The 247,435-nt window shown below is 39.9% G+C and overlaps 16 protein-coding genes across 25 annotated transcripts; 4 read left to right on the forward strand and 12 right to left on the reverse strand.

Moving 5' to 3' along the window:
* Positions 1-465: 465 nt before the first annotated feature.
* Positions 466-11,160, reverse strand: LOC139630432 (N-acetyllactosaminide alpha-1,3-galactosyltransferase-like). Of its 2 annotated transcripts, XM_071493875.1 has the most exons (6): positions 10,897-11,158; positions 9,524-9,619; positions 9,306-9,395; positions 8,336-8,431; positions 2,850-2,987; positions 466-2,700 (listed from the first exon to the last, which is right to left on the reverse strand). In XM_071493875.1, exons 2-6 carry the CDS (start codon positions 9,526-9,528, stop codon positions 2,016-2,018), a joined length of 1,014 nt encoding a protein of 337 aa, XP_071349976.1. In that variant the 5' UTR covers positions 9,529-9,619; positions 10,897-11,158; the 3' UTR covers positions 466-2,015. The 2 variants fall into 2 exon arrangements, with proteins under 2 accessions (XP_071349976.1, XP_071349977.1); XM_071493876.1 differs by lacking the exons at positions 9,306-9,395; positions 9,524-9,619 and having other exon boundaries at positions 10,897-11,160.
* A 3,192-nt stretch (positions 11,161-14,352) lies between these two features.
* On the reverse strand, positions 14,353-28,015 carry znf362a (zinc finger protein 362a). 4 transcript variants are annotated; one of them, XM_071494964.1, is made up of 9 exons: positions 27,629-28,015; positions 23,939-24,002; positions 22,520-22,727; positions 22,153-22,278; positions 19,545-19,872; positions 17,151-17,375; positions 16,219-16,297; positions 15,914-16,072; positions 14,353-15,812 (listed from the first exon to the last, which is right to left on the reverse strand). In XM_071494964.1, exons 2-9 carry the CDS (start codon positions 23,999-24,001, stop codon positions 15,693-15,695), a joined length of 1,308 nt encoding a protein of 435 aa, XP_071351065.1. In that variant the 5' UTR covers position 24,002; positions 27,629-28,015; the 3' UTR covers positions 14,353-15,692. The 4 variants fall into 4 exon arrangements, with proteins under 4 accessions (XP_071351065.1, XP_071351063.1, XP_071351066.1 ...); XM_071494962.1 differs by having other exon boundaries at positions 22,520-22,760; positions 27,629-28,014; XM_071494965.1 differs by lacking the exon at positions 27,629-28,015 and adding an exon at positions 26,908-27,532.
* A 2,433-nt stretch (positions 28,016-30,448) lies between these two features.
* Positions 30,449-35,259, forward strand: LOC139630977 (uncharacterized). Its single transcript, XM_071494883.1, has 3 exons — positions 30,449-30,544; positions 31,164-31,313; positions 32,625-35,259. Exons 2-3 carry the CDS (start codon positions 31,166-31,168, stop codon positions 33,776-33,778), a joined length of 1,302 nt encoding a protein of 433 aa, XP_071350984.1. The 5' UTR covers positions 30,449-30,544; positions 31,164-31,165; the 3' UTR covers positions 33,779-35,259.
* Positions 35,260-39,184: 3,925 nt separating this feature from the next.
* Positions 39,185-72,183, reverse strand: trim62.1 (tripartite motif containing 62, tandem duplicate 1). The gene is made up of 6 exons (XM_071493536.1): positions 72,051-72,183; positions 70,290-70,845; positions 50,876-50,971; positions 47,143-47,399; positions 45,083-45,198; positions 39,185-42,244 (listed from the first exon to the last, which is right to left on the reverse strand). The coding sequence occupies exons 2-6, from the start codon at positions 70,695-70,697 to the stop codon at positions 41,694-41,696; spliced, it is 1,428 nt and encodes a 475-aa protein (XP_071349637.1). The 5' UTR covers positions 70,698-70,845; positions 72,051-72,183; the 3' UTR covers positions 39,185-41,693.
* A 1,489-nt stretch (positions 72,184-73,672) lies between these two features.
* Positions 73,673-79,583, reverse strand: tnfrsf1b (tumor necrosis factor receptor superfamily, member 1B). The gene is made up of 9 exons (XM_071493535.1): positions 79,412-79,583; positions 77,887-77,992; positions 76,489-76,614; positions 76,192-76,350; positions 75,684-75,777; positions 75,352-75,599; positions 75,144-75,230; positions 74,876-74,934; positions 73,673-74,378 (listed from the first exon to the last, which is right to left on the reverse strand). The coding sequence occupies exons 1-9, from the start codon at positions 79,460-79,462 to the stop codon at positions 73,848-73,850; spliced, it is 1,461 nt and encodes a 486-aa protein (XP_071349636.1). The 5' UTR covers positions 79,463-79,583; the 3' UTR covers positions 73,673-73,847.
* A 2,373-nt stretch (positions 79,584-81,956) lies between these two features.
* On the reverse strand, positions 81,957-88,699 carry miip (migration and invasion inhibitory protein). Of its 2 annotated transcripts, none has more exons than XM_071493538.1 (9): positions 88,355-88,698; positions 87,828-88,030; positions 84,915-85,020; positions 84,710-84,821; positions 84,524-84,603; positions 84,284-84,410; positions 83,177-83,273; positions 82,969-83,088; positions 81,957-82,823 (listed from the first exon to the last, which is right to left on the reverse strand). In XM_071493538.1, the coding sequence occupies exons 1-9, from the start codon at positions 88,587-88,589 to the stop codon at positions 82,689-82,691; spliced, it is 1,215 nt and encodes a 404-aa protein (XP_071349639.1). In that variant the 5' UTR covers positions 88,590-88,698; the 3' UTR covers positions 81,957-82,688. The 2 variants fall into 2 exon arrangements, with proteins under 2 accessions (XP_071349639.1, XP_071349638.1); XM_071493537.1 differs by having other exon boundaries at positions 82,446-82,823; positions 84,524-84,615; positions 88,355-88,699.
* Positions 88,700-97,622: 8,923 nt separating this feature from the next.
* mmel1 (membrane metallo-endopeptidase-like 1) lies at positions 97,623-117,170 on the forward strand. The gene is made up of 24 exons (XM_071493532.1): positions 97,623-97,787; positions 102,654-102,830; positions 103,358-103,402; positions 103,721-103,780; positions 103,973-104,134; positions 104,268-104,348; positions 105,461-105,556; positions 106,093-106,211; positions 106,882-106,947; positions 107,422-107,556; positions 107,803-107,892; positions 109,041-109,177; positions 109,283-109,376; positions 109,473-109,601; positions 110,443-110,541; positions 110,634-110,717; positions 110,795-110,898; positions 111,383-111,441; positions 111,574-111,693; positions 111,898-112,031; positions 112,173-112,238; positions 112,417-112,512; positions 113,628-113,704; positions 114,066-117,170. Exons 2-24 carry the CDS (start codon positions 102,674-102,676, stop codon positions 114,163-114,165), a joined length of 2,310 nt encoding a protein of 769 aa, XP_071349633.1. The 5' UTR covers positions 97,623-97,787; positions 102,654-102,673; the 3' UTR covers positions 114,166-117,170.
* A 2,174-nt stretch (positions 117,171-119,344) lies between these two features.
* On the reverse strand, positions 119,345-127,238 carry prxl2b (peroxiredoxin like 2B). Its single transcript, XM_071493533.1, has 7 exons — positions 127,034-127,238; positions 126,119-126,323; positions 125,493-125,544; positions 124,957-125,020; positions 124,761-124,836; positions 123,919-124,037; positions 119,345-119,688 (listed from the first exon to the last, which is right to left on the reverse strand). The coding sequence occupies exons 1-7, from the start codon at positions 127,094-127,096 to the stop codon at positions 119,662-119,664; spliced, it is 606 nt and encodes a 201-aa protein (XP_071349634.1). The 5' UTR covers positions 127,097-127,238; the 3' UTR covers positions 119,345-119,661.
* Positions 127,239-130,351: 3,113 nt separating this feature from the next.
* slc45a1 (solute carrier family 45 member 1) lies at positions 130,352-137,207 on the forward strand. Of its 3 annotated transcripts, none has more exons than XM_071493531.1 (10): positions 130,352-130,561; positions 131,188-131,628; positions 131,743-131,835; positions 132,102-132,326; positions 132,547-133,430; positions 133,517-133,670; positions 133,794-133,970; positions 134,129-134,334; positions 134,980-135,205; positions 136,429-137,207. In XM_071493531.1, the coding sequence occupies exons 2-10, from the start codon at positions 131,208-131,210 to the stop codon at positions 136,455-136,457; spliced, it is 2,415 nt and encodes an 804-aa protein (XP_071349632.1). In that variant the 5' UTR covers positions 130,352-130,561; positions 131,188-131,207; the 3' UTR covers positions 136,458-137,207. The 3 variants fall into 3 exon arrangements, with proteins under 3 accessions (XP_071349632.1, XP_071349631.1, XP_071349629.1); XM_071493528.1 differs by lacking the exon at positions 130,352-130,561 and adding an exon at positions 130,880-131,019 and having other exon boundaries at positions 134,980-135,240; positions 136,429-136,659; XM_071493530.1 differs by lacking the exon at positions 136,429-137,207 and having other exon boundaries at positions 130,421-130,561; positions 134,980-135,374.
* Positions 137,208-137,529: 322 nt separating this feature from the next.
* LOC139630267 (prothymosin alpha) lies at positions 137,530-140,214 on the reverse strand. The gene is made up of 5 exons (XM_071493534.1): positions 140,018-140,214; positions 139,327-139,404; positions 138,837-138,900; positions 138,549-138,622; positions 137,530-138,449 (listed from the first exon to the last, which is right to left on the reverse strand). Exons 1-5 carry the CDS (start codon positions 140,066-140,068, stop codon positions 138,378-138,380), a joined length of 339 nt encoding a protein of 112 aa, XP_071349635.1. The 5' UTR covers positions 140,069-140,214; the 3' UTR covers positions 137,530-138,377.
* Positions 140,215-149,364: 9,150 nt separating this feature from the next.
* Positions 149,365-155,946, reverse strand: odad1 (outer dynein arm docking complex subunit 1). Its single transcript, XM_071495336.1, has 15 exons — positions 155,633-155,946; positions 154,857-154,935; positions 154,664-154,760; positions 154,372-154,561; positions 154,119-154,244; positions 153,919-154,032; positions 153,726-153,793; positions 153,436-153,623; positions 152,246-152,380; positions 151,809-151,891; positions 151,369-151,537; positions 150,675-150,838; positions 150,448-150,551; positions 150,211-150,301; positions 149,365-150,102 (listed from the first exon to the last, which is right to left on the reverse strand). The coding sequence occupies exons 2-15, from the start codon at positions 154,921-154,923 to the stop codon at positions 149,998-150,000; spliced, it is 1,701 nt and encodes a 566-aa protein (XP_071351437.1). The 5' UTR covers positions 154,924-154,935; positions 155,633-155,946; the 3' UTR covers positions 149,365-149,997.
* Positions 155,947-158,050: 2,104 nt separating this feature from the next.
* On the reverse strand, positions 158,051-162,583 carry tas1r3 (taste receptor, type 1, member 3). Its single transcript, XM_071494338.1, has 8 exons — positions 162,251-162,583; positions 161,816-162,116; positions 161,081-161,437; positions 160,561-160,977; positions 160,264-160,461; positions 159,982-160,102; positions 159,062-159,432; positions 158,051-158,968 (listed from the first exon to the last, which is right to left on the reverse strand). Exons 1-8 carry the CDS (start codon positions 162,502-162,504, stop codon positions 158,357-158,359), a joined length of 2,631 nt encoding a protein of 876 aa, XP_071350439.1. The 5' UTR covers positions 162,505-162,583; the 3' UTR covers positions 158,051-158,356.
* A 30,271-nt stretch (positions 162,584-192,854) lies between these two features.
* Positions 192,855-199,546, forward strand: errfi1a (ERBB receptor feedback inhibitor 1a). 2 transcript variants are annotated; one of them, XM_071494020.1, is made up of 4 exons: positions 192,855-193,102; positions 195,720-195,925; positions 196,129-196,217; positions 196,500-199,546. In XM_071494020.1, the coding sequence occupies exons 2-4, from the start codon at positions 195,774-195,776 to the stop codon at positions 197,612-197,614; spliced, it is 1,356 nt and encodes a 451-aa protein (XP_071350121.1). In that variant the 5' UTR covers positions 192,855-193,102; positions 195,720-195,773; the 3' UTR covers positions 197,615-199,546. The 2 variants fall into 2 exon arrangements, with proteins under 2 accessions (XP_071350121.1, XP_071350122.1); XM_071494021.1 differs by lacking the exons at positions 192,855-193,102; positions 196,129-196,217 and having other exon boundaries at positions 195,775-195,925.
* Positions 199,547-201,200: 1,654 nt separating this feature from the next.
* On the reverse strand, positions 201,201-207,219 carry LOC139630498 (mucin-3A). 2 transcript variants are annotated; one of them, XM_071494018.1, is made up of 9 exons: positions 206,148-207,219; positions 205,807-205,931; positions 205,538-205,602; positions 205,244-205,446; positions 204,938-205,103; positions 204,659-204,823; positions 203,949-204,019; positions 203,767-203,849; positions 201,201-203,634 (listed from the first exon to the last, which is right to left on the reverse strand). In XM_071494018.1, exons 1-9 carry the CDS (start codon positions 207,067-207,069, stop codon positions 203,590-203,592), a joined length of 1,845 nt encoding a protein of 614 aa, XP_071350119.1. In that variant the 5' UTR covers positions 207,070-207,219; the 3' UTR covers positions 201,201-203,589. The 2 variants fall into 2 exon arrangements, with proteins under 2 accessions (XP_071350119.1, XP_071350120.1); XM_071494019.1 differs by lacking the exon at positions 206,148-207,219 and having other exon boundaries at positions 205,807-206,115.
* A 14,107-nt stretch (positions 207,220-221,326) lies between these two features.
* Positions 221,327-223,734, reverse strand: LOC139631404 (uncharacterized). The gene is made up of 2 exons (XM_071495638.1): positions 222,876-223,734; positions 221,327-221,439 (listed from the first exon to the last, which is right to left on the reverse strand). Exons 1-2 carry the CDS (start codon positions 223,732-223,734, stop codon positions 221,327-221,329), a joined length of 972 nt encoding a protein of 323 aa, XP_071351739.1.
* A 6,744-nt stretch (positions 223,735-230,478) lies between these two features.
* mrps16 (mitochondrial ribosomal protein S16) lies at positions 230,479-234,940 on the reverse strand. The gene is made up of 4 exons (XM_071494857.1): positions 234,779-234,940; positions 234,482-234,512; positions 232,200-232,466; positions 230,479-230,897 (listed from the first exon to the last, which is right to left on the reverse strand). Exons 2-4 carry the CDS (start codon positions 234,492-234,494, stop codon positions 230,761-230,763), a joined length of 417 nt encoding a protein of 138 aa, XP_071350958.1. The 5' UTR covers positions 234,495-234,512; positions 234,779-234,940; the 3' UTR covers positions 230,479-230,760.
* Between the last annotated feature and the right edge of the window lie 12,495 nt (positions 234,941-247,435).

Below are 247,435 nucleotides of genomic sequence, written 5' to 3' on the forward strand. Positions count from 1 at the left end.
CCTCGGGGTCTGTTTAACACACTAATTCTAAGGCATCACAATAGACAGCAGCTACATCTCACCAGATTATCAAAGTCCATAAAATTAAATAATGTCAATGATAGTTTCTTTACCTCCATTTCAAACTATCATGCATCCGCAATATTAAAACAGTGTAGAATTGATAAAAACTGACAAATATTAGAATCTAAGAAATACTCAAACCTGTTTTTCAGCACTACCACTCCATAGCTCTGACATTTTTTAACGATGGGCCTTAATTACAAATAAACAGCATCAGATTAATTGACCAAATGATTTTGATTATTGTTGCTTTACCAGATTCTCTGAAGTGCAACCAGGGCAAAACAGGGCAAACAAAAACTCTCAGCATTGCGTCTGACCTTTCACTGAATTTAAATGTTCCTGGTAATACCACAGTTGAAAGCTTTCGAAATAAACTTTTCCTTAAAAAGAAAAAGGCAACAAGGTGTTTTGTATTTGTATTTTGTATTACTCCTTGAAAGAGTCCACAAATGTACAATTCATTCCCACATCTTTGCTATAACTGTGGTGAAAAGCTTTAAAAACCAATCACAGGTAGTGTTCTTAGCAGAAATGTGGCCATGCAGAAATAAGCATGTCTCAACCTGCCAAAAATGCAGCTCAGAAGAATGCCACTCACACTTCTGCTCAAAGAATAAGTTTACAGTTCGGAAACACATTGCATTTGCAATCAAAATTATTGACATTGTCAACATCCTTAATGAAACTTAAAAACTACTTAGAACTGAATTGAAAATAAAAAAATTACAGAAAGAAACATAACCAGCAAATTTTACTTTAGAAAATATTAATGGACACTGGAAATAACAAGCAATCAGTAAATTAACAAGAATCCTAAACATAGCAAAGTAAAAGCTGGAATGGCATGTTGTTCAGTAGCCAGGGCATTGTCACCATCCAAAGTGCAAAATGCAAAATAAACAAAATTTAACTTTTCAATGTTGATCAACCTCTAGGGGTCTGTTTATGCAATCAAATGTAATCTGAACCTGATTCGTTCTGATCTGATTTTGCAGTTCACATGTTACAAATCATGTTTCAGTGTTTTAATGTATGTATCATACAGCATTTCTCATTTCACTGTCTTCTTCTATCCACATTCAAAATGCTTTCCCTCCCAATAAATAAACACAAAAAGTCCGTAAACTGTACCATGGTTTCACAACAGTAAAGCACAACAGGGTTCGTGTTAAATCATGTCAACCAGCACCATTTTAATCAAACCTTTTCCTTCAGGTGACGTAAAAGACGACGCCATCATGACCCAATGGCATCCTGGAAGTCACAAATCTGTCTGAAGTTCAGACATGGTAGTATGACTCTGACATCAGTAGCATGGTTACAGATGCAAAGAACAGCAAATAGTTTTCCTGAGTAGGAAAGAGGGATGGACTTATGACACATCACCAATAGGAAATTCCCTGATGAAAGAAATTACATTTAGTCACAGATAAAAATATAACTTGATCAACCAATACAGACTGTCAAACATTTCAAAATAAATATATAATCACTAGTGAAATGCAGCAAAAACTGACAAACAAGATATTCTGTACTAAATTCTGCAAATAAACTGTACAATGTCACATCCTAAAAATAGATTTATCTTTAGATCTAAAAAAATGACAAGAAACAAAGGAAGTTACTTTGTTGCCGCTTAATTATTAATTTTCAGCATACAGAATTTGTTTGGTCAAAATATTTTGCTTCACCAAATAATGGCACACATATACTGAAGCAAGGCCAACATTTGCATACATTTACCTGAGTTGTAATAGACAAAATCCTCTGAAAAGACAGGCAATCACTCCAATAGAAAATCCAAACTTAAAGATGTTGAAATTAATCCTAAGAAAACAAAAGTGCCATAAAGTACAAGAACCTCACAGCATAATATTTGTCATTTACTGTAGTTTTCACACCCTTACCAAGCACAGCAGGTGATTTTGCATTTTAATATTTGATACAGATTAGGGTGTGCGTAGTTTTTCATAGTGTTTTGGTGCCCACACTAGCCGGGTGACTCGTATGTCGCCTTTGTAGACGATACTGGTGTCCCAGCAGTATTCAGGGGACAACACCCTGCTTGGTTTGTGTAACCACAGGTACTTGTTTAGATGACTCTCATCGTGCCACAAAGCCTCCACATTGTTCTCTTTATCCTCCATGATGCTCTGGTAGCAGGCGTTAGTCAACGCTTGCACACTTTTCCACGAGCCTCCAAAGACAGCAGCGTGGTAGTAGAAATCACCGGTTTCCATGTATGCTTTGGACTTTGGGTTGGTGTCATAGGTATAAAACTTCTTTGGAAGGCGGTAGTAGTAGGCGTGGAGGAGAGCCACAGAATCACCCAGAGCCTCTGAGCCAAATCTCCCAGTGAACACCTGATCCACGTCAAAGCAGAAGATGTGTGTGCAGTGATGGCGAATATCCGACTCTATGACATCTGATATAGTCTTCATTCGCATCATGGAGATGTCCTGCCACCTGGAATGCTTTTCCACCTCAATTACCTTCAGGCTTCGCTGAGGAGCAAGCCTGATGTCTGGGACCTTTTCTGGCAAGTCTGTAAATACATAATATGTCACTGGCAAACCCGGCATAAAGTGACGTTCTGATGAATTCAGGAAGGTCTTGAGGTAAGCATCCAGGTACCTTTGATGGAGGAGGAGACAAGAGAAGATCCATGCTTTATTTTTATATCCTTACAGTAAATACACTAAATAAAATGACAGTTGATAGAACAGATTGTAGGGTGTGTTGGTACAACAGTTTACCACAACAGTACTGCTGTGACAACAAACCTGCCTACAGCAAACACAGTTAGTGCCACAGACGATCCGTCCTTCTTGTGCATCTTGTCGTAAAGATCAGGGTCAAACATTCCCTCCCAGATTATGGGAGCTTTCCAAGATGTGCATGTTTGCACATCATGTCTGGACCTGAAACATAAGAAGACTTTTTAAAGTTTAAACCACACATATTAGGCTCAGTAAATGATTTCCAAGAAACTTGTAGTGGTAGTGCTGTCCTTTGAGGACTTGGTAGTAAATATTTAACGTTTCTTCTCGTCTGGCTGTTGGGGTTATCTGGTTTCAGTGAGCCTAACAGTGGCCGTCCTTGATAACTAGTTGACTTATCCAGGCTGAGTGCTTAATGAAAAGTGATGAACATCAGTATTAGAGCTAGGCCTCAATAAGTTTTAAAAACACACAATCACCGACCGTCTCACAGAGAGGCTCTGATACTTTACAGGAGCACCAACATGGGGATGAGGCATGACAACCATTTTGCCAGTCTGCACAGCAGCTAACAATCACTCTTCATCTTTGTCACCAATTTATAGCTCTTGCAAACCGGGACAGCAACACATATAAATATATAAAAAAATGAAACCTGTCCACAGTGACATGGCGCACATCATTTGCTCAGATAGATTCAACTGTTCAGTTCATTTTACAGAAACCATGAATACAGAAGTATAATTAATTCAGATTTACCGGCATAGTAAAGCAGCAACACTGCGAATCAGTGGCAAGTGGTGAGGTGGTCATGAGTCTGATTGTCTGTCTTTTCCTAAATTATTTATATTCCTTAAGTCTGTAAGGGTCCACTGATCGAAATAATCAAAAAAAATTTTCAGTGTTCAAGTTTACAAGTATTCAAAGTTGTGAATATTGTCATGTTCACTGCAGAATGTCCTATCACTTTGCCACCTGTGCTGTGACGGCTGTTTGTCTGACTGACCCCTGACTTTGACCTGGAGTCTACTTCGTTGCTAAATGCAGATGCAACGTACTTTGTGGATAGTTCCTGTTATGAGGACCATCAAGGTAATCATGCTGGGTTTGCTGTTGTTAAACAGGAAAATTGAGGTTTCACGAAAATAACAGCTGAAAGTTGTGACCAGCCATGCTCAGCACAACCAGCAGGATTGAAAAGACTAACTAAAGCTTGCAAATTGGCATGAAACCAAGTTGCTAATGTGTAAACTGACTCTGCATATGCTCATGGCGTGCGTCATCTATTTAGAGCATTCTGGAAGCTAAGAGGGTTTAAGACAGCAGACGGGACTCCAAGCCAACATTTAAAACACATCACTGATCTCATTTCGGCAATGATGCGACCAACAAAACTTGCCATAATCAAATGCCAAGCACATAGGAAATAATGCAGCAGATGAGGCAGCAAAAACAGCACCCAAAACCCAAATGGTTATTTTTACACCGCTAGTGTTAGAGCCAGTAACCACCTACCCATCATTTTGATGCAGCATAATGCAGGCTTAAAGGAGCACAGTATCTTGCAAGAGAGGGGGGCAATGGTAGATGAGAAGGGACAGTGGAGATCAAATGAAGGGTTGTTGGTTGCACCTGTGTCACTGTTAACCATGCTGATTTCTGAATCGTGCAATACAGATAACCGTGCAACGGGAAAGGTGAGAAGGAAAATAAAACAATAGGGATATTGGTCACCATACTTGTAGGCAGTGGCTGATGAGGTGCTACGACAATGTGGAATCTGCTCAAAACAATGTAAAAAAAGGAATAATAACACCAGTAGGTTACATTCCAGTGCCAGAAGGACCATTCAAACATCTCGTCATAGACTATGTTGACATGATAAAATCAGTGCATGGAAAGCGTTACATGCTAGTGATAATTGACTACTTTGGCCGTTGGGTTGAAGCAACACCATCAAAAGACCTGTCTGAAACTGTTGTCATTTTCCTAAAAAGAGAAATCATTCCACATTTCTGCATACCCTGAGAAATAATCAGATAATAGGTCAGCATTTGTACAAAAAGTATTCAAAGGAATCTTACAACAGTTAAGAATCAAACAAAGGTTAGGATGTGTTTGTCATCCTCAGTCCCAAGGGATGGTGGAAAGGGTTAACGTGACCCTGAACCCAAACTCAACAAAATCTGTGATAGCACGGTAAAAATTGGGTTGATGCTTTGCCACTGCACTAAGCACACACTAAAAGCTGCATGAGATGCTAACAGCCAGGCCCTGAAAAGGACCCCCTCTTGTGCAGTTGCAAATCGGGTTGAAGGGGTATATGAAACAATTTAGACTATCTACCTACAGAAAAAAAGCTGAGTTCCTGACTCCAGTTTGGTGTTAGAGAACCCAGTGGTGCCAGGGGGGCAACTCTACGTGGTACCATCTGAACCACTGAACCAAGGCTTGATCCGCAGGCCAGAATGCCAGCAAATCAGAAAAAGATATAACTGTCAAAGATATAACTATGACTGTACCTTCTCTTTATTAGCTAAGTGAACAAACATTCACAGTAGCAGATAGCTACTGGATGTGTGGAGATGGCATATTGTTAAACATCCTTCCACCATGATGGATCCGTCTCTGAACATTAGTAAGAATTAAAGTGCTTGTACAAGTGGTATATAAAGGGGTAGAAGACATAATTAGGATCAAATGGTATCATGGAACCCACAGGAACCCTAGACAAATTTAAAGCAAGAAACAAAGTTAAAACTGGCTTACAGCATACAGACCACTTATCAACATGGTCAAACCAACTGCCAGGGCAATACAAGTGTGGCCAGAGGGGGCTTCTGAGCAGCTGCAGTCCTGCTGACTGCACTGACTGGACTGTATTTAAGGATGACAATAATGACATCTACACCTCCCCTGTACTATTTTATATAAAATGCTGCACGGACAATGTCACCACCATGAAACAAATCTGCATGTTTCCCAACAACAAGCCCTAGATGACAAAGGCAGCAGCAGTTTACTTTAGTGGCAGAGCAGCTCAACCAGTTCTTCAGCTGTTTCAAGGAAGAAAGAACCGAGTTGACCATCGACTAAGCTCCAGCCAACTGCAGCCAGGCACTTGTCATCCAGCCTGCTGATATGATACACACACTCTGTAAAACCAACACACAGAAAGCAGCTGGCCAAGATGGTGTGCAAGGGCGGGCCCTCAGAGACTGTGCCGGTGAAGAATTTCCGAATATCTTCAACCTTTCTTTGGTAAAATGCTCTGTCCCCACCTGCCTGAAAACATCCACAATAGTACCATCCTAAAGCAGACTGCCATAACAACTCTCAATGACTACAGGCCTGTGGCACTGACACCCGTAATCATGAAGTGCCTGGAGAGACTGGTCCTGCAACACATCTAAGCTGCCCTGCCACCCACTCTGGACCCCCACTAATTCGCACATAGAACTAACAGGTCAACAGACAACGCCATCTCTTATTCCCTCCACACTGTACTATGCCGCTTGGAACAACAAGGAACATATGCAGGGGTGCTGTTTGTGGACTACAACTCTGTGATTAATACCATCTTACCCAGCAGACTGTTCACCAAGATGTCTGACCAGGGCGTACAGCACAACATCTGCCTGTGGATAAAGGACCTTTTGACAAACCAGCCACAGTCAGTCAGGATGGGCCCCCACTGTTCCTCCACTCTGGTACTCAGCACAGGAGCCCCACAAGGCTATGTGCTGAGCCCATTCCTTTTCTCTATGTATACTCATGACTGTGTTCCATCTCATTACACCACCTTCATAGTAAAATTTGCAGATGAAAGACTGTGGTGAGCCTGATCACCAAAGGCAACGAGCCTGCCTACAGAGAGGAGGCACAATGGCTGACAGGGTGGTGCACAGAAAATAATCTGACTCTTAACATCAAGAATCACTGGACCGGATGTCATAATTGATTACTTCATATTCCTTGGCACACATATTACAGAGGACCTCTAATAGATGACAAACACCAAGGCGCTGGTTGAGAAGGCACAAAACCGGCTGTACTTCCTGAGAACACTCAGGAAGGTCAACCTGTCGCAACAGCTGCCGATGTCATTCTACTGCTGCTCCATTGAGAGTGTCCTCACACATGGCATCTTGGTGTGGTATGGTAGAAGCTCTGCAGCAGACAAAAACTCCCTGCAGAGAATTATAAAATCTGCACAGAACATCATAAACCAACAGCTACCTGTCCCAGATGACATCGTTGCAATCCTGTTTTCTGCAGAAAACGCACAACATACTAAAATACTCATCCCACCCTGCCCATCACCTATTTGAACTGCTGCCCTCCAGAAATCGCTACAGGTCCATCAAAACACACACGACAAGACTTGTGAACAGTTTATATCCAAAAGCTATTTCCATAATGAACTCCAAACTGAAAGTGAACTCTCAAATATGTCACAATTTTAATGTGCAATAATCTATCATTATGTGCAATAATAACTGAGCACTTTTTAACTGCATATGTTGGCAATGTGTGTATGAGTGTATGGTACAAATTGAATGAATGGAATGAAAACATTTACTTATGCTTATTTATTTATTTTATCATCCATTTTTTTATATTTGAGTCCAGTATTGGAGTGCACCTGAATTTTGTTGTATGTTTTGTTTTTGTTTTTTTACAGTGACAATAAAGAATCTTATCTTACAACCAATGGCGGTACATTAATTATACTAATGCAGCTATGGGAGAACAGCTGCATGCATCGAGTGGAATGTCTTGGCAAAAAGACAAGCCTCTGGCCATGGCCAAACTTAGAGAGTTAAAATAGGAACTAAAAAACAATGCTGGCAGAGATGGATGGTCATTATATTGGTTAGAGCTAAAACTCTAACAGGATTAACAGCATTGAAGGTTCTAATCATACTTTGTTGTTTTGTTGTATCAAACCCTTCCTGAGTAATGTTCATGTAAAAGCTTTTGCTCAACAGATAATGGTGATGACAACCACAGAGACCTCAGAGTTTCAACTTGCTGAAATGGTGATCAAAGCGTACATAAGAGCTGAAGTTTTGCTTCATGTGAGGACAACGCATACTGCTATGAAGACAAATGACAGGACAAGAGGACCAGCGATCGCCCACGACTGAAAGTGTTGAAAGGGGGTCGTGAGGGAATTTTCCTAACAAACTGATGCTGACTGATATTATGATGCCCACATGCCACTGTGTGCATGTGTGACAAATACCATGTTGTTAAATGTGTGAGAATAGAGAGAAACTCTGAATAACAGGTTATTTAGCTGGTCTCCCACCCCCAATGGACATAATGAGATGTAATTTGAGGTACTGGCAAAGTGCCAAGGGACAGAGTGTGTTTGTTTATAAATGCCTAAGTTATTCTGGGTTGTTCAGTTTCCTTGCAAAGAAACTCATTCAAATCCACAGGTTGCAGTTTCAGTCTTTTCTTTAAGACACATTTTGGGAACACCACATGGACAGTGGCATCTGTATTTTGTGATTGTATACAGCCAGAACTTATGGTCTTACCTGAGGTCAAGACTGGCATCTACACTGTTGTCCAGAATCAGACTCTTTCCACTCTCCAAATGGCATTTGTCCATGGGTAGGAGGCCTATTAAAAGTCTGGTGAAAAAAAATTACAACCAAATTATAATAATATAATGTTTGTCATTGGGAGTATTTTAGGCAGTTTATCAGATGTATCTGGTCAAAAACAATGCAAGTAAATACAGTCCTGCAATAAATCCTATGTTCATGAAGGTGAACTGTATTGCACTATGAGAAGTGTTTGTTACTTCTACGTCTGTCCTACGTCTGTCTTATAATTTCCATTACGGTAGGCTTTATTGCTGGACTGTTGATGACCTCATGCCATTAACTTTGTTTCCTTTTCTCTCCCGTAGTTTGTGCTTCTCCTCTCTCTCCCTCTCTCTGTCCTCATTCTGCAGGTATCTCTGCCTCGGGAGCAGCAGGATCCAGATCCACCACTACTCATCTTTACTATTAACCACTGTTACCTGTCATCATTATTATTGATAACACCATTACCTACACAGCTGTTCCTGGTCTCTCTCTCTCTCTCTCTCTCTCTCTCTCTCTCTCTCTCTCTCTCTTCTCTCCCCTCTCCTCCCCCTCCCCCTCTTTCTATCTTCTCCTAAACCCAACCGGTCGAGGCAGACGGCCGCCCACCCTGAGCCCGGTTCTGTTGGAGGTTTCTTCCTGTTAAAAGGGAGTTTTTCCTCCCCCCTGTCGCCAAGCGCTTGCTCGTTGTGGGAACTGTTGGGTTTTTCTCTGTAACAAAGTAAGGTCTTGACCTTACCCTGTAAAGTGCCTTGAGATAATGTATATTATGATTTGGCGCTATACAAATAAAATTGAATTGAATTGAATTGAATTGTATTCCACTGCATTCGTTTTAACTAGATGTTCCTAATAAAATGATGGGTGGGGTGTGTACGGTGTCTAAATTTAAATAGAGATTTGTTTAAGTTCTCACTTGAAAGATGGCGAGGTGTAGTAGAGAACACACAGTGCAATAGGAAAACAAAGCACACACTTCAAAACACTCTTCGTCTTCTGAACAACTCTGCAGTAATAAAGACAAAACAGTCAGATTACACCATAAATAATAAATCTTAATTCAGAAAATTATGCAAGACCAAATGCTGTTAATAGTATAGATAATGAATTTGCTTTCAAAAAGACGTAAGATACCCCATTCTTGAAAAACACTGGCATCCAACTTCAGTCAATTAAAATCCCTTAGCACAAAAAGTGAAGGCAACTGTAGACTCACTGATAGAATGGGAACTGAGGAAAAAAGGAAGAAGTGTGTTACACATGTTTAAAATCCAAGCTCACCATGATTCACACATTAGGGCTAGGCTATCATTTGAAATTCTTAGGTATCGATACTGATTCAATACCCACATTATCCTAAACTACATCTTATCTTCCTATTTTTCTACAGAACACTTAAAACACTTTGCGAAAACACTTGATGAAAAACTGCACACTTTTGGCTGCAAAATCTAACATAGCACACAAAATGAAAGAATATCAAATTAGGTAATACGTTAGGGTCAATCCATGCCAATTCACCTAGGGCCTCGCAGTTAATGTCATGGACTTTCTCAAGAAATTCATGTTAAAAACTTCTAGGACTATTAAATTCATGTGACCTTTTAAAATCCTACAGCTCTACTTGTTTAGTTATTAATTTCAGAAAACCCCACTTCAAGATATTTTTTACAGTGCTGTAAAGTGTTGGTATTCACTGCGGACATATACATTGAAAGGTTATTTCAGACACTATCTACTGAGGCTGTCCCTAGTTTGGTTTCAGGAAATTTACAAGTTACAGCTATGGCTTGGGTAGTTGTGCACCAGATGATGTCATGTGAAAATATATCTTCAATCTCAGAGCACTTAAAATGAGAAACGTTTTTATAACATGCATTATTAATGCTTCTTCCCTTCGCTTCACATTTGCATTGCAGAGGATCATCATGGCATCATTTCACCGCTGACCATATCAGACAGGCCATCTGCATTCAACATGTGTTGGGCGTGGCGATCCCTACTTCATGTGTTGTGGTCTCCAACACATCCAATACATTTTAAATGTGGGCAGTGTTGAACAAAAGCTAAATTCTTCCATTGTTCCCTTTTTCCTTTTAAATGTTTTCTTTGGTTTTCCTTCACCCCCGCCAGCGGGGTTTAATGCCGGTGGTGTCGCAGGTAGGTTCAGGCAAAATGTTTGAACTCTTCTGAATCTGTGGTGAAGTTGGCAGAGGTTCAACCAGTCTAGAGGATGACATCGCTGCTTGTGGAAGTGATGAAGATGCCACCATCGTGATTAAAAACTTCTTAGCATTTTTTTTTTTTTTTTTTGACTAAATAATCTCTCGTCTCGTCTCATAAATTTCTCGTAGCGCCAACAGAAACAGCTCATGAGATCTTCACCGTCCCACAATTTAACTGAAACTGACGTTTAAACCTCATTTTAAGTGAAACAGAGAGACACAGTCCATTAAACAAAAATGTGTACAGCCTCACATCAAATCTGAAAAATGTTGGTGACCCACCTGTGAGTCGCTGTCAACAGCATACATCCATAACTCGTCCAAAATATTTGCAGGTCAAAAAAATGATCCCAGGTCTTGTGAAAGATTCACACAGACTGATCATGTCTGCGTCGTCTTCTGTCCTCAGTGAGAAGGGAGTGGCCTTTTTTTTTTCCAATGTCCTCCGAGCGTCAGATTCCCGGTGAGACACATACGGTGACTTCTGCGTTGCCTCAGCTGGACACTGAAGGCGTTTTACCACATGGTTTGGCCGGCTGTCCAGCACGTACAGGAATAGTTATTTTATTATATTATTTATTTATTTATTTTTTTTTTTGACACACCAGTGTCCCCTACGATGACTTTTGCATGAGTTTTCGCGGAAGTGTTGTTGTTGAATTCTTGTTGTTAAACTTTTTTTTTTTTTTTTTTTTTTTTCTTTTTCCGTGTTGCTTACCTAAGACAGGCAAAACTAAAAAGCTTAGCCTACATCAAACAAAAAAAGGTTAACTAAAATGTGACCCCACCCCCCACACAAAGGATGACAGAGTCAAAAGAGCTGAAGTGAAGTGAATAAAGACCTGTGTATGCAAACACAAACATTCAGCCCTGTATGCATTCCCCACACTCCCTCAACCTATATTTGCATTTCTCCCCAAGCCAGACAGGTCAGTGGATGAAACAAGGGCAAAAGACAAACCACTTACAAAGTCGATGATCGAACACATTAATACAAAAAATCAGTCTTTGTGAGGTGTAGAGCTGGTTTTATTGTGAAGTTTCAGGTCATAATTTTCTGTCTGGTTTTAATGATTTTTTACATTTCAGATCTTTCACCTTGTATGTTCCTCTGATGGCAAGATGATAATCAAAAGTCAGACTTATATAATTGTGCAGTTGGATACCGGGCGCCTCAGTAGCTCACCTGGTAGAGTGTGTGACATTTGAGCTCAGCCCTTTTTTGCAAACTTCCCCACTGTGTTTTTAACTTCTCCGCTGTGGGGGAGTTGTTCATTAACACATGCCACAAGACCAGTGCCTGCAGCCAGAACAAGTGTTCAGTTTGCCGGTAATCTAGAGGTCACAGAGACAATATGATTCAAGTGAACAAGCTCTGACCAGTTGGCAAAACCTACTGAGGCCTTTTCACATGCAGGTATGAAGCACCTGGATAAAATTGTCCTATGTGCTGAAAGATCACACGTTTATGGTTTTTCTCAAAAACTCATCAAGGTAACTCAGTTCCCAGTCCAGCAGGAAGAGATGATCGACTAATTTGACTGATGTATGGTCAAGAAACAAAGATGAATATTAGACTTTAGTTCCTCAGGTGCTTGGATACAGATCTTCAGTGAGTTTCTCACAGTGGTGGAAATTAACTAAGTACATTTACTTTACTTTGAGTGTTTCTATTTTATATTTCAACTTACAACTACATTCCAGAGGGAGATTTTGTACTTTTTACTCCACTACATTTAGTTAACAGCTATAAGCAACTTTTCAGTTTATACAAGATAATGCATTGTTAAAGATTAAGTAGTTTGCAACCTTTTTGGCATGACACAAAAAACAGCATGTAGTTTGGGTTCCTATCCACGTTTCAGACATCAAATCTGAAAAGAGGCTTCCCCTTTGAACTTCTCCAGTGGTCTCATTTGAATAACTGTTTGAGACACTAGGAGGTCGAATCGTCCATAATTTTACAAACCAGCAAAGATTAGAGAAAGGTCCAAAAAATTAATGTAAATTTGTGTAACAGAACTTAGTTTTCCTGCCCAATTAATCACTGGACACCACCTCAAATTTATGTGGTGACCCTTTGGAGGGGCCCGACCACTATGTTGGAAATCACTAGACTGAAAGATCTACCTTGACCAGCTGCATTTTACCACAGTAATTATAGAAGTAATACTTCTATTATTTTACTTTAGACTTTTACAGCGTATGTTTATATTGTTGTATTAGTACTTTTACTAAAATGATCTGAATTCTTCTTAAAACACTGGCTGCTCAAATTGTGTGCAAGTTAAAGGATTATACCAGTACTTGTATTACCCGTATTTATTTACACATTATATAACTGCTGACCATTTCTGTAGAATTTCAGATTTTCTCGATTGTATAAGTCATAAATTAGCAGACAATTAAAGTTGTCAGGCCTACATTTGTATTAATAATTATTGATTTCTTCCCTTGGTAATGCAGTGTAAGTGCAGATTGAATTGAGAAGTCGGCACTATGTGGCCTCAGAACAATAACATTACTGCAATGAATTATACATCTGAAGCAAGTTTCAGGAGTCTGCTAAGTGGCAGCTAATGTAAACCAGTGGCTGCTTGGAAGGTGCTGTAAAAATACATTCAGAAAAATGAAACACCACAGCATGGTTTGCAAAATCATCAGCAGTGATGTGAAGTTCTAATAAATTCAGCTCAATGTCATGTCAAGTGATGTGTTCTATAATTAGGTAATAGTATTTAATACCTTTGTTGGTTTTAGTGTCTTTCAGCCCATTAGTGGTCATAAAATCCTGTAACTTTCCAGTGTTTCTTCTGTGCTCATTTGTATTTGTGGTTTCAGATACATCTTTATATCTGCATAGGTAAAAATATATTTCCTGGATACCCAAATACAGATGCTAACTTATAACAGAAGGCAAGTGCTAACATATAAGACTGACAACAGGCGAACATACTGGCAATACTAGGAAGGTGTTATCTTGATGTATGTGGTGACTAGAATAAGTGTTAGTTGGGTGTGTGTGTGTGTGTGTGTGTGTGTGTGTTTGTGTGTGATGGTAGTGGTGAGGCGTCAAAAATAAAGTAACAAACTTTAACATGTTAAAATCAGGAGATCCTAAAGGCCTTGAAAGAGGAGAGGGCCTGACAACAGCCCTGCTGAGCCAAGAATCAGGTGAGACAAAGACCCGATGAAAAGGCCACAGTTGAGGAAAAGGAACACAACAAGCCCATTCAACACCACGAGAACCGAAAGAGGAAACTGCTGTAACAATTGACAATGGTTAAAAGTAGGAGGAGGAAAGTATAAAATAATATTATGAAATGTTTTATAATTCTTATCATCACATTAGCAGAGCTTTATTTGAGTGACTTCAGCTTGTTCTTTACTGAAGCCAACTGGAACATGATTCTCATCTGTCTTAGTGGCTGAAAGTAAGTGATGTCAAGTCCACAAGCTTTGAATCACATTTTCCTACAAACACATATCCCTGGGTAACTGAATATGTTTGTGTGGAATGAAAAGAGAAACCCAACACTTGTGGCACCATGAAAAGGTGTCTGCTGATTGTCCGCCTGACATTTTAATCATCAATATTAATAGTTAATAACAATCAGGTGTCATTTTCTCAAGAGAGACCCAACATTTTATTCAAAGAATGGTTTCCTCCACTTAAAGCATGAAAGTCATCACATGTGTGAAAATGTTTATGTGAAAAATAAAATAAAAACCAATACCTGTAATTATATAATTATTTATTATAAAACAGGCTGACAGTCAATATAGTTTATTTACAGTGTATATCATGCTAACACATAAAAGGAAAATTTAAAGTGATAAAACAACTAAGTGGAATCTAGAGTTGTAACAAAGTTAAGGCTTAAATGCATACAAAATGGCAAAGTGTTCATTCATAAAACAATAGAAAAATGAATACTTAAATAGGGCTGATGCTTTCTTCCCATATTATAGCTCATTATTATTGTTTTCCAGGAAACAAACACATATGTCTGTGTGGCAGCAGCAGAGTGGTGGTGTAATGTTTCAGTCTCATGATGACATTTATTTATTTGCACACCCAATTAAATACAAAGTGGACATAAATTTACCATAAGTGCTTCATTCATTGTGGTGAATTTGGCATATTGTATATATATATATGGATAGCATGTTTTACAAAATTGATTAGCACTTTCTTTAAAGCAGAATCTTTCACCTTTAGTTGCATTATTTAAAAGTTCAATTCGGTTTTTTTGTGTCTTTTATGAAACACTATAACGGTGCTTATAATTTATAACATAATAATATAATTTAGAAAATTTTAAACTTGACCAGAATAAACTGAACGCTTATCTTTGCCTTGAGTATATTTTTATAACACTGCAGAATATATCTGTAAATAAAAAAAATACCCAGAGTTTCACATCCTGGTCAAAGTGACGTTGGCGGCAGGGTGAAAATTTGTGATAAATAAAAATGAGTAAAAAAGTAATAAAAATGTTAACACATTTATGTGTTCATTTATGTATGTATCATTTATGTGTGCATTATGGCCACATGATTGGTGAAACATTGCAAACACTGACATAAGAAGTGGCACAATATACATGAATACACATCATATAAGCATTCAGCTTTATGTTCAGTCGGCCACATGGCTAACGGAAGACTATTTCCGATCTAAATATATATATTTTTTTGCAAAGACTTCATTAAAGAAAGTAGATGACCATATAAAAAAGACAAAGTAATCTGTTATAACGCAGAAAGTTTAAAAAGATTTTCCATGTAGCTGCCTAGAGCAATACCTTTTTTCTGTCACATAGAAAAAGAAATTTTAGGCCTGTCATTTTCAGGCCTGAAAGTGCTGAGAAATCATCTTTGGATGTCCCCGATAATACTATCTGGTCAGCAAGAACGGAAAGGAGGATATTCTCATCAAAGAGCACCTCTTCACAAAATACGAGAACAATCTGGCACATTTTTTAACCCACTTATGGGTTCAAAGTCCATCAGAAGAGAGCTGAAATATCACAGGGAATGTCTCTGATGGGAGGGGAAGGCGATGGGTGAGGAGCTCAGATGAGGGAGATCCGTATAGGGAGGATGGGTGACTCTGTCCTGTGCTGAGGGGAGTGATGGGATACCACATGTTCCACCACTGTGTGCTTAGCCAGGTGCTTCATAAGGTACGTCTCCTGGCAAAAAACAAGTACAGGAGAAAAACAACACTTTTAGATGTCACTGCTGCAATAAATTCAGATTTTAGAATTTAACTCAATTTGGATTTCCAACTCACTGAGGTGTATGCCCTCCCACACATGCTGCAGCAGTAGGCCTTGGCGTTTTTGATGGCGTGTACAGACAAGTGGATCTGCAGCGAGGCGGAGTCTGAATAGGCACGGTAACAGTTGGAACATTTGAAGGGTTTGTCTTTGTTGTGCTGCCTCTGGTGGGACTTTAGCAAGAAAACAACAAAACATACACAAACTGAGAACAACAGCGTTATAGAAGATACTGCCTCATAAACAGTTACAAATCAATTCAAGCAGTGAAGGATTTAGGTGGTAAAATAGCTAAAGGAGAAAATAAATAAATTTTTACCTGCAGGTTAGATAGCTGAGTAAAAGCTTTTTCACACCCTGGATGTGAGCATTTGTATGGCCGGTCACCTGTGTGGATTCTGATGCAGGAAAAATGAAACGAATATTAGCCAAATGAAATGCTTTTTTAGGACAGACAGGGACATTTAAAGACAAATCCTCTGAACAAACCAAAATGAATTTTCAGTTTTAAAGACTAAATATGTGTATGTTTGTTTTCAGTGTAACATGTAGGTGAAATTGTTCTCTTCACACAGTGACAATGTGCACATAGCAACAAAAGCTGGCCAGCAAAGGGTAAAATAGGGCACTACTCTTCCCCTTGATTTCTCCAACTCAGACCCCTGAAGCCTCAAATTAGCTTGAGATAAACTTGAGGAGGACTTAGGATTTTGTCCTTGTTCCTGATCTCTTATATTCAAAGCAATTCGGCAAGGGATATTTTAATAGAAAAAGCGCAGAATGATTATAGCAACTAAAACCTGTTTCCGTGTTCATATGGTCACCTGACTACTGTATAAAGACAAACAAACCCATCCTTTAAAAACTGTATTACACAACAACATGTAACTTGTATCTAATTCATTATTATCATTCTGTGTATAATTCATAGTTATTAGCATTATTATATAAGTATTATTAGGAGCTTTTTTAATTGCTTCCTGCCAAAGATTGCAAATAAAGGCATTGCTTTTGTAAATCTGGCTTTATGAATAAAGAATCCCCCAGATAATAGTTGTTTAATATGTAGTCAATTCTATTGCTTGTTGCACAGACTCTCAAGATTTGCATGCTGATAAAGAAAATGCTGCATGTGACTTTTTATTGAAGCAGGATTTTTGTGGCACAAAAGAATATCCTTAATAACAGATACCAATAAAACTGACTAAAACTCCATAGTCACAAACACACTTTCTGATTCAAATGTCTGACCTGGTGTGCTGCTGCAGGTGGGAGAGCTGGCGGAAACATTTCTCACAGTAAGAACAGCGGTAAGGTTTGACGCCCAGGTGTATGCGCAGGTGCTGGGCAAGGTAGGATGCGTTCGCAAAGGTCTTAGTGCAGTGAGGACACTTGTGAGCCTTCGCCTCTGTGTGCGTTTTAGAGTGAATTTGCATGTCTGACTTGGAGAAGAAAGTCAGAGGACACACTTTACACCTGCATCAAGAAAACAGTGACACAGATAGAAGACACATGAAGAAAATGCACAGAGAGAGAAGCGGATGCACAGAACACATGGTACAAAATTGCAGTTTCATTTACTTGGATTCAGTTTTTAGAGTGGTGTGTTTCTTTCTTCCTCATTGCATATCTGTTCACTTTCACAGTTTTTAAATTGTAAATGCGCTGAAACAGTAGAAAAACTGTGAGTGGGGGGGGCAGCCTTTGGGCAATTTGTGGCTACATTGTGTCTATCAGTGCGAGTAAGCAATAACAGTACGTAAACTTCCTCAAGTGACACGTTTAACTTTAAAGTAAAAATCCTTCAAGGAAAATTAAACTTTAAATTTTTGTCATAACTTTACAATGCTGAGGGACCTGCAGATGAAGTCATAAACATCCTGACCGACAGTTCTCATCCTTTATTTCCCTTTGTTTCCTCCATATGAGAGGCTGAACTCTGGGAGGTGCTCCAGCTGGCAAGCAGAACAGCCTATATTAATTAGAAGTTTTAAAGAGGTAATTTATATTTTTTACTAGTGTGCTGTGTTATACAGTATTCAGATGTGTGGTGGAAATTCTTGTGAGCTGAAGAAAAGGAGTTCACCAGGAGTTCAAATGTCTCAGACGGGAGTATTTACTGACAACTTGATGCGAACCAATAGATAAGTCAGCAAGTGAATCAGAGTAATGTCACAGCAATTCCTGAAGATGTCTCCTCCTACAGGGCGTATATTACTAGGTATCACATGGTTAAAACACATTTCTATGCCATACCCAAATAAGGCTATTCTAAAGTTTTTACCTATATATTTGTATTGACACTTAAACCAGGTCAATGTCACATGTCTTGCCTAACTGTTACCCTCTGCCTTACTTCCAACTCTCCCTTGTCTAGGATTGCTATTGGGCAATTTTCTCCAAGTTATACTGTTCCCTGCATCCTTATCTATAAGACCTTGGTTTCCATAGCTACAGAGGATAAAGGTTGTTGTGAATTCCCTGCTGTGAGGATTACACGTCACAGCAAGCTGTTGCATGCAGAGAATGATGGACTGCTTGCGCATGCGCAGTGTGTTTAAAAACTTTCCTGTGCAGTTACCTGGTCGAGCTAATCTTCTGCCGACCGCCAGCGCTCTTCTTCACCCCTTTGTACTGTACGGTGGTGTGCGTCGGTGATGATGTAAGCTACGTGATGAGTGAATATTGTTTACATTTCCTGTGTGATGAGAGCTAATAATATTAGCAGGGGTAATAAGCTCAGAGTTGTTTGTTAGCTTAGCGTTTAACATGTCTTACTGAGCTCCATAGACATGGACGGCCCGTCCGATAGGTAACTCAGTTAATTACGACACATTTCAGTTCCTTCTGTGACTGTTTATTTAGCGGTGTAGCCGCTGTTCATTAAGGTCGCTATTATATTGATGTTAGTGTCTCAAATTGACCGGACTAGTGGCCGGCGGGGCCGTCTCAGTTTAGCTTGGTCACGTGATCTGCCCGTTGCACTCGGCCATTGTGTTGTTTAATGACCCTGCACTGCCTCCTGTCATTTGCAGTATGACATACTATTCATGTTTATTGTGATTCAGGGTTTCTACTATTAATGCCACTGTAGTTTACTTATCATTAATATCGTTTACTATTGTTGTCTTTGCAGACATCACAAACCACACATACACACAACCACATACTGCAGTGCCCTGTTCATCTGGAGAGGGGTCAATAAAGTCATCTAAATGAGAGAAGTTGCTGCGTCTTCTCTGACCGGAGGATTAGGCCAGTATATACATAGCCAGCATATCATCACCGAAGCTGTACGTTACAAAGGTGGAGCCAGTGCTTTTGGTTGTTTTTATGTGTTGGTGAGGAAAAGATGATTTTCCAGTCTTGTGGACACTAAGTTATATTCTGTTCTGTTGTGTTCTGTGTTGTCGATTTAACCACTGGTTTTCTCATACAATGTATTTCCACCTTTTTAGGAGTATAGAGGGACATTTGGAAACCTGCTAAGCTCCTTATTATCTGAATACAACTGTGAGCCATGAGCCAGAGGAAGTTGACTTTGGTTAACTGTGCATATTAATGCATGGTTTGCATCACTGTTACACAACAGGAAATGTAAAACTGCAGAGTGGCATCAGCTGCATAAAAAATGTCCTGTCTCACCTATAGGTTTTTCCCTCTTTGGCAGTGATGGTAACACAGGACTGGTCGTTGCCTGAGGCTAGGATCGGATAGGGCACCACCAACAATGAAGACCCATTCTCTGCTTTGATCTTCTTACGGCCTCGTTCCTCCTTTGGAGGAGGCCCGAGGAGTCCCACGAGACCCCCGCTGTTCTTCCCAGGCTCCATCCCGTGGCCACAGGCTAACCCTGAGATGATGTGAGGGGTGGGAGCTCCACCCAGCCGACTGTGGTTGCTGGAGGTGGGCGTAGTGGGGGTGATTATCTCGGAGGTGTTGAGGTTACCTGTTCTGGATGCCAGTGCCACACCTGATAGGTGTAAAAGTGAAGAGAAGGACATGAGCGCAATAAGTTATCATCAAGGGGTTACATTTTTAAAAAGACTCAAAGTTCCCATTAAATTGCTTACAACTACAACATTTTTTCTGCACCAGAAACCTGGATACTGGATGATCTTGTATACAGAGATGTGAATAACCAGGTTTCACGTGTTCCATGTAGATGTCATGTATACTGAATATGATCATAACCGGGATAAGACTCAAAACTGGGATGGAAGGGTAAAAGTGAACTCATTTACTCTGGTGTGTCCCTTAATTTGTCACTAGTCTCTAGATCATCTGTTTCTGCTAATTCTACATTACTGGCAAACTGACCACATGTTTTCCTTGCTGGCACTGGACTTGTGTTGGTAATAAGTAACCATGTTTTCTGGCATTAGAATTGAATTGATACTTTTACCTGTAATTATATATATTTTTCTACAGTTTGACAATTTAATTACAGTGGTACCTTCAAAAGAACTGCCCCAAGGTTTGCTTCCTTGTCTGATGCTATTCATACTAAATATGCTGCGTCTAGGTGAGATCCAAAGCCACAATGTTAGTTTCCACTGCAGACAACACCCAGCTTTATGTTCGGTTGATAGGTAGTAATAAAGTTATTAAGGCTCTCCTCTCTGGAGCTGGATGGTTCTGTTATTCAACCCCCAAAACCCGATCTGACTTGAAAAATAATCTTGGTAACCTGTCCAACAATGTCAAGCCCACAATGTGGTTGTGATTTTTGACTCTGAGCTTAGTTTCAACATTCAAAGTCCAAAGGCAGTGCAATGATGCTTCTCCTAACTTTTTTTATTTATCTCAAGCAACGTCTGGATTACTGTAACTCCCTGTACTCGGAGCCTTCTATGGAAGTTCAGGGGAAGGAAGTTCTAAGGAATGTCATTGTCACACATACCTCACAGCAGTGAGGTATCTAGAGGAAGTAAAAGTCGTGACAAGGTTTCCGTAGGTGAACCTGCGGAAGGATGATTACCGTTTCTCACAGCAGTGAGGTATGTGTGACAATGTAACGCAGGTTTAAACATGTCCTTGTGTAAACCTCGCAGACTACGTGAATGACAGAGCCAAAGCCCCATAATGGACTGTTCGGTAGGACGGTTCACAGACACGGAATTGAAAGGCAGACTTTTGTAATATGACCACACCCACACCCACTTTTGTGGCAGTGTTAGCACAGTAAGTTTAAAGTTGAAGTCAGTTTCCATTAAGTTTTCACATTGTCCATTCAAAGATAAGCCCAAGTCCTCGTAATGACCCATTTAGACCCATACTGTGTCTAAAGGTTGCTGAAAAGCTAGTTCATGCATTTGTTACCTCAAGACTGGACTATTGTAATTCTTTATTGTCAGGATGTCCCAAAAATTCAGTAAAAAGCCTCCAATTGATCCAAAATGCGGCAGCACGAGTACTGACAGGAACTAGGAAACGAGATCACATCTCTCCTGTGTTAGCTTCTCTGCATTGGCTCCCTGTAAAATCCAGGATAGAATTTAAAATCCTCCTCCTCACCTACAAAGCCATTCATGGTCAGGCACCATCGTACCTTGGAGAGCTTATAGTTCCCTATTTTCCCAATAGGACACTTCGCTCTCTAAATGCAGGTCAACTTGTGGTTCCCAGAGTTTGTAAGAGTAGAATGGGGGGCAGAGCCTTCAGCTATCAGGCTCCTCTCCTGTGGAACCAGCTCCCAGTGTGGATTCAGGAGGCAGACACCCTCTCTACCTTTAAGATCAGGCTTAAAACTGTCCTGTTTAGTAAAGCTTATAGTTAGGGCTGGCTCGGGTATGTCCTGAACCATCCCTTAGTTATGCTGCTATAGAGCTAGACTGCTGGGGGATTCCCATGATGCACTGGGCGGTCTCTCTCTCTCTCTCTCTCTCTCTCTCTCTCCCTCTCTCTCTCGACTACTTTATGTCATTAACTTTGTATTTTTTTCTGTCCCATAGTTTGTGCTTCTCCTCTCTCCTGTCCTGTTAAAAGGGAGTTTTTCCTCCCCCCTGTCACCAAGCGCTTGCTCTTTGTGGGAACTGTTGGGTTTTTCTCTGTAACAAAGGTCTTGACCTTACCCTGTAAAGTGCCTTGAGATAATGTATATTATGATTTGGCGCTATACAAAAAAAATTGAATTGAATTTAATTGAATTCATGAACAAAAGCCATGTCCTGTTGACCTGAGTAGGACAACAGTCTTTGTTTCTTTGTTTGTTCAACAACAGGAAGTACCACGCTGAGAGCTGTGTGGTTACCTGAGACGTGGTTTGTCCTGGAGGGATGATCGATGAGTTGACGCAAATGCCAGTCTTCCCATAATCCTCTGGCTTTTATAGCTGCCTTATCATCCAGGTTCAAGTTTACATCCCCCAGAATACGACCTGGTAAAAATGCCCCAAAAAATCTATATATCATAAAAATAAAAACACACCAACTACATCTGACAGTTGGTATTGAGATACAAAACAAAATGTATTTACAGTGAACAACCATTTAGCACTGACAGTTTTGCCTTTGTCTCATCCATATAGACAATTCACACAGTATAAACATAACACAATAAAAATAATAAACACCACAAACGTCTCAAATCATCAGCAACAGTATGAGTGTTTGGAGTACCTGTTACTGAGCTGGAGGCGGGGCGGGCGTGCAGGGCAATATCAGGCTGAGAGGAGCTGTGGCTGTGGAGAACTTGCATCTGCTGGGCTTTGGACATCCCATGCAGCCCACTTTCTACCTGACTGGGGGGAGCCAGTAAGGGCTGTTGGGAAGGGGCTGAGGCAGCGGGCAGATGTGGCTGTCTGATCTTCTCCGCCATCAGCTGCTCCTTGATTTTATTGATCAAGACTGGGTTATCCAGCTGACAGCCAGGAAACAACATTTGTGACAAGAGAACAGCCATCATCAGTTCAGTCAGTGTCAGTTTGTGACGCGATGGTTCCCTCTAATGGCTGACATGTGACATTGTAACCAAAGCCTACCATGAACATGAACGTCTCTGAGGAAATGACGAGTATTACACCAGTAGTTCCCAACCTTTTTGGTTTGTGTGAACCTCTTAAGATGAAGCAATTTCCACAAGAGAGAATGAGGTATATAATTAATTTGAGGGATTTTTCCAGCTCAGAGGATGTGAACATGTCCAGTATTTCACCTGAAGCCTGAAGACAAACTACCTTGTATTTCATTCATAAAAAAAAACAACAAAAATTTGAGAGCTGTAAGAGAAAAAGACACAGTTGTGTGACAGATTTTTTTTTTACTGTAGGCCTATCTCTTTAATCATGGAGGGACCCTTCTGATTTATCTTGGGTCCTTATATCCAGGTTGGGAACCACTGTGTTAAAGGACGTCGGCTCACTTTCTTGCTGAGAATTAGATGAGAAGATCGACACCACTCTCAAATCAGTATTCTAAATACATAGCCAGCAGCCAATTATCTTAGTTTAGCATAAAGAGGGATAACAGGCGGAAACAACTAGCCTGGCTCTGTCCAAAGGTAAGAAAATCTAACTTCTAGCACATCTGAAGGTCACAAATTAACATTGTGTTTTATTTGTACAAAAATTGAAGCATAAAAACAACACATTGTAGTGTTACAGGCGGTTATGAACTGGATTATTTCTTGGCCGGGGGCAGTTATCAGACACCCTAAAAAGGCTGTAAGAGGTAATTGCTCGTACGTGTACCCCCTTGTACAACAGCAAACTTCAGTTTTAGTATAGATTAAAAAAACAACATGTAACATGTTCATTAGTGAGCTTCAGAGGTGCTGGTGGGAAGTTTTTATTTACCTTTGGACAGAGTCAGGCTAGCTCTTTCCCCCTGTTTCTAGTCTTTGTGCTAAGCTAAGCTAAGTGTCCGCTGGCTGTATATTGATATTTAGCGGACAGACACAAGAGTGGTATCGATTCTCTCATCCAACTCTCAGGCAGAAAGCTAATGAGTGTAGTTTCCAAAATGTCAAACTATTCCTATGAAGTGATTTGCTTAGTGTTAATATGTTCAGAAATAAGTGTGGATCTAAGAATCACTCACCTGGCCAGGCATCGCATGAGGTGGAGGCCAGAAATAGGGATTATTAAAGCGAGGTTCAGCCATCCTGAAATGAAAACACAAAGGTCATAAACATAACAAGGGCATGACTCAGCCTCTCCATCTGTCCATCAGTGAAAATACCTGCCAGTGGCTTCCCTTAAAATGAAGCAGTGTTTTAATATGATTTCTCCGTCCTTGCTTTAATTTTTCTGATGTTGAAAAAAAAGAATGGTGAGAGGAAATTTTGAAAAACAACCATGTTTGTATAGCAGAAAATATTTGTTTTCCTAACTTCCTTCCCCAGTAATCATCTTGCAACCCCTCAGGTTTATTACCCATGTTTGGGAGCCACTGTTTCAAATATCCCTAAAAATATGTCCTGTAAATATGTGTGGATCTGTTGTTAGTGTAGAAAACAGGGGTTAAAAACTTGTGTCAGTAGCTCTCCACCCAAGCAGCAGCTGACTGTTTGATGTTATAATTTGAGATAACTAGTCCCAGTCTTGTGATAGTGTATCTTCAAAGACTTTCTGTATTAGTCATCCTCCTTTCTCAAAAATGCAAGGAGAGACCTAGTGTCCTCTCACTTTCTCCGAGCTCCGTCAGAGATAACAGAGAGGATGTTTCTGAGTTGCTGCAGTGAGTGATGTCAGCAAGAAACATTTTTTGAAAGGAGGACGTTTAAGTGAGTGATGCAGAGTCTGGCAGCTTTTTTCTAAGGATTTCCAACCATAAGTCCGCATGATGAGCATGCTACCTGAGAGATAGGCCCTCGTGTGATTACAACAGCCAGTTAAGGAACTCTTCACAATGGTTATCTGAGAAAACAGAAATGTTGAAAGTGATGTGGCTCAGATCGCAATCTGAGGCTGTCTGTCTCCACCTCGACATGTGGGGCCCTGCTGGTACAGTAAGCGTCTGATGGGAAACAGGAGAAACGTTGCACAGTGTCACCTAAGAGCACAGCAAGACCTGAATGATATAGACAGTCTCCAAAGGTGAGAGGTCAATAATCTAATGAACACTGAACACTGAATAACTTAAAAGAGGATACCGCACAGAGACAACACCGATTTGTAAGTGACACATCATTTTTTGTGGCTGTGAATGTAAAATAAGAGCATGATTCTCTTTTAAATGAGGATACCTGATTTTCTACAATTAAGGTTACAATTAAGCTCAATGCTAGATCCCGGTGCTTTTCTACAGACTGTGTTTGACCAGATAGACAGAAAGCTTGAAATGTTTAAGGCAGAGAGAGCTGTTTGCTGTTCACGTTGTGATCCGAAGGCCTTTCTTTCCATAGCTTCTCTTTTCAACCCCGTATGAAGTTCTTTTCAAAAACATTTTGCATTGCATGCTTTGGCACACTTCACCATTCCTAAGTCTGTTTGACTTAGCAGAGGCATAACACAGGCCACGTCCGCGAGCCAAGAGAAACAAAAACGATACGTCCAGGGGTATGAGCGTACAGTAAGCCCCACAAAATATTTCTCTAATGATGCCGGTGGGGATCAGTTTCACTTCCTGGAGGCTTTCTGCCTCTAGGGAGCAGGCTCAGGAGTTTCACTACTGCTGGACATCTCTGTGTCACTTTTTGAAATGACACACTTCACTGAGAACACATTTTATGGCAGCAAGATATTCTACATGACTTACAGAACCTGTGTGTCGCTGTACATTCATCCTGTTTGGTGATGTGTTACAGAGTCCTTCCAATCAGCAGGTTCATTTTTGCAGATAGATGTCAGTCTAAAGATCTAAACTGCTTTACCTGAGGCACTTTTACCACATTTTTTTACACAAATGCAGCTGAGTTTCAAGTAGGCTTAAATATTTTTACCAGCCAGTACTTGTTCAGGTTGTGATAATTTCCTATAGGTTGGGGAAAAAAGACTTGTACGTCCAGTGTTTTTGATGCAGGTGCATTGGAGAGGAGCTCAATATCGCTGCTCTTTATGGCTGCTGGTAATTATTGTCATTAAATATTGTCATATTACTTTGTTGATTAATCGATCGCTTGCTTTGTCATTAAAATACTTGTTTTCCAGAGCCCGAGGTGACACATTCAAATTGCTTGTTTAATCAGACCAGCAGCCTAAAAAGTCCACACATGTTCAGTTTACTATCCCATATGACAAAGAAAAGCATCAGATCTCAGAGGCAAGGACCAACGTTTGGCATTTTTGCTTGAAAAATGACTGATATCATTAATAAGTTATCAGACTAAACAACTTATCACCACTATTTAATAAGACACTCTTTGACTTTATCAAGAGTTTCTAAATCATTTTGTCAAATTTCAGAGGTAACATTTAACATGACAACTTTGGGACTGTCAAGTTGTGAAAAATCTCTTTCACTGGTTGGAGTGTTACTCTGACCATAATTCACTTATAACCATTTACAACTGGAGACTTGATGGTTTGTTAGAAAGTGAGAAGCCCCTGAACATTTATTCGTGGATTATTTCTAGATTATCACCAAATAGAGACCAGCAACATCCTGGAAACCCCAAAGATCTTATTTGTGTCTAATAACTAATCTACCAAGCAATAATAAATCACTGACTAATCATTATAGACACATTAGTTACAACATATAAATCCTTATGAAAGGAAGCAGAAAGTGGTTCGGAAGTAATGCAAAACCAACTTAGGCTACATGCTGTAAATTCTGTAATAACTGTTATTACATAAGCAGCAGGATCTGTTTCTATATGGTCTGTGGGGTGCTATAATAATCTTACAGATGGTTAGCAGTTAGTCAGGGTCAAGTGTTACAACAGCGGTGTGCAACCTCCAATGCAAACACTTAACTATTTTAAAGTCTCAATATTTCATATTTTAAAAAAAATGCACCAGTGTACTGAAAGAGAAAAGGGATCATTGCTGTGAGGTCACCTCTGTAAGGAAATGCTACTCCATCTTTCAAACAAAAGTTAGGGTTAACTTTTCCCATCTTTGTACCTGCTGTGGTGGATTATTCCTCCGTTAAAACCCAAAACAAGCAGGAGCTGATCTTTCAAACGTTAACCTGAGCAGCTCCAAACGACAACATCTCCTCCACAAAGGACCGACCGTGCGCTGCGCCTCGGTCTCTCCGCCGCCTCTCCCACATTCTCAGACAGTTTATTAAAAAATTTCAGACAAAAGGAAAACAAAAATGGCAGCCCTGTCTTATTTTTATAAGCACTGGACGCCATATTCTGCAGATCCGAATATTATAAGCAGATAATTCCCCAGATGTAATGAAACGCTTTCGCGACGCGCCTGGATGTGGCATATTTGCATTAAGCGTACGAATGATTGTTTACTTTGATTTGCAGGTTTGAATAGCCCGGCTTGAGGAGGAAAAAAAAAAAAGCCTGACACTTCCTACAACAATCACCATGCCTTTGCTGAATGCTCTGCAGCTACCGAGCCACAAATCCAAATATCGATGTTAATGCTGAGGCGCAGAGGAAGCTTTTATTCGCTCGGCAGAAGAAAAGAAACCAGTCTTTATCATTTCTGCGCCGCAAATGCTCTTTTTTTAATTGCAACTTTTGCATGACTTAAACAGAAAGGGTGGCGAAGCGACACGGGAGAGCTGTGTGTGAGAGAAAGGAGAGAGAAGGGGGACAAAAAAAAAAAAAAAAAAAAAAAAAAAAAAAACAGGCAGAGATTTCGCATCGAGCGGCCGACATACCTGAACCGGCGAGAGGAGAAATATTTGATAAAGGATTAGTCTCTTCTTTCTGCTCGCTCTCAGTCGGACTTCAAACCTTCCGGGTCGCCTGCTGTTCACTTCTGGGTGCTGCAGGCGAGGAATTGTTCAGCGTAAAAACACAGATGAAACTGATTTTTTTTAACCCATTTTCTGGCTTCTAACGTGGTCGCCGGCTGTTTTCTTGCAGCAGCTGCGGCCAGGGGCGCACTGCACCGCAGGTTAAACTGTACATGTGCTGTGGGACGTTCACGGTCATACATGGTTTTCTTGGTCGGTGACAATTGTGTTGGTGTATTTATTACTGCATGCGTGAGGCTCACTTTCTCTTGAGCCTACTATCGCTGACCCTCATGTATATAGCCCCCCCCCCCCAGATAAGGCTGGTCCAGTTTTAGTGTATGATAGTAACAGTGATTTGTTGCATCACAGGTGCCATCTAAGTCAAGCTCAGTGTAGAAGCTGTCTGTCTGTCTGTCTGTCTGTCTGTCCCGGGTCACGACGGTCATGCACAGTAAATATGAAGTGTAATCCTCTCAGCAGCAGCAGCAGCAGCAGGACAGGCTGCTAATATGCTCTGTGCTGAGCTCAGCAGGAGATGGCACTGCTGCCACAGCTGAGAGGTTCAGCTGCTGGTGATCACGGTGCCTTACATCTGAAAATGTGATGAATGGTCCCCGTGTTGTAGCCCATGTTCTTATATTTTCTTAGACTGTATCTAGACTTTTAGAGATCCCACGACTTACTAATAAGCCGTTCTTTGAAAATTTTCCTACAAACTCACAAGTAATAGCAAATAAATCATGTCCTAATGTTATATGGATTAATTAGAAGCCATTAATAAGAACAGGCTTTGTTTTGTTAGGTTGTGTTACATCCCTTTGACTGGTGTTTATCCATGGTGTTTGGGAACAATGCACTTTTGAATACTGGTCATCCATTAATGAATGCTCACCTAAATGTGGACTGTAAACTAAAGGGATTTACATGGCAACTTCAAATTGTTTCTTTTAAAGGGCGTCTGACTGATCTATAAAGCATTAAAGTAGCAGTAAAGGATTTATTGAAAATTAAGTGATCCTGCATCTTTTTCAGGTTTTTTTTCTAATTGTCTGCTACCAAATGTTTTTTGTTTTTTTTTTAAAAACACAGCAACGAACTAACTGATCACACAGTTGCAACCTCACAGTTTCAATAAGAGCAGAACATAAGACCCTTCCTGAAGGAGGATTTGTTGCGGGATTGTTTGATTAGACTGCATTAGATTTAGCCAGCTGTACCTAATAAAGTGCCAACTGAGTGTAAAGTTAGACAGAAGATTGTGGATTGAGTGGACGGTCTGACGTGTTGTTTGCTTTTCAGCTTCAAAACTGTATATATATGTATTGTATTTATTTGGAACAACAACAAAATTCAGTCTTGAATGTTGCACACACTCACCTACCCACACACACATTCAAATTTATGTTTATGTATTCATAAGAAATGCAAAACTCGGCAGGGCTCCATCCTACACGCTAACCTGCAGACCCTTCAGCACGCATTTATGGGCATCATTTAGCAGCTTATATTCAAACTATTAAATTGTATTTAGTATATGTCTAAAACCTTGCTAGAGAACAATACCTCTGCTTACAATTATAAGTACACTACAATTCCCAAATTGGCACTTCACTAACTCCCTGACCCGATTTAAATGTTGTTGGACATAATTTTTTACTGTTAGTTTTAGTTTGAAGAAACAAACCTGTCAGCTGCAGCTTCTCGTACAAATTGTTTAGGCTTTCAAAAACCAGGGAAAAAATCTTCTTGTTTGTGTCCAAGGGTAAAAAAGTGAAAAAACCTGTTCAGAAAATGTGGCGTTCAAACCTCTTCTTTGTATCAGCAGAAAATGCAGACGTGCCTACAAGCATCCTGGTTTTCAAAAGCTGATTCACCTGGACTCTTTACCTGGACTGCGTTTAAACTCATGACATCTGCAGTGTAGTTACTTAACACTATAATTAAACAGGCATTTTCACTGAGACCAGAAATGTTTTAAAAATGCATTAAAAAGTAGACAAACAAAAACACACAACTACATCCACAACAGTCCAACTACTCCCTCATTTAAAAAAATCACAAATGGCATTCAGAACATGTAAGTTTAATCTAACTCAAGAGCTTTTGTTCATTGCACTCATCAAGATTTTAAACCAACCTGGACGAGAAGTCCTTTAAGTGCTCAGGGAAAATAGAAATTTGAGCATCTATAAATTCATGACAATTCAATGATCTCCATGTGCTGAAGAAAACCATTTGATGTGATGAAAAGCTCCAGAACAGCTACTAAATGGACCTTATGGTAAGACTCTTTTCTCAGTTGGTGGTATTTCTAAACCTAATATTAAACTTTTGCTGTATAGACTATAGATTCAAATGAGTGTCACCGAGATAAAGCATCATCTTCATCACAGGTATGTAATGTACAGTCTGGTCCTGCTTTATGAAACACTCTGCATGTGTGTATTTTGTAGTAGTTTAAGCAAGGGCACACACACACACACACACACACACACACACACACACACACACACACACACACACACACACACACACACACACACACACACACACTGACATTTACCTTAGCATATCTCGCTGCTAGTTATTTAGTTGTTAGACTGGTTTCCTTGTCATACAAACAGTGGCACACCCTCTGAGACGCGCATGTTTCTCTCACCTCCACATAGGCCAGGTGCAGGGAGCACAGGAGGGGAGAGGCAAGAGGGAGGAGGAAGGTCATTATCCCCCCCCTCCCCTTCAAGAGGGCGGAGCAAAGGGGGGGGTGTGAAGAAAGCGGATGAAGCATTTGAAGCTCATATTGACATGCCGCTCTGAAGGCTCCTGCAAGCACAGGTAAGACCTTATGAACTTCAAAGCTGTTTTTGTTCTAGACTTGCATTTCTATCCTACATGTAGTTTGAATTCTCCACGATCACCATGTGATAGAGACAATGGAAATATTTTTGACAGGTTGAAGCAGTCTGACTGTACAGTATCATGGTCAGGAGGGGGACATATTTACAGTCTGGTCAAAGCAACCCAGTCTGTACATGCAAGTCAGCTGTAAATTAGCATGTGTGCTCACATTACGAAGAAGTTTAGTGGCACTTGTTTTTTCAATTCTGGTGTTAAATATAATTTTTTTAATGACTTCAAATATAATGCACACTGACAGAGTTGACAGTTGAACTTCTTCCTGAGTTTCCTCATTTTTGTCTAGTCCAGGGTTCACTACTAATGTACACAACAAAATATTGATCTCCAACCATGGGGCAGAAACATTCACTCAAAGTGGAATAGTCATGTAGAACATTTATTTGAGTTTATAAAATTTTCCAGAAGCTATAGAAATAATTTCAACTGTTGTTGTTGTTGTGTCAGAGTGTCTGAAATTCCTGAGGTCCTCCCCCTGAGGCAAAAAGAAAACCAGTTTTTCAATATATTGACATGTGTATGCGTTATGTTGTTTTAGCCATGGATGGGGTGTTGGAGGGAGCGGCAGTGTTGTGTGCATGTAAATTAGTATGCAGCCTTCTCTTCCTGCCCTCACTGACTGCTTCCTACAGTCCTGTCAGCTTCTGTTGCTGCTGCCTTTTGATCTTCACCGACTTCCTAGTCACAGGTGAGTATCAAGACATAATCAGAGTATATATAGTACACAATAGTGCTCTATATATATACCGTAGCTCTGTTAACACCACATGTCAAATTAAAAATGTCCACATTTGAACAGTGATGGAAGGAATCTGCCACCAGATCCTGTGCTTAAGTAAAATGTAGCAACACCACAATGTAAAAATACTTTGCTACAAGTACAAACTCTGCATTTACAATTTTACTTGAACTTAAGTACATTAAGCATTGTCAGTAAAACATAGTTAAGATATCAAAGTAAAAGCACTCATTATGCAGAATGGCCCTTTTCAGATTTTTAAATTATGGAGCCTAATACAAGATATATTTTTTTATTTTATGTCTGTATTTAATTTGTGCACACATGTTATTATTTTGTCCTGCAAGATGTGTTTTCTTTTTTTTTGTGGAATTTTGGGGCTTTTTGTGAGTTCTGTTGTGAGACAAGTTCTAACTTTATCTTTCTTATGAGTATATGGTGACCTCGTGTAAATCCTACCGTAGCTGCACAACTCCATCCTGTGTGGGTCTAATTAACATCATCAACTCTGTCTGGGTATGCAGGGCCTTTAATATAGGATATTGCATCATATTTCATAAGATGATTACATGTTTTGCATGTAAAATCAAAGCACCCAGTAACTGTTAAATAAAGGAGGTGAGTATTAAACTGTGCTTAGAAACTTTTCTCCACTGCATCTAAATGGATTTTAAATTGGATGACGATGGACAGCAACAAAATGACTGCAAGTTATTTCACTAAATCTAAGCACTTCTAGCTCCAACTTCTCAGTTGTGAGGATATCCTTTTTTTGTCTTATGTAATAGTGAAGGAATGAATGAACTAATTAAACTAAGTAATATATGGGTTGTGGGGTGTTGGCTGGACCAAACAAGCAATTTCAAAATTTCCCTTTTGGCTTTAGGAGATTGTGACGGGTATTTATCACTATCACGATCTTAGTTCTTACAGACCAAACAAGAAAATAATTTACAGATTTATCAATAAGTTGCATTATGGGAATTGTAGGATCCAGTGTTACAAATCCAGAGTAAAGGTCAGGATATCCTGGCCCCTGCTGCTCTGATTTTGATTGATTTTCTGATTTACTTTATCTAATCTGTCTCTGAGGAGTCCCCGAACTCATCTTTTAGTTGTGCAACAGTAAATAGCTGGATCACCCCTTTAATTTCTACTTTTTCAAATTAGCTAAGCTACTCTACAGTCTTTCCATGTACCTAATCCAATCCAGCCAGAGTCACCTAACCTCACTGATGCTTTGCTTTGTTTTTCCCACAGTTTTCCTGAGTTTCCTTTGTATCTTTGAGCCATGGCTGACTGAACTGACCACACCAGGTGATGTCATTGCCCTGCGCTTCCTGCTGTTTCTCAGCCACACATATGGTGCTGTGTTACTCCTGATCACACCTCTGATTGCTGTGGAGACACTGACCGGACTGCTGTGGCCACACTTTGTCGTCACTCACAGGGCCGTGAGCCAAACGGTGGACACTGACGGACAGCATTGTTATATTGGGGAGGTAACTGTGGACAAGGACAGCAACAATCCAGATAAAGACAAAGACAAGGGGTCGTCTCACCTTGTCGGCTACCTCTGCTGCCTGTCAGTGTGGGTTGTCGTCGCCCTGAATGTCAGGTGGCGATGGAAGCTGGAGGAAGAGTGGGCTGCTACCTGCTTGCACACAACCAACTCCCTCATCAGATGTTTGCCCAACCTGTTCAGCCCAATGCCCAGTGCTGTGAATCCCTGCTGGGGCATGGCCTTCCTCTCCCTACTCCTGCTCCTCCTAACCATGAGCACCGGCTTGTACAGACGACACGGGGCCCCTGCACATTTGGAGGGGATGCACCAAGTGAAACATGGAGTTAACAATAACAGTTACAATTCCTGGCAAGACTTAGCTGCAGCCCACTCAACACCCTCCAAACCTGTGAACCCTGAGATGTCGATGTCAGAGCCAGCACAGTGTGTTGACCTAGGGAAAACAGAGAGCAGCTGCACCGTTCACAGACCGTATTCCTGGAACATTGTGCAGATGTCGGCGGATCACCATGGAGACTTTGTCCTCATCTCCCCCGGGTGTTTGCCTGCAGAGAGGGGAGGACAGGAGCAAGAAAGGACAAAGAGAGGTATACCTCTGACATTTATCACAGAGAAACACGTGGACTCACAATACAGGAGCCAGCTTGGGTGGCGACAGTGGGGTTTTCCCTGCCTGGGGGTGAATGTAATGATAGGGTTCGTGGGTGTGCTCTCCATTTTTGTGCTGCCTCTGAACCTCAGTGTGAACATTCTTCTGATCAGGACTATAGAGACACTACTTGAGCTGTGTGTCAGATCTTTAGTTTCATCTGCAGCAAACACAAACAACACATCTGCCTCTCTCAATGACGCTGATTGGAGGCTATTTGTAACAGGATCACCAGATTAATATTGTATGTGCGGAGACAGCAGGTCAATCTGTCAACACTGGCTTGAATAGAGTGTAAATATGCAATTCTGAGCAGCTATTCACATGTAAGGAATAATATGTGGGAACTGCTGAAAGGTGCTGAGGAGGCAGGTTGAGGCGTGCTTGGTTGAAAGACACTAAACCTGACGGAAACAGATGGCTGGAAGGCCTTCCTATACTATTCAGAGCCTTAAGATATGCAGTGGTTTGTCATTACACAATAGGTTACACAGTGAGCCTCTCCAATTTAAATAAGACTAATCTGTGGACAAACAGTGTTTTGAAAGTTGATCTCATTTGGTCATAAACCCTGCATAAGATAACCTATAAATAAATTCTGACATGAGGGTGTAGCTACAACAGATTTTTGTTTTCCTTCTTTGTAGCTTTGTCTCTGTTCTTTAAACTTAATTCTTCCACTCCACTGCATTTATCTGACAGCAATAGGCACTAGTCACTTTTCAGATTAGGACTGCACATAAAAAACAGGATATGCTTATATAATACAATGTCTTGTTAAAGATTAAATCAGTGATTCCTGCCTTTTTGGCTTCAGACAAATTAGCAGTGTCTGGTTGAGGCCCTGCCTGTCATATTTATAAGTTGTTAACAGTTTCACTAAAGAGACATTTATCTTCTAAACCTCTCAGATGATCCAATATTTCAGAAAGATTAGAGAAAAGTACAAATTCAAACTTGTGAAACAGAACTAACTCTTGTCTTTTTCAGTCTTTAGTTCATTAGGGAGACCTCTCCAATTGTTTGTTTGACCTCTTAGGGTCTGGAAAAGGGCTGCAGAGTATGTGGGCCTAAATCCATTTATGAACAGCTTATTAACATTTACAACTGCAGACTTGATGGAAATGTTAACAATCATTTAGCTGTAGCTATAACAATAGCTGCCCCCCCCCCCCCCCCCCCCCCCCCCGTTTCCAGTCTTCATAATAATTCAGAATAAACTCAGCCAAACAGCTGCAGACTGAAGCTTAATATTTCCTGTACTGATATGATTCAAAAAAGGAAATAAGAATATTTTTGAAGTCACAGGATGTGTTTGAAAGGTTCCTACTCTTTTTGATGTAAGATGATACATACACATTCTGTAACAGGACGAAATGAAAGTAACAAATCAGGCAAAGGGACTGATGTGCAGTGTTGCCAGATTTGACGGAGTTGTCCAATCAGAGACTTGAATGTGCCCAAACATTGACAGTTTTTAATTTTAATGTAGGAGAGGGTTTTGTTTTGTTCTGATTTGTTTTGTCAAATAAGAGCTTAGATGTGAGTACAGTAGTATTTACAAGAAACAGGAAGTGTAATGTTGTCATGGATTTAGTTTTTTATGCAAATACTTTTTTACAATTTGAAAAAATAACATGCTGAATTTGCCATTAGTGGTGCCTGTTTGCTATGAACTCTTGGATGTAGTGACAGGAGTCAATAAAGAAAAGTTAAAAACATGATGTATCTCAGACAGGTTCTGCACTTATAAGGAGGATCTTTTTTCAATGATTTCCAAGCCTGTTAGGAATGTTTTTCTGCGATGGATATCAGAAATAATGATATCATCAGAAAGTTTACATCACACTGAATCCAAAAATATGTGTATTATGTGTGTGTGTGTTTGTTCACATTTAACTAATCTATGTCTGATTTTTGACACAATTTACAGCAATCAGGTGCTAAGGGTTTTAAAAAAGCCTACTTGCCACTGCTGCTGCTGCAACAACTATTGAATATGATGATTACCAACCAAACTAAAATAACTCACTTCATGTTGTTTGTTGGACACTGGTACGCACCTGCCCCTTTCACCTCACACAGTGTCTTTAACTCATGTTTCTCCCTCTACCCCAGTGTGAAAACATCTGGTGGGTAGAGGGGGTTTTGGTGGCTATAAACCACCCTAATGGTACAAAAGTAGCCAAAATTATAACAGCTCACCCAAATTCATTTTTGCCCAACCAATTAAAGAAAAAGTGTCTCAATAAGTGCAAAAGCAACTCTGTTGATGCACTCTCATCAAAGCTGACAGGTGCTGTCCTCCAACTGGAAGCAGGTACACAGATGTCAACACCAGAGGGCACTCTTGAGCTTGAGCTTCCCAAAATGTGTTATAGATGAGCCTTAGGATGTAACAGGAGAGGAATAAAGGGGATTCAGAAAACAAAAGAAGACCTCTGCTTATGCTATTTTACCTTTGATGGAGCCAGAGGCTTGCAGCTCACCTCCTCTTTCAAAGTGCAGAGGCCTGTGCAGACAAATACTTCAACCGCAGCACACACTGACAAGAAGACCACGTTCCTCTGCGTGTGTGTTCATGCTTTTTTAAGTCACACTCTGTTAATGCCCTGATGTATCTGAAGGCAAATTGCTTCATAACTTCAAGCTGACGTGCTCTGCTGACAAGTCTAATGAGTGCTGTGGTCTTGAGGATTTCATATTAAATGAGGGCATGATGACATTAAGGGGAAATGTCTTAGTAAGTTTCCTCAGTCATGAAACAGTTACTATTCAGCACAGGAACTATGCTCCGTGAGTGGTTAAAAAGGCAGTGCAATGGCTGAGATAAATTTCTTCCTCATGTTCAGTTTTATTGCTTTAACTCCAAACACACAAATGGTTTAACTGCTCCCAGCCAGATGAGTAATCCTCTGATTCACCTACAACTCTGTGCATATAGTTTCCCACTTTCAGTTTTGTTGGGATGAGTCCCACTTTCATACGATACATACATTCCTAAGTTGCACAGCAGATGTGATTTTCAGAGGTTATGTTCATTTCTATCTTTAGTGGTCTTCCATCAAGTGAAGCCACCGTCTGGTTCTTTTCTTCTACAGTTTGGGTCCTTATATTGTTGTAGGATGAACCCCTGACCAACCAGTCTGTCTTCTGTTGTTACTTTATCTCATTATTCTATCAGGAATATATAGTACTACTTCCTGCAGTACAGTATTATCCTAATAATGTATTGGATGGTGTAGTAACACAGTTTGTTCCAACACTGCCTTTGTAGCGACAGAGGGTTTTTAACCTGTAGGGATCGTTTGCATGAACTTTCAAGGAATAATTTAAACTGCAGGAAAGCTGTAAATTAATCAATTTATTAATCTCTGAAAAAGGCCTGTTTCCTATTAAATTTACATAATTTATCAGTTTTTGGTGACCTAAACAAGTACTCTTTCTACCTTGTACCATTAATGTTATTCACTTAAACTGCCTGAATTTAAGTAAGAGCTGGAAAAATAGGGGTGTTTAAAAACTGTTGACTGGTAGTGTAATGGATTAATCAACTAATTGTTTCAGCACTGAAATGAGGTAAAAACTTATGCGTGTCTTAATTATTCCTGTTTATAACAATTTCCCTCAAGTCACATTTAACATAATATATACAGCAATCCTGAAAACATGCACAATAATAGGACTGATAGATCTGTTCATGCCAACAGCATTATAGCTGCAGCTGATGACAAAAGTAAGCCTTCATGTCTGTTTTTTCCATCACTTATAAGATTAAAAATGTTACACTCTTGCCTCAGGAGGGCACATCAGCCTGGAATCGGATATGGGTCTCTCAAAGGAGAGCTCAGTGACTTTTTAATGGACTCTTTCCCCTCAGGTAAAAATGTCTATTACAGGATGGACACCTTCTCCTCGGATAAAAATGTCCCTATCAGAGAGGAGTGAGCTGAGAAAAGTGCCCAGAATCAAAGCTGAGAATATGGAGCCGCTTGTCCTGAGGGTCTGCTGTGAATAAATGGCACAGTGCTTCAAACTGCACAATTTGTTATGGAACAGCTGTAATCATGATGCAACAAGACTCAATTGCTTTGGAGTGTGAACTAATAAAGCAGCAGGGTACAAAGTTACACAAAAAAAACATAACTCACTGCCTTTCTGATGCAGTGTATGACTCAGATGTTCGCTTTCGATCCTGGTTTTAAACTGTATGATTTCTTCTCTCCGGTTTTACAACCAGTCATTCAGATGCGTCACAGATGGCAAATGAAGAGGACCTATTGAAAGCTGCGGCTCACCCGCAGTGAGGGAACACTGAACTCCTGCAGACATCTTTTTTATTCATCATGTCACACGCCTGGGCCTCAGCCTATGCCAAAATAGGGAACAGTAATAAAAGACCGTGCACAGCCTCCCACTTCCCTGCTGGATAGCTTAGCAGAGCTGAGTGTTTGGCACATCTCAACTAAAATGTTTGGCATTACACTCTTGCTGAACTGGAGTACAAACTGACAAGCAGAGGCAAAGCTTTCCTATACTTCAAGTAGGATTTGTCTGCCTCCCAGATATGTTTCAGTTTTAACTATGTTGATATTCTTATTCACAAAGTGATATGATATATTTGACTAAAGACTAAAACGTTCAAACAATGTCAGTATTAAAGTAAACTGCTGATTAGTTCATCTACAGCAGTGGTTCTCAACCACTTTTTTAGCATGTAACCCTTTAAAATGAAGCAAGTTAACTCATGACCACTTGTCAAAAGTTCCACATTATCACGACCTAAGAATATTTGAAGCAAAGACTACTTTTTACCGTCTTGTTTTTAGCCCTGCAATATCAGTCTGTCCACAACTTTAGTCCAGCCTGAGCTATCTCAGTGACTATTGGGTGGATTACCTTGAAACATTGCACAGACACTTCTGGTCACCAAAGGAAGACGTATGTTGACTTTGGCGCTCCCCTCTACTGTCAGCAGGAAGCCAAAGTTTTCATTTGTCCAATATTTTGTTTCATGCAAAGCTAATGACACCCCCATCGGCCTCAGCTGTTCTTTGTTTTATTGCTAATTGGCAAATATTAGCATGCTAACACATTAAACTAAGAACGTGAACATTATACCTGATAAACATCAGCATGTTGGGATTTCCAGTTAGCATCCAGTATTTTACAAGAAAATAGCAAAGATAAGAAAAACTAAAGCAGATGGATGACTTTTCCCCCAGTCTCCCTTAAATTGTTAATTAGCTCAAAACCCTTTGGAGGTTTCCAACACAGAAGTTGGAAACTTAAGGAGGACCCCAAAAATGACATTATTGATCAGGTATCAGATGTAACTTCTTTAATCAACACTAAGCACAGTTTTTTTTTTTTACTTTCATAATGACAATGACAGTCTTTTTTACATTCATTCAAGCATACTAACTTAGTTTATAGTGCTGCAACAATTTCTGGTTCATGTTACTGACATAAAAATGATTCCAGTCAGTTCCACACAGAGTGGTGTACAGATCTGAGAAATCTGTGAAAGAGAGAGCTCTGATATTGGAACAGTACTCTGTATGGAAAATAGGAGAGAAGAAAATGGGATCGGTGATGTACAATGTTGATGCACATCCAAACCAGGACAAAGTTACAGAGACGGTCTGATTTTCGCAGTAATTTATTGTACATTAAAACATTTCACACAAACCTCCAGCAGCAAAAAGCACACTAGAGTGTGTTCATACAATGATGGGTGCACAGCGGCCATCATCAAAAGACACAATCATTATTATAATCATTAAAAGGGTCATAGTTATATCATCATCATCACCATCAAAATCATTTTAACCATTAGCATCATCAGCATTACCAGTAACCCTACATCCCCTCACGATAATCTCCTTTAATATTCAAACAGAAAGTCTTAATGAAGCAGACCGCATTGAGGTCCGCAACACAGCAAACTGGGGTCAAATGTGAACATTTGTTTTAACCTGCATGAGCCCAGCAGGTTGGGATTAACTTTGTAAGAACATTTTACATAATGATTAGATAGATTGAAAGGATTAAATCACTGAATACAGTCCTGATTGTCCAAACCACACATTAATAAATAAATTATTTTTCACAAAGCAAGCCCACCAAGTTATCCGGATAAACTGAATGGGTAAACCCCAGAAATTTGACTGAAAAGGAGCTGTGCCTGCTTTTACTCAGATAACTTCTGAACAACTCACAGGCTCCTGCAGATCTGTGCAAGTTAAAACAAACACCAAGAATTATTTTGAGATGCTCACAATTTGACCCTAGTTTGCATCATACTGCACATACCGGAATCAGATCCTACAAAAACAAGGGCACTGCCCTGATTTTCTTTTAAATGGACAACACAGACTACACATATACAATGCAAAGATGTACAGTGAAAAAGGAAGGGTGAGGTGATCTTTTTTTTTTTTTGTTCATTTGTAGAGTTCCCAAAGAAAAATCTGTTAAGTTCTATCTGATTCCAAACAATTTCGTAATAAACACTTTTGGCCACTGCAGTGGGTATGCTTTGAGGGCCTGATGGGCTTTAACGAGCACAACCAAAGCTGGATTTAAAAATTACAGTTGAAGACCGCCACTAAAACATACCCATGAACATGCTCACCCACAGACACACACATCCCTCAGTATGCTGGACTTGGCTGAAGGACAAGAGCCTCTTAGAACAGATTCCGCAGGACTTGTGTGCAACTAATGATAAACAAGAGCACTTGAGGCACGTGGGGCGAAGAAATAAACATGACTGAGCCTCAGAGGAATTATCAGTGATTTCATCATTATGTAACACAGCAGGAGCCATGGCAATGCCAGGATCACATAAATTGTCCTGAAGTCCGTTCATCCATCTCTATTTTCCTTGATAATTGACACTTCCTAAAACATACAAACTGACTTACATATGATTTACATAAATGATATGACTTAAAATCAATGAGAACAGTTTTTGCATTTTTTGAGCAATATTTAACTATTTAACTTTTCAGATTTTCACGTCTGAAGACTTATGCTTTTACAACCAGAGGCCTCTGCCTCTTGTGGCTATCTGCTTAGACAGCATGGTTTTATATTCTTTTGATTCCAAGAGAAACATCATGACTCGAAGCAGAAATGTACTTGAATCCAACATTAAAGTGGGCAAAAAGCCCACAGGTTTAGAGTATGTTGAAGGGTAGCATAACTTGTGGTTTTGGGGAAAGAGGGGAAACTTATACATGAGCCAGCATGATGAGAGACTCAATCCTTTTAACCCTAGATATGCTAAATACAAAATTCTTACTCTATCAATAGCAGCATATTTCTTAACAATCTCCATCTCTAAACAGACCTTCCTATCATGCATGGGTAGGACTGGGCAGTGGATAGGAATGGGCAGCCTGTGAAATACTTTTTCATTGATTTAATTTGTTTTAGGTAACGTGCAGAATCATCGGTGCACATAGACCAGGAGCTTTCCTTATGGTGATGAAGACTGAGCAGACAGATGTGGATGCATCTTACAGGAGGAACCAAGATCATGGTGTCAGATAGAAGTAAAAAGTACCAACAAACTTGACAAGTTCAAAACGTGGCCGAACAAAAAGAGCCGACTGCTGTCAATCACATTCCACAAACAAAGCTAAGCCAACTGTACAGCACAGAGAAGACAAGTGACCAGTCTTCAGTGTCCTGCTTGCCTGGACAGAGAGGGGAGGTCAAGTCTGACAAGCCTGGAGCTTGATAAGAGGAGTGGTGTCCCCTGGGAGTGTGCAAGGTGGGCCTGGGACAGACTTTAAGAGTGGGAATCACTTTTTTTTTTTTTTTGAACACGCTGCCACAGACCCCAGGGGAGCCCAGGGGTCCCTCTGTCTCCATTTAGTGTCATCTTTTCAATGAAAGATGTGGAATGAGGCTCAAGTGCAGGCCATTATCTTATGGTGGTTTCAAGTCACAAAAAATAACAGCACAGGTTTCAAGAGCAACATCAAGCACAATTCTTAACACCGAACTGAAAGAAATGAACATTTCAAACACCCTATTAAACATTTTTTAACTGAATTCTTTAATTTTTTTCTTAAAGTCCTGTGAATTCACCTATGATGGATTCATCTGTCAGGACAATCACAACCACAGATGTGTGTAGCTCTTAAAGGCGTACAGTGTTGATTCGCAAAGGCTGCACGTTCTTGCCGTTAGCGTGGCTCTGGCCAGGGCTGAAATAGGGGAAGACCTTGGTGGGGAATTTCTCTCGGTAGGTGTAGAGCCAGGACATATCGTCTGCGTTGTAGAAGATGAGCAGGCCTTTCGGGTAGTCCAGGTACACCCCCACCTTCTCCAGCTTGCTCTTGACGTTGAGACGGGTCCAGGGCTCGGTGCAGGCACTGTACTGGTTCCCGTCGTGCATGACGATGCAGTAGAAGCCGCGACTGGGCTGGATCTGGATGCTGCCCTTGCGACTGACTGTCTCATTGGCCACACCGATCATCCATTGGGTTTTCTCCGACACCATAACTTCCCAGTAATGGACACCTGAGGCAAAGCCCTCTGCACCCAGAACAGACACCTCCACATCAAAGCGGCGCGGCGAGTCCTGCAGCGGCTGCGGATGGAGATTCCCGTAGGCCACGATGGTGCAGTCATCTGAGAGGATCAGTCTTTGGTGGGCTGTGATGGGGTCAAGGGTCAACGCTGCTGGCACTGAGGAGGCAAGGAGACAAAGGAAGAGCCAGTTTCAGAAGAGAGAGACTCAGAATTTACTTTTAAATTCAAAACTGTTGAGAGACAACAATTGACCAAGATAAATGGGATGCTGGATATAAGTAGGAAAAAAACTAAACAAACACATCAATATGTTATGAATCAGCTTGGCCAAACAGAAAAGTAAAGACTGCAGTGTCATTTTCATTTTTCTTTATCATTGCAAATGCTGTGTGAGCAGTTTCATGGTGTGAGGTGGTCCGTAAATACACTCAGGCTGCTTGGCCACTTCACAGGAGGAGAGGTGAGGGCAAGGTTGTGAATGGACCTCTGAAATGCACCCAGTGCAAAGACTGCATCACAGGCAGCTGATTAAAAACAAAGGACACTGTCTGAATGAAAAAATATATACTGAAGATTATATATTAGACCAAAATGGCACTGAAAATGAATTGAATGAGGTTTCTGCCTCCATCCTAAAGGGCAGTACACACAGAAAGTGCTTTGAGGCACTTTTGATGTCTGTTACTGGCCTCACTCACAGAACAGATACGCTTCCATTTCATAAAATGTATCAACCTACATAAATTCTGTGTGACGGGAGTCACTGCACGACCATCTGTGTTTTATTTCTATTGTTTCTTCCTTGTGCACATAGTTGAACACAATATCCACAGGCAGCTTTTCAAATCTCCCATTGGTTGTATGTATTATTGGCATCTATAATGATTGGTTAAGACACCAATCACCATAAGCTTTCTGGTTTCACAACATTTTTTGCCCTGGAAGGAAATAAAATCAGTGAATCAATAAATGAAAACCGCATTGTCTTCTTTCTATCTACTCCTCATGGAGACTAGCTGAAAACTGTTTTTGTGCAGTCAACACTGCTGTCAGTCAGCTGTCCTGACCTCTCACCTCCTTGGGATCTGTGCAGCTCACAGATCAAATGAAGGATGATCCACAAACCTCACTACCTGGCAGAACTACTTTCTGTTATCCAGGTGAAAGAGGAGAATTATAATGGAAATGTTTTTGCTATTTTTGGCAAAAATCCGGTGGTGGTGCAGTGAGTAGCACTCGCTTCAGAGGAAGAACTTTCTGGGTTCAAACCCTGGTTTGGTCGGGGCCTTTGGAGCTTGCATGTGCTCTTAATGCCTGCGTGGGTTTGCTCCGTTTACTGCTGACTCGCAACCTGTCCACAGTGTACCTCGCCTCTTGCCCCACCACATCCTGATTTTTGATTTTGGGGACTCAGCATCCAGCTGAACCTACTGGGATTCAGCGTGCTGAATCTTTTACTTTTTTGTTGCTTCACAAAGAAAATTCCATTTGCTCCTATTGTTTAGGAGTACGGGGTATCAGATATAACCTGGACAATTAAACCAAAGCTATCTCCATGTCAAAATAGCACTAGAGGTACTGTAAGTGAGATCATACGTTTCTATAATTTGGCTGAACCCCTTAAGCCCAGCAACCTGGTGGAAACATTACAGTGTATATATCACTTCTGCCAGAGTTAGAGGAGGTGATCAAAGCCATGCCCTGCGGTAAAAGATGACGGATGGCTTGTTATTATACTGCGCACCCAACTGCTTCTCAACTCTTATTTCAGGAAAATGAAACAAGGAGTTATGCAACGAGTGATACTTTGAGTATACCACAATAAATTTTTTATAATCTGTTTTTACCTTCATGCATAAATGCAGAGTCTTTTATAGTCAAGTGCTCTCTTGAGTCTGATAGGGTAGCTCAATTTGAGCAATATTAGACCACGTGAAGGGTGCAAACAACACAGTGGAGCAGTAATTACAGCGATGGGAGGAGCAGCTCCAGCTTGCTCCACAGGCTCCAGGCTGGAAGGAGGCTGTTTCTTGGTTTTATGTTTCTCAGTTATGTGGTTTGGACATGGAACCATATCAGGCTGAACAATAGCAGCTTGTTCCCCTTGCTGTCTTTAACATAGAGGAGAATCAGGAAAGAGTGGGAAAGGCATCTTTCCAGTTCCTATGTATATTTATCAGCCAGGATAAATGGAGGTGAAATGTCTGGCAGCCGGCCAGCGGACAGGACAATGCCTTCTGCAGTCAATGACATCTCCAGTGTTTGTTACAATCAAGTCATTAAAATTTCATAACCTGAGTTCCTCTTTGTGCCATGCAAACATGCAGGCACACACACACACACAACAGCAAAGAAGCCATTTTTGCTGCTGAAAATTGGGGGGGGGGGGGGGGGGGACGTCGCTAACTCATCGGTGACAGCGAGGACTGAGGGATGATGGGAGGAATGTCTTTGTTGTGTCTCTGGCAACCGCTGGTGATGGATCGTAACCAATTGTTCCATTTGGCAGCCACTCAAGGGAGGCCGAAAAAACTGCCTGGCCTCCCCTCAGCTGGCAGCGAGCTGAAATGGGAGGATTGATTGAAAGAGGTAAAAAATTCCTCAACACGTTATTTTAAATAATCTCTTGTGAGAAAGTGATAGCTGAAGGGCAGAGGGAGTGGAGCTGCTCTCGGCACCATCAACCGCAGTAGGGCATCGCCGCCCTCAAGGTCCGATCACCATTCCTCATTTTAGGATGGAAAGTAGCTCAAACCATCCATGCAATATTAATGCAGGCTCAGTGCACCTGGCCAAGAAATAGACTGGCACATAACTCCTTGTAAAACTACAATAAAAAATGCTTTTATGCGGTGGTTTTTGTACAGATTAAGCAAACAAGATATAACACGTTAGAGAGCTTTAGACATGCACTAGATTCCAGGCTTCGTATTTACTCACTTGCATATTTAAGTTACACATATGTCATGTTTCACTAAAGTTCACATACTGTACCTGGTGAAATATCCTGGAAGAGCGACTTCCATATTGTGTACTGTAAGGGCCCCATGTACTTGGATGTTGGGAAGTCTTCATATGTCAGATTGGTCTCATGTATCTTCCCTTTAATCCTGCGACAGAAAAACAGATCAATAACAGTCTAAATCCAATTTGCTGCTTTTTCCAAACAATGCTGTCTCTTATTCAACCCACAATGTCGATGCTTCGAGTAATTAATCTGGTTTGTGTGTCTGAACTGTGCTGTTATTGACATTAAAACAGCTTACAAACTGCTTCATGAGTCTCCAGCAAAAGAGATGAATACATTAGAGAGGGTGTGCAGGGAGGGGGGTTCGGCTCTAACGCCATTACAATATGATTCAATATGATGAACCTCCGCATGAATCATTCAGTGCACTCCTACATGTAGTCCAGAGTTCACGCAAGACACTGAGTGGATTGTTTAGCACACTGAAAACCTCACAGTCACACTACAGGATGCTGAAAAAGGAGCTTACACGTGTCCTGTAACATCAGGCTACTCGTGGAAGTAAGGAGAAAGCACGGTTTCCAGGGTTTTCCAGCAGTACAGTTCTTTCCAATGATATGAGTTCTTCTGTGGTTTTCTTGTACCAAAGTGTGACTTTAAGATCTTTGAATACAAGACGTGACAATCAAACCATCACAGTCCACCTGAATGATTCCACTTGAAGTAGAAGATATACAGATATAAGGGTAATATGTTGGGCCACCTCAAGCCACCAGAACAGTTTCGATGCTCTTTGGTATCGTCTCTACAAACCTGTGGATTTCTTCAGGAGGGATGAACACCTTTTCTCCAAAACATACATCTTCATTTGTGTGTTTTCTGATGATGGTGATCTGAAGCCCGTGCTTTGATGTTGTTTTGTGGTCTTTGGTCTTATTTGTTTCCTTTAAAGTGTAACATTAACATACCCAGGGACTGCAGATGAAAATTTGCCTTTGGGCTAAATCTGACATATTTGCATCATACCAATGTTAATTAATGTGTGTTGTCCATAATAAATAAGTGAATAAAGTAAAGTACTGTCTCACATGTGAGTCCAAAATCTCCCATTGGTGTTTCATTGCGTTCATGAATCCATCCAGCGCCCTCATGTGCCCTGAATTCAGTCATCTGCATTTGTTGTTTCTCCACTTCTTTACTAGGTAGGATTGTTTTGCATCAACACTGATATTATGTGGTCAGTGCAATGTGATGACACAGTTTACTAAAGATTGTCTTTTGTTGGTCATTACAGGTGGACTAGAGGCTGGGTATAATTTACTGATCTTATCTGTAGGTTGTGCAACATTTCAAAGTTTTCAACACCAGTGGCAATACCACAGCTTCCATACTGTTAAGAAATTGAGACCAAAGCTTTTCCAGTACCCAAGTTTGAGAAATAGTGTAAATTATTATTTTTCTCCTATGTGACAAAAACATGCTCCACTGCTAAAGGCTGTGGTAACACAAGCCATCACACAAGAACTTTAGCTAGCTTAAAAAAAAAACAGTCCCAAATTAGAGCTTGCTCTTTCCCTGATTTGGATGATAAAATATCAAATGAATGTGAAGATAAAAAAATTGAAGACAAAGAGTCTTGCCACGCACTCCATATTGGACCATTTTTCATTGTCAGATGCTACACTTTGGTACCAAACCCTACTAATCTCCTGGGACAGTTCAAGCTGAGTGAACTGTTCAATTAAATCGTCCTCAAGTACCCCTCCCTGATTAAACATTACAGCTGGTTTATTTCAGGCCTAATACTCCATCTGTTCAGGGATTTGCTGATGCTGCTCAAATTTGTTCTTTCCACAAAATCTAAGCAGCCTTTCAGCCATATTTAGCAAGTAATTAGCAAGTATTATCTTTATAACAATTTTACTCCCATTTATTCCAAGGTTGGATTAAGTGTTGACATATCACTTGAGTTGACAACACCTGACCCTTCTTGGACCATGTCAGTGTTTACAACCACATGTTTTTCTTATGGGACTGCAGCGATGAAACCTGGACTGTTTATGCAAACTCGGGGCAGGTGAAGCACCTCTCAGACGTGACGGCTACTCCCTCCAGGAAGTCGTGTCGTCCACTCTCGTTGAGACGCTCCTGCAGGATCTGGATGCCCTCCTTGACATCGCGCAGCTGCTGACTGTAGCGCTGGATCTTGTGCTCGATGTCGGCGAGCTTGCGGGCCGTATCCATCTCCAGCTCTTCCAGCATGCTCTTCTGACGCTCGCGCAGGAAACGGTGAAGGCGCTCGAATGCATCGCCAATGGTTGCGCGCAGACTCTTGGCTGAGGACTGAAACACAGGAGCAAAACATGATTTTCTTAAGAAAAAATTAAAAACGCCCTCATCTGGGATATTTATAACTGCCATTACAGGACTGTAAAATAGACTTTGTACCGTAGTTAGCTGGGTGTGTGGAGTGTTTCGGTTACAATCCCCTGTCTCCTAATTACATAAGAGTCAGTAATTCAAGATCTTACAAAGTGCTCCAAATTATGTTAATATTACATTAACATTCATTCATTGATTCAGCTTGTACATGCATTGATTTTAAGTGACTCTCCAAAAACAGTCAAAGTACAACCTTCCACAGAGAAAATACAGATGCTTTTACACAGAAACAAAAAAGAGTAACAGTAATAACCCAAAAAGAAGATGTCAAGGAGTGTGTATGTGTGTCTGTGGGGGGTGGGGGTGGGGGGGTGGGTGTCCTGTCTGTGAAGTTGAGCAAATACATGACTGGTAGACAGGCAGAAAAGCTGAAGTTATTACAGTCAGAGTCAAGCACTTTGAAAGGGACAGCAGGCTGGGAGCTGAAGAAACTGATTTGTAGCTGAAGAGGAAAAATGGGAAGTTTGACATCAAAGAGAAAGAATCATCTGAGTATTATTAGTCCGAGTGTCTGAGAGACAGAACAAAGGGATGTGATGTGAAAACCCTGTAAAAATGGCACAGAGATCAGCAGGATCCTTTCGATTTGAAGGTTCTGCGGAAAGCACAGACTGGACTTCATTCAGACATTTTGCTGAAACGTTCCCTTTCTGTCTCTGACTAGCAGTCATCATTTTACAGAAAAGTTGGATTTGTGTTTGTCCACAGGGTCAAAAGAAATCCAAACATCTGGCCATCAAAGAGCAACTGAGAAAATTAATGACTACTGAATCACAGTAAAATTGATCTACACAAGAATTTCAGATGAATCTTGTCTGTACAAATCCTTCAATGAATGAAGCCCTTTTTTTTTTTTTATCTGAGAGGAATTTAAACCGCTCCTCTGATCTTTTCAGGAGGAGCTGGATTTAGGAACTGTGATCTGAGGTTTAATTACACTTGCTTAAAAATTCAATCAATCCCCTCCAAAAAGCAGGCGTGTTTCTCCTGTTCTCTCAGAGACCAGGGGCAGGAATTCTCTCTCCGCATGTGGGAACCTATTCAGATGACAATTTATCTGTAAGCAATGAGAGCTATGACATTCAGGTGGGCTGCATCCCAGCATCCTCCCACCTACTTAAGAGCTCAAACTGGTGGTAAGGAGGGGGAGGAGGACTGCAGCAGCCTTGCTTTCAGTCTCAGTGACATGCCTGCTGCTTCGGCCCAGCAGGCTGTGATGGCACTGAGAAGGAGTCTCCAGCCCTTGGAGACAGGACGCTAGCTACCTTTTAGGGAAGCATGTGATTATCAAGCGAATCCCCGCTGGGCATGTGAATAGGACACAATGTCTATGCTTCAGATGGAGATCCTCCCAAGAACACACAAGCCAAGAACTCAAACTGGAGCGCGGAGACGTTTATCGTTCAGTTAAAACAGGAGCTGGGCTGCTGCAGGGCTTTCAACTCAGTCTTACCCTGCCTTCATGTGGTGTCAGAATAATCGGAAAAATTAGTCTCCAACTAGGAAAATTCACGCAACGCCTCCTCAAGTCGGAACAGAAACTCGGAAAGTCGGTGAAAATCTTGGTACTCAACTTGCCAAGTAGTTGAGTCCATATATGTAGAAACATAGTGGATGAAAATGTTTGGGTGATGGTGAGAATCTTTTCATTGATGATGCAAATTCACACACTGGATATAATTTATTTTTTTCCCGCTAACATTTGATTTGTAATATCTTGTTAGGTTGTAACTATTTGTTGCTGTCCACAGAGAGTGATGTCGATTCATTACAAAACTTATCTATTAGCAATAACCCTGATAATAGGTAACAAAAATCCTGGAAAAAGCAATAAAATACAGGACATCTATTTTGTTTACACATTCTGACTTAAAAGCACATGAACACACCGAATTCAGAGGAACGACTTCCGAAATCCGGAAATGGGACCAGCCGAGGAGCATGTGAATGTAGCATTAAAGAACTGAAATGCTGCTCAGTCTAACAATGAAGATACAAATCTACACATCATTTAACAACAATAAAGTAAAAATGAAGAGACAAATAACTTCCAGCAACCTCAAATTTAGCAGGATGAAGAAGATATGCAGGGAGACATTTCATTATCAGCAGCCTAAATGCATCAGGGATCGATGTAGTCACAGTGCGTCTCTCTTCCAGGCAGAGCACTCTGTGCAAATGGATGTAAATCTAATGAGAGCAGCTCATTTCCAGTGAGGAGTGCTGGGCAGCTGAAAGGCCTGCATCTAGCAGTCAGAGTGAGTCTGGCAGCGGAGGACACTGCAGTGCAGAAACTGGCCAGAAAGATGGGTGATGTAGTGACATCGGACAGCAGGTAGAAAAACAGGTCCCTGAATGACAAATAATGCTGAAGGCTGCGACATCGTCTCTGCCAGAGACCCTAGCTTCAATGTCACTACAGGAGAAAGGTGCAAGTGCGCGTGTGCGCGTGTGTGAAGGGTCCAGGGGCTGACATATTGAGTAGATGCTCATGGTTGGCTGATTAAAACAAGGTGTCGAGATTAAACAGCCACTCAATAAACTAATTTACGTGTTGGAATTTAACTGTCAGTCCAAATCAGTTGGGAAGGAAGATGGATAATCAGTGACTGAAAGACTGCTCACATTAAAACAGACCTGTCCTTTATTTGTATGAACTTGTGTTAGTAAATGAGTATTACTGTCGCCATTTGGGTGCTGAAGATGCAAACAAGGATGTTTCTGTAAACACCTACAGGCTCTGCTATGACTGACTTTCAATAGCATTTGTTGCTGCATAATTACTTGTTAAATCAAAATGGGAATTATACTGACTATTCACTTGATTCTTGCTCTTCCTTCTAACAAAATGTCAGAAAATAAGTAATAATGTTTGACACTCTTTATGTTCAATTTTTGTTATATGCTGATAATAAAAAGAAGAATCTTGAGATGTTAAACAATCACTTAGGGCATTTTTAAACTATTTCTGACTTTTTATCTATTATTGATTAATAGGGAAAACAACTGAAAGACTACTCACTACTGAAAATAATCATTAGCTGCAGCCCTACCCAAGATATTCAGTTTAGTATCATAAAGGACAAAAATGCAGCATGTTCACAACCAAAGAGGTTTCGGAATAACTGACATTTTAATCCCCGGTTCCAGCTCCTCCAGTGTAAAGATTTTCTGCATTTGTGTTTTATTTCTTTGTAAATTATATAAAATATTTGTGCACTGACATCACTTTAGGCCCTGAGAAAATGTGTTGGCCATTTATATAGACAATACTGAAAATGAAAATGATCTTCAGTTGCAGCCCCACAGGCTGGTGCAGCTCTGTAAATTATTTTTTTGTGTTACATTCACAGTTTGGTGTTAAAATGTTACAGTACCTTGGTCTCTGTGAGTTGTCTCTGCAGGAGCTGCAGAGCCTCAGTGTGTCCCTTCTCACTGTCCTGCAGGGTGGCCAGCTGCTCCTTCATCTCCCTCTGCAACACAAACAACAAATAACAGGTCACTAACTGTGACTGGACTTTACTATGACAACTGTGGAACCAAATTCAGGTCCATTTTAAACACTCAACCTCTGTTTTGCTCAAAAAAACTCTCAAAACCAAAGTCAGTTAATAAAAATAGCACCAATATATTTGACAGGCACATTTTTCCAAGTCTAAATACTGTAATATGTATTTAAACTGCATTATTTGTATAACAGCTCTCATTCCTCAGGTAAAGACAGCAAAGATTTAAGCCTCAGCTACAAAACAAGCAAGGCAGACAGAGAGCGAGAAATGAAGGAGATAACATGAGATCTCTGGAGATGCTGGGCTGTGTCAGAGAAAACTGGGTCTCATCTCTAGTCGGGAACCTGCACCACTCAGTCACCTCCAAGTCTCCCCAAGGCAAGAGGGAGGAGTCGGCAGGAGCTGGCTGGGACGGCTGCTGTCACAAATGGTGCAAGACTCTAGATACAGCCCTGCACTTTGCCCATCAGTGCTTGGCTGATGTTTCCATAGTAAGTGACTTGTGATAAATAAGAAAGTCGAGAGTTTGAAATTCAGTGTCTCACTTAAAAACCTGGATCTGTTGATGGGATGTGTTGGTTCTTGAAAAAATGAAAACTGAGGACATTTTGGCTTACGGGACAGTCTCACTTGTTCTTTCTCTTGGGCACATGATGTGTTATAAAATGAAGTTATAAAAGAAGGTGGGATTAGATATTTTGTATTGAAACAAGACTAACAGTCTGCAGCCATACTAGCAGCTCTATGAAGCTGTATTCAGGTAAACACTAATGTCAGAACACTAACTTGCTCACAACAGTGATGCTAATATTCTGATGTTTATCAGGTATAACATTTACCATGTACACTCCTTTAGTTTAGCATGTTAGCATGTGGCGCTACATGAAAAGTCAGAGGATCAGCAAAGTACAATTCAACTTGAGATGGATATGAATGTTTGTTTGTCGCAATCCATCTAATAGTTATCAAGGTATGTCACTTAAACCCACAAAGATGAACTTCATGGTGGTACAGCATGAGTTAACCTTTGGGGATCATGATTGTCTGAACCAAGTTTCATGGCAATCTGTGAAATAGTTGTCGAGATAATTTAGTCTGGACCAACCAACCAACACAGCCATCCCTAACACCATGCCACTAGCATGACCAAAGCGATTTATTCATACAGTTTATACATTGATCTTTGAAGATATAGAATATTCTTTTTGAAGTGATAGAAGATAAAGACACACCCAGATGAAAAAAAATAAAGCAATAAAGCATGGCATATTGAAGAAGAGTTGTGCAAGTTGTTTAATTTTGAGAGTTATTTAGACACAAACTCATTTCAATACTATGGCCTTATTCAATCATTTTATTTGTTAAGCTTATGTGATTGGGCAAAGAAACAAGAGTGGTGATCTCTGCCATTTATGGAGAAAAAAAAAATCATGAGCAGGGATGTAGTAAAGAAACAACTTCTGTGCAATAACATATAATAGATATTTTTCTTTAAAAGAATACTGTGTGAAGATGCATTGCACCACATACCTGCCCTTTGTCAGATTGATGGATGGTGGATTCTGTTTTAACCCAATCTGAGCTGGAACACCACATCATTTATTGAGTTGGCAGAATATTAAAACCAGACCCATCTATCACCATAATCATGGCTTGAATTCAACAACAGGTTTTATGAAATAAGGAAAAGTGAAAAAATAAGCATCAGGAGGAAGAATGCCTTTATATTCAAATGATACCATTGCCAGTTTGCCAACACAGCTCCACATTAAACAGAAACTATGCATTGGACAAAAGCCTCATACATAAAGTGACCATACATGTGTAAAAATCATTTAATTTGCTCTGATTCTAGTGGAAATTAAAAATTGGATCAAACGAAACAACCTGACACAAGCCTCATTTATTTCAAACCCCTGTTAAGCAGCCTGGTCTCTTTGTTCATGTAACCGGAGTGTCACCCTCTCTGTGACCCATAAAGTGTCAGCTCCCATGAACACCGACTGCAGCAAAAATCCACCAAATGGAGCCGTCAGCTTAGCAGGGCTAATAAAACAACTATCACTCAGCTACCCGGCGGAAATGAAGGCCAGAATAGATCTGATTTAACAAATGTAGTCTACAAGAAAAAAAAAATTTAAGTACCATTTGGAGGGAGAAAATAAGCCATGCATCAATTTGTTTCTTGACCTCGCTCATTAGCTGCAGAATTGAAAGGAGCAGCGGGCTGTGTGGGCTGTTGAAGTTGAAGCTTGTTTCTTCTCAAGGACAGAAACAGAGGAAAACAATGGCTGGTGCAGAGGGGGAGCATGACTCTCCATGTTAATGATACGAGTGCGGCAGGCTCAGCAGGCTCTCCGCCTCATCGCTACACGCTTGTCTGCAGCAGGTCAAAGGCCACTCCCACACACTGATATAGACAAACACTGACAGACTGGCAGAGGAAACATGTTCCTCCACTGTTCTGCGTCCACATTGGCTGATTGACTGGTCAGAGAAGGGCAACTCTAACTGTTGCTGCTGTCACGCCAACAGACGGGTGCATCGACATGAACCCAAACATCTCTGAAAACCTAAAGTCGTCTACAGAATATTTCTCTTAATGAATTAAATGTTAAATTCACATTGTGTAGGAGTTTTGCATCATCTGCTGCACTAGCACTTGTTGCTAACATTAAATACATCGGAGAACATATGTACTTTGAGCTGAATTTAAGCAGGCAAAGCTGCAAAAATCAACCTGGTGAAATCATCTTCATACACTTCAATCCCCTGAACCTCCTCCATAACGTGCAATTACATAATCCTCTTTAATCTTCCTGGAAGCAAAAACTGTCCTTTGAGCATCCTACAGAGGGGAGATTTCCTATAATGACTTTCCTAGCAAAAACTGGGGAGAAAAGACGCAGCTGTGGTGTCTATCACTACACACATGGTCCAGAAATTGAATCTGAATTAGATGTAATATACACGTATCTAAAGACAAAGTGGGTATTATGGCCAGTAGACCATTATTAAGTGACAAAAAAGCAAATGCTGCAGGTAGATGAATGCTGGTACAGGCAGAGACTCTGACAGGGAAATTTGTGTGTGCATTCGGTATGTGAGTGTGTGTTTTCGCGGTGTGTCTCTCTCCTGTCCATCGCATCTGGCCAACACAAGTCTGACATGACATTTCTCCAGGACGTAAAGTTGCAGGAAATGGGGGGTCACGGCTAGGAGGGGGTTATAAATCTAAAACTCATTTCATTCTGCTATCATTTCCTTCCTCTTCCCCTCCTGTCATGTTAGCATTCTTGGGTAGATATATACAACATATAAATGAATAAAATAATAGACTACGGGTTCTTTCAAAACTGTGCACGGGGCTTCAAATTCCTCAAACTTTCCTTACAGCTGCGAGCTTGATTATATTCAGCAGCTTGTTCAGGATTTAAAGAGCGTTACCGGCTTCAAACTGCCAGCACCGATGAGGAGGCGAACAAAACAACATGCAGCAGTGTCACAGCATGAATAATAAAAAGCCTACAGGATGGAGAACTTCCTCTCGCACACAGACATGAATAGCTTCCAGTGATTTCATTCAAACTGATGACAGGAAAAAAATAAACAGAAAAAACTTGCAACTCATCTTCTTACTGGAAGACGCAACGAATGCAGAGCCAATATGCTACTTAGACTTAGAATTGCAGTGGGATCCCTTTCATCGGTTTATCATTAAACAGAGACTGCAAAGCCCAGCAGAGCCCACAATAACTCAACGTACTGCGAGTGATTTTCACAGGGACAGTTTGGCATAACCTTCATGGAGCTGAAGGTGTAATTCTGTAATACAGATAACAGGGTGAGTAAATAAGATGCCAGCCAATAGCACAGCAGTAAACACACTGCAGCCATTACAGTCAGCCAGCCAGCTTTATGGGCTTGTTGTAATTTACCATGGACCAGGTCTGAAATATATGACTCGCACTGAGCCATCGCTTACAACCAGGTAAAGTGTCACATGGGTAACAACATACCATGACTTCAAGGCCATCAGCCTGGATATTAGAGTGGAGGCAACATACCAGCAAGTCCATGCATTATTATTGCTCTCACGGCCATTAACTGTACATTATGTGAATTTTTATTATGTATCTGTAGACTGACTGCATTATTACTTGTTTAGTTTGATTCAGTCAAACTCTGGTGCATTTTCCTGTTTGGTTCAGTTTGTCTGGGCTGGTGTCAAAGCTGTCAACCCAACACTGGTGTGGTCTAAAAAAAACCAGACAAGACTGACTGAGAAAGAGGCCGTTTATTTGTGCTGTGAAAGCAAAGTAGATCACCTACAGGATTTTGTGATAGTAGATATTTGATTTTATAAGGAATTTAAAATCTAAGCTGCTGTTAAAGACGTCTGCTGATTGTGAAATTCAGTTTCACCACATTGGTTCCATACAACAATGATGGTGCAGGATGACATCACCACAACTGTCCAATCAGTGAGCTGCCTGTCATTCCATACAATTTCATGCTTACAGTTCTTGGTCTGCTCGTAATAAGCATGCATGTATAAAAAGAGATGACTACGGCATTGTCTCTCAGCCTTGCCTAGTGGCCACTCCACAGTGGTCCAAAAAGCATCTTCCCCATAGAAAGTGAGAAAGAAATGTCTGTGAAGCTGTTGACAAGATGCATCAAACTGCAAACATCATCTGTTATTACTTTTTCTACTAAATCCATAGAGGATTTGTACAAGTTTCCCAAAGCCATTATTTGTGTGACATCATCCCAATAAAAAGTCTATGGGCATAGTCTTTTGTTGGCTCATGTGCCAGGTTAGCAATTTTCAGCTAACTCCATCTTTGAGTCCAGTATCCAGTTTCTGGTCCATGGTAATGAGTCACTGTGAACATTAACTAAAAGGCTTGGACCAGACTGAATGAACCAAACAGGAAGGAAATAATAACTGTGTGAAGCCACAAGAGCAAAGATGAAACATCAACACTTATGTCACCAGCAGATTCAGCTAAAAGAAATGGAACGTGATGGAAAGAAACAAAATAGCATAAAGAGAAATGATAAGTAATCTGCTAGTAAAACAAGAGTAAGTGCTGCGTTTTCTCACTGAGATACAGAAGCCAGGAGTAAGAGAAAATACACAAATAAAACCAACAGTGCGCAGTGCAGGCCATCTCATCCGCAGGTTGTCCTGACGAAACATGATGACAAGCGACTAGCCTGTGCATGGTCTCGTCTTCACAGTGCAGGGACCCTTTCACAGCACTCAATGCCAAACCGAGTGCAGCCTGAAGACACTGACACAGGCTGCAGAGAAAGAGCTAACAGCAGACCTCGACAAGCAAACAGAACACAGAAATACTCGCTGTGATGTGAGCTTTGTGTTGGAAAGTGCAGGATTTTAAATCTATTTTGTCATCTCTGATGTACTGGTGTTACAAGTCAGTGCAATATCAAAATGTAGACCAGTGAAATCAGGGAATAGCACAGCCTTTCTAAATGTTTCTTAGTTACACAGGTCATCCTTTTCATGGATAAGCCAATACAGGCTGATTGATTTGAGTGCAATGTGCAAAGTCATGATAAACTGTGGGCCAAAGGATTTGAGGCCAATCATGAATATGTTTCACCTGTCTGTCTGGTGTGATGGCTGCCAGCCCTTTGGCCCCGAGCCACAACCAAAACAAAAACTTGTGAAAACAAAACAAAAAGCGAAGCAACAAAACTGCTGTCTCAAGCTGCAAACTCTTGTGGATTCTGTTCCAAGACATCAAATTGAGCTCAAGCTGTGCCTTACATCCCAAAGCCTTGTTTCCTCTGGCATCAGCAGAGTCTGCAGCCTCTCCAGAGGGACAAGTGTGTCCCTGCAGCCAGAGTTCAGCCAGCAGAGCAGGCAGAGGCTGAGCTGACTGAGCAGGACTGGCTCGGAAGGCTTGAGGACAGAGACAGTGGTGTGTACTACATCTGTCCTAGTGAGACGGGAGGGCAGCCTGAGACGAGAACAGCCTGTACAGTATATGTACATCTACTACACAGGACTAGTACTATAAAACTCTGAGCTCTGGTCTCATAAAAAAAAGTATCAGTAAGCATCTCACAGGCCAGTAAAACCATCCACTCCTCAGTTTGAATTCAGGTATTATTTTTGGGTAAATTGTAGATATTATAGTCATACATTCTGATTTTATTGGGGCTGCAACTAACAATTAGCTAATAGACTGACTGATTAGTTGATTATCATTAGTTGCAAAAATGCTTCTCAAATGTGAGGATTTGCTGTTTATCGGACAAAACAAGCTATTTTTCTGTCAAACTACTGAACAGTTAATTTCCAGTTAGTCTATCTGACAACTTTAACACTAGTTAAAAGGATAAATTCTTTATAAAGTTATTCAGGACTTTAAAAAAAAAACAAACAAACTTGACCTTGCATTGTGGTGCATTCAGCATAATTTTGATTCTCATTCCTTGACGGATGAAACAGATCTAGTGTGACCGATCCCAGCTCACAAATGACCCCCACATCCACAACTTCTACTCCACAGGAAACATTTGGTAAAAGCAGTGGGGATGAGTGGAAGCGCTGATGCTGGCGGCCTCCTCCAGTCCTCTGAATATAGGGCACGTCATCTAAATGATGAATGCTCAGAGGCTGCTGCTCCACTTCCTGGAGTGAGGAAGGGCACAGAGTATGCAAATGTAATACCCAAAACATGAAGAGCTAAGGAATAATAATAATAAAAAACACTGCATGTCAGTTTTAATATTTTTTATCCTTTATGAAAAAGATTCATGATGTTTGAAATGCTGACAAAGGTTCTACAGAGTCGACACGCTAAGCTGAGGGAGCAGCGAGAACAAAGTGTGTTGTATTATAGAGGCAGCGAAGTAGGTGGATGTCTGAGGGTTTAAAGAAAGACAAGCAGGTCTCAGAGCCATCGGTGTTAAGTTTGATCATCAACACAGTGCAGGACAAGCCATTTAAGAGGAACACAGGGTTTGTTGTTGGCACTAGAGTGGAAATCTGAGAAGAGTTGAGCGATAAGAGCAGGCCTGCTGCTTGTATAAAATCACCCGCTTGACAGAAGCTACTCAGCTTCACCTTCAGTCCTGAGGTTGTTACAGCGCGTCTTCTCCTGACTGCTGAGCAGAACACGCTTGTACACAGCGAAACACACAGTTCACAGCTCAAGTTGGCTGTGTTTGACAGACAGCCAGTTTAAATGCTTACACTGCCTAATGTGAAATTTCAAAATGTTCTCACACCAGCAACCAGTTTCAACCCATTTCTGAAGAGCTATCGATCAACCCTGTCAAGAGCAAGAGGCTAATCTTAGACAGGGCCCTACATCATGTCAACAGGCAACTGATGAAAGAAAGAAGAAAACATTAACATTCAAAAAACGTACTTCCTTTTAAGCCTGCGAGATTACATAGTATCCAAAACAAACCACAAGCTTTACCCATGAATCACTGACGTCTGTAATTATTTCCAAATGGAGGGATTATCAGTAAAACTGGTTTAAGCAGCTATGTTTGGAAGCTCCACCTGGCTGTGCAGCAACCATACTCAAGGTTTTCAGAATTAACAGGGTTGTGAGCCAAAGTGAAAGTGAAGTAAGAAAACTTCATTGTCTTCATGTTATTGTGGTCTTAATTTTTAGTGTTTTTATTACTTAGTGCTCTGTGGGTAAATGAGGATGTCTGTGTGTGTGTGTGTGTGCGTGTGTGTGTGTGTGTCTGTGTGTGTCTGTGAGAGAGAGAGAGTGAAGGGTTGGGGTTAATGCTTTTTATTGCCTCTATTCTGTAAAGCACTTTGTGTTACATTGTTTGTGGGAGAAATGTTATACAAATAAAGTCTGAATGATTGATTGATTGACTGATTCAAAATCCCATTGACATTTGTTATAGCTTTGGAACAGAGCCTCTCAGCAGTATGTAGTGTTTTTCACTCCATATGTTTGGTTAAAGATGGTAATTTAAACATGTATTGAATATTTCAATCTTCTGGTCATCTTTAACAAAGAGCATTTCCCATTAGCCCTGGACCATCGCAGGTTAATCATCTCTGCTGGAGTGGAGGTGAGTCGAGGGCCCGTAGTGAGATCAGACAGCACCCAGTTAAAAGGTTAGTTTTTCCTTCCCATTTCCTTCCTACTCTGATTCAAAGGGTCTAAGGACAGAGCGTGTTGCTGTAAAGCCCACAAGGGAAATTTGTGATTTGTGGTATTGACTTGACAGAGAGGAACGAATGGTGCTAAAGTTTTTTCAAGGCAGAGATTACGCTAAAAGATGGAGAAGGATTACCTTAGAGAGCGTTGGTGAATTTTATGGATATTTTATTGATCTCATTGATGAAACTGTAAACCTTGGGGCAGCAGGTTGTAGCAATTATCACCTCACAGAAAGGAGGTATTGGGTCTGGAACTGCTATCTGTGTACCCCGCCTCTAAAAAGTGGGTGTAACTCATGGATGAATGGATAAAAACAAGCTTTTTTAAAAATCCAGTTCAACTTCTTATAGCAAGGCTGTAGTAGATGCCGATTTGTCTTAGAATATGGAAATTGAATTTCTCTTTGAATTTCTTTGTCAACTTCTCTCAGTACTTGTATTTTTACTGTCACTTTAAACACAACTACCACTTTTGCAGCATTTAAACTCTTTCAGATGTTTCACCTGCAACATTTCAGTAATGAGCACAGCACCTACATTTACTGAATTGCATCCTTTTCTAGCTTGCAAATAAAGGGGTCATTAGCCAGACTGGTTTAAACAGCTATAATTGGAAGCTCCACCTGGTTCTGCAGAAACCAAACACACAGACACCAAACTCAAATGCAGGCATAACAACATGGCTCTGGCGAACTGCATTTCCTGCAAACACCATTATCTCGTCTCTACTGCAGGGCGACTTCATTCTGTTGACACACAGGGTAAACACACCCTGAAAATGACCCTTGGATATGTCTGACTGCCAGCAGATTTTCACCACAACCAAAAACAAGCTCATGTCATCTTTTAGAACGAGCTTCCTAGGATTAGTCAAACCTCTAATAGTCAGCATGTTATTAATATAGAAACCATGTAGTATGTGTCAGGAGCACAAATCACCTTGTAAAAAAAAAAAACATGATGTGGTTGCATGCCAGCCAGCGCCACACGGCAGGGATAACAAACAGATTTGTTTGCTTCTACCTCGTCTTAGTGGGAGCTGGTGCAGCTGGAAGCTATTCTGTTGTAGCTGTTGTGTGTTCACTATGCAGCTCTATCTGACCAAATAAAGTGCGCGTCTGCTTCTCTTTCACTCAGTCCCCTGACATCAAATAAATATTTGGGATGTATGCCTCTTTTGTCAAGTCACACTGTAAAATAACAGACTGTTTCTGCAGATGCTGGCAGTAGAGTTCTATGAATTTTAAGTATAGCCTCCAGTCAGGTCTGCATGTTATTAAATCCCCTGATGATTTCCAATAATCTACATATCGTAGCCTGGATCATCACATTAAAAAACACATTTCAAGCACGAAGCAGGAGAAACACATTTGTTCACAATTAATGTATGTCTCGTTTGTTCAGCATCGACCATTTTCAACCGACACAGGTCTTCATCAGGCCTCTAAAACTTAAACTCAATATGATTAAGATCAAGAACACACTATCTCTGTTCGGTCCTAATCATAGGGATGTCGAGGCCATCTAGAGAAACAGCCCACTGAGCAAACAAAACACTGAAAATAAAGTAAATTATTAATCAATGCACTCAAGCAACTGTTTCACATGCCTCAGCCAACAATGCAATTTTCTGTTGCCTTCATTAGGCTCTCAAAAAAGCATTTTCTGTCCATGTTCTTAGCCAAAGGTTTATGTTCTACTGTAATGGACAGTGGTCACTTTAAGAAAGGTAAAACTTTTTTTTGTAATTCAACAAATGGAGCTCCAATGAGACACATGGGAAATGTCATCCTCTCATGTTCGCTGTAACTATGACAGACAGTTTTATTTTACACTTATTTTTCCAACCGTATGTTAAAAAACAAAATAAAACTGTGCTTCAATATCAAGGAGTGGAACACACACAGGTTACTCAGCTCAATAAACTCTGTTCAGTCTCCGCCTGCTCTCTGTGATCATATATGCTGTATTTAATGAGTTCACTATTTTGTTGTTTCTCATTTACATATGTTTCTGTTTCTGTTGTCAGACAGCCAAGTGAGCAGTAATTCCTCAGAGATTTATTCACTCTGCAGACTTGTTTTCTGCTCAGTTTCTCAAGATGTGAGAGGCATCAGCTTAGTGTGTACAAAAGTATGAAGAGAAAACAATGGTTTTTCATTTTTAGCTTGCACACTGAGGATGCAGACTGACAGATGAGTCAGAAAACATTTTCAACCACCTCTACATTCCTCTTTTAAAGCCTTAGTATCTTTTTAATGAAACAGCATCTTTTTTAAAAACCACTGTGAAGATGTGAATTGACCTTTCAATAGCATAACTCATAAACCAAAAAAAAATGCAGTGACTTTGTATTTCAATAGAGGAGTTTTTTTTTCTGTCACTTCAATATATGAGACTCCTGATGAAAGCTGTAATACTTTTCACAGCCCTCTAAACTATGCCTCAGTTTACACTTTTAAATGCGTGAGGAATGTTTGCTTGTTTTACAGCTGCAGTTACTGTGAGTCACAGCGGATAAGAGCATCTGCTTCATACCTAAACTGTAAACAGCTGCTAGAGCAGAAAACCTCTGTTAACGTGCAGACTGAGAGCAACGATGAATAGAGGAGCCTGACCCTAGATGGACGCTAAATGCATTATGGGAAATAAACAAGCTATACCTAGTCAGAGAAATTTGAATTGGCCAAAACTTTGGAGTTAAGGTGTTTAAATTGTTAATGGGGACATCAATTATTATTCAGACCAAACCAGGCAATCATGCAAAACGTACAATTAAGAAAGTTGGATTTGCAAACAGCCGACGTTACAGCTTTAATGACTTTCATTAGGTGTTTACTATTCAACAGATAAATACCAAAGGCCATTATTTAATCAGTGTTTTTCTCACAACTCTGACAATTACACAAATGTTTTAGAAAGAATTGTTGCATAATTTAACAGCATTTTCCTAATCCCACTGATAAAATTAGACTGAGACTGAGCATGTGAGAGATTTCCCAGCACCTGCCCATCAATCATCTGTCCCTGTGCACCTCCACTGTGGTGAGAGCCACAGGTTTATAGGTAAACAGAAATACAGCTTGACTTTCCCATTGAAAGACAAGTGGCATTTAACATGTAAACATCTTCAGGGTCACCCTCTATTTCTCGGTCACTGGTTTGCTCGGGGAGGGCAGTCAGATCTGGGTGACTGGAAGCTATAAATGAGGACTCCTATCAGCAGCAGGTCTAATTAAATCATCTGCAGCAAATCACGGACACAGGGAATTACAGGAAATTATGATGCCCCAGTCTGGCCCTGTGCAGACCCCCGAGAACAATGGCCTGTAATCTGTCTTAATTCTCCAGCTAATCAAGCAATGCAGGGCTCAGAGTCTATTGGCTGCGACAGTGGGGGACGGCAGTTCACATCCACCCAAAAATCAAACCGACACAGGCAAAAATAAAAGGCAAAGACGACTAAATATTAACTGCTCTGCGTTGCGATCACTCACCACTCATGGATTTTTTAACATTTACCAAGATCTGCAATTGTCTCTGCCTAAAAGCTATCTTCCTCAACCTCTCATTTCACATTCAGCACTTTTGACAGGGTATTCTACCTCAGAGCCTGCTGAAGAAAGAGGAGCCATTTACACAACACCTTTCACTGCCTGGTCTTTTTTATTTAATGTGATCGTTTGTAGTGATGTCACTGGTATGCAGGCTGCTCTCCCTGCTGATCTGCCTCACATTAGGACTCAGCATTAAGCCTTACTTTAAGCTGCAAAACTTTCAGGACAGCACTTCCCCTTTCATTCACTAAGATGACCAGCAAATCTCTCCTCGGCAGTGATCCTTCCTTTCCTTTCTCCGACCTACCAGACCAGTCACAGCTTGCACACATCACTCCTGTGACCTGCAGGTTTTAACTAGCTGACAGGTACGTGTCTGACTACTGATGTCATACAACAGGTACAACGCATTCAGCTACAATGAATCATCAGGATACAGTCATGTGGGGTGAGTTTGTGTCATTTCCACAGAAAAGAAAGTACACCTCAGAATACACCTCTTCAGATCCATGTTGCTGAGCATATATACAGTCAGTTGCCAGTTTATTCAGCAGCTCTTTGGAATGAGAGTAATGATGTTTAGAAGAGAACTGATTGATTATAGATTCAATTAAATGGTCAGCCTGGAGGCTAGTTTCAACAAAAAGTGAGCATTAACAATATTCATGAAGGTGGGATGTATAGTTGCATTAGACTGCATTCGTTTTAGCTAGGTGCTCCTAATAAAATTACATTTTTCTGTTTCTGTTGTTGAACAAGTTCAATATAATGACCAGTCCATCTGTGTCATGTGTGGCCTGGCTGTTCACACCAGAAGTGCATTTCTCTGTACCAATCAGCAAGTGATTCTACTACTCTGCTCTTTTTTTAAAATCATACAGCCGAACTTTATAATAACCTCTTGAATTTAAACCAGGAGCTTTCTATGTGTTCCTGCTTAAGCAAGGCACCATTTCTTATGCAACTATGAAATTAAAAGGACCATAACCAAGGAAGGGTGAGGGGCTGGGGGTCTCTGTTTAGACACTCAGACTTATTTGCTTATCAATCAAAGGTGCCGTTCCAGCCCCATGTTAACCCGTACTGATGACTCTCTTGTAAGGAAAGTAGCAAAGGTTTGTAAAGTTGCTAGATTTGTCACTTTGAAAATTAGTCGAATCAAAGTCTCTTGGCAACACTGCAGGCTGTAGACGCCCCCTAATAGCACCAATTCCTTTTGAAAGAGAAATGGCTGATGGGGAAACGACAACTCAGTCATGTGGTATTCTGCTGAGCAGTGGCGGAACCATGATCACTCAACTCTATCACTATGTCAGTCAGTCAGTCAAGGACATTCAAGACTATAGGGCTGGCTCTGTTGTAGCAGTCAAGCTAAAAAGGAACTTATAAAATTATAAAACCTGCCGCACTGAGTACACTTCCTCCTGCACGTTCAGGAGCTTCTGGAGATGCTCTTAGCTTTCCAAACACCTACTAGGCTTGAACGGAGTTCATAAGATGGATCACATTTGCCTTAGAATTCTTGTGGGTAATGGAGTCCTGGTCTCTTAGTATCCTAGAGCATGTAGCTGTAAAATGTGCCATTTTTACTTGCTAGAAAACATGTGGCAAATTGCAAAGCCAACTCATCTGTGCAGAAGGCCTACATAAACATTTCATATGGACAACAGATGTACAGACATCTGACTCACTTAAAGTGCAAGCCAAAGTAATCATCTAAACAAGACAAAATGTTATGTGTGAGGGAGGCAGCAGCAGCTCTTCTTTCTCCAATCAATATAGCTGTTTATCTGATAATTTACCAACATCAAGGGCTGAAGTAAACACACATCCTGCCCCAAGCATCATCAGCGGTATCAGGAGTAGGTGCAGGACAAGCTACCGCCTCTCTCCGGATGAGGATATTATGCCAGCACTACTCTAATGGAACATGACTGTTGTGTCTTTCCCCATGGCTCCATTTCCACATGAATGCCGCCTCTCTGCCACACCACCCTGACTGACCGCCAAGCTGGACAAACTCATTTGTCTGGGATGGGTGGGTGGGAAATTAGCAGGGTGGGGGGCTGGGAACTAACTTCTTCAAAGGAATTGGTTACCAAACAAGATCTGTGGCATTTAATAAAGCACATAGCTCAGGAACGAGGAGAAGATTACTGAGAGAGAAGACAGCACAGGAGAAAGAAAAACAGAGACACGAGAGAGAGAGAGAGATGGAGCTGCTACAGGAAAGGAGAGCAGACTGAGGCGAGCCACAGGGGAGATGGCAGCCGTGGGTGCCCTTGAAATTGCCTGACTCATTACTGCAGCAGCACGGCCGTGCGTGGTGATGGCAGGCTCAGAGTGAGCTCTCGGCTGGGCTCTGTCAGCCGGAGAGTGAAAGACAGCCCTGTTTTAAAACCACCAGAGGAACACTTCAAAGGCTGGCATGCTCATTCTCCCCTTTCAAAACACCACCCTGCATTACAGCGAGGCAAATGAGAAAAATGCTAATACGTTTTCACGATTAATCCCATGTTTGTGGTGTGATAAGGAAGAAATCACTAGGTATAAGGATGGTGTTAATGGAGGACAGCACACAGGTGCATCTGGATAATTTGACTGACAGGTCTGCGTGGGAGGCTCAACGCCACGGTAATCATTTAATTCTTCAGCTGCGTGGGTTTTAGTCGAACTCAAACCAGCGTCACTGCACAGCTGCCTGCTGCTGTTCTTCTTTCTCATACCAACTACAGTTTCTATAGTCTCATGAACAAAGTTTAGTCCCCAAATGTGCATGGATAACCAGGGGCTGCAGTCTTCTTATCTGGTCTTGCACCGCTGTCAAGTAGAGCGTAAAGATGTCCCCAGGGCAATTAGACAGCAGGAAGAGTCTGTCTCGCCCTGTAATACTGTGGTTGCACACAACCCACTGACAGTCTCGATCATCACAATTAAGGCACAGTGGCCGCTGTGGCTTCCACTTTGTCCTCTGCAGGAGCAGACTGCCAACTTTAGGCCACAGTGGTGTGATAATAAGTGCACAGCTTCGTCCAGCTCCAATCAGGGTTACAGCGATCCAGCCAACCTCTATTTAAGATGGCGCCAGCTCTTCAAGTGTAGCATGGCAGAGGGAGGGAACTGTAATCTCATCACCATTAGCCTATGTTGCCTAAAATAAAGGCATTATTTCCCAGAACATAAAACACACACTTCACAGGGTGAAGGAATGAGGGTTGGTAGATAAGAATGTCTGGCTTCTCGGGTATAACCTCATCAAATGACTTCAATGAGCGAGACTGACGGACAAAAATTTCCACAACAAAATAACAGAGGATTAAAATTATGCGTTTTGAGAATATGGAGATTTCTGGAGATGATTGTGGCTCTGTTAAATGTTTCAGTTCTCAAGAAGTTTAAGATAATTTTGCATTAAGAGGGTTTTCCGCTCTTGCACGTTAGGTTTAAATGGTATTTAATGCCGTCCAATACGATTGGCAGAATAAAACCCCTCCTAATCAGAATGCATTAGTTCCCTGTGAAATCTCTGCTCCCTGAAGCAAATGGCAGAGCCACAGATAAATCCTCCTCGATCCTACCTTAATGTCCTTTTTGTTGAGAAATGCGCGCAAACAAGCAATTATGTGTTGTCAGATGTGTGTGTGTCACCCTGCAACAGTCGGGTGCTGGATGTGTTTGTGCGTTACAAATTTGGCCGCAGGAGCGTTTATGGAGGAAAAGGATGCAAATCAGCAGGAGGTAAAGCTCTCAACACAGCAGCAAGACTCAGGACCTGAGGTCAGCAGAGTGACATGCCAGGCTAAGGAGATTACAACCAACCAAAGGCTGCACTCATCAGTGGACACTGGCCAGCCCAGCACACTGTCAACACACAGTTAAAGTGGTGGTGGCATGACATAACTGAAGTGTGCGGCACATCTGAACCCTGTGGAAATTTAGTCTGTTACAGAATACCAAATCTAAGGCTTTGAATTCTTACAATGAGTGACAATGAGTTAAGGCTTACGTAATGCATAAGCCATGAATACAAACCCATTACCAAATTATTTATTTAGAGATCAAGTGCTCCTCCTGATGTGTCACCAAAGGAATTGAGCAGCTCTGGATCACAAATTACTGTTTTTATGTTTCTGTATTTCATCACAGTGCCCGATTGTAAGGGTTGGTCCAAATGTCTGAGTCGGGGTGATTACTGTAAATGTTGATTGGATTGCGCAGTTCTGATTGTGAAACACATTAATCGTGAGTGCTGTGCTGTCTGAAGAAAGGTGGGTAACACCAAGGTGATGGAGCATGTGCATGTGTTATCCTGCTCCTCTAGCAGTTGATCGGGTGAGAGGATGATGTAATCTAATAACAGACACTGCTGGGAAAATGGACAGTAATAGTGAATCATTATTCCTCAGATATCAGTATGTTCTTTTTAATAACTCTGGGAAAAAATAATGACTCAAGAATATATTGCAATTTTAACAAAACCACAACCAAGCCTCTTGGTGAACTCCTCTTAAAGAGCCAAAGTGTCAAACAATTCAACACAAAGAGACTAAGCTTTGGCTTTTAATCCCTCGCCCCTCATCTACCAACTTTCCCACCCTACAAAAACTCTAAGGTTCATTTTAAAAGAGGCCACCAAGCTGGCACATGTGCCCCTCTGGCCTAGATAGTCAAAGCACTGGAGCTGATTGCTGCTGCACTTTAACACATCCTCACCATGTTGTTTTGGCACTTTAGTTAAGCATTGTCAAGCCTGATGCTAAAAGTGAAGTTAGTGCCTGCGGACATAACTCTCACGCATTTGTATCTAACACAGCTCCTGTCTCCTCACTGCACAAAAATGTAAAAAATTAAATATGTGAGCTGACTATTATGACAGGGTTCACAGTTACAGTAGACACATTCCTAATAAAATGTACTTTGTGATCTGTAATGAATGTGACAGAAAATAATTGTAACACCATCTGCTGCTTGTTCTAAAGTTTGTTACTGTCTGGTAGGGACGAAATGTTACATAACAAACCATCCCACTTGTAGATCTAAAACAGCAAGAATGCCAAGCTCATCTTGGGACGTGGTTGTTTCCGATGGGGCCTCTGTGTACTCATGCTCTCTCTCACTATTGTAGATCTGGGAAGTCTCCAAAGCTCCTGCCAGAATACCAAATGCCAGATCGGCGCCTTGAAAGGAGCTCCAAGCAGAGGGACAAGCTGGTGTCCAAGAAAAGAGAAACATCTTGTACTGGGCCTAATTACTTCTGCTCCCAGATTACACAGTTTTGACCTTTCTCAGGCTTTCAGTGCAGAGCCTGATTGGAAGTTAAGGAGAACAGCACTGATGTTCACAGTACTGTTAATTAAATTTAACACAGAACACAGACGGGTACGACTGTAGCTCCGTACTAACCACTGACTGTTTACATGTAATCTATTACTTGAATTCATTGTGCCTGTCTTTTATTCCATGATTAATGGCCTTATTTTGGCCTCATAAACAGCTCAATGGGACAAATTGATTATAATCCAAATAAAACATTAATTTTTTTCATAAAAAACTACAGACTAATTTTGCTCTAACTAATAAGCAAGCAGCATATCCATCATATCTGTTGTAGCCTCAATAGCAGCTGCTTAGAGGAGTTAGTATTTCATATAGAAATTAGAAATACATCACCTTAAACGTATTTCTACTGTAAGTTGATTTACAAGAACCTGCATTGTTATGCAATCTAATCCACACTTGCTTTTATCTTTGTGGCCATTTTTTTGGTCCTGAAATAGGAAGACGATGCACTTATTCTTTATCCATCTCACAAAGCTCTGACTGACTTGGTTTATTCTCCAACACTTTGAAGGAGAACAACACCAGACCTATTTAAAATCACTGAAAATCTGCAATTCAGGTTGATGTGAGATCTAGGCTATATGTGCTAAAATCTAAGACAATAAATACAGATGTAACCATGACACTTAATACAATTTAACCATATTTACTTGGATAACATTACATATAGTGATAATTTTCTCCAGTTCTAAAGTTTGCCCTCATTAATTACAGTACTTCTGGACCGGACCGCTTAATAATGGTTAATAATGCTTTTGGTCATACATGCTTCCATTCGAAAACGAATTATATAAATGACTGTTATTCATTGATTTGTCTCCCTACCTCTCTATCAGATAGAGTTTATAAATCAGCTGCAGTCTGCATATAGACCTGCTCATTGATTTGGAGCATGGAGGGCAGAATGAGCTTGCAGTTGTCAAAGATGCACTTTCAGAGGGGCGTAAGAGGTCACTGGAATGAATAGGCCATCACACTGATACAGTCTCTGCAACCAAAAGCAGAGATAATGCAGTGTGGTCGATGGTCTATGGTCTATGCTGCAATGAGGGAGTGTAAACCTTGAATAACTGCACAGCTGAGTGTCAACCATCAACACTTGGGTCTGTTTCTCATTAGAGGTCCCACTGTGCTATTTGCCAAGAAAACTGGATATCAAATGCTTTTTATGTTAAATAAAAACAGATCTGAATATCTACTTTAGTAAGAGCAGACTTAAGAAACAAGACAGACTACATAACATTAGAGTGGAATGTGTTTCTGTGCATACTGGAGAAAGAAGGAACGGGATTAGGAGATTTGTTTCACAGTTATTGGATTTTGGCTCAGTGGGAATGGAATTATCCAAACAGTGAGAGGAAAGCAAACACTGAACCAGCCCTTTGAATGTGGAAAATATGACTCAGTGTAAACACATATGACACATTAACATACACTTTGTAAGGAAGTTCATCAAAGCTACTGTCATGGAAAGTTTACTGGCTCATTAAGGTTTCAGACTGACTGATTTCATTACTTGCTGAGTGAAGATCTCTCCACCAAAACAAACCAAATGTATTTTATTTTCTAAAGAATTTTTGTGGCATTTTGAGGCCAAATTAAGTAGAGAAGTTAAGACAGGAAACACAAGGAGAGAGATGAGGGGCTGACATGCATCGAAGGTCTCCTGCCAGACTTCAACTGTGGATGTTACATTTTATCTATAGTGCTTCTAAAATGCAAATAAACTCAAATACATCTCTACTATCACTGTGATATGTAAGTTGATGTACTATTGCTGAAATATTGCAAATATTTTTCAGAATTTATGTCATAATTTAAAAAACCGGTACAGGCAATATAAAGGCAGGTTTGACATTTATTCCTTTAAAAAAAAAACCCACTTTACTTCAGAAGGTATGACACTGACTTGAACTCACAGATGAGTCAGGTAATGTGGGCATCAGAGAGGGAAAAGTAAATTAGATATGTCTCATTCCTCACCACCTACTGTGCCCAAAGTACTCATCAGCAAAGCACAGTCTCCAAGCTGCTTCAGTGGAGATGCTCTGTAGCAGTAAAGGGACTGAGGCTGAACTGTCTGGGCAGCTCCCCTGGGGTCAGTGAGTGCAACTGCCTGAATGTGGCGCAGAGTACTGACGGGTTTAAAGAAAATGTCAGCCTCAACCTTGCTAATGAGTTGTCACAGTGTGTTTGTGCTACAGCTGACCTGTATCTCCTCGTAGGCCTCGTCAATAGTGGTCACTTGGTGCTGCTCGTGTAGCGCTGGCTCGTCGCAGAAGAAGCACACCAGACTTTTATCAGTGAGGCAGAAGAGCTTGACCTTCTCGTGGTCCTTGCAGGGATAGGAGCTCCTTTGAGCGTTAAGGATGGCGTCCAGCGGGAAGGCCGAGTAGCGCTCCACAATGTTGGACAACTTGAGACTCGGGGAGAGGAGAGGATCGGCGAAGGTCCTCCGGCACTCTGGGCAGTCTCGTGTACCGTGAGGCTCCTGTCTGCTCCAGTGCTCGGTTATGCACTTTCTACAGAAGTAGTGCTCGCAGCCAAAGCTGACGGGGTCCTGGTAGATACTGAGGCAGATGGAACAGAGGAGCTCGTCCTTCAGACAGCAAGCCATTTGCAAAGACGGAGACTGAGAGGCATCTAAGAGGGCAATGCTCTGGAGCTGGGTGTACTTGGTTTAATCTTCAGTTGAGTGGTTCACTTCCATGTGGGAGTTGACTGACAAGATCTTCAGGAGTCTTGGGATTTCACCTTTATTATGTCTGTCGAAACATGACAAATAACAGAAATAAGATGTCACTAATCTTTTATTAGTAGAGAATACCAGCGCCTAGCACACGGTCTAATACATTTATAGCGGAGAAATCATTAACTGGAGAAGATTCTTGTGGTTAAACATTGACAAACAGGATGTCAATGAAAGCCCATTTAACATATAATCTTACTCATAGAGATTTCAGTGTGCTGCCGCAGCTGGCTGTCACTTCACATAGGTAAAACTGGTTAAACCTTAGTTTGAAAGTAGAGCTGTAAACTGTTTAGCAGATCAACAGAAAATTAATCAACAAACTATAAAAATGGGAAACCGGCTTATTTAACATAAATATTTAGCCGTTTTGTTTGCTTTTTATTATAGTACATTGAATATTTTTGGGTCTCGGTCTGTGGTCACCAAAACAAATAATTTAAAGCCGTCACCTACGGTTTTGGGGAAATGATATTGCATTTCATGCATTGCGTTTTCAAAACTTTCTGACTTGATAATGGGCAAGTGGAGAAAATAAATAGCAGATTAATGGACAATTAAAATGGTCTTAAGATGCAGCCCTATATGAAAGCACTTTTAATCAGAGTACTGGAGCTTTGTTGATCAAATCACTATAAAACCAACAAAAACTAATGATGGCAGAACCTGCACAGTGTCTTGTGCTTACAACATTTAATAATGCAACAATGACATTAACCTCAATTTCAACTTCTCTGCCTTGCTACATCGCTTTCCCCTCTCACTGTGGAGGATTTACTGATATCCACAGATGAGTGTCTGCACCAATCAACAGGAAAACAGGGAAACACCTGCAGCGGTATTATCTCCTGTTCCTGTCTTCCTCCCTCACCGGTGTTAAGAAGCTTCCTGCAGGTTTCAGCTGCCTGGGCCACAAACTATCCAACCTACATATGTGCTGTGGCTTAGAACAGATGTCTTTATACTGGCTCGATCCACTTTACTTGCGAGCTGAATTTGTAAACATGACCGACCAGGACCACGACACCTCCAGCCACAGCGGGAGGATGAGAGGGAGCAGAAACACACACACACACACAAAATTGAGAAAAACACCAGTTTAATAAGCTACATATTAAAAAAGGTGGATTCGGGGGGAGCATATGGAAGATAAGGCCATATTAATATGACAATTCATAATCGAAGAAATGAATAAAAATAAGAGAAAAAGACACAACTCACCAGCCTCAGTGTAGCGACATCAGCAGCTCCAGTGCAAGTCTCTTTCAGGAAGGAGAGCAACACACAGCGGCAACAGACTGAACCATCGGCACTGAACCATGGGGGGTGGAGGGTATCACAATTTATATTCACACGATAAATGCAGTTCGTCCATAAATATGTAGATACGAAATATGAGTTAGGCTAAATGTAATTTAGGCATCAAAGTGATTTGGGGAGTGAATATAAAGCGTAAAAAAAATACAAATACAAGTATACTTATACTTATCCCCCTCTAAGAATAGAGTGGCTCAGACTTGCCCTGGTTAGCATCGCTGGCTAGCATGCTGCCTAGCCACCTTGATTACAACAAACAAACATAGAACTAAAACGAAATAGATACAAACTGCAACTTAACCCACAGGAGAAGGTGGCTTAAAAATAAGGGTACAAACTGCCATTAAATTGGACTGTCACTGTTCACCGGAACGTTTTTATGAGCCAAAAGAGAGAGGTTGTCATCTGCTGCCATGTCCACCATTAACCAGCAGGTGTCAGGAGCGACCGCAGAAAACACCCCAGTGTCCACAGTACAGGTGGTGGAGGGTACCCCACATACCAGTACCTCCATGGAAGAGGCCTAAATCTATTAAACTCATAAGGTATCTGCTAAATAATGTAGGTAAAGATAAATAAAGAGCTTTATATACAGTCTGAGGTATCTGCAGGTCTTGACTTATAAGACAATAGCCTGGAAGCTCATCAGTTCATAATGTGTTGATTTTTTTTTAGCAAAAACCTAAATTAATGAACAAATTACTTATTTATTTCTTAGTTGGTTAAAAGCATCAATCAGTCTTCTACCATTTATTTGGGTCCAGGCATGGACGGATAATGAGACAATGGGCCCTTGGGCATAGGCAAATAAAGGGCCCCCCACGCCTGTCCTATACAAGCCCCACACTAAACCAGATGTAAAACAACTTCAATTGAAATGTTTTATGACTCCTCATGGTTTTTTGAATCTTTTTTTGTAGGTCATTTTGGGATTTATTTGCGTCTTGGTAGTTTTTTTTGTCTTGTGCTCACTTTGCGTCTCTTTGGTGATACAATAAGGGTTAGGTAGTCAGCATTACAAACAAGGGTTGTGAAGTTTTGTGCGGGGAAGTGGGCATTTAAGATTCAGGTGGGTCTCATGAAATATATTATTGAGTTGCATTACGAAAGTTGCATGTCTGGAGCCACATGTGGAAAGTCACAATGTCTCAGCCTCTGCTTCTTTTCTGCTGTTTGATCTCTGTCATGTGAGTCCTCACCATTTATGTAAGTGCAATATTAAATTGCTGGGGTACCCTCTTAATGTAGACATAACGTTTTTGTGTATTTTACCATTTAAATTAAGTCTGCACGTGACTCCAGTTTGGAATCACTTATTCTTTCTTTTAAGTTGTTTTTTTTAATGATCGCATATGACTAAAATGTCAACAGTGTGCCAACAATAACAGAAAGATAGAAAGTAGTCGAAATAGTAGTAGTAGAAATTTGATATCAACTCTTTTTACCTTACTACAGGTGACATGGGAGAATTTACATCCATTTTTAATTTGCAAATACTTGTACTTACACTGCATCACAAACGGAGAGACAATATTCACATCTTTATTTACCATATTCTGTATATACATATATACACACATATTAAGAGTATGATTTTGCTATGGAAACACAACAAGGGTTTAAGCTTGTCATGTCCTCATAAAAACAGTCAGATTGTTGTCAATGTTGCATCATGACAGAAACTAACCAATTTATCAGTCTTCATACACTGTAACTTGCACTGTCCTGCACTGACATCAGTGACTGTTTGCCATCTTCTTGCTGTGGGACACTAAAGGACCCTTCTTCCTCTCCAAAGGGAAGTTCACAGTCTGTTTCTTTCAAGTTTGTGGGCATGACAGATGGCGTCCCACAAGACCCATTTCCTATGTGGAAAGTGATGTTGACATTGACATGTGGACTGGAGGTTACAGGGCTGATGATCTGCGGACTGGTGGGCTGAGAGGAAGGCTGTGAGGGGACACTGGGCAGAGGTGTGACAGGCTCTGCATTTGAAATTAAAGTCATCGGCTCTGATAGAGCAGAGTATGAATTGTTAAGAGCGATAGTGGATTGCAAAGGGCCGATGGACTCGTGGCTGCTGCAGCCATCTGTTCGGGTTGAAGTTTCAGTATTGGTACTAGACTGACTATGGTCACTGTAGGCTTCCCCTTTTCCCAGCAGACACTGTTGTTCTACTGAGTAAACTTTGACTGGAGTCATCTGAGTTTCCCCCAAATAACCCTGATTGAGCTGCAATAGAAAGAAATGTGAAGTTTAATTTTCAGTATTTTATATGACCATAAATGCAGTCACTGGCCACTTTATTAGGTACACCTGTACAGTCTAATGCATTCAAATACAGCTGTTCTGCCATAAAGTCTTCTTGTTTTCAGTTAGATGTGTTACTGGATTGAGGTCATAGTAAGTGATGGTGATGCACTATATTCAGAGGGGTTTTAATATTCAGCCCCCCTTATATATGTAAATAGGACATAGAATTAGAAGCAGCTCTGAATATAAAGTAGTCCAGTACAACACCCATAGATATGACCCCAGAAATAATCATGTTATTGAATTTATGCATTTCTGACAGTGTATCCAAAAACTAAAAATTATAAACTTTGTAAGTTTTAGAATTTATGGTAGAGCTGTTGTATTGAATTGCAACAGGTTGCACAGGTGTACCTAATAAAATGGTCACTGAGTATATATGCAATCATGAAAAAGAAAAGCCAAGCAAGACTCACTTTATCACCACTCTCACAGTTTCCATTTGCATCCACTTTAGGATGAAATTGTCCTGTGCCTGGGGGAAAAAAACCCCAAAATGCTGAGTTAACATCCAAAAATGGCATTTAAGGAAGTGAAAATATGACACAGTTCCTGTTAAGAAGTTGACAAATAATGGTCATTATTATTCTGTAGTTCAAGTTCATATAGAGGATGAATATGATCTAGATACAATTATAGCTTTCCCACAAAACAAGAACAATGTTTTTTGCAGAATATAGTTACCTGTCTTGCAGACACGTTTGTAAAAGCACACCAGAATGATAGTGATGAAAAACAAAATGAGTCCAGCGATGCTGGCAATGACAGCAGCTAACACAGAGGTCAAAACAGACACAACACAGAGGCAGAAAGAGAGAAATATTGAAATACTTATTATACCTCACAGTTTTCTCACGGTGAATGCTTAAAAACACCAAATCAGTTACCATACCCAGTTTAATGTCAGGTTCTGTGTGTGGTATTGGGCTTTTTGTTGAATGGTATAGTTCCTTTAAAACAGGCGGTGTGAAGTCTGAGATTACTAAGACTCTGCTCCTCGTTGTACTTGTAGTTGTGAACACATTGCCAACGTCACGCTCTTGTGTTGTATTTTGAAGCTGCGCGGTTGTAACATCATGATGTTCACACACATTGTCCGAGGTAGTGTTGCCTTTTCTAACAACAGCACTCCCGTGACAGCTGTAGAAACACAAAGACAGAGGTAAAAGAGCCAACTTTCGAATAGCTGTATAGGCCTACATTATGTGGGCTTCCTACACTCACTTTGTATGAGGCTGACAGCGATCTGTGTTGGAGTTTTTGTCAGAGAAAGTCCCATCGGGGCATTGTTCACACTTCACATCTGACTTTGCTGTCCCTGAGAACATCAACCAAGCATGTTGCAGTTTACTCACATTTCACCACATTTCACATTTGATTTCAACTTTTTTATACATACATATGTAACATGGTACACTTTGGATTACTTATTAAGTCTGACAATACATGGTTGATATATACCTTAGAGGCAGGTGTATTAAAAGCACTTATATGAAGGATATAACGCAATTAATTGGATTACAGAACTATATAAAGACAATATATATAAAAGCAATGGTAGACTGATAGTCAAGAGCACCTTTTCTACAAACTGTAATTCTATTCTTGACATGTGAAATTTACGATAATTATGAAGGGCCCTCACAAAAAGGAGATTTCCATAAGGTTTGATGTAAGAATTACTTGCATGGTAACACACTTAGTGACTATTGAAAAATAGCAGATGCTGTACCTGGCACAGACACTCCATAACCAGCTTTGCATAGACTGTATTTCCTACATTCTGTGCAGTGCAGGTCATCAAATCCCATCATACAATACATCCCAGGCATGCACTTACACCTGGCCTTCGTGGTAGGGGAGCAGTGCTGGGCGTGCTGTAGACCTTTTTCTGGTTATATACAGAAACATGTTTTTCTCACTGGGACAGTCATGTATTAAAAAAAGTAGAACAAGACAATAAATCAAGAGATATGAAATAGAGTCAGCATCCTTTCTATCAATGGAGATTTACAGTGCAGCTACTGACTTGATTTGCATTTTTCACAAGCGAAGCAGTTGTTGGCAAAGTTCCAGCCCTCCATGTGCTGGTCCCGTTCACATGGCTTACACACAGTGTCAGTAGTCTCGGTGCAGGTCTCTATCAGTCGCTCACCTGTATATGTACAGGAATGCATCCACATTAATCCGCACAAGTCACTGCATTTTTTACACATTTTACAAGAACATATACATATTGTAACATGAAAATGTGAAGATTTAACATCATCTCTCATATGTTTTTCTTTTTACATCATAGTTTTCATTTGTGAGATTTACTGTCATTAATAACTAATGCAATTAGAAGTGTTAATTTTTTTCATTCAGATGCTTGAGAGCAGTAAGATATAGTGGCTATCAATCAAACACATACATTTTACAGCATTCAGATAAACACCGTCTGCTAACCTCACTCACTCCATAGTAGAGAAATGGGATGTAAAACAATTAACTCCACACTGAGCGGGAGAGATGAGGTTAGCAGACACAGGAGATATCAACAGTTTTTATAAAAATCCTTACATGATTATTGGGAATGGGTGTAGAGGACAGCTCGTATGAGCTGCAGCTCATGCTGCACTGCTGGCCACACCTGAACCGCAGATGTCACTGCTGGTTCTGTTCAAAGCCAAAACACTTGCTGTGCCACATAAGCTACAATGGTACCTTTAATCTCAATCCCTTTAATAGAAATAGAAGTCAACAAATTGAGGGACATGTGGACAGAAGGGCAGCACGAACAAGTTTATGTTAAATCAAAGCGATGAAACTGATCTGACATTTTTCCATGTATCATACTTATAATACCAGGAATAACTAGCTCTACACTGCAGTGCAAAATCATGTTTAATGACATTTGGATGAAAAATTGGTCAAAATCTAACTGAAAGTCAAAGACTAAAATACTTTTTGCTGCCATTGAAAAAACAATTATACAAACATCCTTTTAAGCCACTGATTGACTTCTTTATTTTGTTGTACTTGCCTATAAATGGCTCATCAACTGGTTCAAAGATGAGCAGTTTTAGTTTATAATCTTTAAACACTGCTGTATATCATGTTTTTTAGCCACAAATGAAGACCCCTTATACAGGATATTCATTTTAAGACAAGTCAGCAGGAAACATTAAAGAGTCAGCTTCATATCGTTTTTCACTTTTTGTTTCTCTATACGAGACAAGGAAAGTAATAAATATCTTTAGCTAATTACTATTTTTCTCCTTTCACACCTCCACGCCCAAGCTTTAAACAACAAAGGTTTAAGTTGATGTGTCATGTTTCAGTACAGTACCCAAGCACTGATATGAGTCTAGGTGGTTTTTTTTTCTTTTAATGAAACTTCATTAAAAATTGCAGTCCTAGCTGTTGTTCACAGCACAGCACTTACCAGGACGGCACTTCTTGCAGCACCGCTTAGTTCCTTCAGGCATGTATTCACTTGTTGAGTTGCGACACCTTCCATCTGAGTCCACCTTATAAGGCTGCGAACACACCTACAGGAAAGTGAGACGATGCTTATCTTTTGCTAGTCAGATGAAAATAGTGGTGAACATAAAAGTCATTTCGCATAACCCACTGACACACATGCAGAACCACATTAAACCGGTTGGAGGGGTTTCAGGTAAACTGAGTAACTTTGAAACTACTTACTTTAAAAATCTTTGCAGGCCTGACATGCATGTGCCAGACATTTATTCTTGAAATGTACCTGCTCTGAAGTAAACTATAAAGCTACACCTTCAACCAACCATCAATAAAGACAGTAATTTGAAAATCAACAATTTAGTCAGTGGCTAACAGGGGAAACAGACAAGTTGACCAATGAATGGTTAAACGTTTCATTATGTTAAAGAAAGACTTCAAGTAGTACCTGATCACCCACACCTGCGCCCACTTTTTCCCTTTTGTTCCAGGCCTGAGCTGCAGACATGGTCAAACAGGCAGACATTGTTCTGAATTTGTAGGAGGTGCATTTCACCTTCACAGTATCTCTACTCTGTGTGGGGCTATCTAAAATGTTTGGGCTTTGAGCACTGCACACATGCATTCAAGTTGTAATGCAGGTACAAACTCACTTTACCTCCCATTACCAAAACATTATACAGTAACCACAGCATTGGTTATGCATAAACCTGAAACTGTCTTACCACAATACCCTCCAATGACAAGCAAAACTAAGAATATGCTGACAGTAGCAGTGTGTTTCTCGTATTACAGGAAATAGAGGCGGCAACCTAGAAGCCCTCACTTCTGAAGCACAAAAATTCTTCTGTAGTGACCCCTGATAGCACAGAGAGATAAACCTCTGAGTAGGGACAGTTTATCAAAAAGAACATTTTGTTTTTTCCCTCTTTCCCCTGGCTGCATGCCTTAAACCCATGTTTATGAGAAGTGCACAGTGAGAGTGAAAGACAACAGAGAGTTGCTACATCATCCCATTACTGGGTGTCTCAAGAATGAGATATTCAGTCTGAAACTGCACTGAATTCCAGACACGCGAAACCAAATATTCATAGCTTCACCACAACTACAACTATATGTTAAATCTTTACAGTATGACTCTCCACTGTAATGTCACATTGTCTAGACTCAAGACAAAACTAGCATTTATACAGAAAAGGAGTGTTAAGAGTGTTTTAAAAGAAAAGGGAAACTGTCTTTATTGGCTTCAGGACAGGTGACAAAGATACTTAATGGTAACATGTTTAAGACAGATGCGTTTCCATTTTTATGACACAACCATCATTTGACAAATTGACAAATACTGTCTATGAAAGTCCCTCGGTGCCTGTTACTTCACATTTCCCAGAATCTATTCAAGTAAAACTTAAACTGACAATTCAGACCTTTTTGTGAGTGCCTGATAAACACCGCCAGTGCATGACAGACTGAAAAACAGACACAAAGCTTACCTTGGAAGTTTGGGCACTCAGCAGAACCAGCAGTACAAGTATTTCCTTCATTGTCTCTTTAAAGAAAATTACAGACTGTAGAGGATACAGCTACCAGCGCGTACAGTGTACTGTTCATTTTATTAAGGCGGGCCAACAGTCTGTGCAAACAGCAGCAATTTCCTTGAACTGAGTCGAGTGTGTGAGGAAGGAAACGAGCTGGCAGGCTTTAACCCACATTCCGTGCTCTGATGTGAATAACCATTATGAGGTTAGACTGAGTTTAGATGAGGTTAAAAACTGATGCCATACTTCCATATGGAAGACAGCTGATATCTATTGCAATAGAAGTTTTGATGTTCTATAGAAACACGAAAACTTAATGTTATGTTTAATGGTTTTAAGCATTGAATCAAAGTAGATTTAATGTGGCTTTTTAAGACAACAGAAAAAGACTCTTTAATGTCAGAATGAAAACAGATATCCACTGTCTAAGTGCTCTGAATTTATTCTAAAGATACAATACAAAACGTCTTGCTTGTAGGGCACCCCTAAATCATCACAGCAGATATTTTTACGTGTCACAGCAGGAGAAGCACGGGTGGATCTAATAATACTAACAATGGATCAGTTCCACTAAGTGTCCCAGTAAACCACCCCAGTGAATGGTAACAAAAAACCAAATGTGGGGTCGCTAGACCGCCAATTTAAATGGGACACAGTCATCATTAATGTGCTGGATTTCGCATGTGATTTTCCTGCTGTGACATATGAAAATATCTGCTGTCAGAATAGCACACGATTAATTTCTTAAATGGAAATCACCTGGACTTTCAGTCTGGAAAGTCCAACACTTGGTCAGTCGGTACCATTTCAAAACCCCTAGTATATAGTCAAATATACTGGTCCCGCTCCTTGTATTCAATATGTAAAACCCCTACATTGTGAATTATGATCTCATTCAAAAATTAAAATAGTATTAGTCATGTAGGTGTAAAATAGAAATAACCCCAAAACAGGAAGTGGAAACCTTGAGATTTTCTCTTCTTGTTTATAAACAAAAAAGGCCAGATACAGTATAAACGCACAGACCCCAGGTTGGTATGCAGTGTCAACTGTGACACGTATTGTTGTAGGTATTGCACAGTTTGAAAACTCAACATCAACCCAAGTTACTGTCTTTAGGAGAATCAATTCATGCTGCTGGGTTTCTAAGCTGTCTCAGGATACTGTAGCTAACAGTTACATTTGTGATGAAAGAAAAAAAAAAAAAGTCAACAAGAAACCCAGGCTGAGCTCTATGTGACCGCCATTGGTGAAGTGTTCCTGAAACAAGGCACTAAAAGTCACTTAAAGTGTGCCCATTTTAAATGCCCATGTGCTTCACTTTGTTCCTGCGTGAGATGATGACATTTCACAATAAAGTTTCCCCTCCCACATCCTCAACATTTCTCTGGTACTGAAGTACAGCACTAGCAGTCCTCTTGTTCATTGTGCTCTTGATACGTTTATGTCCATTATATTAAATACGTTTTACCATGTAAATCTGAAGTGATTTTAAGTCAGACTGTCAGTGTGTAACCGGGTTTGTTGCTACAGTATAAAACGTGACCATCACCTTCTTTACATTTTGGCCTACTTTCATGTGTCGGTGTCCTGATCTTCGATTCTGTACTTTACTGTTGAGTAATTTCCAACAGTACAACGCAATTGTTAAGATTTTTAAATGACCGATTTGCAACTTGTTTGCGTCAGGTATGAACATACTGTCTGCTTTTATTTTTTCTGTAGTTTCATTCTTATTGTGTTGCAGTTTAGTACAGACAATTAAAATCATTGTTCGTCTATATCAGTAGGATAATGCAATGACAATGGTGCTCACTTATCAGTCTCAAATGAGTTTCAAATCCTGTTCATTTCCAAGGTAACCAATTGACTGCTTGGAGATAGATTTAAATGTAATTGTTCTTTTCTCTAGCAGTATGGTAATACTTTGACAAATGAAAGATGGTCAGTTTTATTCATATGAAAATTCACCTAGTATCTTCTAGAAAAACATTGGTTTTCTAGAAGGTTCCTGTAAGCTCAGATTGAGCACCTGATCAAAGCCAAGTCAGTTTATTGACAAAGACCTGTCAGTAAGATATTGGACTTGAAGCCAATGAGCAACTCAGCAACTTTGAATCATATTGTCTGTCTAATGAAAAAAAACAAAAAAAAAAACATCTGTGACATGAGCGTTTGAAGATATGAAACGAGTTTCACTAGAATCATTTCCCTTAAAAACTGTTTGCGGCAAAAATCAAACAAAGTACTACTAAGTCTTACCTTACACAAAGTTTCTCTCAGATAACTATCTCACTAAGATAACTATCAACAGTCAGATACAATACAACAGTGCGCAGATGAAAGATGTTGATTTGCTTTGAAAAGCTGTTTGTGCCTTAAAACATGAAAGTACTATGATTTCAACACACAGCAGGTCACCAGAATCTCATAAAACATTGTTGTTGAACTGGAATCATGAAAAAATTAATAAACTCAAGAAAGTAAAGGAAGCGACACCTTCACTTTTATCGACTTTATTGAATACGCCCCGACACGTTTTGTGTACTATCTAACCTCTTCAAATACAATAGCCTGCATGACACGAACTGGAAAAAGTCATGTCATAGGTGGGATGGCTACAGTATTTGACACCATGTATAGGTGGTTGTGGTTTCCTGTGAAATGCAACATCTCTATAGTACATACTGTCCTTATTTCTACAATGTTCACAGGCTCACAGTGAGGAAGTGTCAAAGGCAGTTAAAAACAGAAGTATGCATAAACCCGGGAGCCAAAGAAAACAGCTGGAAAAGGAAACACAAATTGCTATTTCTCAACAACAGAAGATTCAAAATGACTCCCTTAATGTTGTGAAATTTACATGGCAAACTCAAAATTTTGTGGTGTAACGTTCTGATCCTTTGCTTCATGTCCACAAGGCTGCTGACAGTCACAAGTGGAGCCTAAATTGGCTCAGAAAAAATGAAGAACTAAAATGCAGCTCCTGTCAACATAAAATATGCTGCTCTGTCACATGCTTTTATTCACATCATGTATGAGTAATTAGACAAAAAACATACCCAGTATGAAGCATTTCATTCTCTTGAAAACAAATTACCTTAGATCAATTTACAATCAGGCACAGATAGTTAAAAGATGCACATAGAAATGGAAAATCATTTTGGGTGGAGTCAAATGGCTTGCACAGACGACAAGGATCACTTAAAAATAGATTTTGATGTTTGGTTTGTCAGCACATTGGGTAAGATATGCTTCCTAGTTTAGTTTTAGGAGAGAAGTGCTGGAAGTTGTGACGAGCCAAGCGTGACACATTTGAGATCTGGTCAGAGATCTGGTGACTGGACACTTGGGGCACAGAGAGATCCTGAAAAATAACATAAGCATCATTTGACAACTGTACCATTTTTTGTATTCTAATATTTGGACTTATTGTATTTTTATATTGCATTATTATTATTATTATAATTATTATTGTTTTGAGATACAGTTGTAAGGCTGCAGTGTCTCACTTCCAGTTCCTTGTTCAGTGACTCTGTCGAGCTCTTCATGTTCAAACTGCTCCGCAGATCGAGGGTGCTGGGTGGCGGCAGGGTGGTCTGACCTGTGTGCAACCAGCCTGAGAGACAGTGCTGGAAAGTAGTGAAGAGAGCCACTGAGATGAAAAAAGACTGTGGAACACTGATAAAATGTTAACTTAGACATACAACACCTACTCACCGATGGTAACCCCAAACTATCAGAAGGGTCAAAGCTGCATCGCCGATGAGCTTTGTACTTGTAATGTGGCAAAAGGGTGGAGCGAGGGATGCTGACCCTTACAGAAACAAACAATAAAAAAAACAATAAGAAGGGTAAGTGTATTTAAACTCTACAAAAAGTGTAGAAATCACCTGAACCCACGGCCTTGGTACATTGCCCTTTTATTTTGCTTTAATAAGTTTAAAGGAACACACACTACAACTATTGGCACCATTATTTGACGACAGCAATTGTAGACATACACGCTCTTCAGAGTATTCAGACTCCTTCACCTTATTGTGTAGTAGATTTAATTATAAGTGAATAAAATTGCCATTTATGCCCATCAATCCACACTCAATACTCCATAATGGCAAAGTAAAAAAGTGATTTTAGAAATTTTTGCATATTTATTACATATCAAAAACTGAAATCCCTCATTTATTCAGATCCTTTACTGTGGCGCTCCAAATTGTGGTCAGGTGCATCCTGTTTGCTTTAATTATTGTTGAGATGTGTCTACAGCTTGATTGGAGTTTACCTGTAGCAAACTGCCTGGACACTGTTTAGAAAAACACTCATTTGTGGATGTACGGCCCAACGATTCTCACTGCATGTCGAGACACAGATCAGACCAAGGGTATAAAACCATTTCTAAAGCTTTGAGTGAAGGGCCATGGTCAGTGAGGTGACAAATAACCCAAGTCTGAAAGGACGACCATCCCAGCAGCACTCCATCAATTAGGCCTTGCCCATCACCTGGCTACTACCATCCCTACACTGAAGCATGGTGGTGGCAGCATCATGCTATTGGGGGGAGGGCTTCTCAGCAGCCAGGACAGGGAGACTGGTGAGAACTGAGGAATGTCCACAAAGAGAAGGGGTCTGAATACTTTGTGAAGCCACTGTACAAGTAGACCCAGGAACAGGACGTTTTAGATGCCAATACATAAACAACTCATTAAAATGACATGGCATCTTTTGGCTTCATCTAGCAGGGACACATTTAAAAATTGTCTGCTAATGCCAATTAAGTTTTTTGTTGTTCATAAGTGTTCATAAAATGCAGTTAACGCCATTTATTACCTGATAAGAGCTGGTTCAGCTGTAGAGTGAGGATGAGAGGATTTGTGCTTCCTGCACACAGGACAGCGCTCCTGAGAGTGAAGCGGGACCGGGAACAGTCTGCTGTTAATCCTGTAAGAGAATGTACCTGGAGAAGAAGAGGTGAGCAAACAGAGACAAGAGTTCCTTCAGCTGTCACTAAAAGAAAAATTTGAGTCCTGAGAGTAGTAGTATTCAAATAAGCAACCCGACCCCTCTTACATTGATGAGTGTCTGTGTTACTTCCTGGGTCATCCTTGTCTGTTGGCAGCAGCAGCCCTGAATGGTTCTCCTCAGAAAATCTATGAAGAGAACTAATTAATAGTGACTTAATGAAGCCATCGTCAATCACAGGTAAACTTGACTCACATAATCAGTTGCAAGTGCAATTAAGTGAGAAGTGCTCACTCTGCTTGTGGGCTGTGGACACACTCGTCTTTATGGAGCGATCGAAACACGTGCAGGTCATTGAAGAACTCGTCAGAGCGCTCTATCAAGGAATCCTCGGCATCCAGGACTCCTTAGAGGAAAAAAACAAACATCAATTGTTAGAGCTCCATTAGACATTTATGCATTTGAAAGAGACATAAACAAAGAGACCAATAAGGAGTACCTGCGATCCAGTCATATCCAAGTAAGGGCTGCAAATGATGCCTGTCACAGGGAGGAATTTCTTCACATTCGTCAGGCTGAAATGTGACTCGCCTCTGTACCGCACTCTGCACAAAACAAATTGTAAAGAGCATTAGTAATCAATATGTTCCTCTTCAATCATTTTTGGATACAATCATCTCTTCTGTGGCTTGGCAGAAACCCATAAACATAAAAAATATAAAAGCTCTCTGCACATCCGCTGTTAACCCTGTAATGCCTGACCCCAGAAATAATGGACAGAAAATTCTGATTTCTTGAATCTGGAACCTTTATTTGGCCCTTTCACAAAATTTGAAAAAAAAAACTTACAAAAAAATATTTGCATATAGGTTTTTCCAAATTTTATACACAATTTTACTACATACTAAAATGCAAAAAATGATGTAATTATAACTTGCTTCAACAGATTAAGTGTTCACGTTAGAATATTACTAAAACTTTCAAAGAAAATGTCACTGGAAAATCGTAAAAATCGCAATTTTCTTTACCTTGATCCAGTGAGTTGGGAACTATCTGAAGGTGGCCAACTTGGATTGTCCCATGTACTGTGTTTGAATTGTTGTAGTGATAAAGGTCTCAACCAGGGGTTGGAAGACAAGTATCAGATTGGATACAAGAGGGTTTTGAGTGAAGTATTTACCATAAGGTGATGCAATAGGTCTCAGAAATGCTTGTATCAAATTTGATGCATTTGGCATTATAGGGTTAAGAGGAATAGTTCACTGTACTGTAAAATTTAAGTTCATACTAAAACACAATACTCAGCATGTTGACTCTGTTGTTCCATCTGTGTTTCCTCCCACACTTTAAGGAGTCATCACTTACTATAACAGCTTCAAAAAACAGCTGAATTGGCTTAAGCTAATAAGTTTTCTGTGAACAAATGTTCGCACTTGTGGTTCCTAACAAGTCTCAAATCATTCTTATTATCTCCCATACTTCCTCAATGGTTAAATATACCACCCAACAATGCTCTGATAAATGACAACTGTAAGGTCCGTGACTGCCTGAAGAGCTTTCAGTAAGAGAAATATAGGAGATAACAACATAAACATTTGGACATAAACAAACCTAAACCCCCCCACTCCATTAATGACTTCCGTCTGGCCAACGATCTGAATGAGTTCTACTGCCGCTTTGAAAGACAATGGGACAAGCCTGACACTAACCTCCACATCAGAGCCACATCAGAACCCCCCTCCTCCTCCCCTACCAAAGGAACGTCTCTCTCTATCCTGGAGAGAGATGTCAACAGGCTTTTTAAGAAGCAGAACCCCCGCAAAGCAGCCGGTCCTGACTCTGTCTCTCCATCATCCCTGAAGCACTGTGCTGATCAGCTGTCTCCAGTGTTCACGGACATCTTCAACACCTCACTGGAGACCTGCCACGTGCCAGCCTGCTTCAAATCCTCCACCATCATCCCTGTCCCCAAAAAACCAAGGCCCACAGGACTAAATGACTATAGACCCATTGCCCTGACCTCTGTGGTCATGAAATCATTTGAGCGTCTTGTCCTGTCCCACCTCAAATCCATCACTGACCCACTCCTGGACCCCCTGCAGTTCGCCTACAGAGCCAACAGGTCTGTAGATGACGCCGTCAACATGGCTCTCCACTTCATCCTCCAGCACCTGGACTCCTCAGGGACCTATGCCAGGATCCTGTTTGTGGACTTCAGCTCTGCCTTCAACACCATCATCCCGGCTCTGCTGCAGGACAAGCTCTCCCAGCTGAGCGTGCCTGACTCCACCTGCAGGTGGATCACCGACTTCCTGTCTGACAGGAGGCAGCACGTGAAGCTAGGAAAGCACGTGTCTGACTCCCAGACCATCAGCACTGGATCCCCGCAAGGCTGCGTTCTTTCTCCTCTGCTCTTCTCCCTGTACACCAACACCTGCACCTCCAGCCATCAGTCTGTCAAGCTCCTGAAGTTTGCAGACGACACCACTCTCATTGGACTCATCTCTGATGGCGATGAGTCTGCCTACAGGTGGGAGACTGACCGTCTGGTGACCTGGTGCAGGCAGAACAACCTAGAGCTAAACGCTCTGAAGACAGTGGAAATGATAGTGGACTTCAGGAAGAGCCCAGCCCCACCCACCCCCATCTCTCTGTGTGACTCCCCCGTGGCTACCGTGGAGCATTTTCGCTTCTTGGGAACCACCATCACACAGGATCTCAAATGGGAGCTAAACATCAGCTCCCTCATCAAAAAAGCTCAGCAGAGGATGTATTTCCTGAGGCAATTGAAGAAGTTCAACCTGCCAAGGACTATGATGGTGAACTTCTACACCTCCATCATTGAGTCCATCCTCACCTCCTCCATCACCATCTGGTACGCTGCTGCCACGGAGAAGGACAATAACAGACTGCAGCGTATCATCCACTCTGCTGAGAAGGTGATTGGCTGCAATCTTCCGTCCCTCCAGGACCTGTACGCCTCAAGGACTCTGAGGCGTGCAGGGAAGATTGTAGCTGACTCCTCCCACCCTGGACACAAACTCTTTGAGACACTCCCCTCTGGCAGGAGGCTGCGGTCCTTCAGGACCAAAACCTCTCGCCACAAAAATAGCTTCTTCCCATCTGCTATTAGCCTTATCAACAAGGCTAGAGAGCCCCACTGTTGCTGATCAATTGCACCAATCACCAGAAAAAATTCCTTGTATGTGAAAACATACTTGGCAATAAAACTGATTCTGATTCTGATTCTGATTTGATATTTGGACATGCACTACACTCGATTGGCTTCAGAGAAATTGAATTATGTTGAAAATGTCAAACAGGGACAACTGATAAATATTTTACGCTACAGTATGGAGTATGGAGGTTTCCAGTGAACTTGAGTAGATCGTCCTGAGGTTCTTTTGCTTACCTGTTCATTGCTGTGATTTACTAAACAGGTCTTGGTGCTGTGTGGCCTTCTGTCCTGTAACCTGTCCTGGACTTGAGGATGTCTGTCACTGTCTTTGAAAATGTCTGATGACTCTGTATGTTGAGCAATCCCTCCTCTATGCTTGGAGGACAAAGATGCTGTGGAAACAGTGCTCAAGATGCCTGTTTGTCTCTCACATGTATCTGATGGAGACAGAGAGGAACAGATTTCCCCATCAATAATTCAACTTTTTATTTTTCATTCATCACTTTCACAGCACAGGATGCGGAGATGTAAAGTCAAAACCATACCAAAATATGCCGCAGCTTTGTGTTTAATGTGATGTGTGTGGGTTTACTCAAGTATGACAAAATGGTTTGCAAACGACTTGGTTCATTGCAGAGATTACAAAATTAACGTAATTAGGACTTCTTGGACGAAAACACAAGTCTTATCTGGTAGCTTACTCAGCTCATATCTGCAGGTTTCTATTATGCATCCAGCCTCAATGTGCAAAGTTGAATTACCAGCAAATCTCACGGTAAGTTTGGCGAGAGCGGCCTTTGCAGATCGGCGGTCTCCATCGGTGCGCGTCACCACCTCTTCAGGCCGTCTCCTCTCTTCCGCCTCGTCCTCTCTCTCCCTCTTGGGGCCCTCGCTGCAGCCGTTCAGACTCTCCAGTCTCTCTTTCTGCAGCTTCAGCTGGTTCAATAAATTTTTGTTTCGCTTTCGTAAAGCGTCCAGTCGGTCGGTGGAGGACATTTTAAAACTTAAAGCACGCTGAAATCACGTTTAGCTGATTGGAGGCGAAGCAGCTCCACTGTTTGTGAATCAAACTCGACTCCATAACAACGCGTTGACAACAATGATCTGATTGGCTGCGAACGTTCTACTCGTTATGACGTGTCACCGTCTGAGATTTCTCTTAAAGTGACAGACACACCTTTCATATAAGTTACATGACATGGTTTTGAACAACAGATGGCGCTATTTACTCACTTGGCACAGGTAATGCAGCTTTGTAAATAAACAACGATAAACAACAAATAGTATCCTACATTTCAGGCAGCAATCAGTTGCAAGAAGTCAAATTAACGTGTCTCAACATTCAACAGATAGATAGATAGATAGATAGATAGATAGATAGATAGATAGATAGATAGATAGATAGATAGATAGATAGATAGATAGATAGATAGATAGATAAAAAGTCCAGGTGAGCAGTCTGTACTGTTGCAAGTAAAAACTATTCTGTCAGAGGAGCCCCCTCTCCTGACACAAAGAAGGATCATTTTACAGAGTGAAAGTAGCTGGCAGGAATAACTTCCTGTAGTGTGCAATGTCACCGCAGAGATGAAGAAGTGTCTTTACTGAAAGTGCTCCAGCGTTTGACCAGTAAGTCACAGTGTGGATGCAAGATGTTCTGCATTATTTCGAACAAATCTGCAATTAATCAAATGATGTAGACGGAAAAGATATAGAGTAATCCTGGGGTCTTTGTGGCATTATCCCCCTTTGCCCAGTTGGTAATCCAGTCTTGATGACAACAAATGAAGCCAAATTTCTGAAGAATTACCTGCAGCAGATGGTTTTGCCCCCACAGAGTCCTGATCTCTGATTGAAGAGTCATTCCTTGTTTACATGAAGAGACAGAGAACACTGTTACAGCCTAAATCCACAAAACTGTGGCAAGTTCTTTAAGATGCTTGGAGCAACCTACCTGCAAACTACAGTACAAAAAACTGTGCACAAGTGTACTGAGAACTGGTACTGTCTTAAAGGTAAAGGTGGTCACACCGAATATTGATTTGATTTAGGTTTTCTCTTGATCACAGCACTTTGAAGTTACCTGATAAATTAAGAAATATATATTCATGGCATTATTTTTGAAAACATTCTCACTTTATTTAGAGTGCCTAAAGCATTTGCACTGTACTTTATATCCTTTTTATGTCTTCTATTTTATTGTCCTCAAATTCCATAATAAGACAAAAACCGACACTGAATTGAAGTATTGCCTGTGTGGCCCAAGCCTAATACAGTTTATACCTCTATGCGATATAGCCTACCTCAAGTGCTGTTAAAACACGATTTAAAAACACATCAGTGTGTCATGCAACAATGCTGGGTGACTTTATTATGATGAATAAGGACACTGTAGTTTATATCTGAGTCGCTTCCACATACACCACCCTGCTACTGAAAATAAATAACTTTTCACCAAATCCACAGTTGAAACTATCCCTTAACAAATGCACTATTTATTCCTGTTTGAGTGGCATTTGCTAAAAAATACAGTTGCTTTAGGAAATTACTTAGAGTTTTTCAATCAAACTATTTGTGAAAAATTGACAGCTATACATAGTATAGCAACATGAAGCAACATGATTACATACAGTATTATCAACTAAAACTCAAGGAAATAAGATAAAGAACAACACAGTCTGTTGAAGACATAACAAACCTTCAAAGCCTAGTTGAGCCTAAGCAGCAACACTGCAGCTCCAGGGAGAACAGAGACAAAATACTCCCTAGAAAACCATATTAGGTAGAAAGAAGGAATAAACGTCAGGGCAGGCAAAGAGGAAAAGAGGAAACTCCCACGAGGACAGCTACAAGAGGTGCCAGGACAAAATCATAAAACCTGGAATAGCATGACAGTATGAGGTCTCTAGTGCGCAAGGTTTACATCAACAAGCTTTATGCCATATATTCACAATTCAGGCAAATTCTTTCATTGTGAGAGGCATATGGGAGCCAAAATATTCACTATTTCTCTGAGATTTACAGCATGTAGAAACAGACTCCATACCATGTAACTGTGCACCCTCCCAAGAGGCAAATGCGACTATAACTTTGACACGTCACTTGAGATGGAACTCAAACTTCACCATCATGAAATGTCAGATGAGGAGTTCACTACCTTGAATGTATTTGATCAGATGCATCCATGCAGAGATAATCATCATTTCATGCCGATCTCCTTTGGTAACTACATGTTTGCTTGTAGTTGATGGACCAACATGTTGATTTTTTTCTCACTGTATCAACAACATGTGCTTGTAAAGGTGTCAACAAAAGTATGTATTCATCCTCCACTGGGTGGCTTGATGACATTCGTTTATCTGTATTAAACCTGTCCATCCATGGTGGCACTAATGACAGTGTTGCAGGTGGTGCAGGGTCACAGCCATAATCATATGCCTGATGCCCTGTGGAGCGAACGGTGTGGAACTGCGTGGGCAAGCTGCTGTTCACTATTCCAGTCACGGCTCGCTTGCACTGAGAGCTGTCCAGGCCAGTCCAGTATGATTAGCTGACCACAGTAGTGTGGAGTTGCACCCCATTATCATTAAACGGTGCCAGTCATGAAGTCATATACTCCTCCCTGTCTCTCTAATTACACCCCCACTGCTGGGCTCCAAGCAATTACTGCCTGCCGCCAGAGCGCTTCATTGTTCATTAGGCACAGATAACGGACACATCAACAACAAAAACAAAAGAAAAAGCAGAATTACTCAATTTTCTGCTAAAGAAGAAAAATATGACATGAGAAAAATTGATTCTGATGTCATTATATTAAGGGAACTAAAGGTGTGTTTAGGAGAAAGGTAAAATGATTGTAGAATGAATCTCATAACTGAGAAACTTCAGGCGGTTGAACATGAAATGAATATATTTTTTCTGGCTTGATATGCTGAGGAGGGATGTATCTTACTCTCTTGTTCTGTGTAATTCAGAGTCCTGCCTTGTGTATGAAGGTCTTATATAACAAATATAACAAATGGGTTATATATCAAACAAACATATAAACAAACAATATGAAGAGTAAAGAGTGGTGTATTGATAAACCTTGTGATTTGGGTCCCTATTAGCTTCCACACACTTTTTTTATTGTTTTTTTTGTCTTCTATATTGTTTTTTTTTTTAATCTAATATAGAGGATTTTATATAAAGTAATTACATAAGAGTATCTATGGATAACTCACTGGTCATATCCTGTAGTTAAAAAATAATGAAAAATAAGAAAAATGTCTTCATCTTCACTGGCTAGTCCATTTTCAGTATACAGTATGTTCACTGGAGGTTTCAAGTTTTCACACTGCACTTGAGTAAGCTGCATACTGCACTGATATCTCAGAGTCCTGCTCGTACATACTGTACACATCTTAAACTCAGATTTAGGGTGGGCACTTAGAAACTTTCCCCCTCTTCAGCAGATGAATGTGCAAACAGTCTTCTAGTGTCAAACTCTGCTCATTCATCATTCTGTAGAGAGAAGGTCAAACATGCAAGTGAAGTAACAATAAGCAGAGCACATTCATAACAAACATACAAACAAAAAGACATACACATGAAAATACAGGTGAGATTCTCACCCAGGTCTCCCACATGGTCACATGTCTATTTTTGGTGATTACTCTTAATGTGTGTTGTCAGAGGGGTGTTCCAAATGTCTGATACAGCACAACTTTACAACATTGGAAATCTCAAAAAGCTGAAATTAATTTACTAAAAGCACAGAAAGATGCATTAAAAATTGACAATTTAGTTTCCTAAATATGTGGTAGAAACAATAAAGTACACAGCACAATACACTGCACAGAACTGTAAACAAGTCTAATTAGCTCAGCTGATCTAAGAGCTGTGGAGAGTCTGACGGGAATTTGTATCAAATCACACCTAAGTCACCAGAAATGATTGTCTGAACCAGGGTTATCAGCCACGGCACAATCTGTCTGCATCTGTCTGTTTTTCATTAGACAGCTCAGCTATCACCACATGAGAACAAAGAGGAAGAAACATGTGAATTGTAAGACAAAGCAGTGAAATTAAATTTACATTATCTGTATTTTTAACCTCAGGTCAACCCACAATCAGCCAAGATCCTGCTGAATAAATGTGGTTTTAAGGCAAAATAAACTGAGATTCATTATGTTGTGTAAAAATAAAGTCTGCTCTAACTTGTTAAAATATCATTTATACACTTTTCTTGAGTTGTGCAATTGTCCAGGGAAACCAGAGTTTGTGGTTACACAAATCACACTGTGTGAGGCCTTGAAAACAAAAGTTAGTATTACCACATGCCCCGCTGCTTACAGCTATCTCTGCTTTTTTTTTATCTGATCTGAAAAGTCTTTCTTGACTCCCCTGTTGCAGAGTGGCTGTCATCATGATGAGAATATGAGAAGGCAATGGAAAATAACGTGGAGCCAAGGTACACATCCACCCTGTGTGCACTGTGTGGTGTGTGTGAGCATGATGTTCTGTTGAAAAATAAGGGCCATTTGTCCTTTTCATCGGCAGAAACATCTCCCAACAAACTTGTAATATTTTCCTGGAAGCAGGCATCTTCAAATAAATACTAGTTAGGTGAGATTGTGACAAGGCGAAATGAGATGAGGTTGAGGAGCCGAGGCATCTGATGGAGAGAGAGGGTGGGCCTGACAGGAGGAGGGTGACCAACAGGATTGGTAAGGGAAGTGGTTTTCGCTGATAAAGAAAGGGAAAGGGTCGATTGTCCCCACTGCTGCTGCGATAGTGGTGGATGCTATTAAGATAAGGAGGATTAGACCTGCCACAGTGCTGTCCTAGCTGCTCCAACCTGAGGGACAGGGAATGGAGAGTAAAAGACCTCAGCCAGGCGGGGGTTCAGAATGATTCAGTCATGTCGATCTGATGATTCAATAGGAAATTGTTAAGGTTAAGAGTGATCCAAGCAGCATTTGTCACCACAAGCCACTCTGTCAGAAGATTTAAAATCAGAAAAACAAACTCTAAAAAAAAAAATTGTGGAAGAAGCTGGAAGAAGTGTCTATTATTTACGGAAAAGTAGCGACACCACACTGTGAAAATACTCCGCTACCTACAAGTACAAGTTCTGAATACAAATACTTACTAAAAATGGCCCTTTTGAGAGTTTTATTAATACATATAATATGATTTGATTTTAATTACTGATGCATTAATGTGTATGCATTGTATTAGCAGCATAGACTGGTGGGTAGTTTAATCTGTAAAATTGCAACACATTTTATGAGCTCATAAATGTTGAGTGTAAAATCACAAGTAGTAATAATATCTGCTAAATAAATGCAGAAGAGTAAAAAGTACAATGCTGCCCATGAAGTAGTGTGAGATCTAGAGTACAAGTCTCAGATCCAGTGATTTGTATTAGTGCTGCCATATGGAGGATGTGATTTATACTGTGGGTTCATACACTGATTCTTATTTCAAGATTTTTTTTTTTTTTTTCATAATTGTGCCATCTCTTCAAAAATTGGAAAAATAGCACTCTAGGACTCACATTTTCCCCCTATTGTTATTATTTTCAGATTATTTCTGTGCAGTCATACATCTGTTTGACAAAATAATTTGAGAAATTATTTGTTCTTTTTATTGTCTCTGGGAGTATAGATAATATTCATGAATAGAGATCAGATCAGGAACAGACTGAAACAAGGGTACGTCCAACCTACAATATCCTTTTTATGCCTTTTATTGAGATGAGTAGAGCCACACACACACACACGCGCGGCACATGCATGCAACAAATCTGTAGGGAAACAGAGAGGGACACTAATACACACTTAACATTTTCTGTAAAGCAGGCCCTGCATAAGAAGATTACTTTTTCTTTTTAAATGGCCTCTGTTTTTTACTTCTTTTCAAAGAATTTATCCCCAAGGCAATTATGCTCGGCCACGCTTGGGTTTTGCCTGAGTAAGACTGAGGAGTGAACAGTGACTGTAGCAATCATGCTCTGGCCAACCATGTTTCAGCACATCACACCTGGAAGCGGTGATCGAATGGACGCTGATTTATGAGTCTTATGAGACAGAGACCATGAGGTTTGCTTCGGGTTTGGTTCCTCTCTGAATTAGTCAGCAGTGGGACCTCATTTTGGGGCTTTTATGTCACTGCTGTGCTTAATGGCCCGTGTGTGTGCCTTCTCTGAGGCCCCTCAACCACATGCAGTAAATCAACAGAGGAGGAACATACCAGTTAATCATGCCCTTTGTTTCTGGCTGAGAGAAGACAATGAATCTAACTGACTGCCACCAAGTTGACAGTGAGTGCGTAAGGAGGACTTAACAGCATCATGTCAGACAGACAGACTGCCTCAGCAGCCACCTGTGTCTGACAAGAATCAATGCCACTATTTCCTCCAGTCTCTACCGCTGTCAGCAAACCCTCCTTATATAACCAAGATTAGCGCATTTGTAAGAAGGGACAAATGTAAGATAGTGTCACCTCATCATATAGTCACAATGAAAAAGCTTGTCACTCAAAAAAGGTTTTAAACATTGCAATTAAAAACTCAAATATTCTGGGCTAGTTAAGCTCATGGGGACTGCTGGTCTAATCCAGACAGTATTTAACACGAGACATAATTAACAGGAAGAGGAGAATGTAAAGCAGTGATTACTGCTATTGTCAAGCTGCAAGTGCTAAAATAGTCGTTTCAGGCAAAACTAAAAACAATAGAAATATCTACAAATGAGACAAAAAGAACACCCTGTTTTCTTATCTAGGCTGTCTGTTGTAGCCAAAGAAAAGAACCTTACAATTTTGGTGCACATTACGCAAGCTGTAATTCAATATCATTTTTAGATTTGAGATGGTTTTTGCCAAAATATATAAACTGTCATCCTGCAATAGCAACAACAGCAACAGCAACAGCCCTCTTCCCTTTTTTTACTCTGAGAGTTTCCAAGCACACATTACGTTTTATGCCACAGGCTTTTAGCAAAGTTTAGCAGCCTTCTCCATCAAATACGTACAGTAGCATTCATCAACAGTGGCCTAATTAAAAAGCTTTCAAGCTTGTTTTTCAGATCCACTAATCACTGAGACAGTTCAGTATTTGTTTACGGTCTGTGTGAGAACAAACATACACTGCTTTACAGCAAATAAATCTCCGATAATCGAATTTGAGGTTGCCTACTTAAACATAATTAGACTTACTCTTGCAAAAACCGGGGCTATAGTCTGCACTCAACTCAAGCATATAACTTGCAATACCCAGACTGGAAACTGCCAGCAAACAGCTTGTTTGAAGTTAGGTAAGGATCGTAATAAAATGGAGCAAGCAACACATGAGCTGACAAAATGCAAAAGGTTGTGACTCCTGGAAATGTGACAAAAATCTTACCAACACAGCATAATACAGAATAGAAAAAAAAATGGGATAAATGAAAATGCAACTCACCCTTTCAAAGCGCTGCTGGTCACCTACTTTGAATGAGAGCTCAGATTAGTAGAAATACATAACAAAACAGATGCTCTTCTGCAAATGGAGACTAAGATAAAGTGGCTCTCTTTTATGATGTTCAGAAGCAAATGATTTTTACTTTAATTCTGTGGCTCTTTGCAGCAGTCATATGGATAGATATGTTTGCAGTGACTTCATAGTGCAGAGGCATAGAAAGATGACTTCACACTTTTATGCCCGATTACATCTTGTCTCTTGGCCTCTTCTGATCTCTGTGTGTAAGTAATCTCTGTACTTCCCAGCAGAGTATTTAAATTTACTGTGGGACACTTTAACTGCAGGATTATTAAACCCCACAAAAATACTTCCAAGATTGCCAAATTATCAAATATATGTTTTGCTTGATGTATCCCTGATATCATGAGAATATAACATAGGGAATGATTCAAATATTTTTGCTTAGTTTTTTCCCATCGAGTATTTGAATATTTACACCTATCATGAACCTGACAGAAGCATAAACAACTTCTGAATTTGTTCGACACTGAACATGAAATTAAAGATTTTAAGATCGACGTTGAAATAAATGAATTGCACTCATGCAGAATTACTTAACACAATGAACATATGAGAGGAAACATCCTTCCTGCTAAATAAATCTATGAATAAATTATGAACTCAGTTGCAAACCTTGCCTGCCCGCTGTGTTGCACCCCATCCGTCATGGTGTTGTTAAATGACTGAAATCTTCTTCATTTGTAAATGTGTCTGCGGAATTCCTCTTCAATACATTTCAATGATGCAGTGTGTGAGCACTAAAAGGGATCTTCAGCGTATTAATGTGTCTTAAATGCATGTTCTATTTTGGGTGAAATTTGTTTACTCTCATCTTGTCTCAACACCTGAGCAACTGGGTGTCTGCAAGCATCAGCCAAACACGCTGTGGCCCCCGCTTTCTCTATATTATCAGCTAATTAGTGTGGTTAATCAGGCTGATAATGAGCCTGAGCGCCATGCCATTTCAATCTGACACCAAGCCAGAGTTCAGTCCCCATGAAGCACACCATGGGCATCCGAGATGTCCCTGAAGACAAGTCTTCCTGGACACTAAAGAACACAGGGATGACAAGGGCAACAGTGGTGAGCGGTGGTTGTTTGGATGATAATAGGAGGGCTTTAATCCATACGTCTGTTGTTTCTGGGATTATAAAATCAGATAAAAGACGTGTTACTGGATTCTCTGTCTGCAGAGCACTTCAAGAACATGTTTGTCTTTATCTCTGTGCAAGCTTTCCAGATCCTTCCGCACTTTCTGCTGAGCAGCTGGGAGCACTCCACAGTGAGAAAAAAGAAATGGATGCTCACTATAACACATCCAGTACCACGTTGACCCCTCGGATTCACACAGACTCGTCTCAGAACATACACATCCCCAACAATTTTCTTCTCACAGTCATGTAATCGAAAACAATACAGTACTATCACCTCCCATCCACCCCCCCCCCCCCCCTCTCTCCCTCTCCCTTTCCCTCTCCCTCTATTTTGCTCTGCCTCTCTCTCTCTCTCTCTCTGCCGCCTCACTCATTCCCTGAGCAGCAGGCTGAACTGGATAACGTCTCCTTCAACCCGCAGCACAGACTCATTTCTCTACACACCAGCTCTGAGTGGATGCTCAGCAGGGGTGTTTGAGATATTAGCGCGCTGTGGGGGAACGGCTCAGGGACTTCAACCATCCACACACAAAGGTAAGCTTCTGGATCCTCTAGATTAGATTCCGTTGTGCATCCAAGTCCCAAAGTGAAGGTGGTTCAGAGGTGGGACACTGGTGACAGATTATCAGCAGTCTCAGGACAGATGTGAAGCAGTGACTCCGCTCCACAAGGACATTCTCCAAGATTTGAAGCTGTTTGGACATTTCTGCAGTGGCAGATGTCATTATAATAGAAGTGAGGGCATATGGTAAATAGTGAATAACACCGAACTGGAGAAAGTGTGCAGATTGTTGGCATAGATTAACCTGGGAGTTAATCCTTGTTTTGCCTGGAACACTAAGTTTAGACAAGAACAGTACCAGTCACTGGACAAAGTTGCATGTAATCTTAATGTGCTTAAAAGAAGGGGATCTCAAAACATTTAGTTTCAGAGAAAGGATTTTATTTTTTACACACTGAACCCCTTACCTGTGAGATTACGTCACTATGTGTCATGCATCATATCATATGCTTACATATGATGGTTTTGTTCCTGTCAAATGTACTGGGGACATATTCAGAATATTGTCTCAAGAACAAACAAATCTTTTACATCAAATCCTAAAGCTGAGCCAAGTAAACTGACCCATTAGTGTCACTGTAGCTTTTTGCATTGATGCTCCTCAGAGGCCTCAGAGTGCCTGCCTACCTCTCTACATACCCGTGTAGAAATTAAAACCAATATGGCCTGTGTTGTCACAATGTTCTGCAGATGCCGCACCACATTAGAATAGAGTTGGGCAAAAAAGGGTTTTAAGTATGCTGCCCCTTTCTATTGGAATTGTATAGAGGGACTTGAAATTGTCAGAGATTAATGTTGTGGATTTGAGTCACAACTCAACTTTATCTTAGTTTTAGTTTTGGAGAGTCATGCCTATTCATGCCTTTTAATTGAATATTGTCTATACTCTTGTAGTGTGTGACAGTAAACTGTTTATGTTGCTTTTATTAACTGTGAGATATTTTAATCTCAACAAGACTTTTACATGTTTAAATAATGGAAAATGAAAAAGCCAAAGGAGCTGTGATGGACAGTATTATACTTCCTTGTTAAAAGCGTACTGAAAGAAAGCCATAGAAACAATCATGGTGCAAGAACTGCTTTGCAGTCAGGTGGTTTCTCAGCGGTGAAGCCTATAAACAGTGCTTATAGAGGCTTAGTTGTGTACTAAACTGAACAAAAGGTTTCTGACTATTAAAGTGAAGACAGAAGACGCTTTGTAACATCATAACTCTGTGAACAGTGTTGTGATTGCTTACTACATCGTCAGTTTCAGAGTCTTTCAACCAACGTGGAAAAAAATATTTGAACCAGAAGAGTGATTCGTATTTTCCTTCCCTAAATCGGTCACTCACTCACGCACTCAGCGATGCTGGGTGTGGAAGATTCATCAGTTTGCTGAATAGAATCACTTTGTTTGGTTCACCTCAAAGATTCACAGTTGGTGACTATTTGGTTTGTTCCCCCATTTTCACCATTCAAAGGCACTTCAGTACATACATTAGTCTATAATCATGTAATGCTGAGTGCTGACCCTGTCTTCTGTTTAGTACTATTTGCAGTCAAGTAAAGGTGGTGCCAGATTGTCAGCAGTGTCAGGTCAGATTTGAAACAGTGAACACAGCCCAGAAGGACAGTCTCCAAGATTTGAAGCTGACATTGTAGTTAGTCAGTTATTATATCTATCAAGAAGTAATATACTTAGTGTCATGGCTGAGCTTACAATGATTAGTTAGAGAATCAGAGTGTTATTAAGTCTGAACATTCACTCTGTTTGCACAAAGCAGGAAAATGTTGTTTAGAGTAGGAAGAGTAGGAAGAATAACACATTTTCTCTGTCAGTACAGCTTCAAAGTCTGTAGCCAGTTTTTCTTTGCAGTTGATAAAAATGCAGATACACTCTTGGGGTTGACAGTTACCCTGCACTCACAGCGGTGAGCTGCAGTTAGCTCTTTTGGGGCTTGTTTATTCTGGGTTTTGTCTCTCAGGCTCACAGAGGTTGTCCTTACCATCTGGTTGGTGGATCTCTGCAGGGCAATCTTCACACTCTACTCAGGAAAAAAAAGATTTTTTTTAAAATTTACAGGTTGCAATGTCTAATACTGTAGTTCTGTCATGTTTTCAGAAAATCCAGTTAAAACAAATTTATCATCAATCATAAAATTTGTTCAGATTAATTTGAGCACCCTCTACATGACGTGATCCTTATCCACAGTGTAGATTTTGTGGGTTTTTGTGTCATGATTATTCTCTTCTGCTCAGCAGTTTTTACCATTTTGTGTTGACAAAGAGGAAAACGATTGGCATATTTACTGAAAGCGCAGCAGTGCATGCAATGGATCACATGTACAGTACATTTACCATTTTTTTGTTATTTCAAATTTTGAATAACAAAAATGACCTGATGCATGATGAGATAGCGCTAAAAAGATGCTAGAGTTAAACACTCAAAGATAAGGCAGTAAAGAAAAGTGCTCATGAAAGAGGAATTGGTTCTTGGTCACAAAAACTCTATTTCTGTCCATTATTTGCTGTCTTAGGTCTCCTCATCTAAACAAAACGCAACGTTCAGTAGGATTATTAATAAAACAAAAATGAACATGATATTTGATTCATTTTTTAGACTACTGTTATCATGAAAAGCATGAGGACCAATTTCTTTATCAAGGTATAAATAAATGCAACATTCATGTGCTCCATGCTCTAATTATTGACAACCTGCCCGAGGATTTCAGTTTTAGTTATATTGACAGCTGCATTTGCCGGGCTATACTGACATTTAACCAGATTCAGATCATCTTTTCTCTATATCTGTCATAGTTTGAACGTGTATAAAAATGTGTTTGAAATGCCAAATATTGTTGATTGACAGAATGTTTTTGTAGCTTTAATTATTCATTCATTAAAAGCCAGTGAGTCTGAATTATTACTATGATTAGAAAAATCCAATTGTAAAGCCATCTCACCAAGGATTAACATATTAAGATTATGGGTTTTTTTTTTGTCCAGGTCTACTGTTATTCTGTATTGAACTGGAAATGAGCCATCACCTTAAAAATTTTGGTGGTTTCTGTGAGTGAATAAGCAGAGAGGGATGGACATAAAGCCAGCACAGCCATCTGAAGACATTCAAAGATGTAAATAACTCTTCCTACTGGGAAACAAATCTTGCAGTGACACAGTAAACTGCACATTATGGCACAGTTATAGAGTGAGGCCTGTCTTTAATGCAATAAACCAGAATTTTGCCTTAGAGAGTGTTTCTGTGCAGTCTAATACTGAGGATAAGAGTGAAGCTCTAACAAGCCCCTGCCTGTCCTTCATCACTGTAGTGCCAGATATGTGCCCATGAGTATTCATCAGGAAGGGCTAATGGGGCACAGCAGTGTGAACCTCTGATTTACAGCCCGATCTCTGTCAGGCCTAATGATAGGGCAATGTGGCTGGTTATGGAGAAACAGGTGCTGCGGAGTGAATAGATGCGAAGCAATGCGGCTGAAAGCCACGGGTGATTGCCGTTTCGTCCCCTGCACAAATGCTCATTTGCAATATTGTGTTCACACGTACATAATTATTGTAAAGGATTGGTTTGTGTTTGTGTGTGTGTGTCTGTGTGTGGGAGAGATAGGGGGGAGGGGGCAACTATGTCAAACAATAATGATCAGTGAAAGTAAGTTTAATGGTTAATTCACAGTTTTCCAAATTGTTTCCAGCATAACTGTCACATTCACTCCACACAACAACTCTCTATCCCAGGTTATATTAAGGACAGATGGACCCCAATGATAAAGTAGGAAATAACATCTAAAATGAGCTCATATGCTTTGCAAACTGTATTGAATATGGTCAGGTTATTAACACAGGTGGGCTGAGCCTTGTAGAGCCAAACATATCAGTTTGTGCAGTGAGACATTAGGGCTGCGCCATATGGAGAAAGAAACCAAACATTTTCTGAATTCAGCACAGACTATGATAGCTGTCAGAGAATGTAATGTCACATATGTTGTTAACTTAGATGACGAAATGGTGTAACAGCTACAACACTACCTTTAAAATGGACAATCAATCATATGTATGGCCTTTTTACTTGGTGACCAGTGACCCTGCTCACAGGGTTTGGTCTTACTATGGACATGAGATGAGAGCAGTGCAAGAAACCATTGTTTTCTAAATACTAAAGAAACAAATTTTTTTCTTTTTCTTTTTCATATTTCTTATCCCTTTAATCAGATTGTGACCCCTTTCTTTGGGGTCCTGACCCCCAGTATGGGAACCAATTATTTATTTATTTATTTGTGATATCCTTTTTAAGGTACATTACATTTTCTTTTGATTATTTAACAATGAAACTCTCCTACTAAATCTCCCAATTCATTTCCTATTGAATTTCTCTCACATAAAGATAACATTGATGATAAATAAATAAATTGTCCTTCTGGATATTTAGAGTTTATTGAGGCTATCGTGATTTTTCAGGATGAGAAAGGAAGAACGTAAAAAACTGTTTAATGGATTTGATGAGCTTAAAAATATCAATTCAACTATAAGCTATACTATAAAAACCTGGGCTGAAACATTTACTTGGAGAAATAAAAAGGGTGACAGAAATAAAGCGACTAACTGTTTTTGTGCAACGAGACCAACAGTTTCACAACTCCTGTCAGTGAAGTTGTTGTAGGTGTTCAGCAGTTGAAGCTCACTCACTGCAGGTCAGCTGGCACAGTTTACCGATGGATCACTGCACAGCCCACACACACAAACACACACACACACACACACATACAGACACACACATAAACACACACACTGGTAGCTTTCTGCCTGGAGCATCCCACACTCTAACGGTGTCTTTCCCACAGAGCCGGCAGTCAGGAGGAATATGGGCAAATCCGAAAGCCAAATGGATATCATGGAGAAATCAAGTAAACCTGGAAAGCGTCGCTGGACCGTTGCAGAAATCGGTCTGTCTGTGCTGCTGCTGTTGGTCAGCTGTGCCTTGGCCGGGCTGGTAGTCCTCTACACAACGGTTGTGAAAGGTAATGGCTCTGTCAGGCTCACTGTGGAAAGATCCAGATATTACAGATGGCAGCAGTGATGAAGCGTCTCCCTAATATGTGTTGTTTTTAATGATTGCAACCCGGCCTTGACACAGGAAATGATCTTGACCCTAGAAATTTCTTCAGAAATGACCATGATACCTTTTATGCAATACTGATGCACATACATCATTGGATAACCTTTCCGAGATAGTTTAAAGGTTAATGTTACTCACCAAAGTTATCAATTACTTTTGCCTTTTAATACCAAGTGTTTTCTGACCACGTATGTACACTACACACACACACACACAGGCCTAAACTTTAACTGCAGCTGTACCTCCAGAATCTTTTGAGAGAAAAGATTATCTTTTGTGTGCTTAGAAACACAATTATAATGCTGCATAAGACTTAACTGCATTTTCTCCTGCTTTAATGTGACCAGCCGATACAAACAATTGCAATTATCATTATCATTTAGAGTGAAGTCGTCTTGACTGTGTTTCTGTTTCTTCTATATAACCCAGAACAATCTAAACAGCCAAGTGTTTCAAGGAGCTCAACGGGAGAAGGTAAGTCTTTTAATCCTTTAAACTGAACACAGGATACACTGTTTGACAAGTGGGTTGGGTGTGTGTCATATTCAAGCCTGCACCTCTGATAGTCACTGTAATACTGTAATTCCCTTTACTGCCTGATCAGCAGTGCCACACAAAAGTGAAAGAGTCATTGCTGACATAGACATTGCCTGTCACACACAGACTATAGACCTAGGCTGAGTAGAATTAGCCCATACTTTACACAGCAACATCCTCCTTGTCGCAGTCGGGATGTAATTTGTCAAAGAGTCTCACATTCTCTCTCATGAGTGTTGACACTGATTTTTCCAGGCCAGCTGTTTCGCTCCAACCTCAACAATGTGTGCACAACTGCGGACTGTGTTACTGCAGGTGAGAGGAGCTGTTTTTTCTTTGCTTCCCTGCTGGTTCGTTTGGCAAACAAAGTCAACCCCCAAGCCCCCCACCCCCTCCCCCCAAAAAAGAAATAATAACAGAAAAAAAAAAATAATAATAATACATGGCTCTTCACCATCCGGTCCCCCTGTCTCTCCTTCCTCTGTTCTCTCTGTGATGCCTTTAAAGCGGCTCGGCTCTTGCAGAACATGGATACATCTGTGAAGCCATGCGATAATTTCTACCAGTATGCTTGCGGGGGTTGGCTGGAGCGCCATGTCATCCCGGAGACCAGCTCCCGTCACAGCGTCTTTGACATTCTGAGGGACAAGCTGGAGATTGTCCTCAAAGGTCAGCTGTCACACTCCTACAATGCCAGGGTTATGGGTTTAATCTTTGGTGGTGGTCAGTGGGCTGCAGTATTCCGAGCTACGTGTGGGTTTCACTCAGAGCGGAAATGTTTGCGCATGCTTTGTTGTTGCAGGTGTTCTCGAGATGGAGAATGAACAGGACAGAGATGCCATCAGAAAGGCCAAAGTCCTCTACAGCTCCTGCATGAATGAGAGTAAGATTATCTTTGCTCAGACTGAAAAGTTTGTGTTTCTGGAGCTGTTGATCATGCAGACATGGTGTCTGCAGGGCTCACTTTCTAAAGACCTTTAGAGACCTTTTTAATACTACATAGATTGCAATTTAATACCTATTATTCATCATGCCTACAAAAGTATAAAAGTATTATGGAAAACCAGTATGCATGATATGAGTTAAAATTATTCATTATTATATAACAGTTTTTCAGTAATTACCAACAGTACCGTATATAACTATATTTTCTAATGATATAATTAATCTTTGTAACCTGGACTTGGATGAATGGCATAAAATGGATGGATGGATGGATTAATGAATTAATTATGATGAATTCATTAAGGTTCATTAAGTTTTTGCTACAGCGTCCATAGTAAGTGTTTGCCAGAGGTCTGATGGTGCTGATGGAAACGTCTAAAATAGGACAGGCTCCTGCTGCTCAGTCTTCTGTTGTAACAACCCCACTTTCAATTTATGGGTGGGTTAAGTCTCCTGACAGCCAGCGATGAATTACAAAATCTGTTTATAATCTACAGGACCATCTACAGCAGGCAAGAAAATAGTTTTTGAGACGTTTTTAATGCCCTGTAAGCCCTTTTTTTGAGGAAACTAAAATACATCCATGCCCATTTGTCATGGAAATCAGATTTGAAGTTAGAGGATGATTAGTGTGCATGTAACCAAAGTCAATGTCCAAAGCACAAACAGACTTCACACAAATTAGACATTGCCTTCAGTTTAAATCGTCAAGTCTGAGCACAGGGGGAAAAAATGCATGGACACTTTGGCTATGCCCTCTTCAGTGTGCATTGCACAATCATCCTTTAGTTTCATGGTTGGATCCAGCTTATTACCAGCAGGCATACTACTACCAGAGGCATCCTCTGGACATTTATAATCTGATTGAAAGTTGAAAAGTGTGAACATCCTTTAAAATTTGAGATTAAGAGTTCATTCTTGTGGTGAGATTGTTTTTGTCAACAACTGCTTCAAAGGTCAAGAGTAAATTATCACTCTCAATAAGGATGAATAGTAGACAGACTGCTGTGTTGCTGTTATATGTTATAGAACATGATGTTTTACCTGCAGGCCTCATAGAGCAACGTGACTCCCAGCCCCTCCTGAAGCTCATTGAGAGGATCGGAGATTGGCCTGTGGCATCAGACGACTGGAACACCACTACAGGTAGAAATACCTCTATACCACACACTGATTAATGTCTCACTCTCTTCTGTGCAAACAGGCAAATATGTGCATGCAACACATCCACACAAACAAGCACTCGTGTTCTTACTCAAATACATGTACTCACACCGAGCCTGTGTAGCTATATTTGTGCTCTGTGAATTGCTGAGTATGAGCTTTGTTGGCGGGATCAAGAGACCGGCCGAGGCTCTTCAGCTGAGCAGTCAGGTGTGGAGCTTGGGAGCATGATGAGTGGGTAGAGGAGCAGGTCCTCAATCAGGACTGTGAAGGATGCTTTAAATAGTATACGCTGCTCTTCCCCAAGCTCCTGCCTCTTGCCGCCGAGTAAATGTAATCATGGATGGTGGCTCAAACTAAATTATCCACGCATATCTGCACACACATTTACACACACTACCCAGTTAAATGACCAACGGAGGCAGAGAGGCAGTCTGAATTTTGCAGCCTGCTACATTTACTAGTGAATAATTAACTAATTAACTAATTAGTTAACTAATTTTCTCCTGTTGTCACAGAGGAAGCATGGAGCCTTGAGGACACGCTGGCCACACTTACTGCTCGTTTCCACAAGAAGGTTCTGCTGGACATGTATGTGTGGACGGATGACCGGGACTCTCGGCGTCATATCATTTATGTAAGATCCCTGTTTACCTTAGCAAAAATAACAGGTAACAACCATTATGGAGTTATTATAGATGAGGCTGGCATTATTCTATACTTGTGCGTTGGTTCATCTCTCAATACTCTTCTGACTTCCCTGACTGTGCCACTCCTCTAAGCACCATAGTTTCTGCTGAAGACATCCCAAATATCTCTAGTTTCATTGTTAAAAAAGGCTTTAAAATTTCCTGTAACAACTGGGTCCTGTGGTTTTTAGCAAACATTACTCAAACATGAGTAAACAGCGCATCTGTTGGGGACTATATTCAGCTGCAGACTGACACACATTCAATGCTCCACACAATGTTTGTGGCAGCAGGACAGTGTACATGTGACACAAGCAAAATAACCTACAATGCCCAAGTTCATCAGAATGAAGAAACATTTGGTTCACTCATTTGTTTTTAATAGTGTTTGGAAAACAATGGAAATAAATGGCACAGAGGAATGACATGTATCAGGCTTTGGATCCACAGACAATATTTGTTAGTAAAAGACAATTCAACTGCTGATTTTTTTTCATAATAAAAGTATAGAGTATTGCCTTACTTAACGTTTGATTTTTATGTTTAAAAAAATTATATTTTATGAATAGATTATCAATGTGTAAAATTGCATAACTGTTATTCTTGTATATTGATTAGATTGACCAGCCAGGACTTGGGATGCCATCAAGAGACTATTACTTCAATGATGGAAACTACAAAAAGGTGATGCCTTAAAGGATCAGTTCACATACATCAAAAGATATATTATTTAAAAATATGTAATAATGCAGATAGTTTTGGTTTGATTTGTCCAGATTGAGATATCCTTCTCCAAGATTTCTGTTTCCACCTTTGTACAATGGAGGTGAATAGACTTTTATTATTGGCATTCAACGACATGTCTTTTCAACAACACTGTCCTAGGTACTATTTCATTGGTTACCATTTCAAAGACCTTGTGGTGTTGAGTTTTTAAGCATAAACATAATTCCATTCACCTCAGTAGTTTTGGGTTGGCAGCAGGAAAACTAAAACAATAAAACCAATATCTAATGAAACTGCCTGCATGGCTAGATATGACTAGCTGTAACTGAAAAAAAAACATGATCTGACTCAACTGGCATTTTAAAAATTGATTTCCTAACACAACCTTGAAACAAAATTTCTAAATTTACAGCTTATGTGATTGTACCATAGGTTCGAGAGGCCTACCTACATTTCATGGTCTCCATTGCAAAGATAACTCGAGAGGACAGGAACTTGACTCAAGATGACGACCGTGTGTGGGAGGAAATGATGCAAGTCCTGGAGCTGGAGACAGACATCGCCAATGTGAGTGCCAGCCACAACAGGATATGGAATTGTGGGACGAAGGTTAAATTAATAATGACAAGATGAAAACTGAGAACCTCCTCTCTGCTTAGAGTAAATAAAAGCACCAGGCTACATTTAGTGTGAACCTAAGAGATCAGCCAAGCTTTTAACCTCAGACTTTGCTGATGGAAGGAGAACAAAATGTGAATATATAATAAAGCATCACGTTAAAGAAGGTTTTTTTTCCTTCCTGTTGCTGGACAGGCCACATCACCAGCAGAGGAGCGCCAAGATGTCACTGTTCTCTACAACAAAATGACACTTGGTGAACTACAGAGCACATTCACCTTTAATGTAAGTGTGATTTACTTCTTTTTTTACGTGCATTACATAATCACAGTGCAGATAGTTCACTGGTTCAAATTACTTTACTGTTGTATCTTTGACAATTTTGGTGGAAAAACTGAATGAATGAATGAGGATTTTTCCACTTAAGAAACAAGTACTGTCCAGGTGCCTTTGAGCAAGGCAGTGGACTGCTAATCACATAGCAGTGAATTACAGAGGGCAATTAAGTAAGTAAGGCACACTGTCAAGGATGGAAAGAATACTGGACTCAGATCAAAGCATAAAGTAAGGCAGTTAAAATGTGGTCTGAGTAAATGTTATTGCATTACATTTTTAAAAGGGGACTGCAGGAGAAACACAGAACTGCACTGTTAGGCAACAAGGTAAAGTGCATTAAAATATCAGTGTAGGCCTGTATTCTTTTAAAACATGATCACATCATTCCCACTGCTGCCATAATGAGCCCTTACGTCCAAACCAACAAAAAATTCCTTCCCTGTAGAAACTGTAAATATAATTGCCTTCCTGTAACTTATACCAACACACATAAATATATATGTACTGTATATGTAACAAATATGTCACAAAAATCAAAAAACCTACCGTTAAAAAAGTAGTCCAGCATTTTTGGGAAGTAGACATTCCTACTTTCTTGCCGATAAGTATGTGAGAAGACTGATACTACTGAAGGGTAAATATGAAGGCACAGTCAGCAGTTTTTGTCTTACTTTAGCATAAAGACTGACTATATCTTGTTTGTTTAATCCACACAAAAAGTGAAATGTAAAAACTACACATTGCAGTGTTACACATGTTCCACACCATTTTTTTCACCATGAGGTTGCCAGTTTTAATAAAAAAGATATTAACTGTAAATCAGTGAGCTTTAGAGGTGGTGGATGGATTTTGTTACCTTTGGACTAGGACCAGGCTAGCTGTATCCCTCTGTTTCCAGTCTTTATGCTAAGCTAAGCTAAACTGCTGCCGGCTGTAGTTTCATATTTAGCACCAATCTTCTCGTCTAACTCTTGGCAAGAAAGCAAATTAGGTGTATTTTCCAAAATGTCAAACTATATCCTTCAAACTGTATGATAGGAACATATTTAGTAAAACTACACATGTTAAAAAATAATGTCTTGCCTTTTGTTTTCCAGGGTTTTAACTGGACACGATTTATTCAAGGTGTGCTGTCGAGTGTGTCAATTGAGGTCCAGCTAGAGGAGGAGGTGGTGGTGTACAGCTCTCCCTATCTTGAGAAGATGAATGACGTTCTCTCCAGACACAGTGTCAGGTCAGTCAAAGAGCATCATGATAACACGATTCCATGAAAATTAAGTTACTACAGAACAGCTTCAATCTAGCACAACAACTGAACAAAAACAATCTATGTTTGCAGAACTATGCAGAACTACCTCAACTGGCAGCTCATCATTGACAGAGTTAATAGCCTGAGCCGCCGCTTCAAAGACGCCAGAGCTCGTTACAGGAAGGTACGATGTGCATGGCATAACAGAGCAACACAGGTTAGCCTAAAGTAAGGTTAAAAAAAATAAAGTAAAAAAATGTGTGTCTGTGTGTATGGACAGACTCTCTATGGCACCACTGTGGAGGATGCTTGGTGGCGAGAATGTGTCCGTTATGTCCAGAGCAGCATGGAGAACGCAGTTGGAGCTCTGTATGTGCGTGAGACCTTCGCTGGAGAAAGTAAGCGAATGGTGAGTCTTTTGTCCTATAAACAGAGCTGAACAAAACAGAAACAAATCTTCCTTACAGCATGGAAATCTATGACTACAACAACAGAAGTTTACGTCAAACTCTTTTGTGCAAACTATAATGCAAATTGTGTGCAGAAATTCATGGTATGACATACATTATGTGCAACAAATTGATTTTGAGGGCTCAAGTGTCACTTTTCAAGCTTCTGTTTGCATTATGTGCCACTGAATCAAGAACACATATTTAGAGTCATTATCTCCTTTATATTAATTTTACCAATTTTGTGACACTTGGGCATAAACAACACTTTTGTGACACAAAATGCCTTTTCTGTTTTACCTGGCATGAAAAACACGAACCTATCTAGTACTATGAAATAACACATAGGGGTAATGATGATGATGAGCCCCCTGTTTAGCACTTACAAGTAGTATATTAAAATGTAATGAGTATTTTATAACACACTATAAAAATGAGTGTTAATGTATTTGTCAAGAACTATAAATCCACCTGTGGGCAGCTATAAAAAGGAGGCTGCTGGATAAACAGATCATGAATGATAGTATAGTAAGTACACAGTTTTGATCATATAAAATATGTCTTCATAGGAGAAGGTGTAATTGTTGCCAAATACTATGCATTTATAATAATTTTGAGTAAAGTGTTGCTGGTATTCAGAGTACATTTTGTGTACTTGTGTACATGCATTTCTTAAAATAAATCACATTATATTTTACACACAAAATGCAGCTTTGGTTACCTGGGGGCTAATAATTATGAAAATGCACTTCTGTATTGGATTATGATTACGGTCTTTGTATTTGTGTCACTTGTTCACAGGTCAGTGACCTCATCAGTAAGATCCAGAAAGCCTATGTGGAGACACTGGAGGAGTTAAGCTGGATGGACGCTCCCTCAAAAGAGAAAGCAAGAGAGAAGGTTCAGTTTGTAGTTAAGCTGAGAAAATAAGGATGGATGTATCTTGTCTAAATGTTGGTTTTATAATACAGATTTTTGTGCATCTCTTGTAGGCCATGGCAATCAAGGAGCATATTGGTTATCCAGATCATATTCTACAGGAAAGCAACCAGAAACTTGACCAGGAGTATGCTCACGTAAGTAAAAACTGAGTCTGTTTCTATAGGCCACACTGGTGGCACTGATCTCTGATTCATCCTGTTTCTCTTTCTAGCTAAACTTTAGTGAAGAACACTACTTTGAGAACATCCTGGAGAACCTCAAGTCTGAAGCACACAAGAGTCTGAAGAAGCTCAGAGAACCAGTTGACCCAGACTTGTAAGCTGTTGATACATCTGACTGTACAATCCTTATAAAAGACAAGGTCGTGTACCCAGACAGTCACTATGTTTTCTTGTGCTCTGAGTTAAAGTGCATGAAAGAAAAATGACATTCATGGTTCCCTCTTTCAAATGAGGTTGATTACACAAAAATGGTTTGCGAGACAGTCTCATTTTGTTTTTGCACCCTCTTTCTGTTTCCAAGAAAATAAACAAGGTTGAGCTTAGCCTAAATGTAACAAAAATGATTTTATAAAATGGACATGGTGCATTGAATATTCTGTTGCAATTTGCTGCTTTTATAGTCACAAGAAAAAGATGTTCTGTGTCCTCGTTGGGTAACTCTCAAAGAACACTGAAGATGAAGGTTTAAACATATTGTTTCATGATAAAAAATATGCTACATGCATGAATTGTACAGATCTTTCCTCTAGCTGAAAAAGTAGTTTTCAGTTTTAATTGATTTCTCAATAAATTTGCAGGTGGATCATTGGTGCTGCTGTGGTGAATGCATTCTACTCACCCAACAGAAACCAGATAGGTATGCATGACAAAGTAGAGATGTTTTTTTTTTTTTAATTCATTTATTGTAACAGTCTCTCTATTGTAATCCTGTTTAGTGCTGTAGCCAAGGTGTGTTGTGTTTTAACTCCTGTTGTTTATGTTTATGCAGTGTTTCCTGCAGGGATCCTGCAGCCACCTTTCTTTAGCAAACAGCAGCACCAGGCCCTTAACTTTGGTGGAATAGGAATGGTTATTGGGCATGAGATCACACATGGATTTGATGACAACGGTGAGACAATAGTGATTCATTGTGGGTATTTTGGGAAACCTGAACAGATAAATACAGTTTATCATTTGTGGTCATTTTATCATAACAATTGTTTTCAAATTTGTCAATACCGACAACTGAACATGGTAGGAAACTGCCTTTCAGATGTACATGTGCCATGTTTGGCAAACAGTACTTTACTTAATTTATCATGTTTCTTTACAGGTCGTAATTTTGACAAGGATGGTAATATGCTAAACTGGTGGAGTAATTACTCTGCTGAGCATTTTAAAGAGCAGTCACAGTGCATGGTGCAACAATATGGCAACTTCAACTGGAAGCTCGCAGGTGGACAAAACGTAAGCACCCAGTGGCATTTGTGAAATGAGAGGTTTTGTCTCTGCTGTAATCCCTGACTATGTAAGCCATGTATTAAGTGATCACCAGAATTAGTGTTTTCATGCTGGTGTGTGTTCATGGTTTCGTTTGTCTGATTGCAGGTCAGTGGAATCAGCACTTTGGGGGAGAACATCGCAGACAATGGAGGTGTTCGTCAAGCATATAAGGTTGGTTGTTAGCAGCAGGAGCACAAAACCACATGTTACTATTTTGGCAATAATGACAAACTCCAAAATGCTTATAATAAACTTTCTGCACACCTGAAATCTGTTCTTAAGTTTGTGTGTGTGTGTGTGTGTGTGTGTGTGTGTGTGTGTGTGTGTGTTTGTGTGTGTGTGTCTACAGGCTTATCTGAAGTGGGTAGAGATGGAGGGTGAAGAGCCTTTTCTACCTGGTCTAGACATGGATCACAAGCAACTTTTCTTTCTTAACTTTGCCCAAGTAAGTGAGAATAATAGGGGAACATGTTATTTCTCTACATGTTATTTCAGCAGACAAGGTAGGGCAGATAATATTTTCACCATCTGGAGTTGAAGAGCCAAAGTTCAGGAGGAGCATTTTTCAGTAGATGTTTGATGCTGAGAAGCAAACACTGGGACAAAGGGAGAAGGTCAGGGGTTGAGACACTGGGGTAATCCCAGAACAAATCAGCGTTGAGCTACACACATAGGGGATGAGAAGAGCTACCAAAGTAAACAAGCCTTGTGGCGCCCGGGAATGTAAAGCATGAGCAGACTAGATGAGTTAACTCCTCGTGGTTGTATGTTACCACCAACCAGCCAAGTTGCAGGAAATATGGTCACAATCTCCCCCTCCTGACTTACAGCATTCAATAATGGCCAGAAGTATTTTTGCAGATCATTATGATGTCACAGTGAAGTTTTCCTTTGACCATTTGGATATGAAATGTCATCACTTCATCATTTGATCCTTTTAGACATTTGTTTTTAATTGTGTCATAATTTGCATATGAATTTGTGAGTTACGGCTAAAAAAACATGTTTGTGAGGTTGCAGTGACCTTGACCTTTGACCTTTAACCACCAAATTGTAATTAGTTTGTCCTTGAGTTCATGTTGAATGTTTTTGTCGAGTTTGAAGAAATTCCCTTAAGGTGTTACTGAGCTATTGCATTCACAAGGCCAAAACCATGTTTTGTGAGATCACCATGACATTGACCTTTGACCTTCAACCACCAATATCAGATCATCCTTGAGTTTAAGTGAATGTTTGGTGTGAAGGCATAAAAGCTGAATCTGTTTGAGGGCAACAATGGCTCCACACTGAGATGGTGAACTTTACAAGTCAGTGGGTACATGAGTGAAACAACTTGTACCAAACTTGCACTTAAAGATGCTGAAAATTTAAATATTTCTTTCTTGTAAAGTGCTTCAATCTACTTAGCCTCCTAAGTTATATTTCAGGTAAAATATGAAAATTGTAATTTATAAATTGTATTTCTAATGTTAACAGTTTGTAAAAACACTTTTTAAAGCACTTAAAAATAGATAACCCTCTTCTTCTCTCTTCCTTCTCTGTAATCTTTTATTTTTCCAGGTGTGGTGTGGTGCTTATCGGCCTGAGTATGCCAGCCAGTCCATCAAGACTGACTCACACAGTCCCTTAGAATACAGGTAACGCACTTTAGTATGCTAGGTGCTAACATCAGAGGTGCACCCCTGACAACTTTTCAAACCGATTAAAATTTAGTATTCAGATTGATCAAACTTATGAAGTACAACTGCGTTATTGTGTATATTGAAGAATCCACTGTAAAATAAAGGTAGTGCTCAATTTGATCATTGCTAAATCATTACTCCTGCTGGAAAAGTATTCTATTGTGCCAAAGCACAACTCAGTAAAGCATCGGAATCAGTGGAGCCTCACTTGCTGAACAAAATATGGAGGCTCGATGCATATTTAACAGTGCTTTAACTTTCACAACATAATTCAGCTTCTATCCCCCTTTATGTTTTGTTTTTCTTTTGTCTTCAGGGTGCTTGGATCTCTCCAGAATTTTGAAGCGTTCTCAGAAGCTTTCCAGTGCCAAAAAGGCAGTCCAATGAACCCCGACCTGAAATGTCGTGTCTGGTAGAAAAGTTTTACTAATAAGATATTAATTTCCGGACATGGCCAACTCAATTCAAAAGAACAAGTTGTACTTTTTGAACCCAGCGAGAAGAGAGATATGTGGATATACTGTAGATGTTTATAAAATGGATGACGTGCTGGACTACACCCTAGTTTTAAAACTTGAACTATCATGTATACTATAAAAAAAGAAACTTGCTTGAGTATCTTCTCAAGTTTGAAGTGTTGTCTCTGGATGAGTAGGTCACTTGTTCTTATTTTGCTCTGTCCCACAACAGATGATGAGTGGGTACATGAATGAAAAGGCTACGTAAAAAACATAAGACCTTGTAAAAAGGTTAAAGCTTATGGCTGACTTTAAATGCTTTACCACCCTTTCTTGAATTAATCCTTAAAAAAAATCTCCTGTTCAGATCTTTGTGATTTATCCATTAACATCTGACACTGAGTTGGCTTGGTGTCTTTCCTCTGATGTGTTGTTTTCAAGATATTGTGCCACTTAATAGTGAACCAATCTAACTCTGACTGAAGCGTGAGTATGAAATAAATGAAAGCTTGAGGCTTTGCTGAAGTAAAGCTACAACAGAATTAGACACACTCTGAGAGTTTGGTTATTCACTGTAACATGAAACAAATTACCTAAAGACTTTAAGACTGTTAAATCTTTGCAGCTTTAACCTTAAATTAACATTCTGAGAGCACTGCAGCTTTCAGCATTTTTACACTTACACAATGGACAAATATTTAAAATTCACAAAGCTATTTAGTACTTTTTGTAGTTTTATATTTCTTTATCACATCCTGCAATTGATTGTTGCTTGATACTCACTGCACAAATCTATACGTAAGTCATAACAGTTTGCTCTAAGAAACCATACTCCAGATGTTTTCATAAAACTGGTGACATGCTACTTTTTAGCTAATGAGAAAAACCCAGCACTTGTTTGAGGTCAAGTGACATAATAATAATGAAAAGCCCACTTTATTGCATTATTGGTTACAGCCATGTCAGACTGAAACAGTTTTAAATCCAGGTGTGGGTACGCTGTAGGTGCTAATCACAATTGTGTTGTGTGTTTGCAGCTCACTTCCCCCTTTTTTCCCGCTTCCACACATTCCACATTATAAATGATTTTTAGAGGCTCCTGAGTGTTTCTGTATGCTGGGCTGATCTATCGCTATCAAAACTCCTCACGTGCCATTTGATAGATGACCTATCCCCACAGTTACCCAAAATTATACTATCTACTTGTATGGTATGTGTATGTTTACATTTAACCCAAAAAAGTGGCTGATCTGTCAAAGAACTTATCTTTTCTTTCACTTCACAATCTCCTGAGAGGAGACATAAACACAGTAATTACAAGGCTTTTAACCTTGGGGGCATAGCCAATTACATGCTAAGGGGAAGAGATACATTTACACAGGCAGGCAGCAGATGAAGTGGTTTGCCTTCTGATCTTTCATTGATCATGGCCATCTAAGATGAAAGGATGAAGTGCAGCGTGCTGAAGTGTGGTGACCACTGTAGCTGAACCACAAGCCTGCAGGCAGACACACTGAAGAATGGAGCTTATCATTAAAGAGATGGCCAGGGCCAGGACTGTTATTTTCTACCTTTATTAACAAATAATGACAAGAAAATCAAAGCCGAGCAGAACTTGTGAGAAGGAAAGAGGTACTGGCTGCAAGGAGCCACTGATTTTGTGCTGAACAGAGCTTTCACACATAGAAAAAAAAAACCCACAAACAACACTGCCGTTTTTTAATGTTTGCTTGTCGTTGGTCACATTCAGGATGCCTTGGTAAACTGAACATGACTGTTAGGTCTCAATAGAGGCTGGTGAATTGAATGTGCATATTGAAGCTTTATATTCTCAGTCTGTCGCTCAATCTTCACATTATTGGCCAATAGTGTTGTATTTTACAGGGGAAGGGGACGCAATCAAAGACTGTTTTATTCAGAATGTAAGCTGTGATAGTGCGCTGCCATATTAAAGCAAAAGTTCATCATATTGGGAAATAGACCCCTTCACTCTCCGGCCAAAAGTCAGATAAGAAAATTTATACTACTCCCATTAAATATGAAGCTATTGCCAACACACAGTTAACTTAGCATAAAGACTGCGAACAAGGGCAGACAGCTAATCTGGTTCTTTTAACTGGACCCGTTGAAAATGGTAACTTGCCAATTTAAGACTTAATTTTTGTATGGAAATAAACAAACAACATGTGACATGTTAATTGGTTTTAGAGTTGCAGGAAGGCAGATTTCATTACCTTGAACAAAATCAGGCTAGCCGTTTCCCCTGTTTTCAGTCCTTGTGCTAAGCCAAGCTAACCAGCTGCTGGCTGTAGCCCTAAATCTAACGGACAAACATGAGAGTAGTATGAATCTTTTAATCTCAGTCTCAGCCAGAAGCCTATTTTACAAACTGACGAACTATTCCTTTAAACAACAACGCACATTCATCATGTCTTGCTCAAAGAAATGCTGGAGGCTACATTGTAAGCTATGATGTGACATCCAGCTGCCGTTTGAAGAGCAAAAACTTAGACTCTTGTATAGTTTGTCTGATTTTCCTCAGAATTAGTAAAAGAGCTCAAAATAGTTTATTGTACACAAAAGGTACATAATATAAAAAGTGTTATTGTAGGTGCTTGGTGTTCTATACGGCAGTATTTACATAGTAAGGATTCAATTTAGGTGAGAAAGAAAGCGGACATTTCTTATTTACTTATATGGTGAAATTGTGCCGTTTTAAAATGATAAGCCAAGTACAACTAAATTGTTTGCTATATATAAATATGTTTTCATCTACAATGTATACCCATCAGATGAATTTATTTATCTACATGAATATTTATGAAATAACATTGTTGCTTTGCAAGGACTCAGACGTTAAAGATGTTTTATGATTGTTGATGCTGCTATGTAATTATCTAGACTAAGTGCTATTTTTGTGACTCAGATATGTAATTATTGCCATTAAAGTGACTGTCTCGACAGGGATGACCTCAAGTGTCTCCTTTAAATATAACATGTAATTTTTAATGTTATACATGTATATAGAAACATGAAAAAAATCATGTTGGATTCATCCTCATCCAATGTAGAGGCAAAACACATTACACGTTTTTTTTCTTTTGTGAATGCACCATAAAAACATCAGTTAGCATGACATTATATATATTATGATAATTTGAAAATCAAACATGTGATGTTAAAATGTCAGTAATGTTACCTGCTATCTAAGTACATTTTTTAATTAAAATTGAATGATGTTATTAACATTGATTGCTGACTTTTGCCACATCAGATCTGTATTTTTTAGACGTAATTTACCAAGTCATTTACATTAGCTGGTTGGTCATCATGGTTCTAATGAAAAGATAAAGCAAAAAATTCCATGTTAAATTAGCTGCTGAGTTAGGCCATTAGACATATATTTCCTATTAAATACAACAATGTTGGCTACTAAAATGTTCTAAGTAAGGTAAAATTTAATATGACAGTTTGCCATTAAGTGTAATATCTAGGTACAGTATGATATTTTCAATGACATTATCTACTAACTTTGGCCACTACAACTCTAATGCTAACATTAGATCAAGGATTAAATCAAGGATCTAATGATAACATTAAATGAAAACATTTCAATTTGTTTGGCTGCTAAGTTTGGCCTCCAACAATCTAATATCTAAAAACAAACAAACAAACAAAAAAACGTTAATATAACCGTACCTGCTGACTATCACAAATTTTTGATTAATTTGAAATTAAACAGTGACAGTGATGTTACCTTCCAGCATTACCTACTTAGAAGTAAGAAGTATGGTAAACAGAAAAAATGAAAACAATAATAATTCTTAAGAAAATGCAGTGTGGAAAAAATTGAAAAACCTAAATTGGCCAGTAATTATAGTATTTTTTTTTTGGACAATCTAATGTATTTCAATGACATTAGCTGCTAACTTGGGCCAGCACAAACCTAATGTTTCGATAACATAACAAACGTGATAAACAGGTGGTAATTTGGTCATCAAGATTCTAGTGAGAGGCTAAAATGGAAAAACGGCATGTTACATTGGCTGCTAAGTTTGGCCGTGAAAAAAAAATTCATATTAAACTTAAAGCTTTTAAATTAATTTTGCTGCTAAATTTGCCCATACATTTCTCATTAAAATGAATCAATTTCAGTAACATTAGCTGCTAAGTTTGGCCTTCAACAATGTAATGTGAAGTGAAAATTAAAAAAGTGAAATTCACATTAGCAGCTTATTCTTATGTACTGTGTTCATGAGTATTTGCCTGATCTGGAGTGATTATGCAGTTTCTTCATCATTTCTTCAAACACTATTGGTCTAGTTACATTTATTTTCCATGTCTTCAGAATTTATCAGATATCATAAGGTTTCCAGCAACTTTATCCTGAGGAAGCAGGAAAACTAGGCCGCTATTGGTGTAAGAATCCTTATGTATGCCCAGTGAGAGGGAACTTCACTCAGTGCTGAATAACATGACACCAGGTAAGCTATTTCTTATAGTAATATGTCACAATTTATTTTTTAAATAACAATTGAAAGATAGTTCAGATATTTTTTGAAATTTCAGACTTTTCTCTCATAGTATCAGTTGGCAAATTTAACTTTGCTGTCTGCCTTAGTACTGAGAAACTTGTACCTGAAATTAGGCTGCAGTTTACCTGCTTCTCCAGGTTAGGTCTCCCCTGCTTCCCTCTGCCTCTTTGCTTTTCTATCTTGATCTGTTTACCTAATCTCTGTTGCAGTTTTAAACCTATGTACTTCAGACAGTTTGTACTTTTGGGAAAAAAATGCAGAGAGAAATGGTTGACAAAAGAGATGAGCATCTGTGAAGAATATTAAGAGTGACTGGAATTGATTATAAAGAAGTGGTTACATAACAGGCACCCAGAACTGTCACAATGGATATTACTGATCAACATATGGAAACAATTATACACAAATATGCTTAGATTTCTTTGTATGAGAAAAAAGGATGAAATAAACGCAACATGCAATGATAAACTAGTACAACTAAGCTTGCTTTATTTATTTTTTCTACCAAAAGATAATAATTTGAATTTACTGGAAACATCATTCACAAACTGGAAAAGAAAAATCATGCATTTATATGTATTGTAATTAAAAAACTGAACGTGTTGATTTTAAACTTTTATTACAATTACATAAAATTCATAAATTTCCAATTTTAAAAAAGAAAACAAAACACTGTGATCAACATGTAAGTGTGAGATAAGTTAGGTTTAAAATGAATGATATTAAAAGGTCATGAGTAAAAAGGAATATCACCATAGCTTTCACTGTAGAAAATATAATAATATAATATATAACTGTCACAAAGAAATTAGGAATATTGGCAACAGTTTTATGATCACTTCAAAAATTTAACAACATTGCACTCCTTAAATCTCCATTTCAGTTTCCCAAAGTGTTGTTCAGGTATGAGGTGCCATCTTCATCGTGTACAAACATCATCATTGCACTGCGGGAGAAAGTACAGAGGTTAAATAGCAAATAATGAGCTTGAGCGATGCACTTAAAGGGCGTTTGATGCATAAGAGGCACATGTTATTGAAACTTCACATGCAAGTCCAATTACTAACAGTGAAGTGGATCTAGTTTGCTGGATCAAATTGATAAAAAAAGTGATTCAACCTTGGTGCCAAAACCTTAATTATAGATTAGCTTCTATTGATGGCAAAATTACACACTTACTACTAACCCCAAGCACATAATGGCCACAATGTATTGCAGTGGGCTGATAAGGGCTGATATATTTCTTTTGACTGCTCAGTGATGGAGAACAACCCTACAAAAGAAGCACTGGACATTATTATTTTATTTTATAGGTTTATGATATTTTTCTTTCTTGGAAGACATTTCTGTTTCATATTTGCTCAAATAAACTGTTGGAAAAAACATTACTCTTACACATCAGTTGGGATGATTAACCCTAATGTTCTGTTTGGGGAGGGCAGCCCCGTAGTCAGAGAAAACTTCTTCTTCATCTGATTTTTTTGACTTTCTTTCATTAAAACTTTCGTAATGCCCTTGCAGCATGGTAAATCATGTTGACAGCATCGTGATGTTATATTAGCGAAACAATATGGCAGTAGAAAAACAGCAAGGTTTGGAAGAAATCTGTGCTGTGTTGTTGGATGAATGCTGTATTTGAAATTTATTTTGTCCATGCTTGAGAGGCTGTCTGGATCCAATCCAAACCCTCTGACACAACAAGTCAAAAGGCATACAAACAAAATACTACAGGGCGTGGCACAGATAGTAGGAAACCCCTTGGAAAACCTGCACTACTCACAATAATATAAAAAGGGATAGGCCTGTTGTGGGTGACAAGACCCAGGGGAGTGGGTTGCAAACAGTAAAATGATGAAATGTTTAGGTTCATACTTTTCTGCATGTTGGGTTTGGTTATGGTCAGAAGAAAAGAAAGAAAAAGAAAAAGAAAGAAAATGGTAGGTGGTTGGAAAATGGTTTGCAATTGTTATTATTTTAATGATTACTTTACACACAAACTGCAATCGGTGGGACCCAAACAATGAGGAAATAAGGCCAGTGTCAACAACATGTGAACATTAAAGCCACGTGAGCCTCTGAACAGCGTCTTTGATTTGAAGACAACATCTCCACTTCCCAGGCCACTTCTTGCCTTTGTATACTAATTCAGCCTCTGATAAAAAGGCCAAAGGTAAACCAGTCTCCAGCTTCTGTTGCCAAAATCCATTTTGGAAAACAGCCAGCGGTCTTTTAGTGACCATGAGTGATTTTTTTTTTTTTTGCTGGGACCTGCTGGAATGCAACCATGAAACTATTTAAAGCTGAGCAGAGCAGCTAAGCAGCGACTTACATGCTTCTATTGAAATTCAACAAATCCTGCAGCTACACAACTGGAGCTGAGCCCCAGCTTTCAAAAAGAGGTCAAATAGCTTTTAACAGAAATCACTGTTACATGTCAACACATTATTTCTTCAGGGCTTTCTTCATGCTGTCATTAAGTGATACAGGATGTGTCCAATTGGAGACCACAAAGCCCAAGCCCTGATTTTAATCACTTATCTGTAACTTACTTACAGATAAGGTGTTAGGTGAGCCATTCGATTTCTATAATAAAAAGTACATCTGTAGGAAGTTTTGTTTGTACAGACAGGACCTTAAAAAACATGACTTGTTAATGACTTTCAGATCAGAATCACTGTACTGAAATCGAGACCCATGTCATACCTCAGGGAAATAATATTAATTTGAAAGTTTTGACCTCCAAACACAGATGAGAGAGCTTTAAAAGAAGTAAATACTGTCTATGACATGTTTGAGCAGCAAAAGGTTAAACAAGAGGATACCATTGTTTCTGAATGCCAAACTGGTAAATCACTCAAAAACCCTGATTTTACCCGGATCAGTCAGTTACCTCGCTCTGTATAAATCTTTAACTTTTTCAGGGCCCCTTCCACACAATGATGTCAGCTAGCTTGTGACTCGCACTTTTCTGCCATGTTTTGATACTCAGGGAAAACAAGGTTGATTCTGTTCTGTCTTCAGACAGGTCATGGGGAAAATCTACTGTACATGTTACAAGAGCTCTGATACAGTGGGCGTTGTGGGAAGCGAGCAACAGAGCCAGGGGGCAAGGGTGTTGAAGACCATGTGCTGGATGTCATGGGCCTGCATCAAAGCCCTGATGATCACAGGACAAACCGCCCAGTTCTCTGGACTTCAGATATAAGGTTCATTACCTCTGAGCAATTTGGTTCTAAATGTGCTATTATGGTATGGATGAGGGGCTACATTTTAAATGGTAGTTTCTATTTTATAATCTGTTATATATTGACAAAACTGGAATCATTAATGTGGCTCTTTCTCTCTTCTTAAAGATTTGCTACAGTTTTTTTTTGTTTTTTTTTGCTGTAGTCATAAATTGTAGTAAACTAAAAAATATCTACAATGTCATGTAAATGTCTGCAACCCCCTGAATCTTAGCACTTACTTGTGCATTGGAGTTTTACATTATGTTCCAAAATTGTTGTAAAGTAAAATAACTAGGATTGCATCTTTTGGCTCAGTCTATACAATGTATCCCATTATACACCCAAGTAATGATAAAATGCAGTATTTCTTCTCTGTAATGATCCAGACTCAATACATGAACCTCGCATTCCATGGTATTCTCATATTTTCTGAGCTCTTTGTAAGTTTTGCTATTGCTACATAACCAACATTAGCCATAACATCTGTCTACTTACCAGTCTTGCCAAGAGCCTCAGCCATCGTTGTATTTGCTATGCAAGAGGTAATATTACACCCTCTCAGTAGTGCCACTTCTTCAACACAAAAAAAGTGATGGGATGGGAAAACCATACCAGAGCTAGCTGGTTAGCATAGTAACTTCAGTAGGAGAAGTGACAGAAATAGAAGAAAAATAAATGGTTGCTTTCTATACTGGATACAGCTCTTGGCAAGTAAAGGAATTAAGTTTGGTGCTGAACTCACAAGATTTCTTCTAGACTGGTAAGTAAACAGCTCCTAATGCTAACTTTAGCTATATCACAATAGCAAAACTTACAAAGGTTACAAGGTTCTTTAAAAATCAAATGAGACCAAGATCTGTTACCAAGTTCTTATAAAAAAAAAAGGCTCAGTATTCAAAACAGGTTGCTACAGTCTGAAAACGAGATTGGCGCTACATGTGCAGTTAGCTTTTAAACATGAGAAATAAAAACAGTTCTCCCTGATTAAACTAAGACTTAATGAGGCATTCTTCTTAGTTTTGTAAAAATCCTTTCTTAATCATTGAAGTTGTTGTTTTTGGCTCAAAAAATGAAACTGTGTGTTGTATGTGCTGCTTTACATGTACGACTTCTGTAAATGTCTGTGTCTTTCTTTCCTCTTTTTTCGTTGCATGATATATTTGACAGCGAGGTTATTAGAGGCTGTTTATTACTCCATCTCTGAGTGATAATCAAATTTGAACAAGGTAAACTCATCCTTCCTTTCTAGACTGTGCACATTAAGATGCAAAGTTCAGCATTAGCTTCTACCATAATGATAAAAACATAGTGAACGCACGAAGCTTGTGCTTATTATTTGAGGCAAGCATTTTCTATCTCAGAAAAGTTAGGTCACGATTTAAACATCTTGCTCTTCTGTGCTACGTGTTAAAACTTTCCATTGTTAAAATAATAACAGTAATCATTGGTATGTTAAACCTACATTTAATTCTGTAGAGCACTGCAGGAGCTTTGTGATGGTCTTTGTGAGAAGAATAAATACCTCATAAATCTTGGGTAAGGCTGCCAGTGCTGCTTTTCCATGTTATACCACTTATATGGAAGTTGGATAATAACTTCTCTTGTTTGTGCTTGAATAGCTTTTTAAGTACAATTAGGTATAGCCTGAGATCATCACTGACAGACCATGAAGATGGAGTAATAAGTGTGAAATTGTCTGTGAAGAGGCTCCTCTGAAGCATGTGTCCCTACTGACGTAAAACAGAGTCTCCTGAAAAAGCTGACCAGTGGCTCAGGCCAATGTGCTTCAGTAAACGCAATAAAACCATTTGCTCATATTATTTTTAACCCTTCACTAAACTGCTTAAGTTGAAGAGGGGAAATGGTGAAAATAGTGGGGGAGGGATAAGAAGTGGAACATGGGAATAATGTGCATCATCATAAGACACCATTATCATGGGATGTCTTACCACTGGCCTCTGTCCTGCTGTTACTTCGGCTGAGATACCCAAAGACTTGGAAATATCCTCCAGAGGTACGTGGTCTCCAGGTGAGTCCTGGATGAAGTGCAGTAGAACCTTTTCTCCACCTTTGCAGAGTAAAACATATTCAGAAAGTATCATCAAGAAAGCAGCTTGCTGACTTCAAACCATGTAATAAAAGACAGTTATGAATATGCTGTGGCAAACTCGTGACTCAGGCTGAAACATAACAACTTTAATAATATACAGCAAAAAGTTCAATACAATATATAGCACAGATTACATATCGAGGCGCTACTAGTTGTAAAAACATACTAATAAGAGAAAAATAACTAACTTTTTACCACCACACCAGGTTAGAAAATCCTCTCCAACAAGCAAATAAATTACCTGAACTCTGTAACGCCATCCAGTCGTGTCATTTGCAATTTTAATAGTTTAATTGGTTTAAATAACCTTAATTCTTCTAATGTAACAATGAAAGGCAGCAACCCTGCAGAGCATCAACATTAAGGGCAAGTGGTTTGGAGAGGTAACTATGAGCCTCTAACCAAACTACACTCATATGGTGCAGCATTGCCCTCTAGAGGAGAGAATGTAAAATAGCATTTTTTTAATTGCAGCTTAATTCTTTGCCCTCATTCAAATGACTGTGCAAACTTAACACTAAAAAATATTTGGCTTTTCTTTTTTTTTATTTTCTTTTCTTTTTTTTTTTTACTACAAAGTCATTTACATGTTGAAATCTCTTCCAAACCAGCATTGCTTTTATCTCTTTTAGCGCATCACAACACAGATTAATATCCCCCTCTGGTGTATTTTAAATATACCTTTTGCCACAATGAGCATGCCTCCACTCTGCAGCAAATCTCCTGAGAAGTTTCCCTGGATTCCTTCAGCACTGGCCTGAAAACAGTAGAGACAACATGCAGTAAAAGACGGCCAGTTCAGCTGTTAATCTGTGGATAAGCAACTCTACTGTTGCTTCTGTGACCACAGGACAGTAGGCAGTATGAGTATACCTACCTTTGCAGTTACATCTCGTACTTTCTTCCCCAAAGCTGCAGGAACCACACTTAAGGCTGTGTACCTGAGAGGGAGATTGGAGATCATCACAAAGCAGCTAATCAGTGGTCAAAGTTAGTCACTTCATTATGAACTGTAATATGATATTTTACTTTCATCAATGAATCTATTTTCTTGGTCTGTAAGATATAAAACTGTCCACATAGATATTCAGTTTCCCATCATATAAGAGAAAGAAAGAAAAGCATCTAAACTTCACATTGAAAAAGCTGAAACCAGAAAATATTTGGCTTTGCTACTTGAGAAGTTACTTGAAGAAATAATAAGTTATCACATTTTTTGCTGAATTATTTTCTGTGGATCGACTGATTGATTTATTGACTAACCGTTGCAGTTCTGAAGAATATAATCAAGGATAAAGCTAATCATCTTTGAAAAATGAAAGCAATTCACTTCGGTGTCCAAGCAACCTGTGATTCATATAGATCAAACAGCTTCTCCATTGCATGCAAGGAACATGGATTTACTGAACTCACCTTTTGAAGCCCAAATCCTTGTAGCTTTTCTTTTGTTCATCCACATAAATGGCTAAAAGAGAAGATGATTGATGATTATTTACATTTATCACAGCACAAGAGTGATGGGCTTACTAACCATGTCTGAATCCTGGTGGCATGCCCTATGTTACTGTTACCTAAGTTTGTCTGTGCAAGTGAGGGTTGTTACATCAGAGTGGAAGCTATGGAAAGATTTTTTTACCATTTTTGTTTTACCTCGAGTCTAACACAGATTTCCTGATTTCAGTGTTTCTAGAAACAGGAAAAAATAAAAACAAATGGATTTCTGAACAGAAACTGATTCATAAACAGTTCAAAATCTAATGCATATTTGACAGTGACAGCAAGCTTGAGAGATGCTTGCATTTGATACATTTCCCAATATAAAATTTTATTTGACTTTCAAAATCCTTTCTAACATGTATGAATAGTAAGAAACAAAATGGACTAACTGGGCCTGTTGTGTAAAAATAGGTTCAGTGGACCAAATTTCCCAATGAATACCTGTGTGTCAGGATGTGTTTGCCATGATTATAAAAGCTCCATATAGACTGGACCACAGGACAAAAACTATTATTTATATAAAATATGTAAGTACTGCTTACATCCTTTAAAAAACTGTCTTTCCTTGAACTCTTGAAGCCCGAGCTCCTCTGGTCCGATGCCCACTAGCGCTACACCGTTGGCTCTCAGGTCTGGCTCCAGTTTGCTGATCTCTGATGCCATCCACCGACACACTTGGCAGCCAAACCTGCGCAGGAAGAACAAGACTACAGGCTGGTCCTGCCACAGAGACCGGAGCTCCACACTCTGAAACACAAAGAAGAAAAAAAACCACAAGAAATTATCTTTTTTTTTTTTTTTTTTTTCTCGAATAACTGATTAGTCATTTGGTCACTAAAATGTGCAAAATAATCATTCCTATTTTCCAGAGCCCAAAGTGATGTCTTCAAACGCCTTGTTTTGTCTGATATACAGTTCAAAACCCAAAGATAATCTGTTTACTGTCATAGGAGAATGCGAAAACCAGAAAATATTCACATTTGAGAAGCTGAAACCAGAGAGTTTTGATAATTTCTACTATCTACGATCCAAATAACAGTCAATATTTTTTCTGTGAATTGCTTAATTGTTCACTCTAAAAAAAAACAACAACAAAAAAAACACACAAACCAGGTGACACAATACCACCATGAAGGGAAATGGCTGTAGACAGCTAGCACTAAGTGTATTTTTTATCTATGAAATCATACACCATAGTTTCAAACTGTGTTGATGATTCCCATCAGATCATTATAAGGTCACAGTGGAGGAGTCATTTCACAACAATTATGTCATTGCTGAGAGGTAATGGTAGGTTTAATGGAGTGGGTCTCGGCAGGGGAGCAAGTCAACCTGCCAGCTCGGCTTTAGGCTATACTAAAGCAGAGCAATCTTAAACACAGACCAACAGAATATGTGAAGATGAAAACTCACAGCTGTACATTTTAGCCTTCAAATTAAACAGCTTCATGGCTCACCTCTCCAGTTTCAGCGCTCTTCACCAAGTTCTTTCCAACCTGAGCAAGGTCGACGTTTGCCATTTTCTGTGACTTCTCTTACACCGACAGGACACCGACTGGATAAAGTAAAAAACGACGTAACAACAATATATAACCTGACAGTAAGTGTGTTTGAGTAACAACCGGACAGCAGTTGCAAAACAACTGCTTCCTCATTCACCCTGAACGCTGCCGTCCAATCAGATCCTGCCTGTGCTGGAGAATCAGCCAATTACAGTTCACGGTGGGTGGAGAGGGGGCGGGGCTTAGCCAAGGCAACTCAAAACACGTGGATCTCATCAAACCCATTTTTTAAATTTATTTATTTATTTTTTTCCAATTTGTTTTTTAACAGTAGCCATTTCTTCAAGTTTTCATTGGTGAGACAATTTTGCTCACTAGCAAGTCTATAACATTAACATTAACATTAACTCAAAGTGGTGACTGAGAAGCCAATGTTCTATATGATTCAGGTTTTCATAATGCAGGTTGCATAAGGTGAGGTACAGGTGAGCTCAAAGGTAAGGTAAGGTAAGGTAAGGTAAGGGGTTTTATGGCATGGACTTCGTTTTCTTCTGTCGCTGTTTATGATGTCCCAGCTGCCTGTCTTCTAGTAGCCTATTCCTTGAGGAGGTCGTGTGTCTGCTTTAAGGTCACACTGATGACAATGTCTTTTTAAATTTCTACTTGGATATTTTAATTTTCTGCCGCTTTACTGCTGCACTTCATTTTTTTTATCTGAGAGCTATAGATAGTTAATCTGAAGATCCATATTTTAGCATATTTTTTATGTTTCTATATGTGTATAATACCCCAAAAAGAAATCATTTCATGAAAAAAATAAAAATACCTCTCGGTTCAGTGACAGTCAGTTCATTACATTATGCTTCAGAGACCTCTCCTGTATCCACATGGACAACCTGCAGTCCAGATTATTTTACTACAATTCAATTAGATAAGATGAGCCTACAAAGGTGGCCCTAAAATCTCTTCAGTATTTCTACAGGGACTAGTCCATCCTAATATAGTTTATGAAATGAAATAAGGTATCTATAACTTTTGATGTAATAAGCCTACTGGAAAATTACTGTCAACTTTATGCCCACATGTTCTCATATCTCTATATGACATACCTGTATATAACAGAACTCCTCTGTTATATTATAATTATATATGTTTTTTTTCCCTTTTTTCATAAACTTATGATTTAAACATTTTATTATTTGAGCTGCAGTTCCCCACGGTGTTTTACAGCATTGTAAAATGAGTTCTATCTGTCTATCTATCTATGATGTTGGTTCACACTGGAGAACTGTAGAAGAATGCAGCACTGTAGGCATTAGTAAATGTAAAAATGGTGGCATGTATTTACAAAAAGAAACAATGGGAAACCACAGACCCAGAAAAACGTCAACAATAACAACTTAAAACTGAAGAAAAGAGAATACAAGCTCTGAGACCCACAGCCTCAAAGCAATCTGCAACCCACTCTTCTGACCATGTAACTTCTCAGCCCCACCTACTGAAAGGTTCAAATTAGAGTCATCAGGTGAGCCAAACCAATACTTTGTAAAGAATATAGAAAAACAAACAAAGCATTGTATGTTTGTTAACTGTTGCTGCTGACAATCACAGTCTCTCCATGAGTACAAGCACCAGCGAATTTACTGCAGAACAACAAACCTTTTTCACAGCAAACATCTCGGTTTGTCATAGAAGGAAAAGCACAGGTGTAATTGATAGCATTAAAAATGACTGCATTCCATTTACATAAGATAGTTTGATCATAACCTCGTGAAACACAAATAAACTGCACAAATTAAACAAGCTTGTATTCTGTTATTTGAATAACTCAGGCCAAAAAGACCTGTTGGCTCATTGTTGTAGTTTAGTAAAGGTACGTAACTGAACAAAGACAGTAAAAGATAATGTGACCAGTGACATGAACATAAGGGAAAACTGAATCCATAATCTACACATAAAACTGAAAAAAGATGCTGATTTATTTAATTCTGTCATGTGCAGTTTTCCCTTTTGTCCCCTTACATTAAGATTGTACAAATTATCTTATTGTACACTATTTGTGTACAATACTATATTCAAACCTCATATCAATCAAACAAATTGCAATAAAGTGCTTATAAAAGTAACAACTACAGTATATGTACCTTTACACAAACTTAATAGTCAGTCAACTGAAAATCTCTATTTAAGTCTCATCTAAATGTAATTCCAGTGGTTGAAGAATTACCCAGATCTTTTATGTAAGTGCAACGTACTAATATCACATTGTTGAAATATAATGTTACAGGTAAAAGTCATGCATTCAACACATTATTAGAATAGAATTACAGAAGTATTAGCAGCAAATGCACTTAAAGGACTAAATGCAAAAGTACTTATTATGAAAAATCACCCATAATACAAACATGTATGGTCTATTATTGGGTTACATGTGTAAGCATCACTTTAATGTTGCTGCTGGTAAAAGTGGTTTTATTTTGTATTAACAAGCTGAACTAGTAATCAAAACTTTAAAACAAATGTAATGGAGTACTACTCATTACTTTAAGATTATATACTGTACATATTGTGCATTGTCTATAACCTTGTGGTGCCGGTTTCCACTCTGTAAAGTAGTCATAGATAATGAAAACTGTCAACCTTGCTCAGAATGGAAAGCCTTTAGAGTGAAGGCTAAAATGTTCAGCTGTGAGATTTCCTCTCCTTTTTCAGATCTATTTGGCAGTGGTGGAAGTAGTAGCTTATAGCAAATGCTCAGATCCTTAAAATACAAAAATATAATACTCCTGGAAATTCAGCATTTGAAAAATATTACTTAAGTAAATGGAGAAAAGTTACATTAGCAAAATGTACTTTAAGTTTCAAAAGTGAAAGTTGTGGCTCTTTGACTTGCATATTGTTATAAATTGTTAATACAGAGTCCAGCAGCCTTTTACTGTTGTAGGTCGTCAGGACGGAGCTAATTTTAACAACTTTACATACAGTTTGGCAGTAAAAATCCAACACAGGGGCTCAAGTGGGTCAAAACATAAATTTGCAGGGTTATTTGATCAGTAATGGGAGAGAAAAGAGGGGTAAAAACAGATATCGGATACAAAACACTGTGAACCATCTCAGACGTTTAGAGGGGAAATGTCTTTGACATCTTAAATGTAAAATCCTCATCTGAAAAGTAGCTAGTAGCTAGATCTGTTAGATAAGTACAGCTGGGACTCTTCCGCCGGTGGCCGGTGCTGATGTTGCAGGGAGGGGCGTCACGTCACAGGAGAGACCAGAGGAAAAGGCGAAGGGGGAGAGGAGAAGAGGGGGGAAAGAGAAGGGACGGAGGAGAGAGCAGGGGATGACTGCATCAAAGGAAAAACAAAAAAGAAAAACAAAATAATCATGACTCCTGTAATTCAGCCTACGTTTTTTATAAATCATAATGGTTTCTCTGTTTACCAACACTGTTTGCCGCAATAAATGACGAGTCGCCCCGGTAAGGTAATTATGATCTTTCACGTTTCAGTTTGCACGCCTTCTTCATCTTCTAACACGGCTGGGTGGATTGTGTGGTCGTCACCTTTAGACACAGTCCAGGAAAATATCGAGGATCTTTAGAGGAATTGCTCGATCGGTTGCGTGGTTGCAAACAGATTGTATATTGGTCAAATATTTCATAAGCATTTGAGCCATAGTGACACGTTATCCTTGCGATTGCCTTTAAAGCCGTCATTATAACCCCCAGCGGCTCCATTGTGCCCGATCTGAGCTTCCTCCATGAAAAATTAAAATGGAAACAGGCTTCATGAGAGCGGTGCCGCATCCTACACTGCTGTAGTCAGCCACGCCGAGCACATGGACCCTGCGCACAACACTTACATGCGCATTGGTTGCAGTGCGTCGTGCCCATCATTGCTGTGCCATCGCTGCTGTCTGCTGATGACTGCAGTGTCCTCTTGGTATCACTACACAACCATCGGCAGCACTAAGTTACTCACATGCTCACCATGTCAAATTGCGGTGCTCTTGAATGACCTCTGATTTGAACAATTAAGCCAGAACAAGTTTTAATTATGTCTGAGTTTTAACTTGACAGTGTTTATCAACCTTTTTTTTTTACGCTGCAGTGTAAGCTGGCTTGAGAGAGATGTCATCTCCGGGCATGGGCACCCCCAGTGACCCCCTTTTGGCCAGTCCAGGAGGGAGGTTATCCACAGCTCAGGAAGGTATCTGGAGGGGTTCACTTCCCAAAACTGCCAGCTTCCCCATTTCCACCACTCGGCACCTCAGTCACCGAGCCAACAACTTCCAAAGACAGCCAAAGCGTCGGAAGCTGATAAGACCCTCTCCACCTCCTCCGCCCAACACACCTTGTCCCCTGGACCACCTTGACCTCAGTGAACTTCCCCCAAGACGTACCTTCCAAGAGCTACTCTTCAATGGCTGCATCTTGTTTGGTATTGAATTTAGCTATGCCATGGAAACAGCTTATGTGACTCCTGTGCTTCTCCAGATGGGCCTGCCTGATCAGTTCTACAGCTTGGTGTGGTTTATTAGCCCCATACTCGGTAAGCAAAGAACTGATGGAAGGTGATGTGTGAGACATTGTACTTGTGAAACGCAATAATCTTGTTGCACTTGCTCGGTGGCCTCTAACTCTCTCCTCTGTTTTTGGCTGGAAGGATTCCTCGTTCAGCCTCTCATAGGAGCATGGAGTGATCGATGTACATCCCGGTTTGGGCGAAGGAGACCTTTCATTTTTGCCTTGGCTATAGGTAAGCAATGTTAAAATGGGACTCCAGTGATTTTGTAGCCCGTATCCAAAAATGTAGATACCTTCAAGAGACAGATTGCTGATTAAAATCGTAGCCGCAAAGCCCAGGATATTGTGATATTTCAGTCTCCATCGCCCCATTGTTTAACCCTGTTTTGTAGCATCCAAGCCCAAGACAAAAGCTTTTTTTATTCCACTTAGCAAGTTGTCTGTTGAACTGTTGTTCAGACATTAAAAAAAACTTTCCTCTTCTTTGCTCGTTCATAGGGGCTTTGGTTGGTCTAACGCTGGTGCTGAACGGGCGGGACATTGGAGGTGCTCTGGCTGACACAGCTTCAAATCACAAGTGGGGAATTGTCCTGACAGTGTGTGGTGTGGTTCTGATGGACTTCAGTGCTGATTCAGCCGACAACCCGAGCCATGCCTACATGATGGATGTGTGCAGCCCGGAAGACCAGGATCGGGGGTTGAACATCCATGCACTGCTGGCAGGTAACTGGCAGGAACACTTTACATGGTTACAAAGCAGATTATACTGTATAATTTATACAGTAGTAGGATAGAAGATGGTAATTATAACTGATATTCTGTTAAGATTTTGTGGTGAAAAGAGCAGAAGTTAAGCTCTAAGAAATCAGCAGCTATTGGAAAAAGTGAAATAAAAGGTTGTCTTTTCAGCACCCTGTTATTTTTATTCTTATTTTTTATACAGGACTAGGAGGTGGATTTGGCTACATTGTGGGTGGTATCAACTGGGACCAGACACAATTTGGAAGATCAATGGGAGGGCAGCTGCGGGTCATATACCTGTTTACGAGTGTCACTTTGGTGATCGCCACAGCCATGACTCTGATGAGTATCCCTGAACGGCCCTTACCAAAGAGCCAGCCAAACAAAAACTCCAGCAAAAACCATCTGAAGAGCCCCAGCCTTCCTCTTCCTCCCTCTCCCCCTGTTCCCCCAGGGTCAGCTTTGGGACGGGATGAGGAAGACGAGGACGGTCTTTACAGCTACAATTTCACAAAATCTCACCCTCCTGGCACTCTGACCCATTCTTGCAGTGGCCTCAGCCTCGCTAGCCCCATATCGCCCCTGAGTCCCCTCACTCCAAAATATGGCAGCTTTATAAGTAGGGACAGCTCGCTCACGGGCATCAATGAGTTTGCCTCCTCATTAGGAACCTCCTATATAGACAGTGTGCTCATAGACTGCTACACAGGTCCGCAGATGCCACAGGCCCTGCCCCCCAACTCCACCACCGCACCCCTGCCTCCAGGGGACTCCCTTCCTCCTGAGGAGTCCACACAGGGGGCAGAGAGCCATCCTGCAGGACAGACCCAGGCTGATGTGGTGTCTTGCCCAGCTGGAGAAGCTCAGGATGCTGAAGCATCCCAGCCTGATGGAGATGCACAGTCTCATGGAGCACCTCAGGTCACAGCTGGAGCTGGAGCTCAACCTGCTGCAGGGTCACATCGGGGCTCCACTGCTGGTATCCTCAAGCGACCCCAGAGTCTTGCGCTGATTGAGGAGCCCATGGCAACACAGATTGTGGGGCTGGAGAATGGACGCAGGAGAACAGTGACCTTCAGCCAGCAGGTCAGACACACATTTTGAAAATGGCAACAGCTGTTTAGTCAGTACCCACCACAGCATTTTTTAACACAGTGCCTGTCTGTTTGAAGGTTGCAAACATTTTGCTGAATGGGGTGCGATATGAGAGTGATCTGAGTGAGAACGTGGAGACAGGAGAATCCCAAATGTCAATGAAGCTGCTGTGTATAGCCATCTACAGGATGCCTCCCTCTCTGCGGAGTTTATGCACTAATCATTTTTTGGGTGAGAAAAATTATTTCCATTTAAATTCAGTTTAGTAAAAAACCCTGCAACAACTTTCCAGCTGCCTGTTTTGTATTTATTTAGAGTTGTGAGGGAACTGAGTTGTTTCTCTCCATGCCGTAGGCTGGCTGTCCTTTGAAGGCATGCTGCTCTTCTACACTGACTTCATGGGAGAGGTTGTGTTCGAAGGAGACCCCAAGGCACCACATGACTCTGAGGCTTACCAACGCTACAATGCTGGCGTTAGCATGGGCTGCTGGGGCATGTGCATCTATGCATTCAGTGCCGCTTTCTACTCAGGTTAGCTACACTTGTAATCACATCATGGCTCGGGTGTCAGTATAGTGCTGCTCTAGAGTCATTTCTCACCCTGGTTGAATTTGTGCAGTAATTTATCTTCCTTACAGCTTTACATTTGCTCTGTCTGTTTCTCTCTCTGTTTCTTCTTCAACTTCCAGCCATATTGGAGAAACTGGAGGAGCGTTTCTCTCTTCGCACTCTATATTTTTTTGCCTACCTGGCATTTGGTTTGGGCACAGGCCTTGCCACACTGTCCACCAACCTCTATGTGGTACTCTCTCTCTGTGTCACCTATGGGGTGCTCTTCTCCTCTCTATGCACGCTGCCTTACTCTCTGCTGTGTGAATACTACCAGAGCCCTCAGGTCAGTCTCCAGATATGTTCAGGTCTAGCATTAACTAGTTTGTAGAGTAATTGTACTGTATGTAAATGTCATTACCCTGATGGTATTTTTAGAACTTAAAGGAATATTTTAACAGCTTGGGATTTACTTATTCACTATCTTCCCATGAGTTAGATGAGAAGATTGATAACACTGTCATATCTGTCTGCTAAATACAACGCTACAGTCCGAAGCTAGGCTAGTCCACCTTAGCATAAAGAGTGGAAACAGCTAGCTGGCCTTTCCAAAGGTAAAAAACATCCACCTACCCCCTCTAAGGGTGACTAATTAACATCGTAAATCTCACTTGTTTAATCTGTACAAAAAAGCACATTGTGGTTTTACGGGGCTTGTGTGCTGAACTATTTCTTTAGCTTTAGAGATTCTGACAGGTTTTGTTACCTTAACCTTACAGACCCAGGTTAACTGTTTCTCCATCTCCAGTCTTTGTGAACTAATCGACTGCTGACGGTCGTGGTATCAGTCCTTTCATCTAACTCTCAGCAAAAAAGGAAATAAGCCTATATCCCAAAATAATCAAGTAATGCTTCAACACAGTTGTGATTTGGGATGCATCGTTGAGATTTAGCATAGACTATAACTAAACTTTCCCTGTATGTCCCTCAGTTTTGTGGCTCATCAGAGGAAGGGACCAAACGAGGGATGGGGGTGGACATCTCTCTGCTCAGTTGCCAGTACTTCCTGGCTCAGATCCTGGTCTCAGTGGCGATGGGACCTTTAACCTCACTGGTGGGTGGGGCCCAGGGAGTGATGTACTTTGCAAGCCTGATGTCATTCGTGGGCTGCCTGTACTCTTCTCTCTGCGTGGTGTACCAGCTGCCCCCCCCTGAGGGTGAGCCCCCCGAAAGCGAGACTCAGCCGCTATTGGTGCACATTTAGAAAAGTCTCTTCATTTACTTTACCTCACATGCAAACACACACACACACACACACACACTCAACAGCATAAGCTCCCATGCTGTCATTTAGTGTCTGAGTGTGTTGACCTTCACATCACTGATAGGACAAATGCACTGTACATCCTGCCGCACACTGTACAGCACAACTCCATATATTGTTTCACGCTAATCAGCACTTCTCTTCTCAGAGCTAGACAGACAGACAGACATACATTGGCCACTGCTCTAATATGTGTATAGATGACCAGTGTGTTCATACAGTGTGTGTGCCCATGCATTTTTTTTCCTAACCTTTGCAAATGAATGTGTGGCCTTTTTGAATGCAGTGTGGGACAAATGGATGTGTGTATGTGTGTGAGAGAGAGAGACCGTGAGTGACCTCTTATAGTATAGATAAGCTGTTCTTGTGTCTGATTCTTTGCTGTAAAAAACTTGCATCATCTTTTCTTGCTTGTTGGTGTTTAGTATAGAAATGTCAATCACCACATACAGGCTAACCACAGCTTTCCCCTCTTTTTCTTCCTTTAATCAGTTGCCTAATGTCTGCATGAGCTGCAATGTAATCCCTCAAAGCCTTGTGTTAATGTTTTTGATGTGGTCATATGGCCAAGGGAATGTCTACCTGCCTGTTTCTCTGAGTTAGCATATTAGCATCACACATTAAGCAGGATTTTCTGACTAAATGAATGTGCTGCCAGTGACCACTCACACTCACTGTTAATGCCTCTTCAGAGCTCTTTTAACATTATTATGGCAAACATACTTAATATTTACGTGATGCTAAACAGTGCTTAATCACAGCTACAGTCTCAAAGGGCTCCACATCTTAACAGCAAGTAAAAACAACAATTTCCATACAGTCCAGTCATAATGTGACTTAACCAGTGTGCTATTCCGAAATTTCACAGTGACATACTCTTGGTCAAGCCCCAAGTATGAGAACAATACCAATTAATTACTTAATCAGCACAGAGCTATGACGAATAGGATGACATACATAAACACGCTCATACACAAACTTTCAAAAACACAGAGAAATGTGCACTGGTGGCAAATTCTGTCTGGGCCCTCACTAAGCCATGGACAGCCCTGTGAGCTGTCACCCTACTCCTGGCCATACCATTGTAATAATGACAGTGATTCTTGTCATTATCAGGAAGAGGAGAAGTTGAAACTGGGGTGTGAATCAGCATTCAGTCGGAAACCGAACAAAACAGAAGAACAGCAAACAGAGAGAAGACTCATGTGAACTATGGGTAACCCTGAAGGTGGACAACAGTGAAAGAAAAGACTGTGGGGGTTCATAGAGCCAGCACCAAGTTCTAATTGGCATCATAAGGGTGCATGCTTAAGGTAGTAGGCTTATGCTCAACCACGCTCAGTATCATCATCAACTCAGTATAGTGATGATTTTACATTTGTTGGCCAAATTCCTCATGGGAATCATCAGACTTTTCCGTCCTAAAGAAGCCATCTTCATCAGTAAAATGGTACATATACATGTATTTCATTTTTTACGTCTGTTGTGCCATGGCAAACAGTATGCTTTGTCTTTTCAGCCTCAACACAGGCACAAAGTCTGATTTCAGGGCTTTAACAAAAGGTAAACTTTGGTATACAACCTATTTTAAGCTTTTCATTGTGATGGTTTCATTGACTGGCTCACACATTGAGGACCCCAACATTATTGCTGCCTCAGCGGTGTCAATAATTGCCTACTATTAAAGCCTCCTGGACTGACTGGATGCACGCCATGCTAATGTTTCTGAGGAAACTAACTGTATGGATCATGCTGTTGCAGCTTGCCTGAGAAAAAAAAACACACATTTGAGCTTTTGTGTTATATGGTACCACCTATTGCTCAATATTAGCAGTGTTACTGTAAAAGCTACTTTTTTTCAGGGTTCAGTTAAAACTAAAATGATGATTTTGTCATTTTTGACTCCTGTGTCAATCATTATTGTGATATTATCATTGTAGCCTATAGCAGTTGTCTCCCCAGTTAACTTGAGGGATAATGTTCTGCAATCCTTACCTACACCACATGGGGGAGCCAAGAGACACAGAACCACAATCCATTGATTCTGTGCACCCTTCTCCATTACCAAGTGAGTGAGCTTATTCCTGCTCCTTCCTGCAACTAAGCCAGCCATTTTCCATGTTAAGAAAAAAATTGGGTCAAGTGACATCATCTACTTAAAAAGCCACGGTTTTAAAAGGCAATGATGTTCAACAAACAGGTAACACGCACACAAAATAAACTTAAGTAAAAAGACAATTTATTTGTTAATCAGAATATACAAAGCAGTGGCTGAAGTAACCGAATGTCTTTCTGGTTCTGAAAAAGGCAGTCTTGGACACAAAACTGGGCTACCCAGCCATAACATAAAACTCATTGAAAACCTAAGAAAAACAAAGTATAAATGGTACAAACTTGCGTGGAATGCATACAGAACAAATGACCAAAGCCTTAAGATTTAAGAGGGGTTAATTAACATTGCAAAATCCTGCCTCCATAAAACAAGGTCAAGCAGTCTTATCATGGAGGCGCAAGACAGAGCCCCTTTATTCATTTGCACCATCTGTTATGCTAACAGGGCGGCCAAGCCAAGGATTAACTAGCAGCTCAACACAAAATATTATGCCTCAACTAATAATGCTAACAACTGTCCATTAGCCCCTGCTTAAAACTTATCTTTGGTCCTTTAAGTGAATCTGAGAGGTCAACATGAGCCTTGGAGGTGAGCAGCTGCCTGTATGTATGAATCATCTGGTCAGCACTGCCATAATAGAGATTGTGCTTCTAACATATAAAACCTTAAAAAAAAAAAAAGAAACAACTGATCTCATGGTGTGGCCCAATTTGTACAAGTAGAAAAAAGCTCATTTTAAAGACCAATAAATAACATTTAATAAAAAAAAAAAAAAAAAAAGAAAAAAAAAAAAAAAGATGCAGGGCCACTATGTTTGAGGACTCCAGTGCAATGTGATAACATGGGAGCAAACAAAAAGAAATCTCTCTCAAAGAAACAAAGCACAAGCTCTACAACATGATGTTGACCAGGCTGGTAAGACAGTGCTGCAAACAAGTTGCAGGGCAGAGATCTAAGCCTCCACTTCTGCCTCTTTAGAATCTCCATTTTCCTCTGTCTTCTGCTTTTTTGTCTCCACCTTTTCCTAATGAAAAAAAGAGTATTTCATGCATTAGCAAAGATTAAGAGTTCAACAGATTAGTCAACACATATGGAAAAACAAGTGATTACATTGTACACCCACCTCTTCTTCCTCAGCCGCACGCTTCACAGGCTGTGCATCAGTCTCCTCAGCAGGGGGCGCCTCCTCTGCCTTCCCTGAAAGGACAGTTTGCCACTTCAGAAAATCCATCCTTTGCTTTCAATGCAATTGAAACAATAAGATATACTTGTACTAGTTCGACAGCAGAATATATTTTTTAAGTCAAGGCCACACAATTGAACAATATCTATGAGGCAAACTGAAAACTTGTTAAACATGGCTGCTTGAGTCTTTTACTGACAACAAAATTACAGCTTTCTATGAACATACCATCTCCATTCTTGTGTTCCTCCTCTGCAGCTTCTTCCACTTTGTCACCATGATCAGCACCATTCTGAATGAGAGGAGGAAAATGTCAATCCATGTTAGGGCCTTTATGATGTAAGCAATGTCTTAGGATAATGGACAATATTTTCCTTATAAAAAGAAAAAAAAAATTCAAAATGTGTAACATAGTTAAAATCATCCCAGGACTTACATCTACAGACTCCCCTGGGGACACTTGAAAAAGGCATGCGTATGGAGCTCTTATTACCTCCCCAGAGGATTAGCTACCAAGCTCTGGAAAACCTCAGACTAGAGACACCAATGGAGACGTCCAAAGGCTTGCTAAATAACATCTGTGCCATTTCACAACCCAAACAAAGCACAGTGTGGAGAGCAGCTGAACAAGAGGGGGAGGCGGGTGCAGCGACACCTGCATGATGAGGGGTGCTAAGACAAAAGGCCATGAGGCTGCCTGCCCTCGTCTTCAACTCACTGTTCCATTGGCAGGTGCGTCCCCGTTGTCGGTCTTCTTCGCCTCCTCCACTTCTACTTCTTTCTTCTCTTTCAGCTCCTACAAAATAAAAGCATGCACCTTGATCAATGCGAGGCTCAGCAAAGAGTTCATTCCGAAGTGCCAAACGTTCTTAACACATCTGGTAGTCATTAAAAAGCTATCTCATATATAATATACATGATTAAGTGTAATTCAATTAAGACACCGTTAGAAACAACAGTGATGTTGAACGTTTTTCATCGAGCCGCGGGTAATGTAACGTTAACGTTACTGTGGCTTCCCGCCCACAGCAGCAGCTCCGCTCCACCAGCTGTACCGTTTCTGCCGCTTTGTCTGCTCAACAACACATTTTTGGCTAACTACATCACTTACGTTTGATTTTCCGGGCACAATATTTAGCTGACAATCACTCGGAAATCACCCTCGTTAGCGTGTGGCTGTCGACAAATGACATTTCGAAGCAACATTCATTTAGGAAACCCCCCCAATTACTGTTTTAACTTACGAGAGGTAACGTTAACGGTAACGTTTACTACAACCGTCGAATTATAAAGCACCTGAGCTAGCTTAACACGTCGTTAACACAAATAAAACAACTTAGAAAAGTTGCCAAAATCTTTTAACACGACGGTTCAACAAAAAGAAAAAAAAAAAACTTAATCAAACGCACCTTGGTTGTAACCTCTGCAGTTGTGGTCGTGTCAACAGCTGTGTCGGCCATGGCTAATTTTGTGAATTAATTTAGATAATAATATTCCTGTTTAGAAAATATATTTTTTTATTTGTTGGCTCTTTGCCTTCGTGTGTATAGTCAAAAGACGCTGAGAGAGAAATGATGTCTGCCCGTCTCCGCTTTTCTCTCGACTTCGTTGAAAGTCCACTCTCGTTGGATGCAGCGGCCCGATCTCACACACGATTGGACAATCTCGACCACCGGCGTATCCGATTGAACAGAAATTCTGTCAATCTCGACAACACGTCCCGCCTACTAGCTATCTCGTCGTTGATTGGTCAATTGTTTTAAAGCGCTGCACTATGATACCAGAGTTCTTTTTTTCCACTACCCACCAGTTTGATTTTTCACCTGCATTTCGAACAATGGATGTAAGTAGTGGCCTGTTGTTCAAGGCATAATAATCTATTAGACTCAGATGACGATTTATTATTGTGCAGATGGATTGTAAAAGTTTGAAACATGTGCTCACACGCCGCATCTTTTGTCTTAGCGCTTTTTCTCTGCACACATCGAGTGTCAAATTACAAGCAAAAAAGACTAATGTGACGATGTGAAAACCATGCGGCCACTCCTCCTTTCTATATTTAACACTTGTAACGAATGTGCGCCTGTTCAAATGTGCTTACGCTTTCACTTTTCGCAAGATCTGATCAATTGAATCTCACCGGTAGCAGTGCAACGTGTGTATTAATTATGCACATTACATGAAGAGAAAGATAACCAGAGAGCTAAAAATCCATTTTACAAATTGAAGATTTATTCTCTTATTTTGGATGTTGCTGCGACTCTTACAAATGCCTGTTGTATAATTATATGTATTTATGAATGGATAGATGTAATTTAACCTTAGATTATTACATTTTCTACTTAAGTAATTAAGGTCAGTCAGGGTAATTGAGCTCAGTCAGGGGACACTAGTTATCTGTTTCATATTTGATACAAAGGGAAAAGAAATCAGGCATCAGATAGATAAGCCAATACATTTGTTGCTTTGTGATTTGTGAGCCTAATATACAGTAATGTGGTGTGGTGCGTCCTAGGCTACAGTAAATGTGTGTGCATACACTACCCTGAGAAGGGGCTGAACAAGATACATAACCAAAGCCAAGACTAAATTGTACACAACAGAGGTGATCTTAGCTATAGTCACTGATACATACACATGAAAAAAAATTGCTAGTGTGCACACTATGAGGGAACTGGTTTGCAAGACCACACAGACACTACTGAAAAACAACTACAGTTTGTCTCTGATTCATATTTAAAATGATTAATATGGTCTAAACATGACATTTCTCCAGACATATTGTCTCTGTCGATTAAGAAACTTTGTCTTAATGATATAATGTTGACCAATACCCCTAGAAAATTGTTTTTTCTTCTCCCTCAGAAGTTTGAGGTGAACTTTTTTTTGCTGTTTCTGCACTCGCTCATCCAACTGTTAAACCAGAGGAAATGGCAACACACTTCTCTGTGGTCCATGAACTCTTAAATTTAAACCCGCATCTGATCAGTGCCTCACTGTCATTTAAAATGAAAGCAGTGTGTGTATATATATATATATATATATATATATATTTATATTTATCACAGGTAAAATTGACACAGTTTGTGTCATAGAACTGACCTACAACTGAATTCCTCAAGTTTCAACCACCAAATTTGACCTAAGTCAACCTTATTTGCCACGCCTGTGACTGTGACTGTCACCCACACACAGCACATTCATTTTCATAAAACTATCAGATAGTTGTCGGAGCAACAGTGTAATTTCCACTTATTTAACTCAAGTAGACAAAACATATTTACACACATTCCACAGATGACATCACTTTGGTCTGGATTTCAAATATTTCTAGACAGTCATACTAATGTTTGTATCCTGAACTTGTCCCAACACACCCAAGGACGATATCTTGACACAAGTATTTCTTCAGCCTCTAATTTAGGAAGTCCTCAAACCTAATCCTATACTGCCTCAGTTATCTTCCCCCGCCATACCAGCATTCAAGCCTGATTTTGAAGAATCCTCTGGGCCCTTTTTAGTCATTCACCTCACATTCAGCTGAAATATAATTATGAAGACTGTAATTACATGTAGAGATCAAAGGGCTGTGTGTCAGTGTACTAGCTGGTTACTTAGAGATTTATTTTCTGTTTTAAATAAGGATTTTTTTCCCCTTACGTTGAGTCTGTTGCTCAAATGTATTACCTGATAACTGTACCAATATGTGAAAATGTCTTAATTTTATATAAAAGACAAAAAGTCATCATGAGCAATGAGCAAGAGGTCAGGTAATCACATTTACACAGCGGTTTTATATAGTGCGGTTGAAAATGAACACACAAAGCAGCAATGAAAGACATTCACCATGTCGCTGCACTTGAAGACAGGGACTCATCTTGATATTGCATGAAGTGTTGCCCTTTTTACTTGGGAAATGAAGATCATGTGGAAACTGCAGAGCAATGAAGCAGACATCCACCATGTAATGGTCTCAGTGTGTGCAGAGTCTGTGAATCCATGAGCACAACTGTAGGGCAGACCAAAAAACGGCAGAAGGCATTACTCACTCTTTTTCTTCAACTGGAAAATGGGAGCAATCAGATAGAGGGGGAGTGTTTGTGAGATCATTTCCTGTCTTTTTTTTTTTTTCGTATTTGCCTACCTCAACATGTTTCCATATGCCACCGATCTGTTACAAAGTTTAAAAAAAATCTATCTGTGTGCAGCCTGTTCATTCTGCAGGTAAGAGAAGGGAGGAGAACCGTTGCAGCAAGTAGGGCAGTCAAGGAAAAAGTTGAAAAAGAGATGCAATTTATGTGGTGATTTTTACAAACTTATTTGCCAACAACTGGAGTGTTTACCACACTTTCCACAAGTAGGAACTGGAAATTTTTTTCTACTTTGCTATTCAAAGTTATGGGACCACAGAAAGTAATGCTGTATAAAATGAAAGCTTCTTTGTGTTCACGGTGACACACTTTTGACAGTAAATTAAATATTTTGCATCAGGTCCCAATGCCTGAGGAAAAAGTGTTAAATTGTTCTCAGCTGGTCTAACAGGTCAGAGGATATAGGATGGGAAGTACAGCACCTTAATTTCACCTTGATTTCATGCAGACAAAGGACTGACCTCACTTGTGGAATGTCAGTCCTCGGGGTTAGAGCAAAGTGGGGCCCATCAAAGAGCAGAGGTCAGGCTTAGGCGGGGGAAGGGTCCCGATAATTGCTGGAATTGGTAGGGGCAAACTGAGCTCTTTTGTTTTGAACAGCAGTGTCCTGCATGGTCTGGCTGTCTTTCTCTGGTTCTCAGGCAAGTCCTGCAGAGTACAGGGACAACATAAAGTTGACTTCTCACTGGGACTCTTCACTCAAATGCACAGTGAGGGAGAAAGTGTGCTTATGTGATGGCCCTACAATTAACACAATTAAGCAAAGTCATGACTATTATGTCACAACAGCAGCCAACAACAGATATTCGACTAATTAAGGAAAACAGCAGAACGTTCACATGCATACATGCAGCATGTGTAAATAAATATATTCAACAAAAGTGCAAAATTAAAACAAGTCTACTTGACTATTATTTTGTTTAACTTGATTAGAAGTCAAGTAAAACAAACAAAAAAAAAAAATTTGAGCTTACAGGAACACACATAATGTGGCCTAAAACCAAAGCACCTCTGTGGCACAGTGCCAAGAGATCCTGAAATCCTGCGGCTCTGTTATTGTTGTGCTGCTGTGGTCGACATGTCTCTTCGGTGTTGCATGGATTAGTCTGTAGGTGCTTTGAGGATTTGGAAAATGCTACTGCTAGTGTTTCCCAATGCTGCAATGCTTTTGGTGTCAGTGCACTTTGATTTAAAGCAGTGTTTGCCATTAACTCAAGCTAGTTCAAAATGGATGTTGGATTTATCAAAGGATGTGCATTGACTGTTTGTTTGTGATAACCACAGGCAGGATATCAAGGTGCAGCCTAGGTCTGGAGGATGTTGTTTTGTTAACACTGGGCTATGAACTGGTTTTTCTGGCTGAAGTTCTGATGCACAGGGGCCAAATGTTACAAGGTATAAAGTAACTGGGATGACGATTACATTCTAAGAATTTTCTCCATGAAAAGGTGTCTTTCCCAACCAGATTAAGGTAAAGCAACTACCCTATGTACAGGAGTTCAGATATTTCAGGACATATTATTAATGAATGAAGGTAAACTGACGTGAGTGACACTAGAATGGATCAGCCGACCCATAAACTTTGGTTCCAATCTGACCAAAAATTATGATGTGAATCGAAGCAGCTATAATCTTGGAAAACTCCACAGTGGTTGGGGTGTTCATACAGCGTACGTGTTGGATCTAAATGACTGGCAAGAGACTCCAGAGCAGACTGAGGACATGCCACAGGGACTGTACATCTCCCAGCTGGCATGAATGAGAGTGTTTGGTGGAGGTGTTGGAGGAAACTGCTGGGGTAAAAAGGTCACCTGGGGTACTCTACTGACTTTGTTGCCACAGCGACCCTGACTGCTAGAAAATGAGTAAATGGGTGGATGACATAGATGGAAAAATGGATGACATATATGATGTGTACATGTATTGTGTATTCACATTACAGAGGCAAAGACACTGTATGTATTCTGTTAACTGTACATACAGAATGTAGCAATTAATTGTGGTCATTTCCATTGTCAATAAATCTATCATGGACTGGATTTCAATTCAGTGAATGTTGATATGTAATCAAATGTGTTGGAACAGCATCCATTTACACTTCTCTTCATTTATTGTTAGAACACAGTAACAGCAAAAAGACAAACATGTTTCAGTCTTCAACCCTAAAACAGTGCCTGTCTACAGCTGGTGGTAGGAAAACATATTGTCCGTCAATCTATCCATTAAGTATTCAAATACATCAGCGAGCACTTTGCCCTCCCTAATTGAGAAACAATACATCATATGTGGTATTGAAATCAATATCACTCATGCATAATACATTTGACTTTAAAACATACACTCTATCTATCTATCTATCTATCTATCTATCTATCTATCTATCTATCTATCTATCTATCTATCTATCTATCTATCCATGCTTTTTATGATGGCTATAGTTTACCCAAGTATGACTACCTGATCATGTTGTGCCCATCTAAACACACCAGAAGATCATAGACATAGTGAGTGTGGTTGTTGTATGGTGGTCCAAGATTTTGTACTGGTTTCTTGTCCAAAACAATTATTACAAGGGTGTGTAACTGAACAAACACAGTGACAGATGACTGAAACACAAGTGTCAGTGATGAAATGGAGATCAAAAGTAACAACTGAGGACACAAATGATATGAGTAAAAAATGTCCTATAAGTCTCATAAACCTAATAGGTTGCGCTGAAAGTGCAGCAAATGTTCTTTGTTCTGCACTAGTTTGACCTCAGCTCTACCACCTTATTTATTTCACCTCTTAGCTCCACCCTTGCAACTGTCTTGCCAGAGAAAAGTGGAAATTTCCAGTAATTCCTACTGCTTTGCAAGAAATGCTCCTCCTCCCTCTAGTTTCCCGCCTTTCACTCTACCTGCTCTTTCCTGGTGCATGTTGGTCTGAGGACCTCATGGCCCTCTGCTGCTCAACCATGTGTTGCCCAGCAGCTTTTACTATGCACAATGAGAAAACCTACTCTTTCTCACACAGACAGCTAATGTTTCTTATAGTTAATGGACTATACATTTCTTTGAAGTTGTTGAAGATTGAGTGTTTAATGTCTGTTTTATTTGAGTGATTAAAATCCCTTTTTTTAACATTTGTCACTTGCACTGATCTTTCTGAGAGAGCCTGTTTCTTTGTTTACTATTTTAAAAGTACATCATATCTTGTTACCCTAATATAAATATTAGGGCTTAACCAATGTGTAACTATCACATTAGCTCTTGAATGATGAACAAGGCTTGGCTTGGGATCACAGAACAGATTGTAGATTTGCATTTTTATTTCTCTGGCTGATCTGATATTCTGGTGTCTGGTGTGTTTTAGAGATATCACATGCTCCGGAGATTGCCTTCAACAGATACATCTACAGTTATTGTTATTTCAGATTCAAGTAATGTGACAACAGAATGAAGGCATAGGTGTGGCTCAGCTATGGAAAAGTAGGTGATATGTGTTAACGTCAACGTCTGAGAGGTCTAGGCTATCTCTTTGTTACATCTGTGGTTTCATAACTTCCTCATAATTCAGACCTAGTACAAACGTGTGCTCACGAGCAGCAATGATGCTTGACGGAGAATCGTTTTGGTTAAAATACAAATACTCTAAGACAGCTGGAGTGGAGAAGTTTGAGTGTGTTGATTGCATGAGGCACACTGACCTTAGACCCATTGTGAAGCACCAACAAAGAGCCATCTGCACGGCAACCAAAGCTGAGATGAGGGACTTGCACACAGGGGGACCGAGGAGGGGGGTGTGGGGTGGGGGTGGCTGGATGTTGGAGGTGGCAGTGGCTGGGATTGTTTGGGGGGGGGGGGGGGGGGTCACACAAGGACCTGGAGAGTGTGAAAGAGAAAAGAGATCATATATGAAGAATGTTTTAAATTCAAAAGCTTGATCAGTTCAGTAATGTGTGAAACATCATAACAGTCCATGGGAACATCTCAGAGGTTTGTACACAGAGAAAACAAGAAGCTGCACAGAATATCAGCCCAGAGAGTACATGGATGTTTCTACTGGTGCTTAAGTAGAAGACAAGAGCTGCTGGCCTAATCACTCAAGAGCACATTTCCTGCCTCCTGAATGATGAGATGAAGTCAACTGAAGCTGTTTAAGGAAAATATTTAACCCAAACCTGCATCTCAAACATGGTGGATATCCCATTCATTCTACCAGCAGAAACATACAGCCTTTGTCTCTGCATTGAACTGAATTTCAATTATATCTTTGTTCAGAAGGTTAATGTTTAGTTTGAATATGAATAGGCTTCATGGTGCAACAATATTTAGATTCCCTTAAGGTTGCATTTCAAAATAGTGAAAACAAAGACAAAATGGTGTCAGGGACATCGGTAAAATTCTCAAATGTTTCACAGGTAAGACATGAGAGTCAGGATTGCTTAGCAACAGCGGTAAAAAAAATCTTGCAGCCTGTGTGGCAACAGAGAAACTGATGGTGCTGCCATCCAGTGGTGGACAGGTAGCACATGCTGGGGATGAACCAGCACTGAGAATGATCCAAAGCTCACCCCTCAAAAGCATGCATGTGCAGTAAGATGAAGTCGGTGGTAATTATTTGCAAGATGTAAACCTCATGAATGAAATTGGACTTGATAGTAAGGATAGTGATTTCCTTCCTCTTTCCATCCTGAACACTATTCGAAAATCTGTTCAGTAATTCGATTGGCTGGAAAATGCTCCGGCTCTCATGGCGGAAGGTTGCTTAGCAACATACATGGTAGGGTGGGAAGTGGGTGGGAGGGTGTGAGTGTTGGGGGGGGTGGGGCGTTCTTGAAGGGGAGGGAGCATTGTGGGTGCAGACAGTCTTTCTGGGGAAATACCTGGCAAACTTCCCAAGTAAATAAACAAGAGAGAGAAAGAGAGAGAGACTGAGAGAGAGAGCAGGAGACAGAAGACAGGGGTTCAGATAACAGTGTTGTCAGAGATAAAGGGAACGAGACTGCTAACACAATTTGTTCCCAAGCAAAACCGCACTGGGGACAGGAAGTAAAAAGTATTTTGCTCAAAACTTTGCCTGAAGTGACATGAAAGTTGACAAGAACTTTAGAATACACAATAAACGGTTACTTGCTTGAGACAAAAAGAATCCAGCGATAGTCTGTGGAGAGACTGAGTGTAACTTAGAGCCGTACTATGATTGGCACAACAGGACATGAGCTGTTGTAGTTGATAAGGTGCAGCACTCTGATGAGGAACAGAAGAGTAGGCCACAGACAAGCATGTAGTTCCTAGATAAGAGTGTGGAGAAACACTACCTGTGCTTGCATGTTCGTGTTCGCATGGTTGGGTGTGTAGGTGTTTCCTAGAAACTGTTGGGATAATTACTTTTTAATTACACTGGGCTGAACTAAATGCAACAGTCTCAACAGTGAGCAGTGTACACAAAATAACAAAAAGAAGGACTAAGATGACAAGAGGTTATGAGGTATGAGGAAGGTGCACTAGAAACTAATAAGACTGTTAAGCTACAGGAAGGAGAAAAGGTGGAAAATGTGCTTATAAGGAAAGGAGGGGTAAAAAGGACTGGACGGTAGGGAGGTAGGTGGGAGGGTTTTCGCTGCTGGTAGGTACAGCCTGCACAAGGAGGTGGGCCTTGGAAATGGCTGCAGCAGGCAGTCTCTACAGGCAATGAGGACTCTTTTGTCAGAAGCAGGAAATGAGGTTTCTGTTGTGATTAAAAGGAAGGTTTCTATGGCAATGCAGAGAGCCGTGTGCACAGAGAATTTGTTGGGAGTAAGAGGGGTGGGAGGGAGTAAGTGAGAGTTGAATTTCAAAGCAAGCAGCCTCCTCCATCTCATCTTCCACCACTACCACCCCTCTGCTTTTCCATGGCGCCCTTTTATCTCTGATAATCTGTTTTCATAGCCACACAGTTGAGACTGTGAGGGGGATTATCTTGAAGTCATTGGTCAATCACTCCTAAATGTTTACAGAGTAGCAGTTTCACTTCTCAAAATCGCAGCTGTCAAAACCTCACTCGAAAAAACAAAAAACACTTCACAAATAAACCTTACAACTCAAGATGGATAATTAACATAATGACCTAAATGTGTCACGTTCTTATTTAGACATGCACACTTCTGTTGAATCGGCTCGTTTCCCTTCGGTAGTCCATGACAAAAAAAATATGATGGCACCAGTGTGACCTTTAAAACCTAAATATAGAAGCACAGCTTTGTTAATTGTTTCACTGAGCTGTAAGTAAAAATATGTTTCTTAAAATAAGTTCCCTATTCTGATTTTCTCTTCTGTACAGAGGAAGCAAAAGCCATCTTTGCCCCAACACAGGCTCACTCCAGGATGTTTGGATAAGATGACATTTGAAACTCCTGAGGATCAAAGTGAAGTTTTTTTTTTTTTTATCCTTGAATGCTGCAAGCCACACTGACTGTTGTAGAAAAAAAAAGACACAGATGCTCCTGATATTACTGCCACACATGAAGATGACATAGTAATCTGCCCAGTATGCCTACACTATGAATAGGTAATTTACTGAGAATAAACAGAGACAGATGCTAATGATTGTGGTGTACATGAACAGAGACGTAATTTAGTGGAAATGTCATATGGAACAGATTTTATTATAGAAATCTGAATAGATGTGTGTTATTCACCAATATACATCGGAGAAAAATAATCATCATTACAAAAATGTGTTTCAAATAAGTGTGTATGGTGAATGCTTAAAAGCTCCTCACCCCCTTTTTGGAAACTCAGAATCAAGGTCCCAGCATGCCAGTTAGAATTAGCAAAGGTTCTGCTGCCCCCAACCTTTTTGTTTGAGCATAGCAGCAAGTAATGAAACGCTGCCAGTGATGGTGAGTTGTACTGCGACCAGATTGTATAGTCAAAGCCAGATGGCAAGTCACACATCAAAAGGACAGCTGGTTACCAGAGTCTGAAAAAGCATCTTTATAGCTCCAAACCCAATTAGCTCCAACTAAACAAATCATACTAAGATGTAATGTAGCAGGCAATGCCAATGATTCATTATAAAAAGTGACATACACGTAACATAATTATGCTTTAAATGTTTATGTGTGCAAGCTGCATGGTTTCAAGCTGGTTCCATCAGTGGTCACGGCCTCCATTGATCTATAGTATGGTAGACAATGAAAGCAGACCCTTCAACTGCAGATAATGACAGCAGGAATGGGGATACACATTAATGACACTGATCAGGTCAATGTGTCAGATCAGTGCATCTTCCAGGGAGCGTCGTTGACCTTCGAACTGCTGACTGGTCTTTGAGGCTTTGGTCGCTGCCTGCTGGACTGAACTCTCTTTCTGCAGAACCTATAAATGATATCCAGAAAATCAGATGATGTAAGTACTTAAAACCACTGATGATGGCATAAACCATAAATAGTCACTCAAGTGTAAGATTGGGACTTTTTATTGCACCCCTTTCATTATTCTTCTGCGAAGTTCCCCCTGTGACAGAGGCCGTTCTTCCTCATCTGTGACAACAGACTCTTCTCCATCATACTCCACACTGAGGAGTCCAACCAACACAGACACACCAACAATGATTGATTATATTTCAAGAATTTAAATGTATGTATAGATTTCTTTACAAATATGTCGATCTCCAAATCAACAAAATCAGAATCAATTAAATTTAACAGATAAAACGCTGACCTGTTGACGGCAGGTTGGATACTGATATTCTGCTGAAGCAGTTCTGGATTTTGACCCAAAAGGAATTTGGCCAGGTCTTTTGGATTGTAGTCCTTTTCCAGATCCTGCAAGCATTACAGACACAGAGACACATTATATAACAGAGCAGAAATAAAAGAAAGTAATGTATATACAATAGGATTATATGTCAAGAAAGGGTAGGACAGAACCACAGGTTGACAGGTTACTTTAGAATTGAGGAAAGCTTGTATGGTTAGCAGCTCATTAGTCTTCTGTTCCACTAGACCCAGATAGGACATTATGTTGTTCTCACTAATCCCTGTTGAGGAGCCCAGCATGTCCTCTATCACTGAGCGGTCACACTCCATTTTAGAGAAGGTGCCGTTCACTCCTACGGGATGGGAGAAACCAAGAATCAGGATTAACTACAACTGTCTGGGTTTAAATATCCAGTACATATCCAGTCAAAGGTGCAGTATATTGTACGTAGCTGTTTTCCTAGTGTGTTTATGCAAATATACACACACATAACATGTATTTAAGAGAAAACTGTATTTTACAGGTAATTAATTTCCTGATCATTTCATGAAATGTTTGTTCGAAAAAAAAACATGTAATTAGATTTCTCATTTTAGGGAAAATCCATTTTCCTTGAAATTACTCATTAAAACCATGTAAAAAAATTCAGTCATTATTCATTAAAAATGTATATTGTTCATGATATATGTTGAATTCTAATCTTGCCTGCAGACCTGCTGTGCATTAACTAAGAGATTCAAGGTTACACTACCAAGTTATTTTTATTTATTAAATCATTCTCATTGAGCACTGTTTCTGTTCCCCCTATAATCACTACCAAGTTACATCTTTCAAGGAAATTATTAAAACATTACGGACCCATAAAATAAATTGTTGCCAAACCTGTTTTAATCTCGTCCAAGATTTTGCTTATGATGCTAGCTTGGTTTTCATAGTCCTCAGCTTGTGATTCTGCTTCCTTTTGTTGTTCATCAATGTCTCTCAGCAAAGAGTGATGATCGTGCTCCTGTTGCAATCCTTTCACTCGAAACTGTTCCATCTCTTCTTGGATCTGTAGAGTCACACATTTGAGCATCAACAGATAAATAGAAATAGATGTATATACTAGACATTAATAAACTCTCCTCAATGAACACCACATCTTTCAGCTCTACAACCTTGGTCTTTGAAGATCTTTTTACTGGTTGCTTGTGATCCTTGTGAAGGACCTAAGCATATTCTACTACTGCACTGAATAGGAGTATAAACAAGTTAAAAATGGAAAAAAAAGAGATTAACTGACTAAGTGTGTCCATGGGTATAGTAAAATAGAGAAAACCTACCTGGCTGATTTGATCCCTCAGAGCTTCAGCCTCATTGTTTTGCTCATTAACGAAATTGAAGAGTGCAAAGTTCCGGTCCTCAACTACACAGCAAAACAGCAAACAGCAGTGAGGTACAGTGTGGGGTACAGTACAGCAGTGAGTTACAAAGTGGGACATTACATTACATAGCTTAATGTCCCTCCAGAGGTAGAGAGATGAAAATGAATAAAAAAATTAATCATCAGATTTCTTTGATAATCCCCAAAAGATAAGAAATTATTTGGGCCTCAGTATATCGTATAATGCATATAAATATATCTAAATAAGAGCCAGTTTTAAACTAAAACACACACTGAAACAGACCCTGCAATGAACTGAGTAATGAGCTGGTCCGAAAGCATTGTCTTTGCATATGGATGAGAACAAAACAGTCAAGTTGTGCTGGTAAGACTTACCCTGGATGAACCTGGTGACGAGCATGTCCAAGTTGTTCTCTCCTGTCACTGCCTGGATCCTCTCAAAAACCTCCTCGAGAGCATCCAGTGACTCTTCCCCTGAATCCGTCCTCCGCTGCTCCTTCACCTCTGACACTGGGACAAACAAACACCCTTAGCATCATATGAAAGTCATTAGGATTGTAGCTAAGCCTTTATCACCATCATCGTCTGGAATAGCATCATTATTATTGTTGACTTTTACTTCACCATTTGCTATTACTATTGATGTGTTTATTATTCATTCTTCCCTTCTTAGTCTGGCCTCCCATATGTAACATACCTAAATCAACAGACCCAAGTCTGTACATCACAGTCTAACATTGTAAATGTCCCTTAGTGAATTACAAATATTCTTCCTGTAGTAACACTGTTGCTAGTAGGACTTTAAACGAGTTATTGAACACTCTGAAAAATATCAATTTATTCTAGCTTGCTGTACAATACTACATAACTGTTAGTCATCCTGGTGAGTTGAGATGTGTTGCTACAAATGATATGTTAACTATTATGTGCAGTAGCTCAGTAGCTAAAATTTGACTGTGTCTATTTTTTTCACTTTTAGTTTTCACTAATGTGCATGATTTTTACTCCATCATTAAAAAATCCCATCATACAAACCAATCAGTTTTAAAATGAATGTTACTGATGCACCTAAGGACATAAATTAAGTATTCCCTCCAGTTTTTGCAAACAAAATCTAAAATAGGCACTGCTATATAAGTGTTTGCTTATATACAGTTTCTGAAAGATAAAGAATAACAACCAAATGTTGTAGACTCAGAAGAATTGAATGACTTCTGATATATCTCTACTTCCGTTATTGTAAAATGTTAAATTCAGCAGCAGAAAATACGCCTTGATGCCCTAAAACTAAATTCTCATTGTAGGTGAACTAGGCTTTTCCATCTTCTCCAAATAATTTTTTGGGACCTAGGGATGGGCTGCTTCTCTCTAGCTTGTGCTCATGGGGTATACAGCACTGTAGGTGACTGTGCTAGGGCATTTGTATGGTGTAAGGTGAAAATTGGCGGGATTCCCCACTATAAAAACATTAAATATACTGACATTATTACCATTATTGACAGCATCCCAACCAAACACTTTGTCATTATTGTGAATATTATGTCAAAATAGCAATATTAACTTACACTGTCTGTGTCCTGTTTCGTGGCCTTCGTCTTGCCCACTCCTCTCGCTGCACTTGGTGGACATAAACTCTTTCAGGCTACACTCATGTGCAATAACCCTTTCAAGTTCCTTCATCTCAGCATTGTACTGGGCAAGGTCCTTCACTGCCTTCTCCTTCATCATTGTCATTTTGGACTGAGCCTCCACCCTTATGTAGAAAGGTTAATAGATAAGATATTCAAAAAACCAAGATCATGAGGTGCAGATCCCTCTGATTTTTATGACATTACACAACTGTCTCAAATCTGACCTAGCATCATATGCAGCAGTGGAAAGGTTGATAGTTTCCCCAATCTTCTTGCGGACCACCTGCAGTTCCTGCAACACACAACACACAAGTGCAGGGACATGGTTTTTACTTGACATCTTAAAACCAGTGTAAAAACTGGGATAGCAGGAAAGTAGTCATAAATACTGGAATCATCTATGGTGTGACCTCTGACCTTGTCCAACCTGTTGTGCAGTTGCTGAAAACGGACACGCTCAATATGAAGCGTCTGCAACTCCTCTCTCAAGTGGCTGTTTTTGGTCAGCTGTTCATTGAAGCGGGTCAAAGCCTGAGGAGGACATTGTACTCAATTATTACAGTTAAGTGGGAAAATTTGTACCATTAACCAGACAAAGATGCTCCTTTATAACTCACTCTGTCCAGTTTGTATTCCAGTGTGCGTATGGCCTTCTGAGTCCGCCGTACCTCAGACCTTTGTGTGTCACTAGTACTGACCTCCCCTTTTTTCACCTCTGCCAGCTTCAACTCTAGGTTTGAGATCTGCCCATAATACGGGCAAACGACATAAAGACATGACATAAACTTGGGTTTGTGTGCCCAAAGATATCAATAAACATGACATGAAACTAGAATTTGCGATATATAGAGTGAAAAGGACATAACTAACCTCTTTTTCTAGTTCTTTTTGACACTGCTTCTCTTTCTCCAGCTTGTCCTCTAGCATGTCTCTCTGCTCCAGCAAAGCACGAAGACTCTCGGTGTTCTCCCTGTCCTGCTGTTGGCGGGACAAGCTCTTACATACACCAAGGTTTCGATGCAGCTCTTCCTGGTCCTTCAGCAACTTTTCTATGTCCTGCCTTCATCCACAACACACAAACAGCTGATCAGGTGAATAAAAACACACAATGTGTAGTGTACTGTAGGTGAGCTGTTTTTTTGTCGTTTTTTTTTTTTTTTACTGTTGTTTGCGGATCTGCTCCCGGGCCTGAATGTTGTAAGCCTGCCGATCTCCTTCCATGATCCTGAACTGTCTTTGCAGTTTGGCAATCTCAGATTCTGCTTAAGAAACATCTTATGAACATTACACTAACTGGCAAAAATAATATTACTGAGAGAACATCAGTATTTAATAGTTAACATTAACAACATTACCTGTACCATCAATATCCATCTCACTGCTGTCTGAGTGAGCACTTGTGGCCGATCTTCCTCGAGGCATGGTTACACTGGGCTGTATTGGGTAAAATAAAAAGTAATGTAACACTAGCGAAAATTGTCCATTAAGCTTAAACAAAAACCTAGACATTTAGTCTCATAGTCAGCTTTAAAACCTTGACACCTAAATTGACAGCTGAAATTGAGACTAAATATGTTATATGTTTTTCTTTCAGTGATTGCTTGGAAGCAGCATTGACACTGATCTTGTCTGCATATTACATGACTAGAGTAATATTTAATATGTGAAGGGAAAATTACATCTCTTACACTGGTTTTAAAGTGATAGTTTATGTGAGAAAATGCAACATCTACATGTTTTAGCTACTCAAAAAATACATTTGACAATGCATAATTTTTGGTGTTTGATTTAAAGAATAAGAATGTCAAATGTTTCCCCAGTAGTTTTACATTGAACAATACACATTTGTCTTCACAAACCTTTAGTGTGTACTGCTACAGGTTGTTGTATTTATGTGATTCATTAAACCCAGACATTTAAAGGTAATTAAATTTGTTTATTTCTAATCTATCAGAATAGTTAATCCAAGGCTTCATAATTCTAGGAGAGCAAAACTACATTCAGTGCACTTTACCAAGCTAAATCAAAAACAGTCGGCATATAAATATACTAATATTTAGCTTTGTTATAGCTTGCCAACATATGAAAGGTATCGAAAAATATCTACTGTTTAGGACAAATATGAATTTACCTCAGCAGCTGAGAGTCTGAAGAGTAAAAGCCCAGTGAACCTCCAGGATAAACAGCAGGCGCCCAATAGCCTGAGTTGTTAGCAACCGTTGCTAAGTGTGCTGGGAAATGAAGTCCCTGAATTTCGCCTCTCAGGCAGTAATAACAACAACAGGCAGGTTGCGTTATATACATACATACTGTTTGAGTTGTTAATGATGGTGAGTGGTTTGGCCTTACCTGATTTTTGAGTCTGCCAATCACGGTAATAAGAATTTATACAAACACACAAACACCCTGTGACAGCAGCAATGCCTGTTTGTGTCTGCAAGCCATTAGTCCATAGGATGGGTTGCATGGGAATGAATGTGACAAGACCGAACAAGTGCTACACCAGTACAAAAAAAGGTAATGTTGAGAAAATAATCTTCATCTGCGAATTAATCCTCAATTTGTAAGAGCTCAGTAAGCATCTTACAGTTACTTAAGTAACTCTTAACTTCAATTAAAACATTTTATAGAAATATGAAACCCTCCTGTCAGATGTGATCCTCCTATTATGATGGGGGATTTGGGTAATATCAAGCTGAAATTTACACAACTTACCTGTTATAGGTAGACAATCAGCAGTATGAATTCAACAGATTTGTGATCTTCCTATCCTATTGAACTCAGGGTGAGCAGGATCTGACAACATGTCAGGATGCATTCCCACTGTTATGATAGGGAATTTGGATAATATCAGGCTGAAATTTACACAGTAGACAAGTCAGCAGTATGAATTCGACAGATTTGTGATTTTCCTATCATATTGAACTCAGGGTGAGCATTATCTGATGATATAGTGACCATCCTGCTGTCTCTCCCACATGAATATCTTGAGCAAATCGCTTTCTTGGTTTGAATTCTATCTCGCTGGCTGCTCCTTAAGTGTGTTATGGCAAGGACAAACATCCTTATCCCATCCCCACCCCACAGGAGGTCACCAGGATTGTTACTGGGACCCATTCTCTTGGCAATATACACCACCTCCCTGGGTTCACTTAGCAGCTTGCATGGTTTCTAATACCACTGCTATGTAGACAACACCCAACTATTCGTCCCTTCACTCACAGTAGAGGGAGGCCCAGTGGAGGGATGTCCAGAATGTGGCTGCCTTTCCACTACTCATTGTTTTACATTGGCTACTCATGGCTGCCTGTATCAAATCAAGTCACAAACGCATGCCTGTAGAGTGACTTCCGGGTCTGCATCCATCTGCTTGACCTCAGTCTCACAGGCTTTATTCTCCTGTGTTGTCTGGCATTGCTGTCCCTGCTCACACTGCAATCACAGTCCATATTGTCCTTGTCTGTGGTTCCCTGATGGTGGAATACGATACCAAATGCTATTAGAGCAGGGGCATCTCTCTCTATCTTCAAGAATCTGTTGAAGACTCATATCTTCAGAGAGCACCTCTTTTCCTAACACCTCTTTTTGTGCACTTCTTTACCTGATTTCTTTGCACTTATTGAATAGCTGCAGTACTTAGTTCTTATGCAAAGGTCTCCTACTGTACTGAAGCTTTAGTAATGTCCCTCACTTGTAAGTTGCTTAAGACATCTGCTAAATGAGAAAAGATAAATATTAATGTAAATGTAAAAAGCTATTTACACGTTAATGCTTCAGTAATGATTCAAAAATTGACTTTTGCTTACTACCTTTCCTTTTCATACTTTAATTAGGCCTACATATTTGCTGATAACAATTCTTGTAACATTTGAATCAGGACTTTTATATGGAATATTTACAGGGATAGACTTAGACCACTAAACAAGCCAGGTCAATATATCGGCCATCATTGCACATATATCAGTATCGGTATATATGTCAGTTGATAAGTAATAGGGAAATGCAGGAAATAAATACCAAACTAGTTCTGAGGTAATTTAGACATTTAGTCACCATTACATAGTTTTGTCCATAGAGAGCATGGACGAGTTGAATTTTCATTTGTTAAGTGTCCTGCTTAGTATGAAGCTTTACACAAAAACACAAATCTAACAGATTGTTGTTTATGTTATGTGTCTGTGAAAAAAAAAAGTTTTAAACTCACAAACTTCAATATCAGTTGCTACAAAAACTATACAAAAAATATACAATATCAATATCAAGCTGCCAGAGTATTGGTACATCTGGAATTTATAGCATTTGATTGCTGCTTTTATTTAGGATTTAAATACGCCTTACAAATAGGAATAATCTGTGCCTTGTGCAGTCCACAGATACCAGGAGATAATTCAAACTGTTTGTAGTCTTACAGTTTGTGTAACTGTACTTTATTGTTGTCTGGTGAATGTCGTTGTTAACAACATTAACAACACAAACAAGAGAACAACAGAATCACCTACAAGTATTTATTATAGTGAAGATATACAAAATATACATTTGAATTGTAAAATGTACTGTTTCTGTGCTTTATACATGAGTAGTTTATGTGAGTTGTGTTGTTTATAATTCCATATGAATTCAACAATATGGGAAAAACTTATTATAACCTAATGTAACAGTATATTTCATAGTTTTTAGGTCTAAGCTATAGTAAACACAGACAAGACAGGCATTCTTTGGTCACACACAAAGCATGCAAATGTAATTTTTACAAAATATATGATTCTTTGATATTCCGTATTGTACATGTATATATTTTTTAGTAAAAAAAAAATAAAAATTGCGCTGTTGTAAAAGTTAGACCCTGTGTCCCCGTTTACTGCCCTGACTGTGACTGTGACTGTGACTGTGGCTGCGGCTGTGGCTCCTCAGGAGCTGGTGTTGGTGGGACACCTTCCAGGAAGGTACAGAATTGCTTTGGTGTATTGAAGTCAGGTTTTCTCAACAGCAAGTAGCATTTTGGGAAGTAGTAGGCTGCCACCAGCCCCAAGTTGCTCACCAGGGTGAAACAAATATGGACAATTGACTTACTCTTGTCCTTCAAACCTATATAGATTGGAATAAAAGTCACCCAAATCACACAGTAGATCAGGGAAGAAAAGGTAATGTCCCTGGCAAGGTTATACTGATGAAGAGGCTTCACTGCCATGAAGGTGCAAATGAATGACATAAGGGCAATTACAACATTCAAACCTTGCATTAAGGCAAATCCAATCAAAGGTATTACTGGACATGACAGAAAGGCCCTCACAAATGTTATTCTCATATTTGCCTTATATTCAGACAGCGATGGCCCTTCTTGAACAAACCAGCCACAGATACCAGCCTGCACAGCACAACAGACCAGCACAAACAGCCATCTCCCAGGGCCTCTTAGTTTTTGCAGGTGAGAAGCGGCTATGTCTGGAAACTCTGTCACAAAGAATATCTGTTTGAAAAAAAAAAAAGGTTTTCAGCCTGTTTAAAATGTGTGCTTTTTATATTGTTCTACATTACAGCAATGTATTTTGTCATTCCTCACCTGGAGTGAGATGAACGCAGTAATGGAGAGGGCGACTGTTTGGAAAATGGAGGTGAGGGGCAGCTGAAGACGACACACCACATTATCTGGCTGCCCCAGGAAGAGCAGCAGACTGAGGCAGGCTCCCATCAGGCTGAGCAGAGCCACAAAACTCAGGGCTCCACCTGAGGCCATTACCAATGGGGTCCCCCAGTGCTTCAAGAACACAACACTGACTGATCCTTGACACAGCAGTAACAGCACCCCAGCCAGCATTATTATCACAGCTTCAGGTGCATCCCAGGACAAAAAATCAAAGGTGGGTTCGGTGCAATTAGTACTGCGGATCAGGGACCATTGACGTTCAGGACACTCAGTACACCGGATGTCATCTGTGAGTCAGAACAGACAGCAGGAAATTTGGTTTGGTGAACAAGCACACCATCTAGAAATCAAATAAAACCATGTGATATATGGGTCAATTGTGTCACCATTAAAGGAATAATTTGACATTTTGCTAAATACATGTTTTCTTTGTCTCAGACAGATGAGAAGATGGATGCGACTCTCATGTCTGTGCATTGAATCTGGAGCTACAGTCAGCAACAGCAGTATCTTGTTTGTGTAATCTATACAAAAGCTGACGTGAGAAAATATCTGGTTGGGGTTTTAAGAGAAATAGTCTTGCACATAAACTCAGTAAAGCCACAAATTGTAATTTTCACACTTCAGCTTTTGTAAGGACAAAAGTTAGACAGAGATGCAACGTTTAAATTATATTTAGAAGTGGTGGTAGGCAGGTTTTGTTCCCTTAAAACAGTGCCAGGCTAGCTGTTTCACCCTATTTCCGGTCTTTATGTCCAGCTAAACTAACTAACTGCTGACTCCAGCATTGTATACTCATCTAACCCTCTGCAGAGATGTACGGACAACCACATTACCCTCATGTGCCTGGTAAGTGCCTGGCAAACAGTCGATACAATCAAAACAGCAAGAGTGGAAGCCTTTGACTCTGCGGACCTGGCCCATCTCACATTTTGCTGAACAGGTGGACTGAGGAACCTGCAAAAGTTACAGTTCAGATTGTCAAGATTAAAAAAAAAATAATCATCATCATCATCATCATCAAACATCTAGGAGGAATTTAATTACAAAGTTTTAAAATCATATACTGTATATGTTTACATGTTTATATCAATTTTCTAATAAATTGCTGAAATTACCTCAGCAGTGTGCCATTTGAAGAGGGACTTGTTGACGGACAGTTGCCCAGAAAAGTTTCCAACAATTTTAAAATCTATATTTGAGGCATTCCAGATCCACTCAACCAAATGGTATCCTATGTTTGGGTTGCCATTACTGTCAAACACTAAATGCATGCCACTTATGTTTACAGAAGTATTCCTTAAAGCCTCCAACAGCTGCAAAAGAAGATTTCATTCATTATTTAATTTCAGTGTGGTCAAAAAAAATGTTTAAACTGTCTGCAAACACCTATATCAGACCAAATCAGAAATCACCTTCCAGGGATAGACTTTGGTTTCAGGTCCCCACAAACAGGCAGTTGAATTGCATTGCAGAAGGTTATGCAGTGCGTGTGCCACACTGTAGATGGCAGCATACACACTGAAAGCCGTGCGCTGCACCCCAGGTTCTGTCACCAAGCTAATATTAGCAGGTGATAAGTTCCAACACTGTGAGCAGGGATTGTAGTGATTGTCAGACTTTGCTGTGGGATGGGATGTGCTCACCCTCTCATTGCTCAGTTTGATGAAGAGCTCATGTGTGTAGTTAGTGAGCAGATTCAGGGTTTGCAAATTGTCAATGAATCCAATGACCGTACCAATGTTTTGGATATTGGGTATAGAAATAATTCGATTATGGATGGTCCAACTTGTGCTGCCAACCCAAACACCTGTTAGATTCCTCCTTATAACCTGGAACAGATTTGATAGGGTAATTAGTACTGATCTGAATATATTTTGTCCACCAATAACATGTAATACTTGTCCCACACTGATAATTCTCTGCATGACCAACCTCTTTAAAAAACATCTCAGCTGGCTCTGAGAGAGCAAAGACCACTACCACACCAACGCTGGTTGCGATGATATTGTCAATGATGGTTGTGATTGCTGGTTCAGGGTCAGTGTATACTGGAATCAGCCCCTGATACGCCACACATACAGACATGTTTTCTGCTATTTTGGAGAATTGCTGCACGCCTTGTTGTCCATACTCCTCTTCACTGCCCACCACTGCCACCCAGGTCCAGTTAAACTCTTTCAGAAGAAGTCCTATGACATCTACTTGCCATTTGTCACTGGGCACCGTACGGAAGAATGATGGGTACAGAAGGTTATCACTGAATTTGTCACTGGTTGCACCGTAGCTAATCTGAAGTGAGAAGAGTCATATTATAACACTGTTTTTTACAACACTGTTGTTATTCAGCTCTGCCCATTATTGGAGCTGTACCTTTATTGAGGTTGCAGTACAGCTTGCATTGCAAGTGAGCAGTTTTGTGTAATTATGTTGTAAAAAATGTAAACATGACAAAACAATTGAACAAGTGTAATAATGAATAAACAAATGAATATTTTCCTCAGATGCAGGGTAAAACCCCCTTTACCCATAAGGCTTATGGGACATTAAAGAGGAAAATGTTCAGATTTACTTTTAAGAGTTACTTTCGCATTTAAAATAATTTTATTACATAGGAAGGAAAGAAGAGAAAAGGTGCAGTATATGGACTGGACGTATTTGTAATCCAACCTGTGGCATCAGAAAGAATCCCAGGAGTTTTCCAATGATGGACACCATTTCTGAGGTAAAAGGCCCGATCACAGCTGAGATGCTGGTCTCATAGTTGGTGTAGTTACACTCCACAGATAGTGCTTGGTTTGATTTTGCAGTGAGGAAGGAGATAGTAGGCTTCACGATAATGGCAGATTGTTTGCATGTGTCATAAATTTTGTAACCCAACTTGATGCCAGGGAGTAAAATTTGCTTTGCGTTGATCTCATCTACTGCATATTTCATTGCTAGAGCAAGGCCCAGTCCACGGTCATTTAAACTGTGCAACACCAGCCAGAAAAAAACAAAACAAAGGAGAAGCCGTGTTAGTAAGCTTAAGTATACGTATTGGTGCAGTATCCCAGATAATATGGTCATTATTCCCCAAAAATGCTATTCATCATCACATATTACCTTTCACAGCTGATGTCGTCTGGCTCCGTCCTCTGGCTGAGGTTGCTGGAGAGTTCATTAATGGGAAATAGCCCTCCCAGCATAATGTCCCCAGACAAATAGAAGAGATTGGTAGAAATGTTGTGGAACCATTCAGGTGAATCATTCCTACTGCAGCTCAGTCTAAACAGCCAGCACAGAACCAGCAGAATGAAAGATGCAGCCATGATAGATATAAGCCAGAAACTGAAGCTAGAGTCATGAACAGAGTGCATATGTGTCAGTACATCATGAAATACTGTGGTATGCAAACTCACCAGTAAGCCCCAAAGTCAACTGGTGTAAGGGGCCCCTCCCTTCCCTGGCCACCTGAAAGTGTAATATGAAGTAACTGCAAATGATGTGAAATGGTCCTTAGAATAATGACCTACATTTACATTTCAGGTACACATAAACATGAAATAAAAAGAGTAACAACCCTTAACTTTCTTAATGATAAAGAGAGATATCTTTATTATTATAGTGATTTTGTCCACTTTGATAGAATCATAATTCTGAATGAGATGTAAATGGTGGCATCTTATAAGATGGTGTTATTGGTTTTCACATTTTTAAGGTATTGCTTTTAAGACTGAAAGACTCATTTTGCACCTTGTGTGTGTTTGTGTTGTGAATGTGGTGTTCATCTTTCCGGAGTATTTTCCTGACATTTGCTTGTGGTTTGCATTTTGATCCTCTTTGGTGTAACTTTCTGTCAGGAGATGAGTCCGCAGTAAATTCCTGTTTGCCTGCTCATCCTGTGTTGTTATCGCAGCTTTTATCACTTTGCATATGTTAGTTTGTATGGGTTGCTTGTCATGTCATTTTAGTGAAAATCTATTCTAATTTATCCCTATTATTACTGCCATTGTGCAGTTGCAGTATGAAAACCACTGATATATGCTTACCCTGAAGGTGGTAATGTTATTCATCACATATATATGTTTTAATGTGTATTTCATTGCATGTTTTCATTTTTGTGTTGCTGTATTTTGCATTCACCTCAGTGTTGATTTTGCATGTTAATTTGCATGCAGTGCTGTTCATCCATACAAGCAAAACGACATATTTCCTCCCACAATATTTGCATAAACCTACAGTAGGCATATGTGCTTTTAAATGGTCTTTTTAATACAGTTTTGAAGAAGTTGTTCTTGATAACATTCCTTGTTATCTTGCTACTACTGCAGGTCCAGGTCATTTGTTGTCAAAGGTCTTTTCTCTCTCAGAATTTTCAACATGTAAACAACTTCCTATTTTTGTTTAATGTTTTATTATCCTGAAAAGTACTTTAAACTATATTTTTTATAAAATAGTGCTATACAATTAAACTAGAAAAGAGACAATAGGTAAGTTAATAAAGAGAGAACCACTGTTATTAATCAGTGACTGACTGATCATTGACATTCATACCTCCATAAAGACTGAGTGGGATTCTCCTGTCCACCTGACATGCAAGTCTCAAGGCACTTCAGCTTCAGACAAAACCAATGTGAATTCAGGGAAACCTGAAAACAGCAGTTGGAAATTGATTCAAGTGGGCTGATAGTGATAACAGCTGAACTGCTGTTTGCAAACAACGTTTCTACCCAGTTGGCTTCTGGTGAAATGAGAATTATGAAGCACTTGAGTTAAAAATGTTATAATATTATACTATACAGTGCTTTCACTGTACATTTTTATACTTTTCTTCTTCCATATTTCATCAATTTTTTTAAAATTTAAATTGCACTTTCAGTTGAGCGTCAGTGCTGTGTCTTTGCACTCAAAGGTCAGTTCCTCTAGGAAAATGTCAGAAATTGCAGAAAATGCCCGTTATAAGTTCCAACAGCCCAACTTAACATCATTAAAAGTCTTGTTTCGTCTGACCAACAGTCCAAACCCCCAAAATACTGAGCTTAGTGTCATGTACAGCAAAGCAATGCATCATTTGTCATTTTTGCTTAAAAATCACTAAAGCAATTATTCAGTCATCAAAATAGTTGCCAGTTAATTTTCTATTGATCACCTAATTGATTTATCGACCAATTGTTGCAGCACTGTTTGGTATGGTTTTTGTCTGAAATGTCCTAAAATCCTAGTTTCTCATAGTTATTATTTCACTTGTCTGTGATGTAAATCCATTTGTAAGAATTCTCAAAGGTCATGAATGTGCACTTGAACAACGCAGACTTTTCTCAAACAAGTCTTGAAAGCTAAAAATGAGACTAAATATGTTTAAGCATTTTTTTTTAATGATTGCCTGGAGTCAGTTTGATTGACACAAATCCTGTCTACATACTACACAGAGTGAGACCTGCAATAGGGAGGGAAAATTAAGTTAATTGTTTCTAGTGTGCATGTTAACACGTGTTTTCAGGCTTGAGAATATAGGTTAGAAATGTTACAGAGCCATCCAGGTAAATTACTAAATTTCAGCATTAACTGGTAGAAAAGGAGGAAAAAAGTAAAACCAGAAACGAAAGGGAAACTTATTGACAATATGGATGAGTTTGGTTTTGTTGGTCCACTTCCTGAGCGTTTCTCTTTGATGTCTGCATACCAGCTTTCATACAAATTCCCAACATTCAATGGAGGGAGTGGCTAACCTGACCATAAGGATTCTTCTGATTGTCATTTGATTTATAGTTTAAGTTAAATAGTTGCTATGTCAAGAGAAGGCCACAGAGCAAAGCCACACACATCTTACAACTTTAAAACATACACTTGAGTCAGATTGAAAATTAATTTTAGTAGTGATAAACACGGTCCCTGCCAGCTTTGTCCAGTACAAACAATTCAATACAGTTGAACTCTAAATGATCTAATCTGTTTTCTGATACTGTTACTTGGTTTTTTATGGCTTTTGTCATAATTATTTACATGAAATAAAATACATTTGAAAATACAATTTTGTTAATTGATGGTGATGGTTGCATTTTCATACAGAACAATAAAAGATTTAAATATCGAATATTCTCCTAATACTAATGAACTGAAAAGTTCTCATTTACCCTGCTGCATGAGCTTTCAAAGTGCACTGCTGCAGGTTCTTGTAATTATACAGTATGTGAATTCAACTTTTCACCATTTTTTTTCATGCACACTTATCTTTTGATGTGAACAAGCCTGATTTGAAGACGTATCAGTTACAGGAAGGGTTTGTTCAGGGACATAAAGGAGGTATTCTGGTGCCTATCTTGTGAGTCATCTTGACGTAAGAAGACCAGTGATGAAAGTCAGTGTTTTTCTTTAGTACAGCTTGTCTACTTTCTACACGTACAAGTTCATTCTTTTATCACAAGATGGTATTCAAGGTTCTATCCCCCCTTTGAATAGTCAGGATCACTTTATTTACAGAAACATTTAAAACTGCTTACATGTCTCTGACTGGATCTTGTGTGCGATTAGTGCGGGCTCAGTGTTGCTGCCCTGTTCTTGTGTGCAGACAGTGGATTCAGATTAACATCTTGTTTATGTTTGAGCAGCTTTCTTTCTCAAGCATGAATTTACCTTTTGCCTTGTTGTGTGTTGTAGCTATGGAAAATGTTCATTAATGACCCATGCCAGCATCACACAAATGGAAATACACTGTTTGTCTTGTTTCCATGTATTAAATAATTCGGCCCACACTTGTGAAATCATTACCATAATTACAGTAGGCCGCTTCCTTAAAGTAACATGTCTCTTGATTGTTCAGAATAGTAAATACATGATAATGATGTTGTAGTTTAGAGTTTGTAGTAGCTTCACTTTTCAGCATTATAAATCTCACAATAATTCATTCATATATGTTTGGTTATATTTGTCCTGGTTTTGAGAAACTGGTCTCTGAAATTTCTGCTTTATTTGACAGATGCTTTTATCCAAAGTGACTTACAAGTGAGGAACATCATTAATACAAAGGAGTTGCATTGAATTTTGTGGTTAGTGTATCTGCAGGTCTTGTTAAGGCTTTAAAAGCACCGAATTTAGTTTATGCAAAAAAAGACAACATTAAAAAAGTCTTAAATTTCCTTTGCAAAATGTTTTCTCTTGCTTGACACTCCTGTAACTAAAACTGGGATTGTTTGTACAGTGAGTTGTGTGCGCAAGAGGCCCCATCAGTCAGCACCATCAGACCTGTAGCAAACACTGGCAACACTGCTAATTTAAGTTACCAAACTTAAATTAATTGAAATTAATTAATACTTTTTTTTATTGCTTAATCCATCACAAGTTTTCTGCCACTTATCTATGGGGTCAAGGTCATATCACTTTTAATGAATTGTGCCATTAGGATTTATTATCATGTACTGCTGGGAGGTGCTGAGAAGGCAATATAAGAATAAATAATTCTAGGCCATATCATCCCAACTAGTTTTCCATTGTGCTTTCATACAGCTTGATCATGAACCAGGTATTAAATTGCATTCTATCTTACTAAGTTCTTCAAAAGTCTTGAATTTAAGCAGGTGAACTCTGCAGAAACCTGGTGTAGTGTCTTTTTGGAAGTAATGTATCAGTTACCCTGGACGCTCAAACCACTGTTTTCAATTAACTATTTTTACTGAAACTTTTACTAGAGATATGGTAAACCGTTAACAACGATCTCTCTAAACAGTGCCCCAACTCTGGATATTTCCTGTATACACTGCACAGAATACATCTGTTTTAGAGTCGTCACCCTGGTGCATGTGAAGTCCACCACTTCACTAGTGTGGACATTTAGGCAGCCCAGCCACTAGATGTCAGAGGTGTGTGTTTTATTGGCTTCACCTACTGGTCTCACTCGGTCTGTCTTGCCTGTAGGACTGAAATCTGGCAATTTACTTAGACATACAGAAAGGCAAAAATATTTATATTTTGAAGAGCTAAAGGGCTGAAGGGAGAAAACTCAGTATTGTTCTGTTAGTGATGGAGTGAAGGTGGAGCTTCCTGCAGCTGTGTGGGCAGCAGGTACATTGTGTAGCAAAGGGCTGTTTGAACAACTGATAACAGAGGGGAGTCAACCTGCATAAATCCTGAAATGATTTTCTTGGTCTTAATGTTTTGGTTCACTCATAATCTGAGGAAACATGTTTTGTCCTGCAAGTCTGAAACCATTTTTGTCTGTAGATTTCCGCGGGTTAGCCTTATGACCTGCAGAGGAGGGAACACTGTTGCACAACACCTCTCAGATTTAGAAAACATAAGATGTTCTTTGAATCAAGGGAAAACCTTGCATGTCCTGATGTGAAGAAATAGATTCTCTTGTATGATAGGGTGCTTTAGTGCCTTTGTGCCAGTGTTAATGTACTGCTGCTGGCAAACATGATATGCCTTCAGTGCCCTTTTTCCAGTCCCAAATGGCTGTGATTGTTGCAAAACACAGTCTGAGCTGCAGTCCCTCCCTGAAAGAAACCCAGGAATACCACCCGCTCTCCCTTGCTTCCTTTTGCCCTCCTTCCCTCCCAACAGCCCCCCCCCCACCCTCCCCTGCCTGCAGAGTGGCCAGATCAGCCTTGCTCTCTAATCTCCATCGCTGGCCTGTGAAACACTAGGCCCGTTGTTGACATGCTGGCCTCATACCCCACAGGGGCTGACAAATTATTAGCCAGCCTCTCTGTGCAGAGTGAGGACAGTCAGCCAGGCAGCGGAATACTAAACTGTGCTGCTGGACATGAAACCATCTGTCCTGATCATCTCCGTGGCAGTGATGCTGGAGAAAATGTGGGAACGATGAGATCCTGTTGTACAGCAGCGGGGGCGGCTGGTCAGGGTCGAACCAGCTGTGGTGGTGTAACATGAATCAGTTTCCAACATCGTGCAATAAAGCTTGTGTATGTTATCACAGCCTGAACACATGTGTATTATGGAGGTTTTTTGCCTCACCTTGAAGGGTTAAATAAAGGATTCATCCTCCCCCCCTTCCAGCAGTAAAACTTGTTCTTCTTCGTGTCTTCAGCCTGCGTGTGTGCGTGTGTGTGTTGCTCAAAAGTGTGTTGCAACTTGATTCTGCACATACATCCACATGTGTACAGATATGTAAACAATACATTGCAATAAACAAAGCAATGCACATGCAGTACAGTGAAATACAATAAAACAAGGCAGTATGCACATTGTTTTATTGTTTTCTGAGCTTTGCTTATTGTCAGTTGACAGGCCTTTGCTTTGTTTCATATACGCCAACGCTTAAACTTCTCACAGTATTTTTATGGCGGTTTTATCCATGGCTGCAAAATGGAGCTGTACAAAGCAGAAAACTTTGATAAAATTAAACAAATAGTCCCAACAAATTCCCCAGATTCCTAGAACTGTGTAAGCAATGTCCAAGGACTGGAACAGTGATGTTTGCACTCTGGATTAACTAACCTGCAGGTCAAGGAAAAGCAACTCTTTGGTGGTGTTCAGCTCTGAAAACCATTTACAGTTAAAATCGGGGACAACAGTGTTTCACCTCTGCCAGTCTGCTCTGTTACTTACACAGCAGTGGAGGACTGTCTCACAGCTACCCATGGGGTTTAACCAGTAGGAATTTTATGAGCTTGTTAAATAATTTGAGAAAGGGAGTGTTTTACCTTGTGCTGCAGGCTTGTTCTGTGTTATGAAGTGAAATAAAGGGGATTGGCAAACAGCTGACTGTGACAGTAGTCACACAAAAAGCAGAGTTCCTATTTTAAGTGTTGAAAGTATTGCGAGATTTATCCAGATGTGAGGACAGAAAAAACGGGGGTGGACAGTGAAAGAATGACCAAAGACCTTGAAATCTGACATCACAGTGTCAACTGATTCGGTTATCTTTCAGTTTGGGCAAATGTAGTGTTTAGAGATCCAGGATGTCACAGCTGTGTAAACTGTGGTGACATTATGGACAAATGAACTGGAGAGAAGGACCTGTGTGACCTGTGTTGCACAACCAATGCCAGACCTGCGCAAAGCTGCAGTTGAATATATGCAGCTATTGCACTGTGTATGATGCATAGAAAAAGAAAAAAGACAGAGACAAATGACTGCAATAGAGCTTGGGAGATGTCACTGTCCTTTCTGTTTTTTTCCCCTGCATTGTTTCACTGTCTCCAGACAACACACTCTATTGGCGAAACTGCATCAGCCAGGATGTGTGTAACTGATCCATTTTATTGATGTTCCACTCTGTGGACTCATGGAGCTCAAATGGACACGAGTAATGCAGCAGAAAGCACTTAATATCTGACTTATCTGTCATGTTGGTCTGTGTGCGTGTGCATGTGAACTTATGCTTATGTGGTGGTGTTGTGTTACATCCCAAAGCTAACTGATAGGTCTCATCTGTCATCCTCCAGTCTGTGACTCATCAGACGAGTTATATGTGATCTCTGTCTGCTCTCCTGCTGTGGTTTTTACCTGCTGGAACTGGTGATGTGAACCATTTCCTGAAGTAAAATTTAATGACCTTTGTATTGTTATTGAAAAGATCATGTAGTGCAATGCGGATAGAGTCGGACTAAAATGTTCAAACACATTAAAGCAGCTATAATTTATATTTTTACAATACCTATGAGGATGTAAAAGAGGTGTGAAAGGGGTCACTTGAGAGAGAAGAAGTATCATCGGAAACTGCAGCTCCCCTCGGCTTTAAGGAGCTTTATACTAGCAAATTTCAGCACCTTTGACACCTTTTACCATTTCGCAGCATAAAAACTCAAATAAACCCACTGTAAACTACCTCATCAGCACCAAACAGCAGAGAGACACAGTTGGCAACTAGCTGGTGAACATAGCGCAGCATTCAGAAGCTGAAGAGTCAGATATTTCCCTTGTGAATCAGGTGGATGGAAACATGACTTCAAATGAATGCTAATGTTGTTCCTTATCTGCTCAATGTGTAAGTAAGCAAATGTCTGCTAACAAGTTTGACAACTTAAAAGGTGCTGATTTGTTAATGTTGCGTTCACAACTTGTTTCCGCTGCCCAAAACCATCAGTTGATACAGGTTTAATTTGCACTAAAACACTGTTATTTTTGTTTATTATAGGTGAACATGATAGAAAACTTTGTACAGCAACCTAAAAAAATATTTTTGTAAATGGATAAATTACATGAGTAAAATCAGTGAAAAATAGTATCAGTGCTATATCAAATACAGCATCTGATGTTCACTGTGTGCAAATTTAACCAACAGTCATTTAAAATTCCCTAAAAATAAAAGTGTTGCTTCATGTCTTTCAGATCAGTGGCAGCCAAAGCTTCCCCAGTTCACATGAGTATCTCCAGGAGACGCTCCAGAACGGGAGGCAAGACCACTCACAACAATGACGCACAGTATTTGCGGATGATGGACTCTCTGAAAGGTAAAGCCTGTCTTTCAATTTAAGCCTCATTTGAAGTGAGGTAGCCTGTTTGTGAGCAGCTGGGAAAACATCCTATGAGTGGGCGGGTGGATTTGAACAGAAAGAAATTGTTGTTGAAACGCTTGGAAGTTAGAGGAGCAGGGAGCAAGAGAGCACTGTGGAATTTTACCAGGTCAACCTTATGTAAGAGGCTGAGCTGACATAGGACAGAGGCTAGGAGTCATACAGTCAGACAGACAGAGAGAGAGAAAGGAAAGCAGTAATAGGAGGCACTGTGGCCAGGTTAACCCACTCGAGTGAAGGAGGGAAATGAAGGGGATAAAAGTATGGGGGGGCTGGTGCTTGAAGCGCTGCGCTGTCTGCATGACATTGCCTCTCCTAAGACCTCTAACTCAATTTTTTCTCTTTTTTTGTTGAACCTTTTCACTCTCTGTTTCCGTCCAAAGTGAGTCACGCTCTGAGGCTGTCAGTCATCGGATGATTTGATGTGGGTTTATTAAAAGGAGGCGCGTCTTTCCCTCTGATTCAGTAATTGCTTCCTTCTGAAGACAGACAGAGATCAGCATCTGCTGTGACGAACAGAGGAGGAGGAGGAGGAGGAGGAGGAGGAGGGGGCGAGGAGGGGATGTGGGGTGTGGGTGGGGGTGTGGGGGAGTTGCCTGTTTTTAGAAACGTACCAGCTGCCATACTCCAACCCTCGGGGTGTCTGTCCTCCTCAGCACAGGTTAGGAGCTGCCCCCATGTAGCCACATGCCCAGTCATTTCAGGGAACCTGACTCTGTCTCTAGTCATGGTCCTTTTCATACTTCACACCACAAACATTAAGACATCAAGTGACTGAGACAGGCCTTGTGCTTTCAGTTGCATTTTCTTGGAAAATTAATCTATTCCTATTGTTTTAGTTCAGTTTTGCCATTTCTGTTGGTGAAAAAATATATTAATCATAACTGAAAACACACAATACACCTGAAAAATAAGAGTAAGAATGGAGAAGAAAAATTATCAAAATATATTTTTCTATGATGGCAACACACATGGAAACAGTGGCTGCCAGTTACTTCCTCATTAGTAAGTAAAGCTGCTAAGCCTGAACATCATTTAACCAAAGCAGTCTTCACATTATTGTAATCACTCCATTGCTGGCCCAAATAAATTTTCCAGTGATCACCGATGAGTTGCAGATAAAGGCAGTACCTCTGCAGTTTTCAGCTGCTCATTAAGACTGCCTGACAGTGTATCACTATTTCAATTATTTTTAGTGCCAGCGGCCCAAGGGCAGCCTTTTCGATGAATGGAAGGAAGGTGACAGACTGAGAGAAGAATGAAAAGGAAAATATACAGAAAAGGGGAAAAAGGAAAATAGACAGACTTATTGTTTTTCATGTAGTATTGAATTATAATTTGATATTATGAACTCCTTTCAAAGACTGTCCTTGTCATTGGAACATTAATTGAGCTGGGGTATGTTTAATGTGCAGTAGCGGATTTTTTTTACACTTCTGTGTATGGAGAACTATTAGACATCCAACAGATGAAGAGCAACATAACATTCCTCAGGAGTTGTGTTTTTGTTAACTTAGCAAAGATTAAGAATCAATAGTCACCTTCCTTTTAGCTCTGTTTTGGCCCCTACCAACTCTTGCGAAAAATATCTGCTAAATGCTCCAACATATTCAGCAGCTTATTGCTAACTCTGTTAGACAGATATAGTAGTTATTGCTGAGTAAGTAGTGTAAGGTGGATGGCAGGGCTTTTTCACTGTAAACAGCTGCCTGTTGCAGCCGAAAACAACGATACGAGTGAATCAAAACAGTCCGATTGTGGAATGGAAAATGAAAACAAGTAGGCCTACAACAATGTAATCACTTTTTACATTACACATAGTCACTTAATCTATAGTTATAAAAATATTGGCAAAGTCTATCTTTAAGAATGCTGAGCTTAATGAGAGGGATATTAACAGAAGCAGAAACTTCCGTCCAATATGGACGGACCATTAACTCTTTAATGAATCTTTCATACATATGGGCATGTTAATATTATTTTAAGACAAAATATGTGATCCTATCCTGTAAGATGTTCTCTCTTCTACTTGTCAATGTTGACATACTGTTGAAAATGTGCTACAGATCAGTATCAGCTCATCTGACCTGTTGTGGGAGTGAAATTGGAGACCCATATGGGGAGATCATGCAAACTTGGGTTCAAAGGTACCCTCTGGTTGTAGATGACACTAGTAACCACTTAATGAAAATGGAAAAAGGTACGACCTAGAACAGGACACCTACACAGGGTGAAAACCTGGAGAAGAGAGCTGCTATTGATTGTGTTTACTGTACACCAGGTCTGGCACAAGTCTGTGTCAAACACAAGGTAAAAGACACCTGGAAGTGCTATACTCACACCAGGTATATTGTATTTTATTTGGATAGATGACTCAGTTTGTGCTCTTGAGACACGGGTTTTGCGTCACTCTGGTGACCTTACAGGAAAATCCACATTGCATTACTCCAGGCAAGTGACAATACCAGTCATCACCATTATCATGCATTGGTAATAGCCCTCATGATGACAGCCTAGCACTGTGATACAGGCAGGACTCTGGATTGGACTGAAGACCCCAGACTCTGTTCAAACTCCTTCAGTCTAAATTAGAAACAATATCCTGCAAGAGTCCAGAAAGTTTCTAAAGTCTTATCTGAGGATCCAGATTTAACTCTGTTTCTTTCTATTATGCAGCTTAATACAACCTTTATCAGTAGCTGTTATCCTCAAGCATACTAAGTGCAAACTCTACCTGTGTCTGCTATCAACTTTCCCCCAATGAGAGAGATCAGTCATATCTAAGCCTGGTCTAAAGCTGTCATCATGTAAACACAGACACTCCAGCTGCAGACCCCCTGACTGTCTCCAGGGTGATGAATGATAACCTGTGCTCTGTGGCTCCTACTAACTGACAGCAGGCTTGCGTGTGAAGATGCAGGCTGTCTCAGAGCTATAAACTTAAAAAACCTGGGGAAGGGGGTGGTGTTAGAGGCCTCCCTTAAATTGCAAAACACCTGTATCTGACTCACGCAGAGTTAATCACACACCTTTATGGCAAAACACAACAGCCCTGAACTGTTCCACACTGAGTGAAGAGAAAGAAAGCAAAAGAGTGAACAGTGAGACAGACACTGACTCATCTGTTTGATCCATATTAGACCTTACATTTCTTTTAGAAACAGCATTTATTTAATTATTCATTATTATTAATGAATGATGAACTGCCTCACTGTTGAAATGTGATACAGAAATAGATTTACCTTGCCTTGCCTATTATTATTATTATTATTATTATTTTAATTATGTTAAAATTACAATTGCAATTACATTTTAAAGGCACTTTGCTGTTAAAAGTCCTTGATTGTTACACATGTTAAATGTTCTGAATATACTGTGAGTTTATGTATATATTTTTACATTGTGTTGGTGCTTACTGTATTGGCCTGCGGTCATACCACTAAAACCCACTGAATTTGTGGAGCCTGTTGAACTCAATTTCATTTAAGGTGAGAAAGAGGGTGTGAGAGTCAAGGACAGCATGTGTTCAAAAATATACAGACACCCCTGTCCAAATATTTTAGACAATATTTGCTTCCGGCCTTATAGCAACACTTTGTGCAAGGCCCTTCCCTTTTTCAACATGACAATGCCATGTGCTTAAAGGACAGGTTCACATTTTTCAAGCCGGTGTTGATGCTCACATGCCCATTACTTACACTGAAAGTGATTTATGAAAGGATCTCTTTGTAGTCAGTGTGGACAGGAGGAACAATTAAAGTGACCAAATGAGCTTTCAGTGTACATATGGGCATGTGAGTGCTGATTTAAAACAAACTTGAAATATTGTGACCTTATCCTTGACAGCAAATTTCATAAAGAAATTGATTTGGTGTTGAAAAACTTGACTGGCCAGTATGCATACTTTTTACCACGTAGCGTAGCTTAAATTTACTTGGCAAAACTGTACAGACACAGAGTTTTTGCAGCTGGCAAACTCTGCTACATGCTAATTCCTGTAAAGACGGACTGACTCGTTTGATATAGCAGAGATTTAGGTTCGCGTTATGATCAAACAGAACTAGTGAAAAGCTGACTATATCCGTTTCCTGAGGGATAACGGTGCACATTTTCAGACAGTCTCTCCTGGAAGACATTCATAGTGTTGGTCACATGAAAAGTGACAGAAATAGTTGTGTGTTGAATGAAAAACGAGAGTGAGAGAGAGAGAGAAGTTTAAACCCTGGCTCCTCTCTCACCTCTGCACAGCTGGTCAATCACAGCTTGAAGTGGGTGTGAATGTCGGATTGTCGGTCACGGACATGGCCCCCTCTAATTCAATGTTGGAAAGGTGTGGGGGTAGGGGTTTTCAGATGCTATTTGACCATCGGAGCAGCTGCATGGGATATACTGTGCTGACTGTCATGTCCACAGAGAGATGCATGTACTGTATGCCGGCTCTCTGTCAGAGGTGAACAATCAGCCTCTCCTGCCTACTGCTGTATGGCTGGTGTTGGCCAACGTGTGTGTGAGAGAGATAGCACAGTGTGAACTACGCAGCCATTTACCACTAGACTTTGTCATGTGGCAGCTCTCTTGTACTTGCCATTGGCTTGAGCAGAGAGAAAAACCAGGAGGCTAGGGTAGTTTAAAAAAAAAAAAAAAAGAGAGGAGCTGCTCCTCATATCTAAAAGATCTCAAACGTCACATGTTTACATATGGATAATAGCAATAAGGTTGAAATATAACTAGAGTTTGGGAAAACAGTGTGTATGTGCAGATGAGTAAGACAGACTGAGTGATATGTGGTTTGGATTACTGCAAAGTCGAATGATTGTGTCAGCATAAAGTGGATGGTATAAACCTGGCACACCTGGGAAGTGCACTATGTGCAAGAGAAAAAGAGTGTAAAGATGTGTGTGGTGTGTGTGTGTGTGTGTGTGTGTGTGTATGTGAATGTGTGTGTATGTGTGTGTGTGTGCAGAGGGGTGCGTGTGCTGAGGGTAAAGTGGATGGTTGACTCCACTGGAATGTGGCGCTGACTCAGTCCGTCTGTCGGCCACGGCCGTGTACGCTCTGTGGACTTATTCACACTCTGCGACCCTTTCACGGGGGTGGCCTGTTGCCTCATGTTGGATTTCCGGCAGGACTCTTGGAATTTCAGGGAACAGAACTCCAGGAAGTTCTGGAAAATGGCCTTGTTTTGGTTCTGTTTTCATTGTCCTGTTGTAAATACAACACTTCTAATGTTTTCATTTTACATATCAGGTTTCTTCACTTGGCCTGTAAAGTTGAGTTGAATATATAAAAGTTGGTGCTATGAGCCTGGGAGATTTTTTGTGATTTAGCCGTGGATAAATTGAGTTCCAGTAAACATGTTTAAATTAAGTTTGAAGCCTAAAGATATGATGGATATGATGGGCATTAATTAAAAAAAAAATAAATAAAATAAAGAAGTTGAACTTTAGCTTGAATTTCAATAAGTGTGATTTCATCATTTCATTCAAAGACAGATATGAGCTCAACTGGTAAGCAGACATTGAAATCTTTATCATGCAACTTCACAGCAAGCATAGAAACTTCCATGGTAAACACTCTCAAGCTGTTCAGAAATGCTATTTGATGCATGAGTGCTGTTGACCTACAGTATGTGCATATTCACAAGAAGTGACAATCCTAACAAAGATGAGTTGGTTATTCATAAACCAGAGGAACAGATTAACAGTGCCAGTAAGTGCCAGTATTGTGTCTGTGGCCTGGTCAGTGAGTTAGTCAGTCGATCCAACACTTTCATCTGAAGTGAAACTTCCCATCAAGTCCTGAAAGAATGAATACATTTATAGTACGCATCTACTTTTATTGGATTTAATCTTAATTATTTCAGCTGCTATCTTTTTCTAACTTTTCATCATACAACAAGACACTGAATGTTAAATGTTAACACATACATACCAACAGTATGTTAATATGGTAACCTGCTCATGTTTAAGTATTATATAATATTTGGAATTTTAGCATGCTAACACGCTATGTTCCATTTTTTAACCATGCTAATATGCTAAAGTTTCATGATAACCACTTGGTTATAATGCATGTTAATATGCTAACATAAGACATATTAACATGCTAATGTTAGCTCAAGGCACAGACCAAGTCTGAGAGATCTTATTCTCACAAGCTGAGTTTGAGATGTCTCAAAACCCTTCCCTAGTCACACATTTTGTACAGCACGATAATCTTCACAAATGAACACCACTATCACTATTTTTGATGCCTAAATGCAATCGCTGGGGGTGAAAAGCTATTGGGTAAGCTAAGGCTATAAACAAACTACACCATGGTCAGATGACTTCAGTGTTACCACCAGTAAACTTCAAACTTCTAGGTAAACTACCTCTTATACAAGAGCTTTTCCTCTTACAAAGTTAGGAATAGTTTGCAAAAGCACAAGCATAAACACAACAAGGCTGTTAAGCAGACTGGTAGGTAAATCAGTTTTCGTGTTCAACATGATGATGATGTTAAATGTCCTTGACAACCCCTGCAGTCTCATTTAGCCACTTGTAACAACAGCCCTTTTTAAGAGATGTGAAAGTTTAAATAAACCACAACTGTCGTAGAATAAACCATGAAAGAGTTTTGAGCTTACGTTTACCAGAGACCTTATTTCAGGCATCAAACCAAACCTCAATTCAAAAAAACCCAGAGACTTTGGGACGAGGGAACTGGAAGTGCTAAAATGCTAACTCATTTCTGGGTTTTAGGACTCATGTGTCATGTTAGTAATTGACTGGTTTTGTCATGTAATCATAGTTGTTGCAGGGGAAAAAGCTTTGTCTTGGGCTCCCACGCCGCTCGTCCCACCCTCTCCAGTGTGTGTGTATGTGTCTGTCTGTGTGTATGTCTGTGTCTGTCTTCTTCTGTGGGGTCATCAGGTGGCTCCTCCCTTTCCAGATGCTGCCATGGAAAGAAGATGAGACCAGGACAGGGTGTCTTTCATCTTGGGATTACCTGGGCGTCCTCGCCCTCACTGGGCTATTAAAACAAACATGTCAGTTCAGAGGAAAGACTCTTCTCTGATTCTGTGCATGTGTCAATGAGTATTTCAGTTTTCTGTTTCTTTTAATTCAATACTTAAATCCAGCACTGACCAGATACATGACAAGTTTATAAAATGTGATGCTACAGCTTAAACTGCCCATCAGTATGACAGGTTCTTGAACCGATCTTCACCTCCACTATCTAGCATAAAAATGCCCTTATATGTTCATGGATCAGTAATAATCTAATTTATATTTTCATCTACTAATGATGGAAGACATTAAAAATATAGATCTGAAAGGCTCCATTCTACTGCATTATGAGCACTTTTGATTTTGAACTTGTTGATATAATGTTTATACTTTTACTTATGTTGAATTTTTAATGCAGGGTCTTCCTTGGTATTGAGTATTTCAGTGTGTGGTATTACGACTTTTGTTTACTTAGTATTTTCCTTCTAAAGAATTTCTAAAAAACATCAAAACCTCTCTGAAACTGTTTAACTATGCAGTAGCCTTGTGCTCTATAAAAAAACATGTTTATTTAGTCTCTGTCTCTGGGAGATCTCTATGACTGGATTTTTTAGCTGCCAAACTGTGTTGAATTTCTCACACTAAAGCGCTGTTCTGACTCTCTTAACTTCCGCTCATGTGCTCAAGTGTCAAGTACACAGAGTTTAAATCAACCAGATAGACTTAAAATATGTCTATCTGCAATTGATCCTGAAGGATCAGTGTCTACCCCTGAGCAAACAGCAGTTTCTCATAGCGCTCACTTCCTAGCCAACCAGGACTGCTTAAAGTATGTGTGGAGACAGCCACATTAATCACACTCCTGTATAACATGTCCTTTTAAAGCTCTTTATTTCAAATACAAGCTCTGTGTGTGTATGTGTGTGCACCTCTATCTGTCACCAGTGCAGAACGCTCTTGCAGTGCCTCTCCTTTAACAGAATGCAGTTTGCGGCATGAAAGACAAACAACTCATGCGCACACACCACACAAACACACACATACAGACACAGACACACACACACGCTTCCACACTACTTGAACCCTGGGGCAGAATGCCAAAGAGCTGGAGGAATTTGACCCGGTGACCTTGGCTTGCTGACTTCCACATGGAGACCGGACACTAGGATGGTGTGCATCGGAAGAAGAGGCCAGAATAGCTCTGGTGTCCGGTAACGGGAGACAGACTGTGTTTGTAAACCGTGGCCGTCTGACACACACACAGCCCACCGTGCACATGTATATACACGGACCCACAGGTGATGGAAACACATGCACTTGTGTCCAGAGGTAAGGAGGTGGTGGGTAACATGAAAGGGGTCGCTCAGTTTGAGATCAGTATGTACATTTTCTCCCGTACAACACTGGGTTAACCTTCCAGCCACACATTTTTTTTTCTGCTTTCATAAATCCTGACTTTCCTGTTTGACGTTTCAAGTTTTTTTTCTTTTTCTTTAAATACATGCTCAGTACAGAGAGAAGCCAAGCTTCACTCAACCAGTCATACTTAAGTCTGCAAAATCTGTCTGTATAAGACAAGCTTTAAAGAATTCCAGCAAGAGCAAAAAATCCTCCATGTACATACACACAGAATCGTGATCCATATGTGTACACGCTCACATTGCAAAATGCAATTTTTGCATATTTTTCTGTGCACATTTATGGCCCAACACAGACATTGGTCTCAGTGCCAAATGATTGCTCAATATGCTGACCTGTTTTTTTCTTCCCTCAGTGAGCGTATGCAGTGGGGTTTCAAGTCATGCATCAAAGATGGTAAAGATAAAGTGTACCACAGCTGCTACAAATATATACACTTTTTATGAACTGCATACCAGTAAATGTATTGTCAGTGCATCTCAGTAACAGTCAGCTTTTCTGTCTGAGTAGCCTGTTGATATAAAAAGTAACTGGTCACATAATAGTTTTAGTGATATGCTTTTAGTTATACAGTCTGCCCATTTAACTTCTATCTAATTTATTTTATCAAAATAAAAGCTTTATTTTAAACCTGTTTACTCTGGAAAAGTAAGGATAGTACAGAGACTCTCAGTGTAAATGTTTTTTTCTTTCTTTTTTTTTTTTTACTCTTCAGCACAGACAGATCAGAGTTAAACCCAACCCTCTGTGCTCAGAGAGAGGACAGAGATACATGTGACAGATCAGGTCCAACCAGTCACAGATGACAAACCTTCAGTGTTGCCCCACGATTATCTGACAAACATTTGAGCCCTCTGGAAGAGTCATTCTTTGAAACCCACTGATTTCTTGATAACACAGCAAAAATTTTTACAGACGAAAAGTCCCAAGTTCTTGGAATTTCTTGCTTTATTTTGTAAATTTGTTTACCCAGCCAAGACAATTCCTCACCAGAGGCTTGTGACATAGTTTGAGAAATGAATAGCACCCTCTGTAATTTATGTCCATATAATCAGAACAGTAGCAAGACTCTCTGTTGTGTCCAAGGTGTGTTGTATAAGTTCATCCCATTCTCTGCAGAACACTTACTAATTAAGTCTGACTTCTGTGACTCAGGAAACAGTCAGCTTTGAAGACCTGTGAGGCTGTCTCTAGACCTGTGTGTGGTTTGCTTTTATGCCCTATCAGACTTGTTGAGCACACAGGTGCAGATCGTACCTGAGGCAGACGGTCTGGTGCCAATAGGTTGTAAAGCAATCACACAGCAGTAATATATTCCCCTCTGCCAATCAAATAGCTAACAGAGCAGGAAAGGAAAGGAGGAAAGAAAAGCCTGTTGATCCAGACACAAACAGGATTCAGCCCTAACCCCTTTTCATCTGGCCCAGGATGATCTGTTTTGGCCTCTGTCCATCACTGTCACTTTGTAAACAGACTCACATTGCCACTGGAGCCTCCTTTGAGAATTTTGAGAATCAAACACACAGCACTGAGCTTACGTCCACACTATTACATTTTTTGTTTCAAAACAAATCTCTTTTACTACTTTTTCGCCTGGTGTCCACACTACTCTGGAGTTTTCGATCACCAAAAACTGAGACTTTTGGAAATGCTGCTGGCCCTGTTTTAGCTTGAAAACTCTGGGGTTGCATTGCAGTCTGGACAGGCAGAAATGGAGACATTTGGAAACGATGATGTAGGTGTCCACGGTTGCTCCCTGATTGGGCCTTATCAACCAACTGCCAGTGGCGAAAGCAACATGAATTATAAGTGTTACTGACCTTGTTGTCTGTGCTAGGAGCTGTTGTGGAGTTAAATTCTTCATTGTAACGTTACAACTGTCTTTGCTGTTCCTTGTTCCTAGTATTTTCTGCAACTAATCAACTGCAGAGTATGCAGTTTGTTTCCTATTTATACCTGCTCTGCGTGCCCAGTGTATGTGAATGGTCATGTGATCTGCAATTTCAGGTGTAATAGTATGGACAGAGATCATTTCTGACATAGAGCTAAGACTGTGATCTGGATGGAGTTCATTTCCATTTTTAAAATGCTGTTTTAAAATGAAAACGTACTAGTGTGGAGAGGGTGACCACCTAATTTTGGCCTTAACTGCTGGAAAGGTCTTATTTAAGACAAAGCTTTGTGGACAGCAGCACTGTAAGTAAATATCTACAGCTGACACTAATCCTCAATAAAGGAGACACTGTATATTTGATGCTACCAAGACCAAACAAACACAGCATAGTTTATTAGCCAGGACAGCTTTTAATTACATTAGACAACAATATGTCTGATCCATTTCTACTCTCATAAGTTTAGCAGAAGCAAACTGATGTAAGCCGTGCCCGGTGCTACCCCCGCTGCATCTATTCAGGTCAACTATTGAGAGATGCCACTATCACTAGGGCAACAAGTAAAACAAACAATGTGTGGGTTTTGTATGTGTATGAAACACTAGACTTGAATCAGTCAGCCACACAAAATGCAGTTAGTGGGAACAGAAGGAGGTCTGCGCCCAGTTCAAGCTGTATTTTAAACCACGTCCTGCCTTTATGAGACAGAGTGGGTGGTGGGAGTTTAAAAGCTGTCAGACTTTTTTTAATCCATGTTTACCACAATGGGAAGCTCTGTAAACACATGGGTTTGCCACAACATTATTCCAACAAGCAGTCGCGCTTGGATGCAGGACTCACTGAGGTCTTTCCGTTGAGGGGCTGATTTGACTCTGGGATGAGCTGGCTCCTAACTGTTTAACTTTTCCCAGGCTTTTGGTAACATTGTGGCACGGAACAATGACAGGTCATGATAACTTTGGGATGATAACAGAGTGATCTGTTTAAGCTGGCAAGCCTTTGAAATTTTTTGCACAGGTGTTTAAATTCAAAATATATTTTGAATGAACTTCTAGTGTTGTACAGTTCTTGCCCAGTTGTTCATCTGTTCTTAGTTTTCTGCATCTGGCCCAAATGACTAACACTAGATCTGGTATTTGCTCTTGATTCAATACAGTGGTGACAAACACAACCTGGCCGCCGGGGGTGTTGGGTAATTGTGTCATATACAGCCTGCACTCCATAAAAGTTTTAGATTGTATGTCACAGTGTGGCTTTTATATTGCACGCTTCAACATAACCAATCAGGATACACCCTTAAAAGAGCTGGTAAGAACAGTTTTACGCACGCTACATGTGTGTCGTGCCCAGGTAAGTGTGCACACCAGCTATTCCACCTGTCGTAATCACAGGCTCTTATCTCAGTGTCCATAGGAGGGAGGGTTTTTATCAGCTTGGCAATACAAGCTTGAGAGAAACAGACTGTACGCTGAGTGACCAGGGACCAGTGAGACGAAAACAGGAAAGAGATGTCAGGTGCTAAAACAAACAAAAACAACAGGTGTTGCATATGATCATAACCACTCATGTTGATAGAGAACTTGAACAGAACAGTAAATATTCTTAGAATTAAGATTGTATCACAGCTCACTCTGAGATGTCCTACTAAGGACAATATTATATCCCTTTCAGGGACAGTTTGCCTCTTTTTTTTCTCATTGCACAGAAAGAAATGACCCTGTTATGTAACATGAATATAGCTGATTAGAGAGTGCAGGAAAGCAGTACTAGCAAGCACACAATGTGAAAAAAACATTGGGTTATAAACACTGTCTGTAACTACTTCATACATGTCTCTGTAACTGAAATAATATAGAGTCATATGTTCTTTTTTACATTAAAGATGATCTTGTAAATGTTGTAAGTGAGATGATTAGATGAAGACAAACACAAAGTCTTGTAGAGCTCAGTTATTCACTGCTGAAGCATGCTACACACCCTCACTGTTAAAGGAGTGACACTCATGACAGTGTACATGACTGTGAGTTTGCCCTTTGCAGGGTTGTATGTCATGATTTAGATAATTGTGTGTCTACTCTAATCAGCCTCTGTGGCTCCAGTCGTGAAAGCTGCTGTCAGTGATTTGGACACTCCTCTCTGCTCTGGCCCGGGTCAGGCAGCAACATCCTGGGGAGAGACCCTCCTGTGTAATGTCCCTGTCCCACAGCTGTGTGCCAACCAAACTGCATGAGTCAAGGCTTTGTGGTGAGTGTGGGTGGCTTCTCTCCTGTGACTACTCCCTGACCCATCTTTCTCAAACTCCCTCACACACTCTTCCTCTCTAACTCCCTCTTTCCATCTGAATCATTGAGCCAATATAGTGGATGAATGTTTTTCCTGAGAAATCCCTCTTCACTTCCTGATCATGATTTGAGTGAAGGTGTAAATATCACCAATACTACACTGGCTTTGGAATAACATGACACAGCTCTGTTTGCCCAGCTATAGCCGTGTCACATGAGAAATCTGCATTACGTCACATGGACATGTGCCTATGCTAACATAAAATGCCAGTAGACAGCAGGGAGTGGTGCTTGTGCTCTTGTACAAGTAAGGTGTTCGGTGCAGGCCAGCACGTCCATCAGAGTTTAGTCTTTCCCATTACAAAATCCATTCCCACTCTATGTGTCTGCTGTTGCTCTCAGTAACAGGCAACCGGGGACCAGGAGAACACATCTAGTGTCATGTCTGCTTCTTCTCACACAGAGTGCCAACAACATGCTGACATACTCCCACGAAGTGCTGCCTGAGCTCTGAGCTCTGCTCCTCATACTGTGCTGACGTTATTTGTCCCACTCTTACGCTTGCAGTGAGATGCAAGTGCATGAGGACGTACTGTACCTGCATGTGAATGTTCATAAACACAAACTCGACACATTTCACTTTGCAAGATGCTTTATCTACTTCCTATTAGCTCAATTTCCCAGGACAGGGAAAAGCCAGAGGAAGCAGAGCTGTTGTTGTCTCTCCCGGCTGGGTGCTTCCTGTCCTGACAGAGGGCCAAGAAGAGATATCCCTGAAAGGAGCTGCTTGAACAGGGCAGGGAAGAGCTGGGTGTTTTGGATCCCTTTCAATGACTTACAATCTTATCTGGCCTTAGTTTGGTATGCATCCACTAGTTAGTGCTGGGCAGAGTTTGTGAGAATGTGTTAGAGCCTAGCTGCTTCCCCTCTCCATTACAAATATTACACAATTTGCAGAGCTGGAGTACTTCAGTGGACTTTCATGTAAAAACACCTTTACAACCTGAATTTTATCACATTTTCTCACCACACAGAACGTGGGACACTCAAACCACTGATTGTTAGACTCTTAATCTGAAAAAACCGGGATTGAAGGATTTTGTAGGGATTTGTTTAGTGTTTGCAGCATTCCAGACAGTATTTCAAAGGAGCTAGTTTCAGCATTTTAATGAGCATGAACTTAATTAGCAGGTTCTGGTGGGAACGGATTGCGAGCTCACATCAAAAAAAGATTGCAGCTATTCAGGATAAGCCCAAAGCACACACTCACTGTGCAGCAGCATTGTTTTATATAAACAATAATGTCTCATAATTTTCATGTGCCAAACAAGTGTTTAAAAATTGGTGTAAATTTCATACAAACTCACTTTATGCATAGCAGTTACATCTATTTATTAACTGTCTGTATGTTGAAACTCTTCCATCTCCTGTCGCCTTCTATGGCATTTTAAGATGCTTACTTTCAGTTTGAACTGAATCTCAGTGATTTGAACACAGGCTGCCTCCTCGTCTGTCTAATCTAGTCTTTTTCTCTAATTTATGGCACAATAGTGGTCTGAAAGGCTCAATCTGTGGGAAAAGAAAGCCATATGTGTGTGTGTTTGTGGTGGAGCTAATGTAAACATGGGCTCCTCTTCCTCCAGCCTCCTCATCCTGCCCACAGATAAGAGTTACGGAAATGGATATGATTAAATAATGAGCTAAGGAGGAGATGGGACTAGGCTATCATTGGTAGTGAGGGCAGCCGAGCTTATCCTTGTCAAGGAAACACGACTGGTAATTGGTTGGCTGGAAATTGTCGCCTACAAATGAAGGACACAGATATTAATGTCTCTGACGTCACAGACACACACACTCATGGAAAATTACCCACGCTTTAATCTGAAGCTCTGTGCTCAAGTGTATTCTGAGTTCTTCCAGGGTATTATGGCAGCATTTTAATTAGGCAGGGCTAATTATCAGGCTTTAGTTAGTCAGAGAGAGACATGCTTAAGGGCCATTGTCTGACGTCTAACGTTTCATCTCTCTGAAAAGCATAGTGGAAATTTTACATGAGTTGTGGTTGTTTTTGCACAGACTTCCTCTAAGTTCTGCCAAAAAGTAAACGTCCTGTACTAATCTGTTAAAAACAAGACGCCATTTTTTTTTTTTTTTTGTAAAACTACAGAAATTGTTCATATCTTTATTCTGTTGACACATTTGGGGCCTAGTTCAGGTCATGAGAGATTACATACAAGGCTCTTTCACACAAGCGGAGTATCACAGTGTGTCTTAACCACTTTGACATGCACCCCTATTTAAAGCCAGTCCTTCAACAAAGGCAGTCTGAGGTCAGAGGGACACATATGTGAGTGCGATATCTCCTAGTGAAGTGTAAAATGGTGTTCTTTTCCTGTGCATTTTGAAAAAGTTTTTCAGTATGGACTTTCAGGGAAGGCTCCAAATGATGGAGTGATTATGTCGGGGACTTTACAGTATATAAAGTTTTAGAGGAAGCTTTGTGAGTATAGGGTTTTAAGTATAGACTATTGCGCTTAACGCGTTGTTTGAAATGGAAAAAATATCAAAGTGAAAATGTCTTGTCTATTGCCCATGTATAAACTCAAGTATGCGCTGGTGTCAGTGTGTGCACACATTTTTGCATGAGTCAATATGAGTTTATGTGCACGTCTGTGTATACAGCAAAATCTGTTTTTTTACTTGACGAGGAAGTAACAAGCACATTGTGCCCCATGAGCTCGGCGCACACCTCCCACACGCCTTCAGGCTCCAGAGGCCCTTACAGTGTTTGGTCTGGGGCGGATCCCTGGCTGATTTACTTCCTGCCAGGGACCACAGCAGAGTGTCGAGGACAGCGTCTGCAGGGTTTGCCGGAAGGTGGAAAGAAGGCAAGGATAAACTGAGATTTTTGTTTAATTTACAAGACCTAACAACCATTAATTCTATATTTCATCGCCTCTTCGAATAGAAGCCATCTGTCTTCATGAGCCTACTGCTGTGTAAACTGTTTATTGTTTATTATTTTATTATTTTAAGTTTATTGAATGCACCAAAGAAAGACAGGACAAAGCTTGACCAATGTTTGAGATGCTTAATGAGAATTAGACTGTTGCCTCCAAGTGATCCGATCTCCAGAAACTCCAGCTTCACTTGTTACATCATTTAAAAATAGGGTGTACAGCAGCGACAACCCATTATTTTTCTACAGAGCTGAGAATAATCTGCTGCCTCCAGGATAATTACAGCCCTTATTTAAACTTGACTTTGAATGTTCTTTCCACTCGGAGCTAAATTTACAAAGCAGTGAAGGTGGCTCCATTGAAACCTATTTCTGTTTGGTCTAGTGACTTTCCACCATTTTCAGTTGTTTTAGGAGCAAGTAAATATGATAAAACATGAAAATATAAGAATAGAGATGAGCAACACAGTGAAAGAATTGCCAACATAAAATGTCTTTGTTGTTAGGTGGTCATGACTCTTTGAACTCTACTCAAAGGAGGAAACCCGGTTAGTCCCTCATTTGGTTTTTTGATGATGGTGGTAAGCGATGTATAATGCCCAAGTTCAAAGTGTCCCCTAGGTGTTTAACTAAAAGTTAACTGATTACAATTTAACATCATATCAATAATCATTAACACTTTCAGTGAGCCCTCCTGCCCTGTATGAAAGCATCCAGATTAGTTGGTTCTTCTCTCATTTATTACTCTTAAAATCTGTATATTTGTATTTGTATTTTCAAATTAAAAATACCTTCCTGACATAGGCTTTACTGTATGTATTTTTACATACTGAAAAAATAGCAAAGCCCATATTTCTTTGATTAGCTCTTATTTTTAATCATTTGATTATTGATTATTATTATTGCTCATTGCACTCATGACTTTGAGTGACATTGTGCCCTTGCATTAACCCTTCATTAACTCTTGGGAAAAGGAACAAATTATGTTGTGGTGGAGATGGCAGTTTAGTTATTCATCTGGCTTAGTTTTCAGCATGTACCCTCAAGGCCATTATAGACCTTACACAATTGTGATTGAGTTTAGGACAGGACTCAACTATGCATTTCCACCCACACATGGTTTTCTCCCTGGAGCGCCACATTTTGCCCCAAACATATGCGTCTGCACAGCCCACCTGCTTATAGGAGATGGAAAATGGGAGCTGGACCCCATCTGCATTCTCTTGTACCCGTAGGCTCGCTCGTTAAGAGGCTCGTGTGAGCGATGATCCAAAGCCTTTCTGTTGTGAGGAATTAATGTGGCTGTTGCTGCAGCCCAGCACCAGATCAGGTAGTCTGGCTGACTTCATCAGGGGCCCTAAATCCATGTGTGAATGGAACAAAAGGTGCTCTGACAAAGCACATACTCTGCCCTGAATGACTCAGTTCATGTCATCGAGCCCTGCCACACACACGCACACACACACACACACACACACACACACACACAAATGGGAAAACAGGACTCGTGCATCTCTCTGACTGTAGCTCATCTGTGGACTATATCCTTCATTACACATGTGTTTTTCTGTCCTCTTAGTGTACCAAGAGAGCAATGCTTTCTTAACCCTGTGGCTATTGATTTATGCCTTAGTGCCCCCTTTGATGGCAAGCCTGCAGATCTCCTTGGTGGATAACATCTGAACTCTTTATCAGATGAGCCGGGGGCCTCGGGTCCCACAGTGTGCTGTGTTTCTAATATTCCCCCAGAATGAGGCTGAACCAGGAAATCAACGGAAGAGCAAATTCCCCCATCAATCAGTTGTTACTTAAGATTAATAGTTTGTTACATTAAGTGAAGCCTTAACCATCTCCTCTACAGGCTGACATCAGGAACTCCGGAAACCTGGGATACTCATCGGCCAGATGCCAGAAACTCCCGTTTTGGACGTTTGAAATACAATACAGGCATTACATTGCGGGAAACTCGTAATGTTTCTTCATGAGACCCTTTAGGATGCAATAATGCTTCCAAAACAGAAAATGAAAATGTAAGTAAAAGATAACTGATGTCCTGTACACTCAATATTAGTTGTGAGGCAGGAAACAAGGCATATTAGCAGCCTGTTTCCATCTGTGTAAGTCAATCCTGTAGAACTCCAGTGGTGCAGGCTGTGAGCTGGAGTTGGCTCTGAACCAGCGGCTGGAAGGAGTGCGACGTTCTCCATCACACTACAGCTGTCGTTTTCACAGCTTCTCCCCAAACATCAGACACAAATGAGTGTTTGTGTGGGTGTCTGTGTATGGGATTATGTGTCAGTGTGAATGTAATCTACAGTATGTTCTCATTTTTTTAATTTCCCAACATTACAGTATGCTATTAGCCATACTAATAATTACTAACATGACTTTGATTCAGAGTCAGTCATAGGATAAGCTCGCCAATAACTCCCCCGGTCTATGTCTAAAGTCATCCTCGGGTCTTGGAGACTAAACACACCCTGTCATCATCAAGGAGGCGGAATGGCTCGCTCCACCCATTACTAACAGCAGGCTGTGGCTGCACTTGAACCACTCAACAAAACAATGCAGGGGAGTGATGCAACGATGACTCGCTATTGCTGCTTTTGATTATATTGCACTCCAAAATAGAAAATACCTGTGTGTGAGGCAATTTACCCTAAAATCCCACCATTTCCCAGAAGTCTTTGAACTAGTACAGGACGTGATTAATAACTGAAGCAGCTGGGGAACTCTCAGGAGTTTGGTATGGTGAACTAGAAAAAGTGTTTTAATATGGTCGTATTTACATTGTAGTGAGAGATGACAGCCCGTTGCCTGGGGATTTGTGTTTTGTTTCCACGGCAGTAGCCAAGTGTGTGTAGGTCTGCCAGACAAAACCACGATCCAGCAGTAATATGCTGCAATGTGTCAGCCTGAGCTTTGGCTGTGGTGCTCACAGCTGCATCGACTGGACTCAGTGTAGGCTGTGAGGGCAGGACACAGTCATGTTGAAATGAAAAGCATCTTTCTGTGGGATACTGTTGATTCGCTCTGAGGACAGTTTGGCAAGGATTTGCATTTTTCATTCTTATGACATTATGTCATTTGTTCAGCATCTTTTTAAAGAAAAAAAGTTACAAACTGTTAGAAATTAACAAATATATAAAAACATATCAGTCCAGTTTTTGCCATTTGTTTCAAAAGTTATTAACTTAAAGGTACAGTTTGACATTTTGGGAAATACTCTTATTTGCTTTCTTGCTGACAAATATATGAGAGTGTCAATACCACTGAGATGTCTGCACCTCTAAAACTCACTCTTTAACATATTTGTTTAACCAGTATGGAAACCCATGTGTAAAAAAAACACATTGCATATAACTATGTCTTGGATACAGGCAACCAGCAGAGACGCCAAGAAATCACTATGTCCGAACATGTAATAGTCCAACATGTAACCCCTTTAACACTGGAACGTTTTTTGAAGCTAACAGGCTGCTGACCATCCAGACATCACGTTTTGAGCTTGAAGATTCATTCTTACCCTTGGAAAAGGCTAAAATTCTGATCACAGCGTCTGCTTTATTGATTTTTCTGGAGCTTTCAGCCACATCTCATGGCCTGTCAGACAAATATTAAACTTGGTAAATTAGCTTTTAGGTTTTTTTTTTTCACACCAAACAAATGGAACAAATTTCAAGACATATTAAAATTAGACAGGTTTGTATCAGTAGGTAATTTTAAGTGTATGCTAAATTATATGGTAGTTGTACAGCATTTCCACTTTGCAGTCATGGTTCTTATTTATTGTTTTTATTGTAGTTGCATATCCTTCTTGGCAGACTTGTTTTTGATTTATTTATTTTTATTTGACTTTTTTTTGTAATTTTACTGTTTTTATTACCGTGTACCATTCTTGCCAGACATGCCTGCTAGCTATTTATTTTATTTGACTTTTTCATTATCTTACCATTATTAACAATGTGGTTGTCATCATATATTGCATATCATTCTAGTCTTTGAATGTGATTTCAGGGCATTGCTGTAAAAGAGCTTAATGCTCAGTCAATCTTCCCTGAATAAACAGTGGTTGATGATTTTAGCAGATGCAGTTTGATGCAGGACAACAGGGACAACAGAGAAGAAAGGGGTTATGATCTGAACTCTCTATTCACTTCTTATGACCAACTGAAACAGCTCCATGACTGTTGAACAAACCCCATCTACTAGTGGCTATATGGCTAAAAAACTAAGAAACTAAGAAAGTGGAACTTGTGATAAGAATTTATTATATGAGATTATTATATATTTATTTTGTGTTTGAGAATGTTCTCATGGTGGTTTGTTGGGGTGAAGAATTGCTCTGAATAACCTCCCAGTTTTCCTTGGAACTGCCTTTAGTACTGATGCTCACAACAAGGTTTGTGAATGAAAGGGACGTCATTTCCCTAAATATAACACATTTCTCAAAAGTAATTTTTCAATGCTTTTAGCACCAAAATCAAAATTTCATTCACCTCCATTGTACTGGAGTGTAAAAAAAATCACAAAGTCTCTGCAGACTAAAAATAGCATGGCTAGATGTGGCTAGATACCTCTTTTTGAAATGTCGGTGAACTGAGTCTTTTAGATCTTCAGATCAACAGATCTAATGTCCAAAAGGGGGAAGTTGCAGAATTTGCTGGCCACAAAATGCTTTATCACCTTTTCTTTTTCTTACACATGGTAAACCTTAGTTCAAACCAGCCCTTTGTTGAAGAGAAAACATTGTAAACACAGCAAATATACACACAAGTAATACCTATTCACTGGAACCTTCAACGGGATGACATCACCTTACAACAACAGGAAACCTTTTGCTGCTGTGTTTATATCAGTGTGGACTTTGGACGCAGGCTGAATATACGTGTAATTTAATTACCTCAGCAGGCAGAGGCAATCAATGCTGTGACCTCCATAGTGAATAAATCATTTACACTGATGATACAGTGTTTTATTGTTTTTTACCTTGTCTCCAACTAAACTCCACCCTTCCTGTTGGTGAGGGATTCATCGTAATCAGCTGAGAGACTGTCACGTAACTTCATAACTATACCATTGTGCTGTAAGTGTGAGCCACAAAGGGAAATTCCTTTCTACTCCATGTGCACCGGAAGGGAAAAGATACCAGAGGTGTCACTTTTTGGGAAGGAGAATGCTGGAAGTGGTGGACAAATTCCAGTGTGAGTCATGAAGCAGAATCGAAGAAAAGGCACAGTAATTTTTCCTGAGAAGGATATCCTCTGTGACACATGTTCTTTCATCTGACATCTCAAGCTCTCATCAGAGCTGCCTCTTGCTGTGGGCGCTTATCTCCCTCCCTGACTTTGTTTTTTTTTTTTTTTTTTTTTTTTTTTTGGACTAACTTTATAAGGAGCTTCCTGTGTGTGATGACATCACAGGCAGGGAGGGGAGGGAGGGGGCTGAAGTGGGAGGAGAAATGGTTTGGACATGAAGCCTATTTATCCTACTGAATGTGTGTTTTTGGTGGAACATGGAGAGAGTTTTGATGAGAGGTTTAGTGCATTAAAGCAGAAAAATGTATAAACATATATTTTAACTGGTTTTGATTGCATTTACATTTTTTTTTTTTACATTCACTTTTGAAATGGTACTTTTATTGGTATAGGTGAGTGTTTCCTGCAACATCTGTCACTTGCTTGTCATTTGTAAATAATCTTTGTAACTAACTGTAAATCTCAGAGTGGAAAACATTTGTCCCTTCCTCTGCTGGTCACCACTGGCTGGGAGGAATCCCAAAAATGTGCCTGAAATTATAAAGGGGGATTAGTGAGAGCCTGGACCATGCAGGGGCCAAATAATGATAAGCCTTTTGGGTATGGGGGGGCCCTGTGCCCAAGCTGTAAAGGATTTACGAACTCAGGCACAAGAATGCTCTGTTCTCTCTCCACACACACACACACCTCTGTGAGTTGTTTGTAGCTATTGTATCGTAGTGTTTGGTTAGTGTGCATGTCAGAGTTGGGTTTGTTTAGCCTGGTTAGGTTAGGTGACATTGTTAATGCAACACTACTTAAGGTCTAAGTAGGCTAAGTGACTGGAAATAGAGGGTGTGAGGGAGCGCATGTCCTAGATTATTCTTATATTACCATAGAATAAGACAGAAAGGGTCTATGTCTATGAAACTTGTAGCCTTTTACTCTGTGTTTAAGTGAACATAATGTCAGGTAAACACAAATCAGGTCCAGCAAAAAGAAAATGCCCAGAGTGATCAGATAAGCAAGAAGCTAAACAATGTGGGCTCCATTCAGCTTGCTGTGTGCAGATAAGAGTGTTTCTGGCTGTGAGTCTTTGCCTGCTGTCTGTGTTATCTACCCTGGAGCCATCCCCATTACTGCTTCTGTCTCCCTGCAGATCTGTGCAGTTTACTTCTGACTGTTTGTTGTTCATGAAACCACACAGCAGACACATTTTAAATATAAAACAGGTCTTGCAGTGAGAACTTTTGAAAGGCTTAAACTTGCAGGAGGGTGCTTGTCTGCGAAGAACTGCTGCAAGCATCGCTTTTCTTTCTGAAATGATATGTAGGCTATATGTTCATGGCTGATTCTGCAGTAGTCCTCATGCACTCAGTCAGTCAGTCCTGCTGCACGTCCACTGCAGGGGACACTGGCGCAAATGAAGACTGCGCCTTTAAGGGCAAGTGCGCAGGGCGGAGCCACAGCACGTCTCTAGTGTGGCGAAGCTTATAAGACATTGCTCACTACAATGCTAGACTTATCTCAAAGTGTCACATTATAGCAGGAGCGTCACCAAGTCTTTGGCGTCCTGTTCCTGATGCAATAGGAATCTGAAGATAATAGACTCAAATCAAACCCTCCCCCCCCCCCCACAAAGAAACCGAGGAGCTGTATTTTACCAAAGAGGAGTCTGGGGGGTCAGTCGGCGGGGGAGAGCTGCGGAGTTATTTAGGTGAGTTCACAAAGTGGTAATTTGAAATGTCCGGTGTATAGGCTGCTGTATGATCCCATGTAAAGCCTGTCTATTGTTTTGTATATTGGTGCCAGCACGACAGACGCCGCTGATTGATGCAACCTCAGGTCCTACTGAGATTATTTTAATGTTTTAAATATTGTTTTTTTATATATATATTTTGACGGATAGAGCAAGGCATGTAGATGAATGTTACAAAGTACTGTGAACAAATGTGTAGTACAGGCTCAGTGTATGTGTCAATCTTTTATAATTATAAATAGGCTATAGAAAGGCTTAGAAATAAGAAAATAGCTTTGTTTTTGACGATTGCAAACCAATAACCTGGTTTGATTCTTGTAGGTCCTCCACAATATCTAGGCTATTTAAGTGTTTTCCGCTTGAACAAAAGGGAAATAATTCATTCTGTATCATCACTAAGTGGCCTTGCCAGATAGCTGACTTATGTGTTGTGGTGTGAGTCACCTGCCTGCTACAGGGCTTTTAACCATTATTATCTCAATCCGGTAAAGCGAGGGGGTGTGCGCTTGCTGCACAGGTAGAGCGGGTATGGTTGCTCGGAAACCGCTGCAGGGGTGTCATGAGCGGGGTGTGAACTCCTTCTTTCAAGGTCTGTGCGTGTGTCACTACTACAGTCCTCTATCAAAAGGCAAGCTATCTGCTGATGTTTTACATCATCGCTGCTAACCCAAGCAGAACTCCACCTTTTCCACCACCCTTGGGCCCTGTGTTACCTTCACACACACACACACACACACACACACACACACTGAGCCTGTCCACCTATTGTATCAACAGAAAGGCCAGACATAAATAAAAAGAACCACATTCTCTGCGGCAAATGATCAGAATTTGTGACTTAAAGAATTCCCCCTAAAGAGGGTAATGCTGGGCAAGACTACACATCATTTGTTTAATCCTGTTGCCTGTAAATGCCCCCATGGTTAACTGCCAGGATGAACTGTCTTTGCACCTGTTGCGAGAGGAAGCACAAGCCTCTGGGGATTCATTATCGAGGATCATGTTGCTTCCCGTCCCCGCCGAACCGAATCGATGGCCCTGGGCAGGGGGATGGCATGCCTTGTTGGGCATTTTGGCTCAGGCTGATGCCCCGGGCTTCCTGTTGTTTTAGAGCTTTGTTTCTCACCAGCTGTCAGGGCAGCACACAAATATGGCTCATAGGGGACCAGGAGCGAGGGGGGCCGTTGTTCTTCTCAGTCATCACTCCCACATTATAAGGAGGACAGCGTGTCTCCGGGTGTCCACGAACCTCATTTGTGGTCTCCAGCAGAGATAACCACCACGGTTATGGGTGCACCTGTTTTCCTGCATTCTGAAAAGTAGGATTAATGGTGTGAAGACTGCTGCTGGTGAACTGAAGTCATGAAGAGATTTGCTTCAACAACGCACGGCTGGTGTCACAGTGAACTCAGACATGGTGTACAACAAAGACGCCTATAGTTACCCGTGACATAGTTGCTGTGCGTACTCCAACATTACATCGTCTGACTTCCTAAACAAATTTCTCCGGAGACTGTGACACACTGAACAGGTTAATCCACTGCGAGGCAAAGGAAGAATCAGATCAGAGTTTGCTTCCAGTGTATTGCTGACCCCACAAATATCTAGTGTGCTTCCCAGTTTCCTCTTCTCCGAATATTGTTGACATTGTTTACTCAGCCCTGACACATACTTGACATGACACAAACATGCAGGTCATTTGACATGAGGAGTTCTTGCAACATCAGGTATATCTCTGGTAAGAGGAGGAGCCCCCTCCTCTGCTGTTCAGGATAAGCAAGATTGTAGCAGCAGAGCACAGCACAGTCAGTTTTAAAATAAACTGTAAACCTATTAGGAGTAGAGGCACAGTCTGTAGGAATTGAAATTTGAAAGTTGGCAACCTGCAATGTTGAACTTGAGTATAGAAACGCCTCAGTTTGTAAAAAATAAATGAATAAATAAAATAACTGTTGTATTCTGTATTTCCCCCTAGTCTATACACATCCACAACTTTTGTAGGTATAAAATTACATGAGTCAAAGTTGAAGCACTCCTTGTTCTCAGTGTTTCCACTTCATGAAACCTATCCCTCTAATTAGGTAAACTTAGGTTTACTTCAGGTCAGTTTCTGTATAAAATATACTATAAGAACAAACAAGAAAACGATCTGTGCATTTCAGCAACCTTTTTACAACATTGTTTTAGTTGTTGTCAGAGTCTTGTTTTTATGCTTAATTCATTACATACTCTGACCAGAACATTATAAATGACAGAGCGTTCTGTCCCCAGGGCGTGTTGGGACACAAGCGTCCTAAAGTCTTGTCAAACTGAGCTTCTGTCATTCCTCTGTTATTTGAGATTGTTGTCTTGTCTTCTCATAGGCCATTACTAAATATTTGGCCCGGTGGGCAGCAGAGAAGGGGAGATATTTGTAACTTGCTTTTTATTCTAATATCAGTATTTTATTTCCCTTTGGCTTCATGAAAGGATGTTGGCTCTTGAGTATTTTTCAGTGTGCTACCACATGCTCTGTTTCTCTTCATCTGCTTTTGCTTCCAACCTCCTTTCACCATCATTCTTGGCTTTGTTACAGGTACACCAGAAGCAGGAGCAGCCAGCCGGGCGATCTGAGTGTTTCCTGGCTTTGATGCGACCCGAGTGTGCCTGGAGCATGTCCACAGTGGGCCTGACTGCCCAGGAGATCTCTTTTCCCATTGAAAACCCCTTCCTGCGGGGCAGCTACTGTCACGGCATGGCTGGATCCAAACCCTCCTGGAGCTATCGCCATGAGCTGGACAAGTGAGTGTTGAGGTGCCAAGACTTGCAGGCCATTTGGGGGAAGATTGTTAGAAAGGAGGTTTTTTTTGTTCTCAAATTCTGCATGACATTCTGAAGTTGTATGGTTCTGATCCATCTGAGATTTTTTTGTAAATTACATTGACTCCTTATATGGCTTATTAAGAGCTGTATTAATCTAAGATTGACATTTTCTCCTTTAACAGCCCATACTTCAGTATGGACACTACACACACAGATCACAGCTCTCGAGCCCAAAAAAAGGGGCCACCTCCACCATCTCTAAGTTATGAGAGTAAGTGCATGATCTGTCATTTTCCCATTACAAGTCTTCTGAAATAAATACAAACACTGCATTGCATGTTTTGTGCCTTGTAATCATCTCCTCTGTAACATATTGAAAGTGAATTTTACAGAGATATAGAGAAGGCTAGTTGTCCATAGGAGTCTGTTTTTTTGTTTTTTTGTTTTTTTTTTACTGGAGCCAGTGAAGTTGTAGTAGTAAATTGCAATTTCTGTCAATCTAAATTATTTAATACCCTACCATTAATGTGATGGTCATTGTCCTCTCTAACAGGACATAAACACGGTTCCAGCACACAGAGATTACCTCCAAAGAAATCCCGGCCCTCCCATCTCTCCCTGTCCTTCAGTGCTGAACCCTCCACCCCAAGTCCTGCTGATGATGACCAGGTGGTCCCCTCATTCCAGAGGCTCTCCGTGTACGAGTGCAGCAGCCCACCACAGACACCAGGCAGATGCTCCAAGCCTCTACCACCGATCCCTCCACAAACTGACATCTCCCCTGAGCAAGCTATTGACAGTGAGGTAGAATTTTTCACAAGTTCGGATGACAGCTGCTGTCTGGTGTCTGATCACTGTCCCAAATCATCTCCTTTTCGATATGGAGTCCTTGGCCGAAGGAGCTTCAGGGACTGTGGGCAGATTAACTATGCTTATTATGATGGTTCATTAGGACCACAAAGCCAGAGGCAGCCCCAGCAGCACCAGCAGACACATCCTCCACAGGAAGTGCGGGAACAGTATGAGCAACAGCGACAGGAACCGCCTGAGCCAGTGGTGTATCAGAGACAGCAGGACAAGGCTCAGAGGAGGTTACGACGCTCTCACTCTGGCCCAGCTGGATCCTTTAATAAACCCTCGTTGTTGCGCCTCACTTGCCACAAACGCCACACCCACAGTATGGATAAGCCAGAGGTGCCGCCCCCGATCCCTCCCCGAACAATCAAGACAGGAGACTACCGCCGCTGGTCAGCAGAGGTCTCATCTGGGGCTTATAGTGATGAAGACAAACCACCCAAGCTGCCCCCAAGAGACCCTTTGTCCAGAGGCAGCTCTCGCACCCCCAGCCCCAAGAGCCTCCCAACATACATTAATGGGGTGATGCCCCCTACCCAAAGCTTTGCACCAGATCCTAAATATGTAAGCTTTCGAGGTTTACAGAGACAGAACAGTGAAGGCTCACCCTGCATCCTTCCTGTTATGGAGAACGGCGAGAAGGCCAGCAACACGCATTACTATCTCCTGCCTGAGCGACGTGCTTTCGTGAACTCACCTTGTGTAGAGAAATTGCTTCGGGTCATGGACAGCCCTGCAGCTCGCAATACAGATGTATCAAACTCAGACTGGGACTGTCACACGAGGCAGAAAGCACATGTGGATTTAGTTTGAAAAGTAGCAGAGGACTCTACTGTACATGAGCAAAAAACCACTTGACAAAATGGTGAAACTAGACACTATTAATCCTCAAACTGCTGCTTTTACTGTTGTCTTTTTTTTTTTTAACCCCTGATGTATTCTGATCACACAGGGTATGTGCGCACTGTATTCAGTTACTGGTAATGTTGGAATAGCTATCACAACCGAGATACTTTGCATAAAAAATGTAGAAATATCTCTGACTATAGATTGTGAGCAAAATTCAACATTGTAGAGCTTATTTTTGATATGATTTTTATTTCATGACATTCAACATTGTGCTGTTTTTGCTGATGATGTGGTACAGTTGGAAGGTACAAGCGGGGCTTGAACCTCATGTGCTCAGTATTCTGTGTCTGTAAGGTTGAAGCTGTTTTGTGAGATGCACCGGGGCTTTTTGATGCTGCTTTTGTGTCTCTTGGGGGACAGAAGGTCAGTAATGTAACCATTTATTGCTTAATATATGAAGTCTAAACCTAAGGCAAATTAATTTTTGACAAAATGAAGGATGCTAGCACACAATTCTCAATTCTGTTTGCTATTATATATCAACACTGATGTGGTTACCCTGCCTTGATGAAGTTCCAGTCTTACTCGGGCCACTGCATCGGTGTAAATTTGTTTCCCACGTGGCACGTTGTCATGGTACATATTGTACCAAGAGGTGGGTTACATTACTGGTAGCTATGCATGTTTCCATTGGAATGTCTAGTGCAGCTTATATCATGTAGTTGTCTGTTGATGAGTGTGTTTGTGTGTGTGTATGTATGTGTGTGGACGTGTTTATGCATATATGTGTGTGAACAGCAGCTGGAAAAGTGTTCTGGTGATACTTTACAGAACAACTTTCTACAGTCAAGTAGAAAATTATCATGTTACCGTGCTCTGCTTGTTTGCAGTGCCTCCTTGTGAGCTCAGCACACATTTTATTACTTTTTTTTTTTTTTTTTTTTCAGTCTCCAGGTCTGTTTTCTTGCACAGAATTCGACCTGTTGAACATTAAGTGAATGTATGCTATTCTTACTGAAATTCTGTCTAACAGTTGGAGGAGCTTATTTTTGGTCAAGCTGTGAGTCATTGCTTGGAACGAATTTGCATCAAGTACTACCTCCCTTTCATATTAATCCTATATTTCATATACTCCCCATTTAAATTGTGTCCAAAGGCAAAATCTGAAATTATAATCGACAAAACATGAGGTAACCAGCTCCATACGCAACCTGAGATGAAGCTTTAATTCCCTTCAGTTAAGAGTAAGACAAAGTCAGTATCCTTAAATAGAAATTTTAGATCACAGAGATGTTAGGCTAACCTGTTAATACAGATGCATTACAGACAGTGCAGGGTTTACCTACCTGACACAGACTTTCCTGTTCTGCTCATGCATTCCTGCCTTACATGATTGCAGTGGGTGTGGTCTGAGACTTTGGCTGCAGGCAGCCTAGAAAATATATGAATTTTATTGTTGTAGATTATTCGAGAAGCGTCAGGATGATATAGTAAATGTAGCATATGTATTGAAGTAACCTTTGGTATCGAACATGTTGTTCAGTTTGGGAAGCAGATAACTGCTAAGGTCAAACGGTCATTGAAGTATACTTTTTCTCTCCCTCCTGCTCACAAAACCTTGCCAACACAATGTTGCTTTTGACTTAAATGTTTGAAAAATGTTTACATCATACACTGATACTATTTAATCTTAAGGTATTCATATGTCTTATTAGAAATAATAAAACTGAATGAAGACTAGTTTATCGAGACATAACTTCTCTGCTGTGGTGAAGACATGCACTGGGAGAGTACAGTATGCTGTGTACAGTATTTAACAGTTCCATTTGTTGTTATGAATAGTTTATAAGCATATAGTCTTCAAAAAGAAAGCAAAATAAAATGACTTATTTATGAGCCTGCTTCACTCTGTTTCTTGAATTTGACAGGAATGAACTCTCAACTCAGCTGTCTGGCCTGTTTTATCACCCACACACCCTCATGCTGTGCCTTATTGTGACTGGCCTTTATCCAGAGAAAGAAGAGTGACTTACAATGGTCCGACTGACAGGTGTACAGTATATTGCCTTCCTCTTCCTGGTTATAGTGCAGTCTCCTCCTGCATGACTGCTTAGATGCTTGGTGACAGCTAGCCTTGCGCCCACAGGTTTTTAAGCACTTAACAATGTTGCAAGTGTTCTCCTGCTGACTTGAGTACATGTGGTTAGGCATGGAGCCGAGTGAACTACACAGAGTATTAGAGGTCAAAGAATTACAAAATAAGCTGCAACCCAGCTGCTATTATCCACCATAACCTCAGCAAGGCAGTGACCACTTATATAGGTTTGCTTAGCTGATCGTTATTGATCTTACATTATTCTCTCAATGGAACAAAAGGCAGCAGTCTGAACTATCTAGGCCAACTGTAAACCCTTTCACCTGGTTCATTCTTAAGTGAGCTGCTAGGCGACAGCATGGGTGGTGACCATAGCAACTAAAGAAAGACAAGCTGCTCATTTTAAATATAGTCTGCTGGAGGCAAGAAAGATCAAGTGCCAGATGAATTAACATGGCGTGTGGTTTGAGATTAGTTTCTGAACAAATACAAAGCAAAACACATTATTGCACTGATGTGGCAATAAAAGGCATAATAGTGCTCCAGGCAAGAACTTGCTTGGGCTCTACTTTCACCGTTTTCATGACTTTTGACTTGACTTAAGAAACGTTTTCTCAGACTTGGCGCAGAGTGGCACAAGGGATCATTACAATTCTGTGTGAAAGTCACTTTGTGTCCCAAACTGCTTCTGTGGTTGATTCTGTCCTTTCTTATTCCTCTTAAAGCAACAATTATACATAAACCTGACTGAGCATTTTTTTTAATCAGCACAATTTGAATCTTAACTTTACCACTAGGTTTTTGGTCTAACTTGTGTTCAGTTCAGGCATCAAGAATGTGGGATTAAAATTCCACTCCTTGGCTGGCACTCTTGATGGATTAACAAGTGGAACAAACTCATTTTAATGATAAGAATGATTACAGTAATTATGATTATTGTCTTATTGCTATACATCCCCTGCTGGTGAGTCTGCACTTGTCTGAGAGGAAGAGAGCTATCCTGTTTTCTGTGTCTGATGCTTAACACAAGTCTGCAGTGATGCATTGCTCTGCAGTGCATAAAGATTTAGTGGTTGTAGAAATAATATTTAAGAAATAATCATCCTCATGTGTGACAGTAAGAAGCAAAAAACTTAAATACTAATATAACTTTGATATTACAATACTGTATATCCTTTATGCTATAGTAAATATGTGAAATGGGCACAATAATAATGGTCATGGCTTCTACAGCTGCACTTTGAAACTGATCAAGCAAATTACATTTAATTTTGCTACAAAGTTAGGAAGAACAAAGAGGTATGTAGAGTAATAATAAAAGATCTTTCACAGTTTATGCAGATATGATTGTAATACTGAAGGGTCTCACTCTCAAGTTTAGAAACTGAATTAGAATATCAAGCTACTGTTATATGTTTATACACACAACAAAAAAGACATTGGTAAATGGTTAAATGCAACTTTATTTTTTTCAAGAGTAAATACATCTTAAACTGTCAAAAGAGCTTCCTCTGCAGACATGAGCCTACATATTGTGATTCTAAAAAAATACTCAATAACTCAATAAGCAATAACTTAATAAACTTAAAGGGTTTTAGGCCACTCACACTCCTTATATATAACATGCAGTTTTACACTACATTAAACTATATACCAACATTTTTTCATAATGTGATTTTTAGCTAATCCATTGTGGGTCTTACATTCTTTCACAAGTAGTAAATATTTAGAATGGGGTAGTTCCCAGTAAATTTATATCAGGCTACTGTTGCTGTCTCAGAATTATTACCAAACAATGAGAACTGGAAAAACAAAAATAAACCTCAATTATAAAAATATGAAATGGTCATAGCAACAGAAAACATGGAATGCTCAACAAATTACTTCTGCATTATCTGCCTCTACCCCAGACTGATGACCTTATATGCCATAAACATGCGTGTTTGTATTTGTTATGTACAGTACAACTTTTTTCTATAGCAAGAAACTGCATAGCTGCAATTTTTCATATTTCCAAGAGGCAAGAGAATTAGAGTTTGCATGTTCTGTCGCATCTGCATGGGTATTCTGATTCCCTTACCACTTTACAAAAACATGAAGCTAGATTAAAAATCTACTGATTGTTTGCATCAACATTTGTTTTTGTATAAGTTTTCTTATCATTTGCTGTGAGGGGTGGACACAGTTGTCAATATATAACTCAGGCTGAAGTGCTGCTGGTTAAATTTTACTCAGATCACAAATGTGTCTTTTGTCTTCAGCCACTAGTTGGAGACAAATAGCCACCCATAGTTCATAATAAGACATGAGTGAACTTTGTATTTCTGTTGAGCTACAGCAGCAGAGATGTACACCAGCATTTTGAGGTGCAGTGGTACAGCTTCAGAACAGATCTCACCGATGCCAGTAAGACAATTAGTTAGATTGGCAGGAACAAAAATATTGGACTGTTATTATACCGATAAAGCTGTAATTACCTGATGCTGATAGTACACAGATCCATTTCTGCAACATAATCAAACAGCTGATGTTGATTTGACCATGACCCATCTTTATATCAATGTTATTCACTTGAAAGATCATAAAATATTCTATTAAACTGACTTGGCCCCTCTGTTTTCCACTGTCCCACCCTCTTCTCATATTAAAAAGTCAAAACATCATTAAAATGAGTGCATGTATGCCATCTAGTGACAGGATATTGTAATGATTCTGAGAGACATCCACAAGCAACCACCATCCTTCTAACTTGGCTGATTTTTACTAATGGACATGAACACAGAAACCCTTGATGATTACTTAAGAAAAAACACCTCTCTGCCACAGCTGAAGTGACGCATGGCTACTGTACTGGTTGGACAGACATTTGAAATTGTGTTCACCCCGTGTATTTGAATGCTATAGATCTGGGGTGCTCAAATACAAGATCCACTTGCTAAATTTTCACAGTGTGACATAAATTAAGCTATTGGTATTTAAGTTTTTTTTTTTTAAAGAAAAAGAAAATATATATTTGTAGCTAAAAATGCTGATTACATTGATTTTACAGTTATGGTACCTGATATGATGCTTTACCTCCGAGCTCTGACAGTAAAACTGTTGAAAATGGGCATGTTTGGTGTCCCCTGTGGTATTTAATCACTCATTAAAATGGCCAGAGCTTGATTGCAAATTATACAAATTGGTCTCATAGCTTAAATTGGTCTCTTATAATTAACACCCATTTCTTATTCTCTGTAGTGTACTCATGCTCAAACATTCATACACCCTTTATTTGCATTAGCTAGTTTTGAACATGCCTTTATAAAAGTTTAAATTCAAGCTTTTAACTACAATAACATTCTTGCAAACTCCAGCTACCAGCAGCTACAGGCTGTGTGTGGGAAGTGAAATGATAGCAATGCGTCACTGAGTCGGGTCAAAGTGAATTTTTGCCTCAGTATGTGGGCTATAGATTATGTGTTACTGAGATTTTGTGTTTTACATAAATACAACTTGTACTGCTATGGCAAGGTAACAACATGTTTCACCATAAAGACAACAGGACTGAAACAGCTGCTGGGCAAAGGTTTTAGGAAGACACTGAATATTTTTTTTTTTTTTTTTTTTTTTTTACAGAACAGCTGTTCTGTGAATTCAATAAAAATACTGGAGTCTGAATGTACATGCTCATTTTTATATATGGGCAGAAGAAGCTACAGTGGACAACAATTGATATAAATAAAATCCTAAATATTATAACACCAAATTACTTGTATTTTAGTTCATGTGAACTATAATTTTCTTAATTGGTGACATGAAAAATATTCTTCTAATTAAAACAAAATTCTCCACACTGTAGCTTTTATCTAGCATTCATGTACGTAACCTCTGGACGTCTTGTTGTGACCTGAGGAAACACAAGGAGGTTCACATATTAATATCAGTATTTTAACTATGATCTTGCATTTACCTGTTCTTGTACTTCTCAGTAGTTACTTAGACTTTATATATGTAATACCAGAATAGTAAATTAGAATACCTGCAGTTGGGTGTCAACATTTTCTAGATGTGGTCTAAAACCCTCAGATGTGTAAGTGCCTGCCAATCCTAAGTTGTGACCCCCTGGGCAAAAGAATATGATCATGTTGAAACTGCGAATGTTAAAAGTCCTTACTGAGAAGTTGTTTGCTGAATTTTTAAAATAGATAGACAAGGACACACCTGTATCGGAGAAATCAAAGAAGTCTTCCTCAAAAGCAGACAGTCTTCTGTCACTGGAGTTGTTCCTTTTCCTAAAATAGAGAGACAGAATGACTAGTTTTTCAGTGTTTGTAACTTTATGATTACAGGCAGTGCTGGGAAGGTTACACTGAAATGTATTAAGTTACAGATTTCCAAAACCCTTTTAAAAATGTAATAAGAATATATCTGTTTTAATTTCTTCATTAAAGTAATGTAACTTATTACATTTGATTAATTTTTTATTACTTTTCAGTATACTTAATTTACACTATTGGTACAATGTAGATATTTCACAACACACTGCCCTTTCCAAATTAATATGTAATGAAAACACAATGCTAAATTATGTTAATGATTGTTATTTGATCTGACGCCTATGACCTATCTGACCTGGATTGTCTGCAAACATGTGAAAGAAAGCCTTCCTGCATGGCCAGAAGATGCAAAGCAAAAGAATGAATGTTATATTCAACATATAAGATTTTACCAAAAATGTAATTTAATTACAATTTTTTTTTCTCAGTAACTGCAACACTGTAAAATTACATTTATTTTGTAATTTAATTACATAATGTTGTTATATGTAACTCGTTGCTCCCCAACACTGATTACAGGTGACAAGAAACAAAATTTGTTGAGCATTTGCACATAACTATATTCGAAGATGCATTTATGACATCATTACTCACCAAACTCTTATGTATTTCTTTTTGACAATGACAGCTATGACAATGATAATCAAGAGCAGGAGTGCTGCTGCCAGTGATCCAAACAGTGCTCCATAGAAACCTGGACCCCAGCGGGAGAGGTCACACTGTGGGCCATAAAACTGTTCCAGGCTAGACTCAAAGCACCTGGGTTAAAGAGCCGCAAGAGTTAATTATACTGACAAAGTGTATATGATGGCAAACATTATCAACATATTTAAGATTGTTGCAGTTAAAATAAAAGCAGATGGTTTGTCTTACCTACAGGTAGGCCCTCTGTGAATGTCATTGAAACATTGGCCATGTTGATGACAGTAATCAGGGTTTGTTTTGCAAGGGCCAACACACTGCCATTTACCATTACTAATCTCAGCAGTGTAATTAGCAAACTGAGTGCAGTTAACATAAGGCTCCAGGTCTGTAACATCTGATTGATTAAAAAAATATATTATTTTACCACAATACAAATATAAAGATTTGGACTAATACTGAATTAAGAAACACTGACTGTACAAAGCAGCAACATGTCAAAGGTGCATGATTAGGACTGACAAATAGTACACTTACTGGTAATTGCAGGTGGTTGGAAGATGAGTCCATTCAATGTCACACTGCTGCTATTAAAGGCCTGGGAAATCTTCCTGAGGTTACTTGTGTCATTCAAGATGTTAGTCAACACCCCTTCAAGCTGAGTGTTGACAAACTCAATTTGCGTTTCATTGTTTGGATAGTTGTACTCTGCCACACTCTCTGCAATAACACTCCCTTGTCTACAGCAGCAAAATAGAAAAATTACCAAAAGAAAATTTCCTGTACTTGATCAAAAAGTACATTGAATCAATAAAGTTTAATAAAACCTACGATAACTTGATGATTTCTACTTTATCAAAGGATTGTGGATCTGCTTCTCTGCATAGAGCTTCAAGCTGGAACACACAGCAAATGTTATTAAATCAGAATTAAAGCAATAAATGCTTATTTTTGGATATTAACATCAAAAACAGTAGACAGCAAAGCACACTCTATAGAAGCAAGTTCTGCAATTATTTCATGATTAAGAAATACATTTAAAGACATGAGCAATTCTGTGAAACTGGATCACTTCATTCACAATGAAAAAAAATCTCTACCTGCAGTTTTAATGTGTTGATGAATTCTAGTGATAAAGGAGAGCTTAAATCGTTAAATGCTGGCTGAAAAGACACCTGGATTTCCAAAGTAAAATTTGCTCGTCGAGTTGGTATTGCTCCAGTATCTACAAAAAATATGACAGCATTATGTTGAAACTTCAATAACATTATACATAGAAATAACATTTGACAATAAAAACTTGGATAAGATATGTCAAAGCCAAAAGCAAACACATTTAAAAATAATCTTTTGATAAAAGCCTATAACTTAATTCTGCATTCAAAAAATATTTGTTGATTAAATATTTTGAATAAGTGTATTTGGGGATTAAAAATCTCACCAATATGAGCAGAGGTGTCATTCTCTCCAAAAGAGCAAACATTACCAAAGACAAAATCTTGGCAATAGCAGCTACATTTTCCAAGTGTTGTGTTGAACATACAAGTGCCCCCAGCACACTGACAGTCCTCATCTTTACACTGAGGAGTTGTAGATGGTGTTGTCACAGATATGGTAGCGTTTGATATAAAAGCCTTTGAAGTTGTTGCATTTGGTGTAGATGCTTGTGGACTGCTACTTGATTTTTCATTTGTGACTGCAGTAGATTGTGTTAGAGAAGTTGTCAAAATATTGGCGGGGGAAACACTTTGCATAGATGTTTTTGCAGTTTCAGTATTCTGAATGGTTGTAGTTGGAAGAGAACTAGAAGGTGTTGAAGAAAGCGGAGAAGTCTTGGATTCATTTGTTACAGTGACTGTCCCAGTATTTGTTGAGAAAGTAGGCTGTGTAGAAGTCGCTTGAGTGGCACTAGGTGTCATTGTTTCTTTGATCGTGGTTGCTTCACTTATGGGAACAATGGTAGATGACAGTGAAAAAGTAGGTTCAGTTGCAGAATTGGAAGTCACTGGTGATGTTGAAGGAGTTGTCAAAATATTGGTGGGGGAAACACTTTGCATAGATGTTTTTGCAGTTTCAGTATTCTGAATGGTTGTAGTTAGAATAGAACTGGAAGGTGTTGAAGAAGGCGGAGAAGTCTTGGATTCCTTTGTTACAGTGACTGTCCCAGTCAGTGTTGAGAAAGTAGGCTGTGTAGAAGTCGCTTGAGTGACACTCGTTGACATTGTTTCTTTGATTGTGGTTGCTTCACTTATGGGAACAAGAGTAGATGACAGTGAAAAAGTACTTTCAGTTGAGGATACGGAAGTCACTGGTGTTGATGTTGGAAGAGTTGTCAAAATATTGGTAGGGGAAACACTTTGCATAGATGTTTTTGCAGTTTCAGTATTCTGAATGGTTGTAGCTGGAATAGAACTGGAATGTGTTGAAGAAGGCGGAGAAGTCTTGGATTCATTTGTTACAGTGATTGTCCCAGACAGTGTTGAGAAAGTAGGCTGTGTAGAAGTCGCTTGAGTGACACTAGTTGAAATTGTTTCTTTGATTGTGGTTGCTTCACTTGTGGGAACAATGGTAGATGACAGTGAAAAAGTACTTTCAGTTGCAGAATTGGAAGTCACTGTTGATGTTGGAAGAGTTGTCAAAATATTGGTGGGGGAAACACTTTGCATAGATGTTTTTGCAGTTTCAGTATTCTGAATGGTTGTAGTTGGAAGAGAACTAGAAGGTGTTGAAGAAGGCGGAGAAGTCTTGGATTCATTTGTTACAGTGATTGTCCCAGACAGTGTTGAGAAAGTAGGCTGTGTAGAAGTCGCTTGAGTGACACTAGTTGACATTGTTTCTTTGATTGTGGTTGCTTCACTTGTGGGAACAATGGTAGATGGCAGTGAAAAAGCAGGTTGAGTTGCAGAATTGGAAGTCACTGGTGATGATGAAGGAGTTGTCAAAATATTGGTGGGGGAAACACTTTGCTTCGATGTTTTTGCAGTTTCAGTATTCTGAATGGTTGTAGCTGGAATAGAACTGGAAGATGTTGAAGAAGGTGGAGAAGTCTTGGATTCATTTGTTACAGTGACTGTCCCAGTATTTGTTGAGAAAGTAGGCTGTGTAGAAGTCGCTTGAGTGACACTAGTTGACATTGTTTCTTCAATTGTGGTTGCTTCACTTGTGGGGACAACAGTAGATGACAGTGAAAAAGTAGGTTCAGTTGAGGATATGGAGGTCACTGGTGATGTTGAAGGAGTTGTCAAAATATTGGTGGGGGAAACACTTTGCATAGATGTTTTTGCAGTTTCAGTATTCTGAATGGTTGTAGCTGGAATAGAACTGGAATGTGTTGAAGAAGGCGGAGAAGTCTTGGATTCATTTGTTACAGTGATTGTCCCAGACAGTGTTGAGAAAGTAGGCTGTGTAGAAGTCGCTTGAGTGACACTAGTTGACATTGTTTCTTTGATTGTGGTTGCTTCACTTGTGGGAACAATGGTAGATGACAGTGAAAAAGCAGGTTCAGTTGCAGAATTGGAAGTCACTGGTGATGTTGAAGGAGTCGTCAAAATATTGGTGGGGGAAACACTTTGCATAGATGTTTTTGCAGTTTCAGTATTCTGAATGGTTGTAGCTGGAATAGAACTGGAAGATGTTGAAGAAGGTGGAGAAGTCTTGGATTCCTTTGTTACAGTGACTGTCCCAGTATTTGTTGAGAAAGTAGGCTGTGTAGAAGTCGCTTGAGTGACACTAGTTGACATTGTTTCTTTGATTGTGGTTGCTTCACTTGTGGGAACAATGGTAGATGACAGTGAAAAAGCAGGTTCAGTTGCAGAATTGGAAGTCACTGGTGATGTTGAAGGAGTCGTCAAAATATTGGTGGGGGAAACACTTTGCATAGATGTTTTTGCAGTTTCAGTATTCTGAATGGTTGTAGCTGGAATAGAACTGGAAGATGTTGAAGAAGGTGGAGAAGTCTTGGATTCCTTTGTTACAGTGACTGTCCCAGTATTTGTTGAGAAAGTAGGCTGTGTAGAAGTCGCTTGAGTGACACTAGTTGACATTGTTTCTTTGATTGTGGTTGCTTCACTTGTGGGAACAATGGTAGATGGCAGTGAAAAAGCAGGTTGAGTTGCAGAATTGGAAGTCACTGGTGATGATGAAGGAGTTGTCAAAATATTGGTGGGGGAAACACTTTGCTTCGATGTTTTTGCAGTTTCAGTATTCTGAATGGTTGTAGCTGGAATAGAACTGGAAGATGTTGAAGAAGGTGGAGAAGTCTTGGATTCATTTGTTACAGTGACTGTCCCAGTATTTGTTGAGAAAGTAGGCTGTGTAGAAGTCGCTTGAGTGACACTAGTTGACATTGTTTCTTTGATTGTGGTTGCTTCACTTGTGGGAACAATAGTAGATGACAGTGAAACAGCAGGTTGAGTTGCAGAATTGGAAGTCACTGGTGATGTTGAAGGAGTCGTCAAAATATTGGCGGAGGAAACACTTTGCATCGATGTTTTTGCAGTTTCAGTATTCTGAATGGTTGTAGCTGGAATAGAACTGGAATGTGTTGAAGAAGGTGGAGAAGTCTTGGATTCCTTTGTTACAGTGATTGTCCCAGTCTGTGTTGAGAAAGTAGGCTGTGTAGAAGTTCCTTGAGTGACACTAGCTGACATTGTTTCTTCCATTGTGGTTGCTTCACTTGTGGGGACAACAGTAGATGACAGTGAAAAAGCAGGTTCAGTTGAGGATATGGAGGTCACTGGTGATGTTGAAGGAGTTGTCAAAATATTGGTGGGGGAAACACTTTGCATAGATGTTTTTGCAGTTTCAGTATTCTGAATGGTTGTAGCTGGAATAGAACTAGAAGGTGTTGAAGAAGGCAGAGAAGTCTTGGATTCATTTGTTACAGTGATTGTCCCAGACAGTGTTGAGAAAGTAGGCTGTGTAGAAGTCGCTTGAGTGACACTAGTTGACATTGTTTCTTTGATTGTGGTTGCTTCACTTGTGGGAACAATGGTAGATGACAGTGAAAAAGCAGGTTCAGTTGCAGAATTGGAAGTCACTGGTGATGTTGAAGGAGTCGTCAAAATATTGGTGGGGGAAACACTTTGCATAGATGTTTTTGCAGTTTCAGTATTCTGAATGGTTGTAGCTGGAATAGAACTGGAAGATGTTGAAGAAGGTGGAGAAGTCTTGGATTCATTTGTTACAGTGACTGTCCCAGTATTTGTTGAGAAAGTAGGCTGTGTAGAAGTCGCTTGAGTGACACTAGTTAACATTGTTTCTTTGATTGTGGTTGCTTCACTTGTGGGAACAATAGTAGATGACAGTGAAACAGCAGGTTGAGTTGCAGAATTGGAAGTCACTGGTGATGTTGAAGGAGTCGTCAAAATATTGGCGGAGGAAACACTTTGCATCGATGTTTTTGCAGTTTCAGTATTCTGAATGGTTGTAGCTGGAATAGAACTGGAATGTGTTGAAGAAGGTGGAGAAGTCTTGGATTCCTTTGTTACAGTGATTGTCCCAGTCTGTGTTGAGAAAGTAGGCTGTGTAGAAGTTCCTTGAGTGACACTAGCTGACATTGTTTCTTCCATTGTGGTTGCTTCACTTGTGGGGACAATGGTAGATGACAGTGAAAAAGCAGGTTCAGTTGCAGAATTGGAAGTCACTGGTGATGTTGAAGGAGTCGTCAAAATATTGGTGGGGGAAACACTTTGCATAGATGTTTTTGCAGTTTCAGTATTCTGAATGGTTGTAGCTGGAATAGAACTGGAAGATGTTGAAGAAGGTGGAGAAGTCTTGGATTCATTTGTTACAGTGACTGTCCCAGTATTTGTTGAGAAAGTAGGCTGTGTAGAAGTCGCTTGAGTGACACTAGTTGACATTGTTTCTTTGATTGTGGTTGCTTCACTTGTGGGAACAATAGTAGATGACAGTGAAACAGCAAGTTGAGTTGCAGAATTGGAAGTCACTGGTGATGTTGAAGGAGTCGTCAAAATATTGGCGGAGGAAACACTTTGCATCGATGTTTTTGCAGTTTCAGTATTCTGAATGGTTGTAGCTGGAATAGAACTGGAATGTGTTGAAGAAGGTGGAGAAGTCTTGGATTCCTTTGTTACAGTGATTGTCCCAGTCTGTGTTGAGAAAGTAGGCTGTGTAGAAGTTCCTTGAGTGACACTAGCTGACATTGTTTCTTCCATTGTGGTTGCTTCACTTGTGGGGACAACAGTAGATGACAGTGAAAAAGCAGGTTCAGTTGAGGATATGGAGGTCACTGGTGATGTTGAAGGAGTTGTCAAAATATTGGTGGGGGAAACACTTTGCATAGATGTTTTTGCAGTTTCAGTATTCTGAATGGTTGTAGCTGGAATAGAACTAGAAGGTGTTGAAGAAGGCGGAGAAGTCTTGGATTCATTTGTTACAGTGACTGTCCCAGACAGTGTTGAGAAAGTAGGCTGTGTAGAAGTCGCTTGAGTGACACTAGTTGACATTGTTTCTTTGATTGTGGTTGCTTCACTTGTGGGAACAATGGTAGATGACAGTGAAAAAGCAGGTTCAGTTGCAGAATTGGAAGTCACTGGTGATGTTGAAGGAGTCGTCAAAATATTGGTGGGGGAAACACTTTGCATAGATGTTTTTGCAGTTTCAGTATTCTGAATGGTTGTAGCTGGAATAGAACTGGAAGATGTTGAAGAAGGTGGAGAAGTCTTGGATTCCTTTGTTACAGTGACTGTCCCAGTATTTGTTGAGAAAGTAGGCTGTGTAGAAGTCGCTTGAGTGACACTAGTTGACATTGTTTCTTTGATTGTGGTTGCTTCACTTGTGGGAACAATAGTAGATGACAGTGAAACAGCAGGTTGAGTTGCAGAATTGGAAGTCACTGGTGATGTTGAAGGAGTCATCAAAGTATTGGCGGAGGAAACACTTTGCATCGATGTTTTTGCAGTTTCAGTATTCTGAATGGTTGTAGCTGGAATAGAACTGGAATGTGTTGAAGAAGGTGGAGAAGTCTTGGATTCCTTTGTTACAGTGATTGTCCCAGTCTGTGTTGAGAAAGTAGGCTGTGTAGAAGTTCCTTGAGTGACACTAGCTGACATTGTTTCTTCCATTGTGGTTGCTTCACTTGTGGGGACAACAGTAGATGACAGTGAAAAAGCAGGTTCAGTTGAGGATATGGAGGTCACTGGTGATGTTGAAGGAGTTGTCAAAATATTGGTGGGGGAAACACTTTGCATAGATGTTTTTGCAGTTTCAGTATTCTGAATGGTTGTAGCTGGAATAGAACTAGAAGGTGTTGAAGAAGGCGGAGAAGTCTTGGATTCATTTGTTACAGTGACTGTCCCAGACAGTGTTGAGAAAGTAGGCTGTGTAGAAGTCGCTTGAGTGACACTAGTTGACATTGTTTCTTTGATTGTGGTTGCTTCACTTGTGGGAACAATGGTAGATGACAGTGAAAAAGCAGGTTCAGTTGCAGAATTGGAAGTCACTGGTGATGTTGAAGGAGTCGTCAAAATATTGGTGGGGGAAACACTTTGCATAGATGTTTTTGCAGTTTCAGTATTCTGAATGGTTGTAGCTGGAATAGAACTGGAAGATGTTGAAGAAGGTGGAGAAGTCTTGGATTCCTTTGTTACAGTGACTGTCCCAGTATTTGTTGAGAAAGTAGGCTGTGTAGAAGTCGCTTGAGTGACACTAGTTGACATTGTTTCTTTGATTGTGGTTGCTTCACTTGTGGGAACAATAGTAGATGACAGTGAAAAAGCAGGTTGAGTTGCAGAATTGGAAGTCACTGGTGATGTTGAAGGAGTCATCAAAGTATTGGCGGAGGAAACACTTTGCATCGATGTTTTTGCAGTTTCAGTATTCTGAATGGTTGTAGCTGGAATAGAACTGGAAGGTGTTGAAGAAGGCGGAGAAGTCTTGGATTCATTTGTTACAGTGATTGTCCCAGTCTGTGTTGAGAAAGTAGGCTGTGTAGAAGTCGCTTGAGTGACACTAGTTGACATTGTTTCTTTGATTGTGGTTGCTTCACTTGTGGGAACAATAGTAGATGACAGTGAAAAAGCAGGTTGAGTTGCAGAATTGGAAGTCACTGGTGATGTTGAAGGAGTCATCAAAGTATTGGCGGAGGAAACACTTTGCATCGATGTTTTTGCAGTTTCAGTATTCTGAATGGTTGTAGCTGGAATAGAACTGGAAGGTGTTGAAGAAGGCGGAGAAGTCTTGGATTCATTTGTTACAGTGATTGTCCCAGACAGTGTTGAGAAAGTAGGCTGTGTAGAAGTCGCTTGAGTGACACTAGTTGACATTGTTTCTTTGATTGTGGTTGCTTCACTTGTGGGAACAATGGTAGATGACAGTGAAAAAGCAGGTTCAGTTGCAGAATTGGAAGTCACTGGTGATGTTGAAGGAGTCGTCAAAATATTGGCGGAGGAAACACTTTGCATCGATGTTTTTGCAGTTTCAGTATTCTGAATGGTTGTAGCTGGAATAGAACTGGAAGATGTTGAAGAAGGTGGAGAAGTCTTGGATTCCTTTGTTACAGTGACTGTCCCAGTATTTGTTGAGAAAGTAGGCTGTGTAGAAGTCGCTTGAGTGACACTAGTTGACATTGTTTCTTTGATTGTGGTTGCTTCACTTGTGGGGACAATAGTAGATGACAGTGAAAAAGCAGGTTCAGTTGCAGAATTGGAAGTCACTGGTGATGTTGAAGGAGTTGTCAAAATATTGGTGGGGGAAACACTTTGCTTAGATGTTTTTGCAGTTTCAGTATTCTGAATGGTTGTAGTTGGAATAGAACTGGAATGTGTTGAAGAAGGCGGAGAAGTCTTGGATTCATTTGTTACAGTGATTGTCCCAGACAGTGTTGAGAAAGTAGGCTGTGTAGAAGTCGCTTGAGTGACACTAGTTGACATTGTTTCTTTGATTGTGGTTGCTTCACTTGTGGGAACAATGGTAGATGACAGTGAAAAAGCAGGTTCAGTTGCAGAATTGGAAGTCACTGGTGATGTTGAAGGAGTCGTCAAAATATTGGTGGGGGAAACACTTTGCATAGATGTTTTTGCAGTTTCAGTATTCTGAATGGTTGTAGCTGGAATAGAACTGGAAGATGTTGAAGAAGGTGGAGAAGTCTTGGATTCATTTGTTACAGTGACTGTCCCAGTATTTGTTGAGAAAGTAGGCTGTGTAGAAGTCGCTTGAGTGACACTAGTTGACATTGTTTCTTCCATTGTGGTTGCTTCACTTGTGGGAACAATAGTAGATGACAGTGAAACAGCAGGTTGAGTTGCAGAATTGGAAGTCACTGGTGATGTTGAAGGAGTCGTCAAAATATTGGCGGAGGAAACACTTTGCATCGATGTTTTTGCAGTTTCAGTGTTCTGAATGGTTGTAGCTGGAATAGAACTGGAATGTGTTGAAGAAGGTGGAGAAGTCTTGGATTCCTTTGTTACAGTGATTGTCCCAGTCTGTGTTGAGAAAGTAGGCTGTGTAGAAGTTCCTTGAGTGACACTAGCTGACATTGTTTCTTCCATTGTGGTTGCTTCACTTGTGGGGACAACAGTAGATGACAGTGAAAAAGCAGGTTCAGTTGAGGATATGGAGGTCACTGGTGATGTTGAAGGAGTTGTCAAAATATTGGTGGGGGAAACACTTTGCATAGATGTTTTTGCAGTTTCAGTATTCTGAATGGTTGTAGCTGGAATAGAACTGGAAGATGTTGAAGAAGGTGGAGAAGTCTTGGATTCCTTTGTTACAGTGATTGTCCCAGACAGTGTTGAGAAAGTAGGCTGTGTAGAAGTCGCTTGAGTGACACTAGTTGACATTGTTTCTTTGATTGTGGTTGCTTCACTTGTGGGAACAATGGTAGATGACAGTGAAAAAGCAGGTTGAGTTGCAGAATTGGAAGTCACTGGTGATGTTGAAGGAGTCGTCAAAATATTGGTGGGGGAAACACTTTGCATCGATGTTTTTGCAGTTTCAGTATTCTGAATGGTTGTAGCTGGAATAGAACTGGAAGATGTTGAAGAAGGTGGAGAAGTCTTGGATTCATTTGTTACAGTGACTGTCCCAGTATTTGTTGAGAAAGTAGGCTGTGTAGAAGTCGCTTGAGTGACACTAGTTGACATTGTTTCTTTGATTGTGGTTGCTTCACTTGTGGGAACAATAGTAGATGACAGTGAAACAGCAGGTTGAGTTGCAGAATTGGAAGTCACTGGTGATGTTGAAGGAGTCGTCAAAATATTGGCGGAGGAAACACTTTGCATCGATGTTTTTGCAGTTTCAGTATTCTGAATGGTTGTAGCTGGAATAGAACTGGAAGATGTTGAAGAAGGTGGAGAAGTCTTGGATTCCGTTGTTACAGTGACTGTCCCAGTATTTGTTGAGAAAGTAGGCTGTGTAGAAGTCGCTTGAGTGACACTAGTTGACATTGTTTCTTTGATTGTGGTTGCTTCACTTGTGGGGACAATAGTAGATGACAGTGAAAAAGCAGGTTCAGTTGCAGAATTGGAAGTCACTGGTGATGTTGAAGGAGTTGTCAAAATATTGGTGGGGGAAACACTTTGCTTAGATGTTTTTGCAGTTTCAGTATTCTGAATGGTTGTAGTTGGAATAGAACTGGAATGTGTTGAAGAAGGCGGAGAAGTCTTGGATTCATTTGTTACAGTGATTGTCCCAGACAGTGTTGAGAAAGTAGGCTGTGTAGAAGTCGCTTGAGTGACACTAGTTGACATTGTTTCTTTGATTGTGGTTGCTTCACTTGTGGGAACAATGGTAGATGACAGTGAAAAAGCAGGTTCAGTTGCAGAATTGGAAGTCACTGGTGATGTTGAAGGAGTTGTCAAAATATTGGTGGGGGAAACACTTTGCATAGATGTTTTTGCAGTTTCAGTATTCTTAATGGTTGTAGCTGGAATAGAACTGGAAGATGTTGAAGAAGGTGGAGAAGTCTTGGATTCATTTGTTACAGTGACTGTCCCAGTATTTGTTGAGAAAGTAGGCTGTGTAGAAGTCGCTTGAGTGACACTAGTTGACATTGTTTCTTTGATTGTGGTTGCTTCACTTGTGGGAACAATAGTAGATGACAGTGAAACAGCAGGTTGAGTTGCAGAATTGGAAGTCACTGGTGATGTTGAAGGAGTCGTCAAAATATTGGCGGAGGAAACACTTTGCATCGATGTTTTTGCAGTTTCAGTATTCTGAATGGTTGTAGCTGGAATAGAACTGGAAGATGTTGAAGAAGGTGGAGAAGTCTTGGATTCATTTGTTACAGTGACTGTCCCAGTATTTGTTGAGAAAGTAGGCTGTGTAGAAGTCGCTTGAGTGACACTAGTTGACATTGTTTCTTTGATTGTGGTTGCTTCACTTGTGGGAACAATGGTAGATGACAGTGAAAAAGCAGGTTCAGTTGCAGAATTGGAAGTCACTGGTGATGTTGAAGGAGTTGTCAAAATATTGGTGGGGGAAACACTTTGCTTAGATGTTTTTGCAGTTTCAGTATTCTGAATGGTTGTAGTTGGAAGAGAACTGGAATGTGTTGAAGAAGGCGGAGAAGTCTTGGATTCCTTTGTTACAGTGATTGTCCCAGACAGTGTTGAGAAAGTAGGCTGTGTAGAAGTTCCTTGAGTGACACTAGTTGACATTGTTTCTTCAATTGTGGTTGCTTCACTTGTGGGGACAACAGTAGATGACAGTGAAAAAGCAGGTTCAGTTGAGGATATGGAGGTCACTGGTGATGTTGAAGGAGTTGTCAAAATATTGGTGGGGGAAACACTTTGCATAGATGTTTTTGCAGTTTCAGTATTCTGAATGGTTGTAGTTGGAAAAGAACTGGAAGGTGTTGAAGGAAGTGGAGAAGTATTGGATTCATTTGTTACAGTGACTGCCCCAGTCTGTGTTGAGAAAGTAGGCTGTGTAGAAGTCGCTTGAGTGACACTAGTTGACATTGTTTCTTCAATTGTGGTTGCTTCACTTGTGGGGACAACAGTAGATGGCAGTGAAAAAGTAGGTTCAGTTGAGGATATGGAGGTCACTGGTGATGTTGAAGGAGTTGTCAAAATATTGGTGGGGGAAACACTTTGCATAGATGTTTTTGCAGTTTCAGTATTCTGAATGGTTGTAGCTGGAATAGAACTGGAATGTGTTGAAGAAGGCGGAGAAGTCTTGGATTCATTCGTTACAGTGATTGTCCCAGACAGTGTTGAGAAAGTAGGCTGTGTAGAAGTCGCTTGAGTGACACTAGTTGACATTGTTTCTTTGATTGTGGTTGCTTCACTTGTGGGAACAATGGTAGATGACAGTGAAAAAGCAGGTTCAGTTGCAGAATTGGAAGTCACTGGTGATGTTGAAGGAGTCGTCAAAATATTGGTGGGGGAAACACTTTGCATAGATGTTTTTGCAGTTTCAGTATTCTGAATGGTTGTAGCTGGAATAGAACTGGAAGATGTTGAAGAAGGTGGAGAAGTCTTGGATTCATTTGTTACAGTGACTGTCCCAGTATTTGTTGAGAAAGTAGGCTGTGTAGAAGTCGCTTGAGTGACACTAGTTGACATTGTTTCTTTGATTGTGGTTGCTTCACTTGTGGGAACAATAGTAGATGACAGTGAAAAAGCAGGTTGAGTTGCAGAATTGGAAGTCACTGGTGATGTTGAAGGAGTCATCAAAGTATTGGCGGAGGAAACACTTTGCATCGATGTTTTTGCAGTTTCAGTATTCTGAATGGTTGTAGCTGGAATAGAACTGGAAGATGTTGAAGAAGGCGGAGAAGTCTTGGATTCATTTGTTACAGTGATTTTCCCAGTCTGTGTTGAGAATGTAGGCTGTGTAGAAGTCGCTTGAGTGACACTAGTTGAAATTGTTTCTTTGATTGTGGTTGCTTCACTTGTGGGAACAATGGTAGATGGCAGTGAAAAAGCAGGTTCAGTTGCAGAATTGGAAGTCACTGGTGATGTTGAAGGAGTTGTCAAAATATTGGTGGGGGAAACACTTTGCTTAGATGTTTTTGCAGTTTCAGTATTCTGAATGGTTGTAGCTGGAATAGAACTGGAAGATGTTGAAGAAGGTGGAGAAGTCTTGGATTCATTTGTTACAGTGACTGTCCCAGTATTTGTTGAGAAAGTAGGCTGTGTAGAAGTCGCTTGAGTGACACTAGTTGACATTGTTTCTTCAATTGTGGTTGCTTCACTTGTGGGGACAACAGTAGATGACAGTGAAAAAGTAGGTTCAGTTGAGGATATGGAGGTCACTGGTGATGTTGAAGGAGTTGTCAAAATATTGGTGGGGGAAACACTTTGCATAGATGTTTTTGCAGTTTCAGTATTCTGAATGGTTGTAGCTGGAATAGAACTGGAATGTGTTGAAGAAGGCGGAGAAGTCTTGGATTCATTTGTTACAGTGATTGTCCCAGACAGTGTTGAGAAAGTAGGCTGTGTAGAAGTCGCTTGAGTGACACTAGTTGACATTGTTTCTTTGATTGTGGTTGCTTCACTTGTGGGAACAATGGTAGATGACAGTGAAAAAGCAGGTTCAGTTGCAGAATTGGAAGTCACTGGTGATGTTGAAGGAGTCGTCAAAATATTGGTGGGGGAAACACTTTGCATAGATGTTTTTGCAGTTTCAGTATTCTGAATGGTTGTAGCTGGAATAGAACTGGAAGATGTTGAAGAAGGTGGAGAAGTCTTGGATTCCTTTGTTACAGTGATTGTCCCAGACAGTGTTGAGAAAGTAGGCTGTGTAGAAGTCGCTTGAGTGACACTAGTTGACATTGTTTCTTTGATTGTGGTTGCTTCACTTGTGGGAACAATAGTAGATGACAGTGAAAAAGCAGATTGAGTTGCAGAATTGGAAGTCACTGGTGATGTTGAAGGAGTCATCAAAGTATTGGCGGAGGAAACACTTTGCATCGATGTTTTTGCAGTTTCAGTATTCTGAATGGTTGTAGCTGGAATAGAACTGGAAGGTGTTGAAGAAGGCGGAGAAGTCTTGGATTCATTTGTTACAGTGATTGTCCCAGTCTGTGTTGAGAATGTAGGCTGTGTAGAAGTCGCTTGAGTGACACTAGTTGAAATTGTTTCTTTGATTGTGGTTGCTTCACTTGTGGGAACAATGGTAGATGGCAGTGAAAAAGCAGGTTCAGTTGCAGAATTGGAAGTCACTGGTGATGATGAAGGAGTTGTCAAAATATTGGTGGGGGAAACACTTTGCTTAGATGTTTTTGCAGTTTCAGTATTCTGAATGGTTGTAGCTGGAATAGAACTGGAAGATGTTGAAGAAGGTGGAGAAGTCTTGGATTCATTTGTTACAGTGACTGTCCCAGTATTTGTTGAGAAAGTAGGCTGTGTAGAAGTCGCTTGAGTGACACTAGTTGACATTGTTTCTTCAATTGTGGTTGCTTCACTTGTGGGGACAACAGTAGATGACAGTGAAAAAGTAGGTTCAGTTGAGGATATGGAGGTCACTGGTGATGTTGAAGGAGTTATCAAAATATTGGTGGGGGAAACACTTTGCATAGATGTTTTTGCAGTTTCAGTATTCTGAATGGTTGTAGCTGGAATAGAACTGGAAGATGTTGAAGAAGGTGGAGAAGTCTTGGATTCATTTGTTACAGTGACTGTCCCAGTATTTGTTGAGAAAGTAGGCTGTGTAGAAGTCGCTTGAGTGACACTAGTTGACATTGTTTCTTCAATTGTGGTTGCTTCACTTGTGGGGACAACAGTAGATGACAGTGAAAAAGTAGGTTCAGTTGAGGATATGGAGGTCACTGGTGATGTTGAAGGAGTTGTCAAAATATTGGTGGGGGAAACACTTTGCATAGATGTTTTTGCAGTTTCAGTATTCTGAATGGTTGTAGCTGGAATAGAACTGGAATGTGTTGAAGAAGGCGGAGAAGTCTTGGATTCATTTGTTACAGTGATTGTCCCAGACAGTGTTGAGAAAGTAGGCTGTGTAGAAGTCGCTTGAGTGACACTAGTTGACATTGTTTCTTTGATTGTGGTTGCTTCACTTGTGGGAACAATGGTAGATGACAGTGAAAAAGCAGGTTCAGTTGCAGAATTGGAAGTCACTGGTGATGTTGAAGGAGTCGTCAAAATATTGGTGGGGGAAACACTTTGCATAGATGTTTTTGCAGTTTCAGTATTCTGAATGGTTGTAGCTGGAATAGAACTGGAAGATGTTGAAGAAGGTGGAGAAGTCTTGGATTCCTTTGTTACAGTGACTGTCCCAGTATTTGTTGAGAAAGTAGGCTGTGTAGAAGTCGCTTGAGTGACACTAGTTGACATTGTTTCTTTGATTGTGGTTGCTTCACTTGTGGGAACAATAGTAGATGACAGTGAAAAAGCAGATTGAGTTGCAGAATTGGAAGTCACTGGTGATGTTGAAGGAGTCATCAAAGTATTGGCGGAGGAAACACTTTGCATCGATGTTTTTGCAGTTTCAGTATTCTGAATGGTTGTAGCTGGAATAGAACTGGAAGGTGTTGAAGAAGGCGGAGAAGTCTTGGATTCATTTGTTACAGTGATTGTCCCAGTCTGTATTGAGAATGTAGGCTGTGTAGAAGTCGCTTGAGTGACACTAGTTGAAATTGTTTCTTTGATTGTGGTTGCTTCACTTGTGGGAACAATGGTAGATGGCAGTGAAAAAGCAGGTTCAGTTGCAGAATTGGAAGTCACTGGTGATGATGAAGGAGTTGTCAAAATATTGGTGGGGGAAACACTTTGCTTAGATGTTTTTGCAGTTTCAGTATTCTGAATGGTTGTAGCTGGAATAGAACTGGAAGATGTTGAAGAAGGTGGAGAAGTCTTGGATTCATTTGTTACAGTGACTGTCCCAGTATTTGTTGAGAAAGTAGGCTGTGTAGAAGTTGCTTGAGTGACACTAGTTGACATTGTTTCTTCAATTGTGGTTGCTTCACTTGTGGGGACAACAGTAGATGACAGTGAAAAAGTAGGTTCAGTTGAGGATATGGAGGTCACTGGTGATGTTGAAGGAGTTATCAAAATATTGGTGGGGGAAACACTTTGCATAGATGTTTTTGCAGTTTCAGTATTCTGAATGGTTGTAGCTGGAATAGAACTGGAAGGTGTTGAAGAAGGCGGAGAAGTCTTGGATTCATTTGTTACAGTGATTGTCCCAGTCTGTGTTGAGAAAGTAGGCTGTGTAGAAGTTCCTTGAGTGACACTAGTTGACATTGTTTCTTCAATTGTGGTTGCTTCACTTGTGGGGACAACAGTAGATGACAGTGAAAAAGCAGGTTCAGTTGAGGATATGGAGGTCACTGGTGATGTTGAAGGAGTTGTCAAAATATTGGTGGGGGAAACACTTTGCATAGATGTTTTTGCAGTTTCAGTATTCTGAATGGTTGTAGCTGGAATAGAACTGGAATGTGTTGAAGAAGGCGGAGAAGTCTTTGATTCATTTGTTACAGTGATTGTCCCAGTCTGTGTTGAGAAAGTAGGCTGTGTAGAAGTCGCTTGAGTGACACTAGTTGACATTGTTTCTTTGATTGTGGTTGCTTCACTTGTGGGAACAATGGTAGATGACAGTGAAAAAGCAGGTTCAGTTGCAGAATTGGAAGTCACTGGTGATGTTGAAGGAGTCGTCAAAATATTGGTGGGGGAAACACTTTGCATAGATGTTTTTGCAGTTTCAGTATTCTGAATGGTTGTAGCTGGAATAGAACTGGAAGATGTTGAAGAAAGCGGAGAAGTCTTGGATTCCTTTGTTACAGTGACTGTCCCAGTATTTGTTGAGAAAGTAGGCTGTGTAGAAGTCGCTTGAGTGACACTAGTTGACATTGTTTCTTTGATTGTGGTTGCTTCACTTGTGGGAACAATAGTAGATGACAGTGAAAAAGCAGGTTCAGTTGCAGAATTGGAAGTCACTGGTGATGTTGAAGGAGTCGTCAAAGTATTGGCGGAGGAAACACTTTGCATCGATGTTTTGGCAGTTTCAGTATTCTGAATGGTTGTAGCTGGAATAGAACTGGAAGATGTTGAAGAAGGTGGAGAAGTCTTGGATTCCTTTGTTACAGTGACTGTCCCAGTATTTGTTGAGAAAGTAGGCTGTGTAGAAGTCGCTTGAGTGACACTAGTTGACATTGTTTCTTTGATTGTGGTTGCTTCACTTGTGGGAACAATAGTAGATGACAGTGAAAAAGCAGATTGAGTTGCAGAATTGGAAGTCACTGGTGATGTTGAAGGAGTCATCAAAGTATTGGCGGAGGAAACACTTTGCATCGATGTTTTTGCAGTTTCAGTATTCTGAATGGTTGTAGCTGGAATAGAACTGGAAGGTGTTGAAGAAGGCGGAGAAGTCTTGGATTCATTTGTTACAGTGATTGTCCCAGTCTGTGTTGAGAATGTAGGCTGTGTAGAAGTCGCTTGAGTGACACTAGTTGAAATTGTTTCTTTGATTGTGGTTGCTTCACTTGTGGGAACAATGGTAGATGGCAGTGAAAAAGCAGGTTCAGTTGCAGAATTGGAAGTCACTGGTGATGATGAAGGAGTTGTCAAAATATTGGTGGGGGAAACACTTTGCTTAGATGTTTTTGCAGTTTCAGTATTCTGAATGGTTGTAGCTGGAATAGAACTGGAAGATGTTGAAGAAGGTGGAGAAGTCTTGGATTCATTTGTTACAGTGACTGTCCCAGTATTTGTTGAGAAAGTAGGCTGTGTAGAAGTCGCTTGAGTGACACTAGTTGACATTGTTTCTTCAATTGTGGTTGCTTCACTTGTGGGGACAACAGTAGATGACAGTGAAAAAGTAGGTTCAGTTGAGGATATGGAGGTCACTGGTGATGTTGAAGGAGTTATCAAAATATTGGTGGGGGAAACACTTTGCATAGATGTTTTTGCAGTTTCAGTATTCTGAATGGTTGTAGCTGGAATAGAACTGGAAGGTGTTGAAGAAGGCGGAGAAGTCTTGGATTCATTTGTTACAGTGATTGTCCCAGTCTGTGTTGAGAAAGTAGGCTGTGTAGAAGTTCCTTGAGTGACACTAGTTGACATTGTTTCTTCAATTGTGGTTGCTTCACTTGTGGGGACAACAGTAGATGACAGTGAAAAAGCAGGTTCAGTTGAGGATATGGAGGTCACTGGTGATGTTGAAGGAGTTGTCAAAATATTGGTGGGGGAAACACTTTGCATAGATGTTTTTGCAGTTTCAGTATTCTGAATGGTTGTAGCTGGAATAGAACTGGAAGATGTTGAAGAAGGTGGAGAAGTCTTGGATTCCTTTGTTACAGTGATTGTCGCAGTCAGTGTTGAGAATGTCGGCTGTGTAGAAGTCGCTTGAGTGACACTAGTTGACATTGTTTCTTTGATTGTGGTTGCTTCACTTATGGGAATCATGGTAGATGACAGTGAAAAAGTACTTTCAGTTGCAGAATTGGAAGTCACTGTTGATGTTGGAAGAGTTGTCAAAATATTGGTGGGGGAAACACTTTGCATAGATGTTTTTGCAGTTTCAGTATTCTGAATGGTTGTAGCTGGAAGAGAACTGGAAGGTGTTGAAGAAGGCGGAGAAGTCTTGGATTCATTTGTTACAGTGATTGTCCCAGTCTGTGTTGAGAAAGTAGGCCGTGTAGAAGTCGCTTGAGTGACACTAGGTGTCATTGTTTCTTTGATTGTGGTTGCTTCACTTGTGGGAACAATGGTAGATGACAGTGAAAAAGCAGGTTCAGTTGCAGAATTGGAAGTCACTGGTGATGTTGAAGGAGTTGTCAAAGTATTGGTGGGGGAAACACTTTGCATAGATGTTTTTGCAGTTTCAGTATTCTTAATGGTTGTAGTTGGAATAGAACTGGAAGGTGTTGAAGAAGGTGGAGAAGTCTTGGATTCATTTGTTACAGTGATTGTCCCAGTCAGTGTTGAGAAAGTCGGCTGTGTAGAAGTCGCTTGAGTAACACTAGTTGACATTGTTTCTTTGATTGTGGTTGCTTCACTTGTGGGAACAATAGTAGATGACAGTGAAAAAGCAGGTTCAGTTGAGGATATGGAGGTCACTGGTGATGTTGAAGGAGTTGTCAAAATATTGGTGGGGGAAACACTTTGCATCGATGTTTTTGCAGTTTCAGTATTCTGAATGGTTGTAGCTGGAATAGAACTGGAATGTGTTGAAGAAGGCGGAGAAGTCTTGGATTCATTTGTTACAGTGATTGTCCCAGACAGTGTTGAGAAAGTAGGCTGTGTAGAAGTCGCTTGAGTGACACTAGTTGACATTGTTTCTTTGATTGTGGTTGCTTCACTTGTGGGAACAATGGTAGATGGCAGTGAAAAAGCAGGTTGAGTTGCAGAATTGAAAGTCACTGGTGATGATGAAGGAGTTGTCAAAATATTGGTGGGGGAAACACTTTGCTTAGATGTTTTTGCAGTTTCAGTATTCTGAATGGTTGTAGCTGGAATAGAACTGGAAGATGTTGAAGAAGGTGGAGAAGTCTTGGATTCCTTTGTTACAGTGACTGTCCCAGTCTGTGTTGAGAAAGTAGGCCGTGTAGAAGTCGCTTGAGTGACACTAGGTGTCATTGTTTCTTCAATTGTGGTTGCTTCACTTGTGGGAACAATGGTAGATGACAGTGAAAAAGCAGGTTCAGTTGCAGAATTGGAAGTCACTGGTGATGTTGAAGGAGTTGTCAAAATATTGGTGGGGGAAACACTTTGCTTAGATGTTTTTGCAGTTTCAGTATTCTGAATGGTTGTAGTTGGAATAGAACTGGAAGGTGTTGAAGAAAGCGGAGTAGTCTTGGATTCATTTGTTACAGTGATTGTCCCAGTCAGTGTTGAGAAAGTCGGCTGTGTAGAAGTCGCTTGAGTGACACTAGTTGACATTGTTTCTTTGATTGTGGTTGCTTCACTTATGGGAATAATGGTAGATGACAGTGAAAAAGCAGGTTGAGTTGCAGAATTGGAAGTCACTGGTGATGTTGAAGGAGTTGTCAAAATATTGGTGGGGGAAACACTTTGCATAGATGTTTTTGCAGTTTCAGTATTTCGAATGGTTGTGGTTGGAATAGAACTTGAAGGTGTTGAAGAAGGCGGAGAAGTCTTGGATTCATTTGTTACAGTCACTGTTCCAGTTTGTGTTGAGTAATTTGTTTCGTTAGAAATCCCTTCAGACACACGAGAAACTGAACTCGCAGTCAAATCATTTTTTTCTGTATCATTCCCAGCAAAAGTTCTGTTCATTGTTTCTTTCGAATCTCGCAATTCAGTCATGTATCGTTTGTAGTTGTTATCCATTTGTGGTCCAATTTCAAAAAGGTCTGGCTCTTCATTTATTGTCATGTTTATTTTTGATATATCCTTCCCTTCATGGTTGTCTGCTATTTGTTTTTTCCTCCATGTTTCTTCAAGTTGATCTTCTTTTGCATTTTTAATTCCTGTTCAGACAACATGTGGATGCACAATGTATATGATTCATAAATTTGTCAGTGCAATCTCAGAGCAACATGTATCACAATTTTCATCTCTTTTCATTGTTTTAACAAAGTCTTATTGGAAATATCCCCAAAGTCTGAGTCATTTCTGTCTGCAAAGTTAACAGTCATAATATAATCTTGTTGAATCAAGGTTTTAATAAATGTTTTCTTTGTTCATCTCTTTTAGAGGAGTGACTGGTTTCAATACTCATTTTTCATTTAATGATGACTAAGGTCACACAAAAATGAAACTCCCTTCCCTCACTGTTGAACTAGCTATTTTACTTATCTAACATCATTTACATATCTAAAATCTGTGTAATGCTTGTGGTCTTACACAACTAGATTTCTACAATTATTAACTGCAAGTCATTCCCCAGTGAGTATCAGTTATTTCCCTGTTATTGCTTTCATGGAATTTAGATTGCATCCATGAAAAAAATACATTCCTGCTGAGATGATTGTAATTGCTAAGAAATGAACCAATCGAAAACTGTAATAACTTAAATAGGGTAATCATCAATGTCATCAATGTCATGACCCTTATGAAGGTAAGTATGGAACAAACTTACCCTATTTAAATATTACTTGTAATGTGTTTTGTGATTACCCTGATGGAGCCCACAAGCCGAAACGTGTTGGTCTAATGAAGTTTTGCTGGAGTTTTGACCTCTTTAGTAAGTAACATGAGTCATACAAGGGTATAATAGAAGGGATAATTTGATTTTACATGGGGTTTTGAATAAGCTTCCTAAAATGCACAAAATATTACTTCAGATGGCTTCAGATTAAAATAACAACAAATGACAAAGCAAAATAGTCTTTTTTTAAAAACATTATTGTTCCAAAAATAATTCATACATTGGGTACAAATAACCTTAAAGTATGAGGATTGTATGATGATTAATGTGCATGTGAATAGCAAGGAGCAGACATTTGTACAGTCATCGTATTTGCATTGATTGCAGTTGCTCCTAAAAGACTGTCAGGATTACAACTCAGGATGTCAAAATTGATTGCCTTTAAATAATGATATCAGTGTTAATTAAGAGAGTTGCACGCAGAATTATTCTTCATTAAACTAACATGATTCTTGCTCACTTGGTTATGCAATAAAGAATTACAGAAATTACAGACTTACCCCTTTTGTGTGAAAAGTGCACGCAGAATGCAATGAGCATGATGACCACCAAAGTAAGGATTATAAAAACTGTGGAAAACCTCCTCCAGTTAGAAGATCCCAAGGAATTCCACTTTTTCATCTTCCTGTACTTTGAGGTTATCATCCAAAAGATGTAAGGCTGAAGTATTTCAACTGCTGCAGTGTCTTTCACTGCATTCACACAGAAGCAAAATATTGTAGATGTTCTGTGATTTTCAGTCTTGCAGTTAATGTCCAATAGTCGTCCGTGAACTGGCAGTTAAGTTTGATCCTTCTGGCAATTGTGGTCCATATAAACATTTGTCGAACAGTATCAAATCTACTCTATGTATCATCAATGATCAACTCGTAAACCAAGGTTGTTACTGATGCAGTGCCCTCCCTTGACAAACCCTGTGTATTGTGACATGGCACAGCAGGGATTTGTGAAGTTCCATTAAAGTACACTCACACCCTGTACGTGTTTGTTTACAAAGGTTCAGATCACAGTAACACTGAAGTGGACAAGGACTAAGGCATGAGTGGGTGAGGTGGGTGGGTGTGATTCTAGCAAAAAAGTATTACCCAATGTTAAATCATTATCCATTATTTATTGTAAGTGACACCAGTGATATGTGATATATACTTACCTTTAGCCACTAAGGGCTGCTAAGAGTAACATAGTCTATGAACCAAAATACTCTCTAATGGTGAAACCGCATTTTATTTGATATGTATTGACACTTGTTCCAACAAGCCATTTGGTTACTCACTTATGCATTGCACTGTTGATATGGGCTATACAGGTGCTGGTCATATAATTAGAATATCATGAAAAAGTTGCTTTATTTCAGTAATTCCATTCAAAAAGTGAAACTTGTATATTATATTCATTCATTACACACAGACTGATATATTTCAAATGTTTATTTCTTTTAATTTTGATGATTATAACTGACAACTAATGAAAATCCCAAATTCAGTATCTCAGAAAATTAGAATATTACTTAAGACCAATACAAAAAAAGGATTTTTAGAAATGTTGGCCAACTGAAAAGTATGACCATGAAAAGTATGAGCATGTACAGCACTCAATACTTGGTTGGGACTCCTTTTGCCTGAGTTACTGCAGCAATGCGGCGTGGCATGGAGTCAATCAGTCTGTGGCCCTGCTCAGGTGTTATGAGAGCCCAGGTTGCTCTGATAGTGGCCTTCAGCTCTTCTGCATTGTTGGGTCTGGCGTATCGCATCTTCCTCTTCACAATACCCCATAGATTTTCTATGGGGTTAAGGTCAGGAGAGTTTGCTGGCCAATTAAGAACAGGGATACCATGGTCCTTAAACCAGGTACTGGTAGCTTTGGCACTGTGTGCAGGTGCCAAGTCCTGTTGGAAAATGAAATCTGCATCTCCATAAAGTTGGTCAGCAGCAGGAAGCATGAAGTGCTCTAAAACTTCTTGGTAGACGGCTGCGTTGACCTTGGACCTCAGAAAACACAGTGGACCAACACCAGCAGATGACATGGCACCCCAAACCATCACTGACTGTGGAAACGTTACACTGGACCTCGAGCAACATGGATTCTGTGCCTCTCCTCTCTTCCTCCAGACTCTGGGACGTTGATTTCCAAAGGAAATGCAAAATTTACTTTCATCAGAGAACATAACTTTGGACCACTCAGCAGCAGTCCAGTCCTTTTTGTCTTTAGCCCAGGCGAGACGCTTCTGACGCTGTCTCTTGTTCAAGAGTGGCTTGACACAAGGAATGCGACAGCTGAAACCCATGTCTTGCATACGTCTGTGCGTGGTGGTTCTTGAAGCGCTGACTCCAGCTGCAGTCCACTCTTTGTGAATGTCCCCCACATTTTTGAATGGGTTTTGTTTCACAATCCTCTCCAGGGTGCGGTTATCCCAACTGACAACTAATGAAAACCACAAATTCAGTATCTCAGAAAATTAGAATATTGTGAAAAGGTTCAATATTGAAGACACCTGGTGCCACACTCTAATCAGCTAATTAACTCAAAACACCTGCAAAGGCCTTTAAATGGTCTCTCAGTCTAGTTCTGTAGCTACACAATCATGGAGAAGACTGCTGACTTGACAGTTGTCCAAAAGACGACCATCGACACCTTGCACAAGGAGGGCAAGACACAAAAGGTCATTGCTAAAGAGGCTGGCTGTTCACAGGGCTCTGTGTCCAAGCACATTAATAGAGAGGCGAAGGGAAGGAAAAGATGTTGTAGAAAAAAGTGTACAAGCAATAATAATCATCAAAATTAAAAGAAATAAACACTTGAAATATATCAGTCTGTGTGTAATGAATGTATACATTATACAAGTTTCACTTTTTCAATGGAATTACTGAAATAAATCAACTTTTCATGATATTCTAATTATATGACCAGCACCTGTATGTTTACTATCTTTTAGCACTGTGGTAGCCTAGGTTTATGCTGGCTCTGTTTATCTGTCAGCTGTGTGTAATTTTGTTACTTTGTTTCTGAGCTTGTTTTAAATTAATAGCCAACAGTTTATTCATCTTGTAAATGTAAGTACAACAGTTATTAATAGGTTATTTAAGATAATTTTACATAATTGTACATGTATTGTTTTGTTCTTCAAACACACTTAGTTGTTATATTCCAATAAATCTGGCAAATAGTATTTTATTTGCTTTGTTGTTGACATTTATTTCAATCCAGTATTTACATGCCGTGGCAATCAGCTGGACTTGATGGAGAAGGTCACATGACTCTAACTTAAGGAATGTTACAAGGAGCAACTTATTGATAATACCGTCAACTGCATTGAATTGTAATGCTATAAATAGACTGTTAAACATGACTCCAGTCAGGTTAATCAGTGGTCTTAATAGCACCAGGAATAAATGAGCTGTGACGAGGTTAAATATAAATTTTTCTCTTGATCTTGAGGCTACAAGTGGTTTAGGTAAATCTCTCCACACCTCTGTTTGCTTATTGGAAAATCATTTCTGAAGCAGTACATGGCAAAAAATAAAATATTTCCTGCTCACTACGTCATGTTAGATTGCAACATTTTTTATGGCGGGGGGGGGGGTTGTTCTTTCTTTCTTTATGTTCTACAAATCAGATCATGTGTATCAGTTACTCCCATCAGTGGAATTTCAGTACACCACCATGTTAAAGAATCAAACTGACTTTTGTTCCACAAGGAAATGAACCAATATCAACAGCATAAGTATTTTTAGTTTTGTATTTGCTGGACTTTGATTTGGACACCTATGTGTGGTCAGGTGTGTCTTGGCGCAAATTAAGACTTTTTATCACTAGCTGATTGACGCAAACCATACTTGTGGTTTTGAGTATGAACCTGTACAAGATAGCACAACAAGTGTTTGAGGATAAGCATGTGACAGACAGAATGAACAGCAGTTTATATACTGTATACTGGTGAAAAACCACCATCTAAATATGAATTATATTTCAAATCAATTACAATGTTAGTGGTACTTCATTAAATGATTTCTATATCTGTCTCTGGTTGTAACAGTCAGTGGTCCTTGGAGCTCGTCTAAGAGTTTTTTGTGAACAGACAACCCAAACAATTCAGTCTAAAAATGAATATTCAGTACATGTGCACACAGTCTCTCCGTTAAGGTTAACAATGTACATGTAGAGATGCCTTTTTTATATGACCCAATGATGATGATGGTGTTATTATGTTTTAATTAATTATTTACTATCATTCATTGTGCATTTTTGGTCATTGTCAGAAATTGCAGTAGTAGAAATGCACTTGTGGCTTGGGAATACATGATTCAAAACTATCGTCTAACATTACGTGACTTCAGTCAGTGAGTGATAAATTTCCAGTTCGCAGAGGTTTCCATAACACGCAGTACAGTATATGGGTGGAGAATTTGCTATTAAACCTAAAAGGAAGTACGTGCTTTAAAGCTTGCCAATAGTCATATCAACAAACCTACCCACTTCTGATTCCTTTCTTTCTTTGTGTTTGACATTGCTGACGTTTACTGTTGATTTAAGTGTGCAAATTCAAATACATGGAGGCCAGAAAAAGACAGAAGACAGACAAAAGATGGACAAATGATCGCAAAGTTCACAAGTCATTTTCAAGAGAAAAAAAAATTAATTGCTTGGCACTTTTGCTGTGGATTGTTCTTAAAGGTCCTGAAAAAGTTAGACCAAAGGGAACAAAAAAAAAAAACAAAAAAACAACTAACTCAAACCAAATGCAATAGTTTTCAAATACTTTAATTAAGTCACATAAAATTGTAAATACAAACAACTGCCTCTTATGGTACACCACACTCATAAACATGAAGTCACTGAATTTTATGAAGTATCAGTTTGTAATATAGTTTGTTCATAAAGACCACTTAAGCAATTAGGAGTACAATATGCTATTTCTGAAGTTTCTATGAGCAGTCCACTCACCAAGTCAGGAAAAAAATTGATCAGTTCTCTTCCCAAATAAATGTGACATCCACTTGTATTCAACAGTCAAACAGCTTTAATTCTCACACATCAGCCTGCTTTTGTCCAGCCTCCAAACTTTCCTCTGTTCCTGTTGCCGTTTCTGTCGACTCCATTTGAGCCCTACGACGCTCTGCCTCCGTTATCGTCATGGGATGCAGAGGGAAGAATCCTGCTAACCCTGCCGAAAGAGAAAAGGAAGAAAGAAAGACCACAATGTTCACTATGAGTTTATTCACCTGAGTATAGCAGAAAAATTGCCAAGGGTTGCCAAAATCTTTGAGGGACTCAAAGACCTGATACAACATTGTTTTAAGACAATTTGAATTCCCTGTAGCAATCCTGAACACATTTAATAATAAGCATTTTATTATTTATTGGGGTAGTTATTACCCCAATTATTATTTTATTTTTTGGCACACGCTGGCATGCATGCAATTTGTGAGAGCGCAAGAGCATGAGAGAGAGAGAGAGGGAGAGAGAGAGAGAGAATGCAGTGGTTACAGGGCTGTTGTTGGCATCTGGTGATATCTAACGAGCAAAGGCTGTGGATATGAGAAGATTTTTCTAAAACAAAAAGGATGAAGGAGGCAACAAGGTGCAAGCGAGGCTAGAGGAAGTGGACGAAGAGTCACCTGTTGTTGTAGCAGCAGGTGAGTCAGGATGTCTGTGACACTGACTCACCTACAAGCTCAGGTTAGTGAAGAGGACTCTCAAATGTTTTTGACAAAGACACATCTTACATGTTCTCATGAGGAGACATAGTTTGAGAACTGCTCTGTCTAACTGGTCTGCACTCACTGTGATATTAATGTGGAACATGGACTGAGCAAAGATGGACAGTGGGATGACCTTGCTCAAACTTTGTAGAATCCAACTAATCTGGAGATGTTTTGTACTTCATTTCCAGTAGCATTTTGAAACATCAAGCTATTGAGCAATTTAATAAAAAAATTTTGCTCTAAATACTTCATATAGGAGGAATGAAAAAGAGAGAGTGAAATGGAAGGCGTAAAAGACAATGATTGATGAAGAGCAGACACTTGGCATAAAAGGTGTGAAATAAATCAAATGCAGAATAATATAGTACAACAAAACAAAAACAAGTGTAAAAGAAGAGTTATTTCAAAAAAGAAAAGATATCGTAACTAGTTTAACCATAGAAGAACATGAGTAACATGTATGATAATGTTTTGGACTACTGTCCCTCCTCAGGCTAAGCCCCTGACGTCTCAAGATCCTAACAACGCCTCTTATTACAACCATAAATGGCACGTTTAATCTGTGTCTGTTCAATCCTTTAAACCAGAGGGCATGAATAAGGTGCTTGAGGGCACAGTGTATGTAGAATAGTACGACACAGAGTCATCATTTAGCCAGCACTGATATAACAGTATGAGCAGTGTAACTGTCTGGACAAACAGACAATAAAATGCAATGTTGATCCACCTTAAAAGAACAGGGTCATGTAGAGAATACACACCTAGAAGTTTAGCCACAGGCTTTGTAGGGTGTGCACCGCAGCCGATCCAGTACTTGATTCGGTCGAAGTTGAAGCTGACAAGTTTCTCATTGTAGATGTTAGGTAGGGGGTCGTATGAACCCAGCTGCTCAATATATTTACCATCTCTTGCTCTTTTGTTGTAAGCTGCTACAATGCGATAAAAAGGTCTGTTAGCTTGTTTGTGGCCTGCAAGAGCGAGTCGAATGACAACATAACCCCCATGGTACGTCTTTAGGAGCAGTGATGCTGCAGGAGGAAATGAGCAAAAAAAAACATTGTCAAAGAGAAAAAAGGAGTATTTTGTAAAACCTCACTGCACCCATTTTCTAACCCATTTTCTACAGTAAGGACTGTACTGTCAGTCTACCTTGTACAAGTCATTATATTTCATATAATGAAATCTTGAATACATCACAGATTGGAATCTTACTAATTTTACAATCTTCTTTTGTGTGATCATGTGATTTTACCATTGATATAAATATTATAATCACTCAGATTTTCTCCTCTTCTGTTGTGTTTGTTTCCTTCTTTTCTTTCCTCAAAGTGTCCTGAAAAGCACTTTGGATCAACTGTGTTGTGTGTAAAATGCTATATAAATAAAGCTGAGAGTTGAGCTGAATTAAGTTCGCAATCCCTCTGTAGTTCTCCACAGATTTCAGCTGCTTCAGATTTACTTTTTTTGAACAAGATGGAGGCAAGAGGAGTGAGAGGGCTGTAGCTTGTGGTCCTGTTGTGCAGTGTTCCTAACATTAACTTTATCTTTTAAATAAATAAAACAACACTTCTCAGTGTAAAAGCAACTCAAATCAAAACAAAATTAACTGGAACTACCTCTTCCAAAGTGACCACAGAGTTAAATCAGCATCTCTTTAAAACAATTCAAGAAAAAAATGGACATTATAACTTTCACAAAAGCAGGATTTCTTGTAGAGGCACCATATGAGACAGCATTAGTTTTAGTGTGGTGCACCTAATAAATAGTGTACTGAGTCTATATTTATATCAAATATTCACACACTGAGCCAAAAAAATTAAGTACAAGTTTGAAGATCTCATAGTGAGATCTCTGAAATGGCATTTTCACCATTTGGATATTTGGTAGATTAAGCAATGAAACAAAACAAAAAAAAGATGAACTGATAAATCAGGAATGAAAACAACTGTTGATTACATTACTTTATTTAACAACGTGCGATTATGGGGAGCAAGTGAATTTTAGAAGAAAGGAGAAATATATTAAACTCTTCTTATGCATGCAAATAGTTGGTACCTACAGGGAACAGTACTGGTTAATAAAACTGATGTTTGGGGAAATTGTGTTAACCTTTTTCTGACTGTGTGATAAAAAAGCAGAAAGGAGAGCCACACATTATATTCCAGCTCACATAACTTTTTCTTACTATGAAATATAAAAATAAATAATAATTGCTGTTGGTCACTAAACGTTAAAGATTAACTATATTACATATGGATGATCTATATGTTATGTTGTGTCTTTATCATGTTTTAGTTTTTCCTCCTCAGATGAGCAGAAACCTTTCAGCCATGAACATGACAAAGCTACGTTTGTTTTCTACTCTAGCCTACCTCTTGTGAGCTGTTGCAGTGATGGACCTCAATGAGTCCTAGAAGCAAATTTTCAAAAATATATTTCTCACTTTGTCCTTATCCCAAATCACACAATTAATTAAAAGGCATGGCAACAAATGACTGGAGCATGGGTGTAATTGAGCACCCCTGTTTGTATTGTATTTCTCGCACAATTGTAATAACATTTGTTGATGAGTGAACCTACAACTTGCATATTAGATTGGATAAGGTGTGAGAGCTGTAATATGATGTTTGGCTGTACTTCCCTTTTTACTCTTTAATTACACTACAAGAGGAACATTGTCAACACCATTTTCCAAAATTTACCTTTGTTTTTTAAACCTGTAATGTAATTGTTCCCCTTAGGTACCCAGTATAAACACAAATAGTTGGAGTTTAATATTTTTATTCTTTCCTCTAAAGTGCCCAGTCATAACTCTCTTGTTCGTTATTGTCTTGTTCTCTTCCACATTTAAGTATCAGAGGGAACCAGTCTGTATTTTATGAGTCTCTTTTTCATACAAGGAAATTACACAGTCAGGGCCATGTTATAAACCTAACATTTAACTGTCTTGTTTCAAATTACACTCCAGTCTCTGATGACACAAGACAACAGAGACAATGACATCAAAGCTCTCAGGATGTACCTGCTCATAATGAATACTCACATAAATGGACCATGGTGTTCACTGAATTATCCTGCAATAGACAAAGAAACAAAACACACCTCAAACCAGTACGTATTTAGATATGTAACTTTCTATAAACAACGCCAGCACTGATCAACACTGTGTCGCCTTTATAGTAGACATTTTAAGTTAATTAATGTGACCACAGGGCTACTAAACGACACAACAATGTCATTAAATGTTCACACTGCAGCTCTGAAGCTGCTAGCGGCTAACTTTAGCCTCCCCTGAAGACTACGAGCTGTCTGGAAATGAGAGAAAAATTAAGCTAAATACCTCTGAGGATGTTCAACCGCGTAAAGTGTTAACTCCCCAAATGTCGCCTCTTTTTTTAACCGCTGGGCAGGTTATAAAATCGACTTTACGGACGGTTTGTTTTCAGCACAAGAAGTAATGTGACATTTGTCAGTGCGCGGCCATGTTTTAAAAGGGAAGTGACGTAGCTGCCTCAACGTCATTGCGTCACCGGGACGCTAGATGGTGCTGCTTCACCGCTGTCCCCTCTGCAGACCTGCACTGAACATCCATGCTAGTGCTGGAGTATTAGGCTAAAGTTTGCAGTGTGTGTTTCAGTTGAAAATAACACGTTGAACCTGTTTAGAAGAAATAGTTACAGTGTCTCTAAATATGTTCCTGCAAAATAAGATAAGACATTGGACAGAAATATTGCATTTAAGCTCTTATAATGTAGTGTTATTGGGTCTATGTATTGTCACTTTTGGTCAGAGGTGGTAGAAGAACTCCATAATTTTAGTTTTTTTTTCCCATCCCACATGGGATAACAAGACTCTGCTATTTTACAAAGTATGCCGAATAAACACGTCTACAACATGCAACAGATGTATGAGCTGCAAAATGTCCCAGTATCAAAAGTAACATTAGGCCTGCTCTTCATACAGATTTGTCCCTTTTTCATTGTTATAGATATATATAGTAGTTAATTTTTTGTCATATATAAACAGGTCTTGTGTTTTGTTTTAACAAATCTTAAAGTAGTAATTACAGCAAACAAATATTTTTTAAATTGTAATGGGGTAACATATATAATATCTATACAGTACATAATATTACCCTTGAGTAGTGGAGTAGAAGTATAAAGTAGCACGCAATGAAAATACTCAAATGTGAAATCACTTCACTATAGTAGTGTTCTTGAATACTTGCACTTGTGTATACTTTGTACCACTGCTTGTGGTCATGAATAAAACTGATTTTAGAGCCTTATTAGTGAGTAGTAGTTATATTTATTCAGCTATTGCACTCATTGAATCTTGATAGGTACATCTCTGAGTGCAGCTAAATGTCTAAAGTGCATGAACATGTAAATGCACTCAAATCTACCTTGATGCAATCCTGGGTTAGTTTCTAGTTTTAATGAATGTAATGGGGCTTAAATTAAGATACAATAGAAACAACAGTTGTTACATTTATCATTACTATCTACTACTCAAGGTAAGGCCCTCAGTGTTGTCAGTTGTATAGTCCTTCACATTGTTCTGTACGTAATTTCTATTCCATGCGTGTCGTGTATCTTACATCAGCAACGCTATGACTTTCAAATCAGTTTCCACTGTTGACCCCAGCAGAGACGAGGCGCTGATTTCCTGAGAACGTTCATGAATTCAGGGGTCACTGCTTTGCCTGATGTCGTCCAAATGCACAGGGATTTCTGCCCACTGGGAGCACAAGTACCCCTACCCCCCTCCCGCCCACAGTCTTGGAACATGGTGATTTCACACTCCTGTTGTGTAAAGCTTGTTTTTCTGTGTGTGTGTGTGTGTGTGTGTGTGTGTGACAAACACATGGTTTTCTGTGAGGAGAGGTCAATGAAGACACAAAAAAGAGATGGGCCCTTGTTTGTAATTCTGAAAATATCCTACTGTCCCTGCATGACCCGTCATACATAAAGCCAACAATGATTTAGAACTGATTACAATCATATAAAAGAGTCATTACCTAAGTCTATTTGTGAAATAGTTATGTTTCATTGGACTGATTATACCCTATTCGATCAAATTTATTTGAAATGCTTTCAGTAAAGGTTATATGTGAAGTTGCTACTTTATAAATTACAATTTACTTAATGCTGTAGTCTAACTAACTTCTCTAGATTAGGTACCATTAATATAGCACTGTAGTTGTGATGTTATTGAAACTTAATTTACTAGTTTCAAGGGAAACATGACAAACACTAGAGACAAACTGCTTTAAGTGTCAGAATGAAAAGGACTTAATTAGTATACTGAATTTAAAACAAATCTAATTCACTAAATGTCTCACACTATCCAAACACTGACACACATCTGTCATTGAAAAGAATAACAAGATTACAAGCATATTAGTTTAAAAAGATTTGAAAATTTTGTCAGTTTGGTTTGTCACAGAAATAATTTTAGCAATCAGACAAACAAGGCAATACAAAACACTTTCTTCTCAACAAGCAGGGCTGAAATTTTAGAAGGAAAGCGCCATTATTGAGTTGACCACGTTTCTTTCTGCGTACAAATCTGAAAATGAATAGAGGCTTTACACAGTTAGGCAGCAAACAAAATGCATCTTACATGGTGAATCGGCAATGCGTGATTATCTGAACGGTGACATTGATTCTAGTTGTGGATCACTCTCTCGTGAGGACCCCATGCTCTTTGGGATACCAAGACGAGTTGTTCCTTCTCTAATCATCTGTGACAGTTCAGTTAGAGACGCTCAGATGACCAGATATTTTACTTGGAAAAAAGCAAGAGAAGTCTGCTTTAAATGAACAAGCCTGCTCCAGACTTAGCAGTCAACGATGTCTGAATTTAACTTGGTTATGTGAAAGATGATACTCATATCATCTGAACACTGAGCTTTTGCTTACATTGTGCACTTACAAACACTCACTGCCTCTGAGAGCTGAATTAAAACAACATTTTAGATCATTTTGAGGTCAATGGTTTATTATATAGTCCCTCACTTCTTTCTATATTTTCTATGGTGATTTTTAAATGTTACTTTATCGGGTTAGGTTTAAGATTTCAGGTATTTTACCTGAAATAAAAGCTGGCTCTGCACCTGCACGCCCCCTTGTAGATTAATATGTTCTTGTATATGTGCTAGTTTATTTCTTTTTCTTTTTCTCTGCATGTATGTAAAGTGATAGATGTCCTTTTATCAACCTATCTGAGTTTAGAATCATAGAATTACTGCTTTGACTCTATTGCAGGCTCTAAAATTTCAGAAATGTTTATGATCTTTTGGGTCTTTTGAGATATTTGTTTGCGTAATTACAAAGAAGCGTAAAGACTGAATGATGCAGAGTTCATACTTTCTGTCAGTAACTGTGACACACTGACAAGAAAATGTTATTTAGTTATTCAATTTATCTATTTAATTGTTATTTAGTTTAGCAGATAGTTATTTGTGTTTTGGCGGGGAGTCAGCTGAGAGGGTGGATACCACTCTCATATCTGTCCATTAAATATGAAACAGCAGCCAGCAGTCAATTAGCTTAGTTTAAGATCTTGTGTTTTGTCTGTTTGATCCAAACATAAACCAAAGTGTAAAAACATTTGATACTGCCACACAGAGCCAGGCTAGCTGTTTCCCACTGTTCCCAGGCTTTATGCTAAGCTAAGCTAACCAGCTCTGGGCAAGAAAACGAATATGTGTATTAAAAGCCATGTCAAGCAATGTTTCACAAAAAGATCACAAAAGAAAAGATCACATACAATCCAGAAAGTGATATAATGCCCTCTTAAAGATTGACAGATTACTTATGCTGGTAGTGTATCTGTTGTAAACATATAATCTGTCAAATGTTTGAAACCTGTCTCTGTAGTGTCTTCAATTACAATTGAACCCTTTTTATCAGTTTTACATGTATGTTTGTATGTTTAGTGTATTTTGTTAAATTTAAAAGCATGAAAATGAAATATTCAAAAAAGAAGTAGAAGAGGAAGAAGGAATCTAAAATTGCATCTTGCAAGACTTTAATGTTTTTCCCAACTGCTTATTTTCAAGCTTGGAACCACTTGAAGCACATACATGGAGAGTATCAAAGCACGTTGGACAGGAACACAGAAATATTGTATAGACATTCATTTATACAGCTTGAGCAATGTTGACTCTCCAGTTCCCTTGGATGCCTTTGAAATGTGGGATGAAGCCATATGAGTACACACGAGAAACCCACGTGAACTCTGGGAGGGCATGCAAACACAAACATGCACTACTCAAAATGATGCAGGGAAATGTCCAAATGCCATCATTATCAAGAAAGGTCCTCCATCGTGTACAAGAGGTAAAAGACACAGCAGAGGAGAATTTTCATGTTTTTTGTCTGTGGAACATTGAGATACCACACAAAAAACCCACCAGGGATCAGACCTGGGTCCTTGTGTTAACCACTGAATCACTGTGTCACCCCAGCCTCTTAAATGGCTTAAACTATTTTATGCTACTTACTTCTAACCACCAATTCTGCACCAAAAAATACATTTTCTAAGCTAGATTATCAGGAAAACAACCGGTCAAAGTGCTTGTTCAGACTGAATGACACCAGAAAATTTCTGATTGCCCTTTTGTAATTTATCTTTACATTAACTATATTAACATTTATGTATCCTTACTTAAACCATACACATTCCCCAGGAGTTAAAGTCATTGACAATTACATCAATAAACACTGAAAAAAGATCAGCTTACATCTAAATTATAATGTGTTATAAATGTGTTATAAGCCATAACGCTTATATATTGCTCATAAATACCATTACCATTTTAATTGATTTTCATATCTAAATGAATGGGAGAACTTCTCAACCTATAAAAAGAAACTAAATGAAAATTTCAAACAACTTAAACAGAACAGACATTTTGCTTTTCATAAGTAAATTCAAATTAAATGGAAGTATTTTCATGGTGTATCATCCAGGTGTTCATTTAAACTCTTGTAAATGTATGCTGCTCCGTGCTTGCGTGTAAATTTACATCAAGAATGGTATTTCAGACTTCTGGATTTTTCAACCACATGGCAGTTTTATGTTGTTTTAAGTTTGTGTTTTGAAAGAAACAGCATATGCCTACGATTCCTCAGTTCGGTTAGTCTGAATAATGGACCTTTTCAACCACAGGCGCCGTGTGACTTCTAGTGTGTGAGCTCTTTGTGATGCCCTCTGCTTTTTTAAGCATCTGTGTCCAGCTTGAGCAGAGATAGACGTTATGGTTGCACAGAGCACCTAATGGAAAGACAGGATTCAGTCACAGATGGGGGTCAAGTGATCTCCCTTCTCTGGAAAGATCTTTCAGATGGTTGTGGTGAGACTAATTGTGATAGCATGCAAAATGGAGGCATTACTTTTATCTTCATTAACAAAGAGACTTTTTCTTTTTCTGTTAGTTTTTTTTAAAGATTAGTCTACTCCTGCAGCCACTGATTAAAGCAAAAATGTTCTGTCTTCTTTAAACATGTGGTTACTCGCATGGTTCAAAAAAGTAGTAGATATTGTGGATAATACACAGCAATTTCATAAGTCCCCATACTCTGATATGAGTTTCACTAATGTCGTTTTTTTGTCTCTACTTGTATGCCAACAGTGATATTTTACCAAAGCAAATCACACATCTGCAAAGAATGGTGCATGGTGGGTTAAAATATGGTTTTCCATCATTAAGGCCTACATCTTGCATGGCACAACCTCTTCAACAGCTTTAGCTTTGAGAAACTAACCACTTCCTGAAGTGCTTAAACACACTTCAAATACAGGATAAAGCTACATTTCAGAAACAGAAGTTCATAAGCTGGTCATACACTCTATATCTGCAAGGTTGACTGTATTTCTCCGTCAACACCAGTAGCAGGGGGTAGTGCACAAATAAATTGAATTAAACCTCCTGGAAAGCAAATGCATGTGGCTTTATTTATTTTTTACATGTAAAACAAATATGTCGGTCTGATTTTGTGAGTTAAAATTGAAAACAGCATTTTAATATGCATAGGATTACAATCAAAGACAAAAAGAGAGAAAAGAGAGGTGGGATGCATGTAATTCCTCTGTATTTGTGTAGAAGAAAATAACGTACTTTTTACTGCTCTACATTTATTTGAAGGTTTTAACAACTGAAGTCTTAGGCTTCAACAAAGACTTTTTTTATGCAAAGCATAAGAAATAAACCATTGTTATCAATCAAACTTCCCAAAAATATATAAAATATTTAAATTAACTCTACTCAACCAACTACGACTTACATGTTTATGCATCAGAAATATTCACCCAGTAATATAATATATAATATAATTCTAACAAGGACCATTGGTCTGCAAACCTTTGATACTTCAAGTATATTTTGCTGAAAATACCTCTGTACTTGTACTTCAGTTACTTTTTGAATGCAGGACTTCTACTTGCAAAGGATTGTGCTTATATTGTGCTATTACTAATTTTTACCAAAGTAAAAGCAGTTCCTACACTGGAAAGGTTAGTTCAGTTTTCTTTCTTGGATTTTTTTTTTTTTTATTTCTTCATCAAGGACAAAGAACAAAAGTGCACAGACATTTTGGCTTTATGCTTTCTTCAGTGTGCAATAGTAATTTGGATATATAGTATGTAAAGGATTGGGGTTAAAAAAAATGTAAACATATCCTTTGGTTTTGAATACAGATGCCTGAATTTTACATGACACGCATATTAAATTATGAAATAAGCAACAGTCAGTAAAAGCAGACATGGTAACTAAACCTGGCTGAAGGTAATATTTGGTCAGATCCAGTCGGCACATCACATTGTGATTTCTGCTATAAGAGGTCATGACCTGCTTCCTGTGCTGCTGCTCTCCCTAGACCTCTGCTGGCAGAGCTGAAGCGGCAGAGCCACACTGGTAGGTTGTGTGAGAGGACAAGTGGATTTGGCATGCACATCAGAGCGTGATACCCAAGCATTTTGGTCCTATCACATGCCACACACACTCACACTCACACACAAGTGCAACATACACACAGAGCATTCTTGGTCGTGTGAAATGGATTTTAACACTGGCCACTGTAATGAAATGATGCCAGCAACCCACAGTATTCCTTTACAGCCAAACTCACCAAAGGTTTTACTGCATTCTCAGTGTCCAGTGTTGCTGTTACAGCCAAAAAGAGGAGATGTAACATTATTTTTTAAAAGAAGTTGTAAATAACCTGCCTGCTTTAACTGCAGATTAGGGAATAGTAAGGCAGCCATACTTGATTTTCCTCATGTTCAAGTCAGTAGACGGAGCACAAACGAGTTTACATTTGACAAATATTAAAGTATTTTTTTGTTGTTGCTTATTTTATTTACTTTCACCCATAAACAGCATTCGGATTAATAGAAAAACTCCTCTGGTTGTTTTAGTGAAACCTTTGAAGGGATTTTTAGGCTAGTGACAAACATCATCAAGTAGAAATTCTTCCAATTTGCTCGTTCACTGATTTAGTCTCAGACGTGTTCATGCACACTTCAGGGAAATCTGTTCATCTGTGATCTTTCACATTTGGGTGTCAGTGTAACCTGTTTATTGAACACCCAGTAGCAACATCAAGATTACTGCTTGTGTAATTGTAATCACCCCCCCCCCCCCCCCCCCCCCCCCCCCCCCCCCCCACCCCCTCCACTTTTTTTTGAGGAAACTGACACTAAACCAAGAGCAGCCTTATCTTGGGGACATCGTAGGCGGCCATGACAGGTTATACACCATTTAAAATTTTTGCATTATCTCACTGCGTCTGTGCCGGTCTGAGGCGAATCATCAAAGACACGAGATCAGCGGTTGGCTATGACATGGTACCTTGTTTATGCAGAACTCAGAGTAGCAGGCATCGTGTTAAACTCTCACGACCGTCCAACGCCATCCTTACATAAACAAACGCTGAACAAACTGGTGTTGCATTTGAAGTGGAAGTCTGATTGCATGTGACAGTAAAACAGAAAGAGGTGCTTTATTGGTTTTCTTTTGCGTTAAACAGAACAGGACAGGTGAGTTCTGCTGTGGGGTGATAAGAGCCTTGAGACATACAGACAACGGGTTTTTTAAACATTGTTTAAGGGGGATAAAAGAGCAATGTTGAAATACCCCAAGACACTGAGGAGACAACAGTCATCAGCAGTGTCTTGTCATGTGCCTTGTATTTTCTACTTATTTGTTCCCAGTTACTTCCTAGCTTCAAAGCGTGAGATCACTCTCATTTGCAGACTTCAGATTGTCTGTCTTTGTGCAGCATATTGTCTACCGTCTCCATTATCGTCCACCTGTTCCTTTGGGATCAAACTGGATTTGCACTCTCTTTCCCTCTTCCACAGACCGCTATCTCCAGTGTCACGACACTAGTTTGTGCTGCTTGAGCCAAGGGAAGGTGTTATTGAGGATACACAGAATTCACACTATAATGAGCAGTGACAGGATGTCACCCACTCTGCCACAGATCAACCCCCAGCCCGCTGCTGCCACCCCTGCACCCACCTGCACCCATCCAGCTGAGTCTGCCTGTTTGTGTGATGTCACCCGCACACCACACTCATCTCTGCAGAACCGATCGGCCGGTTGATGGTGCTGCAACAAGGAGGCAACATTCACTCTCTGCTCCAAGGCTTGGCTGAATGTGACTGCGCTGACTTCTCATTTAATACCACACTTTTAGCATCTTCTGTTTCTCATGTGTCCTTGTCCAGTTTGTCCTCCCTCTGATACCTCTGATCTCTTTGGAAAATCCAGAGAGAGCTGCTCTCACTCTCTGTGGCCTTTGGCTGTGTTTGATCACCGGTTGAGTTATAGACGTCTCCATGACTCATAACTCAGACACCAGACTTAGTTGTCAACATAACATATGTTGTTTTCCTGCTCGCCTGCCACACATTGTGTGTGAATAGATGATGTAGGAGAGACTATGGGAAGTCTTGTGTTCTAAAGCAGCGGGACCCAACCTTGTTGCCTTTGAATATCTCAAAATAAAGCAACGTCAGCTTAAGAGTTTGGACGTGAGTTGGGAGCAGTTCTTCCAAAATATGATGAAATATATTTCTCTCCTCTGATTTTTTAATTTGACATATCCTTAGATGTCTAAGAAGATAACAATATCCAGTACTTAACAAGATAAACAAAAAACACTTTTGACCCCTTAGATTCATTGGGTCCCTGCTCAGGTTGGGAACCGCTACCTGACCATTTCAAGGAGAATCTGCACTACAGAAATGATTCCATACACTGCAGAGAGTTTATGGTTATATGAAATGACCTCTTGGATGTTCTTTTTAGAATTTATTAAACATTTCCAAACCTTTCAAGTCCTGCCTTTGCCTGACTTTGTTTTATTATACCTCTGTGTTTCCTATATGTACTGAATAGAGCCAGCTAGCTGGAGACTGAACAGTGGGAGTTCAGGCAAGGTTCACACGTAGGCTAACTTGTTCCAAATGAGTGTGTGGAATTCCTGCATCCTTGCTCTCCTTATTAACCAAACATCACCTTGTCAGACCCAACATGCCCGTTCAGAGTCCCTCCTTGTGCCGCACATAATGAGATGAATATCTCAAATCAGTTTTCTTTTATTAAAGGTACTAGACAAAGTAGACTTTTCACCAGTATCCTCCTAGCTTTTTTATACGATGTCTCTCTATCATGATAAAATAATTCCCATAAGGAAGTGATTACACATTTGGATAATTCTCAGCAGATGTGAAAATGTCTCAACAAGTTAACAAGACTGTGGTGGAAGTGCAGACCTTGTCACTGTTAAAGCAGTTTGCCGCAGCATCATAGAAACAGCCTCTAAAGTTTTTAGCCAATGGTTCAGTATTTTTTTGGCTTTATCCTCTGAACAACTTCCTCCTCCTTAAAATCTTTAGGTGATAGTTCAACATAGTGACCACTGTTTATTAAATGCCGACAGATTTTGCCAGTAGTTCTTTCCCTTCAGCAGAAGTGACATATTGAGTGCTCCTGCAGATTATTTCTAAAAACATCTGTCCTCTTGTCAACAAAGACAGAGTTTGCCTTCAGCACTAATATGCCCATGAAATGGAAAAAAAGCTTCAGGAAACAACCAAATTAGATTTGTGAATTTCTTTTATTTTTACAGTGCAGGCCAGGAGGGATCGGAAAACTGCAGGAGACAGGGTATTTGTCTGAATGTTTATTGTGTTAAACCAGTACCCAAAAAAACAAGGTTATTCCTTTTAAATTCTATGGAGTTTATTAATTGTAGACAGACAGTGCTGAACAGAGGTTTATCAGCTCTGACTGGCATCTTTCAGAGTAAACTGGCTGTTTAACATCTGCTGCATTGTAGAAATGAAAAAATATTTAAATGTATTCTGTACACCGTTTACTAAAGATAAAGAGTGTTGTTTGTTTGAATCCAGCACCCCACCCTCACCTACTGGAAGATAAAAGAACTGTTATAATTTAAATAAAAATAATGTTTATATGCACTTAATGCCTTTACTTCTCGCCTTTGTTCAGCTCAGGAAAAGATAAAGCCCAAATTGGCGATGCCTCTCAACAAAGGTGTTTTCTCTTTTGTGCTCCTCAATGTGAACAGCGAAACATTGTGTATAGAGAAAATACATGTAGATAGGAGAGTGGGGGGGGGGGGGAATGTTCACCTACAAGCAAAAAAGAAACTTTGGTAATTGCCATAACACAAATAATGAGAGGCTATGTAGGAAAGTGTTTGAAGAGCGGCCCTGATCAAGATAAGATTGGAGACAGTATCACGAGAGAGAGGAAGTGTTTTTGTGTCTGCTGCAGCTGAGAGGAAACTTAAGTGACAGAGTTACTTACATGAACCAGACGCTGAGCTGAACCCTGCAGAAACAACCAGGGTAAATGCAGTTAAGGGTATGATGAGAATGAGTGTGATTCAGATGCCAGTTGTGGTTGGATAGTACAGAAACATAATGCATTCATACATACATTAGGTCTACAAAACTGTTGTTTGAAGCACAGAAAGGTGCCCAATGTCCAGATAAATCAACTGATAGTGAAGAAGCGGTCGCCCACTAGTGGACATGGTGCCACCATCTTTATGGCAACTTCTTATCCCAATAAAAAAAAAAAAAAAAAAAAACACAGGTCATCTACAGGCTTTTGTAAAATATAAATCAATAGTTTTTGCTACAGTGTTACACTCTCTCAAATTTCACTTTATAAACTGGCCAGTAAACTATGAAAACTCTTTATAAGAAGGCTGCAATAATCAGTTTTTCTCAACAGTGCCTCTAATCCCTGGATTACTGTAAATGTAACCAGGCATTATGGTTTTAAACCAATCAAAAATATCTTTCACTACATCATTAGATCAAGACAAATGTCAGCACAACTAACTGCAATACAGTGCAGTTCACGCTCTGTAATAAACGCTGCCTTTGTTGAGCTTGCAGTGTTTCTCTTTGTGTCTGTCTGTTCATTCAGCCCTAAAGTAGTTCTTGTTATATGGTTGACGGGTTGTTGTTTAGCTGTTCTTCTGTTCTGTAAAAGAACTTTTTACATACAGAATCACCTGCTTAACTTTTTATTTGGATGAAAGTGTAAGAGCTTGTAATAGCAAAACCAAATCAGGTACACAGGATATACTGCAGCAGACATATTTGAGCCCCAGAACATTGACCTTTAGGTGGGAAAACACCTGCATCTTTATGTTTGCAAAAAAATATTACAACAAACTGAACATGACACTTAAATTCATAATAGTGTAAATGATGCAAATTTCCCTGCACACTCTAAACTCTTTTCTTTGGGGTGTAATTATCAGCAGCTGCATAACAAATGAATATCAGGGTAATAATGATTAGAACAACAGAGGCAAAACCTGGTGGTGGTGAACCAATGATATTTGCAAGGATATAGGATTATTAGCTTTATGTGCGTGTCTGTGTGATTCTTAAAAAAATAAAAAAATAAAAAACATAGAAAAATACAGTCCAACCTGTTGTAACATTAGAGAGAAACAGAAAGGTGGAGTATTTGTAGAAGAACATGCTTTCCATAAGAGATATTTGCTATTGTTTGGACTTCACATGATTGATGCTTGACTTAATCCAGTGCTCTTTGCGCCTTCCCAGGAGGGTGAGGCGGTCTCTTTGTGCTTTTCTGTCCCATGTGAAGCAAACCAAAGCGGGAGAGTGAGGGTCATAGCTATTCGGCAGGGTACCAGATCCTTCCCACCGGCACATCTGCATGTGAAATCGCCATTTCACCCCTCCACACTCCCTAATTGTTGCTAAAATTATTTGTGAAATTGCCTTCCACCAGGAGTGTTTTCCACGGCAATTGTCACACAATTTTATATGCACGGTGGGCCTACAGAGTTGACACATGCACCTCTTCTTTTCTGCCATATGTGCTCTTTTTTATTCGAGTTTAATAGTGGCACATTATTATTTTTTTTTTTTCAACAATTACCTTTAAGCAATTACTCTTGTGTGTTCTCCGGGGCAAGCCAACCTGTTGTCATCAACAGCGGGTCGATCCAAATGTTGTAATTACCACAAAAAGCTATAGGAGCGATTTAGATGTTCATGCTGCGCACATTTACTTAATTGGAAGGTTAACAAGCTAAAAGCATCTTATAGCCCAACCTTCGCCAAGCAGAACTGCCTCAGCGCAGCTTTGTCCACTCAGACACAGCATCAGAAACGCCTGACTCACTCATTTTGGGCCGTGATTTTTTTTATTCACATGAAACGCTGCGTGTGCACCGGTGCGTGGACGGGAGAGTAACTCTGGACAGAGACGTTTGCACTTAGTTGACATTTTATCGAAAACGTGATGGTTTTGGTCACTGAATTCCGATATTTTTTTTTTTTTTTTTTCAAATATGATATTTTAATCGGAATCTAAATATTCGCCTGCAGACAATATGAACAATAAACTATTTTTAAACAACTTTCAATCATGGTTTTTGTTGTTGTTTCTTCTTTTTTTTTTTTT

This window comes from Trachinotus anak, unplaced genomic scaffold (assembly GCF_046630095.1).
Source record: "Trachinotus anak isolate AG129_WGS33_773 ecotype Australia unplaced genomic scaffold, CSIRO_AGI_Tana_v1 ptg000013l, whole genome shotgun sequence".
Classification (NCBI taxonomy): Eukaryota; Metazoa; Chordata; class Actinopteri; order Carangiformes; family Carangidae; genus Trachinotus; species Trachinotus anak.

Excerpts from the sequence above, each read along its gene's own strand:
- LOC139630432 (XM_071493875.1), bottom strand. Across the intron at positions 2,988-8,335 it reads GATGCCAGTCTTGACCTCAG|GTCCAGACATGATGTGCAAA; the intron begins GTAAGACCATAA and ends CTTATGTTTCAG. Across the intron at positions 2,701-2,849 it reads ACTGTGTTTGCTGTAGGCAG|GTACCTGGATGCTTACCTCA; the intron begins GTTTGTTGTCAC and ends CCTCCATCAAAG.
- znf362a (XM_071494962.1), bottom strand. The coding sequence starts at position 24,001 with ATGGCTGAACCTCGCTTTAATAATCCCTATTTCTGGCCTCCACCTCAT. Across the intron at positions 22,279-22,519 it reads CGCCTCCAGCTCAGTAACAG|GTCGTATTCTGGGGGATGTA; the intron begins GTACTCCAAACA and ends CATTTTTACCAG. Across the intron at positions 16,298-17,150 it reads CACCTGCAGCAGCACACCAG|AATCCACACAGGTGACCGGC; the intron begins GTCAGACATTTG and ends TTCCTGCATCAG.
- LOC139630977 (XM_071494883.1), top strand. The coding sequence starts at position 31,166 with ATGGATGGGGTGTTGGAGGGAGCGGCAGTGTTGTGTGCATGTAAATTA. Across the intron at positions 31,314-32,624 it reads CACCGACTTCCTAGTCACAG|TTTTCCTGAGTTTCCTTTGT; the intron begins GTGAGTATCAAG and ends TTTTTCCCACAG.
- trim62.1 (XM_071493536.1), bottom strand. The coding sequence starts at position 70,697 with ATGGCTTGCTGTCTGAAGGACGAGCTCCTCTGTTCCATCTGCCTCAGT. Across the intron at positions 47,400-50,875 it reads GACAACTCACAGAGACCAAG|TCCTCAGCCAAGAGTCTGCG; the intron begins GTACTGTAACAT and ends CCTGTGTTTCAG. Across the intron at positions 42,245-45,082 it reads CTTCCAGGATATTTCACCAG|TGCCAGCAGCGTTGACCCTT; the intron begins GTACAGTATGTG and ends TTGCCTCCTCAG.
- tnfrsf1b (XM_071493535.1), bottom strand. The coding sequence starts at position 79,462 with ATGAAGGAAATACTTGTACTGCTGGTTCTGCTGAGTGCCCAAACTTCC. Across the intron at positions 76,615-77,886 it reads CTGCAAGAAGTGCCGTCCTG|GTGAGCGACTGATAGAGACC; the intron begins GTAAGTGCTGTG and ends GTACATATACAG. Across the intron at positions 74,935-75,143 it reads CAAACGTGTCTGCAAGACAG|GCACAGGACAATTTCATCCT; the intron begins GTAACTATATTC and ends TTTTTCCCCCAG.
- miip (XM_071493537.1), bottom strand. The coding sequence starts at position 88,589 with ATGTCCTCCACCGACCGACTGGACGCTTTACGAAAGCGAAACAAAAAT. Across the intron at positions 88,031-88,354 it reads ACTTACCGTGAGATTTGCTG|ATACATGTGAGAGACAAACA; the intron begins GTAATTCAACTT and ends TGTCTCCATCAG. Across the intron at positions 84,822-84,914 it reads TGGATATGACTGGATCGCAG|GAGTCCTGGATGCCGAGGAT; the intron begins GTACTCCTTATT and ends TTTTCCTCTAAG.
- mmel1 (XM_071493532.1), top strand. The coding sequence starts at position 102,674 with ATGGGCAAATCCGAAAGCCAAATGGATATCATGGAGAAATCAAGTAAA. Across the intron at positions 102,831-103,357 it reads CTACACAACGGTTGTGAAAG|AACAATCTAAACAGCCAAGT; the intron begins GTAATGGCTCTG and ends TATATAACCCAG. Across the intron at positions 109,602-110,442 it reads CTGGAGAAAGTAAGCGAATG|GTCAGTGACCTCATCAGTAA; the intron begins GTGAGTCTTTTG and ends ACTTGTTCACAG.
- prxl2b (XM_071493533.1), bottom strand. The coding sequence starts at position 127,096 with ATGGCAAACGTCGACCTTGCTCAGGTTGGAAAGAACTTGGTGAAGAGC. Across the intron at positions 125,545-126,118 it reads AAGACAGTTTTTTAAAGGAT|CCATTTATGTGGATGAACAA; the intron begins GTAAGCAGTACT and ends CTTCTCTTTTAG. Across the intron at positions 124,038-124,760 it reads CATGCTCATTGTGGCAAAAG|GTGGAGAAAAGGTTCTACTG; the intron begins GTATATTTAAAA and ends TACTCTGCAAAG.
- slc45a1 (XM_071493528.1), top strand. The coding sequence starts at position 131,208 with ATGTCATCTCCGGGCATGGGCACCCCCAGTGACCCCCTTTTGGCCAGT. Across the intron at positions 131,629-131,742 it reads GTTTATTAGCCCCATACTCG|GATTCCTCGTTCAGCCTCTC; the intron begins GTAAGCAAAGAA and ends TTTGGCTGGAAG. Across the intron at positions 131,836-132,101 it reads CATTTTTGCCTTGGCTATAG|GGGCTTTGGTTGGTCTAACG; the intron begins GTAAGCAATGTT and ends GCTCGTTCATAG.
- LOC139630267 (XM_071493534.1), bottom strand. The coding sequence starts at position 140,068 with ATGGCCGACACAGCTGTTGACACGACCACAACTGCAGAGGTTACAACC. Across the intron at positions 139,405-140,017 it reads CTGCAGAGGTTACAACCAAG|GAGCTGAAAGAGAAGAAAGA; the intron begins GTGCGTTTGATT and ends TTTATTTTGTAG. Across the intron at positions 138,901-139,326 it reads ACGCACCTGCCAATGGAACA|AATGGTGCTGATCATGGTGA; the intron begins GTGAGTTGAAGA and ends CCTCTCATTCAG.
- odad1 (XM_071495336.1), bottom strand. The coding sequence starts at position 154,923 with ATGCCTCGAGGAAGATCGGCCACAAGTGCTCACTCAGACAGCAGTGAG. Across the intron at positions 154,761-154,856 it reads GATGGATATTGATGGTACAG|AATCTGAGATTGCCAAACTG; the intron begins GTAATGTTGTTA and ends TTTCTTAAGCAG. Across the intron at positions 151,892-152,245 it reads CGTCACCAGGTTCATCCAGG|TTGAGGACCGGAACTTTGCA; the intron begins GTAAGTCTTACC and ends TTTGCTGTGTAG.
- tas1r3 (XM_071494338.1), bottom strand. The coding sequence starts at position 162,504 with ATGCACTCTGTTCATGACTCTAGCTTCAGTTTCTGGCTTATATCTATC. Across the intron at positions 161,438-161,815 it reads GATTCTTTCTGATGCCACAG|ATTAGCTACGGTGCAACCAG; the intron begins GTTGGATTACAA and ends TTCTCACTTCAG. Across the intron at positions 160,978-161,080 it reads CTGAGATGTTTTTTAAAGAG|GTTATAAGGAGGAATCTAAC; the intron begins GTTGGTCATGCA and ends AATCTGTTCCAG.
- errfi1a (XM_071494020.1), top strand. The coding sequence starts at position 195,774 with ATGCGACCCGAGTGTGCCTGGAGCATGTCCACAGTGGGCCTGACTGCC. Across the intron at positions 195,926-196,128 it reads TATCGCCATGAGCTGGACAA|CCCATACTTCAGTATGGACA; the intron begins GTGAGTGTTGAG and ends CTCCTTTAACAG. Across the intron at positions 196,218-196,499 it reads ACCATCTCTAAGTTATGAGA|GACATAAACACGGTTCCAGC; the intron begins GTAAGTGCATGA and ends CCTCTCTAACAG.
- LOC139630498 (XM_071494018.1), bottom strand. The coding sequence starts at position 207,069 with ATGCAAAGTGTTTCCCCTACCAATATTTTGACAACTCTTCCAACATCA. Across the intron at positions 205,603-205,806 it reads TCAACACATTAAAACTGCAG|CTTGAAGCTCTATGCAGAGA; the intron begins GTAGAGATTTTT and ends TGTGTGTTCCAG. Across the intron at positions 205,104-205,243 it reads CCAACCACCTGCAATTACCA|ATGTTACAGACCTGGAGCCT; the intron begins GTAAGTGTACTA and ends TTAATCAATCAG.
- LOC139631404 (XM_071495638.1), bottom strand. The coding sequence starts at position 223,734 with ATGCAAAGTGTTTCCCCCACCAATATTTTGACAACTCCTTCAACATCA. Across the intron at positions 221,440-222,875 it reads ACCTTCTTCAACATCTTCCA|CCTACTTTCTCAACAAATAC; the intron begins GTTCTATTCCAG and ends ACTTCTACACAG.
- mrps16 (XM_071494857.1), bottom strand. Across the intron at positions 230,898-232,199 it reads GCCTGTGGCTAAACTTCTAG|GGTTAGCAGGATTCTTCCCT; the intron begins GTGTGTATTCTC and ends CTCTTTCGGCAG.